Raw genomic sequence first — 255,355 nt, 5'->3', positions numbered from 1 at the left:
AACAATTTCACGAGTCCTCAGATAACATAGAGGAGATGGAAAACAACTCAGTTCGCACAGTAGTAAAATACACCGTTTTATTTTTATTCATTCTGCAATTTTAAGTGGTGGAACAACAGACACAATGTAAAAAAAAAAAAAAAAAAAGGTTATTCTGGTATTTACTAACCTTTGCTGTGTAAATGACTAATAGATTAACAAATACAACTTTTGGAATTGCTTCAGTCATCGCAAAACAGGCTGCAGCTGGCAGCAGCGTGATCCTTGAGGGCAACAACACCTGTAAAAGAACACCCACTAAAAGTCCTTTTTTTGTACTGACAATTATGGAAAAGATCCTTACAGACACATTTTTGTTAAAGAGTGAAACCCTTTTCATTTAACTGAAAACAGCTGTTTATATTGCTCTCTTCAAAGCCACCAGACTCCATTGACAAAAACAGTGATTTTATCTTGCAGAACACAGGAGCCACAGGTCTCTCACTGCCTCGATCACTTATCGCCTGTTTATCTTATTGTGTGACTTTGGTGACAGTGACGTGGTGAGTTGTTGACTTCGCTGTTGAACATCGATTGCTGATGAAAAATCTATGCACGACTCAGACAGACATGTTCACAGACGGGTTCATGCTTTAAAATTATATTCATGTTAAGTTAAGTCACATTTTTTGCCTGTCTACCCGAAGTTATAACAACAGTCGATCAAATGACATGCAGCGCTATCTTTAGTAAAGTTATGGATTTCTCCTGGTTGAGCATTGCTCCAAATGTTTCAGATAATGTAAGTACACAACTCAACAAAAGCTCAGATCCAAACTCACCCTGGAAAAAACAAATTGTGTGTAAAATAGCCAGTCCTCATCAGAAAGACAACCATATAGATTAACTATGAAAGCAGCTTATGACGACCCATATTTACATTTCTTTTTAGGCGTTGCCCTCTATCAGCATGTATGGGGAGGAGTTCAGGGATGGATGGTCAAGAAAAATAAGCACAGGACCTTTACTCAGGAGACCGCTGTTCATGTCCAGTGCCAAACATTGTGAACTAACAGCAGACTTGCTTAATCTATGTAAATTTGTTACAGAAGTAAAATGATCTCAACCCAACCCACTGTGTTTTCCTCAAAGCAACAAAATCGTTTTATTTTGTAAACCTGACCCGACCGCAACCATTTGATAGGGTTCAGGTTCACCTCTCACCGGTACGCCACAACGGTCATGTTGTTTCGTGAACGGTGATACATGTCGCTTTGGAAGTTGCTGGAACAGCCTATTCAATCGTTTTGATGCGAGGATGTGTTGGCAGTGAAAAAATGTTTGTGTGATTTGGCACCCCCCATAGTTTCTGAGTGGAACACCGCTGTCGTGAACACAAATCCCAGGTCTGTCACAGTTTGTCATGTGTGACGCATGAAGTGCTGACTACTAACAAAACACATTTAATCATAACAATGTTCTGAGTTGAAAATTTGTATCATGCGGTAAACATGTACGTCCCGCTGTGGTCCTACCTTCTCACTGAAGTTACACAGTGCAGAAACAAGTGATAGGGGGCGGAGTGGCTGAGACAGAGACACCATTCACCTTAGAACAAGACACTGAACCATCAACCTATAAAGTTATATAATGTTACATTAAAAGTTGATCTCACACAGCAGTGCCCTTTAAAACGTTTCAAGTTGAGATTTATGTTTATTAGCCAAACATTATTACCTTCTCCTCTGTAAATGGATCTGGAAACAACTCCCTCAAAAAACAATGTTGCGACATCAGCTCCAACAGCCCCCTCTATACTTAGACGCCCTGCTTTAGTAGCGGGCCGTGCGTGGGCTTTCCCAGCCCCAGCCAACGTGTTTGTGTAGCTGGTTGTGTTTATTTACTCTGGTCTGAGGGTGAAGACTACCAGGCTGTGCTGCTGCGGCGTGACACAGTCCACCATGCTGGGTCAACTTTCAGCGCACCACCACAGCAACAAGACCGGTGTTGTACCGCTGTATTTTGGGGCCCGGGGTCCAGGCCAGCGGTCACTTTCAGCAGCCCAACCTGGGAGACCTCTGGCCTTTAGCAAAGCACTGCGGGGTCCGAGAGTGCACGATCAACAAACAGACTGACCAAACATCACTCAGCACTTGCTAAAAGAAGGGCTTCCCCAGGGAGAGAGGTACAAGGGGTTGGTTCAGGGCACCTTGACCAGCCTGAAAATGAAATAATGAAATATGCACGTGAACCTTGTGCATGGTTTCAGGTTAACTGGGCTCTTTTTCCAGAGAAAACACACACCGGCTTGTTGGTTTTGTCTTGGACCATTTCTTTTCCTGTGTCTGACTGCTAATAAAAGTAAGCATTAAATATAGTTACATTACCATCACGTGCATGTGTGTTTCAAGGTTCAGCCCTGTCTCTACTTTAGCTCGAATACACACGATTCACGGAACAAGCTCGTAGTTAAACTCTGGCATATTTTCGGAGATCACTGGGTATATTTGTCTGCTCAGGTTTGCATGTTCGCCCTGATAGTTTTTACTACCTCATGAATTCTTTCAGAAGGAGTCTTTAGGGGGACTCATAGTTCAGTTATTACTCAATATCCTGAGGATTACATAACCCTTCATGTGTGTTTAACATAGGCATAATCTAAAAAATGTACAATGAAATACATAGTGTCTGCCCGCATGGTTAAACAGGGAGGAAACAGCCTTCTAGGGACTGGAAATATTTTGGTGCGATCAACATCTTATATAACACACACTGATAGAAAGAACTGATAGAAAATTGACCGAGCAATATAAGACCGCTAAAGTACATTTTATTTCCTTGTGATTAATTTGGCATGAGAATTGAAACTTACAGTGAATCCTCCTCCGTCAACCGGCCACTAAGACACATGAGAAGTTAAGATCGTGCCGTCAGATGTGAATCATTTCGTAACAACATCTTTTCCCGCTAATCGCCTTCACAGGCAGACAGACAGGTTCAGTATCGCTCCATTGCATCAGATGAGATTTTACCTGAAGGCGGTGATTCACTGGACGATGGCGTTCATCATTTTAATAATGAAGTCATTTTATGTTTCAGGATGATAAAGAAGTAAAGGAGAAAACATTTGAGAATTTGCATTGAGATGGACAATTTGTTCATAATTACAGGCATTTAATGGAGCAAAGAACACAAAAAAGGTTTGGACAGGTTCTCTGAAGTTTTACACTCTTCCTCAGACGGAAGGGTTTAAGTTGATACAGAGAAAATGTACAATGCAGGCAGTTAATGGTCAACAACACAGGTCCATTATTGGTAAGTCATTTTGTTAGCTAGTCTTTATTGTGGGAACTCTTTTTCAGGTCATGTTCACCTTCACTGTGATTTCCCTGACAGGCTCCTTCAGTATCCCCGTCTTCTTCTTTCAATGGCAGAGTGCAGCTTGGTGGAGCATCTTCACACCTACTGTAGCATTACAAACAATGTTATATCCTTCTTATGAGGCCTGTACCTTGTCAAGGATAAGACCAAATTTCTATTTCTAACTGTGGCTCAAGGGGTAGAGCCAGCATCTTGTTATCAGAAGGCCACTGGTTTGAATCCCCTGGTCTACATGTCGAAGTGTCCTTGGGCAATATACTGAATCCCAAACTGCCGCTGGTGTGCTGGTCGGCACCTTTCATGGCAGCCACTGCAATCAGTGTATGAATGTGTGTATGTATTACTGTAAGTCGCTTTGGACAAAAGAGTCTGCTAAATGCCCTAAAATGTAAAAGTAAATGTATTTGCACCATGCGTTAATAGATACTCAGCAGGACTGTAATGTAGCTCTTCAAGATAATTGGGCATTTTGCACTGTATTTCATTGAACTGGACATTGAATTGGCATTTTGTGCGATTTGGCGCCCCCACAGCTTCTGACTGCAACACCACTGTCTTAAACACAAATCCCAGGTCTGTTACAATTTGACAGTTATAATTTAAGTGTTTCAAGTTGAGATTTCTGTTTATTAGTCAAACATTACCACCCACTCCTCTGTAAATGGATCTGGAAACAACTCCCTCAAAAAACAATGTTGCAACATCAGCTCCAACAGCCCCCTTTGTACTGAGCCGCCCTGCTTTAGTAGCTTACTAACTGTAAGGAGGAAGTTGCAATCACTTATTGGGAATAACCTTGTTATCAGATTTTGACATCAATGAATTGATTTTCTCCAGAAATATCAACAATACCGGTGCCAGGAAGGATACAGAGTTTGGCCACCAAATTCTCCTTGGCATGGACCCTACAAGTCCCCATTCTTCACAAAGACGTTTGAAAATGTAGTGTTTGAACATGCTGGTGGATCATTGTGTAGCTGCACATTCATCCTAAATCACGGACTGCGGTGACCACAACTTCTGATTCACATCATTTTCATGCTCATCAAATCATCGTGGCCAGTCTTTAGACAAAGAGGGATTGTGCTGTTTGTGTTTTAGCTCCCAGGCTGTGGAGCAAACGTCCCCTTAGTGTCAAATCTGGGCCACATGTTCAACAGTTTATTAAAAATCTGGCATTTTCACAGCTTATTACAAATATGTTTTTTCATATTTAGTTTGACCATGCCCTTGTAACTCCCGGTGACGTAAGCTGGTTTTAGACCAGACTCTAATAATGAAGTTTCCTCACTGTTTGCATGCTTCTTTTACATTTCCTGGAAAGATTCTAATGAAAGCAAGATCAGAATATGTTTAAGTTCCCCTAATCACCAAAATCACAAGCGACCAAAAGCAATGAGTTCAAAGTTCAGGACCTCAGAGTTGTAAATCCCTTACAGCACAAAGAATAATGCCATTAATACAGAAAATAAACGCGGAGAAGGTGAAATAACATTCCTAGCGAGTAGAGATTTTAAAAAAGTAATCCTGAATGAGACATAAGTCTGATTCATTGTGTGAAACTGCAGCAAAGACAGAAAAAAAACAATGAGAATCTCCTTTAAGCACTTGGCCGAAAAGATGATCTCACTTCAGGCAGTTTGGATCACACCAAGTGTGTGTTTGTGTGAAAGAGGCAGTGACTCATGGATTTGGATACGTGATACTGAGCAGGGAAATAAAAATGTGTGATAACACACCCACGTATGACTAAATGTGTATATTTTCACAGGATTGTGGAAAGTTCAGGGCCGGAACAAAACAATAACAAAACCAAACTATAATTCACTTGAACTGTTTCCTCTTCAGATTTCTGGCATTTTGTTGAAGCTGAAACATGACGTAATGCAGGTGCCTGAACAGGGAGCTGGTATAAAGAGGCATTAGTGGGGAAAAAGGAGAAATGTTGTTCATGGAACACTTACAACTCTGCCTCCAAGCTGTCACAGATTTTTATCTCCATCATCGCGTAGAATCATTTTGCTCGAACTGTTCTGAGAAAAATATCTTGTTTCCTTGGATCAAATGAACTGATTCTGTGTGTGTGTGCTGTGTGTGCTGTGTGTGAGAACAAATGAATCTCAGATAAATCGGTTAAAAACAACACATTTGTATGTGTTGGGGTGTACATGTGTTTTGCTGGGTTAGGGTTACGTGAGAATCTTGGTTTAAAATATATATATTTTTAAAATAATAAAAAGAAAAAACGGATTGTTAAGAAATACAGTTGTTGAAGTATCTACAGAAGTTAGCATGCTGTCAGATAAACGTAGTTCAATAGGAAGTGCAATATTTGTCTCTGGGATTCCATAAAAATGGAAATACTCATGTAAAGTTTAAGTAACTCGAATTCTTACATGATTTAAGTAAACATCCTTGGTCTCATTCCACCACCTGTTACTGTTTTTTTGCACCCAACATATTATGTTTTCACATTTTTTTGTTTTCCTTCAAAAGGTCAGTTCAAGTGGCTCAGATCAACTCACAGCCAAAGGTTAAAACTTGAAACTTAACTAACTCTAACCTCAAACCACAGATTCCTAGAACTAAGCAATTATGATCTGTAGAGCTGCAGCTAGAGGTGGCGTCAGGTCGTAGGGTGACGAGACGTGTTCAAAGTAAGTAGCACAGATCCATTTAACATGGATAAGCTGGATCAATTCCCTATTAAGTAAATGTTGCATCATGCAAAGTGCATTAAATCAAGCTCTGTCTGCAGGCACCAGACATCTCACCAAACACTGTGATGAAGTAACAATTGGTCATTCAGAACCATATGTAGAGAAAAAAATCATAATTTACGGCTTAAGTCATTAAAATAAGACTGGAGGCTGAAGGTGTAGTGTGGCTTTAGCCCTCTTGCTGAAACTAAGAATACTTTTATTGTTAATACATCTATCAGTTACATTGTCATTAATTTAATTATTATCATAAAATTGCCCTAATTAGCCTTGAGTTATTGCCTCCACCAAGGAGGTCGTGTTTATGTACGTGTCCATTTGTCAGTGGGCTGGTTTGTCAGTAGGATTATACATAAACTACTAAACAGATTTCCATGAACTGTGGATGGAGAATGGGCCTCTGCCCATTAACTTTTGGTCCAGCATAAGATACTCTCATACATTCCAGCCACTTAAATATGCCTTATTTTTGTCATCATCAACATCCATACATTATTACCTGAGCAATTAATAATAGTGTCAACAAACATAGCAAGAAAGTGAGAGAAAAGTCAGGATCCATCTTTGTTATCTTGATTCAAAAGTCGATGGGGTCTGTTCAGGCCCCAGGTTTTGAAATGTAGTCCGCTGGTAGACTATTGCAGAAATCACCTTTCTTTATTTCCACAGATTCTTTGTCCTTTTAAAATCTTGGCACCTACATTACCCACACTGCAATCAGATTACCTGCACAAAAAGCTTTATACTACTTTTTTCACATATGCGGCAGTACTCCCCAATACCTGTCAACACACTTTAATGTGTAAAATTGGTGGAGATACCCTTTAAATTATGGTTAAGCAGAGGGACACATGACTATAGAGTTTGATATTGGGTTAGGCCTGCTTGAATTACAGGGCACTGTTGTGCCTTGGCAGAGGTGTACGACTTGAGTGCCATTGTAGTTTCTATAGATGTCAGGTTTTCAAGATGTCAGGAAAACTATTGGATGGACTTTATGACCAAATACTAAGTGCTAATTGGCTAACGTGAGCATGCTAACACACTAAACTAAGTGATTGCGATTGTGACGACAAGAAAAAAATACATTTTAATGTACACAAATGTGAAGTTGCAACATATAGAGACATTTGGCTTGAAGTTATCTGTGGTTTTGCAGAAATGTTAAAAGCCTACATTTATTTCGGTGATTGGGCTTGTGTTCAGTGCTAATTGGCTAGCATGCAGAACTAAGACTGTGAACGTGGTAGACATTAAACCTGGTAAACCTAAAATGTGAGTATGCTGATGTCATCATACATCCTCAAGGAGCAGCTGGCATGACTGTAGACTCTTCATCCTATCACTTGATAACTTAATAAATGTTCTTTATGAAAGTGGTTGAGACAAATGATTCAGAGTGGCAACTGCTTCATTAGTTGTGAAAGTGTTTCAGCAGTCGAAGCATGCTGTGAGTCATTACATTCATCTCCAGGAGATCCTAATGAGCTTTAAAAATATATAAATATATGAGAACAATTCATACTCACTCATATATTTGGGAAAAGAAGATTATAAATGAGACCAATAAGGAGATTAAAGTGGGGGATTCAGAGGGTGAGGGCTGCTGTATTTCTCACATTTCTCAAAGTTGATTCTGATGAGTGAGACTGCAGTCGTAATATTGTTTTCAACGGCTGTATTCAGGATACGAATTAGAATTTGGATTGAGAGATTGGCTCATTAACTCTCTGGTCTGTTGACTTTGGCTGTCTAATACATAGGAAGCTGAAATGTGGTTTCATCATCCACACACACACACACACGCACACACACATGCTCACAGACTCGGCGAAGAAGACACGTGCAGCTTCAATCCATCCTCATTTGTGCAGCGGCAACCTGTTGTGTTGTTTCTTTCCCAGTTTAATTCTCTTAATTAGTGTCATTACTTCCAGCGGCCTTAGTAACAGTGTTTAAGAAAATAACAGGGTCGTATACGTTTGTCACTCAGCCTGGATCGACTGCTCGTAAAAATGCCAACAGTTCCTATGTGGGTCATCACCACCCACAGTGACGCAGAGGCTTGCCTAGAGCAAAAGTGCATATACTGTCTTAGTTTGGCGAGATTTCAGAATGAGATAACCAGTAAAGGTATTGAACTCCTGCTATGCTGCAGGGTTTATGTGCTACATTTAGTAAAATATACATCTGGTACATTAAAGGTGAAATACAGTATAGCTGTGACCTCTGAGTGACTGTAGTCCCTGAATGGCAGAGACAGGTTTATGAAGCAACACACAGACCTAAAACAACACCTCCCCTCCTCTTGGTGTTACGAGCTTAACTCCTTCCAATAACCTTTGACCTGACCGGCCATATTATCCCCCACTGTTTATAATAGCAGGTGTGCTGCCATCTTTTAATCTTCTCATTGTATTCCAAATCCTGAGCGACTTATTTTCTTAATTGCCAGGCTTGAAGGGGATTATTGTGTCTTGATGGAGTCTGAGAGGCCAGCAGGGCCATCGGGAGGCTTAGAGCGGGGTTAGAGGTGGGTGTGGGTGTCAAAGTTGTCTGGCCAACAGTGAACATGAACAAATGGGACAAGTGCTGCAGGTCCATATGGTCAGTGTAGGGACGCTCTGCACTGCAAGCTGGAGCTGTTTGGTCCGAGAGACGTTCGTGTAACTCATGTGACCTGCAGCATTTTTTCTACTGTCGCCGGGAGCAACGACTGCTGACAGCAGTTCAGGCCTCTAGTTTCTTGGTCACCACGGAAACAAGCTTCCAGCACTCATCGGAACTAGCACAAGTGACTAAAGTATCATGATAACTGAGGCATCAGTGGCACTTTTAGGGCTGTAAGAGTGTACACTAAGTGGGCTGAGCAATATATAAGCAATACTGTTTGTAGAATTCACCTGATAAAGTTGCTAACCTAGACCTCAATGATTGAATGATACACCATTAACTCTAACCTACTCTTTACTTTTTCTGTTGTGCATGTTTACTTGTTTAATTACTGTGTTGAACTACATATGAGAGCTAAATGTTCATCTTTCACTGGTGATATTTTGTTTCTTCCTGACGCGAAACGCTCTGCTGCTAATTTTACAGCTAAACTCATCCATAGACCTGATCACAGGGTTTGATTACGATAACCTCCGGGTAGAAAAGCACCGGCTCAATTTAGCTGTTTTTTTTTTGTTTTTTTTCTTCAGAAGTACTTTTACTAAACACTTCAAAGACGATCCTCAGCCGTTTTCAACCTTTTTTGGGGTGTTTTTTATCTCACTGCACAGCTGTGCCATGGCAAAAGATAGAATCTACTGTTCTACAGAATACAAATCAGCACATCTCAACCGCTGCTGCTTTCATTTACATTCTTTTTCTTTTCCTTTTTCAGTGGAGTTCAGCCACCGTGTGTGCCACAACAAATCAGTCAATCAGTGTTTTTAAGAAGAAATTTGTGTCAGTAATGTGCGATATCAGACCAAAACCAAATTTAAAATCACACAATTTAATTTACCTCCAACCACAAAACCTAAGTCTTGATCTTTTTATTCAGTCAGTCCAAACATTGCTCCTTCTGTGAGATATGAGAGGATCAAGTGGAGCTTTTAAAAATCATGTGATCATTTCGGAGAATCTTGAGTTGTTAGCACATTTAATCTTTATAGCTCTTTCTATAAACAGCACTTCAAAAACGGCAGAAATCTGCTTGTTGGAAGCAGAACAAAGCTGCGGGGTTAGGTGTCCTCTGCTTCAAATAAAAGAGATTTGCGCAAACAGTTCGGCTTTTGAGGACAATCTTTAAATGCCCCTGCAAATGGAAACATTTGACTAAAGTAAGCAGCATTTCAAAATCACCTGTCTTACTGTGGGAGAAGCTGGAAACAGTTGAAAGAGAGGCGACGCCTTACCGTTAGTGGGTGATATTTTGCAACATTTATACACCTTTAAATATATGTTGTTTTTTGTCATTCGGCTATTTCGATATCATATTTCTGTTTATGCCTGATCCTGAGAAATAAACAACTTCTAACTTGTTTTGGTAGCTTGGTGAAATTTTAGAAAAATGTCAGTTTATAAAGAAAACCATTTCCTAATCTCCCTTAATAGACTTTGGATGCCAACATAGGCTTCCAACATTGTGACAGCTGCCAGTGTTATTCCACTGTGTTCTTGGCCCTTGACGCTGAGTGTCAAATGATGATGCTTATCAGTTTTAATGCAGTCAGAAGTCTTAAAAGGTCTGGAAAACTGGGTTTGTCTTAATTTACCCAGAGTAATTCCGGTGAATGTAGCATGATACTGTTTGTAAAAAACTGCAGGCATGCACCAATTTAGCCAATAAAACCGTTTTTTTTCTTCTTCTGAACGATAAAGTGCACTTTAACTGAAAGCTTGTAATGTCAGGCTCTGTGTTGATCATAAAGTCAAATTCCTCTGAAGAGTTACTACATGCTGCATGTATGCTGTGTGGATCAAGTCAATTCATATGACTTTAGATGTACAGGTACCTAATAGGCAAATGAGGGAGAATTGGCAGCGTGTGTGTGATTTGTTTTGTGACAAACCCAACAGTTCTCTGGAAATATTGACAGGGTTTTAAATCTACTACCCACTAATGTTTACGCCCTGCCCGGTTAAGCACTTCCAAGGAAATCGATGATTATGATGCTAATTTAATATTATGAGGATAATCTTTGATTATGATGATCATTAAATTTTGGCATCAACCAAAATCTTGCTTTGAGAATTCTTGCCTGAGGATTTCTTTTCTTTTTGTTTCAGCGTTGGCCTGCCAACTCTTTCCTAACCAGTGGCTCTAGTGCACCATCTCTGTCCCACTGTGCTCATGACTCCAGTCAGTTCAACTCCAACATATAAATCAAAGCTGTAGTAAACAGCCGCTGCCACAAGGTGTTGTCACTGAGCAATGAAACAGCACAGCAGGTACTGTGCACTCAGAATCTGTCTCTTTGTCACAAATAGCTGAACAAAGTAGTTATTTTACCTAATTGCTTTTTGTACTTGAATGTATTTCTGCTATTGTGTGGAGTTGTCTCTTTCGTCACTTTTCTCTTATTGCTCTCTTTTACCCATCCCTTTCACATTGCTCTCGTTCTTTTTAAATGCATAAATGTGCATCACATTTTATCATTGCCTATGTGTATGTTGCTGTTTAACTATCCCTATTTGGGATGGTGGCCAACCCGCTGAAGAAATGACAAAACTACAATCAGTAAAATGAACATACATGATGTTAGTTGTGGTAGCAGAACTGCAAGGATTTGCTGTAAGGTACTGGAGGATTACAGAGTAAAATGAATGAAGAATAAAGAGGTTTGGTTGGCAGTAATATGTGAATTAAGCTGTCATAGGCCAAATACTTTGGTTGTAACTGATTGCATTGTGAAGACAGATATTTTCCTTTTCCACTACCTGTAAAGTGCAGTGTGCATTGTTTCCTGGGTAGTTTCAACTTAAATAAGAGCATGGTGACAAGAACCTTGGCTGTAATTACCCTCCTATGAGCTTTGCAGCCTGCCTGGGAACCCATTTGGATGAAATATGTAAATATTTTCCAAATACTGCCTGAAGACGAGGTATCATAAAAACTCCCATCTGTGAGCTTTTCATTGCCTGTAATGTGTAACATGAACACTTACAGGAAGATACAGGCAATTTCCATAGACAATGACACAGTGACATTGCATGAAGCGCACAGGACCAACTCAGGTTTATTATACTGAAAGTACCTGGCTGTGTCGTCGAAACTGGCTGTTGGATGTCGACGAGCTGACTCTCAAAATATGAGACCACACAACTTGGTATTATGTGCTAACAGCCTATCTATCGGATAAGGTATACAAATGCTAAATGTGGTCATTCATGGTGATTCTAGCTATGTCTTAGGAGTTTCTTCATATTACTATCAAATTATCAGCCCATAATTTGCAGAATGTTGGCAGAACTCAAAGGTGGCTCCATCGCCAGGTTAACCTGAAACTGCTGCTCTTTGCTACCTACCTTAATCCACTTAGCTCATGGCTCAGATAGCCAGAGGTGATGGTGGGTGGAACGACAGACTAAGACTGTTTTGGTGAGATTTATTCAGTTTATGTGGAGCCCACAATGGTACAATGAGGCAATGATGCTCTCCTCAGTTCGGTAAATGAGAGAAACTAGTATTCAGAAGGTTTACAGGGGAAAATAGGAGTAAGAGAAGATCTTTTTTATTTTTTATTTTTTTATTTTTACATTTTGAGCATTTATTTTGTTAATTAACTATGCTTAAAGTTGGTATATATCTGCTTGCTGAAACTACAGAGGCTAGCAGACTAATGTCTCTTGTCGGTACAGAGCTGTGTTACAGATGGGACGAGCAGCTGCTAGCGAGTTAGCATGCTTCAGTAGACATCTACGCATGTATAGATGCCTTTGACATAACATCAGCACTGTTGTTTCCTCACTCCGTTGTGAGTTGTTCGTTCACCTTTTTGAATGTTCTATACTAAGATTCTGGCCGGATCTTACACAACCTTTAGAGTTACTGAGAGACAGAAAAGAGATGCTCTGTCACATGACAACATATTACCTGGTTCATATTGGCATCATCACACCATCTTGACAAAGTGCCATTAAAACCAGCCGCTTCAGAAAATCTCTGTCAGACTTCAAACTGCTTGACCAACACAAACACACACACACACACACACACACACACACACACACACACACACACACACACACAAAGTGCTGTACATTGCAGTGGCGCTTCCCTTTTATTAATTATTTGACTTGCAAATGACTGCTGCTCTTTTCAGGAAACTTTTCTGGTGGTAGTGATGGCGTGTGTGTGTGCGTGTGTGTGTGTGGTGATGGTTTTGGAATTGGGTGTGTATGTGTGCATGTTTAACTGTGGGTGTTTCATATAGAGTGTGACCTGCGAACACGTGTACATATCAGTAGGTGTGGTGGTCAAAGGACAAACCAGGTGCCAGACTGTTGGCTGTTGGAGGGAGTTTGTCGTCAAGGCGCGGAAAAAATAACCGCAGCATAACACGCCGCTGGGCCCTCATAAGTGGTCGCCTTCGAGTCATGAACACCTGACTGGAAGCATACAGGCATATGTTTACTGCTGGCGTAATCAAATGAGCAGTAAAATAAACAAAGCAAACACGGTGCAGAGGAGACTCTCAGTTTAGTTCCGCAGGATTCCTTTTTCCCCATAAATGAACATTTTTCCAGAAAAAGCCACTCGAGAGCTGCTCTAAAGTTCACCAACTGACATGAAAAGTTCACCTTTCACTGCACTTGATGAGTTTGACATTAAGTGCTTGAGTGGACATAATGAAGGCTTTAATCCACCTGCAACATCATGACAGGGGTTTCAGCTGTGCTCCTTTACAGAAGTGTAACGTGTCATCGCCAACCTCTGTGTATTCAAGGCACAGAAACACCTGTGATAAAAGCTTGTCTAGTAGCTGTTTAGCATCATTGGTAGCTTTAACAAACTGACTCAAGACATCTGATTCGTGTCTTTAGCAAGTCCCAAGTCAAATTTCCAAGTCAGAGTCACATGTCAAGTCGCAGCTTGTGTCATTTCAAGTTAGTCCTTACCACCCACCCCCCGAACGATACTGCAGTATTACCTGCATCCGGTCCTAACGACAAGAAAAATCATGTGACGTGCCAAATGCTGGTTGTAATTCCTATAAACTATAAACAACTCAAATTGTTGTTGTTTCACCACTTCCCGGTTGATCAGCAACTGAATAAAGATGATGTCTGGTGAAAATTTGATTATCAATAACATATTTTTACCTCGAAAACTGGATGATGTTCTTCTGGATTTTTGCTGCACAAGGTGTTTTTAGTTGCTGATCAATCAGGAAGTGGTGAAATGATAACAATTTGCCAGATTTCTTACGTCTAATAATTTGAATGGTCCTATAACATAAATGTTGTACACTGTACATTTTAATTTACTTGTTAGAAAGAAGGGAATCACAATTTTTTATGCGCAATCAAATACTTAGAAATGTATTTAAAATGTGTACGTAAAATAGAATCTAATGATAATTGTGACAAACAATAAAATGCTGACTGGTAATAAAATCATTTTTTATGTGTACTTTTATTTAACAAACATCTACACCTACAAAATAACATTTATCTGACAAACAATGGCCCATTTCACGTTTGTTGAGCATCAGGAACAGTAAATCTTTCCTGCAAACAATCCTGTGGTCGACAGAAGCGAAGTGGTCTGAATTCTGAATAAATGTTAGAGGACGGTGGGCATGAGATTCATCGGAGCAGAAAATGTTCGCCGACAGTTGATTTGAAATGACCACATGCGTGTCACGGTGCATTACAAGGTTAAACAGTGTGTTTACATTACAGTAATTCTGCTGGCACGAGTCTGTACAAATCAGGGAAAGCCGCGCTGGACGAAAGGATGAATGTGCTTTCGCTTTGCTTTGGTGTAACGATGTGGAAAACACAATCATTGTCATAAGATGGATTTAAAGGGGACCTCATTACACACTTTAAGGCAGTACCATCTCTCGTTAATTATTTAATTACGGTTCACGTCCTTCTTTGTGACCTAAACTGACTAAGAACACGAAAAGAGCTTTAATTTATCTCAGTTAATAAGAGTTGAAAGCGTGATAGGAAGAATCAAAGAGCAGGAAAAGTTAAGAGAGACTTTGAGCAAAACAGTGAAACTGATCTGACCATGAAGATGCCCGTCCAGAGTGAGACTCAGTTCATCCTCCTCTATGAATCATGACTATTCATCTGTGCAGAACAGTGGGGCTTTATATCCAGTCTGTACATTATCAGACCACGCTACCAGGGTAAGGAGGACTAGACGTACACTGGCTTGTTGCACTGCAAAACAACTCTGTCCTTCCTAAGAGACTGAACATTTAATAAAAGCGTGTTCCTGTTTAAAGTATTGATAACAGGCCTAATGTTAGGTGCTCCCTCAAGTGCTTTTGAGAATTGAGGGACATAAACAGATGCAATCGGTGGGATTCTCTTGTCATTTTACTGTTACTGACCTTCTTTAAGAAAAACTAAATGTGGGCGTCCACATTCCTCCAGCATTTTTATGGAGCGAGCGAGAGAAAAAGAGGTTTACAAACCAAAAGGAGAAACAGGAAACGGTAAGGCCAGCAGGGTTTTCATACCAAAGCAGCTGAGCCATTCAGGAAGTATTTCTTATGCACATTTTGATGGATTTATTTCTGAGATTTATTAAAGGTGCAGTAACGCTTTATGTCAAGGACCTTGTAACAGGCGTTACTTAAGTTTCTTAAAATTGATCAGAGGTTGCGAACGAACACAATTTCTTTACTCCAGTAAAAGTAGAGGTACTGATTCAACTTCTTGACCCAAGTAAAAAAAAAAGACAGTACAGGCTCTGAAATGTACTCAGAGTGTAGAAGTAAAAAGCCCTTCTGTGAAGGACATTTCTACCAGCCATTTCTGTGCAAAGCTAACTGAACCTCACGTCACATCGATGTCATGCAAAGACTATTAGACTTAAAGGTACAATCAGTAGGATTTGTCTGAGTTGTTCTTAAACACTCCAAAACATAGTTGATTGGTTAAGTCTCATTATGTCAAATATCAACATTTTGGGTTGTTAAATTGTCTCCAGCATAGAAAAAACAATGAATGAATATGAAACTCCAGGCAGAGAGCTGCAGGGTCTCTGCAGATATGAGACACAAACATGTCTTTTCTCCCCATTAGAGTCTCCCCCTCTGTTTGTTTCAGTCTTGCTGCGTCTGCTGCGCGTGATACGCACTGATAGGTGGAAACCAGTCTTGTTATGTTTGGAAGGCGGCATGCAATGACCCAAAATAAAAGGAATCACTAATTCCCCTCAAATGCATTAAAACTGAAGTAACAGGTCGGTTTTGGAAATGTAGGGAGTGAAAGAATAAAGTTCAAGTAAGGTACAGATGCCTATAAAATCTACTTGGTAAAGTAAGTTCTTCTGAGCTGTGAAGAACTCAACTAGCCCTGTAAATCGGCACACAACAGTAGACACACATGTAATCTGTATGTACTGTCTAGAGCTTGAATTCGGCCCTGTATGCTACTGCTGTAATATGTTTTGTCAAAGGTCATAACAAAAGAAGTTGAAAAAAAAAAAAAAAGAAAGAAAAGAAAATGTAAAATGCAAATGACAAGAAAAGATCAGGATGAAGATTTTATCCTGTGGGTAATGGGGGCGGGACTTGATAAGCTTTGGCTTCTCCCGCTTTTCCCTTTCGGCCATGTGTATTGTATTATTTGAACAATGATGAAATGTGATGTTTATGAATTGACATGCCCGAAATAAACAACATAAATAAATAATAAAGTATTTGTACTATTATTATCAAAAGTGGAACTCAAAATATTTTTAAAATATCAGCATCACTTACAGATTAAATGTTAAGCCTTCACTATAAGGACTGTAAAAAGATAAGACAAAGGTCTTACAGATATTTGGTCTGTATTTCTTAAGCCTGTCCTCTTTCTAGGCGAGGCCGTCTGGCCGCACCATCGCTATTCAAATCCATACTAACCCACTGCCCTCAGCATGCTACAGGTTTGCGTAACCTCACATTGTTTGTTTGCGGTTGCTTAACATCGTGTGCAAACACATATCCACATTTTACATGAGAACATGTGTGCATATGCTTTTTTTTCAGAGTTAATTTGCATGAGTGTGTGACATCCACGCGTTGCAGTCATGATCAATGGTGGTGTTGATCCATTCCACAGATGGGGGGGGTGGGGGGGGCCTCTGAAAAGACTGCCTCATTGTATGTCCTGCTGAGTCTAACACATGCAGACTGACTCAGCTGGCCCTGCAGATGGACCACCTTTGACGTCCCACGTTGACCTCTCTCAGGGGGGAAAGGTTACTGGACCAAGGCAGCTGATTGTCACATGTTTTATCCCAAGTTACATGAGATATGTTATTGAATAATAATGGTGTTTTTGCAGCTCTGCTCCGACCCTGTTGAGCGAATGTCCTTTGTACACAATCTTGAAGGGACACTCGTCACATGAAACCACTTCTGACAGCTCATCTGTCAAAGCTTATGTTTTCCACTGTATCTCTCAAATGGTCAGGACGTGTGCGATGCATCCTCTGTTGGCCCCTCCCCATCCTTGCCTACTATTGATTTCCTTTGTGTGTGACAGGCCCCGGACCTGGTGAGCAGAGTGGAGACATTTTCTAGGACCAGAGCAGCTCCAACGCTCCATCTTCCCTACCTGCTGCTGCTCAATATTTAATGCACTGCACCCAAGCTGCTCCCCGAAGGAAAGACAATGGAGGGCTTTTGACTTTTAAATCACGGTCATTACGTTGAGATTTGTTATAGGAAGCGAACGCTCATGCTGATGAAGCACTGCCAACCTGTGAGGAAAAGTATGTGACAGATTATGATCAAAATGAGGATTAAGATTAAGATTGGCTTTATTTATCCCACAACAGGGAAATTCACTTGTTACAACAGCTCGAGATGCAACAGTACAGGAAAAAGAAAGATATGCATGAAGAAAAAAAACCCAAGACATTTACAAAAAACAAACAAGTGAGTGGGAAGTGCTGGTTAAGGAAGCGCTTGAGTTTATTCAGTCTGATGGCTGAGGGGAAAAAGATCTGCGGTAGATCATATAAATATTCCAAACTCACTTTATTAGCTTTACAGAAGCATCGCTCACCTTGTTTAACCATAGTGAGTTCTCCAAACAGTTAAATTTGGATTTATAATGAAAATATATGCCAAAACAGTCACGTTTCATGGAGTGGAATCATTATTTATTTAATGATACATCTTAATAGAAATACACCAAAGCATATCGACTTTGGGAGTGTTCATCTGTGTAAGTTAAAAATAGTTTTTCTACTGCTATGCAAGACAAAAAGTGAACGAGGGTCATGAATAAATGATTTTGTCCAATTGAGGTGAAAAATGGCGGACCGTGTTCAGACTATAGGGGACAAAGCTGAGCCTCCTGCAGAGACATAGTTACACTCAGGACCGATAACTTCAGGGGTTACTTCACACCGCGTCAGGCAGCTGTGGCACTGACCTTTGACCTCTCTGCTACTGGTTGCTTGTAATATTGATCACCTAAGGGGGAAAAAAAGCTTATTCTTGCTCTCATTTCAGTGTTTACTTATTGATTAACATGTGTTAGGAGTGTTGATCAACACCTGTATTGCAATCAGACCAAAGATGAGGGTTTTATGGCCGTACGGAAATGTGGAACTCTGCCTCTAAGAGGGAAATAGATGAAAAATTCTAAATGTATGACAAAGACCTCAAAAACGTTCCTTAAACTGACACTGCTGATGAGAAATCAATGAATTCTACTTGCATCTCTTTTCTTTTCTTTTTTCCTGAAATTGAGATATTTGTGTTTTTGTTTATTTTTACTGTCATATAATCCTATGATAAAAGAGCAAAACCACCAATGAACTGATCCTGATCTTTCTACATATTGCCTCTGTAGTCAAATCCTAGTAAGTTACTTTCCCCAGTTGTTTCAAGAAATTATTTGGCCTTTTAAGAAGAGAATATATTTGTGACCTGTTTTTAAAATAATAATTTATCACAGTTAGTCACACTGATACAAATAAACTTTAGCTTAAGGGATGCCAAATGGGTAGGGAAGTAGAAACATTGTTGTGTTGAGACATTGTTGTTCTTTAGTCTTCTCATGGGATCTGTACAAAACATTCCAAGCATTAGCCTCGAAACAAAAATGTAAAAATGTTAAATACAATTTTTAAGTTTCCTGACTTGTGGCTTCCAATCTTGCTTATCGGTTAAACATGTCGGGGTCGTGTTTACGACTCTGCAGCAGCTTGTGACAGGGGATCACAAGTGTGCATTGCCTTGTTTCATGGGGTCACAGGCCATAAAGGCACACAATACTGGCTGTCAGCAGCTAGCTAGGTATTTGGTGGTACCGCTGTGTTTTAAAAAACTTCATAGCAGTCTTTAGGTTTTCTTCTTCATTATGAATATGTGTTTGTTAAAGCGAGGGCGACGAAAAAAGGATAATGTGTCTCAAGGCAACATGCACTTCAGGCTGTAAATCGGTTGCAGCCACATGGTTTATGCGTCTGCATGCTGAGCTGACAGGTGTCAAGAGTGTGCACTATACTGACCTGTTCTCTTTAACATTGTTTGTATATGCTCACAGCACCTTTAAATCAGGTCAAACTTGGAACAAAAGCTGAGATAGCTGAGCAGGAAAACCAGGTGTTTGCCACTCGCTGCGTCAATCTCTGTGTTATCCAGCTGCTGCGATGATAAAACAATATGCTAATGTCGCCGTTTAAACCAAGCCTTTTTTTCTAAAGCAAACAAGTTGGCTCTTTTCTCTATCTCCATGACTCATGCGCAGCCTGAGTGGTTTGGCTGTGAGTGGTACTATTTTGACAGAGCAGAAGTGCAAAACAGAGGTGGCCATGGAAACTGACGGCATCCAATGAGAGAACAGGAGATGGGTGTGGCTGGCTGATGGACAAGTGTTTCTGACCCGCTAACTTCCTTGTGCCTGGTCAATTAATAACTTCTATTGCGCTCGTTCTTCCACAGGGAGGGACGAAGAGAAAGAGTTCACTGGAAGGTTCTAGATAAAGATGAAACTGTCACATGATGAGACTCAGATGAAGGAAGCTGTCTATGTGGCACACAATCTGTGCAATATGAACCGAGCTCTGTGAAGTTAAGGAGTTTCACTTGCATCTGTCGTCCAGTTTTTCTTTGAGCACTAGTCTCCGAGCGTATATGAGTCTCTTCCTGCTGGTGTTATAGATTTTGTTTGTTCCCAAAATCTGCAGACTTATTGGAGTTCAGTGGAGTTAACCTGCATTTCCCCCCAACATTATCCATCTGGGACGCTTTGAATATGTCTGTTTTTCATGCACGTCATCTCATTGAGTCATTTTAATCTGAGCGGGGGGAAAGTCAGAGATTAATTTTCTCCATACATACTTAAGCTGCAGTTGATTATGTATTGACAGAAGATATTGATGCTTTTGTAAACCTGCTCAACAGAAGCAGGTTAACGTGAGAATTGTGCAACAATATAAAGTATACTTTACTTGCTGAAGAAGACTTGAGTTGGATAACAAACTTCCCCGGATGAATGTCAAAGACATATATTTCCCAATAACAGAATAGAAATAATGCAGCTTTTGCAGACACTTGCGATGAACTACTGAACATATTAGTTTTCCTTTTCATTTGACCAACTGCAGATATTACAGTCTGCTTTGGGCTCTGCTCATTTTATAGTTAGTTCACACTGATGAGTGTGGAAGAGGGAGAAAGGATAGCGAGATCATAAAAAGTCATGTGGTGACCCTCTTAATGGTTTCCATGGAGAAAACACAAACACAGACACATACAGCAGACGGCAGCCCGATATTTTGACGTAGCCCTGTACAAGAGAAGTCACAGGTTAGATCCAACAAATGACAAGTGTTCATCAGCTGGTATGTATCTTTCTTGATTTGTTTAAGCTCTATGTGAGCTAAAAAGACGAAGAAGAAGAAGAAGAACAAGAACAACAACAACAACAACAACAACAACAACAAAAAAGCAATAACAATAAAGTATTGCATTTGGAAAAAGTTCAGCTTCACATGAATCCCACCAGGTAATGTATACACAAGGATTTTACATTATGATGTATCCTGGACTAAAATGGTAGCCTGGAAAGAAAAAAAAGAACCAACCGGACCACATTAGTGCTCCTCAGTCATTCTGGAGTGTAAGCTATGCTTAAAATGTAAACATACGCACATATATGGAAATGCAGCTTCTCTCTTGGACATAATGACAAGGAATGCAGCCTAATAGAGGCTCACACATTAGGACTGTTTAGGAACATACTGATTTATCCCATCTAAAGTGTAAGCCGGGTATCTCCCGTCATCCAAAGATGTTTCAACCACGTGGATTGGAGCTCCAGAGTGGCTCATTAGCATCGTGAGTGTGAAGCTGTCACTCTGTTTTTACCCTGTAGTGATTTAGTGGCCTTTAGAGGGTGTTTTCCTGTGTCTCAGTGCATGATGAGTGACTCTAATGAATCCTGGCCTATTGAAAAGGAGAAAAAAAAGAAGATCTAGCATTAATAATTTGTATGCGTCCACTTTCCCAGTAAAGAGGGGTAACGTCATATTAATCTGAAACCAAAGACAAGCCAAAATTGCATTATGTTGCAAAACAACAGTGATTTAGTGCTCAGCAAAAGAGGAGGTAGCTAATGTGAATTCAGTGATTAGTATTAGAAACTAATGTGAATTGTGTGTTGAAAACAAGTTTACATCCCTTATAATGAATATTTGTAAAGCAAACTGGTGGAATATAAGTCTCAAACATTAACAGAAGGGAATTACATTCTACTTTGCACATTTGAAGCTGTGCAAATGATTATGTTTTCAATTTTGCCTGGTTTAATCTTCTACAAAATAACAAGAATGGCATGTTGACACAAATCTCTGATGTAGCTGAGAAAAATAGGCTGTCTTGCTTGTTGCCACGATGTATTCATCCGCTCCGCAGTATATTATGCAATGAGGTAGCCGGGCGAACAACGACCCAGGCGGAGTGATTTAGCGAGGACTACACCCAAGCGCCTGTCCGATTCCAGCGGCTTCTCTTCATTGCCTAGACCAGAAGAAAGCCGGGACGTGACGGAGCCGGGGGGTTCTGCTTGCTGGAGGCCCGTTAAACCACTGATAAAAACAGCTTCCTCGCAGTTTCTTCGTCGCTCGAGAGACGTTTGTGACTCAACTTGACCCTTCGTCTTTTTTCATCTTAGAACTAATTCCACAAAAATGTCCTGGAACAGCTACGTGGAGAACCTGATGGCTGATGGCAGCTGCCAGGACTCGGCCATTGTTGGTTACACGGACGCCAAATACGTCTGGGCATCCCATGTCGGCGGTACCTTCACCAACATAACGGTGAGTATGGAACTGTGTGTCAGCCTCGAGGGTTACAGAGGAGGAAAATGCACATATTGCACACCGGTGCTTTTCACTGCATAGCCAGGCCTTGTTGAATGAGGGTAAGGCGAGCAGTGTGTGGTACACATGGTATCCGGTGGTCACACACAAGATGCATTGGCACGTATGCACCGTTGCTTTTTTTTTTTTTTTTTTTACCACCAGTCCATGATGTTTTATCTATCTACAGTAGATTTAACTTAACACACGGATTCAATATCCACATAATTTTCCATCTGGAAGTATGTGCCAAAGCAGCCAGAGGGAACTGACGCCAATGACTTAACTGTGCCGCTAACTCGAGCTAAAAGCGCTAGCTTAGCAACGCTAGCAAGTAAGCTAGCTTCCACTAGCCGTGTTTGCTTGTTGAACCAGTCAGATAAAGATGAGCGAGTCTGACAAAAGCATAGCCAATTTTAGGATTTTATTGGTAATCAGTTCGCAAAACAATGAATTCCTCCGAGATTTTGTCATTTATGTGTACTAAAACATGCAGTTTCTTTTGGCGGACAGCATCGTCAACCAGCGGTGTGACGGTATCGATGATTTAGTAAACTATAGCTCAAGGCTAGCTCAAATCAGGCCGGTCATCCCCATTGGAAAATCATTACGAGCTAACGCTAATAGCGCAAAGTTGGCGGTGTTCACATGCGTTCTTGGCGTGCTCGCCCGGTGCTGGTCCCTCTCGTTTTTTCCTACTCGGCTTCTGTGAATCACACTGCGCTACCGCCCCTTATTTTCCAAGATGGCGGATACACTCCCAGTTTCTTATTCATTTTGTTCACGGGGGCTAATCGAGACGTTTGGTCTCGGTTTACGTTTGTAGCAGCGCTAAAATGTGTTCCCCGCGAATTTTTACATGTTCAAATATCCGCACGTAGACCTCAGCAGATTGCAGTATTTATGCGAATATAACTTCACTTAAACAATCGTTTCGGCTGCTGCCTTGAGCCTCCATTTTGTCTGTTAAATAAATTATTAGTCAGTCATTTAAATATTTGTGTGCAGGTTAACGCACAATGAGCCCTAGAGCGAATGTAACGAGCGGATCGTCGTGTTGAAGAGCCGGTTAGCCATGAAATGATGAGCCATGCTCCAGACTAGTGAGGTATGAGCGACTGTGCCGCTGTTACTTGGGAGTGTCCGGCCGGGCCACCGGGGCAGGTTAACGTTATCTGCGGAGGACACAAGTGGTCTGGAATTGAAACTCGTGTTTTCTTTGATGTGTAAAGGCCGATGTGAAGCTAAAAGCTAATGGTTCACCAGCCCTTGTCTCCCCCCGCACCCGTGGATGTAACGTTAAACTCGACTGGACGAGTGCTGAGTAACTAAGCCAGAATGTGTTAAACAGTGCGAGTTACATGCGGGAATCGTAAAGTCCCCTTGAGAAAAAGACGCGGATGTTAATTAAAAAAGCTAACCGGGCCCCAACATGCAGTTAGCCACCATGCTGACGCTGTGTGCGCCAATGGAAATCCTTTAAGTTTCCCGTTTTTTGTTTTTTTTTTTTGTTTCCCCCCCCCCCCTTCCTTGAAGGGTTTCATGTGTGCCATGACGGTGCAGTTCTGGAGTTCAGGGGCGACGCCTTTTGTTCTGCAACTGGTACAAAGACTAACCCCAGTTTAATGAACACGATTTATTTACCACAGTGCGGTGAAATACACATTTTGTACATGTAAGCAGCAGTAGTCACAAACTGGAATATTTGCACTAGGTTCAGGATTTTATAAAGCAGATCTCAGCGTAATGTTTTTGTCAGCTGTAGTGGGCCTCTGAGATTTCAAGACTTGCTGGTGATGGTATAATGGAGTCAGCTGTGTCTTTAAACAGACCATGCACGTTTTTTCCATCTGGACATCCTTTCTCCATACTTGAGTACCATCTTCTGTCGTGACGAGTTTTGTGGAGTTTCAAAATTTGCAACAAATCCTTAGTCAAACACTAAACAATGGCTTTTCTCTATGAGCAAGACAAGTTAGATCATTATCATTGCAGGTTCATGGGTTAATTTAGATTCAGTGATAGATGGCCATCTTTAAGATGGTAAATAATGATGCATTTGAGAAGTTTGGATTAATGGAAAAAATAATTCATACCTCTAAGGAACTGAAATGGGTATTACCCAATGTTAGATCATGAATGATAACCATAATTATAAGAGTGCAACACACTTCCTTGCTGAATCATATCTGTACATAACATCTAGGCCATTTACAGAAGTCCTTTGCTGTGATTCACATGCAAGTATTCTGTCCAACTAAAATGTAGTTATCCTTAATTAATTTTTTGTGTGTGATAATGGAAGTGAGGTGTTGGTTTTAAAAGTTTTTTTGTTGGTCATTTAGATTTGTTTCCAGGTCTTTAATGTAGCATGTACACTTGAAGCATACATTTCAACTTTTCATATTTAGCACCTTCACTAATGTGGAGTGTTGTACACAGTTATGGCAGTAGAACATGCTGTAAATCCTAGATGACAAAAATGCCATGCCGCTAACCTAGTGCATATAGGGTTGTAGGTCATATTTATTTTTCATTGTTAATCCATTGATTATTTACCCGTTAAAATGATTGCCTTTAGTTGTCCACAACCCAAATATATTCAGTTTTCTGGCACAGAGGAGTAAAGAAACCAGAAAATAGTCATGTAAGAAGCTGGAATCAGATAATCAAATATTTAAAACATTTGGATTAGATGAATATTTGCTGCTCCAGTTTTCCATACTTTAGTAGCACTGTAACATATGGCTTGGAGAGGAAATGGGAATATTCAGAAGATCAGAGGCAGATGAATTAAACAGTTTATTTGTGTGGCCCTTAATCAGTCTCAGAAGGCTTCACAGCGCCCACACTGTGGAGCAATAGATGAGAATTGTGTTCAATAAGAGCATTCAAAAACACCCACAAATAATCTCGAAGGAAAACAGAACATACTAGAGAGTCTCTCTGAAGTGTTGGGCATTTAGCATTAAGATTGGCAGAGATGAACATGTGTCTAACTTACTTATTTTGTTCCCCTTTAGCCTGAAGAAATCGATGTGTTAACAGGAAAGGACCGCGAAGGATTCTTCACGAATGGGCTGACCTTAGGCAGTAAAAAGTGCTCCGTAATCAGAGACAGCCTCCTTATTGACGGTGACTGGACAATGGACATCCGGACAAAAAGTCAAGGAGGAGAGCCAACATACAACATTACTGTAGGCAGAGCTGGCAAAGGTAAGCCCCATGTTCAGTGTTGGTGGCATACATTTTAGTAGTGGCGCAGTGATACCGTAGCCTGCTTTGATAAAGTTGGTCATTAGTTTAGCAAAATTTATAACTTCTGTGTTGTCTGTGCATGTGGAGATTAATCTTGAATGCACCTTTCCTCAATATATGAAACAAACACAGGTGTTACGTGTGTAAATTGTAGGATGCTATCATTGAATGTCATATGATAATGATGGGGAACAAGTGCACCTAAGCTAAATGTAATCTGTAGGAACAGCTGGGTTCATTGGGTTAGGGTAAAGAGGAATATCCTTAAATTTTGACTGTCCCCATGCCCTCTGGTTTTGTCAGTAACAGGTATATTGAGGTTAAATTTGATGTGAATAGTCTAGTGTTGTTAGCATTGCTAAGAAATATTAGCCATCTTGCAGCTAAACAAGTCACAAGCCTTAAATTGATTACATTTCGTGCACTTTCCGGTTTGTTATTGATCTTTATCTGTTTTCTAGATAGATTTTATGGTTCCTTGTTCCTGGTATTTATTGCCCTTAAGATACAATTCGGTTCAAATTTAAATTATCCCCTTTCCTGATTTATTCAATATTCAGATTTGCACATTCACATATAATGAGATGTATGATAAATCTTAAAGAATTTAATTGCTTTATATCTTTTGAGAAAATAATATAGCGCTAAAAACTCAGTCTGCATTGATGTACATTCCAGTACACTTAATCAGTCAAATTGAAGATATAGCAGTTGGCTGTAACTTCAAGCTGGATGCCTTCTAACACAACCACAACAAATCTGGCACTTGATTTGTCCTCAGATAGCTTAAACACTTGACCAAAGAGGTCACTGCTCACTCACAGATCTGTTTGAAGGCTGATAATTGTTAAATGACATGCTTCATGCAAATGTGTAAATTAATAGCTCTTCTGTATTTGTATGAAATGTAGATTTGACGCATTAATCATGTGTAATCCTCTGAGAGTTTAAACTACAGATCCTTACAAGTACCTCTAGACAGATAACACTTTGCTGTCAGCTTTTAAACTAGCAATGATAGAGATTTGTATCTCACAAATTGGTACCAGTTTCAGTCCTTTTAAGGGACTTGCCTGAGAGTTGTGCCAGCCTTCATGTTGCCTGTATGGGCCCCGATTTCCTGTCCTCCCCACTTGTCCCAGACGCCACAAAAACTTGCAGTTGAGACGGTACCTGGTTTGTATTCTGCACAGACTTGGCTCACTCTTTGGGCCACGATTCACTAAAAACTTCCTGAACTGCATGCATCTTCCTCCTTCCTGGTTAACACACCTCCTACCCTCAAAAGTATGAATTTGCCCCCTGCTCACATGCTTCCACTGTGTTCTAGTCGAAATACTTACTCAGGCACGTCAGGTCTTTCACATGTATTGAGGAGAGGTACCACAAGCATGTTCCTGTATCTGCATGTGTGCTGCATTAGTTATGGTTGTTAGTATTCAGTAGAAGTTTCACTTTTCTATTCTTTGCTGCTGGCATGGTGTGAATTGATAACAGATGAAATGATAAAGACTTGGCTCTTCATGTGGAGTGCAGTAAACTCCAGTAGTTTAGAGCAGACTTGGAGATGAACACCAAGTTATACTTTTTACGTAGCTCTGCACCAAATCCAAACAATGCCTGGTTGCTTGTTTTACTCAAATGCACAAGAAGCTGATCTGATTCAGAAGCTTAAGTTTATGGACCATTCATGGTGCAAAAAAATTACATTTTTTAAACAGCCAAATAGTTGAACATTACCAGCGACCAATAGATCACAGTTGTTTTCTTGGGCTGGTAATACATTTACCAGCAGTCGGCTAGTGGCTGATGCCAGTTTTGTGCCCTGTTCCCATTCATGGTGCAAATTGGAGCTAAGGATTATTGCCGAGATATGGCAGACAAATACATTAGTATAGAAATATGGTGATTTTATTAAGGTCATTGCTATTGGTGCTTTCAGAAGAGATTTTCTCATGAGTGATGTGGATTTGATCAATTATTTAGAGGCTTTCATTTTCCTTGTCAGCTGAAAGTAATGTTTTCACTTTTAACTAACCCATTTGATTTATAAATTGCCCAGCTTTGGTGGGTTTTTTTGTTATTTTATTTACTAAAGGAAAATAATGCATTCATTCAGCAGTTCACCTCAGGTATGATTTGGTTGTTGTCAATTTCAGTCAAAAGCAAGTCAGATTCAGGAGTGTTTTTTAAAAGACCTGGGGTGTGATCTTGTCAAATTTAAAATATTTGAGACAATACACAGCTTCTTAGTTGCACCAAAGTTGGCTATAATCTAGTAATCCCTGGGCAGACAGAAATGATATCTGTTAAGAAAAATAACACTAATATAAAAAAAGAAACCCAGTCAGCGGTGACTTGGTTTAGCCCCATTCAAGTAATGATGCTTGCAGTGAGAGCTCGCTTATGTGGGAAATTGGCTTCTTTTATCAACAGTCCATGGGAAATCAACCTAGATATTTAAATGGAGTAAACAGAGGCTATAGCTGTGAGCCTCTGCCACGATGGTCCTCACAAGTATCCAGACAAACTGCTTTGCATGCGTCCTTTACATGTATTCACCTGCTCTTCTCGCACTCTGTCTTCCCAATTGTGACGTCTTGTTGTTTCACCACCAGCAGCACTGATAAGAAAATGAATGGTTAGGCTCAGTACAGCCTCCAGACCAAAGCGCCGCTGTGCTTTTTGTGCCATTGTTGTCCTCTGTAGCTGTCTCGTCTGCCTGCCGCTTTGGGCTCTGTACTCATCTCTTTTCACTTGTGTGATCTCCGCACCTTCTCTAAATGTTCCTTCTCTGTCTCTTTTCTTTCAGTCTTGGTCTTGGTAATGGGCAAAGAAGGGGTCCATGGAGGCGGATTGAATAAGAAGGCATACTCGATGGCAAAATACTTGAGGGATTCAGGGTTTTAGTTTAATTTTGACGTAGCTTATGTGATGTAGTTGAGGGAGAGAAAAACAAACGAAAAGGAAAACAAAAAACACAAAACTTGAAAAAACAGACCAAAAAAATAAAACAAATTACCATCAAGCCCATGTTTCCCGCCCTAACAGTCCCATTTAAACAAAGTTTCAGGAGCATTTCTAACAAGCGCAGGGCCCAAGCTCTGTTCTCAATGATGTAGCCCCACATTTAGCAAGGTGGCAAAAAAGTGTTTTATTTTCCAGCCCTGCTATCACCATGTCTGTTCATTTATTTTGTTGCTTTTTTTCCTTTGTGTACTCCAGCATTGGTTTTTGTCATGGGGAAGGAAGGTGTCCATGGAGGGCAGCTCAACAAGAAAGCATTTCAGATGGCTGAATACCTGAGGAAGTCCGGATACTAAAGCAGCCTGTACCCAGCCACCTAGCAGCTCACCCTTGCCACCCTGTTGCATTTCACACTACTTCCAGTCCTAGTCTGTAGTTACTTTGTTTTTTTTTTTCTTTTTCTCCCTTTCTCCTCCCCATTTGTTATCCCATATTTTGTGGTCATCTACCCCAACCCGTCCTCTTCCCTCAACACACTTGCGCTGTGTACCCCCCCCCCCTTTAAGCACTATAAGTTGATCCATAGCAAAGATGAGCATGTTGCTAAAAGGATGTCATGACAAATCTGTACTAAGACCAGCAAAAAATATATTCTGGCCAAACACCTGCACAGTGAAGGCTATAGCGTCAATTTGAAGTAGATATTTTTTCATTTCTTTCTGTCATGGTGCCCATTACCTAATCCCGATCATACACACTCCCTCCCTGAGCAGCCGATGCCTTTGGAGCACTTGAGCGGTAACAAAGCTCGTCATGTCTTCCTCTTCTATTTCCCCGATCATGTCCGGGAGGACAGACTGTTTGCATATCTTGGTCCACTGTCGTTTCCCCTTTCACACCCACCACTATCCCCCCCACCACGCTCCCTCCTGCCAAAATTTCAGTTCCTCCCCTTTTCCCCGTTTCCCCATCCTGTTTGCTCAAAGCAGGCGACAACACAAACCTCACAGGAGACTCTCCTCTTCATCAAACACTGCACATCTCCCAACCAGTCCCCTAACCCCTTCTCTTTTCAGATTCACTGTTCTGTCCTGACTACATTTTATACACAAAGGGGGATAGTGTGTGTATGTGAGGGGGGTGGGATGCTCAGATCAGCTCAGTTAATGATCACGAGCTGGATTTGCGGGCGTTGGTGTCGTCCAGATGCTGGTAGCCTCTCCTCCCGTCATCACAACCTCCCTGACTACATGAAAAACCCATGGACATTCCACAGTAACAATGGCTCAGGCACTTAATACTGTTTTTTGTTTGCCAGCTCCTGTAATATATTTTTTTTTTATTTTGTTTTTTCAAAGGCTGCCATTTTTGGACAGTAGAAATCCCAGCATATAACCATCTGGAATGTGTCCAGTTTGAATTTTTTTTCTTTTTATAGGACCAAGTGTAGTCAAAGCTCGGGTGTTTATACAATTGCTCTAAATCATGTGATGGATGACTGCTAACTTTTTTCTGATGAAGGAAACGCTAACCAGACAGTAATACTTACTACAGTTTAAAAAAAAATACAAAAAAAACAAGCTTCGGGGGAGGTAAGGGTAGGAGTATCTGAAGGAAATTCTCATTCAATTTTTTTTTTGTGTGTGTAGAAAACGACTGCATTTGTACAAACCCATGCTGTGTTGACAACTACAAAACTGTGGAATAAATTGCCTTCTACTCTAAGGTCAGCTGAGCTCTGGGGTATCACACGGTCTGTCCGCGCTCAGTACTGCTAACTAACGTCCAACTGAGAGAAAAAAAAAAACACTTTCAAAGTAGAAATGACACTCAATGGGAGATGGGATTGGTTGGAACAAAGACACTTATGGTTGTCTTGTTGAAATGTAACTACAGAACCTGTGTATCCTGTGCCATAATATAGAGAGAGATCTGTTGCTGTTGTAAGATGGATTTTACCCACTGTCCACCAAGAAGTCATTTCATTGGCACTTTTTTTTTCTTTTAGCTTCAGCTCCACTGTTTAGGCCTTGTGGGATATGTGTACTCATGAAGGAAAAAAAAAAAAACCTGTTTCAAGTCCTGTTTGCCGATTTATGTTAATTTCCTTTTTCCTCACCACTTTATTTTCTTACATCTGGGATACAGTCTCTTTGATGCATCTGATTTCATATGCATAAAAACCAAGAAATGCCATAAATTGATTTATCACCTTGTTTACAGACAGATCAAATAAATTTATTCCAACCAGATAAATGTTCCTTGTCTTTTTATTTATTTTTTCTCTTCACACTGAACGCTACCTCACTTTCTTCAGTCAGAGATTAAGTCGCGAGCCCATCCGACATAATTGTTGCCGGGCTATCAGTGTTAATTGCCCTTATTTTCCTCTGAGAACAGCTTGTTTATTCACTTATGGGAAAATAAAATTTTGCAAATATCAAAATTGTGAGTTTGAATTTCTTAAGTTACATGGTGGACTTTTTATTGTCTGTCCGTTAAAGGTCCTATTGGTAAGAAAAGTTTGAGTCTCATTCCCAACTTGAATAAAACTGATGCTTTGGGATGGTGGGCCTGAACTACAATCTGTCAGTTTTTGATGAGTTGGGACTCTAATAAACTTTTCTTACTAATGGGACCCTTCCTACTTCACAAGAAAAGGCCCAGGACCAAAACTATCATTTCCAGAGCCCCGTTTCTTTGTTATTGCTGGGTTGCGTCATTGACTAGTTCCAGTTCTTCATTTTGTGACCTTGTGACATATTCACTAAAGTTGGAGGCTCATTTTAGAGCAACGAAAGCCCCATTTTTGTTTTTGAATTATCTCCTGGGGTATTTTATGCTTACTATATAAAGCAAACAAGAAATGGAGAGGTGGGTTATAGTAGCTAGCCACTTACAAAAGGATCATGGTTGATGCTTAAAACCCATATGCCACCCCAGAAAACCCTCATCTTGTGAGCTGAAATTGCACTCTCTTAGAAATAGCGATATTTGACAAGAGAGAGATCCTATAATTTCCTCTCGCTAATGAACCACGCCGGACTTAAACAGGCTGATTTGTATCAGTTAATCAGGTTATTACACTGAACAAGTTCACTGGAGTGTTTGTTTAAATGCCAGATGAACAGCTATACAACAAAAATCTGCAGAGCTCTCAAAATGTGCAAATGAACTTGGGTAGGATTTAAAAGATGGATGCCCATGAACAGCTTTCTTGTCGAGTGTCATTTTATTGAAGTGAATTCAGATTGAGTACATACATGAGCAGGAAAAAACACTAGCAAAGACAAAGTATATAAACTGAAGAAGGCAACAGGATTCATGAACAAAAATCAAGCAATGTTATGAAAAGAGAACAACTTATTTACTATAAAGTGTATTTAAATGAGAAAAGGTCAGTCATATGTGTATTACAAGGCCTATCAACAAATAACTGCTTGTGTTAAATGCAGTGATAGGGCTGGAGCAGCCAAAAGAAGTTTACCACAGGCAGTGTGGACATCTGTCCACACTTTCAACACAACATAATGTGACGTCACACGGAGAAGCACATTCTTCGCTTCGCATGAGTTTATCAAACCGGTTTGGCTTCAGTTTGTCTTACTGTGGACGATTGTAACAGATAAACTGGCACAAAACACAGACAGGAGCTCCTAGGCTCCTTCATACATCAAGGCTAGAAATAAATTGGCAAAACCATATTCTGCTGTGGCTTTAAATGTTTCTATACTTGCTGAATGTTAGTTGAATTTTACAAAAGGATGCTGCATAGCAGTTCGAGGTGTGTCAGTGTAGCATGAACATGTATGTACAGTAATGAAACTTCCCCTGCGTCTGAAACATGTGGGACAGGAGAGAATCAAAAGGTAAAGATTATTGTGATCTATATGTTTTATATACACGGTACTTTTACTTACTTTGTGTGAACTTGTGTGTTGGGGACTTTTCCACCCATCTCTTATCACCTCTTCAAGAGTACAGTATAACAGTCTACTGTGCGTCAGTGTCACCAGCCCCTAAGATATGCTCGCCGACTGACTTCCTGTCACACACATTTGGAAATCAGCACTTCATTCATAATCATGTTAAAATAAAACTTAAGATTTGAACTCATAGGGAGGATACATTACAATGTCTTGTAAGCAGTGAAAGAGGAATCCGGATGATGAATCTGTTTCGCGACCCCCAACAATAGTCTGCAGCTGTGAGGTTGGGGAGGGCGACCGATCGGGCCCGCCGCCTTGACAGTCAAGCTCGGGGCAGATCGTGCTCGTGGGCTTCCGAGCAGGGCTGCTGCATCTGCACCACCACAGTCTCCACGGTGACCTCTTCCTCGCTGTCGCTGCTGTCCAGCTCGTCGTCCTCGTACTCGGAGGACTCCTGGTCTTGCTCGGAGCGTGACGCTCCCGACATGGTGCCGAAGGAGTGGGCGCTGGTGGAGGCCAGAGAGCGCAGCAGCGGGGTGCTCTCCGACACCTCCTCGTTCTCGTCAGGGCCGCTGTCCCCCTCCTCCGAATCCGAGTCCGAGTCACCCTGCGAGGGGACCACCTTCTGCTTACACACCGGGCACGTCTTCTTAGTTTTGGTCAGCCAGGGGTCCACGCACTTACTGTGGTAGGCTGCGGACGACAAAGCACCCATCAGTGGAAAATTTGGGCTGATTAAGCAACTTGACTTAATTAAGGTTCTGGTCTTTTCGTTTTTGTGGACGATTACAGAAAACAGAAAACTGTCAGTCTTTAGAGTGTCTTAAAATACATAATGTTAGCAGAGGTTTAAGGGACAGTTCACCCAAAAAGCAGAAATACATAGCCATATACTTTGTTTTGGTGTGAGTTGCCGGGTCCGGAGCAATCAGCTGTAGAGATGTCTGCCTTCTCTCTCACATAATGGAATATGGAAGTAGATCCAAACTACACCCGCTGACTGAATCATAGCATCAGTGCAATGTAAACACTAATGGCCTCCTTGTCTGAGCTTTAAAGTTAGCTAGCTTAATCTGCTTAGTCAGCTAGCCTGTCACCCATGAGTAGATGCATGCTTCCTTCTGCACTGCTCGGGGAAAGAAAATAGTCCCTACATGAAACTGCTCACGACAAGGTCTGTGGATTACCATTAGTGACTGAGTCAGGATTGCTAGAGAGAGAGAGATTGCTGTGGAGTATTTCCACGAGTACCTTTTTTGGCACCATAAGCCGAGTTTGATCTAGTTCCATTATATTCGAGAAAAGGCCGATATCTCCAAAACCAAACCTAACCAGTCCTGATGGATAAATAGCATGACAGGTTAGAGGAAATATATGTATTATGGTACGGCACACAGAGTGCAGCAGTGTCTCACCGTGAGAACATGGCAGGACTCTGAGTTTGTCACCTTCTTCATATTCGTCCAGGCAGATGGCGCAGACATCGTAGTTGTCCCCTGGGTCAAAAAACACAAGACGTCATCATCATCATCATCATCTTCTGACTGCTTTTCAACTGAACACATTCAGAAGAAAGTGCCGTACTGAGGTTTGGTCGTTTCTTGACCAGTGGAAGTGCATCATTGTCAGACATCTGCACAGCTCTGACATCACGGACAATTTACAGATATACATTTATACTTATAACTGGATATCAGCTGTTAAAAGGCTTAATCGTTCCATTTTGGGTAGTAAATTATATATAATTTGATTTGTGTCAAGTGGCCATTGTCCAAGCGTGATAATCTACTTTGACCTGTCCAGTTATGAAATAATGCACAAAATAATGGCTAATAACATAATTATGTCTCAATAACTGCATATCTCGTCTTGGAGCATATCATATTATCCTGTGCTGGTGGAAGTGAAAGAATCTCATGCAGCTGCCTTAAGTTTCTTTAAATTCTTTGTGTCACTTTTCCCAAAATATGTCCCATCCAAGCCTCAGTCTTGAGGGGAGAATCACCACCAAACCGTCAGCACTGCATTTTCTGACGTTACAGGAGGTGAAAAGCCTCTCCGCGCACTCAAAGCTCAGGAATTTATCAGCGCACTCCCTTTCAAATTCCACAGTGTTCTTCTGCTTTTCCTTCCCGCTCTCTTCCAGGACGGAGGGACGGAGCAGGGCTGTGGGTCGGTGTGTTTATGTAAGCTCTAAATGAGCATGTTTTCCCCCGACTGGGCTCTCTGTGTCCGTGCCAGGGCTGCATGTGACCGTATATGGATGGGGAGTCACATCGACCACAGCCTCCCCTCTCCTCCTCCTCCCCCTCCTCCTCCTCCCCCCCTTCCTCCTCCCCCCCTTCCTCCTCCTCCTCCTTCTCCTCCTCCCCTTCCTCCTCCCCTGCTTCCTTTTCTCTCTCTCAACGTCAGCAACTTAAACTCATGGCGGTGTTTTTTTTTTAGGTCCTCTTCACACTGTTTTTTTCCTCTCCAAAACATCTCCCTCGCCGTCATCCACATCCTTTTTTTTTTTTTACACTATTGCTTCTATTTGACATGAGTCCAGAGCAGCCTCCATCTTTTCCCTGTCTTTCTCACTCTACCAGGCCAGCGCTGGACGGCAGGGTGTGAGGGAGAGGGAACGTTTGTCCAGGCATGGATCCAGTACACACTCAGGAAATGCTGAACTGTGGCACTAACTGAGCTATTCTGAGTGAGGCAGAGCGAAAAGGTTCAGTGGCTTTTTGAACTCAGAGACTGGCCTGTGGAGATAATGTGAACCCGGCCTGGTATCATTTGAGATGTGTCAAAACAGATGCCATTACAACAACTTACAACACGCAGTAGTTAGTGTTGGAGTCTGGGTTGTCATTCCTTAAAGTAACAAGAACATTATACTCAGCAAATTAATTGGAGAGATTTAAAAACGAAGCAACCTCACAAATAGAAATAAAAAAGTAGAATAACCTTTGTGCATCAGTAAAGTTGTCTGTCCAGACTTATATATTTAATGAAAACTTTGAAGTTCTTCACAAAATGGAAGCTATCACTATATATTGACCTGTATGATTCAAGTTTCTCCGTATCGTGGCAAAGCAAGGTTGTCCCTGTTCCCCAGTCCCCCGCTGCCCTGCAGCCACATTGCTCAGGCCACGACCGGGCCTGAGCACGGTTACCTGTTGTCCATATGTCATCATGCTGGAGAACAACACAGAGAACATGACTGACTTCACTGACTTCTTTTTTGTAGCTTATGTTGTGTCGTTTTGGTCATAGACGGCACTCTCGCATTCCTGGATTTCTCGATTATGCAAGGCGGCATAATACGCATGATTATACTTCATGGCCACGTTGCACAGCCGTGCTTGTACTCATGCATGAGCGACCATCACACCTCTTCCAACGTGCCAGGGGCAAGAAAGTGCACCGTGCTTGAGCAACGGACGGTGAGCTCTGCCTCGTGTAAGTGCGCCCTTAGTGGATTATGACACAAGAGAACAGTTTGGCACACAGTATACTGGAGCAGGTGACTGAAAACAATGCCCCTTTTTTTATTTACTGAATCAAGAAACATATCGAAAAACTCTGGTAGCCAATGCCTGGCAAGCAAAGGGAGCAAAATATAGCCTGGTTTTTAGTTCAGGTCTCCACTTTGGCAGCGCACATCAACTATAACCTTGTCGGATCTTCACAACACAGGCATGACGCAGGTTCATCTGACAACCAAGAAAATTGCTGGCTTGTTTACAACTTGGCTGACTGTCTGACAGCTTGCATGTTTTTTTTTTTTTTGTATAACTGGACTTTGAAGAACTCTGGACGTATTGTCCCATCACTGCAACAGTTACCTCTGTGAGAACAACGTTATCATAAGTGTCTGATCACAGCCAAAGATACAAACAAGGATCCCAGTTGTAGTCAGCCTTAGATAAAGTCCTTTATACATTTGTTTGGTGTGTAAAACTGTTTTCTACATGGCTTTTAAAAATAAAATAAAAAAAGTTCAATAAATAATAATCAAATAAAAATGACATTGGTATTTCAGACGATCAGTACATGCAGGCGGTGTGGTGTTATACGTCTGTACTGTGACACTAGTAGAGTGTGGAAATTGTTTTTATTAATATGACTTCAAAGATTTGGACACTGTAATGTTTTTTTTTTTTTTGTTTTTTTTTTTAACTAACAGAAGTGTCCAGTTGACTGTAAAGCCTGAAAAGGACTCGAACAAGGTTTCTGTCCAGTGTCCAGTAAGAAACCTACAGCTCAGTGTTGAGCAGTAGAACATAATTCAGTCTGCTCCGGTTAGCTCTCGTCACGGAACAAATTACACCACTCCCTCTGATCAAAGAGCCCGCTGTGGACGTTAACCCCCACTCCTCATTTCTACAAGCCCCAACCAGGGAACAGCTTGAGCGGTGCCATTACTGTGACCTTTCATGAGACTCACAGGTACAGTGTGTGTGTGTGGTGTGTGTGTGTGTGTGTGTGTGTGTCCAGAGCAGCGTGTTAAAAATACAAATTAAGATAATTTCATTTAAGGTGGCTGATTACAATAATAAATAATAAAATAGCGACAGACTTTAAAAACTTGTATTAATGAGATTGAGGCAAAAAGCCTCAGCAAGAAATGTGTGAAAAACCAGCTCAATAAAATCTTTTCTGCCACAGTGTTGGCTGAAGAAATAGAATAGATGCCCGATGATGAATATCTGCTTTTGCGTATTGAGTTGAGTAAGCTTTAAAATAAGTTGGTAAAATACGTTTTTCAAACAGTGTGCATGGTTTGGCACCGTGTCCACTCTGCAGATGCAGGGATTCCCTTACATTTACGTTTCGGGGCCAGTAGCACATCTTAAAAAGGACTTGTGAGCCAATGCAGCTCTTCTCCTCTCCACTTTTCATTAATCAGCCGGGCCTGCCAGCATTCCTGGCTCTCCGAGGAACCACGCTGTCCTACTGAACTTCAGATGAGCAGTGAATGTGTGTAGCAGAGCGAGAGGGTGATGGAACAACACTGAGGAAAAAGGGAAAAAAAAAACAGTTTATCGCTGTTCGAGACGACCAGACAGGGGGCAACTGGCACTAAGGCCAGTGAACTGAAAGACAGAGAGAGCTCCTCTGTACTGACATCAACATGCCTAACACACCGATGGCTGAGACACTGCAGCTGCTCTGTTCAGTGTGTGTGTGCATGCCGCCTCCCAGCTATGGTTGGGGAAGCCGAGGGGAGTGACTCATCACACGCAGGGAGGGATCAGACTGGAGGTCAGGGGTGAGGCCAGACCTCTCTTTGGAGAAATGAAGGTTCGAAAACAATCCTCCCTCGCTTCCTTAGACAGTTCGTAGTTCACTTCACTGTCTGCTAGACGCTGGTTGCTATCAAAACTCAATGTCAGGCGTCAGCCGTACAGCTCAAGTAGGGATGACGCAAGGCTCTGCAAGAAACCAGAGCGTAAGTCAAGTTAATGGCAGTGACGCCGCACCCTGACAGCCACGGCAGCTGGTATTACATAATCCTGTACATTGACACAGATCTTATGTTGCCTGCTGCCGTTCAGGCTGATGTTGTGCATCAATTACACGGGTACCGAGATTTTCATTTAGGCATTGTGCACCAACCATACAGACTCCCTTTGTGTTAGCTTGTATTCATTTCACCCTGTGCACTCCAATGTCCAAACATGCAACATGTCTGACATTATCCAAAGCCCACCATCTCAAATCTACACCAGCTCTGAGAGCAATTATGAAAAAGTATAGATAAGTACATGCTCAACAACAGCAACAGCTTGGAAATATGTGAACAACGTCTCATTAGGAGCATGTCTAACAAAGTGTTTGCAGAGTTTATAGATAGATGTCTGATTCTGCCACTCTCAGCTCCTCTGCCAGAGAAGGTGGGCAGATCCACTCATCAGCAGAGAGGCATCCTGCAGGCACAGCAGCAGCAGAGGCTGTGACTGATCAGCTGGTTAACATCTCCTCGAAATGACTTCACGTACCAAGAAAAGACATCACACCATGTGGCATTTATAAACTCTTCTGGACTCACACTCGTGCAGTACAGATGCATCACACCCACAGAATGTAGAACCATAAATCAACATTGTACATCGTAATCAAGAACCTTACATTAATGAAAAATATACACATAGCATCTATAATAACACCCTTTAGACTAAGGATATTAAGAACGTGTGACGCCTGGGTGGAACACATACAAAATAAGCTAATGAGACAATTACGTCACTGATATCTGATATATTGACTTTGAATGTCAGGAGAGACGTTTTCTCAGGACAGCTGCTAGAATGAGATGGCTGGAGGGACGAGGAGAGAGTCTTCTAGGCACACTTATGTGATTGGTTGTTACGTCCTCACTTGGTTAGCTTTAGGAATGAGTGTGCTTGTGAGTTAAAAGTTGATTTTAGGTATAAAGGGTGTATTATACGTAGCTTATATGTAGTTTTTCATGCCAGCAGAGGTTCTAATACATAAGCTTGTGAGCTGTAGTTTCCCCAATAAGACACAGACTTCTTCAGCTGCCGCAGACAATCTGCTGATGCTCTTCTTGAGATATACTTCACCAGAGAGAACGGACAGGGCAGGTTTCCTAAAACAAAGTAACTGTAGTCTTGCATCCAAGCTTGGTGTGTGTGGCAGCCCGCCCTGCGAACACCTGGCCTATCCACTCTCCCAAGCCCAAAGACACAGCTGCTGTATCACCACTGCCGCTGGCAGTTTTTTGTTTTTTTTAACAAACCAACTGCAACTAAAGCACAGACACAGCAAGAAAGTATTTGATTCACATGAGGGCAGTCAAACGTCAATGCCGAAATCTCTCTAAGGAACTCTTGAACTCTGCTAATGAGGTAACAACCAATCACCAAACAGCGCACAAAATAGTGTACCTGCCCCATCCCTCAACTTCTTCTAGCATCAATATTTCTCAGCCACTTCAGTACCTTGTCAGAGACGGGACCTAGTGGCCACTGTAGGAACTGCAGCTTCAGACATTTGCATAATTCTCCCAAGATGCTATAAGCTGCATCAACAGGCTACCTGCACTTTCAACTGCACTTCTAAAACGAACAAGAAAAACAAAGTATCACTAAAACACAGCACCAGTGTTCCCCCTCACTATGGCTGCATCTGCTCAAAGCTCCCGAAGTCCAAGATCAGCATTATCTGTTGCAGCAGAGGCCAAAGGCGCCATTAGGCATCCTTCCCACTTTATGCTGCACACACACACACACACACACACACACACACACACACACACACACAGTCAGACAAACGCCAATGCTCTGAGCCTTAAGTTTAGGCACACTGCCCAAAAACCTCGGGATGGGAATTGGAACAGCAGCAGGTCATGAGCGTCACAGGAACTTCTGTGGAACTGAGCTGCTCCAACAAAACTCTAGAGCTGAAAATTCCTTGTGTGTCACAACACAAAAAAACACAATCAGCATGATGTAAACAATGACCGCCGGAGGTCTGATGAGCTACTGTAACAGCAGCTTTGTGATTCTAGCTCATCATTGTTTCTGTGTTAGAGATGCACAGTGAGCTTCTGGTATTTTTTTGTTTTCCACAAGGCCACAAAGGTCATGTTTCATAGCGTACACATTTCACTACTAGAACAATATCAAACAGGGAGAACTTACTCCATGCATTCTCCTCGTCAAAACCTGGCACCTAAATGACCCGCAGTACAACAGGACCACCAGCGGTTGGGGTGAGTCCTGGATGTGTTATGCTAGTAGCGAAGCCTCAAGCTGCTAGCCTCATGCAGAGATGAGGAACGGGCTTCAGAGCTCACTACGCAAGCCCTGATTATTTTCATTGTCAAACTTGTAGTTGTCTTCAGACCCAATTAATTTGTCAGACTTTGTGCAGCTTCCCTGCGAGGCTATAATGCTTTAAAACTCTTTTCACATATACACTGCTACTCCTGAAGACCATTTGAAGAGAACTTAATGTGTAAAATCGAAGCACTTATCTTCTATTGTAAACCCGAAAATAATACAAGCTAAATTATTTTGTGCATTGCTGATACCTTCTAGCGTTTGACTGTTCCACTGTTGTTTTGTGAAAACTTTATTGGTTAACCTATTCCCAGTTGCTGCTCTCATTTCAATTAAACACAAAATGTTCAGAAAAGCAGCTTCTGTTTTTAGAGGTCTTATTTTTACCTGATGTGAACACTGACTAACAATAAACCCCACTAGACAACAGTAGCACTGTCCTGCTACTGTTACATTCCTCCAGTGCTCAAACCAGGGCACTCGGGTCCATGCCAAGCTAGCATTGCTCCAGAGCGCAGGGCTTAAATGGTGATTAGGTAGAGATTTGGTGTCCCCTTCCTGTGTCGCCAAACACTCTGACTCAGCTGACAGGGACGCAGACGCCGCCCGGGAGGCCGTTTCCTGGACATCTGAACTCCCTGCAGCGGCCAAGGTCGACTGCAGCAGTGCCTGGTGGAAACCCTGAGTCAGAGTGGCCGCTGCATGCAGACGCAGCAACCAGAGCCTGACGTGACAAAACCAGCTATTTGAGCAACACACACCGCTTTTGGCTGGTGTGTTGCACGTGCATCTGTTACTGCCAGGCGGGGAGGAGCTGCCTGACTCATAACCCCCTCAATTAGCAGCTTTGCAAGGGGGCTACTTATAATGCACCGCCGGCAGTCTACAAAGCTGCCCGGTGTTCCCCTGCACAGCTGATGGTAGTCAGGGGCTTTCCAGCAGCCAGAGGAAACACAGCTGGCACAGAAACCTCTAAATACACAGACAAAACTTATGTGACCATAGCACAAAGAGGATTTGCATCTCGAAACAATGCTACAGCCTGTCGGACCCTTGTAATGAGACGGGCTGGGGGGAGCTGTGTGCTTACAAACAAGCAGCACATACTGTACATCTGCTCAACAAGTCTGAGATTTAAAAAAAACAAAATACACTTAACTTTCAACCCCCATCAGGTCTCCGGCATGACTGAGACTACATTCCAAACCATCAGTCATGTGTCCAGTCTCAACAGAGAGGAGCACTAATCTGCCGCGGAGGGTTTTGTGGAAAAAATCAAGTCCATATTAATCCGATTAGCTCCAAGGTGCACAGCTCCAGGGAGGAATGATGTGTTGTAATGCATTGATGACATCTCTGTTCTGGAGCCAAATCATGTGAGGAAAGAGCAGCCTTGTAGAGGGAGTAAACAGCATCTCGTCACACACTCTGAGGTCAAAGGTTAGAGTGAGACTAAAGCAGACAGAGATGATGTTCGATCTGTTGTTTCAGGAAGGCTCAACAACCTTGGTCCAGCACACAAATGAGGCAGACAAAAAAGCAGTGTTCACTTACAGTCAAATGACTTTAAGATGTAAATGGTACACACACAGATATTAAAGACGTTGGATTGCCTCCGTACCTTTCTTATACTTGTGGATGGGAAGTTTCTTTAGCTGATCTTTGCGCAGGCGGCTCCTCCGAGCGCGGTGACGATCCTGGACAAACTTGGTGATCTAGGAACAGCAGTGAAAAGAAAAAAAGTGAAAAAGTACACAAAACACACGTACCCTTCTTGTTTGGGTGTTGAGTCCAAAAATATGTAACTGTGATTTCTGTCACTCAAGCAACAATGTTACATTCAGTTTTGAGCCTAAATTGGAGGCTAGACTTAATGGAAGTAGTGTTACAGTGGCACGCTGAGGTCTGGTACCTGACAGAGAGCCTTTCTGGACTCAAAGTGAAAACTGGAGTGCTTTGGTAGCTGAGTAGTTGCAGCCTTGCAACATAAGTAACCATAGTATCATGGTTAGTAAGTTATTTTGTGGCCATTTATCCTACCTTTCTTTTAGCTGTATTTCTTATAATCTCAGATGTTGTTTGGATTTTTCTTCCATCGTGTACATTTCCTATACAATCTACAGCTAGTTCACTTTACCCCATTTCCTTTTGATTGCTTTTCATACTAGCTATTAACAGTATGCTGACCAAATACCTATCCCTTATTCGTAGGTTCTCTTAAGTGAAGTTATACTTACAAAGATAAAGTACCATTTAGCTCACAGGGATGTCATACCCAAGTATGTTTTGGATTAATCTTGTGTACAATTTTTCAAAATATTAATATCTGGTCTGCGTCAGTTACAGTATAAGTCTAAGCATAGACAAATTGCCTGCAAAATATTTTGGTAAGTACTTCTTTCGGTTATCAACAATGATGAACATGATTTTCATCCCCAACAGCCAACTGTCTTCACAAAAAGTACAGAGTATCTTAATCCTTGACAGAGCTTTTTAACTTTAACCTGGGCATACCTCCTATTTTAACAAAGCAAATAACTTCTTAAAAAAAAAATTATAACAGTAATAGTGATAATAATAAACACTCTTTGCTGTCATACTGTCCAATAAAGGTGACAAGGTCCCAAAAATCTAAAAAGATTACCATTTGTCTTTAAATCTTTCAGCGAACCTGTTTACTATGATTAAAAAATGAAGATGTCTTAAACGGAACCTACCATGAAAACAACAATGAGGATGAGGCAGATTCCGACAATGATGAGGAAGGGGATCAGGTAGTACTCCAGCGGCAGGCTGAAGTCTGGCATGAGGACCACATGTCCCCTATAAAAACAAGCACAGTCATTATGAGTTGGCAGGAATCAACAAACATCTCGCATGTGACGTAACAGTGGCAGCGTTTTAGTGTGGCTCTTCATTTTAGTTGCAATGTTGAAAATATTATTTTTGTGTAAAAAAACCCCACATTAATTATTAATACGGTGTAAAGGGCTCTGCCTATTTCACTGAACCCCCCTCAACAACAAGTCTGTAACAACCTCTTTGGTCCACACTGAGAAAAGTCTGCCAATAACCATGTTTGGTGTTCATTCCTCCGCAAAAGACTCGGGAATAACCCTCATGGATTTTGGATGGTATCCGACAAGCAACACACTCACCCACACACACACACAAAGACAGACACAAATTAAAATGGTACTTTAAGGCTGTCTGGGCTCCTCTGACAGGCTGAGACATTTCATTACCACCTCAGCAGCGGTGACAACACGTCACAAGAAAAATCCTCTGCCTTGATATATCATAGTGAGTGCTTCGTGCATTATTATTCTACAACAACATTAGATTCAACTGAAAAAAAAAAAATGGGCAGGCAGATTTTAGCAGGAAAAAAGCAGCCAGCATCTCTTCACAACGTTACACTGAGAGAGCTGTGAAAAGCTTGGTGTGAGAAGTAAAAACCTGCTCAGTGTTTGTATTGATCAGCAGAAAAATGAGATGAGATGCGGGTTTAGACTTACCCCTTGTCATACGTGTAGTCTTCCTTCAGAGAGTTGGCCGTCTCCTCGCTCACGAACACAGAGGGAATATCTATCTGCTTCATAACATCCACTAAAAATAGGAAAAAAAACCTACAGTATTAATATGTCATGTGACTGCAAATCAATGCTCGACTCTATTGAACGACCTTGAAACATGACGTTGTGTTTTCAGAGAAGACCTGAAATGAGACTTTGAAAGTTTTTAAACGCTTTTCAGCAACTGATATAGTTTGCTTCACGATATTATCTCGATAATCATCAAAATAGTCTTAAAATGACATTAGAACATACTGGAATCACTTGTGACACACACACACACACACACACACACACATTTATTTGGGCTTTGAAGTTGGTGAGTCGCAAGAAGCAATTTAAAAATGTCAGATCAAATGGATGTGATCAAAAATGTAATCAACAAATTAATTTATAATAAAGTAATTAGTTGCTGTGCCTAACTGTTGGTAACTGGACTCTGAGTTGAGACTGTTTTTACTACTAACTACTAAGTCAACAATAAAGCCTGTTAAGGTGGGGTCACCCTCAAAACAATTCAGATTGTATGTGTTGACCACACTGATCAAATTAAATCAGTCTCTCTTGAAGGGACACAATATGTTACCAATGTTTGTTAGTTAGTATTTGAGTAGTTGCGCGAAGATTGAAGACCAAGAGCATGACAGACTCAAGTGGCCGTTCATGTGGGATTGTCTGGTTCATAAATTTGTGAATGCGCCACCATCAATTCCGGCTTTGAAAAAGTGTGTGGTGCTGTTTGAGTTGAAGCTTGCTGACACTTTCACTGACCTGAAATTGCTTTACCGAGTCTGTAACAAACATCAGCTTGTGAGGTCGACTCTCTTCTTAAAAACATAAACCAGGTCAAGAAGCCTTCTGAATAATCTATGACTGTGCTGCACCCCTTCAAGTGAGAAGAGGTGAGACATTACTGGAAGGTGGAACCCAGACACTGTCATATCAGAAAAGTGGGCCAGAGTAAGGACTATGTGGATTCATAGTAAGGGAGTGCCACGATGCTGGAGGGCATCACATCCTTCCTCGAGTATATCGAGAGACTTGAAATGGATGTCTGACTATAAAACTGCTCAGCTTCTCCTCAGGTTTAGGGATTAAAAGAAAATCCTCATCTGTCAACAGAGACACATAACCAAGCAGCTGTAAGATGCTAAATACTAAAGGTGTGTATGTGTAATGAGGAGGTGGCAACTTACAATCATTGGATCCCATGCTGATTAAGTCTTCGGAGTCCACATTGTGAACAATGGCTGCCTTGTACCCGGCTTTCTGGGCATTGAGGACCTGCGAGGAGACAAAACATTTACAGCCCAGATTATGACGTGGATCAGTGCAAACACCTGGTGACTGTAAAACTGGCTAGCATCAGCTGCTGCAAGTCTAAAAACAACCCGATATTTTGTGTCTGATAGTTTGATCAAATCTTATTTCCACTATGCAACACAGCGGCATCAAACCACATGAAGTATAATGTAGGAATAGAAACCGGCTGTGGTTTGGAGGAAAAAAACATTCTCAATGTACATCTATTCACCAACATTAGCCTTTCAAATGTACCACTTTTACTTTAAAGATGCCCTCGACTGCTGAAATGAACTAATTCATGATCAGGCCTCGCAAACTGAATCCTACCAGGACAATAAATACTGCAGCTTTCAGTCTGTCTGCATCTTATTAACAACAGCAGCGTGAGGAGGCAGCAGATAGAAGAACACTGTGGCTTCACAGGAGCATCCAGCAACATGTTTACAGCCCGTTTCCCAGGAGGTGTTTATAAGAGACAAGATGTTTGCATTTAACGCCCTTACAGCTCGCTCCTCCCCGACAAACAGACTGCTCATCTCAGGTGACTGAGAGCTCCACACTGGTTTAACCTGATTAAAAAAAAAATCTCACAATTCTCTATCTACTGCAGCTTCTTTTTAGATGTGCTATGATTTATTATTTTATATATCAAAGGTCACAGGTTTTGATCACCACAAATGGCCTGAGCCCTAGAACGAAACATCTGAATCCAAACGCAAAGACATGACCAAATTTCTTAGATACCATCAAGTTAGGAAGCTCCTTTTACTCTAATAAGTCTCTAATAAATTCACATTTACATATTAGTTAGCTTCAAAGCTAACAATTCGTGATTAATCATGCAAGTTAGTTGCAACGCTGGTTGCATTTCGATATTTTAAGTTGAGTTCCATTTTTTGTTTGGAAGACATATTGTTTTGGCTATTTCTTAAATTGAGATTCAAAGTCCTGCCACGTCCAGTGAGACCCATTGGACGATATTTTGGTCCCGGTCTAGTCGATGAAAAGTGACACATACATTTTTTGATGTACGTAATGTACCGATACTATCTAAAACCATTCAGTGAACTACATCTTCTCAATCAACACCAACATGCCAAGACACAGAAAACAGCAAGTATGATTCAAGGGGAAATTCACAACAAGTCTGACCATATATACACAACTGTAGTAATGTGAAAGAGAAGTTAGTCTGTTGTGTAAGCAAGCTTATATAGACCGGCCCTACAAGGTTACAGTTATGGTTTTCGTTGAGCGTTAAATGAGACTAGGTCACATACGTGACTGGTGTGTGTGTGTGTGTGTGTGTGTGTGTGTGTGTGCGTGCATGCGTGTTGAATGCATTTGAATTGTTGTATAAACACGGTCAAACACAGCAGCATGTTCACGGTCATTAATCATACCTCTTCAGAAAAAGGTTAAGCCTCACGCTGCTGCATAAAAAAACAAGCTTTCACCCGAGTGTATCCTGTTTACTGTGGGTGTGTTTGCAGCTGTTATCCTCTAAAAGGCAATTTATTTTTCTTCTCATATCTGTCAACACCTTCACGTTCAAATTCACAAAACCATCAGGCTGGGCCGTTTCAAAGTCTGCGTCGAAGCTCAATTATTATTGCCTAATACAAGGCACAAAGCGTCAACATTTAACATTTATCTCTCTGCTGGAAGCTCAGAAACATAGATTGAATGTTACATCACACAATGGCCTTGAAAATTCAAACGGTTGTGTTGTAATATGTGATTGTGATTACATTAATATAATGACACAGCAAGCTGCACCAGAAACAGACACGCCAAACAGATTCTGAGGCTTCAAACGTATGTGTGGCTGTTTTAATGACTGTAATACTTTCTAAGAGTGGAATAAGAAATCCACCATCGGAAAAACTGGACGACGAGTGTCCAAAACCCTGAAATCCTGTAAAATGTGATGTTATATGAATGTAGATGAGGGATTAGTGCAGTCTGCTGCAGTTACTGTACACCACTTTAACTTAAATCCACAGCAGGTTGTGCTTTCGGAAAAGCCTCATGTTGAAGACACTAAAAAGGATTTCCAGCAGCCCGAGGGCCATGTGTGCTGCATCATGAATTCACTGGAAGCTGATGTAATGAGGATCTTCCACCTGGGAGGCTGTTTTCATGGCTCTGACACGGTATAGAGGCTACAGCATCCTGTATAACCATTGTTGTGGCCGATGGCTCACAGCAGATGTGGTGGAGGAAATAGGATGTGACAATACAATCCTGGAGTGAATCATTATGTGTTCACACTGTATGGAGAGAGACTCCAGATAGTGACTGTTTCCTCTGACATTGAGGAGAAAACCAATTTGTATCAGCATTTGTAATGTCACTCAAACTTTGACATAAAACTAAGGGACTGAAGGCAGTGATCCTCAGTATAATGTCATTCAAAACAATAACAATTCCTATTTTATCGAACTAATAGATTCAGTTTGTTGAGGCATCCAAACTAAATGTTGATACAACACAGTAGGCCTGCATGATATGAGGAAAATCTGCCTGTTCAACACCGCAATAACTACATGACCACAACAACAAATACTGAAGTGCACATATTAGCTCTTCTCTCCTTCCTCAGTCATCTTGCTAGTGAACCTCGAAGTCGTCAGCAAATTGACACCAATTCACATTGAAGCAAGCAGAAATCAAAACCGATGCCTTCTTCCTCCCATCCCTCATCATACATGTGAGGGGGGAAAGACAAGAAGAAACAACATGTGCACACATCATGGGTTTCTGTGGTCATCCGTTTGTGCTTTCAAACATGTAAAATACAAAAGTTACTGGAAATTAAATTAAATGACGTGTCGTGTAAGTGTTGCGACACAGTCAAGGAAAGGTTGCCCTATCTGTTTAAACCTAGTTGCCTGGGTTTTTTTTTTTTGTGCTAATATTTAACAAAAGTATGAGACTTTCATGGTGATTTCCCTCTTTTTAAGCCACCGCTACCTGAGGCCACAGAGGAAATACTGATGGTAATTATTAGTCAGAGCATGTGCCAACCTGCTGTGGTAAATTAACACCCGACCCAAAAGCTAGACAGTGAGAGTGAGACCGTGATGTGTGGCAGCACAGGAAAAACCTGGGGTCACACTCTGAAAGTCATCGGCTCTGTTAAATAATAGAAGGCCGTCTCTCACACTAACCTGAGCAATCAGTGTGTTTTTGTGTATGTGTGTGTGGATGAGTGTCGTGTGTAAGCCCAGCAGCTCAGCCAGGCCTCCTCACAACAGCTTACACAGTTACTCTTGGGTGAAGGGAATGCATTTAGACATGTGAGGGGTGAACAGTGTGTTTGTGAGTGTGTGTGTGTGTATCTGTGCGCATGCATTGTGGCCTGCGTGGATCCTTATGCAGAACAGCACTGTCTTTTGTCTGCTCCTTGTCATTGTAATTTTATGCACGGGCATACGTGAAGCAGCGTGTATGGCAGCCGCGGCATTGTGATCCCCATGTGTTTTCTTGTGAGGGTGTATTGTGTGGAGGTATCAATGGCTACTGTGTGTGTCTAGAAGCAGGAACGTCTGGGGAAGTAATGCACATACACACAATACTGCGTCTGGATGTGTGTGTGTGTGTGTGTGATTTGAAGGAATAAAGAGTGAGCTAGGTGGAGGAAGATTTCTGCCTGACAAGGGGAAGCTCGTAAGACATCACCGATGAATTTTACACTATATCATTAATCAATTAATCAAAAAAAGTAACTGATAATTCGGGGCCAACATGTTCTTAATTCAATGATAACTTGTCCAGCCAAAGAATATAAAACAAACTTCAGCCTGGTGTTTTCCTCCTCCCCTCCCCGACCTGATCCTGAATGATGGAGCTCTAACTTTGTTTTCCAATTGTGAATCGTGCTGCTCTGATTAATTTCCACAAAGCAAACACATGATGTACCAATAAATCATAGTTACCTGAGATGAATCAGACAGACACTGACACTTATCATCTCATGGTCCATCTAAAAAGGCCCCTACACAGCAAACTGACATAGCTGTGACGGAGGCTGACTGTTGCACCGCTTCACGTCTCCCGTCTCTCCGCCAAAAAGCCGTACTTGAACACACCACAAAGACTACAGCTGATGGCCACCGAGCAGCATTTTTGACATGATAGCCACTTATAAACAAGAATGTGTCTGCTAAAAGTTGTAAATGGCACTGGTAAAAAGTAAGGAGAAAACGCACTGTATGGGTGAAATCGTGGATAATACAGCGACAGGCTCAACAGCTTTCCTTTGCCTTTTTCTGTTTCTCTTTTCATGCACTGATCTGCTTACCTATACAGCCAATCAGAGTGATTTTTCTCTCATCGATGACCCGTCAATTCTACATGCTCAATCAGCACAAAAACCCACCAGCAATGGCCGTCCAATGCCAATAGTGTGGGACACGGTGCACTGATTACAGGTAAAACATAGAGGTAAAAACATTTTTTACTTTTGAAATGTCATAAAAACAGAGTATTGTATCTGAACTAACTATTTCTACACTGCCAAGGTTACTGCTTTTTCAGGAACAAACTCATCCACTAATTTTCATCATAGTAACCTTAAAACGTTTTATCTAAAAACTGCCAACAACCCCAAATGGATAATGAAAAGTATGTGTTGCAGAGCGGATGAGGGCGGGAATCAGGAAATACAATACAAGACGTCCAGTTAGAGTAACAGATGAATGTATACTGAGGGTTATCAAACCAAAACACTGCAAGTCTACAAGTGCAGAAAATTGCAAATGAGGTTACTATTCTATCTTTAATCATGATGTTTGCAGGATAAACAGTAGAAGTACGGTGCTCACACCTTGTCCTCATGATGTCACCTTGCAGCAAAAGTCGAGACTGATTCTGCTGTTGAGCCTTCATGCAGTGATTTGTTAGGTATGTCAAACCCCACTTATCTCGTGTTCCATGATTGATAAGCTAAACAATACAACTTGGATGTGATACGTGCTTGTAGTGTAGTTTGCATTACATTACACCTCAACAGTTGTCGGAAATCATGTCATGCAAATAGGAAACTACTTCAACAGCTGCCACAAGCCAGATTTTGACCAGTTGTGGCCAATACGGGTCATTGACTCTTTAACTGACTGGTACAGTTTGGTTCAGTGTCTTTTCGGAGAGATTTTACAGTAAGAGTAAAGAGCCCTTTTGGCTGTAGGCTGTCTAGATGCCAGTGTGTGGTGCAGTCTGTCTGCCTGGGATCTGCAGAGGAATTCAACCTCTGCTGCTGGCTCACCCTTGTGTTTGCATGGGCAAAGATAAGGACATTCAATGCATTCCTGAGAGCCTGAAGAGAGGGAGAAAAACAAGAGACAGAGAGGCAGAAAAGGGAGAAGGAGAGAGGGAAAATGTGACGTGAAACCTCTGGAAATAAGTTAATCAATAGAGAGCAAGTGTGTCGCTATAAACACACAGACAAGCTCACACCTAACATACTCCTCTGGTACTGTAAGGATCTGTAGCACCGTTGCCCATGTCAATTTAAGAGCCTTTACTAAACCGTTTAATTGCCATCAACACTGTGGGATCACGCATAAAAATCCTGCTGTAGTCCTTCAGTCGCCAAACACCCAACTAAAATATGAAAGCAAAACATCTAAACTAATATTTTCACAGTTTAGCTGAACTTCTTCACCTCTTTATTCCACCAAAGCAATGCCAGAGAAATATTATACTTCCCTGAACTTTTTTGTTCAAGGTCAATAACCCTGTACAGCTTTAGAGAAACTACTCTGGAGAAAGTGCCTTTCTCAAGGGCATCTTGAAATCTCTTGTTGTCATGTGACTGGATGACTCTGCAGCAGAAACCTCTAGCTCTGTTTTCCCCTTTTCTGCCCACATTATTTTTGGATTCTTGGATTTAAAAACAAAGTGGAAGCATAAGAAGCATCTGATATTTGTTTTCTCATCGTGGCCCCCTGCGGTGTGCTGACCAACTTTTGACTTGGCCCGCAGCGCAGACCCTGTAGGTTTTAATTGGTAAGTGGACCAATTATGTATTTTAAAAAGGCAGACAGGACTCGACTTAACTGGCTGTTTTTTTGGAGACAAAACAAGGTCCTGAAGCTTTTTGGAAGGGGGTTAAAAAGACAGTGTGACATGTAAGGCCTGAAAATTGCATCAAATGAATATCGGGTATGATATTATTCTCTTGATAATGATAAAGCAAATGATAACAAAAAAAGGTTAACTGTATGAAGGTAAAGGATATTACATATTTTTAGCAGCCCTTACAATGATATTTGAAAGACTGAGAACAGCAGGATATATCAATACTAATATATATATTCTGACAGACATAAGACTTGATATAATATTGAAATACACAGTGTTACCCATATGTACACTTTACTTAGAAGATCCACCCAGATATATTAACAACCATCCAAGTGTATTTGGCGACCCAATTAAAGATCTGTAATCGATAAACTAGTGGACAATCTGCCCTTGCTTTCCCCTCCTGTACTATACATTTTTGGACAACTCCAAATTTGAGGAAATGTTAAAAGTACTGACTGTGAGGTGTTACAATATTGCCACATCGATATATCGTTTGGCTGATGATATCAGATATCAGCCCATCACAGCTATATCGGTATCGGCATACATGTTGTCGACATCAGCCTGTATGAAAGCATTTTGGTTCGAAAGAACACAGTGCAGAATGCGATGCTTGGGGTGTAGTTATTCCATTTCAAGTAGAGTTTACTGTCCCATTTTACTGATGTCTCTTTAGAAAATCAAGTTTATTGTTAAACTGTAAATGATCCTGCTTTACATTTTTTGCAGTCATCCCTCAAATCAAACATTTGTGACAACAATTATGTGAGTATATCAGCCAATGTATTGCTATCAGAGTTTTGACTCTGACAGCAATCTTCTGGATATCAGTATCAACCCCAAAAACATATCAGTCAGGCTCTAGTTACAGTGTTGACAGTGGTTACCACCTTCAGATAGCCTGCAGATAACTACCTCTGTTTACATCCTGACTCCGCGGACACACCATTCATTTCAGGTAAGGTGGGGCACCTTCATTATAAAACGCTGCATGAATCCCAGATCTGGGAAAGGATTTTTAGATACTGCAATAAGCACACTGAGCCCTTTAAGAGTTTGCATGCCCTCCAGCAAGGTGGTTGCAGCTGCTTTTAGGCCAACAGCACTGGACTGTGTTTGTATTGAGCAGCTTCCTGTGAATGTGTGAAGGATGATAAAAATGTGCTTCCTGTCAACTGTGAAATAGGAAAAAAAGAGTATTTCAAAGTAGTTTACACTACAGGTCACTGACCTATTGATATTGTGTGTGTTTGTGTGTGTGCATGTATTTATGTGTACATCCGGCCCTCATCGGTCACAGTTGACTGGAGGTGTGTAAACGGTGCCACCTGGAGCTGCCTGACTCACTGCTGTTGGACTCAACTGTTTGGATCCCAGCAGGAGCAGCAGGGGCTCTACAAAGCTGTTCGTCCTGAGTATATTCATTTAAAAGCTCATTATACCACCATGCAATACATAATGGATAAGACATAAATTAATTTAAGGTAAAAATGGCCACCTATGACGTTAAATATGCCTGCACAAACAGGTCATATCTGCCAATCTACCCCTATAGTAGTGTCTGTAAGACTGGTGGTGAAACAGAGACTGCTGATAGCATCACTAATTACTGCTGCATCACCACTGTGTGTGTGTGTGTGTGTGTGTGTGTGTGTCAATAATTACTGCATCTTCTCTCCTGTGTGTGTCTGCAGCTTCTGCACTGTCTCCTCATGCAGTGCTGCAGCTAAAAACACTTCCACTGTCCTAACCCTAACCCTACTCCTCTTCCACCACCACCTTTGTTCTCCACCTCTCTGTCTTCTAGTTTTTATATCCATTTTTCTTCCAAACTGTCGTTGTGTGAGGTTAAGGGAGTGCAAACCACCAGTGTGCAGCTTGTTGCCGTCACTGGTCTGCATTTGCATAGAGCAGACTTGACCTCAGCTTTGTGTAAATGAGTCTGAGCAGCACAGCGCACCTTTCTCACACAACACAAACCACACCAAGTCAAGACTCAGCAAGTGTCTTTTTTCTCACCTAAACGATGAAACATCATAGTTTATCAAGTGTATTAAGAATGTCTATGAACCTCGTTTAGGCAAATGTGAAGCTGTAAGACCACAAAACGACCACCAAACTTGAAAAGCATCTATTCAACAGTCCCGGCAGTAAGGGTTAGAAGTAGGTAGCAGCAGGAACAGCTAAATGTCACAGTTTTCAACTAAATGTATTTTATTTACGACTTTTATATGCAGTATAGCAATGATGCTGCTGTAATGAATAAGACTGACTTACATTTGATGCACATTGACTCATTAAATGTTGTTTCTCGAAGTATGTGATTACTGAAATTACTTTTTTGTTATTACATAGAGAGTAGAGTACTGATAAAAAGGTTCTGTTCTGTGACTGCATCTTTCCTCCTCCTGTCCTCATCTCCAGACATAAACTGACTAACTCACTTCTATTTATAATGCACAAAATAGACCTGAGTTTTCAGGGAAAAAATAAAACAAAACAAGGTGAGCCTGATTTGTTCTCAGCATACAAACAGGCTGTTGGGAGGTCTGTAAAAGTACACATCCCTCCACTGTTTTAAATGAACTTAAACTGTATCAGATACAGCTAAGCCTTGTTCTGCTCCTCTGCTGTTTGGACAGCAGCTCCTAATCAGGCCCTCATTTCCTCCTCCCTAACCATCTCTCCTTCTGTCTCCCATTTAATTTTCTACATCCACTAATTTCTCCTCCCGTTCACCCTCATGCTCTCTCTCCTCTCACCCCCCCCATCCTCTCTCCTCCTCTCCACAAGTGTCCTCCTCCCACCATTCCTCTTTTATTTCTCCTCCCCCCGTTAAAAAACTCCCATTCTTTCTCTTCCTCTTCTCTAAATTTAACCTCCTCCTTCTCTCCTCTCTCTGCCCTCATTACCCTGGTTATATCACCCCAGCTGCCAACTTCTTCAGAAATCTGCCCAACCCCTTCTTCCGCCTTCACCCTCTCCCTCCCTCTCCTCTCCCTCATCCATTTCCTCCCCCCTCTCTCCTTCATCCCCACCCCTCCCTTCTCTCTCCTTACTGTTTCAGAGGAATGCTGCGCAGAGCCGGGTTTTAGTTTCAAGGTCCAGACAGCTGATTAGATAAAGAGTTCAATAAAACTGCAAACTGCAGGGATAGGCAGTGTACACTGATAACACAACACAGCTGCAATACATGAAACCCACTTCACTGTGTGTGAGACAGCCTATATTTGCACTAAAGGTGTTATAAAGATAACTATAACACATTTTATGATGCCTCCTGTCCCAATGTGTTGTTGTTCTAAAAACTATTTTTGATCATCTTTGATTGAAATGATATTTCAAATGTTTTTACAAGTCCCCCTTCTCACCTCTGGCTCTAGAAAGCATTGCATAACAAAAACCTTATTTACATACCTCCATTATATGTTGCCAAATCAGTGCTGCACATGTGAGGTTGTGTGTTTTCTTGTGATTGTAAAACAAAAAAAAGAGGCCAAAATGTGAGAAAACTTTTGTCCAGAAGTATCTGGAGAAACATTTCAAAGATACGTGTTGTGAGGAAGAGAAATGCATATGTATATTGACACTGTGATCTGTAATACAAAAGTGTTTGTATGAGCATATGTCATGTGTGAGATATGGCTACACACACACACACACACACACACACACACACACACACACACACACACACACACACACACACACGCCTAGTCATACATCCAGTCAGCCATAGTCATACCCTGTCATGAGACTGAGTGAGCATGTGCAGGAGGAAGCTAGATCATTGTTTGAGTAAAGACTGAGGTGTGTGTGTGTGTGTGTGTGTGTGTGTGTGTGTGTGTGTGTGTGTGTGTGTGTGTGTGTGTGTGTGTGTGTGTGTGTGGGTGTGTGTGTGTGTAGCTCGGGGGCTGTGAGGTCACTGTAGCACAAACAGGCCGCTTCACGATGAGATGCACTTACTGTTAGGGGGTAGGAAGCGAGGTTTGTCGGGAAATTACCAGCCAGCAGAAACAAATGCTGACCGACTTAAGCTGCAGACCCACACGAGCTGACTGGACAGATTACTCTTGTTACTGAACAAATCAAGGCCCCTGCGACCACTCCCAACTCATCAAGGATCTATTACGACATGTTGGGTTTGGTGGTAATATACTGAAGGAGACTGAGCTTAGCCACACCTAAGGATAAGCTGAGGGACTTTAACCTCAGTGTGTCTTCACTGGATTCCTGCAAAAACATTTCAAGTGGATGGAGCGGCTGCCATTCGTAACCTGTCATGGACGCAGGTTACGTCACCACATGCGCAGTTGACTTTTACTGTGCTGAACAGAAAATTAGACAGATTAAGCTACCACTCATGGGTAAGCTAGTCTGCCTAAACACTAAAAGAGCCTCACTGTCTGGACTCACAAGACTGGTCACAGCCCGCCTTCATGCTTGATTATGATTTTTTAACTATTTGGGGTTTTCTCCACCTCCTTCTGTTTAAAATACATCTGCAGACCCGGTTATTTCCCAGCAGCGTCCCATACACCTACAACTGAACAGATTCAGTATCTATTTAGGGTTGAAAGTATGCAGCTGTTAAAAAAAGTAATAATAAATAATAAAAGGTTATCAACTAACTTTACACACTTCTTTCCTCCATTGATGCTCAAGTGACTTCAATACAGTTTATTACAGTGATACAGGGTTCCTTAGGCTACAACCACATACCACTCGCTGAAAGTTTGATGGTTAAATTTGTCTTAAAAGAACTATGACCAAGATACATTTTACAGTTGAATCATAAACCTTTCAGTAATGGTTTCAGTAATCTGTTTCTACATGGTCTTAATATCATATCATATGCAGTTTATTGTTAATTTGGCCTGGCCTTATTATCAGTCTGGCTTGCGTATCCATCCTAAATGTAGAGTTGTTTTAATACACTCTTCTGGTAAATGTTTGTCAATGAGAGGATTGTTTACAGTACGATGCCTGATCTCTGCCCTGTCACAGAAAGTTCACAGCTTCCTGGAATACCAGACAGGACATTTAGTCTGAACTGCCCTCTGCCAGGCAAGTTTCAAAGCATGGCCGAGGTGTCCGATGGGGAATTTTCCACCAGACAAACAGCTGTCACCTCTACCAGCCACTGGTGTTTTAACACAATACTCTGGTCACCGGCAACACACAGACAAGGAGACGACCAATTCCCAATTAATTAATTTTGAAAAGCAACATTGTGAGAGGGGTCGCTCATAGTGATGATTCTGTAGCTCAATTAGCTTCATAGCAAGTTGCAGCTCATCAGCCATGTTCCCGTAAAATGTCGAGCAAATTTTAAGCAAACTTTCAAAAGCTTGCAACAAACAAAAAATTATCAAAATGAAAATCTGGAGCGACCTGATTGAGCGAATGAAACGGGCTACATAAGACGTGATTCCTCAAAGGATGACGCAGTGTAGGCTACAAGGCTACCTCACTCTATATGTGGAGAGACAAAATGGAGAGAGGTCTTAAGGAACTACTTTCAATAGGGCAGGTTTTAATTATTCTTGCATGTCAGCTGGCATTGGTCATGTTGCATGCTGTCCAGAGTCGATGAAGAAATGTAATGATCGTAATGTACATAGCAGATAGCAGAAAAAGCTAATCAGTCAAGTGAGTTGAATGTTCACTACATCAGAGTTTATTTGGCAAATCTGTTTCCATCAAATATTTTGCGCATTCAATCTGATATGCAAAAGACAAAAACCACCTCAAGCTAGCGTACAAACTTTTTGCTAAGTTTTGCTGTTTCCATAACATTTCTAACGCGATATTTTTACAAAATGCACATAAAAATTGTGTATGGCCACACGGTTATTGTTTATCTGTCCAGCCACAACTGTCCTGTTTTGGTTCCTCTAAGCATCCTTTTCTGTTGCACCAGATAGCTGTTTCCAGAGAAAAAACTCCAATAACCCATTATAGGCCATCTGCTCAGCACCAGCACCAAACAGCAGATACGCAGTGTGCCAATAGCTAGTGTGGCTAAAGAGAGATTTTTCCCTCAGGACTTGGTGGAGACCAAACATTGAGCTAAAAAGAGAGTGACTACGAGACTTGGATTCATCAGGTGGACATAGACACGACTCATGAACATGAATGTTACTGTTGCTGCATGTGTAAATGACGGTTCACGGTTCACTAACAAGTTCACCGATCAACAAAGATATAGAATCTTAATAAGATAAAAAGATTTTTCTGTTTTAAAGTCTATGGTAGCCAAATACTTTGTTTATACCCTTATGTCTAATAAATATGTTGTATGCATTTGTATGCAAATTGAAAAGGTGAGGTTTACTCTGCAACAAATCTTGGTGTGTTACCATCAACTGTTGACCAGTGGAAAGTTTGAAACCATCGGCAGGACTGTGCATCTCTCTACCTGTACTTGCATGTGCATGTGTCCTGTAGCTCTACTTAAAGCTCCACAGGGAACCTTTAAGGTGACGAATGTGGCTAAAGGTAGCAAACTTACGTAGCTATTGCTTGATACCTAAATGAGTCACTTTTTACACTTCATGACCCTTCTAATTTCTGCATCACTATGTTCCACCGTTTACTATTACCCGATGTTCATCAGCTTTGGCTGCTGTTCAGCAAAACCCACATAGATTCACTTTAAAATAATGCAAAATATCCCAATAAACTCAGATTACATTTATCCCAACTAGCACCCCGATTTCTCTTTAAAATCTCTCCTCTCCTTATGCAAACATCCACATAATCATCACACAACAGAAAATAAATGAATGGATTGAGTTTTAGAGTTGTTTCAGTTTAATCCAGTTCACATCCAGTTTAATGGAATCACTGTAAAGAAAACACAAGAGGGGAACAGACCAAAAAGAAAACTTTGGCAGATAGAGGGCAGCAGAGTGAGACCGAACGAGTGAAAGACAGAAAATAAGAGAAAGAGAAGAATGAAAATGTGGTTCCAGAGGGATCACCAGTACATATGTTACATAACTAGAACATTATGTCTTAATGTATATGGACCTGCTGTGTGTGTGTGTGTGTGTGTGTGTGTTATTGCAGGGCAGCAGGGGGACGGACAGACAGTCTGCAAAGAATTGTGCAAAGAACGAGAGAGGCACAGGGGTGTTCATGGGAGGGAGAGGGAAGGAAAAGGGTATTGGGTTTCCTGTTCATCCCCCTCCTCTCCCTGAAAGGTCATAAAGGTCACCGATGGACCCCCCCCCCCCCCCCCCCCCCCCCCCCACACACACACACACACACACACAAACCCCAACTCCCTTAAAGAATCCCAGTATACAGGAAGTGCAAACCCCTGTCTCTCTGGAGATTTAATTTCAAAAAGTAAAAGCCACGGAGGAATGCTTTCCTCTCTCTCTCCTTTCGTCTCTCTATCTCACACACACACACACACACACACACACACACAAAGAGCGAGTATGCCTATTAACACCCCTTCACTTGATCCCCTTCACCCCTCCCCAGCTCAAACGCTCTCGCTCGACATTATATGGAGCCAGAACAGTCTCATAATGGATAAATGCACACATAAAGGAATATATGCACGAAAAAGAAAGGAAGGAAGTTGTTACATTGATATACATTTGTCTCAGTGCTTTTAATTTGTAAACCTCCCTGCATTTGTGTGCAGATTTTTGAGACTCATCTAGCGCGACTCCGATTCACAAATATGTTTTTTCTGCAAGGGGGTCGTCTGCAACCAATCAGATGTCTCACTCCTTTACAGCCAATCACATGAGTGCCTCCCCACGAGGGGTTTTTAACTGACGTCATTACAGCGCGCAACGGATCTAGGAGTTTACCCATGGTTCATAGCAGTAGTTGGCTTTGCTCTTCCGGTTGAACTTGGTGTTTACGCTAGCGTAGCTGTCATGCTCGCTCTAAAAACCGGCTTTTAACACAAAGAAAGCGACAAAATTTTAGTGTCAAAGCCACGAGCCACACTAGTCTCCGTTCCTCCTTCCTCAGCATGGCGTGTAAATTAGGGCGCAGGGCATGGACATGTTTGTCTAAGTGGTTGATGTGCTACACAAGATGTTTCTGAAAAAACATTCGATTTTCATGAATTGTTGTGGCAACCAACAACGGCACATGCTGTACCTGGGCTCATTTTAAAAACAATTTAGCGTTTATGACATAACGCTAGTTGTTTAGGGCTAGCTTAGTGGCAGCAGTCAGTCATGCAGTTGCAAGGCAACCGGAGACAGAACACCGCCAGTGGAAGTAGTTATCTGTCATGGCAGCCCCCATAGGCTAGATCCGTTGCGCGCTGTAATGACGTCAGTTAAATACCCCTCGTGGGGAGGCACTCATGTGATTGGCTGTAAAGGAGTGAGACATCTGATTGGCTGCAGACGACCCCCTTGTTGAAAAAACGCATTCGTGAATCAGACTTGCGCTAGATGAGTCCCAAAAATCCGCACACAAATGCAGGGAGGTTTACAAATTAAAAGCACTGAGACAAATGCACGTTTGACAATTCATATATCAATGTAACAACTTCCAAATATGTTTTTGGTGAAGATTGCAAATAACTGACGATTTGTACATTTGTGAATTTTTATTGCACATACTTAAAACAAGAAATTTTTGTGTGCGCATCACAAATATGTTTACAAATCTTATTTTTATATGTGAATTTTTTTTTACTTATATATGGATTGAAGCATATTTGTGTGTGCATTGAAAATGCATTTGTGTATCGAGTCATGTATATATACACAACTCCCCAAATACATTTCTGAGTCCTTTTTTGTGCATTTATTCCTTTATGTGTGCATTTATCCATTATGAGACTGTTCTGGCTCCATAACATTAGACTTCATCTGTCATATCGTATCGCAACACACACACACACACACACACACACACACACACACACACACACACACACACACACACACACACAACACTATCTCACTCTCTCCCTCTCACACACACTCCACGGGAGAATCTAACACTTGACGGAGGGTTAAGTGGGTGAGTGTCCATTTTATTGCCCATTACATCCACGGATCCATTAAGACCCTGCTCTGCTCAGTGGATGTTAATGGCTGAAGGAGGCTGTGGAGTGGCAAAAGAGATGGGAGGCAATGGAACGAAACAGCGGGGATGTTGGGGGATGATACCCCTGCACCACACACACACACACACACACACACACACAAACACACGAGTGTCCCGTCTCAGTCAAGATGGAATCTATCATTCCTTTGTTTCCCTGCAGCTTCTGGAGGGAACTGAGCAGGACTAAGAGGGAGGGAGGGAGTTTGCATGTCTGTGTGTGTGTGTGTGTGTGTGTGTGTGTGTGTGTGTGTGTGTGTGTGTGTGTGATTGAGAGAGAGAGAGAGAGAGGGATTCAAGGTAGACAGCTGAATGCTAGCGACAAACTGTGTGTGTGTGTTTGTGTGTGAGAGAGAGAGACAGAGGGAGAGAGAAAGACAACATAAAAAAAGCAACTGGGAGAGCAATGGAGAGACAAAGCCTGCCAAAGGTGAAGAGAGAGGTAGAGGGTGTGTGTGTGTGTGTCCATGTGATGGTGTGTAGATATGAGCAATCATTAAACCAGAGGAGACAGAAGTCAGACAGCACAGCCGGACCTCACAGACAGACTGTGACTGTATGTGTGCTCGGCATGTGCATGTGTACAAGTGTGACTGGTAGTGTGAGTGTGTGTGTGAGTGTGTGAGTGTGTGTGTGAGTGTGTGAGAGAGAGAGCAGATATAAGGGAGACCTTCGGGAGGAAATCAAGGACAGGGAGTGAAGGATGAGAAAGGGAAGAAAAGAGATTGGAAAGAAGATAAAAGAAATTAAGAAGCTAGAAAGACATCCTCCCTCAACCATTAACTCTAGACGGCATTGAAGCCTTCTGTCAAACCAAACCAATAAAAGTGAGTCTTTTTAAACAGTTTTCATCTTTATGAGTCCTTACAAAAAGTTTAAATATAGGCACATATAGGCACTCATTAAAACACTTTTTTAAGTCCAAAACTGAATGGTTAACAAAAAATGTCTCACACACACAATGAACACAAATTCAAGTCTCTCATATGTAAGTCTTGAGCAAGATCCATCCATCCATCCAGCATGATGTGCTGTGTTTTCAGTCTTTGTCCATCTTTCTACTATATCACCCGACTTCTCAAAGGTGTTCCAGCAGAAATCTTCTTATATAACCGCCCAAGCAGTCTGACAGGACAGACAGTTACTCCCCATGCACATAGACATGAGACCAAATACATAAACTTAAACGAGACCAGATTATAGTTTTTTGGGCGTATGTCAATATTGATAATAGGGAGTAAAGAATAATGATACTGCAATAGCGGGTGATATACATATTTTTTGCACTGATCCCTCAAACGTGGTTATCAAACAGACGTGGGACAGTGACACATAATAGCAGCAAGATATTTCAGAAATTAAAAATAAACTTTCATTGTCTTACTTCAGTGCACTGAAAAAGTAAACTTGACGGGAAACTTAGTCATTATAAATGACCCCAAGCATCTTTGGAAAACATACAGGCTGATAATGATATACCTGTGATAGGCTAATGTTGGCATTCAGAGCATATGCAAAAACAGTCACACAATCGCCATAGCGTGCACTGCAACATCCTGTAAAACAGCATTCAGGGGAAATACCAGGTCCTTAATGAGACCTATATAGAACAACAAGCACATTGAGTCTGCTCTACTAATGTATTCCAGTGGCCAACTACAGTACTGCAGCACAAAAAACAACTGCATGCCAAAAACTTTACCCACAGATGGCCTTAAATAGACACATCAGCTTGTGGGGCATTTTTGCTATTACTGTGACAGAGATACTGACATGCATACATGAAATGCAGAGAAAGAAAGAGAGGTTCGATATACAACAAAGGTCCCATGTTAAGCATCTTTATTTAACCACTCTGCCTACCCTATGATGATGTTTTAGGCCATTGAGGTTTACCATGTATAAAACTTTCCCACAGCTCAGAGCAGCTACTTTTTTAGCATGAAATAATCCCCAATATAGGCTTTGGGACAAGAAGCCAATGACAGATACACAACATGTTTGTGTAGAGGACATGACAGGACAAAGAACATGAGAAATGTGTTTTTAGCACATGATATGGAAGCAATGAGTGCCCTCTAGAAAAATCAGTTCTCCTAACACAGCAGCTGGTACGCACAATAAAACAATTAGCACATATTTTTACACAACAGTTTAAAGTGAGCAGTTTTAAAGTGAGCAGTTACAAAGTGTTGCCTCACAATAACTGACCTTGCAATCCCCTTTCTCACAAGAGCAGATGGTGTGAGGAGCGATTGAAAAAAAACAAAAAAAAAAAACTTGTCACATTAAAGCCAAAAGCTGACAAACAAACAGAGAGAAGAGGTGAAAGGACAAGTAGCACCATCAACAAGGGCTTCAAGGAAATGTAAAATTTATATTTAATTTAATTCAAAGGAGCTGTAAAACTTCTGCTATGGATCCATGAGAAACTCTAAAATCATGATAAATGTTAAAAGAAAACTTTCAATCTAACGTACAGTCGAAATAGTAAATATACAGTGTTTTATGATGTGAAAAAAAAAATATTGTCAATTGTGTTTTTTACCACTAAAGAGGGCAAACTTTGCTGTGTTTACTGAACAAAAAATGGCCTGAATCAGTCAAAAAATGGCCTGAATCAGTCAAAAAATGGCCTGAATCAGTCAAAATAAACTTTACATTTGTTTTATTGTGTGTTTTGTCTCTGTATTGGCAAGTGGGTAAAGAGAGAGTCTGTGTAACCATAACTGTAAAAGAAAGCAAACAAAAGAACAATTGCTCTTATTAATTTCTCAGCTTAAGGGTAGACTGCAATCAGCATTAAGGTTTTTAAACATCAGGGTTATGGTCAATACTGGCATAGTGGAACACCCCCAGCCTGAATGTCAGAACTTTTTTTTTTAAAGTCAAATAGGTGTAAGACTCAAAATTGCACCAGAGCCCAGCAACAAGAACATTTTAGTGTAGTCGAAGCTGCTCATTGGAGAGCTGCGGTAGGTTAAATGGCAAATCTTACACCGTTCAGATGGACTGGTGTGTGTGTGTGTGTGTGTGTGTGTGTGTGTGTGTGTGTGTGTGTGTGTGTGTGTGTATACATTGTGCGTCAGTCTGACACATAGCTATGTGGAGTGGAGTCTGGTTACACTCCAGCAAAGTGAACACCTCACTGCCCTGTCTGTCAACATGTGTGTGTGTGTGTGTGTGTGTGTGTGTGTGTGTGTGTGTGTGTGTGTGTGTGTGTGTGTGTGTGATGCAGTAAGACCTTATAAGGCTACATGGCTAGTTCAGAGAACAATACAGTGAAAAAAAGAGGGAGAGGAAACAGAAAAAGCACAATATGGCTACTAAAATGGATTGAAAGAGAGGGATGGACAGGAAATGTGAGACGAGAGTGAACAAACTAAGACGGTACAGAGGGAAAAAGGTAAGAATGAAAAGTATGAGGAGGAGACACAGAGACGGAAAGAGGCAGAGGCAGAGACAAGGATGCCAAGAGGCTGCGTGCTTTCCTCTCTTTCACGCCATTACTCATCCCTGCTCTCGCTCTCTTAACCCTGGCTCTGTCTCCTCCCCTCATCTCCTCCCCTCTCTTCTCTTCTCTCCTCTGTAATATACACGGTTGAATCTACAAGGTTTAAGATGCCTTTAGGAATGGAGCTGCCTGGTGGTGTTACATGCGTATTGACACTTTTGTTTCCGTTAGTGAAAAAGTTCAAAAGTTTGATTAACAAACAAACACAAGGGAAAAATGTCACGTTGAATCATTTCAATTCTGGCACAAACATTCCTCACGTGTTGCCAGCTCTATTGCCAAATGTATCAAGTGTTTAGATCACAACACTTAAGTTTTTCTTCTCACAGGTGATGGGCAACTGTAAATCCATGAGACGTCACCCATTTGGTTTTTAAAAGGGACCATTTAGAGGCCTTAAGTTAGGCTTTCCAGTTGGTCGCCATATTGACTTTTGGAAGTCATAAATGACCATATTTGACAAGAAGGGTAAATCTTGGGAGGAAAATTTGATTGAATCTGATGGATAACTCGAGGACACACTGTGGTAGCAACTAGTCAATCACAAGGTAGTCAGGTCCTAAAGTATACCCTGCTTTATCGTCTATTTTACTCTAAACAGGACCATCATTTTAAAAATGAACTTCATGCTGTGTTGAAGAAGGCCTGCAACTAGAGACTGAGACCATAAACTCATTAGGGAACTGTTTACTGAGGTAATAAATCAAGTGAGAAGTAGGCTCATTTACTCATGAGCTTACATGTAAACAGATTTATCTTTGAAACCAGTGGAGTGGTCCCCTGCTGGCCATTAAAGAGAATAAGGTGTAGTTAATAGGTAATGTGTTCACTACTGAAGTATCTGACAAAAACTCCTGAAAAATATTTATACCCCCGCAGTAAATTATGAAATGATGTGCCAAGAAATGTGTCATCAAAGACTCAAACATCCTTGTTTGTGCTTTGCATTTTGTTGTCATCGTAAGATTTCATTCTAACTGTCATGTATTTGATGAAACTTGCAGAGGCATGAAACTGGAGCAGAAAATTCCACTTTTATGCAAATTAACACTTGACGTCATGTGTTTTCTTCATAACTGCCCCGACCCAGTTCAACTCAAAATCCTGAGATAATCTACAGCCACAGTGAGTGTATTTGTAAAGTCAGGGTTTAACTCAGGTTAGACTGCTCTTTTTATTGCCATATGGGTAATATTTCTTAGTCTTCCACTTCTCCTTCATCTTGCTGCTCTGCTGGATGCCTCACTTGAATCAGGAAGATCATCTCTTTCATTCTTACAAACGTCTCATTGACGTATTAGGCAGACTGAACTTTTCAACCTCACAAAAATGCTGCAGCAGCAGGAGGAGATGAAAAAGACAGAGGCAGTAGGGCAGAATAGATGCTCTTACAGGAAATGATGTTTAGGGAAATGGTCACTTCCTGTTTTCCCCCTTGAACAAGCTGATCTAAGAGCTTCTGTGAAATCAACTTTGAAACATCTACTGATATAAATGCAGTTTGAGGCCTGCACACACACAGTATTATAGCTTTGGCAGCTTGCCCTTGAGAATTAACAGCTGCTGAAATAAATGATGGGTTCAATTACTTCCAGATATTGCTTTGCAGTAAAACAGCATTCCCTAAAAAACTACACTTGGAGGCCGATTAGTGAAATACAAATGAAATAAAAACAATGCTGCACATAGCTTTGTTCACAGCCAGTGCTATGTACTGCTACTGTAAAACAGTTATGTTTGGCTCAAAAAGAGATGTTTGTGAAAGGTATGGCGTGGCTTAGACAGAAGGGACTTCAATTTCTGACATTACACACTGGCAACATGTGCAAACACTGTACCTTGATGTCAAAGTTGCAGTCAAAGCGCTTGATGAGGACAATGAAGGCGCCTGTCAAGTTGTCCCTCGGTGGGGGCTCAATGGGTTCACACGCATTTTCAGGTCGCGCCCCAATCAGGAAGCCCTACAGGGATGACATCATCAGACATGACAAGGTGAGAAAAACACATGAGTGAATTATATTCAGGCAGTTCCCAAGATAAGACCTATTTGTTTATAGAAAGCACTATCTAGCCCTAAAAAGCAAAGATACAACACAATTGAAACTAGACAAGTATGAACAGTTCTACTTATTATGACTTATGTTTATATTTAGGGGTGTTTGAGAGGCTTAATCCAGACAAAAAAAAGGACTGAAGCAGAATATTTCATTAGATAAAACCATGCTATGAATTTTTTTTAAGAAGAACAACAACAACAATAATCATAATAATCATAATATTTATGATTATTATTATTATTGTTGTTCTTAAAAATATTATTATTATTATTATTATTATTATTATTATTATTATTATTATTATCATCATTATTATAATTGTTGTTGTTGTTGTTGTTATTGTAGCTTGAACCTTATCTTCCAATATGCAGAAATACCAGGCTTAAACCAAATGATATGACATGCAAAAATAAAGCTGTGCAGTGTTCGAATGCTGAATGCTTCAAACTAATCAATACAGCCCTGTTTAAGTTGACAGCTGATGGGCTGTAGGCGACTAACAATAAATGACAAAAACCTTCTAATAGCCTTTTGTTGGCAGATTGCAGTTCTTTTCAGGCTATATTCATATTGGTTTTTTTTTCATATTTTAGAGACCTGCTTAGTTTAGCATTAAACATAACATATGTACATCTCGGGAGCCCATTGCCTGCTCCCTGACTCAACATCTGAGCAGCACAATCAGTTTTCAGTTTCCTGTCTTATTACCATTTTGAACAAAAGCTTTTGAAGTGACTGATGAGAGGGAGATAGTGAGAAAAGAAAGAGGGAGACAGGGTTAGATGGAGAGTCTGACAGAGTGCTACAGGGAAGGGGAACAAAAGTGGAAAACAAGAAAAAAATACAAATATGGAGGCAAAGGGGAATAAGAGACCTACTGAAATGCGGACAAAAGAGGAGAACCAGAAAGAAAACGGATGGAGAAGGACAAAAATAGAAAGGTGAAGACAAAATGAGACAGACAGATGGATAGAAAAGAAAAGGAGCAGAGAACCATAGCAGATAATTGGAGTAGAGATGATGAAAGGAGAAAAATACACAAGTTATGAGGAGGGAGGGAGCTGATGAGATATACATTTCTAAACCTCTGCTGCTCTTATGCAAGTGTAAGTAATACCGCTCTGTGTGTGTGTGTGTGTGTGTGTGTGTGTGTGTGTGTGTGTCAGCGCAGGGAGGGTGGTAGACAGGAAGTATGGACTGCTGTGGGACTCTGGGACTCAGCTCTCTCTCTCTTAAAGTCAACGCTTTACAAAAATCAGCCTGTATATCAAAGAGAGTCAGCACTTTTTCCTCAAACTCACACACACACACTCTCTCAATGCCAGTGTCTGCTAGCAGCCAACAGATTTGCTGTGAGATTATCTATACCAACTTACAGTAGCTGAGGCACATATGGAAAATGACCACAGTGACACATTGAATTCACAAGCAAAACTGAACTTCACTGCTGGACAGAAGAGACAAAGCTGCTGACTGAACGTATGAAAGGCCAAAAGAAAGGGGTCATCCGTGAAATCTCACAATGGGGAGGAGAAGCATGTGAGGAATCACCCACCGCCCTCACAACCACCGTCACCTCTGGGTGCCTCCTCCAGTGCAGCCCTGCCTTGCTGCTAAATGACATCACTGTGCCACTGCCTCACATTCCTCCCCATAACTTTGAAACCAGTGGTGAGAGCGCCCTCTGATGGATAGAAATAAAACTTTAAAAATACCTGCCAGAGCTGCAGAATGCAGAGAGCACGGGACAGTGAAAAACAGGAAATAACTGAGGAAGGAGGAGGCGATATCCTGAGATGTAGATAAAAATGCTGTCTGAGCGAAGTCATCACTTTCAAAACCCAAAGACACATCTAATACTAACTTTAACTGATTCCACTGCTCTGTCAGAGTCCAAGCTAAGCAAAATTAGGCTTTCTTATAGTGTAGAAATGTTGTATCATCGTCTTTACTGTTAATATGTGGCTGTTGCATGTTTGTAATAACATGACCTAGAACAAATTCATGTGCATTCATTATACAGTACCAAACTGAATTCCCATTTATTGCTCCATTAGTCTTTGACCAAAGTGTCAACGTTTTGCAAAAACACCAAATGAGGGCACACTATTCATTAAGCACATGATGTTGAAGTAGAGAATTAGCTCACACTCACTCATGACTATTTGCACAATCAAAATAGTGGCAAGTGTCAGGGAGGGGGGACTGTAGAGAAGGTAGAAACAAGTGTCTTACAATGTTAAAGTAGTATGTTTGTGTACAAGTGTGAAAGGTTTAGCTTATTATGGTTGGAGCCCCCATCTGTTGTCAGGAAAAGGTCAACAGTAATTGTAGGCAGGGATACACTGACCAAGCCTTTTCCTACCCAGATACCAATTTAGATACCACAACTTTGGGCATCTATTGCTGCCAGATACAGATCTGTGACTGTACACATATTCACTGCACTGTGTGGAATCATTGTGAACCACAACCTGAAAATTCTGGCCAATATCTGGTCACCCTCAAATCAGATTTTAAAACTGCAGAAGTAAGAGTTAAAATCGAGATTATTTCAAAATAAATCTTGCTAAACCCTAATGCTTTTCTGTCGGGCTTATATACATAAAAACATCATTCCAGTAAAAAATATGGAGCATTTATAATTCACAGCTTGTAAAGGTCAAAAACGTTTGTTATCATACCTTCCATTAGAAAAAGTACATATCAAAAGCTAAACAGTATATAATCGAGAACATATGGATGCCCTACACCAACTGCATTAAGGATCTAGATTTAACAGACGATCGTGTGAGGAGGAGGAGGAGAAGGAGCATTTAAGTTTTCTTTGTTTTCGCTACAATGCCACAATTACATGTCGAGTTACACGTATAAATGTAAAAGGCTGTATTTCATGGTGTTATAAATTCAGGAAAAAATACTGACCCACTTGACTTGCAATTTAAGTTTAAGTTCATCTCATCAAATAACCTGATAAAAGTCTAGGTACCAAAACAAACAAATGTTCTTTCTGATTTTGTTGGCCATAAAAGTCTTCTCCTACGCACCTGCCTATCTTAAGGTGTGCAAAAGCTGTCTTCTGGCTCTAATGGTGTTCCCAAAAGTGCATCTTAAAAGGTTGACTGCAATCATACAAGTTTGAAAATCTGCACAAAATTCAGTGTCAAATTCAGTGATGTATTTCCTTCAATATATACTCAGGGGTTTCTGAGTTCTTGTCTTGGAGATCAAAAAGGTAAATAGAGTTGATTTTTACAATTAATAAATAATAAGTACATTTAAAACGAACATCAGTTATATTTTTTTCTGGTTTTACGAATACTGAAAAAGAATGCAGAATACAAGAGGGAGGAAGAGGAAGGAGGGAGGATTTCTGTTGTGGACTATTTCAAATTACTGCACAGTTCATCACACTTTAATCCCGCCACTATAAATCTCACTATAGGGCTTGTTTGCAGATTTGCTCTGGGTTCGGATGGAGAAAAACAGAGGAATGAATAACTTGCTCCAGCCTGACTGTGGCTTCCTGTAAGCAGATTATAGCTTGTGTCACTCCCCACTCAGATTCAACGATGTTCAGATTCCTGCATAAACCACTTCAAAACCCTCCTACCTGCTTTATCTCCACAACAGGAAGCAGGTGTGGCGACAGAGCTCGCTTACAAGTAGACAAACCAATACACTGAACTTTTCAACATTGTTATAATCACAATATCTACTACATCGATTACATGTTCCTGAGGCATTGACCCCTTGACCTTCTTACAGAAACTTATCCCATTACTTCACTCCACCTGAACAGGAATGCTAGAGAAATGGGGCGGCTGTAGTCTAAATGTAAAAAACAACAACAACATATGGGTTGTTTGTGGGTCACACTCTAGTCCGGCTGAGAAAATGTAGGTGGGGAAAGTGATCAAGATGTGCCTGAAACTATAAAGCTAGTAAGTCATCAGGACACTAACAGGAATTATCACTGTCTGCAGCTATGATTAGTTCATTGCCACACATTTACCAGAATTGGGCGCGAGACACATGACTCATGCAGGTGCATTAAGTGACCACATTAATGCTTCATCTCCGTCACAAGCAACTAATGAAAGGGAGACACATCTTTCAGTGTTAACATTTCCCTTCCTCACAATGACACAGCAGACGAGTATGTTTAACGGACATTTCACCCTAAAATAAAAATACTATAATACTATTTTCACTTTAACTGTGTTGCTGTTGAATAAATATAGATTCTTTTATTGCGAGTTGCAGAGTGGCCGTAAAAAAAATGTTTTTCCTTCTAATGAATTTAATGGAACTAGATGGCACTAAGCTTGTGGTGCTCAACACTTAATCTAAGATTTATTACTTTAAATCACTTGAAATGAGTGAATGCAGTAGGTTACACACGTGGTGAACACAGACAGACAGACAACCAACGGGCAATTTAGAGTCTTCAGTTCACCAAAATGGCCTGTCTTTGAAAGTGGGAGGAAAATGAAGCAACCACAGGAAACACATGCAATGCAGGGGAAACGAGCAGAAAAGTACCCACTCAAAGTAAGCTGCCTCTTCATGGTACAATGTCACAATATTTCCCTCAGCAAGTGATATTTAGGAAAAGATTTGACACTGGAGGAGTGTTTCCTCTTGCATTTTAGAGACTCTTCCAACAAACAAACCATCTAAACAGCTTCAATCTAATTCTTGTCTCTAGATTTTAATCAGAGCCAGATTGAAATGCTGCATAGGTATGTGCAAAAAAAGGGCATTTACCAAATGAACGGATGAAGTCTATTCTGCTACTTCAAAATCAGTCAGCTACTCAGAGGTATTTTGAAGTGGTTATAAAAGTACACCTTTGTCTGCAATTCCTGGGCAACCTCTCACATAGAAACCCGCCTTTTAAAAAGGTACAAATTATACTTTACGTATTTGTATTTTTATATACTTTACAGGATAAGAGTGTGACTCAGAGACTTAGCCAGTGGTCAAACCCAGGCCTCTTCCACTGCTCTTCCATCCAAACCACAGAGACTTTCCAAAGGAAAACCAAGCATTTCTTCTCAGACCATCTCTACAGATCAGTCTATAATTGTGGAAAAGACAGTGGCTGCAAAAAACAAGTAAAATGGTGTGTCGAGAGTTTTTTGTGAAAAGGGAACACAGTTATTTTAAGATAGGTATCAATTCTTGGCTAGTATAATGCACAATGCAGAACCCTCTCTACAGAGTTTGTAGCAAAAACCTCTGCCATTACTCTTACTTTCTATTTCAACTTTCCTTTGCTGTAATTAAGGCGGCAACATCGTTAGTTCATATGAAAATCTTTGTACACATATGGCACGGCTACAACAACACTGCAGAACTTTAATGCTTTAATGCAAAACGTTCGCATTGCATGGTGAGCAGTTTTCTGAGTTCATTTTCAAACTAGCATGTTCTGCTATGCTACATTTTATTCCCACTTCGGTCTCCAAAATCAAACAACTAATATGTACACATCACAAATCAAACAATGCGTAACTGTTGCATACTGTGGGTGCGCACACAGCCTTGCGTTGAGCACCCCGAGGCAACTGTAAACAGCTCCGGTTGTGTAAGTGGAAACAGGGAGGGCACTGTTTGAAGCCTCGCTCCCTGCAGGGAATCCTCCGAGACAAACAGGCTTGTGCTGTCTTGTGATGCCAGAGGTTTCTCCAGGCATTATACAGCTGCAGCACTGCAAGACTGCCAAATTTGATTTGGGTTTATCTCGTAATTAAATAAGGGCAACTGATTTTCTTTCAATTTAAAGTGCCAGTTAGTAGCGTACACATATTTCATGGTCAAAAACTACTTCATTAAATATTTTTTGTTGGAAAAGATGAAGTCAATCACTTAAATCAGGATGTACTGAGGCTTGTAGTTTTAAAAAGGTATTATACGTATGGGGGGGACAGGGTACATGTAGGTTATTTACAAGTATTACAATGATTTACAAAGAATCTACCAGGTTTCAGTTTTCATCTGAGCAGCAGGTGCATCTACTGTTGGTGAATATCTAATGTGATTGCGATGGGGAAAAGGCAAGTGAACCTTTGTTTTATGTCAATCGAAGTGGCATCCTGCACTCCTAAATGTCTCGAGAAGTCTGCAGTGTATGCAGTGAGAGGTACTTCCTTTGTCTGTCCAATAAGAAAGACAGGAAGCTCTTCTCTACTCCTTCTTTATCTGTGATAATGGTGATAATGTAGATGTACTCTTACATTAGAGTCTTGCTATGTGCATCTGCAAATCACATCTGTTGTCTCAGCTCAACAGCTCACCGCCAAACTCACTCAGACAAATGCATAAATAGGCCAGGCAGAGTAACTTTAAACTGGACAGATTGCGTTTAGCCCTCAGGGACTAGGGCAGCATGTCTGCATGGCACATGGCCGCTCTGCCCCGGCTAGACGGCAGCAGGGCAGCAGAGGTGAAAAATAAGAAGCAGAGATTACATGTGAATTTAAGACAGAGACCAGAGAGACTAAAGCCAGTTCTCAGCTTTCATAACACAGAAACAGATGATAACTCATACTCACACACATAAACAAAGCAAAGTGACATGATGGGCACAAAAATCCCACCTTTTGCCTGAACCTGGGCGACACATTATTCACAACAGCCTGCCTTTGGCATATCAACAAACATGTATACATATAAATGTACAGTAATACACTAGGGATGTGACAAGATACAATGTTTAGATGAAACAAGCAGTGATAGACCATTACATGTTAGCCTATGAATAATTTAAAATAAGAGCGATGGGAAGTTGTTGGGATGTGTTCACTTTAGTGGTGAACATGCAATCCTTGTTTTCTATATGCCAAATTTCCATACAGTTTGGATACCTGTACGCAGACATGGCACAAGTGTTTTGCTATAGGTCAAAAACAAAATATTAAAGTTGCCACGGCAATAGTTAACTAGTGGAAAGATTTTACTCTGAAATACGTTTTTCAGTTAAAGAGAGAGGGATAGGAGATGCAACAAAGGTCCCAAACCTGAGATGAACCAGAAACATTGCAGTTTTATGGTATGAAGTGTTTTCTGCATTATTGATAAAACTTATATGAAACTCATATTTGGTGGTGGGTTGGGGTTTCTCTCCCAAGAAAGACATGCAATGTCACATCGTTATGGACAATTATTATTACCAAGCCACAGTTCAAGTACAAAAAGTTGGACAAGCTGGAGCAGATGACCCAAAAAAGTTGCTTAAAGAAGTCTACTGGGGATTTACTACATCCGATAGATCTGGAAAAGGTCATTTAAGAAATTTTGATGCTGTCCACATTGATGATTGATGATTGATTCATTCATTCTGCTTAGACAGTATCTACTAAGCCTTATTATGGTAGGAAAATTTCCACTCATAAAATAACACAAATACTGTACATAAAGGTTTCTGTACAAACAGATCTCCTTGACTAAATTAGCAAACTTTTTTATTTTCTGAAGCTCATTCTGAAATAGTTAAAATGTAAAATCGCAGAATATTTGTTATTGGTTTGGGTTTTTAGGTGGGACTCCCTTTTATGTCACTTCCTATCATATTCAGTTTAAAAAAAAACATGACATGGTGTGTCACCTTTAGAGTCATCGAACGTCATGGTGTGTGAGACCAATGCCAACAATCATCTTAACCAGACCTTTAGTTCCTTAAATACATCATGGGATCACGCCACATGTGACAATGCCAAAAATATGGTGTGGGACTGCTGCCGAGTGGTGTAATGATGCCAAACATAGCATCCTTACATTTCGATAAGTGGCAGTAATTATGAATGTTCTGGAAATACAGTGCTTAACCCGCACTTAAGCACATATGCACAAGTATTTTGTCATCAGCTTGCTTCAGTCTCTCAAAAGCGTTTGTACAACAACAGCAGCAGCAACAGCTGAGCTCTTGACTGTGAGAAACGCCACAATGAGCGGCTTAGATAGTAGACATGAATCATCCCTTCTGTTTGTGAGCTTTGTGCATCAACCAGGGCTGCTGGATGTGGGGGGGGGGGGGGGGGGGGGGGGGGGGGGGGGGGCATGCAGAAACCCCACAACAACACACATTATCACAATCCTACACAGTACAGTAATGTTTGGGAGCTGTTACACTTCATTAAAAGTCCAGCCACAATGTAATTTGATTACTTTTTACAGTAGCTCTACAATGTGTGCTCTTTGGAGTCTGGCTGGCTACTGCTACACACATATATTGACATTAATATTGACTTGAAAACCATTTGGCTTGATTTCTGCTGTGGTCATGAACATTAGTAATGTAAATAAATCTTAACCAGCATCATAAAACATTAGTGACTCTGAAGTTGTTTTATAGTGTCAGTCCATGCATTTAAAAACCTATAAATCAATTTGGGAGTGAAAGCAGGTTCCAGTCCAGTCTTTCTGATTTTAAAAGTACATTTGTTTACTTGCTTTGACGTTGTAAAAAGGAAAAACACGATTAAAAAAATGATAACACATACATTTTTACTTTTATGTTCTACGTTGTCCTAATTTTCTGCTCATTTTAACTGTGAAAAAGTAATGGTTATTTTTCTCACTTCCTCGCACATGATGAAGTGATCTTTTTATATCACATAACAATACTGAGTCAGGAGTTTCTTCTTCCTCATTAACCGCAGTCACTTCACTTTTATGTTTTAATGGTTAAACTTTCATTTCAGTGGCGATGTGAAGTGGAATTATGGAAATATGCCATAAAAAAAAAATTCAATCGGTCATCATAAAAACTTTAGAGTAACTTGCAGGAACTTGTCTTTTAGTCTAGAAGTCAAAGACACCTCTGACGCCTCTGCACTCACCTTCAGTCCATCGCTCGGTAGCCGATAGCCAAACCGCGCAGGCAGGTCATCAAAGTTCTCTGTTTTGTTGTCAAACGAGTACTGGAAGATGGAGAAAGTACGTTTATTACTGATTCAAGATATCAAACGCAGGCTGATGCATCATCATACCGGATGGATTAGGTCTGTTTTTAAGGTTTTGTTGACCAGTGGGTGCATAAAACCAGGCCTGAAAAAGCAATGAGGTTGCTATTGCTAGCCTGCGTTTCTGCATAGGCTTGGGTGTAACTGCATAACACGATTACATTAGTGTTGTATGTTTTTATGTATAGTCCTAGAAGTATCAAGAAATACTCACAGCAGCAATGTCGGCCTCCACAGGCAGCAGGTTGAGGAAGGCGAAGAGCTGAACAGTGAAGATGGTGTAAATCTGCGTGGCCGACAGCATCAGCATTCCCAGGGACAGCAGCATCTTGGCATCACGTTACAACCCTCTGCTGCTATGCCACTCACTCGTAAACATACACACACAAATGACCATGCACACTGGCCTGCAGAGGAACCCCGTATACACACGTGGTGTCGTCACACCTAGAAAAGAGACCAACGTTTGTGTAAATGTAAAGCCTTGACCCACATAAACTGATAAAAAGTGTTGACATTTCCTGCTTTAATATATGAACTAAAGTTACAATCCCGACTGAGACATACGCACTTCAAAATGGCATATGCTTTTATCAGAACCACAAACTCAGCAGCTCCTCACTCTTGTCATACTAACACTCGCATTAATGCAACATTTTTGTGACACTGGAAAAAATGACACTTCAAAAAATACATTTAAAAAAAACTATGAATACATAGAGTGTTGCTCGATTGTAATAAGACAGACAAATATACTCATACGTTTATATATACATAATAGATGTAGTTTTTGCAGTGAAAGGGAGCTCTGACCAGGAACATTATTTAAAACAAACTTAATAACATCATTATAATCTACTGCAAGCTAGTTTATTGTACTTGTCCTCAGAGCAAACAGGTACACATATAGTTAATAGGTGTAATTTGAGCTCGCGCAGGGTGGAACTGACATTGACATTTAAGGAAAAATTTGAATTGTCAATTTCTTTTCAAGGTGAGCTATAACAGAACAACTTTGCAGATGTGATGGTTTCTGTCGTGTCAAGAGAAAAAAAATCTACATTTGGCACCTTAAACAAAAGATGTCAGACAGATTAGCTGTACTGGGATTCAGCTGTCAACACTGTTGACTGCTTCATACTAATTTTCTTGTGTTTGACTCGCACGATTGTTCCAGCGGTGCACTGTCCAAGCCTCGACCTGTTCCAATCGTGCATCTGGTCTTTAGATTATCTCACTCCACATGTGTACGCCTTCTGGGAGGTTCATTTGAGGTGGCATTTCAGCTTGCAGAACACATTTGGTGAACACCTGGACAACAGCATACAGCATCAGTGATACCCCTTCCCTGTTGTTGTTTTTTTATTTTGAAAAAATACCTTCCAAAAGTAATGTACACTCTTTGGAGACCACAGACGTATCCTTTGAGTACATTTTCATTGAGGTATTGCCTTGGCTCAGTGTCACTTGTGTGTCTTATGAGTTGGGTTAGCCAGCCAGTTGACTCCTGAGAACTGAAGTGAGCTTCAGGTCGAACATCACAGCGTCAGGGGTACAAGCTCACAAACTGGACAGCAGCATGTGATCAGGTCTGGAGAAATCAGCAGCCAAGGACTTGCCAGGCTTAAGACCACTAAGCTGCGTTGTAGTAGCGTATGGGGATTATGGTTGTTGTTTGGTACATTTTGAAAACAATAATAAAGATTTCTAATTAAATCAATACATCAAGGGTGTGTGAGTAGGGGGCTGGACCTGGTTGGAATACACGCCCAGATTTCTGTTTTATTACATTTTTCCATTTCATTGCAGTGCCAACATGTGTTGCATCTAGTTTATATCAGAGGAATTTGCCAAATGTACTGTAGCAGTAATGCTTTGAGCAGATGGGGACATCTGCTTTAGTAGCACCTGTCCTCATTTATTCCGAAACGTTACACTGTGTCGAAGCATCTGCACTCAATAAACTGCCTCAACTCTGCTGTAGAAACACTTAAGATTGATTTTGGTAAAACATTTTTTGTTTGTTAAAGCAAGGGAGTCTTTGAAATGTAAACCGTGGGATCCCTACAGACACACTGCTGCCACAAACAAAGCAATGTTTCAAAAATATCTTTGACAAATACATGCTAGACTTAGGTTTAACCTACTAACTGACCATTGTGCTCAAAACCAATAAACTCAGTGATACGTTCTTGAACTAAATACAAGCAATCCAAGATACGGACACGAAATCACACCTGCTTTAAATCTTTCCAATCTACACAATTCACTGTAAAACAAGTACTGAGATTCAATTTTAAGCCCTAATCACATCTGTGGAACAGGACTGGATCTTTGTTATGCAACTTTCCATCTCGACTGTCCTACTAATGCTGCTGATGTCTCTTCCCACATAACAACAAGATATTGCATACTGAGCAGCTACGGATATGTATGATCTCTGTGAGGTCATGGCCCCAATAAAGATGATGAAAAAAATAAATAAACTAAAGAGCCAGTTATAACCAGCCAACTAATCATTGTCATTGTTTGGGGTTTTGGAGAGAAGATGAGAAAGCTGATTTATTTTTTTTGTCTTATTCCAAACTTGTCAAATACTGACGCAGTGGGATGGCAGCCGACCTGACATACAACCCCCAAAGCATTAGTATTTGACGAGTTGGGAATGAGACTAAAAAATCAACTTTCTTAAGAAGTGGACCTTTAAAGTGTGCCTTCATTTATTTACCCATAAAGATATGACATCTAGGAGATGGGTTTTATGGACATACAGAATATTGAGACGACTTTGACGACATCCATCATTCAGATAATACCAGTGTGTCAAAATACATGAGAGAGAGGGACGCACAATAAATGAATCTATAGTATGTGTGGGAGATATAATATTGTCTATCAGAGTAAATGGCATTTTATTGTATTATTGATATGTCATGATATAGGAAATTTTCAGTAGGGCTGCACAATTAATCTAAATACAATTGAACAGCAATACGGCTCAGTGCAAAATCCTTCGTAATCAGCATAAATGTTTTTATAAAGGCAAACGTGTGACATACAACAACATTGGTGACGCCTGATGTCTATGTTTGTGTCTATTTATTGCCTATAATTTCACCAATATCAATACATAGCAGATAATATAAATTTCCCACTATCCTAGGAAATGTATATATTTTGCATTTTTAGATATATTGAATTACTGTGGTGTTGCAGAGATGTCATGGTCTACAAATCTTTTTCTACCTATGTAAAAAGAATTGTTTGGTACAGACTAGGGCCGACCGATCTGATTTTTTTTAGGGCTGATACCAATTATTGGAAACCAAGGAGGCCGATAACCAATATTCAATACCGATATTTGACTGTCACTAGTTCCTTTACATATCCATATCATTTTTTTGTTTATAGGCTATTAAATTGTGATGTGTTGTGGGTGGGATTTTGCATGAGATAATTGGACAGTGCCGATAATCAGTCTACTCCTAGCACAGACCACAACAAATGTTACACGTTACAGGATTTTGATCTCAAATCTTTTCAGTGATGTAAAAATTATCATTCCCACAAATCATGAATTCTATCACAATTAAATATCTATCAAAACAATGGCAATGTGAACGCAAGATGTGAAATGTTCGCACATAGAATACTATATGGGAATAAGTCTTTTAATCAGATTTAAATCATGGTACTACCATGGGGTAGACCAATTATTGAACGTGGCCAACTATCAGGGCTGATATTTTGCCCTTTTCCAACTGTCGGTATCAGTGGTTTCTCCGTCCAATTGCAGATAACATAAACCAATTTCAAAATGTGCTACTTCGGCTTTGATGCAACGTCCTCCCACAATGTCCCGCCCACAACAGTATCTGATCGGTAACATGTCACAATTAATAGCCTGTATACAAAAGGGTAATATAACTCTGCAGAGTACCTAGAAACTAAGTGTGTCAAATAAAAGTAGAGGAGAGGAAGTATGAAATAGCAGAGGGTTAAGTACCACAGAATTGTACATATAAACAGTTCTTGAGGAAATTGCAGTGGTTGTTTAAAATGGTGACGCAAAGATCTTCATTTTTACAGCAAGTTAATATCGATTCCAAATATCAGTTTTCAGTCTCCTTGATTTCCTATAATCTGTATCAAAAAAGTCATATATGTCGACTCCTAGTAAGACACTGTTGAGTAAATATAGCATTATAACAGTCCTACCACTAATTTGCAAATAGCCATGGAGAACTACAGTATACAAGACAGTATACTGTAGTTTACATCATCTTTTCTCCCAACCCTTTATTTGCACCAAAATGACACAGAAGAGATGTAGAGGATTACAAACATGTCTTCAAAGAGCAGTTATGTTTTTAAATGACCTCCGCGGTGTAACTTCGCTCACATTTGTGACTCAAATGCAAATATTGAAACGCGTTTTTTCATGAAATACACAAGCTACGTGGCACAGACATGTCACTTAAACAGACCATATAAAAGGTCTTGTATGTAACAAAGAACCAAAGGGGAAGTGAAAGCTCATAATAACTTCAAGCCGAGGATGACTTAACATCAAATGACTGCTGATGACCAAAGTTACTAATATACACTATGAGGTAATAGTGAGATGGCTACATGCCAAAACTGATGTGATTATTGGGGGGTGGGGGACACCAAATATCAAAACATGCTGTTGACAATGACCAAAGGAAGGAAATCAGAAAAAAACTTTCTCAACCCAATCTCATAGGTCAATGTGTAGCTACGGTTTACACACGAAAACATTTCTTGACGAATATAGGCAGTGTCGTTAATGTCAACCAATCAGAGTTAGCTACAGATCTTTGGGGTGCAGTCACACCCATAAATGAATCAGTGGTTTGGTGTGCAGACACCCTAAAACGTGTACAGCTAGCTACAAAAACAGAGCGTCCTGTTCCCGTGTTAGCATGATGCTAGCACGGCTAGCTAGCAGCCTTGTCGTGGGTGTTTACCTTTATTTCTGCCTGTAGGTTTATCTTGTCCGGGAATTTAGCTACTGGCAGTGACATCGCTCTCCTTTACCATGCGTCGCGTCAAGGACAATGCACGACAGCGAAGCTTTTGGGTGCACTTCATCCCGTTTGGTCCGAGAATATGATCATAAAACGTTACAGTTTAATCCTCTCCGCTAGCAGCTGCCTTCATGAGAGCGCAAACTTCCGCCACACGCGCCGCTCTGCAGCCGACCTCTGATTGGACGAATCGTCTGCCAATCAATGCCGTTCCGGAAGTGACCCCAGACGTAAACATATCCACGTGATGGCACACACACACAACCATTTGCTGCCTTTTACAGTCGCATGAACTCCCTGAGCCAAGCAGCCAGCCTCTATTTAGAGCTTTACTGGAGATGCAACAGTGCATTAGGAGTTAAGTGGCAGCAGAATGGGATATTTAAAGAAACTGCATCTTTAAAGTCGAAAAAGTGGATGCCCCTTTTCATCCGCACAAATGTCGATCTCCCCCTTAAAGTCTTGAAACAGCTAATACTACTTAACCTCTAGCACCCTCTATAGTAAATGATGTGCACTTCTTTTTAGGGGGTCTCTAACTATTGCAGTCCATGTTTTCAAGACTTTATACATATGTGAACAAGGTATATCCAATACACAAGACCCAGAACAAACTGGAAACTGAGACTGCAATAACGAAAACATAGATTTTATTGACAATACATGAAAAAAATTGGAAACTAGGGAATATGTTTAAATACAGGCCATACAGGAGAGATGGAATTAAATGTACGGTAATCTCATAAACCAACAAATAAGAAATCAAACAAAATGAATCATGTGGAGTCAAGCTGCACTATAAGAGGGGTAACTGTAGAGTCATGCATTAAAAAGGGATTGCCACAAGATATGTAGGTAATCTATGAATAAACCCACCACTTTACAAAGAACAATTTAAAACTGTTTGAACACTTAAATTACCCATTCACAGCAGGCTAAGGTGACTCAAACCACACCAGAAAACACAAATGCAACATGTATAAAAAACGTTTTGTTTCCAAGTCTATTTGCTAGAATATTGTTAAATTACAGTTGTGGGATTCAGCACACAACAACACTTGTGTAGAATACAGATTTATATCATTACAAACAGCATAACATACAGTTAGTAATACGGTAATACTCTGATAGCTTGTTGCAAGTTATCAAGATTACAGTACATGAAGATCTTTGTATTAAAACTCTTAGGGAAAGTAAAGGGAACATGTCTTAATTTGTGCATTTTAATTTTCATTTAATTTCCATTACATTTCTTTGCTAATAATTATTTCTTTTCACGTGCTCAAGTTTAATGACAACATGTTCCGGTACTTGGATCTTCATCAGGTTATCAGGCTTCGGTCTTCTCCTGTGCACCTGTGAATCTTAACGTGTGCAAATGATGTACTCTCAGAAAAATGGAGAATAAAAGCGCTATTCAAATAACAGAATAAAAAAAAAACTTTAAACTTGAACAGACTCAAATTTAATAGTTTAGGGTGGGAACAAGTAGCAGGAGTGCTCTGCTACAACAACATACTGTGAAGATGGTATGCCTCTCTTGGATTTCTGTTAATAGATTACACAACATTCATCTACATTTCTTTATTTAGATTTCATTTGTGTTCTAACTTGTGCAAGAAAAAAAATAATCATCACAACTTGCGGGTCTTGAATCTTAACAAGCGAGTCACTGTTTGCTCTGAGCCAAGTCTGAACACAAAAACAATGTGACAGCTTCAGACTTTAAAAAGGTCAAATGCAAATTAGCAGACCTCTGTAAAACTTTCAAAGAACATTTCAAATTGTTGTACCGCTCCTTCAACACAGTGTGAAAACAGTGGGTAGTCCTTTTGTTCCTTAATGAAAGGCAGAGCGTAGAGGTGACGTAGGACTGTTCTGGGGTCGGGCGACGTTTCCAACCTAGGTCACAAATAAAACTGGTTTAGCACTGTGTTGTATTGCTGTGTAATGTCTCTTTCAGATAAGAAGTTTATAGCTACATTTGAACTTTGTGACTATTCAAGGCAAAACGGGGTGTTACATGTCTACAAACGCTGAGATGACTTTCTTCCTTCCGGGTTACAATGTAAACCGAGAAACTGACACTGTGTGATTTCTGATATGATTTTTGCATATTTTTTCTGTCTCTTATAAGTCATTTAAGACTTGTCGTGATAAATAGATACTAAACTGCACTTTTGACTGTGCCTTTATACAACCCAGAGAGAGAGAAATAACATAAAGCCTATTTATAATGTAGGCTTATACCACGGCCAATCACAGGTGTAGTTTGAGATTTTTTTTTTTTTCAATACGAAGACGAACATTTTTTTTTCTTACATTTTCTAACCTATTTTGTCCTCATTTCTTGCACAATTAATATATGTTCCTATTAATAAAATTTGAATGAATCTCAGCTTATCTAATGAATAAAGAAACTATTTCAAAACCCAAATGGATAAACTAAATTTAAAAAAAAAGGTTGATCAACTTCTATGATAAAATGATTTACATTTCATAGCCTTTTTTTGTATTTGTTGACTTGTGAGATACCACTTTGCAGAGTTTTGTGCTTTCACAAACCCTCCCCACTCAACTCCTGCCGCCCTCTCAACAATGACTTTGCTTCTGAAGAAACAGCACACACTCACTTCCCTGTCCAACCAGAGCACCACAGAGGAGCCAAACAGACGGAGGACGGATGTCCTGACCATGAGAGTCCTCATCTGCTTCGAGGGCTCCTGTGATCCTTTTGACGTCCCTCCTGATTTGACTGTGGGGGCCGTAAAGCAGATGGTAAAGGTAAGGACGTTGATTCCTTGACAAGTTTTTACAGCATTTGAAAATCAGCCTGATGATTTGAACATTTCACAAATGGAAAAGAGAAAAGTTGATGGATTTATCACATCTTTGGCATCCTGTTTGGCATTTGGAATTGCAAAATGATTTGTCATACTGTATGTATTTGTGTGTGCATGCACTAAAAATAGAAATGACCAGTTATGTTAGATATTATTTTACATGTCCAGAAATGATTGCAGATGACAGACGCTGAACATGATTTATCACATGCTTAGTCGCTTGGTCAGAACTCGGCTCCATGAACTTCCATACTGTCACCTATGTAGGAAACTTTTCTTGTGCAGCTCTCTGAAGACAAGCAGGTCTGGCAGTACCTGGAGCTAAGCTACGGGGGTGCAGCGCTGCAGGACCACTGGGCTCTGTGCGACGTGGGCATCACAAGTGGCAGTGCCATCCGATGCCTGATAAAGGTATTATAACATCAAAGGGGTTTGGAGATTTGGAGCCGAGTTGGGATTTGCAGACAAACACAATCAGCTTACAACGATGCACACTGAGAGAGGATGCTGAAGTGCATCTTTGCTTAAGGCCTAAAACATTGGAGGCAGTTTTTAAAATGCTTTACATAAACAGATGATTGCAGTGCAGTATTGGCAATAAAATATACTTTTATTTGCAAAAAAACAAAATGTTACGGAGTAGATGTTAAAGACAACTTCTCCCTCTGGAAATGGTACAAACGTTTGCTACGACAGGAGATGTATGCTGGGACTGTTTGGTGAAATCCCCTCACTCACCATGTACAGTACATCACTGATAATTCACTTCCAAAATACACATTATCTTTAATCTCTCCACTTCAGGGCAGCTAAAATGAGTCTTTTACTGCATGCATATTCATTACGTGGGATTATTCCTCATCAAAGACATCCTTTTTAAAGTGAGGGAATTTGTCTCAGACTGCTGCAATAATAGAGAACAAGATGTTCCCATGTGAGCAGCAGCTTGGAGGGAAATGACTTTATGGCAGCCTGAGATCTTTAGTTTGCCCCATTACTCAGTTTTTAGTATTGGGACACATTCCAGAGTCATCACCATGCAACCTTGTGTAAAAGTTGACGGTGGTAAGTGTGTGTGTGTGTGTCCCTTTCCAGCTTTTGTTATCATTTAACACCCTCTCATAAAAATTGTTGTTTTTTAAAGGCTGTATAGTGTTTTGGCCCACTTTCACTCTCCGGACTTATGTCTTCAATCTGAGCCACTTTGACATTTCACATCTTTGTCCACTTTAACAGGTCACCATTGGCTCTCAAATGTGTTCTTATCAACATGTATTCAGCCGAAAATCATTTGTGTGCAAGATGGTAAATTACCTACAGAGTTTTTGTTAAAATCCACATTGCAAAAATCCCTCCAGGCTCTGGATTTTCCCCAGCAGTTATCTCCACATTTCACTGCATACACTTCATTTCAGTCTTTTAAATAATCAAATGTGGCACTTGATTTTATGTGATAAATAATGTCAACCACAAGATGGCAGCAAAGTCCTCTTTGCTCTTTGCTTGTGCAGTACGTACTTTTGCTATATTTACATTAAAGAAAAGCAAGTGAAATAAAAAAAATAAACTATTTATTGCAAAAACATTTTATTGTGAGTTAATTGTTACTACAAATCGTGGTGCTAGTTGCAAACCAATTAAATGCATTTAATGAACTAAAATATAAAATGTGAAATTAACTTGTACTTCTGACTTGAACTTTGCATTTTAAAGTTCTTTAAAGATGACTAGTGCATTGCCCGTAGGAAGCATGTTTTCCTAAAGAAAAGTGGGAGGTTAAGTAGCTTTTTCATGGATGGCCAAATGAGGCTGTGTTTGAAGGTGGGACGTCAGGGATATAATTGGCTGTTTTTGACTACTTTTGATTATACCATTATATTTCACCTTAAAAACTATTTACATTGCCTTAAATAGTTGCCTTGGTGTAATTATTTTTAGCACAACCTCACATGTGTGACTGTACAGTTATTTTTTCATTTTAAGGTACTATATTAACACTATGGACCTAAAATCACAAAATAACATAAAATCAGAGTAGAAAAAGTTTGTTTTTTTACTGTGAAAACCACAAATATGTTTAATGAACCAATTGCATTAGTTATAATGCAAATATAAATTGTTGTTTACTAAATTGGTGCATAAGTTTTTGAAATTTACAAAGTTATGTGTAACTATTTACATTTAAATGCAGGCAATGCCTCAGGCTCCTCAGCTCATTCCTGCCTGTTCCACATTCAGCCGTCTCCTCCTTGGTTTGCCTCACAACACGACTCCACTACACACTGAACACACCACACCAAATATTACATAACACACCAACTATACACTCCAAACACGCTATATGTCACAAATCTCTCAACTCTCAAAACTCGCTATATCTGTCGCCGTCTCCAACACATCACTACTGCTGTCAATCATCCTCCCACATCTTCCTTTTTTTCAACAACCAAACTTGCTGCTTGAACACTTTAGTGACAAAAGCACATTTTTACTGTTTCTTCTTGCACCAGACATAAAGCAAACGTAACGGCAATGTTAGCGAAAAAGCGTGTTGGACATTATTTACCCTAAATCCAGTTTTGGACGTGCCAGTGCATCTGCTCCGTCAACTCGGTAGGTAACGTTAGGCCGTGTGGGTCGGTTAGCGGCTAGCAGCTAGCTAAACACGAACATCCACAGATTCCGATCCCACTTTGTTGACCGCGCGTCTCCGGATCTCCTCAGACCCGAACAGACTCGGTCTGGACTTGTTTAATCTCATTACAATCCACAACAGTCAGTTTAGATGAACAGAACAGAATGGGACCGAACCGCCTGCAAAATCCCGGTCCAGCTCGCGCCGCTGCAGGTATAAATCCACTTGTGACAAAAGCACATTTTTACTGTTTCTTCCTGCACCAGACACAAAGCAAACGTAACGGCAATGTTCGCGAAAAAGCATGTTGGATATTATTTACCCTAAATCCAGTTTTGGACGTGCCAGTGCGTCCGCTCCGTCGACTCGTGCGGTGGGCCGAACATCCACAGCGCGTCTCCGGATCTCCTCAGACCCAAACAGACTTGGACTTGTTTCATCTCATTAATCCACAACAGTCAGTTTAGATGCACAGAACGGAACCGAACCGCCGGCAAAATCCTGGTCGAGCTCGCACCGCTGCAGGTATAAATCCGCTTGTTTCTTCAGGTATGTCGTGGGCTTGAGCTTTGCAGTGATTGGCTCTGGTGCGCGCGTGGCCACTGTGTGCAGTGATTGGCTCTGGTGCGCACATGACTGTAGTGGCTCCGGTGGACAATGCTCATGGAATTTGTAAAGCATTTATGAAATAATGTATTAACGGTATCATTGCAGTCCAAGCAAATGCTAAATTGCACGCCACTGAACCACACAGCAGCCATGTTGAAAGTCTCAGGTCAGTCTGATCCTGATCCGCAGAGATATTTGACACACACACACACACATACACACACAGACAGACAGACAGAGATTCCGTGTATTATAGATAGATGTTACAGACTGTGGTTGGTCAATGCTCCTTCAGCAGGATGTGATCCTTTCTTTGTTAAACACAGCTCAGCTCGTGTGACTTCAGTTGATCTTTTATCATTTTAACAGCTACACCATTGTGCCTTTATAACTATTTTTCAGACCGAACGAAGGCCTGTGATGTGTGTGTTCAATGCTGTGACCGGAGAAACCTTACCGATCATGGGAAGTAAAGCTCTTCTGCATACATCCGTTGCTCGATTGAAAACTATGGTGTCGTTACAAAGTGGCTTCCCTGTCAGCGCCTTCAGACTGAGTACATCCACTGGTGTGCAGCTCTACGACTGCAACCAACTACAAGACTATGACATCAAAATAGGTATGATCTGCTTTGTCTCTTTACTGCTATTTGATTGATGTGTGAAACATAATAGTAAGTGCTGTGTGGCTAATGGCTCCAATGAATCTAGTAATACTTTTTTTTTTCTATTTTTGCTTTGAAATGACTAAATAACTTTAAGTTGTATAAAGTATACCTCATCCAATGTGTGCTGAATGATGTTGGTACGAACATGGTATTAGAGAGTTTCATCTATCTGTCTCAGTTCCCACTTGCCTCTGTAACTCAGAGGGTCTCAGAGTTGGTGTCTTTAATCAGACTTTTCTTTCAAATTCTGAACCCGGTCAAAGTCTTTTTAAATGGCCAAATTTGAGCGTCTTGTCAAGCTACAGTTATGGTCACATATATCGACATGCTTCATCTGCTGCACAGCCAGTGTTAACGAGGTATAAATCTAAAAGCTTCATTATCATAGACAAACCACTTTTCAGTAGTTGTGGTTTTGCATGTCAACAAGATTCTTAGCTTTGACAAATCTGATGTCAAAATAGAACCCATTTATTTTGAAATACCAACCTTTTCCTTGTGTTCTTTTTTAAACAAAGGCATCACTCTCCGTTTGGACACGTGGGACGGGTGGGTGGAATTCCTCCAGGGTTGCCTCCGGGGCCACAGATACACAGTCCAGAGCCACATATCAGAGAAGAAGGCAGTGATGAGGTCAGATATTCCCTTCATGAATAAAACTCTGACTTAGAATCCTGCACTTAAAAGTGACTCTTTCCTGTTCTGCTTTCCAGGTTTCAGCTGCAGGTCGCTCTGTACATCGCTGCCTCGTTAGGCCACCTTGATCTGGCAGACTGGCTGTTAGAGAGGGGGATGAATGCTGAGGAACCAGTGGGAGTCCATCCATACCGCCAGTGGTGCCACCAAACCGCCCACCCAGACACTGGAAAGTGTCCCGTCCACATAGCTGCAGAAAGCAGTCAGCTCCTCATCCTCAAACTCTTCATCACCAAAAACCCTCTGATGCTGGCTTGTCGGGACCCTGCAGGTCGTGACCCTTTAAAAGTTGCTCTTCAGCGTGGTCACAGGGACTGTGTGCGCTACTTATCCAACAAGCTGTGCTCGGTAGTATCCCTGCCAAACATGTCCCTGCCCATGCGTATCTACCTCCAGGTTAAACTCTGGGTGAGTTTGGCCCAGAAAAGGGCAGCTTCCATTCGATGCCAGGGCACCTGTGCTGCATTCAAAGACAGGGTGGGAGATACTCTGCTGGTGGATGGCTTCGATCAGCCGAACATGTCTTCAAAGTCGAGGAGAGCTGCGACCAAACATAGCAGAGGGCTCAAGGCTAAAGCTTTACAGCCCTTACCTCCAATCAGCAACTTAGTTTCGACGTCATACCTCCCCTTCAAAACAGCACCACCACGAATACCCGGCCTGCAGTCTGTGACACCTGGTGACTTCAAAGAGATGATGGAAAAGAGGAATCAAGACCTAAAAAGTGGAGAGGATGCCCTATTGGAGGAAAACAGCAGGTTGAAGTTTACATTTCCACCAATTACCAGCAGAAAAAGCATTCCCAGACCGGCATTTGTTGGTGTGTCACCAAAACCTTCCCGTGTTCCGGAGTCCTTCTCTCTCCACTGTGGCCGGACACCGAGAGAAAACGCAGTACACTGCTTGACTATTGCCAGGTCTCTAAGCTCATGTACAGGTTTATTCAGCACTCTTGCTAAGCAGGGTAGATGCATCTACTTTTGAACTTTGTGGCTCAACAGAAGATTTCTTTACCTTACAAAACAGGAAGATGTAATGTGTAAGACAGAAACACCTGCACTAACTAAACTACTGACTTGAAACAGAGTCTATTCATTGCTTCATCTGTTTCTGTAGTTATATCCAGTATCATAAACATCTGATTAATGATTGATAAGGACTCATAGTACTATATGTTGATCAATGTTATAACTGACAGCTTTAGTTTACTGTGTATAATACATGTTTCTCTTACACAGTGCCTTCACAGAGAAGCCTTGGTCGAAGCAGCTGAGCATAGCACGGACCATGATCAGGAAGCATGTCCACACCATAGCCTGATACTCACGGCTCCTGGAGTCACAGGCAAGTCTCTCCCAGATCCCTCACCACTCACCCCAGCTGCACATGGATCTCACATCGGCCACCTGAAATTGACAACGAAGAATCCTTCAGACTGACAACTGAGGAGTGTATCTCAGGCTCAGTGTGTCACTGAAAACGAAACCTGTCTGCCTTTATGTGCTTAGCCTAATTTCTGCCTTTTATCACTCTTCACTGAACGAGAGAGACATAGGAAGATGTTGTGGATGTATAGTTTTAGTTTTGGGAAATGACAGGATTAAAGAACGCAATTTTGTGTTTGACAAAGGTCCAAATAAGGACTGGCCTTAGAGTTGAAATTCGAGGCTGAGAGCACTAACATAGTCCTCTGCTCTGAATATGTGTTGGTGTAAAGCCAAGCAGCGAGCAAAACAACTTTCCAATAAAGGTTGAAGACAAGAGGTGGCCTTTGAGGTTTGTACTGTGAAACTGTGAAAACATTTTTTGGATAACAAATTAAATGAAAGTGGTTAGAAATCAGAAAATGACGAGAGTGTGATCAAAAGCATTGTAAAAAAATAACTGAGGGCATACAAGAAAACTGTCTAATACAGGCTGCTTGTAATGTTCTCATTGGGCTGTTTACTACTGAATTAGTCAGCTCAGGTCACTCAAGACACAATGTACATAATGCAATTCTTAGATTCAGGTACTGGCACCAAAAACGTATAGGATAGAGATAGAGTGATGGCCTTGATATACTATATAGTCTGCTACTCACCCAGATGTTCTTTTCCTGGGAAAAAAAAATCTGTCATGGAAGTACCCTTGAGCTGAGCAGGCACTGTGATGCAAGGGGAATTCAATTAACATTAATTAGGCTGATGTTCTACCCTCCAACTCATCTGTCTGCTCGTTCAGTTTCATGATGCCGTCTGTAGGAGATATAAAGCCAAGATGAGTGCAAATAAATGGTTGAACAATATCTAACTGCAGGGCTGTACAGATATGACCAGGGGTTTACAGCATGAATTGAAAGATGGTATACAAAGGATGAATTGCAGTGTATCTTTAAAGACAATATAAGTGATACATTCCCATTCATGCAGAATTCTGGGGATGGACACAGTGGAGGGAGGGATAACAGCAGTGAGATCAGAACAAAAACAAAAAACAGGCAAAAAAAGAAAACATTTTTTGAGAAGGCAGTCAACACGAAGTACCCTTTCCACCAAGAAACCTCACCAAGTAGTTCTGGTGCCCAAACCTAACTGTAGTAGGCGTGTCCTTTTTGCTGTGAGGCTGCCGACAGGCCTTCTAGCATTTTTACAAGTCTGCGGAGATGTGTTTCCAACCCAAATGATGGTTACTTAATTTCTAAAGCACAACAACATACCTCAAAATACTAGTCATGACAATTTTGTTTATATATCCCGAAATCAGAAATCATTATTGTCTCAGTTACCTTAAAGACAAAAGCACTTTTAATGGAGGAAAGAACTGAAGAAATGTCAAGAAAAGCCACAGTTTGTTGTGATTAAAGTTAAATACCATCTAGTGTTGTGTCCGGTGATATGAAAAACTGCAACTCTCTTGACGTGGGAAGTTGTCTTTTAAATTGACGAACATCATATGTGTGATTCAGATCATAAACAACAATCAGAAAGTATATTACAATGACAAAATATCTGATAAAGGTAGATTATTAACTATATGTGAAAAGTGTTAATCCAAGAAAAAAAAACTACTGTTTGGAAGTATACATTATTGAAGTGGAATGGTGACAGAGAGGTTTCTGAGCACCGAAAAGCAGCATTTGCAAATCTCACAGGGCCGTATGAACTCACGTTTTAGAACCTCGCGATGTTTTGTGAGCCGAAGCCGACCCGCGAGGAGTGCTGTTCCCCCGCCAGTCAGTGAACAAGCAGAGAGCAGACATGCTGGACTGCGGCTGCACGTAGGATCCTGCCCGGGTTTCTCCTGACTTCATGGATGCGCACTGAGTTATGACGGGGAGCATGTTTAAAACCGAACCTGGCTTTTGGTAACCGAGTCGCAGAAATCACAGCATCAGAATTATCAGTGGAATAGAAATAGTTGAGGCAGCCCGGTGTGACAGTTCTGACAGCGTGTGGGAATGGCAGCTCCCCGGCCGATAAAAGGCATCCTGAAAAACAAGAACAGCGGGACAAATGTCAAATCTCTGCCCGACGACGTACAGGCAGAGATCCCCGAACAAGCCCCTGGACTCTCGGAGGATGACCAACAGTAAGTTCTCTGTTACACTAGCTGTCGTTAGGGTGGTAGCCGGGTAATGTTAGCTAGCTAAACACTTGTTAGCCTCTAACGATACTCCCGGTTACTCCCCTATCAGGCTGTCACGTAAAAAGTCGCCTCCTTGGCTGTCAGGGCTAGTCTCTATGCAAACTTTCTGTTTTTTGTCTCCTCACCGATATCATCTTGATGATATGTGTAAACAGAGGCTAACGTTTACACACAAGAGCCGCTTGGCAGGTTAGCTTGTTCGCTAGCCAATAATGTCAGCGTCACGACAGGTAGTGCGGTTGTAAAGGTTGTTAACGATGTTCACAGTGTTAGTTTTAGACACCTTGCCACAAAAAAAGTCTTACCACCGATTTACTTAAGTCAATTTAGTGATAAGTACAAAAAATATTAGTAACAATAACCGTTAAACAGTGGCAAGCCGAAGCCAACTATGCCCATATTAGGACAAATTTACCATTTCACAAACAGAAGTCGCGCTATAATCCACTTATTGTACGTATTGTTTACACTATTGTTATATCCTCTAATAACCTAAGGTCAGCTGCCTTTCTGGTTGGCAACCGGGTTGAGTTAATAGAGCAGTTAAAGTAATCACCAATTTATTTGAATGATAAACTAAATAACACAAAATAAAGACTCTTAATTGCAGAGCTCCCGTTTGTCACAGCTCAATAAACGGCCCGACACAATCCTAAACATATTGGAGGTACTGAATGGCTAAAATGTAATAATATTTTTGATTCTGCTTTTATAAGCAAGTGCTTGAAATTTGTAACAAGATGTAAGAAGGTACATTGTCTGCTACATGTTACATTAGTAATCAAGATCTAGGTCATTTCCAAAGCACACATATTGGTATACTTGTACAGTGTATTGGTTAAACTTTAAATTGAAATAGTATGTTATGTGTTGCTTCTAATCTTGGAGACTTGAAATCAGTCTAAACCAGAGGGTAGACAGAGGGCTGGGTGAACCTCGAGTTGTATCTCTGGCAACAAACACCTGATATTACATCTGACACTGACAGTTGTGTACCAGACCCACTCTGGGTCAAAAGCGACAGAAATCCGTGTGAAACAGCACTATTCTGGTCTGATTATCTTACACCCACCTCTGCTCAGGCTGCTGTTGAATAATCAACATTAGCATTGTAACTACAATCGAGCCCCTTGTTTCCTGTACACTGATGTCCGGGCACCTATTAGGTGTATTGTCAGAGGGCATCTCGTATTGCCCTGCATGACTTCCACCCTGATGCTGGCTAGGATGATGTTTTGGCTCTTTCATACACTCACTTTAGAGGACACCCGACTAAAATATCAAGCGTGTTGGATGGCAATGAGGACACCTCAGATGAGGCCAAGAACATTGTAGGGCAAATCTAAAAGGTTTGGGGTCACACTCCAGGTGAAAACTCATCTGAAACTCTGTTTGCATGGGTCTAGTGTTACCGGCGGACCTCATGTGATGTAGAAATGACCACCCTACGTTTGTGTTTTGTGTGGCACATTTGCATGGGATAAGCAAAGTATGTGTTTTACCCTTAGTGACGTTATCCCCAGTGAATGATGTTGAGGCTCCTTTTCACATCAACCTTTCCGTTCTTCAGCCTACAAATTGTTAAAAGTTGTGTGAATCTGTATGGCATCCTCAATGATCTATATAACTGCACATGGCTACTTTTTCATTATTTAAATTCCCCTTTTATTCAGAAAGTCATTTCAATAATCATACTGCAGCAGTCTACAAAATAAAAGCTGTGTCTTTTCAATACATAAACATTACAAGACCAAAACATGTATCCATCTGCAGTGCCTTATACATTTGTTCTAATCTGTGACAATATTGTTTTCATATGGCAGCTTTAAAATAAGGCTTTTATTGACTCTGCTGCACACACCTCTCCCAGTGTTGGATGGCAAAGTTGACAGCGCCTCCTCAGATCTTGGCTGATTAGCTTGGCTTGCTGTAACAGTTTTTGTTTATGGCTTCAGATGCTATCTTCAGGTGAAAATGGCTAACAGTATGTAATTGTTGTGAAGCAGAAGTCTCGCTCAGCGTGGGTCGTGTCCCAGCCCATTCATAATCACATATTTCATCTTTTTATCACTGGCTGCTGATCTCTGCCTCCCTCCAACATAACTCCTACATGAGTAACATTAGCCAAACAGTTCAAAGCCTGGGAGCAATGTCGCAACATAACGTAGTTGTCCAGCTGAGGCTGGACAATCAACAATTGACATAAAATGCAGACTCTCGATTATGCTCCTTCTCTGCATTGTTGCGGAATCTTCCATGTCTGCATGGCGATGTTTCTTATAATCGAGTAATGTCCACAGCGCGTATTATTGAGAGTTGATTTGCCCACTTTCTGTATGTGTTCCAAGCATAAAGGGACATTTACACCTCATTTACTTCAATTAAAAGATTCTTTGAGGCTTTACTTGAATATGATGACCTTTTGTTGCCCCAAATCTCTCTGTCATCACTTTTGAATATTGATTTAGCTGATCTTACAGCACTAAGTGGCTTACTGATGAGATAGAATTTCCTACTTGTTCAGTTGTGTCACAACAGAAAACAGATTTTCAAAAGAAATACAACTCCAAATTAACGACATGCCAATTTGCATTGGAGTAATTATCACATGACCTCATTATTTGGCGAAATATGGTAGATATGCAGTGGAATTTTACCTCACAAATTATGGACATGGCAGAATAGCTCAGGAGTAAGATCACAGCTGTCCTCCACAGTTACAAATTACTACTATTAAGTCCCTAGGTAATACTAGTCCTGTGCAAATAGGTCTCAGGACTGCTAAATTAGATGTTGTCTACTAGGTGCTTGGCCTCAGGGTTAGGTTGGCAAGAGTTGTTTTTTCTCTCCAGAGACTTGGCTTCTCCAATGCATTGATATCATTGACACTGACATTTTCACTGTGGCAGCGGGACATAACGGCCCAGATCACCAGCCCCTATTAAGTCACTTCACTGCTCTGCTTTTCTGCAGCCACCCCCCAGTCTTTTCTCCGCATGCAGGAAACTGTGGGCATGCAGAATTCCCTGATTCATGCTCTTAAATTGGGCTGTATTATATCCAGTGAAGGTGGCATTATAATTGAAATAATAAAATTTCAAAGCAGCCACTGCCACGTCAGGGTACGCACAAGTGCCCTTGAGCAAGACTTAGTGTACCTCACTGCAGACTGCAGAGCACATCTGACATTCTGCTTCAAAACATAACCTGAAAAGGAAAGGATCATTGTAAATGCCTTGCCAGCAAACTGGGCTTAAAATATGTTAATGTGATTAAGTGTAGAAAATAAAAACACAAACATATGAGGTCTTCTAAGCCTTTGCATTACTTGAATTCTGTGTGATTTACTGTCAGTGCGATGAAATAACACCACCCACCTTCCAAATGCTGCTAAATTTCTGGCGCAAGAGAGTCTGCCCACTGTCACAGTAGGGTTTGACGGTATCATCAGTTGAGTCATTCATTAGAGTCAAAATGAGATTTTGATCCCTTTAAAATGTTATCTAATTCAGATTAGCAGTTATTAGAAAAAATAAATGTAAGTGATGCTACTGATCATTTAGATTGACTTGCGTAATACAGCAAATATCAAAATGTATTAGCTTCAGGGTTATATTCTCTATCTGTCCTATCAGGTACTGTTGTACCCAGTCAGTCTTTAGTTAAAGTTGAATGTTGAATATGTGATTCACATTCCTCCTGCTTCTTCCATGCAGGCGGCAGGTCTAGACATTAATACCAGTCCTCTCTGAGCTGCAGCGTGAGAAATTAGGCCATCGAAGGATGGCAGTTATTAGTGAATTCCATTCCCAGCTGTGAACCAAGCCTTTTCTGTGTTGATACAAAAATAGTCCGTCTTTGACTGATGAGGAAGTAGAGGAAAAATACTTTTTCTGGAAGGATCCTGTGTGCAGTCAAGCACCAAATCCACAGAGAAGAACAAGAGCTGACCGAGCTGTACAATGCTGCCAGTGTCAGCTCTGACTTCAAAGCAAACAGACTCTCATCCGTCTGCATGCTCACAGTGCACAGTCTTTCATATTTGCATAAACACATAAACTGATTTTTATTTGATCAGATGATTTGATAATTTCTTGCGTTTTATTGTTTTGTTTTTTGTTATGTTTTATTTACTTTTTTTTTTTTTTTGCACTTTAGTCAGGGTAAGTTGGCATTTTCCTGAGTACTCAGGCTCTGTGCATACTAACGATCTTTTCTGAAGTGGTCTTTTTGACAGAAAACTAAAGATTGGCAAGCTTTATATATCTGCTGTTATTCAGGACAGCAGTGCTAACTTTGAGCCTGGCAACAGCCCAAACATGTTTTCCTTCTTATCTCCTTAAATTGTGTGGAAAATATCGCTTTGCCTTCCTCCCCGATTCTACAGCACCCACAGAGGATATCCTCAACTAGCTCTACAAATACCTACCACCCAGCACTGATTTGTTCGACCACCTGTCCATGTTTAAACAATTCAGCTTCCCTCCATAGATTTGTAGGAAGAACAAGGACTCAACTGAGGTGACAATCAGTTGTTGCTGTTGGTTACTATCACTGTTTTTAAAAAATAATTTTATCGCTTGTTGGTGGAGACAGCCACAGTCTGCAGAAGTCAACCTAACTACAGACTTTGAAAGTGTGGATTATATAGGAACCAACTTATTCCATTTGTTTATTTCCTTTGTACCTCAGGTTAATTTGCTTGAGCGACTTTTTAGAGTCATTTTGTCATCCCCTCAATCACCCACTATTATTTAGTTAACAGTGATGTATGTGCCTCACACGCCGTCATGTATAATTCATGGATGCTTCCATGAAACTTAATCTCCCCTTCACTGTCTTGCAAGCCTCATCCTGACTGTGACGGACAGTTTGACTAGCAGGCATGTGAATAACTGACTTTGCATAAACTACCACTCATACCACTGAGACATTTTACCCTCCTGTGTACAGGTCAGTGGAGGTAAACTGTGGGGATAGAAAATTAATACAGTTTCTGTGTTGATATGAAATGTCTGAAGCTGATAAAGTCTGAATCGACAGGTGTCTGAACATCTCTGGTCTACAGTGATAAAGAGCAATAATGGCTTTGGGACGAGGATATGATAGTGAGGAAAAATAACGTGTTATCTCTCTTTATTATATCCTTTATTATTTGTACGGAGATGGGTGATATATTTAGTGTAACAGCACCTCAAGTTGTATATTGTTAAAAGGAAATCAAATACTTAAAATCCTGGAAATCGTAAAGTGTTGTTGCTGCACTTATTGTGGCCTTTTTGCTCTGTTGAGATTTAGTGTAATTCCACCCAACACTCATTTTCTTTTCTCATCAGTATAACAATGAAAATCCTGTTGCGTATTTTGTAGAGAACATGGCTTATCTCCACACCATGACCTTAATGTGACCACCCACTGATGTGGCAAGTGAATTCATTACTCCGCTTCTCCTCTGAGGCACTTTTTTTCTTGACTGGATGAATGCCGGGGGCTTAAGAGACTGCTTTAGACCTAAATCTAGTTGGCTATCCATCAAACTTTCTGTAATCTTTAATTGTGCTTACTGCTGCCTGAGGAAGGAGCCAAAGGAGCAGTGTCTTGTACTAGTGTTGAGTGTACTCTAGAAACAACTGTAGAAAAGGGCAGAAACACACGCCATATTTTCCAAAATAATCATGCTGTTATACCAAAATATATAGCCCATCAAAATTAAGTAACTCTTAGTGTCACTTCAGATGTCTGTTTTGTAGCAAAGGTGGGCTACAGTATTCTAAAAGAGAATTCTAAAAGCACATGGAGTCGTTTAAAAATAAATCATTTAGATTTGGTAAAATCCATGTAATTCAACCAAAGTTAAAGATTCAGTGTGTAGGATTTATGAATTTATTAGGATCTCTTGGCAGAAATGGAATTTGATATGATTATGCTTTTATTAGTGTATAATCACCTGATTTGGTCACACATGCAACCAAACCAACATCTGTCAAGTGGGACAGAGATTAAGATTAAGGAAGTTTAACTTTTTAATTAACTTTTGTGACAATTTAGATTATCACAATTTCTTCCTGCATGCTATTTAAATGAAAAGAAACGTATATTGTCAACTTTTACCCAATTACATTGTTTACACAATGCGTGAAGAAAGTTAATATGTATTATTGGTAGCACCTGAATTATACACTGGTGCACCTAAATGGAAAAATCAGGCACTGTGAAAAATTTGTCCACAACCATTGAGCGGGATCTTTTCCATTGTTTCTACGGGATCCCAGCATTGAACAAATCAAACATTTATTTTAGAGAGAGCATTTTATATGCAACCACACTGCTAGAGGCCAATACACACTGGACCTTTAATCTAGTCATGTCAATAATCAGATGAACTGTTTGTTGGCAGGGAAATGGAACCAGATAACATTGATGAATTTTTCCCCCATTACTGCTTCTCTTGTAATGAAACGGTATGTGTAAGCGTCATATTCTGTGCACGTCAACCAGCTACTTTTCTTCAATGTGTAATAAACGACTGTTTGTTACTGTTGGTGGGTTCCGTCAGTAGCAGAGGGCACAGGGCTGGACCTTTCCTCACTACCCTCTGCTACCTGATAGCACAGCTCAGCTCTCCATGATGACTCACTCTATTTAATGAGTTTTCCTGAAGCATTATGTCGCCAGCTGTTGGCCACCCTCGAGAGATAGTCATCATCACATAAGAGATACAGCTCTATATTTAGTGTGCGCTAGTAGCCGGTGTTGTTGGTCTGTTTTTTTTTTCCCCTCCTGCAGAAGCAGGTGCATCATCGTTGTATTACAGTTGTTTTGATGAATGAGCGAGTAGACCGGAGTGGATTTAAGAGCTGCAGAGGTTTGATGGGAATAGATCTTGGTTGGCTGCTTCTGGGATGTGTTGCATAACTCTGCACACTCTCTCCTCAGATTGGAACTCTTTTTTTTTTTTTTTTTTTTTTTTTTTTTGCGTGGTGCTAACTTCTCAGATCTGTGCTTGCTTTAGAAATGTTAATGGAAATCTCCCTGTCATGAGATGATGATGATGATATTACCTTATTAAGATTGTGCCCGTCTTCTTAAGTTACGGCATGTGAAAACTGTCATCATTTTAATGGTATTATGATCCTTAGGATTTCGATATTCTCTCAAAAAAAGTGATTGATAATCCATGATTTTGATTTATATCGATGCAGTTCTGGACACAGATGCAAATAAATAGATTAGAAAAAAATACCCATATAGGATATACTATTGCCAAAAGTATTCGCTCACCTGCCTTGACTCGCATATGAACTTAAGCGACATCCCATTCTTAATCCATAGGATTTAATATGACGTTGGTCCGCCCTTTGCAGCTTTAACAACTTCAAATCTTCTGAGAAGGCTTTCCACAAGGTTTAGGAGTATGATTATGGGAATTTATGACTATTCTTCCAGAAGCGCATTTGTGAGGTCACACACTGATGTTGGACAGGAATGCCTGGCTCTCAGTTCTCTGCTCTAATTCATCCCAAAGGTGTTCTATTGGGTTGAGGTCAGGACTCTGTGTAGGTCAGTCAAGTTCATCCATACCAAACTCTCTCATCCATGTCTTTATGGACCTTGCTTTGTGCACTGGTGCACAGTCATGTTGGAACAGGAAGGGGGCATCCCCAAACTGTTCCCACAAAGTTGGGAGCATGGAATTGTCCAACATCTCTTGGTATGCTGAAGCATTCAGAGTTCCTTTCACTGGAACTAAGGAGCCAAGCCCAGCTCCTGAAAGACAACCACACACCATAATCCCACCTCCACCAAACTTTACACTTGGGACAATGCAGTCAGGCAAGTACCGTTCTCCTGGCAACCGCCAAACCCAGACTCGTCCATCAGATTGCCAGATGGAGAAGCACAATTTGTCACTCGAGAGAACGTGTCTCCACTGCTCTAGAGTCCACTGGTGGCATGCTTTACACCACTGCATCCAACGCTTTGCATTGCACTTGCACTTGCTGATGTATGTCTTGGATGCAGCTACTCGGCCATGGAAACTCATTCCATGAAGCTCGACGTACTGTTCTTGAGCTAATCTGAAGGCCACATGAAGTTTGGAGGTCTGTAGCGATTGACTCTGCAGAAAGTTGGCAACCTCTGCACACTATGTGCCTCAGCATCCGCTGACCCTGCTCCGTCATTTTACGTGGCCTACCACTTCATGGCTTCCTCTTTGTAATAATACCACTGACGGTTGACTGTTGAACATTTAGGAGCAAGGAAATTCATGACTGGACTTGTTGTACAGGTGGCATCCTATCACAGTACCACGCTGGAATTCACTGAGCTTGTGAGAGCGACCAATTCTTTCACAAATGTTTGTAGAAACAGTCTGCATTAGGGATGTAATGATACACTCAACTCACGATTCGATACGGTTCACGATTTTTTGTTCACGATACGATTTTCTCACGATTTTCTTTTTTTTTTAATCAAAATGAGCTACAGACAAATTATGACCAAATAAAATGATCTTTTATTCGTAGGAAAAAAATCTTAAAGGTGCTTTCTTTACAGAAACTCTGTAAAACAGTCTGTGTCCTCTTATAAAAAGTGCAACTTAAATGGTCATCTTAAACAACAAAATACATGAAAAATATCTCCTTTCTTTAGAAACAAAACTCCAAAAAGAGATTGCGTCTGAAGCACAAAGCCAGCCAACTTCCACTCGGCATTGATCACATGAGCAGTTACAGTGATAGTTGTAGTATAGTTATAGCTCTAGATGTCCACCCGTTGGTTGTGATAGACACAGTATCAGCCCTCCAGAGAACCTCAACCACATGAGCTCTTACCTCCTGGTAGAGTTTTGGCACCACCACCTGGCTGAAGTGCTGTCGTGACGGGATGCGGTATCTTGGCTCCAGCGTGTTCATCAACAGCTGAAAGCCCTCATTTTCAACAACTGATTATGGCCTCAAATCTTTTCCAATAAAATAACCAATTGCCCTGGTAATTTCTTGCGCTCTTGCGTTGTTATGGGGGAGAGGAGATGCAAAGCCTCTCTTCAGGGTGGTTTGCCCCTTCGGCAATTTTCGCTCAGGAGGTGGCGTAACGTTACTTTGCTTCTCACTGTGGTGGCAGCTAATATGCTGCTGCATGTTGCTCGTGTTACCGGTATATGTTAGCAGTCTCTTGCAATATTTACATGCTGTTTTGGTTTTGTATTTGTGTATATGGGGAATCCAAAATGCCGCCACACAGGGGATTTAAAAGCGCTCAGTGCATCCTCTATATCAAAGTTGTTGCCTACCGTCGCCATGTCTTCCCTCGTTCTGTGCCCCGTATCTACGTAGTGACATAAGTCACGTGACTTGACGTTTGATGTTTAACAAATGAATCACCAAACAGTGACTTTTTTATTTAAGATTAACGTAACCAATTTCTAAAAAAAAAAAAAAAAGAACGTATCCTACTTCTCTCGCATTCGCGATTCATTTTTTCTGTCAACCGGTGCGAATCGTCGCGCATTTGTACCGATTTTTAATCGTGTCACGATGCATCGTTACATCCCTAGTCTGCATGTCTAGGTGCTAGCTTAAATACACATGTGGCCATGGAAGTGATTTGAGCACCTTATTTGGATGGGTGAGTGAATACTTTGAGCAGTATAGTGTATGTATGTTGCAATTGTTGAGGTCTTCAGGGTTCCTACTTTGGCATGCTTTACAGGAGCAAAAACCCATCCAACAAGGTAGCTTCAGGGTAGGTCCAGCGGGGTTTCTCAAAGCTCTAGACCACTTTGCTGCTGCTTAATGTTAACTGATGTGCAGGAGTCTTGCTGGTCTTCATTTGGTGCCCGAACCCATTCCTCATTTCTGGATGTGAGTCTCAACTGATGTTCATAAAGTACATTTCATGATTAGGAAACCTACCTTCTTTCTTGCTAAGTATAGACATGTGGTATTCAGTAAATAAACCCCCTTTTCAGTTCTGTTATGTAGTGAGGTGTTTCTGTTATTAAGCCCCTAGTCATTCATATAAATTGGGTCGACAAAGTAGACAAGAAACAGTTGTCAGTGTAGTGCCAGACAGTTCAACAGCGCCACAAACGGCAGTCTCCAAAATGATCATAGAGTTGAAACAGGTTTAAAACAGCACAGTTAAGCTGCATTAGTTTAAGCTATGTGTACCTAATGAAGGCAGCTTACGGTAGGTCTGCATTTCCATCCACTCAGTTAGATATTAAGGCACAGGGTGGCTTGTTAAGTAAAGCTGAGCACCAAAGCAGTGAGAACTGAGAATTAGAGTTAGTGCAGCATCCAGGGAAAAATTGACTCGGCTCAGTGTCCACAAACAAATTGATTTCCTTTTTGACTAACAGCTGTATGTGTCCTTTCAGTCCACAACACATTTACACCATTATTTTACTGCATTGGTTGATTTTTGTGGATTTAAAAAAAAAAACTCTGTGATGTGCCAGAGACACTGGGTATGCCACATATATATTAACAGGAAAGAATATGAAAATTGATTTCTTATACCTCCTCTGATTTTCAGCTCATCTTAGGAGAACTCTCTTGTCTTTAGTGTTTTAAGATTGGGTCTGCATTCAGTCTGCATGGCTCAGGTCTGTTTTTTGAGTGAAAGCCGTAGGGGAGCTGTGCAGCAGCAGGGAGCGGATTTAGTATCTCTCTGCCGTGCCTGTCTCCCATGATAGCTGACCTTTTGTTCCATGAACAAGGTCAGGACTGATGTACAGTTCCCTGGCAGGAGAGGTGAGGGAGAGCAGAGGTGGTTTCAACCGAGCTTGATGGTTCCCAGAGGCACCTGGATTTATTAGCTGTAGTTTGCATCTTAGTTTGTTTAGAAATTAAAGGGATTTAAAATAAATGTGAAAGAAGAAGTAAACCTTATGCTTATCACAATAAAAAAGCGCACAGGCTTTTCTGGAAACCGAAAAGAGGACCTCAAGAGTGAGCTGCAGAAAGAGATGATATCAAAAACTGAAAAGATGTCAAATGCTGTATAACAAAGTACATAATAAAACACTAATTGGCTGTAGAATGATGCATTTTTATCTGAGCTTAACAAATGTTTGAACTTTCTCTCTCCTTGACTACAATGGCAGGTGTTCTCTCTTTATCCTCTTGAGCAGAATTTCTCATTTTGGGCAGATTTGGTCTTTGTTTCTGTTCATTTCCCCTAAGGATTTGAAATGGAAGCAAGGATTAAAGTAATTTTAAGCAAAAATCCCCAATGGAGCATGCAGAGGTGACATCCTTTATTCCACAGATGAGAATGGAACCATTTGGGGGATTAGGAACAGGTGGGTTTCAGGGTAGGTGGAACAGAAATCAACTCCAGAAAAAACAATTGTATCAAATAAGACTGTTGTTTCACTTTTGACCCTGTTGACTCACAGTTTATATCAGCCGTAGCGCTCAGACCTGGATTACCTTGACACAAAAGCCCACTATGTCGCTTCCTGACAGTCATCAGCCACAAATTGGGGCCGATGACATTCAGGGGCCTTTTTGTCTGTGCTGTCCCAAAATATGCAGTCTGAGAGAGAACTGGGGCACATTCAGTCCTAGATTAAATCTGGTCACTCTTCTCCCAGGAGGAGTCTGTGTGCTGCGATGGTGGGTGGGTTGACGGTGTGTGTCCATCATTTTCTTCTCACTGTTTTTTTTTTTTTTTTTTTTTTTCAGGAAGAAATCCCAGAAATGGGATGAGATGAACATCCTGGCCACGTACCATCCGGCCGACAAAGACTATGGCCTGATGAAGATAGACGAACCCAGCACACCTTACAACAGGTCAGAGGTTCCTGAAAAAGTTTCCCTTTGTCTGTTTCTATCAATAACACTGTTAATTTTTTATTTGGTTGATCCTTAGTCTTTTTATTGAAAGTACTTTAATTGCTTTATTTGAAATAAGCCATGCTTTTAGAAATTCATACCAGTGTAGCCCTATTACTAGGGTGGAGGGAGTTAATTTGTTCTGTGTGTTGGTGTTACGGTGATGGCTCAGCAGGTTTGTAATTCAACACGTCAGAGTGCTGCAGGGAAGGTCACCCTTGTCACAGACCTTTCCTCTTTCTCTCCTCATGGTCTTTCTGTGCTCCTCTTCCTCTACTCTTTATCCCCTCTGTCAGCTCGACTCTGTGGCGTCTGCCTCTCTTTGTATCTGCACACCCTCTTCCTCCTCAGTCCTCCCTCCCTCCCTCGTCTCATTTTTGGCTTATCTTTACCCAGTTAATTTCCCTCTTTCAGGATGGTGGGGGACGACGAAGACGAGGGGGCACTGAGTGACTCGGAAGGCCACAGTGGACTCGCAGCCGATGACCTGGCATCAAAGTAAGATTTGCATGTGTTCAGAGGCGAGTGCAAACCAAGTGCAGAGTGGGAGAAAGCAGGCGGTGAAAGGAGGGATGATGAAGCTGGTGGCTGTAACGGCTCCACTACCTTTGATTTACTGTATATTTGTTTGCTCTTAGATAAGCCACACCTAAAAGCACTCACCAGTGTCCTTGTCCTCCCACAAGAATGTAGAATTAACTGATAAGAGTGCATTTACTTTACAGCCTCTGACGTTCTCAAGACACTCAGTGACCACTTTATTGCAGCATTATACACCTAAACATTTTGGACAACAAATTAAACGACTACAGTGCCAAAGAATTTACAATACTTTTGTTTTGGACACATTTTCCTTCCCTGAAATCATGTGAATGCATCAGGTCATAACCTTCCAGTTAGTGGTGGTGTAATAGAGCAGCTGCTCAGGTGCAGCCTCCAGGACAGAGGTGTACAGGCAGAAAGTCGGGCAGTGTAGTTTATACAAACACATACAGCATGCAGACACATCAGGCTTGTACACTCACTCCCAGACTACACTGCTGCCTTTAACAGCACTCCAGGCTGGGTTTACTAAATGCACCTTGACAATTGTCCTCCCTTTTCCACTAATGGAGTGCAGAGCTGTGAGAACGATAGTAAAGGTCATTGTACCCCAGACTGAGCAGACAGCAGTATATTTCACTGCAATTCTGTTCAGTGACTTGTCATACCCAGTAGAAGAAGAAGTAAACCTTAACTTGTGTTGCAAATCTTCAATCTTTTGACAACAAATATATGTAATCTTGAATTACTGCCCTTGAAGAGGTCATGTCAGAGTGTCTGGACACAATATGATTGTTCTAGTTTGTCCTGATAAATACACTTTGTTTTTCATACAGAAACTATCGGAATATGTTAACATACCTGTAACAGCACATCTATAAGATATGTTCTGCTTAATACACACAAAAATTGGAACAAATCATAAACCAAACACAGTAAACCGATGTTACTGTGTGGATGTTAGCACTGTGCTGTTGGTTTAACATCAAACAACAGAGTTTCTTTGTGTTCACAGAATTGCTTCCTACATTTTTATCCTCAAGCTGCTCATCAATTAACAATGGGTCTACGGGTGTTTCCCATCAGCCTTGAAGTTGACAGGATAGAATAATTATGAAGTGTAAGAAATACCTCTAAATCACACCAGTTGTTAGTTCTAAAAAATGAGACAGTTTTCACGGTCTTATAATGAAACAATGCCTTTGAAACATTCAAAAGCTGACAAAGAAAATATTTTACTCTATGCCAGCTGTGTTTTAAATATATAGATTTTTCAGAGTCAGTGCCACTAAATGTTAGAAATAGATGGAACAAATACAAATGACAGCATTGCAAAAATATTATTGTTATTGAACAGCAATTTTAGTCTGTGCATAGGGCTGCATAGTTATCTTTACCAAGAAATGTTTGTGTGACAAGTTTTTAAATGAGAAATTCTGGACTAAAACTTGAGGGATCTTGGAGGATCTCCTCGATGAGCAGAAGAAACTGGAAGCAAACGGGCGATAAATATTGTCTCTGATGGGGGGGCAACTTGACCCCTTTCTTAAGAAGTATATATCTGCCACTCAGAGCTTCTTCTCCTGGATGACTTGAGAAGCGTATGTGCTGTGGGCCATCCCGCTTACATAAGTGCATCGATGCAGGGACGGAATGAGCTAGTTTTAGCGTGTGCCACAGAGAGGAAAGTGATTAGCTGCAGGCTTGCAAGTCAATTAGCCGCCTTTGTTTACTTCCACACAAGAGTGCCTTCCATTGTTTTACGCTAAACCCTCCAGATAGTACAACAGCTGCTCTTTTCCTCTGTCCTCTTGTTGTTTCATCTCTCAAACATCCACTCTCCATCTCTTCTCTCATCCAACCAGGCTTTTCTTAAGTGACAATCCTCATTTCCAATTCACTCCACCACCTACACCTTCTCTCTTCCTTCCCGTCTCCGTCTTTATCTCCCACCCGCTTTGAAAAAATGCATCAACAGTGGCAGTAGATCTCCATACTCATTGACTGTCTTCTTTCTGGCTTATTCAGGTCAGTTTGTTTGAGAACAGTAGTACAGTAAATGGTTAGCTTCCCCGGGGCAGTAGCCCTGATTCACCACCATCCGTTGAGCCGTGAACCATTATTCATTTTGTCCTCTACGTTAAAGCTCCCTGCAAGTGTGAGAGACGAGGATAGTTTCTCTTGTTATTTCTGTCTCATGCTCGAGTACTCAAACACGCTCACATCTCTTCACTCACTCCACTGTGCCTACTCTCTCCTCCCCCTCGCCTAGCATCTCTCCATCCCGGTTCATCCCGTGTCTCTCCATAGAAAGCCTCTTCAGAAGTTTTTGAATCTATCCACATTGATTTTAGTGGCAGGGATTGATGGCTTGCTCTTTGTTTCTGCTTAATATGGTCAAAACACAACAGAGGAATGGCAAAATGCGAACGAAAACACTCTAATTGAATGTTCTTTATATCTATTTTTTTTAAGGCTGGTGGCGGCAGAGGGCACAGAGCCTCGCTTCATGAAGGAGGAAGAAGAGGAAGAAGAAGAAGAGAGCAGCGAGGAGGAGGAAGAGGAGCTCAGTCCTGAAGAACAAGGTAAACATGGACAGTCTTTACCTTTTCTTATTTGGTCACATTCACACCTTCATTTATTAAGTTTAAGTGGAACATATGATAAGATGATCATGTTGCGTGTCATGTGCAGCACCGTCATAACTTGATAGCTGAATGACAGCTGTATATCAGTATCCATGGTAATGGCTGTTTGTTGCTGATGGTTGGTGAAGGCATCCCACAGTTCACCTGTTTATTTATACCCCCCACCTTAATACAAAGTGTCCTCTGCAGCTGACAGGGAGACTAAATGCAGAGTGACAGTGGAGAGGGATCAGTTTGGGAAAAGGCTCAAGTGTTCTGTGTGTTACTGACCTTTAGCTGACTTCCCTCAAGACACACACACACACACACACAGAGGCACAAACTCTGTATCTGTGAGCTTTGACCATTGCCTGTCCTTGGCCTCCTACGTGCATCTCCAATACAGAGAGTTGAGCTGCACACACACACACATGCGCAGTAGAACAACAACAGAGTAGATTCTCGAATCTCTCCATTCTTCACTGTCGTTCTATATTTATGTCCGAGGTTTGCAGGTAAAAGCAAGAGAAGGGTCTAGAAACTGCAAACCTGATCGATTTAAATGCGACCGCAGAGCTGTAGACTCAGCAGTTTTTGACACACAGTTGTGGACGTGCCAACTTGTGCCACCTAGAGGAAAGGTCTAACATCAGTGTTAAAGCTGCAGATAAAAACATGCTGATTCAGGCTGAAGATGCAGGGGTTATTATAGTTTTGTGTTTTTCATTGGCTTTTATTTATATTTGTTTTGTTCATTTTTATTGTGGTTATATTTAGTTTCAATTAGTTTGCAGAGAGGGTTTGTTTGTTTTAATTTAGTTTTTTATTGTTCACATTTTTTAAAAATTTTTTTTCAGTATTGTTTTCTTTTGAAAACCATTTAGTATTACATTTTTCTAAGTCCGATTTTTATTTTAGCTATAAATAAAAATGTCACGCTTATTTTAGTCTTTATTTTCAGTTAAATAATATAATCTTCAGAGAGAATTTGAAATATTTTTTTTCATATTTAGTTCTGTGAGCAGATGCATGTTAGTACAACAATTTCCAGATAAACACGGACAAAATCAGACATGTTTCTTGACTGAGGTATGTTTATGTGTGGGATAAACCGGGATAAAATGACCTCCACACCACCTTCACTGTTTGCTTTGCATCTCCACCTGTCACAGGTGTACGCACATTTCAATGCTAGATGCCTAATTTGACCGTTGCACATCACTTTCACTCACACACACAGAACCCGAGCACAGGATAAAGTCTGTGTTACGCCCTCCTTTTGAACTTATTTCTGTGCAGTCACCATCTGCCTCAAGGTTGCAGTGAACACTTGAACGTTTACTAAAATAAGTTGCTTCACTGTGTCCTATATGGAATTTGACCTCTTTTAAGATTAAAACAATAGAGACGCTTCAAGATTTTCACTGAGCAACCATGTGTGAATGCTCAAAATGTTTTTGTGGATAATGTTTGTACTGTGGTCCATGTGCTGTGCCAGCAGTCTAATTAATCTCCCTAAATTCTGCAGCCAAAAAGAAGCATTTTCAGATGATGAGGAAGATGCACTACAACGAGGGCCTGAACATCAAACTGGCTCGCCAGCTCATCGCCAGCGAGCTAGAAGATGATGACGAAGACGCGGACGAAGAGATGAGGGACGACACAGAAGAGGCGAGGGAGGACGCGGAGGAGATCAGTGTTGACCCGCCACAGGAAGGTAAGGAGATAGAAGAGGCGTAGCGGTTGGGTGCACCTTGCAAAATGTAGCTGAAGTGAAGAGGTTCAGAAATAATGGCTTTGCCAGCAATGCACGCTATCAGTGTGGCTGTCATTAGATCAAACTTCTAGCTGCTGTTTGTTTGTTTCTGCTGCCCTTTGGTTCATTGACCCTCCCAAAGCTGTGCATCAGGGTAGGAACTTACAAAAAAATGGACATCCCAGCCCCTAAGTGGCTGCAGGAGATTGTTTTTTCCATCACTCTCTTTCAATCGATCAGAAACATTAAAACCGTAAAAGCAATCATTCTCTATGCTGGAAAAAACTCAGGGCTTCTGTCTTTCATGTCATCACATTGTACCCCAGTGTTGTCACAGTATTGGAAATTCCTACTCTCTTTCTTACTACTTTTTTAATGTCAATATTTTTTCATTAAATTTATCAGTGATTATAATTTAATGACTTACTCTGCCTGTGCTTTGTCTTCGATTGTACAGATTTCAGTTAGGGATGTAATGCATGATAATGGGAATTTAAATTATCGGTTATCAGCTGATAATCACATTATAGCGATAAATTGAACAGGTAATACAAAGCCAAACTGCTTTAGTTGACTTAAAAAGTGCAGCATTTAGACACAGTATATGCTGGTATGCACCTTTTAAAGTGGGTTTTCTAGCCGCCAATAAACACAGAGTAGAGGAGGGACAACTACAATAATGCTGATGACGTGTTCATGATGCAGCGCTGCATCACCTGTGCAGAGCCACACATGTTGCTGGAGTTGGCGTTGGTTTTCAAGTTCAGAAGAAGACGATACTAAAGATAGAAATTTGCAAAACGTGTTCCGCAAGCTGTCAGAAAGGAAGGGAAAAAAAATCGAAATTTAATATAGGCACTGCTGGACCATGTCTGAGGTTTAGGTGAAGTGCCATTTCAACCCACTGTGTGTACGAGCACAATGGGTTATAAAAGATTGGGCTTTATGATCTGATCCGATCCCCCCACCCCCAATGGAGTTTAACCCTTGTGCCCTCCTCGGGCATTTTTATACATTTTTCTCAACTTTTTTTTTTGATTTAGCGATCATTTTGGCTGTGTTACAGCTTGTGGCATGGATTTTTGTAGGAACTCTTCTTTTTAGTCAAATTTTTGAAATCCAGTGTCTTTTACTCTTACATGTCTTTTATTTTCCTGTAATGCATTTTGCACCCTCTAACCACCTTCGTGGCAAAAATGTACACACACAAAATCTGCCATAAAATACTCATACATCGATGTTTTTTTCTGCTTTTTTTTTTACTTGAATCCCTTAATCAACTTGTTCCCTGATCAAAATGATCAAATATTCAATAATTTGCAGGATTTTAACCCTTTAAATGCCAGTTTTATTATTTGAATTACTAATTATTTATTTAAAAAAAAACACAAAAAATGTATTATTTTCCATATAGTAAGTAGTAGGCTGATGGGGCTTTAGTGGTGATTAGAGTTTTTGATATATCAAAGATTACCAACAAAATTGATTTGATTGCATTAGTATATTTTATGTAGTAACAGATACTCCCTCTAACCACCTTCGTGGCAAAAAATGCCCCATTGACTTCCATTAAAACCACATTTTTTAATCTCACTACCATTACAGTATAAAACCATGAATTCTGTAATGTCAGCATGCCATTTTTAAGAAAACTAGTGATATTTGACATTTTTGATGTATTTCACCAGATTCGACCATTTTCCCATTGTAGCCCGATGCATGAAATTCTTGTATTTTTGCCAGTTATATTATGGAGCCGGGTGACTACCAGGGCCCTGTGTGTGTGTGTGTGTGTGTGTGTGTGTGTGAGAGAGAAAGTGAGAGTGAGAAGTGAAGTGAGAGTGAGAGTGAGTGAGTGAGTGTGTGTGTGTGTGTGTGTGTGTGTGTGTGTGTGTGTGTGTGTGTGTGTGTGAGAATCTGTAAGCATGCACTGATCACTTCAGCGGTGAAAAAAGGTCATCTTTTGAGGAATGTGTTTCATGTGTCTTTGAAAAGGTGCTTGAGTGAAAACATGCTTTGCTGTTCTCAAAAACAAAGCAAAAACAACGGTTAGTGTGTTTATGCACCTGGCTGATTTCACAGCCAAAGATAAACATGCAACTTGTCTGAGGGGTCATTTCATTAGTGAGCAGAGAGGGTGCAAAAATGAAAAGGCATTTCAGAAGAGAAGAGGCATTAGAAATGGTCATGCAGCCTTTATCTGACAGCGAGCTGCAGGATTCATCAGGGGAAACCACGATCTTCGAGGGGGAGTCTGACACAGAAGGCTCGCTGGAGTCTTCCACGTCTGTGAGTGCCTCTGACCCATCCTCTGAGAGTGAAGCGGGCACTGAGGATCCTGTCCATCCTAAAAGTCAGTGGACGGGCAAGTGTGGTCTCCATCTCATGCTGAGACTCTGTGCTACATGCAGGCACCCACCGGCATGGTGCCAGGACCCATGGGAGATGCAATATCAAGAATCCATAATGTAGCATCATCTTTTGACCTTTTCTTCACTCCTGACCTGATCCAGCTCATTTTGCAAATGACAAACTTATACGGGAGGCATTCAGTGTCAGGATGGAGTGATGTGGATGCCCAAGAGATTCGGGCATACATGAGACTTCTTATCCTGACTGCGCCATTGACCAGCTCCACTAGAAGGAGAGGTGTGTGCTGGTTGTGGAGAGGCCTGAAAAAGAGGTCTTCCACCACCAAGTGTGCATTTGTAGGGAACACTAGGTCACAGGCTGCAGGACCACACACACACACACACACACTTTGAAACCTCCTTTCTGTCCAGAAGAAGAAGAAGAAACAATAACTTTGATATTTCAACAGCAGCTGTAAACTTGTATTTTGTTTAACCCTCAGATTACACACACACACACACACACACACACACACACACACTATCCATGTATCTGTTTCTCTCAAACACACACACACACACACATCGTATATTCAATGCCTGGATATTTCTGTTTATATTTCATATTTTGTTCATATTTCATATGTTCTATTTTGTTTTTTGTTGTCTAAATTTCCAAAGTTGTTGCAGTTTGCACAATAAGAGTTCACACTGATGAATCAGATGTTGATTTAAAAACATTTCACACACACACACACACACACACACACACACTGGGCCCTGGAAGTCACCCGGCTCCATAATATAACTGGCAAAAATACAAGAATTTCATGCATCGGCCTACAATGGGAAAATGGTTCAATCTGGTGAAATACATCAAAAATGTCAAATATAACTACTTTTCTTCAAAATGGCATGCTGACATTACAGAATGCATGGTTTTATACTGTAATGGTAGTGAGATTAAAAAATGTGGTTTTAATGGAAGTCAATGCGGCATTTTTGGCCACGAAGGTGGTTAGAGGGAGTATTTGTTACTACATAAAAAATACTGATGCAATCAAATCAATTTTGTTGGTAATCTTTGACATATCCAAGACTCTAATCACCACCAAAGCCCCATAAGGCTACTACTTATTATATAGAAAATAATAAATTTTTTGTGTTTTTTTTTTAAAATATAATTGATAATTCAAATAATCAAACTGGCATTTAAAGGGTTAAAATCCTGAAAATTATTAAATATTTGATCATTTTGATCAGAGAACAAGTTGGTTAAGGGATTCAAGCAAAAAAAAAGCAGAAAAAAATATTGTTGTATGAGTATTTTATGGCAGATTTTGTGCGTGTACATTTTTGCCACAAAGGTGGTTAGAGGAAGTTTTTTTAAGGAGGGCACAAGGGTTAAATCACTTGAGGACAAAAACAAACTACAGACTAATTTAACTGAAAGGTATGAAACGAGATGTGGAGTCTTTTGTGGGAGAGATGAAACCCATTTTAGTGATCATGAATCAATTTCCACTGGCGGCTCTATTCCTGGGATCAAAGTACGAAGAGCAGAAAACAGTCTTCTAGCTCTGTCCATCTATTTTTCTGTTCTCATGTGTGTCTGCCTGTTTGTCTCTTGTTCTTTCTCCAGCTGAATCTCTGGACTCCTAGACGAGGCCTCTCTCCCACCTTGTGTGTCGGCTGAAGATCCAGACGAACATTGCCACTGCGCTCTGTGTTTTAACGCTGGGCCATACAGCAGACACCGCTTCACCACCCATATAACAACTGTTAACAGCCAATAACCTCCCGGTCACCTGTCTCTACTGTTCCTTAGAACTGTGCAATATAACATTCAAACACACTGTTTTGAACTCCCAGTATCAGTACAACACACAAGAAGACTGTTGCTCCCTCCTCCTGCTCCTCTTCCTTCTTCCTCTCCTGTTGCCAAGAATTCCCCCCTCCCACCTCATCTGGACCGACTGAAGAATATGCGATTCTGACCCTGAAAGGAGGATCAAGGCCTTTTTTTTGATAAAGAAAAAAAGAACAAAAATGCTGGATGGCCGGGACTCCTCAGTCCCCAGGCCAAAGAGCCAGTACGTCAGCCCTGGAGGAAGCCATGGGAAACCCCACGGCCTCAGTAAAGGCATATCTGAGACATGACGACGGCGCTTAATCTGGGCGTAGTTCAGATGGCTTTTATTTTTGTTTTTCTTTGTGACCCGACTCTCTGTTGCATTTTCTGTCCTCCTTCAGTACTTTTTAGCGATGATAAACCAGTTTGGTTGTTTCTGCTGGCTTACCTGGTGACTCAGGTAAGCTATGCATATTTGCATAGGAGTGATGTGATAAATCAGAAGCTTTACATTTGTCTACTTGTACAAGACAACATCAGGACGTCATCAAAAAAAATCATTATTAAAAAAAATCCAAATTTGACATCATACTGTTAATAGAGACATGTATGCTTAGTGTCTCACTTTATATCAAGTTAAACAACACAGATTGTAATTGTTAAATTGGCACTTTGCCCCAGGACGTCTTATTTTATGTTTTCTCTTCACAAGCAAGAACACCACACAAAACCTCATTCCAGATTCCGGCAATTTAAAAAAAACCAAACATGTATACCTCATGGAAAACTGATTGTGGGCCTTTTTTTCACAAATTGAATCCACTGATAAATTTGGCTATCGATTGTATATCGAGAGGCAGTAATACTCTGTACTTGAATAAAATTTCACTCCCTGCAAATTCAGATTCAGACCACTTTATTTATCCCAAATGGGCAATTCAATTTCATTTGTGGAAGAAGATTAGAGAACAAGCCGGTAATCGTTTTTCAAAATTTTCAGATTGAGTGTTTGTGAGGTAATGAGATTGGCTCTTAAGACATGTTATCTCTAAGATAATAGGAGGGACAATATAGAAAGTCCCACATCTGAAGTATAGCACGTGCTACTGATAAAAAGGAAGTGTCCCGTCTTCAGGCTCTGATGTAGATCTGACAAAGAAGAAACCAACACTCACTGTGCTCTTGCTTTAACGACTCGTGTGTTCAACTTCTCTTTGCATGGGAGCGTTACCAGACTGAATCTGAGGAAGTTACAACCATCTAGTTAGTGTTTTTCTTCATCACGCTTTATTTAACGTTGTCTGATCTACTTAAGTGTCTTGTACGACGCAGCTTGGGAATGTCATAGAAAGAGTTGATGCTACTGATTTTAAGTTAAAGGAGGTGTCGGCGGTGAAGTTGACCTCTAGGGCTTAATGGGGGGCGTTCGTAATGTCCTGGGTTTCTTCAAGCGAAGAAAGTCTTAAAAAGATGTTGGATAGCAGTTGGAAGTATTGAAGATAAAAGTCGCTGTTCACGACTTGTCAGTTTCCGGGGGGTTGTCCCCAATGTACACTTACTGTGGAGGCTTTTCCACCAGCATGAACCAGTGTGGTTCCGGTTTGCGCACCTAATTTTGAACTGTTTGGAGCATTTCGACCAAATTTCCTTTTTCCTTGACCGGAAGTTGAAGTGCTAACCCAAGTTGACATGTGCATCGCCCTCCGTCGATTACTCATCCTCGATTACAATAGATCTGCTCAAAACTGGTGGAAACGCAAACAGCACAGGGGCTCCATGAATCTAGAGCAGAACCGGTTCAAGAACCGGAGCAGATTTGGTGGAAAAGGGGCATGCATGTGTCGAAGGAAAAGTATATAAGAACCCCGAGTATTTCAAGTGGTGTGATCTCTTAATTTTCTTCGGACCCTTTAATTACTCACTGTGACTGAAAGTGTTGAGCTCTGTATTATGGAAACACAAAACGTCAAAGACCAGCGGTGTGACTTCTGCAAACATTTCTGTTCTCGTAGTGTAGTATTTGGTGGTGTTTTCTCTCTCTCTTAAAGCGACTCCCTTTGAACCACCAACCAACAAAAACTTTATATGAGTTGAATAAACCTCCGAGCAGCAAATTATCACATGATTTTGTCGAGAAACAGGAACATGTCTGTACATCCAGATTCTAATAAAGACAACTCCAGAGAAGCCGATATGATTTGTTTATTTTCTCACTTAAGACAGAAGGACAAGATCGTCCGAAACATGTCTGACAATGATCACCCAGTCGGTGGTTATTACCTGTCAAATGTGCCTCTTATGTATTTATGTACATGTGTGTAAAATGAACAGGCTACGCTCCATGTTACTGTTGTTTTGTGCCGGGTTTCTTTTGCCTCACCGTCTCGCTTTTTGTTTTTCGCGCCACTTCTGCCCTGTTTGGTTCGTTTTCTAACATTGACAGACTGTTAAGCAGTCCCAGGAACTCTGCGATCTGTGCGTTTGTCTCAAAATGACTTGGATGTGGAATCCATGACTTTTTTTGTATTTCTAGTTGGCATGTTCTTAAGCATCAGTGTGTATTCTGTTCTGTTATTGTCTCCTACCATTAAACAAATGTTTAGGAACTGCTGTCTGTTGTGGCTGATGTTTGATATGAAGGTGAAGATGCCTTAAAGCTGAGTGATGCAGAAAATCAGGTCCAATTTCCACTCTGATTAAAGCCTCTAGAAGACTGGAATTACACCTTTTTTGAGCCTGCAAAAATTGTAAACTTCTAGTCTTAATTCTGGCTTTTATGTTGTTCTTTCTTCCCCGTTTCTTGTCATTCACTGAAAAAAATGACAAGCCACTGACAGTGAACTTGACCTCCATCATGTGGCAAAAAGAACATAAAAAGTCTGAGTCAAATCCATAAACATAGTTTTGTTCCAGCACAGCAAACTTCAAGCCAGTCTTGTGACGCTAGTGATTTAGTGAAATCTGCTTTAAAAGTGACATCATGCTGGTTACTTATGTCAGTTCAGATTAAGTAGAAGGTCACACAACTACGTACCTTTGCTGACAACAGAGGTAGATACTCCTTCTTGTGATGGTTTATCTATTGTTTTTTAATCATGTTTCAGGTCATTACCTCAGTCATTTTGTTTTTAATTCAGTCATTATCTTTTCCTTCCCAGGCAATTGGGAAAGCCAGGTGGAGTTTTGTGGTCCACATAACATTTCTGGAGGTTCACAGTAAAACAGTGTGACAGCATTCTGCTAAACAACTGAAGTAAATAGGGACTTTAAAATAATTTTTTTTTAAAAATGTAATAAGACAACTGAAAGAAAGAATTGGCAGCTGTTCGAGAGTGATCCAAGTCTCTGGAAGCCCTGACATCACAAATTGATGTAAAAAGACCTTAGTTACACCCTCAATGTGCAGCCGAGACACACATTTGACGGCGATGCCTTTAACTTGGCAGTTACAGTGAATGTTTCAGTGTTAAAAAGGCTGTAAATAACGTCCTTTCACATCAATTTGTGGATTAGGGCTTCCATAGATTTTAATTATGCTGGGCAAGCTGTATGGTGCCATTTCACGTTTTCTCTCAGCTGTTTTTTAATGCTTTCAAACAAATCCGCATCTAGCTCCTTTGACCATTGTCTACTGTCATATTTACAGTTTTACATTAATACAATCAGTTTCTGGAACTTTTACTGTCATATGCCTTGTGACGAGTAATAAAAAGGTTGCCGTTCTCCAGGAAAATAACAAAACACACTGCAGTGCATAAATGAGGAATTACATCACCCCCCCTTAGCTCCTACTGGGTTTTCACTGACCAGTACCGGTCCACGGCCCACTGGTTGGGAAACCCCGGATTAGGAGAATTCTGAAATACTGTTTTGCTGTGAAGCTTCAGAAATGTTTTGTGGACTATGACACTTCAACTGATTCTCCATTAATCAGCATGGAGGTGAGGAGCTAATGATTGAGTTTTTACATTTTTTGGGGGGCGAACCTATCCTTTAAATAAACATTAAATACTGTAATGTGTCTATTATCTACCTAAAAATGTGAGTATTTAATGTATAGACTGAAAACCTTGTTGTGATTCTGTTACTCAGTGCCACAGCCATTCTCAACAGGTTCTCTTAGCCAAGGCCCACTTTCTGTTTCAGGCGGCTGATGGACACAAACAAGAGCAGGGATGGTTGAGAATAAGCTGCCGATGTAAACAAGACATTTTGGAAATGTTTAAATACGTATGATTAAAGCCTGACCAGAACTTGGCTTTTGAGGCCAATACCAATATTGAGACTTGTTTGTTTATATCAGCCATTAGTAATTGTTTTAACATTAACAAACAGTCTTGATACAAATAGCTTATATTTTATCATCCAGGCTATGACTATGACTATGACTATGAATGGCAATGTTAGCCTGTCAGCTGGTCGGGTGTCCCTGTTTTTTCCACAAATCCAAGGTGGCAACCCTAATCTGCCACCAGATGGCGCTGTTTTACAACATATCCTCCTCTCCCGTTGGATTTCTAGTAATCCTAATAGGATGAAGCAGGGGGGCCGCGTTCGTAGAGGGATTAGTCTGCATGCTTGGTCCAGAGCGGGTTTACAGCAAAAATTGGACGCCGCTTCTGGTGTTTCGTTCAACCGCGAAACGGCGTTTCAACGCAATTGGCCGGAAAACTTTGTGTCATCCTCTGGGAAAGAAAAGCCGAATGGTTAAAGTATTGGTCTTATTTAACAGGTTTTAGTGGTTGGAGAATATGTATGGCGATTGATGATTAAATGAACTGTGTACGACAGTGAGGGGAGGAATAAGGCGCGAGGAGGCCGTCCTGACGCTCTCTCTCTCCCGGCAGCGTCAACGGTTCATTCCAATGGATCAGGAAGCGCCTGTCAACTCGTACGAAGATCGTGTAAGCGGGTACAGAGGGATCGCTCTTGACTAGTTTTCAGAGTGATTATTTTTCACGTGATTGCAAAGCATGGAAGTTTAGATAGCTAGCTATTAATGTAATAATAATAATAATAATAATAATAATTGCATACTGTATATCTATGTTACACAGAGCCTGATTCCCACTTACCCCTCTGGGTTAACTTTTGTTTCGCTATCTTTCACAAATAAACATGATAAATTACAGAAAACATAAAACAAAATCTACCACACAAGCTTCTATAAAAATATATTCACATTTGTTCTCTGTTGCTGCTCCCAGGCTCTGGAATAAGCTCCCCGCCGAGATATGTCTTATTTCTTACCTGGGCCTCTCCAAATCTAGGCTAAAAATCTATTTATTTAGGATGGCTTTTAATACCCAGTAGTGTGATGACATTTTTTTTTAATCTTATTTTTATCTTATTTGATTTTGCTGTATTTTATTGCTTTCACTGTTTTTATTGTTTTTAATTGTTTTTATTTATTCTTTTTTTTATTTATTACCTGCTGTAAAGCACTTTGGAACACCGAAAGGATTGTTGTAAAGGGCTGTATAAATAAAGAACATTTACATTTACATTTACATCAATGGCTGCCAGCAGAACATATATCTTTGTGAACCTCCAGCCATCATCATCGGCTCCAACCATCAGTGGTTAAAACAACAATAACATATATAGAAGAGTGATCATCAGATGACTCATCCTGAGCATTGAAGAGTCAGTACTGTGTCAAAGCTTCCTCCTGAATGCCAAGAAGGAATCTCGGCATTCAGCCTTCATTTTTTTGAACAATCAGTAAGACTAAAAATTAAGTATACTAAGTCTGAAAATATTTGTCTAAGCTTGAAAAATCGCCACCATATATGTGTACGTTTTCTAATCATAGAATGCAAACTCTGGAAATGGTATTTGTAATAAATTGACCCACATATTAAAAGACTCATCCAATACATCCACCTTTTTAAAAGTATGCCAGAAGGGTTTCTCACAATTCAGAGTGACGGTCCTTTATTTTAATTCAAAATATGATTTCAGTGTACAATCTTGGCTGCACATGCTGCTGACTGACACTTTCCTTCTTTTTATTGTCATATTTTGTATTGTAGCTGTATATCATTAGAGACCACTTTCATGTCAGACCAAAGTACAGCCCATTTCAATAAACTGGATCGCAGATGCGGAGTGATCCATCTGTTCCCAGTGTAGACGATCTATGTGTGGGTTCTGTAGTATGTGCGTTGAAGAGAAGCTCCTCTCCCACTGGCTGCTATGACCTAGCTACCCGGACGACACTTTCTGTTTTCGTGACTGACCGCTGCGTCTCATACAGTTTTGTAGCGTTTTTTGCCGATCATACATTCAGCACACAGTCGTTTATGGGTCGCATTGCCGCGACTTTTTAATCGTAGCTGCTGGCCCCTGAGGCTAGCTGGCTAGCAGAGCGGTGACAGAGTGGAGCCAGCTGGTCGGACAGAGGTACAGTAACGTTAGCAAACAAGCTAATTAGCACCGTAAGACTGAGCCTGGATTACTGTCTTTATTCAAAGAGAGCGCAAGTCTGCAGGTTTGACTCACTGCGGCAAAATGAAGATAACTGTGGATTTCGAGGAATGTTTGAAGGACTCCCCGCGGTTCAGGTGAGTGCTGACAACCAGGCGTTTGTCCTTCTTAATAGTTCTTTATTTATCACAGGGAAAAGTATCCAGCTAGCTGCCCTGCTAACCTTCGTTAATCAGCAGTAACTAGCTAGCTGTTTGCTGCCTGCTACTTTTCTATTTTTGTCTCGAAGAAAGCTGGGGCCAGCCGGGGAGGCTGCCTGATGGGGCAGGAAACCAAACTTAAACTCACTGGCCAGTGTAGAAGGCATACATTAGCAGTGGCAAGCTGTTCCACTGCTTGTTTTCTGCATATAAATTATGGAAGGATGGTAATCTGTGTTAAATATGAATGCAGAAAGTCACAGTCTGTGCCAGTGGCATTTATATGCCATTGTTAAAAAAGTCAAGCCTACTGTATGAAACCCCAGCTTTGTTTTTTTCCCCTTGTGTGCAGAATATCACAATTTACCATAATTCATATTTAGCTGGCATTTTATGCTTAAAAAACAACAACAAAAAACACTAGGGCTACAACTAGCAATTGTAATTTTTTAACCATGGGTTAGTCTGTTAGTCAGTTAATTGTTTTGTCAGTAAAGTGTAAGTAAATATTTAGAAAGATGTCCATTACCATATCCCAAAAATCAAGATAGTCAAACAACACAAAACTATTATGTTTAATACTTTAGAAGACAACACAAATCAGCAAATGGTCATGATTAAGTGGTCATAATAAATCACTGTGCAGCCAAGTTGCTGAATCATTTTCTATTAATCGACTTCTCTATAAGCTCATGCTTACACTTCCTATTTGGGCCATACAATGCAGGAAAATAGTAAGAAAAACATTAATTACAATTTCCCAAAGCCAAAATTGACTTACTCAGATAGTCCAACATCCCAAAATCATTGCGCTCAACACCGTAAAAGACAAAGAAAACAAGCAAACAGTGTCATTTAAGTAGCTGTAATGAATGAGTTGATGTCTTTCTTTCCTAAAACATGACTTCAGCAGTGTAGTTACCGATTCATTTTCCGTTCATCGTCTACTCTGTTAATCATTTCAGCTGTACAGAGCTCACACCTCCTCTCCCACCACCCACATTAGGTTGTTTGAGCCATAAAATGCAAGAAAATTACTGTTACGTTTCTTACTGCAGAAGGCAAAGAAAACCAGGGAAAGATCACATTGAAGCAGCAGTATTCAGTGAATTTTTGGCAATTTTGGTTAAAACATGACTTTAGTCGTTGCTGATTCATATTCTGTCGCTCGACTACTCAGGTCATTGTTTCAGCTGTCCTTTCCCACCAGCCACTTCGGGCCATACAACCTAAAACTATTATCTGTTTTTACTATTATCTTTTTTTTATTAATACTCATATAATTGAGTATTTGTATGACAAGTCCGCTGCAAATTGTAAACGAGCTCTTCAGCAGTTTTGTCATGTGATGTTTTCCTGGCAGCAGAGTCACTTCTGACATCATAACTCAGTAACAACTTCTTCTTTCCTCTCAGTTCGTCAGCCTGAATGTTGTGAAAAATGGGATGTTTGCTCTCCACTTCCTCCTCACTCTCGCTTTGCGTTTGTCCAGAGTTTTGAGAAAGCGCCTCCCTCCCTCACTCCTTCCTCCCTCAGCCCCCGCTCCCTTTGCTGCTGCTGCTGCAGAAACATCCTCTCACAGAAAAACGAGGAACAGATGTTAGAAAGTTGTTTGCAGAAGAATGGAAGATCTTTTTTTTTTTAATCAGAGCATTTCCTTTAGGATCACATTCACAAGGAAAACTTTCCAGTCAGCTGTGGTACTTGATTTTGGCTGGTCCAACACTCTAGTGACATACATCCCTGTATATTACCAAGACTGCTGGAATAGTAGGACCTCAGTCATTATTACACCCAGAATAAATTTGAAAATGTTGAGCGAAGCAGTGTGATTGGTCCTGAATTAACTAGTATTTATTTAAAGCTGGCAGTTCTAGTCAAGTCTTGTCATCATCATCATCATGAACCCTAATCATCATCATCATCCATGCTTATTTTTGATTGATTCTTAATAACAAAGTAAACTGAGTCACTGCAGACAGTGTGTGTCAGTGATGTACATTTTATCAAACAAAGCTTGGGAACAGCCCGGCCGCAGACAGAGGCTGTGGTGAAGATGCATTGTCTGTCTGAAACTGAAACCTTCATCCAACGATTGACACTCTTTTCCCATGGACCCAAAATGAGTCTTCTTCCCTGACAAAAGTCAATCATTTGACTACAAAGCTTGAGCCACAATTATTAGAAAAATAAATAGTAAGTCAACAACAGCCAGCCCCAAAATCTGTATTTAGTTGAGAAATCTGTCAGACCTTCACATGACTTTGTGATGGATAAGTCAGCTAGAGCTGCAGGGGTTGGTCAATCTAAAGAAAGTTGATCACCAACCATTGGGATGATTAATTTTATCATTTCAGTTATTATTTTTTTTTAAAAATGTAAAACATTTTTATATGGGACGAAATTGGCTTCTTTTCTTTGTGATTTTTGATCCTTAGGACTGTTTGCTGGACCAAAGAAGCAAAAGATGTCACGATCATGAAAATAATCAGCAGATTAATTGATAATGAAAAAAATCAATAGTTGCAGTTATTTCTGTGACCAGAAGGAAGGTTGCAACATGATTAAAAGTTTTAAATGAAGATGTTACATGTCAGCCATTCTCATTGGTTCATGGAGTTCGGTGACCTCACTTTGCTCCAGCGTAGCTCCACCTGTTCACCCTGAGCAGACGGTCTAATTAGCTTGAATAAACAAACATGTACTGGGCTAGGCATATTAAAAGTGCTGGTCAGGTTTTTGTAAACAACCTAAAGCTAAAACAGTAAATTGTCAATTACTTTATGAGGAACTAATCACTAACAATTTTTTTTTAAAGCAAAAATCACAAATGTAAGCAGGTAACCACTTCTCTTGTAAGGATTTTTGGATATTTAATATTCCCTTAATATTTTTGTATTATGATCTGTTGGTGAGACAACACTAGCAATTTAAACACTGTTTTTGGATATTTATATATCAGTGATTATGGCAGACACTAAGTGACAGGTTAAGCTATAATGACGGTATTCTTTTTATTTCGCAGGCTTAAAATACAGTAGCTCACCTTTTTGTCTCTGCAAATATAATTTCCTCCTTCCTCCTCTTCGTCTTCTTAATGTGTCACCTGGTCACACAACTCCTGTTGGATGAGATGAAGATTTCCCGAGAGTCAACAGGCTCCATTTCCCAACTACATGTATTTTCCCACACACTCCATGGACAGTCCAGACTTTAACACCCCCAGACTCTTACTTATCTCAAGCCAGAAAAAGTGACAGAATTGCGGCTTCCAAATATAGATTCTCAAGACTTGGCACCACCTGAATATCAACATTTTTGACAATCTCTCAGCTGTATTAAATTGTGTTAGTCTGATAGGAAACCACTTCCCATGATCATATGCAGCTATGGGTTCAGCGAAGCACATAACCTGATCTTTATCTATATTTTTAGTGCCCTCGGACCTTTTAGAGAGTCATCTCGCAAAGTTTCCTGCCGTCCACTGCAGGTTCATGGTGATGGGTTGGGTCTGATCAGAGACTTCACAGCACAGTATGAACACCGTTTTACTCTTATTTTTCCATCCCCCACTCGTTATGTTTGGCCAGCGAAGAGGATAGAGCGGGAGAGAAAGAGAGAATAGATGAAAACATGGAATATACAGCCGCGCTGAGCAGCTCTTGCTCGTTTCAACATCTGTTTCCATTTTGGTGTTTGCTTTCAACTTTGTGCCAGAGAATATGGAGCCCCCAAATGTAGAGAGGGTTGTTTTCAAGTGGTAATTTGGCACACCCCACATTTTTTTCACTCTCATCCTCATTTTAGTTGGGAAGCTGTCTTTGGTCGTAAACCATGCTTTCAGCCTGGAGGAGAGATCCACTAGTGCAAAAATTATGTATTTTTGGCAGTAACCCTAGTAGCCTACTTTTCCACTTGAGAATAGACATTAGACTCAGCCTTTCCTGGCTCCTCTTCAACTATGAGAGTTGAAAATTCCCTTCAGAGGACCGAGGCCTTTCTCCCCACATGTATGGGAGTAAATGTTTTACATAGCTAGTATGCCTTTTTATTCTGCAAGATCCCGATTTGCTTTATATTTTTCATTATAAGTCAGTAGTATGTTGTTTTTATTGGTAGTTAAAAAACAATAATGATGACAGTTGGTTTAGCCTGATTCCCATACGATTGAACAAAACTTGGAACATCTGTGGTGGAGCTGAACTGTGACGCTGCAATTAATTGTTTAGTGGTCAACTGTTAAGGAACACAACACAAGGAAGAATATGTTGAAGAGACTGAAAAATAAATGTCACATGAGTAGAATGGATATAGGACTGCACAAAAAAATAAATAATATTGTGAATATTTTGACAGCAATATGATTCTCAATAATTTTTTCATCACAATGTTCATATTCTCATTTATTGGGGTCTGTACCAATTTGGAGAACAGGATTTGTAAGCCAAGACATCTGTCTGTGCAGGACATCATTTTAATCCTGTTTTGTCAATCAAAAAATTGCAGCTTCTGCGATGTGGATATACGATTTCACTATTTTGTATATTTGATTATTTTTTTATTACTGGTGCAGCCCTTAATGGAGGCACAAACTGCCCAGAAGTGAGCTCAATTCTGTCAGTAGCAGCAACCATTTTTCCTGTCTTCACTCCCTTCTCGACCATGATAACATGATTGCTTGCTCCTAATCAGTGTTGCTGACTCTGACCTTGGCCCAGTGCCACAATATGAAGTCACTGGTCGAACAGCTCCGGTTGCAGTTTCCCCTGAGTCATAGACAGCAGCTGTAGAGGCAGCAGATCACTGTCAGTCTTCTGTAATTCAGAACCCAGAGTCTGATGAAGAGGATGCTCATCCTAAAATACTCCCTGGTTAGTTTCCCATAGGAGTCCAGCTGCAGGCTTGTTAACATGCTGGCCTTGTTGCGGTTTGATTTAATTGAGCTGAGGTCCATTTCCTTTTAATGGTATTAATTAAGGCAATTAACAGCTAATGGATTGTGAAGGCTGACTGTACACCTGCTGTAATAGTACTGCTAGGCACAGTTGTATTTCAGTAAATATGGAGCAGCATAGTAAGTAGAATAAAGGCAATATAATATGCTTGGACTTCTTATTATACAATTTTTTATTAGAGCGCTGTCAGCTTAAAGAATATGTTGTTTATTATGCTCTAAGTTATTTAAAGTTGAGCTGAAACAATTAGTTGATTAATGGATTAGTTAAGTAATTTAACTAGTTTTATATCAGTTATTTGTTTAAGTTGGCTTTCAAGAAAAACGCCAAAAATTCTTTAATTCCAGCTTCTCAAATTTGACATTTTTTCTGTTTTTTAGTGAACTAAATATATTTCAGTTTTTTCGGTCTGTTGGTTGGACAAAACAGTTTCAAGACATCCAATTTGACTCTTGAGTTTTCCCCCAGCTTGTGACAGTGGCCAAACGAATTATCATTTAATTACTAAAATATTTGGTGGATTAAACAACAATTTAAATAGTGGTTACTTGCACAATAATTAGCTGTCAAATAAATTATTTCTGTTTAATATTTTCAATAATAAATGTGTGATCTCATAAACATTTTAGCCTGTTGTTCACTCCTAAATCTTGAATGTACATCCTGAAAATGTTATAGCAATGACATCTACCATCTCCTCACTCTGTGTTTCCTTCCTGCAACTTGTGTGTATGACATAGGAGGGCTGAGGATGTACAGTTAACATGAAATTGGCCTTGATGTGTATTCATTACAACAACAGGCAGACTTTCCCCAGAGCCTGTGTAACTGTTTATCTTTTAGTAATGACCTCATCTTGTTGATGTTGTCCGAGCTCGTGCGTCTAATGGTGGGTTTTACCACAGCGGGGCCCCACCACCTCTCCATAGCACCACTCCTCCATTCCCTAACAATTACAGGATCTACGTCACAGCACTGAAGCTCACCCCATTCTTCATGTTTCCATCCACACTAACAGATTCCAAGTGTAGAATTGTTTGCCACTAACAACACCACTGTCAAACCAGTCCAGTAGAAAAACCTTTACACAAAATGAAAGCAAAGACCGTGTGCAAGCTTCTTTCTATACCTTCAAACATTATTGACTGCAGCGTTACCAGAGGGAAGAAGAGATTACAAAACGCTACCAGTCACTATACGAAATATAATTAGAAAACATCAAAGGAAAGTTGTAACGCAGAGCTTTTCAACTGTCAGACATATCTAAATTGGATTAGTTACAGTCATGTTGATGTAAGCCTGCTTTTGGCTAACTGTGGAGTTTGCAGCTGTATTGGGGAAGGAAAATATGAGTTTGGACTCTGTACTGCAGATAGTTGACATTAGATGACTCTGTTTAGGACTGGCGAGTGTATTATGATGTTAGGGCTGCATCTAACGATTGTTTTAATTCTTATTTAATTGGCTATTAATATCTTGATGATTTGATTAATTGTTTGGTTTATAAATTCTCAGAAAGTGGTGGAAAATGACCATTGAAGTCTTTATTTTGATGGTTTTGCAGCAAAATCCTCACAATTAAGGAGATGGAACCAAGTTACTGTCTTTTTTGTCCATAAAATGCAGATTAATACCTGTCTGATCAACTAATTAATTGATCTACTAATGGTTTTAGCTCTATATGATGCTGATAAGTGGCTATCGAAGTATCATGTAATGGAAACGGATTTCAAGTCAAACAAGCTAACATCTGCATTCAAAGATATCTTCCAGTGAACAGGGAAGTGCAAATAGGTGAAGAGCAGATGGTCTCAGAGGGTCGGCTTGTGTCTTTTGAAGTGCCAAGGTCTAAGCCACAGAAGACTCTATTGTGTTGGCAGCGTGGACGACGAACCTGTTCAACTGCCTCAATCCTGCATGCAGAGTGCTGGCCTGCTGCCAATAGCCACACTGAGCCAGAGAGGCCGCAGTGCTCTTTCTTTCAAATCAGGGTCACTGAATCACTGGAAAAGAATTAGGTGTCTCCGTCTTCACAGGAGATGTTACTACAGTATGTAGTCAGAGCTCTGAGTAACAGGTGGAGGGCAAGTAGTAACACAGAGGGGATTTCAGGCTTTGTTTGTTTCTGTTGTTTATTTTGGTTGGTTGCTGGCGGTGAAAACATTTTAGTCACCCGCTGCGAAAATAACACATTTTATGTAGATGTGTACTCAAAGTAGCTACAATAAAACATGTGCACAGATTTTAGTGGATTCCAGGGCCGTCCAGCGAGGGTTGGTGCCATCTCCACCGGATACAATTTTAAAGTAGTATTCGTGCTAATGTCCAAACTTTTTTCCTTGGTGTGCCAAAACTGAAACTTAATAGAAGGCCATGGGCCAAAAGCCAACCCCCAAGTCAGAGTAGGATCTTGTGTAATTTCCTGTGCAGATTCGCTTTTAAGAGCATTTTACCTTTCAAAAAAAGGAACAGCAGGAACATAGATTTATAAATGTATGATGTATAATGTTTTTTTTTTTTTTATTAATTTGATTTTTGGTTTGAATCATATTGTGGGACAACTTTGGCAGTCCTGGTCATCGGGGCTCCCTGACCTGTATGTTTTAGATGATACTCTGCTCCAACACACCTGTTTCAAATGAATAGGTCATTACCGGGCTTCAGCAGAGCGTGATGACAAGCTGATCATTTGAATCAGGTGTGGTTGAGCAGGAAAACACCTAAACCATGCAGGTCAGGGAGCTTTGAGGACCAGGATTGAGAAGCACTGGTATAGATCATACAGTGCCTATAAATATAATTAATATTGTAGTATATTTTATAGTTTGATTATTTTGAGTGCTGAAAGATTTAATTGCCATTTAAGGGTAATACGTCATAATTTAATTTAAAAAAAGTAATTTATCAAGCAAAATCACAATGGGAATCGAGAACCAGAGCTGTTGAGAATTGATTCCAAATTGTTCAGTCTCAAATCCTTTAGTTGCGCCAGTGTGTTATTTGACAGCTTCTCATTGAAAGACAATGATCTCAAACTCATGCTTTTCTCTTTATGTTTTTGTAAATTAACTATTTCTGATTGTTTTGTACTAATTTAACAAAAAAATGACCAGATTAAAAAGCATATCTTTATGAGGAAACCTAAATTGAGTTGACCGCAGTTATTCATGTTGGCAGCAGATATGTTACTAAGTTACTTCTATGATAATGTACAGTGAATTAGGCAGAGGTGTGGTAGTAATGTGAAGATATATTGTCACTCATTAAAATACTATCAGCTACTTATGGTACAAAGATCAACAGTAAATTCTGATTAATTATTTACCAGACCAGTAAACAAAAAGGAGGCTTCTCCTCTAGACGTACAGTATTGGGGAAGTCTGTCTGGCATATACTGTGGATCCTTTGCGTGATATTGGTCAACTTAAAGCGAAATAAGACCCAAACGTTCCCTCAGTGATGCTGAATCGGCCTCTTTCTCACTGAAGTGGTTTACAAGGCAGGCTTTTTTTTCCCTTCCTCTCTTCATGGGCTGTAGTCTCCTTCATACCGCACGTCTCTCTTTATTTAGCCCCGGCTTCACCCTCACACCCAAACAGCACTTAAACCAGGATGTCTTAGTTCCCTAATTTATATTGTTCCATTTGGTGAAAAAAGCTAGTAATCATATGTTTCTTTTTTTACTTTTCCTCTGGATTTTACTCCTTCCAGCCTAGCTTTGTTACAGAGGGAGAGTCCTCTCTTGCTGTAAAGGTCAACAAATGCGGTGGATATGAGTAAAACTAGACACTGTGTAGTCACAGCAAATATACTGGAAGCTGACCACATGAACTCTGGAGCATTTATTTCTCTAACACAATTTATTAGGCATTAGAACTGAATAGACTCCAAAAAACAATGTTTAAATGGTACAAATAGAGATTAGAAACTTAATCAAAACTATTAAGTTTTAAAACAGAAAAGAATCTGCTATTTTGATATAAACCTTAATTAGTAGTTTGAAGTAATTTTTCAGTAAAATTGCCAAAGTCATTGGTTTCAGCAACAGCCCACTTTATCCACAATTGGGAGTGCTTTTTATAAACAAAACAATTTACACATGATTCAGTAAAATAGTCGATGGATAAAATGTAATGATCTTTATTTACAGCCTATTTGTTTTCATGTGCTTGTAACTCATGAAAATATCACAGAGTTAAGATAACATTTCAAAATCCAAAGTTATGTAGAACAACTAGAATATTTTATTCAATTCAGTTCACAAATTCCACTAATCCTATAAAGTATCTAAAACTGAGAAACCTAATTAAATTGCCAAAAAAAACCAAAACATGGACGAAACTTTTAGCCTTTGTATGTTTGATAACACCTTGATACTGCCAGGATTCAGGTCTTTATACAGTGACTTAAAACAAAATCCTATAATGATGCTACTACGATTACATATTGTGACTTTTGTCTGGTCTATGGGAATTTATTTCGATGAGACAAGATTGTTCACTGATTACATCTTCACCACATAAAGACCTCCTTATGTCTACCTGGGCAACAGCTGCTGCTTCTTCTGAGTTATCAGATGTCAGATGTTTGTCCAGAATCCCTTTGCTGCACTGAGAATACCTGCATCATCCAGGCAGTCTGCTTATCACCCAGACAACTTTATCACACTGTGTGTGCTGTTGAGAGATGAAAACTTTGATGCTACAATGCAATGTTGAGATAATATTGTGTCACTATATTGAGGATGTAGAAGTGTGTCTGTATGTTCCAGGAAAATATATGATTGTTGCGTCTTTATTTTGTGAGACTTTCAGATGTCAGTGTTCAGGTACTCTCAGCCTTATTTACCTGAATGAGAGCATTAAGATGGGGGGGGGGTGGGGGGGTGGGGGGGGGGGGGGGGGGGCGTGCGTGCGTGCGTGCGTGTGTGCGTGCGTGCGTGCGTGCGAACGGTCGTCGACGTCAGTCCGGGGGCCGTCAGCCGGGAGACGGACAGACGGACGCTCGTCACCGTATAGCGGTATAACGGCGTAGCGCCGCTGTTCCACCGTCTCGGGAGAACCCTGCTTAGGCAGGAGGCAAAAATGCTTGGGCGCCGCGCCTGAGCCGTATAATGGCAGGGAAAACCCTGATTTATCATGGCCATCAGCAGCATGTGCGTGTAGGGCTGCACAATTGATAGAAAAAGATCAAAATCGCAATATGTCAAGTGCTGCGTCAAAATGGCCGTCCTGTGGAGATGCCTGGCAATGCCACCCTTATTATTTGAAAAAAATCAGGTGTTTCATGATCCAGAACCTTTCACTTAAGTATTTACCCTTTAATAAATAAATGGAGAGAAATTTAGAAGATTTGTGACCCCATATAAGAAGTTAAGATGATGAATTTTGCGCTCTGTTACAACACATAGGGACCCGTAGACAGCTGTTGAATTCCTAGACTAAGGACTGCTGGTGTTTCTCTGAACTCCCTCTCTTTGTCCTCTTCCCCTCTATCTATATTTATATTGTGTGTAGATGATATTCACTGTGGATTTAAGTAAATGCTGTGTATATTAGTCTTTTACCAGAGCCTTTTCCTATAGCGTCTATAACGCCACATATTTTACAGCAAAGAAGAAGTGCGTGTTAATGTTGGAATTAAAAGTCTGTGTCTCTCATTCTCGCAAGCTGTCTTCTTTTGCTCATTATCCAGACTCAGGCTGGACATGCTCCAAGGTCAGAGCTGTGAGGCAATGGCCCAGATTTTCATTTTGCCAGGGCCCCTCCTTTTTCTTATCCTGTCAGCACTTTCACAAGTTCACCCTGCAGGCTCAAGTTACGAGATTAGAAGGAAATAGTGGTGTTCTCGTGGTTGCATACAACGCCAGAGAGCAACTGGCTGACAAAGGACAGAGTTAGATTTCCAAGGCAATTTTTTCTAAACCATTATCTTTCCAGGGAAAGATGGCTGCAGTTGCCTAACCTTTTTCAGGCCATCCTGCGTTTTCGAGAGCCTAAAGAATATTGCTGGATTTAAAATGTTATAGATCTTCTTACAGCATGTATTTAAACACTACAGTTGAAAATTAAAAAAGAATTGGCATGCCCATGCTTCAATTCCTCAATCAAAGAGCCTGTATTTGATGGTATTTGTGGTGGCTTATGTGAAGGGGTTATATTGGTGTAAATACCCTATTCTGTCATCGTTTTTGTGAAGATTGCATGCAAATCTTCCAGTGATGTCTAATCTGGGACATGCTGCTCTGTGAATACTTTGCCCCTTGATTGCTGATAATATTGGCTGAGGATTGAAGCTTGTACTTGCTGCATTTGTCCAAGCAGAATGCCCAGTGTATAAATATAGAACAATATAAGAAGAGGACAAATCTTCTTGAAGTCAGACTCTGATGTCTTTCAGCAGTCATGATTCTGGGTGATTCACCAAAGAAATGGACTTCGCCTGTAGCAACTGACAAAGGCAAACGGGGCTTGTAACATACTCTTTAGCTTTTGACCAGGATTAATGTCTCCATCAGAGGGGGAAGCTCTTTATTGCTGTTGACCCTTTTTTGCCCTCCCTGTCTACTTAAGTCCTTAGTTCATTCCGCTGTGTTTGGTTTGTTAACAAAATCTCATAAAAACACCACAGTGATGCAGCTCCGTGTCAGTTCCCATGTTGCATGGCTTTTTCCATCAGACTAGCTTTGTTGAAATATTTAGTACAGAAGATATAACAAGTTCATTAAACAGATACTAGTTCAAGTTTAGGTTTATAGTATATTTTCTTTTATACAGTTATTCAGTGTTGGTTTTGCACCTATGGGAACAGAGTCAGCACAATTGTGCCCAGTCAGTTTCTGCCTTCTCAACAGTTTGGTTTTGGCATCCTGTTTCTGCCTGTGCATGCTTTTCTGAATCATAACCCTTAGCTGCAACACAAGTTTATTTCCGTCTCCTGGTGAACATCATAGATCCATTTTGTCAAGGCAAGAGTTGACCAACCAGCTATGTTTGAGCTCAGGTTCAGCAGTGGAGCACCACTTATGAAGATAGTCTGGTTTATTCTTTTGAAGGTAAGATCTTTGGCAGTACGGAGGTCAGACTGTCATGCAGCCAGATTTTGGTGCGTCAATCAGTCTTTTGCCCTAGTATTTATCTTGGTTTCATCTAAGACTGCAGTACGATACTGTTCCCAAGATACACTGTGGGGTGAACGTTTTATCATACCTTGTACATTGGATATCTACGGTATTTAGTCCTACCATATTAGTGTTAGTAAAAGATATATATATATTTCATGTTTATGTCAAGTCTCATGTCTGTCAGAACATAATATTTTTTTAAATTAGAATAAAGTGTTTGTTTAACCAAATAACCCTTCCATATTAATTCCAGTAAAGGCCCCATTAAAAAGAATTCCCAACAACTCAAATACTGACTCTTTGGGATGGCTGCCGACCCGACCTACAATCCCAAAGCATGAGTATTTGACAGGTCAGGAAACTCAAAGCATCAGTATATGAACCAATTGCGAATTAATTGACTTAAAAATCAACTGTCTTACGGATTGGACCTTTATGGGTCATGTAACCAATAGTCATAAAATATGATAATTGTGTAATACCATATTAGGGTTGGGCAAATGGATGTATATATCTGCTATGGGCGATAGGCTCAACTCATTGCCTTTTGGTTTGTTGGAGCAGATATTTTGGTATAATTTCGACATTTTATCTTTCTGGTGTGCCTCCTTGAAAAAGTGCCAAAAATAGGTTTCTTACCATGATTACAAAGGAGTCGAAGAGGAGCAGAAGTGACCAACGCAAAGAAATGCTGGCAGCGGGAACAGTGCAGGTTCACCACTCGCGCTGAAGAGTTGGAAATAAATTACATTTATACGCAATTCAAAAACAGCTTGAAAAATGCAACCTGCAGCATGTTGTATTGATATTTTTCCACCACAAATCCACTTAATCTCTTTGCAGTGAGGAGTGCAGGGATGAAGAGCTTGTCTGGTGGGAGCCGAGTGTCTCTCGGAGATGGCAAATTGCTTCACTTGGATCCTTTGGCTTGATCTCTGACGTCTTCTCAGTTAAATCAGTTATTTGCTGTAGCAGAAGTATATCCAAATGGGTGACATTTTTGTTTTCTCAGCGTTGTTAGTTGCAAATAAAGTGGTATCAGATATCAATATTTTCAAGGTACTCTATTGAAGTTAGAAATTCCAGGATTGTGACAACATTATGTACTTGTACACAGAAATCCTTGATCGCAGCTGGCACAGTCAGCTTCCTGTTTTTCCCCTGACAGTGACCACATGTTGGCAGCTGTCATTGTGACACTATACGGCAGAACAAACAGCTGGAGGGTCTTTGGGGAACATCACCCGCTGCTACTGCGAGGTGTCACTCTTAATCCCTTTGCATGAACTGACACACGTCACATAAACTTTCGCACACTCATAGTGCTGCATGATATCTTGAATGAAAGGAAGACATTTACATTAAATTAATGTTCTTATCTTAACATTTCCAGTGGTCTGTTGTGTGGAAGTTAAGTTTTTTCTGCAGATTATTACAGCTAAACTGAGCAAGAATTGCCTAAAAGTCACATGAGAGGTGTAGGACATAACTGATGATATAAGACTTTACACCATAGAGAAGTAGTACTGTGTCAGTTCTTCTCTGGTACCATCATTCACTTTTAATCTTTTTAATCTTGCCTTTTGTTGAAAAATCATCACAAATACATCTTAATGGGGCTGAAATAACCCTAAATAAGTGATAATAGCTTGATGAAAACAAACGGCCCTTGGATTTTAATTATTCACATTTCCTTATGATGTATCATTGAGTAAATGAAACGAGTAGCTTCATGACAAGTTTACCATGTACTATAGTGGAGCCACTGATCAGCTGCTTATGTATGTTTCCTACACTGAAGTAAGGTCACAGTAACGTACTTTAACACGTATCATTATCAAAACTAAGTAGAGATTAATTCATCAAGCCTGTGCTGGGTGCTTCTCTTTTTCCTGGTCACATGCTCAGAGGCTGTCGATCCTGTGGAGAACCAAGCTGTGCTTCGTCACGTTTTAAAGGGCCGAGTGCCAGACCTGACTCCAGCCCTGCGGTATTACCCAAAATGGCAGTTCTCAGTTTGGCTGCCTCTAATGGTGTATGTTTCTTATGTGCTGGTGTCGCTCGTGGATATAATATCCTGTATTGCAATTGTAGTTTTCAAAGGCTGTAATAGTATATTATGGGTATGTTGGTGAAATGTCAATTGTTACATTTAATTTGAAGTATCTACCGTATTTGAAAATGGTCAAGAAGATGTGTGTGCATATGCAAAATTTGGGCAAATAGTTGGCCAATGATTATACAGCGTGATAGGACACGCAGGACAGGTGGAAATTGGTAATAATGTGGCAAAGATCGTATTCCAAATTAGCAATAAGGGAGATCAAGTTCTTTTGAATATGGACTGCAGTTTGTTTTTTTATCTTCTTTTCAAGATGGCAGTCATCTTCAATGCCTCTCTGTGTCTGTGAAGTTGATAGTATTGAGTCATGGTTCCACGTGATTTCAAATGCTTTTTTTCTTTCTCCACAGAGCAACCATAGAGGAAGTGGAGGGGGATGTGTGTGAGTTGGAATCTAAGCTTGACAAAGTGAGTACCACCCATGGAAAACATTGCTTAATTGTTCATTTGTTCTACTGTGTGTGAACTGGCAGCTGTAGAGGAGATCCTGTATGTGGAAAGTTTCAGGTTTGTCCCTGGCCTGTCCCTAGTATATCCCCTGACAGATTACCTTTGAAGTTAGACTCTAATATAGACTCTGAAGGAGAAGACGATATCCATTAAACTGTAGTATTGAAACATTTACATGTGTAATTCCTCTGAATCACAAATTTTAGAGCAGATCACATCACCAATCATTGCCAACACAGTGGGGAAATTAACAACAACTGCCAGGCAAAAGGTGCTTCACCTGGGCCTGATTAATTCTCTCTTTCAAGTAGCATGTAATCACATTTTGTTTATCAATTTCACAAAACATTTGGGATCCATTCTGTCCATGACAGGGGGATAGAAACTTTTTAAGTGCCATGATAATTTTTATGGTTTGGATTTTCCCAAACAATGATGGGAAATCGTAATGGGCTACTTATCACTAGTTATATTCTGCGATGATATCATACCAATCCCTCCTTTCAGTGGATCCCCGCTGAGCAGAGAGTATGTTCCCTAGCTGAGGGTGAGACCTCGAGCTTGGAAGATCCCAGTTCATTGTTCCTGGACTTACAGTCTTGCAGAGTACCACCCTCCTCCTCACCCCACCTCTGTGACTCAGCCCCGGCCTCACTTCCCCTCTTGCTCTGGAGAGGAAGGATCTGCAGGGGAGTGGGTGTGTTGGTGTGTTGGTGTTCATGAGTATGGTTGTGATACCATGAGTGATTATGTATGTGCTGATGGGTGGAGTCGAAATGGTCCAGAGTTCAGCCTTTTCTTTGAACTTCCTACATGCTAGACAAGTTCATGTACAGCCACGTTGTCAAAAATAAACACACCTTAACTGTGCCAGTATTACATTGCTATTTTTGATAAGAGACTGTAGCGGTTGGCTGGCTGGTATCTTAAAGCTGAGGTTTCAGATGTACTTCCAGATGATGCTGAGGTCAGATTTGATTGTTACTGGTGCTTTCATTTCAAAGAATTTGAACCACAGTTCAGTGTTCATAGTTCCTTTTTATTTTGAAATTTAATGTCATCACAGAGAAAAAAAGGAAATACCTTAGCGAAAGATTTTTGAGATCACTATTAAAGGTGCAGTGTGTAAGGATTTTGTTTGTAAACATTCAAAACGTAATGAAAATTATCAACAAAATGTGAAGGAATAACATTTTTTGGTGTTATGAAGTGCTATGTGTTGCAAAGCTTGTGTAGCATGCTAACCTGCTAGCCCTGCCCTGACCCAGTCCAAAGTTCCTCTGCTAGCAGTGAAGGCATGGACTGCGAGCTGCATGGCAAACTGAGCTAACTAGGAAATGGCAGCTTTAGTTGGTAGTAGTGAGTGGGTACTCTGCATATATGCTGCCACCAATTTGTTGGTGTGAATTCAACAGGTGACCAGTTCTTTGATTTCGCCTATCAACAAATAAGAAAAAAATAACAACAAAAACCCCCCAGTAAAATCAAACAATACATTACTGAACTCATAAACTATAAAAACACTCAGTTGCTAATTTACATGAAGGTTTAAGTGGTCAACTGGATAGTTATTTTAGAAGGGCCAGTTTGTGATGCTGTTTCATTATACTGAGAGCTGTTTCTGACCCACCTCATTTGTGTAAATGTGGTCAAGATAAGGGCTGTTTTATTAGACAGGATTAGTTTTGAGCTAGATGTACTTAACAAACTGCCAACTGTGCATATCGAAGTGGATCAGAGCAAAAATACAATGGAGAAAAGCAGTGGTAGTTCAGTCTTAATGAACCAGCAGGTAGGATTTAGTGGCATCTGGGTAATTGTAATCAACTGATTACCCCTCAATACTAATGTAACCTGTAAAGCCTTAATGGAGCAGAAATGAGCATTTCAGCTTTAATTTATTAACTGGGTGTTGTTCATTCGCTCTTCTTCCAAGGAGCTGCATTTTTAGTTCTGTTATTTAGCAGCTTGAGCTGTGGTGGCAGATTCAGACTGTATGTCATCTCCTGTGTGGGAGTGGATGGAGACCGGCCAGCGTTTGTTGTGAGTTTACATAACCTGGAATTATCTTTGCCCCAAATGAGTCAGAAGGGAAAGAAGTGCCTGTTGTTAATTACCAAGAAAATAAGCAGTATCATGCCTTTCAGCGTTGGTCTCATGCTCTGCAGCACCAAGTTCCACCAGTTATACCATTTCTGAATCTGTTTTTAGCAGCAAACTTAGAATGTATTTAATAAGAGAAAATACCCTGAAGAAATTACCTACATCCTCGCTCTGTTTCTGTCTATAACTGCATTTCTTGATTTCCCTTTTGCCCTGTAAGCATTTGTCTCTTTCTCTTTCTCTCTGCAGTTGGTGAAGTTATGTATTGGGATGATTGATGCTGGAAAAGCCTACAATGCAGCTAACAAACAGTTTGTTAGCGGAATCCGGGAGCTAGCCCAGCAGTCCACCAAAGATGAGGTCATCGAGGTAAACAATCAACCTGGCTTTGCCTGAATCCTAGAACCTCACTAACCTTAATGCTATTTAAGTGAAGGGGGGCAGGCCTCTTTTGACTTTTAATAGAATTGTGGAATATTTAATATTATTCAAAGGCATTCGGTGCAGGACCTTTGGGCTGCTGTTTGTAAACACAGAATTCATTCAATTCTGGAGAAGGTAGTTTATTGACCAGATTATTACAGACAGCATACACACTTCTATAGGGTCACAAGTGATGACTAAAAGGAATTATTTTTGTAGAAGTCTGTACATCTGTTTTCGTTGAAGAACGTTCCATAGCGCACCTGAAAATGTATTAATAAAATAATAATTAGGGTTAAAATCAGTATAGTGTATAACCATCACTGACATATTTCTAGTTCCTAGTTTGCATGCACTGCTGTCTTTCAGCCAGTAGGAAAGTTGTGCCAAAATAGATTTAAATTAAGAACAAAAATAAGGCCGCAGGAAACCTTGTACTGTCCATTTGGTCTTACCAAGGTCAGATGTTTTGTTTTGCTTTTTTTTTCTTATCACATATGAATTTTGCATGTCGCAGCACGCACTTCCTGTTTGCCTTTGTGTGTCTTGCTCTTTCCTTTCCCTTTGGTTTGAAGTTCAGCCGCTGCATGCATTTGTAGGGAGTTACTTAGCCAAGAGAATTCTTTCCCAAAGTTTTATTGTGTCTCCAAAAGGACAGACAGTCTAGCCTAACCTGTCTGACAGAACAGTTTGTGTCTGCGCAGACATGTCTGTAATGTAGCAAGTATTAATTTGCATTTCATCCCATATTATTTGTGGAACCTTGTTTTAATACAGACTGTTTATTGTTTGTCCTGTGGGATTATCTATATTTCACTGTTATGCTGACTTTCTGTCTGTCTCCTTTTCTCTTTACAGTCCAGTCTCACAAAGTTTGCTGAGAGCCTGCAGGAGATGATCAACTATCACACGGTATGCTTTCACTGCCATGTGAAACCGGATGTATTGTCCCTCTTCTGTCTTTTCTTCCCCCTTTTACAGCTGGGTGATGACGAAACTCAGCTGGGACAACTGTCTGGAACAGCTCTTTAACTGTCAGAGTTTTTATTTACTGCTGGGAAGGACTGCAGCAGACTATAAGACAGAGGAAGTGGGTCTGTGAGAGGACGGCCACTGGCTGGAGAAGGGGAACCCGAACGTGAACAAGAACATATTTTAGAGGATTAGCAATAAAGTTTGGGTGCCTTTGAGCCAGACACTTAACTTTCAACTGCACTCATGGGGCTATTTAGAAGTAGAAGAAAGTTGCTAAGCTGTTTCCAGGTGGGATACTGTAAAAATGTGCCTGCATGCTCAGCAGATACAGACCTCAATAAAAAGCAGATAACCTTTGAAATATTACTAAAATGTCAACATAGCTTTGGGATTTCAATAACACAAATTGCGTCTGCCCCAGCACTTAAAGTCCATCATATAGTAAGAGGATGTTCCTGTCTCATGAAATGTATTCGCTGCTTGCGATGTTGTGGAATGTTTATTTATTGGGATTAATCATCCTTTACCGAGGTGAACGTGATCAACTTTTTACAATGTAGTTGTCCTCCTGGAGATAGCTAAACTACAAGAACCATACTAGGCTTCATAAGTATTTTATTGGGCTACCAAAATACAATTTACAGCAACCCCACTTCCAACCACTAGATCCTGCAAAATAGAAAGCACTTTCTGTCCCCCACTGACCTCTCCGAGGAGCTCAGTAGGACAGATTTGATTATGTGGCTGTTCTTTCCCCAGTGTCCCCTCGTCAGTAGGCTTGACACTGACATTTAGAGATGGAGACAGACATTTCTGTTTGTCCTCTCATTTATAGTCAGGCAGAGAGGAGGCGCAGGGCAAACTAGAGGCTCTTGTGCTACAGTGAAAGTTTTTTTGTTGTTATAATAATTGCTACAGGGAACTGAACCTGTGCAACCTTTATGGTTGTGGATGGGAATGGGCCATTTTATGATTACCACGCTCCTAAAAGTTTGCTGTTGCAGTCATTTTAGAATGTTTATATCCATTATACATCTTTTTCATCTTTTGGTAAACACATTTGAGGGATAGTTGAAAGAAATATGTATCCATCTGCTGATAAATCGATTATTGGAATTTTATGCTCCCTAATATCAGTATTTGATTCCAAACATTTATGTTTTTTCGAGCTGTAGTTGGGAGGTCACAACTGTATTGTTATGGCCCCCAGCACAGCTGTGGTTGGAAAAACATCGGCAGAGGTAATGTGGATACAAGGTGAGTGGTACCTGCTCAGGCCTGCGTGAGCTGACCAATCAGAACAGACTAGACCATTCTGGAAAGAAGGCCTTAGAGAGTCCGACACTAAAATTGAGTGTCGAACAGAGGGTTAACAGAGGGACTGCAGTAATGGACAACATGAGAAAAATAATGTGTTTTTTGAACACTGAGCATTTAAAATTTCTCTAGTAGATATCCTAAAAGATGCCCTAAAAGTCTATAGTATATTCTAAGTATAAACCAGAAAATGAGAATAAAATGGGATCTTAAACGGTGAGCAGTCAACCACTTATTTAAAGGCTTTATGATGATTATTATTCATCATCATAGCAGGGCAATGCTTGTATCCCACCAAACTATTGGGTGGCAGAATACTGTAGGTCTAATACTAACAATACTACAATACTAAGTCTGTTTCCTCTCGGTAGCTTCCTTGATTAGACCCCTAACTGCCTCCAGGAGACACAACGTAGGCCTGCGACTGTGACTCAACAGTGGAAACTGTGGTCATGTCAGCTGACTGTCAGATAGGTTTTTGCCACTCAGCGATCTTTCAGCACATGATCCACTCAAACACAGTGCTCAATCTGTTTGTCTTTAGTAGCCTCTCCCAGTCACACTGCACGTATTGTCTTGTCTGGCCATGAAATCACACTGAAGCCAGGTTTAGAGAGTGTGTTTGTCTGGATTTTTTCCTTGGCATTGCATTTTTAAGGAAGCATGCAGGTTAATGAGGGCATGACTCATTACCAAGAATAAGCAAATCACGTCATTTCTCGTGTTTATGAGGGGAGTTTACAAAGTCAGCTTGTTTGTGTAAATTTAGCTGCTTAATTGCAGCCTGTGATGTTAACAAAAATCCTCCTAAACAGAGGTGCTGAATGCTGACTTGCAAAACATCCTGTGACCTAGAAAGTGAATACATTTATCAGTTGCAGAAGTGCCTTTAAGATGTTTTTATGCTTAAATTGTTAAGTTAACTAGAGGAATTTTGCCAAACAGGAGTATTTACTCTGTCTTTCTTGCTTTCTTCCATCCCAGATATTATTCGATCAGGCCCAGAGATCAATCAAGACCCAGCTTCAAACATTTGTCAAAGAGTAAGTATTAATTGAATAAAGATGGATGAAACTGGCTGAATTTCTGACCAGTTTTATTGTTTGAAGAAGGGCATGAAATTCTGAATTTAAAACAGAAGCTGGAGGGATTTTATTCAGTATATCTGATCGGGAAGAATCTAGACAGGGCAGCTAAGGACACTCAATTATATTAGTGTGTCTAATAATATTTTCTAGTCAAATCAAGACCTCATATCACCCTCCTACTGAGCTGGATTCCAGACTTCTTGTATAAATACAGGAAACACAAGTGCAGGAAACAGTAGGGCCTTCTGGTTTATTTCATTATGAGGATTAGCAACTTTTGCCCCTGGCACACAGGGCTTAACACCCACACCAGCAGCACCCATACTTCTCAGAGAAAGCTGGAAAACACGTTCTATCATAATTACTCACTACCTTGCAGCACTAAAATATAAATCTCACTACCAAAGTAAAAATGTGGGGGAGCACAGTCTGATCATCCTCATCGTCCATAAGATAGGTGACACTGGCTGTTCACTTACACAGCACAAGAACTGGGTAAAATACTTTAGTCAGTAATTTTCTTTGTTTCAACTCCCTTGGATTTCCAGCTGACCAAAGATTAAAGAAATCACTATTAACCTTTACGTGTCGTGTTGCCAGACCGTGTTGTGTTTCTTCATATTTATAGATTATACATTTGACCTTTCCCCTTACAAGACTGTTGACAACAAAGAGACCTGTCTTTCTTTACATTGGTCATAGAGTTTGTTGAACCCATTAAACTTGTGTGAAAATGCTGTTGTATGTTTTTGTAGCATCATCTAAGAGTATTTTCACCTAGCTCAAAAACAAGACATATTTAGTGAACAACAGCAAACGAAAGACTTTACCTAAAAAACTAATTTGCAAAACCTTTACTCCGAATGTACTCATTTACTAATCACTGAATTTATTGTGTCTGACTTTATAAACCTTTGTCCCGTCTTGTCCTTTGTCAGTGACTTACGCAAGTTCAAAGAAGCCAAGAAGCAATTTGACAAAGTGAGTGAAGAAAAGGAGGCAGCCCTGATCAAGAATGCCCAGGCTCCCCGTAACAAACAGCATGAGGTGGAGGAGGCCACCAACATCCTCACTGCCACACGCAAGTGCTTCCGACACATCGTCCTCGACTACGTCTTACAGGTACAGATACTCGCTTAGGGATTTGAGTTGTAGGTAATGAGCAAAAGTGAGGTCAATTTGCTCTTGAAGAGAAAGGTGTTAGAAGTCTTGTGCTGCACAGAAGTAGAGGAGTAGCTCTAAATTTCTCTAAATTTAAGTATCAGTAGAGTGACTATATATTTCTTCATACTTGGGCTTAAAATGTTCTAAAAATGAAAATGATAGAAGAGCTGTGTCCATATTATAAAATTACATGCTTTAATCATGAAACTCTTTTAGTGTTGAGGTTACTTTGCTCCACAGGAAACAATCTATTGGCGTCCTCTAAATTGATACAGTATTCAACAGAACTATATATAGCAGAGATTGCTGACATGCAGCTTTTAACAGAGAAGCTCAAAACCACACACCATCATGTAGGATGTTTCTCTGTGCACCTGAGCCAAAAAGGATTTTTTGGGTATGGAACTTATTATGCTGAGTTAGGTTGAAAAGATGCTGATGTGGCACAGAGAAGAATGAAAAGCAGCTGTGTTGGATTCTATTACATCCAAAGTGAAGCTTCTCCACCTGTCATGTTCCAGTCCACTACATCAGTGGATTTGGCTCAAAAGGAGGTTCCAGACGTTTTGGGTGTAAACAGTGGTACACAGTGGCATACTACATAGTTATGGTCAGTAACGAAAAGATTGCTAAATGTTCTTGTGAACAATAAGCAATCATGTTGGATGCAAAACAGTGGAGAAATTATTAATATTTTTTGGTAAAACAATTTAGGAACTTGCATAAGAGGAAGAAATGCTCTATTATTACCAACATTTGAAGAAAAACAACTGGTATCAAAATTAGTCAGGATTTACAGTTTTACTAATGAGATACTGTAAAGACCCTCACTTTCCAAACTGTTCATTTTTAGAAGCTGAATCATCTGAGGGAAATTACTTTCAGATATGTTCCTTGTCCTTGTAATTAAGTTGTTTATCTGTTAAGTTCTCTTTAACCAGGCCAATTTAAATGTGTAAAAATAATGCCCTTTTTATTTTATTTCCTCTGCTTTGTTTGTTTTCAGATAAGAAAAGGAACATTATATATACAAAAGTACAAGAAAAAACTTAAGGTTATTTACATAACCCCGGTTCTCTGAGTAATATGAGTGAGATGTCTCACTATGGGATGCACGCCTCGCTGCAGCCCTCAGAAGCATTAATCTCATTACGCCAATCCTGATTGGCTGGTGAAACGTGTCCGTCCGCCTCAGGTAGTCCTGTCTACCTTAGATAGCGCATGCGGACGGGAGCACGTCATTCAAGATAAGCACCTCTTCTCACTCGCCCAAGCAAGAAGGGTTGTCTGGTGAGACATCTCACTCATATTACTCAGAGAACCGGGGTTATGTAGATAACCTTAAAGGGATATTCCGGTGTAAATTTAATCCATGGTCTAAATCACTGTGAAACTGTGTTAGACTCCCTCTCGAGAGATCAAGTTAGCAGACCCCTAATTTACGGAGTTTTATCAACCGCACGACAACAATACACTGCAGTAAACGGATCCAAATATAAACCGCCACCAAAAAGCCACAAATAATGCTCAGAACAGCACCAAACTTCAGAAACAGTACAAATAGGGTCTCAGCACATACTCTGGGGCATCTAACCTCCGCTAGCTTAGCTAGGGAAGCTGTTGGGATGCTAAAAACATAGTTCAACTCTCCTCCATCAGCTTCCGGATCGGGGAGGTCCTGACGCGACGTTTACCAAGTGCGATTAGAAATGCTCAATACCGTTCTTATCCCTGTCCGCTCTCGATAATAACTGTTATAAACTGGCAGGTAAGACACATGTGAACTTTGATTGCTTTTCCATGGAGTCATAATCATACATTTTCATCCATGAGGCGCGGAAATCTACTGCACTCGGTAATCGAGTCGTCGGGACTTCCCATCAACAGGAAGCTGCTGCAGAAGAGAGGTAAATTTAGTCAGCTTTTCAGTAGAAATCCAGCTAAGCTAGCGGAAGTTAGATGCTCCGGACTATGTGCTGAGACCCTATTTGTACTGTTGCTGAAGTTTGGTGCTGTTCTGAGCATTATTTGTGGCATTTTGGTGGCGGTTTATATTTGGACCCATTTACTGCAATGTATTGTTGTCGTGCGGTCGTTTCTGAGGTTGATAAAACTCCGTAAATTAGCGGTCTGCTAATTTGATCTCTCGAGAGTCTAACACCAGGGCTGAGCGCACAAGAGCCGATGTGTGTCCGCCAGCCAGTGCATAGTGGGCCAATGCGGAGCTATCAATATCAGTGCGTGGCCGTGTTCCCTCACTCTGGACAGAGTTGGGGGTATCAAGGCCAGGGAAGGGAATGCATAAAGAAGCTCGTGCGGCCAGGCGTGCGCTAGTGCATCTACGCCGAGGGGAGCATCCATGTTTCACCGAGAGTAAAACAGCGTGCACTGCGCGTTTTATCTCGACACGAACAGATCCACCGCGGCCCAACCGTAACGGGCCCATATCTGTTCCACAATCTCCGGGTGTAGAGTCCACTCCCCGTATACTGGCGCCCCCCTGGACAACAGGTCCGCGCCTGTGTTCAGGGCTCCTGGGACGTGCGTCGCTCTCAGGGAGAGGAGACGACCGCAGCTCCACAGGATCAGTTTGCGTGCCAGCATGTACAACTGACGGGAGCGTAACCCCCCTTGACGGTTGATATACGCCACCGTCGTTGTATTGTCCGTCCTCACCAGGACATGATGGCCCATGAGAGACGGGAGGAAATGTTTCAGGGAGAGGAACACCGCTGACAGTTCCAGAAAATTTATGTGAGACCGCTGGAGGTCCACACTCCAGTAGCCCCTCACAGATTGACCCTTGTGAATTCCGCCCCAGCCCGTCAGGCTGGCGTCCGTAGTGACCACCTTCCTGGACAGGACGGAGCCCACGGGCACCCCGTGTGTCAGAAACGACGGGACTCGCCAGTGGCGCAGCGCCCTGGCACAGCCCTGTGTGACCAGCACTCTCTGTGCGCCATGACACACGGGATCCAGCCCACATGAGGCCACCCAAAGCTGGAATTCCCTCATGTGGAGCCGGCCGAGATGGACTACGAGGATGGCAGACGCCATCAGCCCGAGTAACCGAAGACACAATCTGAATTGAACAGATTTGCCTGGATGAAAAAGTGCGAAACATGCCCTGAAAGTTTTCACTCGTTTCGCCGAGAGGCGCGCTGTGAAAGTCACCGAGTCCAGGGATAATCCCAAAAAGATTATGCCCTGTGCTAGAGACAGCATGCTCTTTCCCACGTTTATCACGAAACCTAGATCGAATAGGTGTTGTATGAGAATACGTGTGTGCGCCCTGGCCTCCTGCTCCGACTGTGAAAGCAGCAGTCAGTCGTCGAGATATGTGGCCAAGCGAATGCCCTGCCGTCTCAGCGGGGCTATTGCCGCTTCCGTGCACCGCACAAACACCCTCGGGCCCAGAGATTATTAGCTGCACACTCGGCACTCGGCCTGAATGCGGCAGCGGGACACAATTTTTTTTCTTTATGAAAACGTGTGTGTGTATGCGTGCTTGTGGACATGAGAGAGGGGCAACCACTGAACCCTCTGCTGTCAAATGTCCGTCTCGCCCGGCTTGCTCTGGCACGGTCCGTGGCAGCTGGGAGACGGGGGCGTGGGGGGCCCTCAGGTGCACGCTCGAAAGCCAAACAGGTGGAGCTGGAGAATGGGAAACTCCCAGCTGCATCACCGGTGGAGAGAGGCACGGTCAGGCGGCTCTCTTCTTCTTCCTGGCCTGGGCAGCTCGCGCGGGCTGTGCCGGCAGAGCTGCAACCGAGGCCGAGGGCTTCTTGGACCATCCGGGCCGACCAGGCAGGGGAGGTGGGGCGGGCTGGGGTTTCGGCAGTTTGGGTGTCTTAAACTGCGAAACTTTGGAAGCAGCCTGCGCGAAGCTCTTGCGCTGTGCAGGCGGAGAGGGAGCTGGGGCTTTTAGAGGGAGGCAGAGCCGGAGAGCTTCGTCCTCCTTCTTTTTGGCTTCACACCGCCGTTGCATCGAGGCCAACACGGAACCAAAAATCCCCTCTGGGACAATGGGCATATCCAGGACGTCGTCCTTCTCTCTGTCTGACAGGTTGGCGAGGTTGAGCCACCGCGCTCGTTCCTGCAGAACCATAGCTCCCATCGCTCTTTCCGTGGCCTGGACCGCGCAGCGTTGGACACGGAGACACAGGTCGGTGATGACCGGTATCTCCTCCCACGTGACTGGGTCCTGAGTTTGCACAAAATCCTTGCATAAGTCCGCTGTGAGCAGGGAGAGGACATTGAGCTCTCTGGCCGAAAGCGCCTCCGCCTTGTACGCCTTTTCAGTCAGAGCTGACTGAAAACGGTCGGACTTTGATGGCAGGCTGGGGCTCCAGGAGGACACCGCTGACAGCTGCGGGTGAAGGTGCGCTGCAACGAGTGGCTCCATCGGAGGCATGCGGAGCAGACCCAGGCTCTCCATCGCCTCACAGTCGAGGGACGAGGCTCCGGGAATCGGGCTCCTGCTGCTGTAAGGGCGGTCTCTCCATGAGCGCGCCACCTCATCCAGCAGCTCTGGGAAGACGGGGAGAAGTTGCTTCGTCGCACTCTTGGCCAAGGGCAATTTCTCCCTCGTAGTGGGAACTGGTGGTCTCAGCTACGACAGCGGGCCAGGGGATGGCCAGCTGGGCAGCAGCGCGTTTGCACACGTCAAGCATGTCCGAGCTGTGGATGGGAGAAGCTGGTGTGCTACTTTCATATCCATCCCGAGAAGCGGCGGAAGCTGCGGGCTGCACAGCCCGGGCCAGAGTGATGAATATGTCATCCTCTTCTTCATCCTCTGATATGAGGAGTTCCGAGGCGCAATCATCATCGTCCCCATAGTCCAGTTCCAGGACGTCTTCCTCCAGCGGGGGATCCGCGGCTAGGTCGAGCTGGGAGCCCCAGCTAGCGCTAGCCTCCGGCTTCACCACCGCTACGACCCCCGTCTCCTCTCTGGCTTCGACGGCAGCGCCGTCGGAAGGGAAATAGGGGTCATGTCCAGACAAGCTAGCTTGGCGGGCTAGCTGTCTGCGGAGACTCTTCATAGTGAACACCGCACAGTGTTGACACGAGCCAGGGACGTCGATAGCTAGCCGGGCGTGTTCCAGCCCCAGGCAGCTCGAGCAGACCTGGTGTGGATCCTTACTTGATATCTTATTCCCGCAACGACAGAGTCAGGCTCCAGAGTCTCCGTGCCCTCTGTTGTGAGGGGTTTTAGCCTCCATTCCTCGCGAGATGGTGTGCAGGCAGGGAGTCGAGGCAGTTAGCTGGTGTGCTAACCGTGAAGAGGTCCAGAAATTGGCTGGTAAATAAGAAGCTGAATAAGATCTGTCTGTGGACAGTTTAGCTAGCTAGCCCTGGACGTGAGATATGCTCCGAGTGAGAAGAGGTGTTTGAATGACGTGCTTCCGTCCGCATGCGCTATTTAAGGTAGACGGGACTACCTGAGGCGGACGGACACGTTTCACCAGCCAATCAGGATTGGCGTAATGAGATTAATGCTTCTGAGGGCTGCAGCGAGGTGTGCATCCCATAGTGAGACATCGAGTGAAATGTTATGATAGAGAACACCTTTTTAAATGTATTTTTAATCTTACAGTAGTTTGAGTTTGATTCTTTTAAATTCCCTCCCCTGAAACAGCCTGGATTAAAATGTTTTAATAACATCAGTGCTGAGCAACAGACATAACTAATGACACACCTGCTAATTAAATGATTAAGGGCCCAGAATGAGGTTGTCAAAGGGCAGTATTTGGCCCACGGGCTGCCAGTTGAATGGGTCTGTCTTGGACTCTTGTATCACAGATGTCTTTTGCTCTGACCTTTTGCAGAAAACTGCTCTTGTGTCATTGAAAACGTCAGCTGGCCTCTCCTCTAGGCCATAGTAACACAGATGAATGCTTCTTGCTTTCTGATAAGGCAGCTGCCAGTCCCTGCCATTGAATCTCACTCCAAAGGAACAGACAATGCAGTACATGCACAGTTTGCTCCAAAATTAGATTTTGAAAAGAAACCTGAAAAGAGAGGGTTTCAAAATAGGTCTGGCAGGCTGCTCCAGTAGCCCACTGCATAATCACTTCCCTATAAAATGAAGCCTTGCTATGAGAAATTATTTGGGTTTTTATCTTGCCTGTCAGCCTGCTTATAGGAAATCTATAAGCCCAGCAGCTAGCACAGCTGATTTAAATGGGTCTCCTTTAAAGTTTCACATTCGGGTGTTCTGTCAGCACTTTGAATATGCTGCTAACTTTTGCAGCTGTGCTTGCAGGAAACATTTGAGACAGATTTTCGCTTTACTTTTTTGTTCCTTTTAGATTGTTTTTGTGGCATTTTTACTTAATTATACAGTGCGCAGTTTACAGTGACATGCAAGATGGTAGAGGGGGAGGAGGAAAATATACGAGAAGTTGTAAGCCAGACTTGCATTCATGACAGCTTAAGAGTGGAGTAAGTTTCTTTTACTCTGCTGTGCCACGTAGAGCTGGATCATGAAATACTGAACTTTAAACTTTATTGACTGTTGGTCAAGCCTACACAACACAACATGTAAATGTTAAAAGATGAAAAATACAATATGTAAAACAGCCATCTCACTACATCCTTATATACAAACCAATGCATAAAATTTAAATAGGCATATAACACAGAAAAGTAGCGCACTGTAAAGCTGGATTTATATGTTCACAAAACTTAATGAACCTGAAATTTCTCATGCCTGAATTGTCTGCTTAAACTTTGTGTCTGTACAGGCCTAGATATGTGGAATTACCACAACTTACCAACCAATTACCATCCAAATGCTCATAAATTTTGTGTGTGGCAGAGGTGCTGCTACAGTCAAAACTACAAACTAACTGTAATTGAGAGAAGGAGGAGGGCTTATAAAAGTTGTGATGCACCAGCCACTGTGGCTAGGAGATGGAAAAATAAGCTTCCTTCCCTGGGTGGGAATTAACATCTGTGTGTTAACAAGTGTGGTTTGTGTTGCTAAGGAAAGGGTTTTTACAAATATCGCTAGCCACAAGGAAGATTTGAAAACTTGTTTAGTGATGTCCCTGGTTTCATTACCACAACAAAGGAAAACCACTGCACCCAGGAAAAACAGAGGCAGAGTTTAAAAACTGATTCAGAAGCTGCTCCACCTTCCGTAGTAGCAAAATGTATTGACTACGCCCATTCATTGGCTCCACACAACAGTCATTAGTTTCTGTCAGTTGCAGCTAGCATCACCGTCAGCATTTACTACCTGCCTGATTACCTTTACTCTGCAACATTAACCAAAGACAACCTCCAAGGCCAGATGAGCAGCTCAGTAGTAATTACCTTACGATGAGGTAGAGACAGACAGGAGGCCATAATGAATGCATCAGGGTAATGTAGATGATTTGTCATATGTGAAAGCCTACAACAGCAACCATATGTTAAACATGAGACATAGAGCACCCCCTTGTGCCAGTACGTGGTACTACTGTCTAGTACTTCTTGGGGGTGATAGTGTGATTTTTTATATATATATATATATATATATATATATGTATATATACACACACACACAGTGACAATATTTTGTTGGTTGCTGCTTGTCTGCTCCCTTGTATTTGTTTGTGATTTACTTAAACCTTGCAGAAAATAACTGATGATCAAAGCCTCTTTAAACTTCTCATTCGTTTTCATTAATTACAGATCAATGTGCTACAATCCAAGAGAAGATCAGAAATCCTGAAATCGGTAAGTATACTTATCTATCCTCTCTATCAAATGATCACGCAGCTGCCGCCCATTTGGTTCTCTGAATATTCACTGTCTTCTTCACAGATGTTGTCCTTCATGTACGCCCACCTGACGTTCTTCCACCAAGGTTATGACCTCTTCAGTGAACTACAACCTCTAATGAAACTGCTTGGAGGACAGGTACAGACTACGGTCTACTCACATGTTGATGTCACACACACAAAGCAGTATCCGTGCAGCAAAACATTCTCAAACCTTAAGCAGTAGTAGTTTTTTCAAAGGAATGTATTTATTTTTGTTGTCTTTATTTGTTTATTTGATAGAAACAGAGCACATGATAAAATAAGTTTAAAATAACTGACTTAAAACACAAACTTGTGTTTTGTAATTTTATTACAACATGTAATTATATGTTACAGGTTTTATCACCATTTTGAACCATTCAGATATTTCTTTCAGATTTTCCTAGCCATATCAATGTCATATCCGGTATAACATTCATTTGTTGACATAAGAAAATAAACTCCGTCTGAACTGGTCAGCTAAGAAATTAATTTGGGTGGCTCACAACTTATGCAACACTGCTCTCCTTAAATTTTGATTTTAACGTTTAAAAATAAACACTGCGTGGGCCCTGGACAACATTATAAACACAGTATAAACTCTTCCAACATAAGCAAACATGAATCTATTTTGAGCAGAGTAGCGGAATAAATGTTCACTATGTTTGCATACCAGTGCAGTCTCATGCGTAAACAATTTTTATTATGTAGATGGGGGCATTATTGTTTGGTTACTAAAATGGCGTTCCTGTTGAGATGCTTATTTGGAGCTTGGAGGTTGTGTTTTAGATGAACAATCTGAAATATAACTGTAACTTGGTTTAACATTGGCATCATTAGGGGGCTGCACAACTGCATTTTGACCTTCTGCCATCACCTCTGGACGACCTCTCCCTTTCTCCATGTGCTTCCGCCGCTAGCTTTTTGTAATAGCTCAGCTCTGTTTGTGTCTGTGTGCATCCTCTGATAAACAGAGCCTTCCCTCTGAGCCAGAGGATGGCCCGAATGTGACTTTAAGATGATTATCACAGTGGAGCTGCTGTTACAGTGAACTGGAATGAGGAAGAAAGCATTCACAGGGCTGGAAAAGGGTTTTCCCACAGTCGGTTTCATAGGGTTGACAGTCAACTGAGCAAAAACAGCAAAAAAAAAACAAGATTGATGCAGAAGGTTGTGGAATATAAACTCTTAGGCTGGAGCAAAGGAAGAACTAAATGAGTGGACGACATTTCTCAAACTTTGGATGCAAGACCAAGGAAGAAAGGAGTCTAGTCATGGAGTGAGGAGTTGGACTGCAGGAGAATAGAGGGCAGCATTGAGCACTTTTTATGTTTGGACCAACAGGAAAATTAAACAAAATAGTGTTTTTTGTTTGAGAAACAGAGAAAATACCATTTTAGAAGCCAGATCTAAAGAAAGAGTGGTCCTCTGAATGGATTGGAGGGAAGAGTGTGGTTTCTAACCCTCATGCTCTGAAGTTGGAACCATCTGACGTCGGTACTATCAAGTAACTGACAGAGCGGACCAAAGGGTGCTGGAAAAGTAAAGGGGGAAGTCAGGACCCACTTTGAAAAGCAGATTTTAGGAGGGGATAAGAAGCAGAATGTAATCTTCTCAGAGCAAAAAGTGATTGAACTAGAATGGAAAGGCATGGGCTGTAAGCCCTCAACATTCAAAAGACTGCAAAGTCTGTTAGGAAAAAGAGGAGAGAAGTGCAAAAGACTGTTTTAGAAACCACTTCTAGGAGAGAGGGAGGGAAAAAGAGAGAGAGGGTTGGTTTCAAGCCGATGAATAACTGAAGTATAACTGCGCTGTGTGGATTGTAAGCCTGTCGCACCGAATTTGGAACAGTGCAAAACTGAAAGGAAAGGAAGATCAGAGGCTGAGCAGTGGGAAGCAGCGACAAGAGGATTGTGGATTATTTCTTTTCTCCTCTCCGTCATGAAGCTGAAGAAGGTGGAGAGGCTGTGCAGGGAGGTGTGGAGGAGCTGTCAACAGGTCGGATAATATGACTTGATGCCTGTAACTAATGAGGAAGGGAACAAGGATCAGAAATTAATGCTAGTACACTTCGGTCTTTATTTTATGAATCAAGTTTGGTGAGAGGTAATGATAGAAGTAGGAAGTGGGGAAATCTGTTTTCATACCTGGGTTTGAGTGAAAGCAGTGTACACTACTTTAGAGGACATGGGGCATTTAGTTTTGTCGCATGATATTGCTGCCAGTGTTGTTTTTGCTTGGGAACAGAAAAGTACAACTTTTAGGAACCAAAATTGTAAACTGGAAAATAATTGTATATTATTTGCCAGGTGTGTAGGAGAAGGATGGGTAGATCAGAAGTTACAAGCCAACTCTCGCAAACTGTTTAATATGCAATAATGCATTTACAGTGGCAGTGTGACGTTTTGATACCTGATGAAGATGATACTTTCATCAGGATAAAAATCTGAACATTTTGCCGGATGAAGCTCTTGTGTTACATTTCTCTTGGGAAGTTAAACAGTGTGGGAGAGTTTGCTTGCAACTTTTGGAACCAAAATTATAAAAAAAAATTATAAGAATATATCCAGAAAAAGGAAAATGTTTTACACACAGTCACATAGTTGTTAATGTAACATTCTCTAGGTCGTCTTTGAATGAGTTACTGATCTTACATATCAACAGAGGCTCAGGAACTGATACAGAAGGTCAGAGTCAGAAAAATGTCAAGACACTGAAACTTGTAAATATGATCTGGGAGCAAATATCTTGAAATTATATCACAATAATTTTAGGCTATATCGCGATGCACAATATGTGTCTTGATATTTAGAAATCTTCCTGAAGAATCAAGTATCACACATTTTTTGACTAAATACCTCATAAAGATGAACTCTTTGTTCTCTCATAAAATATTAATGATATTTAATATTTGATGATAACCCTAACCCAGTGATTAAGCCACTGATATTTATGATAAACAATCATCAGTAATGTGGATTTAATGACTAAGTGGGTTAGTAAGTATCAGGACAAGTAGAACAGTCTGGAGAGTTCAGAAAATACATCAGAATACTGTAATGCAGCCTTTCAAACCGGGAAAAGTGTACACTTACGCCATATCACAATATAAAGATATCCAAAAACTCGACGATATACAGTCTCATATCAGGATAATGATAGATCAATATGTTGCTCAGCTCTAGTTGGAATGAAAACCAGATCTTTCATGTCAAATGTGCCACTTTTTGCCTGAGGCTGCTTCTAAATATAAACTGCTGGTTGCATCTTTCCATGACACATGCCTCAGGGTTGAACATGTGTCGAATTAATATTTTCATTCAAAAGGATGTTTTGTATCTTTTCCATGAATCATACAGCTTGTGATCATAGTTGCATGTCGGGGCAGATCTGAGCAGAGGGCAGAGTGACCAAAATGCTTCAGTTTGTTTGGCAGAATGAAATATTTGAGGTGACCGTCTATGCTGACATTGTCAGTGGTAGCTGCATTGTAAGAAAGATGAGATGTTAAAGTTAAGGTGAGTCACTGTCACAAAATATGTGCTTCACACACAAGCACACATACATCTGCCTCTGCAGATAAAGGTAGAAGCAGATAGATGGCATGGACTCGACTGGACTAGTTGTTATGGTGAGACAAGGGAAAACATTTCCCATCTGATGTTATCAGCCTGCCGCTCTGCCGGCGTCCACCCATTTCCTCTCTAAACAAAACAGAAGACCTGGATCCCTTAGATGCTGTCTTCTTTTGAATTATCAGGTGGCTGCTTTTTTTTTCACATTTTCCACAAAACTGATATATTTTGTGTAAAACCGCACAGTAAATTAAGCAGAGAATAAGTGAAATGGTATTTTAATGTAAATTTCAACTGTTGAAAGCAACAAAACAGAACTTTTCGGTGTCAGAAAGGAAGTAAAATATTTGTTCCACCCCTCCTCTCTCTCATTTAGGTCACTGGCATTTCTGTAACCGATTAGTATGAATTACCATTTCGCTTGAAGTTGTGGTAGAGGAACCGGTATCTGTAGAGACACCACAGGAATTAAAAAGCAGTGTAGTAAACACCCATGTTGAACATGCCATTCTCGTCTGTTTCCTTGTTTTCTTTCCCTTCCCTCTGTCCTTGTTCTTCGTGATTACACCGACTTATTAGCCCACATCAAATGAATATAGCCAAACAACTGCTTTATCCTTACTCTTACAATATCAAGGCTTTAAAGGCATAGGTTGCATAAAAGTGGTCACAAAGAGTCTGATAATTTTTAACAAATCAAAATAAGTTTTTGGGCAAATGTTGATAAATTACATATTATATCTTTAAGTTGAATAATTAAGGGTACTGGGTTGGCTCCGTGACATGCAAAGTTTCTGTTTTCAAGCCAAATTTCCAGAGTAAAGACCAGAAACAAGTCAGTCATGTTTGATTTTTGGCGCTCTGTTGTAAATGATAATTCTGTCTCTTGTCCAAATTACAGCACTAACACTAAAACTGCCTTACTGAATTTGAACCCCACTCGCTCCTTATTCACACGTACTATGCTGACCTATAGTCAGATACTAATCCTTTTGTGTTTGAGGCCGGACGCATGCTGATTTAAGTCACATTGTGGCAACAAACAAGAGGCACAGAGTAGAATTTCACTGCTGTAAGGCAAACTGGCACATTTTCAGCATTGCACTTTGACCTCCAGCACTTGAAGCCTTTTTTAAAATTTGTTGCTCTCTTCTCTGCTCAAAAGATCCTCTGTTTTCCTGTTTTACTCTACACGCGATGCTTACTCGTGGGGATGGGGAGAATCTATCATCCGCCTCAATCCAATTTCACACATGGTGAAGCCTCCGCAGAATGGCCTGTTTAGGGGAGAAGGCTGGTCTTGTCTCGATGTGGCCCGTGGAGAAGTTGTTTATTTGCTTGAACCATTTATACTCTCTAGATTGGACAGTGAAATAAAACGGGGTCATGCACACACATGCGTACACACACTGAATTCGAAAGAGAGGTCTTTTACCTGTGATTACTGTTTTACGAGAAAAAGTCTTAACAATGTGATGCATTCATGTTTTGCTTTCAAAGTGAGTTTTTTCAGTCCCAGTAGAGTGAATGTATCCAGTACAGGAATTGGCATATCTTAAAAGAAAAACTCTGAAAATGCACCTTAAATGTTTGCGTATGCTGTTTTGAATTAGGTATGTGTGACCAGGTGGTTTGTTAAGCTTGTCTAATCAGTGGTTCTGTCTCTTGCAGTTGGACCAGCTGGTGGTGGATGCTGCCAAAGAGAAGAGGGACATGGAGCAGAAACACTCCACCATCCAGCAAAAGGTACACTCACACTCAGTCAGTAGGTTTCCATCTACACTCAGATTTAAACACAAATATAGAAAGCCCAAAAACAACATCCAATTTTTAGTACTTGACATACAAATCACAATACAACATAATGAGTTGTGCATTTGTGAATGAAAACCATTCTTTCACTACTTGAAAAATACAGAAATGTAAACACACTTACTGAGTGTGTGTTGTAAGGTTATGGCTGTTCTTCAGTCACAAAGCCTTTCTTATTGCACTCAGGCCTCCTCCCATTAAAAGTAAACCCACAGCACTCAGCTAGGCTCTTGCAGAACCTTTCTACCCCATGGTCGGGTCATCTTCCCCCCTCTTTGTTTGGTTAAATCAAAAATTAAATGATGAGTAATGTTGTTGCAATTTAAAGAAATATTGCATCTAAGCAAGCTTTTATACATTAAGTCTATTTACAGGAGGTTTGTCATTCAAGTGAATGGAGGTAGTACTCCACCGTCACGTGTAAGGTGATCCCTACAGATGAGCTCAGCCACACACCCATGCATTATTGAAGGAAACCCATTTCCAAACAAACATGGTTGGGTTTCAGTACATGAACCTCTCAGGTCAGCACCCAACCAAACCTTTATATCCCCAGTGAGTCATACTTTTTGATGTAGTTCCTTCTAGAAGTTTTGACAAATAGGATACTTGAAACTATCAGAACATATTTTTTTTGCCTTTTAAACATATAATTTTGCATTTCTTGCAACATTTCTTGTGGATCTGTTCATTTTAAATATTGGAATCTATATGAACCCACACCAGAATGAAAGCTGAGCAGGATTTGGGGTGGCAAGTTACAATATGTGGTGCTGATTAATTGCCCTTAGCTTTAATTGTACATCACACAGCATCATTAACTCCAGACAACATCTGTCAGTTCTTTACCCAGCTGTTGCCTGCTGGGCGTCTGTTAATTTGTCTGTCTATTAATGACATTCATTTCAGTCTCTAACTGTGTGCAAGTAGTTACTCTTCGTAATTTTTTTGTGTGTCTCTGTCTTCTCCCGCTGTTTTCTTTTGCCTTTTCTGTCCTCTGTCTCACTCTTTCCTCTTGCTTGGTCAGTGATGGTACGTCTGCCAACTTCCCCCTGTCCTTGAGTGCCTATCCTCAACCTCCCCTCCCTCAATTTATCTAGATGCTATTTATACATTGCCTCGCTCCCTCTGCTCTCTCTCGTCTGGCTGTGTATACACAGACGGTCCTAACCAACTGTCTCCTCTTTTTTCTACTACTGCTCTTTTTTTTCCATCTCTTCGTCTTCTACTCACTTCAGGCTGCACTGCAGGTAAGCTGTGTTACTCCTACCACTTCCTATTTCTTCCCCTCACTGTCATTTCTCTGTCATGTCTGCATGGTTGGATAGATACTATACACAGTGCTGTAACAGCTTGGACTCCACCTCTGAGGCTTACATCATTTGTACTGAGACGATCAAGCTTTTTCATCACGAGGTCAAACTGGCAACATGCATGATATGATGCCATTTAATATATCTTAGTTATCACATGTGTCCTTGTACCCTCTGCGGTTAATGTATGTATATGTCACCCTCAGTTCATTTATCAAAGTAAGACTGTTTTGATGCAATTCTGTCTCATTGCATATGGCTTGCTGCTGCTTGTTTTGTGCTCAGTTGGCTTCAGCTGTTTACAGTTGTTTAACCAACGACAGTGTGTTTGGTTTTGGCTTACTTAAGATAAGGGTCGTCTTATTTATATATATATTTATGTATATATATTATATAACATTATAACATTTCTTTTCAGTTTTCTGTCAAAGGATTTCAGTTGAAAGAAGTGAAGCGTGCAAATAGTACTTAGTATGGGTGTGAAATTCTACAAGTGCAGTCGAAAGGAAATGTGTTGCACTGGTGTGGAACTAGGCAAAAGTGAGACTTCCTGTCAATAGGATGGTTTCCCTCTGGTATATTTAGAGTAATTTCCCATAGAATTATCGCATATTTCACTAAAGCTGTAGGTCGGTGTGCACAAATGTTATTTAATGTAATATCAAGCTGACACCATGAATGCTTGATCTTGCATTTTTGCAGATATATTCCAGCTCATTTGGTCCGATTTATGATACCTGCACTTTTGTTTTTTCCATCTTATTGCTAAGAACATGAAGTCTCTCTTGAAGTGGTATTAGAGCATTATTCCTACTCATTGTCTGCTGAAGATGAAGACATAGTGCTTTTGAAAATATACACATTAAATTGGCAAAATAACAAAACTACTTAGCCAGTCAATTGCATCACAGGTGTATAATTGAAGTATCATCTGCCAGAAATGTTACTTTTGGAGAATATTTAGATATTGTTATTAATTATTAATATTTGAATATTATCATGCATCACTAGCTGATACTATCCCCCAGGCTGACTTATAGCAAGTGAACTTGTCTGGGTTAATCATGTAATGCCTTGGAACAGGTTGCATGTATGTATTTAGACTGCCATTATGTACTTGTATGTACTCGCTGTGGCACATCTTCAATTGCAAGGTGGTAAAGTATAATTAGTACAAACTGATCAAATGATCAGTCTCGGCCTTTGTGAAGAGGGTCATTTGCACTGACATAAAGAAAAAAGACTTCTTCACATGTTTCTGTCAGCTCCTCCCTTTCTTGTAGTAGCTGATTTACTTGTGCTGTCCTCATCACTTACCATTTGAGAAATGTGTGAATGCTGGACACACTAGAAGTATTGTGAAACTCCATTTGGGGAGGCCAGAAAGTGAGTTTTAAGTTAAGAGTCCTGTTAATAATTGGTAAACAATCTGGTCATTTATCAATACTAACATTCACTATTTTTTTGTCTGCCATTTGACAATAAAACCTTTTATTATTGCCCGCTTTAGGATAGTATTTGTGTCTTTCCATCCCTGTGCATATTGTCTACGGTATTTTCACTTCCACAAAAAACCTTTCCCATTATCATTGTATTGATTACACCTACCATCTCATGAGAGTTGAAGGTGTCCTGAGGTTGTGTTTAGTATGCCTCCTGTCTGCATGTGTGCATAACTCAACAGCAGCAATGTGGCCACAGGAAATGATGGTGTCACAGTGGTGCTGCAGGGAAGAAAAAAAGGCTGTTGACTTAGATTTTCTTTTTTATCTCAAAAAGAAAGAATTTTTTTGAAACAGCTGTGGTATTTTAATAGTCTGATTTTTCCCATTCATAGACACTAAATATACACATTTTAAAGGCTCAGACATTGAAGACATCCATCATGGTTACTGGCTACTTTATTTACACACTCATGAGTGAGGGGAAAAGCTGTGTGCATGTCTATTAAGCTGAAGTCAGTATAAATGTTTGATACCGGAGCTCCTCTGCACGGTCCACCTGATAGTTCTAACCCAACAGTCACAGCAGCATCACACACACTTACACACACACACGCAGGTGACCTTAGCTTAGCGCATGAGGCCTTGGGAGGAGGAGCAGCAGTGACGAAAGTTTTGATAGACTTACACAGCCACAGGAGAGGAGGAGGTGACAAGCTGCGCTGCTTAGAGACTCGGTAGCGTTGAGATGCTACACAGGGAGACTTTGAGATAGCATAGATCCATTGGTCTCACGGGGCAATACAGACACTCACACACATTCACTCCATGAGAGCAGTGAAAAATGAAGATTTTCAGCCGTTTTCACTACGTTTGGTATCTGGTGAGTCCAGGAGGGAGATTGAGTTTGAGTACTTATTTGTCTATGCACGTGACAGTGATGCTGTTCAAATGGCTATTTATAGTCTGTGTTTATGTTTGTGCTTCTTTAGCTTCATTTTTTTTCTTTTCTGTACGCCATTCGTTTGTTTGATAAATCCGCGGTATCTACAGTTTTTCTGTTTTAGTGTAAGGAAATACATTTTCTTTTCTCTGTGTGCCGTTCTCTTGCTGTGTGTGATATTTTAGGAGGTGACTGAGCTCCATTCTGTACCAGACTGCCGCAACTTTTGCGCTTGGAGGTCGTCCTCTGTACGTAGAGTCACCGCTATCATCGATATCCATCTGACTTCCGTTCTGTAACCCTACCTGCCCCGTCTGTCATCTCCTCTGCTGTCCTGCACACGCTAAGAGACTGCATTGCAGTGTTTGTGTAGCTGTTTGATCCTTTGTCTGTCTCCTCATTTGAGAGTGTTACACATGCATTTGTGTTGATGTGTCTTGTTTATGCAGCATGTTTATTTTGATGCCTTGTTGTTGGTGCCAGTGTCTGCTACAGTCACTCAGATTGCTGCTCGTTTGAAGTCAGTGAGTGGTTTGTTGTTTGTTGGACAATAACTGAACATTTCTCTGCTGTCAGGCAAAAACGTTGCATCTTTTAAAAGTGTTTCTGGAACTACAGACAATAGCCTTGCTCAAAGTCTGACCACTACCTGTTTCTAAATGTATGTAACAGGGTTGAAAATCATTTCAAGCCACAAGTGGTCAGACAAATTTCTCAACCTATAGCTGAAACGAGAACCAGAACCTGTCTCGTGACAGCAACAGTATTGCACTATGTGTCTTTTACTTATAGTTGAAGGGAAATTTGTGCTTTTGTGTGTACATGTGATAGTGAATACACACATGCATCAACGTGGTCAGTGTTGGTGTCATTTTATCCCTGGCCTAAGCTGAGTTATGGGTAATTTTCTTATTCAGTGATGCATCACACTACTGCACTGAGTTATGCAGGATACATCTGTTGTACTGTTCTAAAGATCGTCAGTATGCTTGTCGCAATATCTGCGTTAACATTTTTACACTTCTTGGCATTGGCCCAATTACATTACTTTTCCCCTTGCCCCACTGCTATTTTGCTGGACTGAGTAGCAGTAGTCACATTTCTCTTATAACATGATGAGAGTAAGGTGAGTTGACCGGCAAGATGATGACAGAAGATTTGTTGTCAAAGCGAAAAAACCAATGTATTTGATAGTCATTTAGATTTCAGCCCAGTGCTAACAGGGTACCTGATAATGCTAAAGAAGGAAAAGGGTTGGTTACCTCACTAAGAAGTTGGAGGTGTGTAGCCTGTCAAGTGAAGCTCTTCATCTAACAGCTACTTCTTGTTCTATTACTTCCACAAGCTGTGTAAAGTAATCCCTGAAATATTTCGCACTGATGCACAAAAATTGTCGTAAATCACCGTTGTTTTGTCATGTAGTTGCATTTTTCATTAACGATAGTGGACTCTAAACTCACCTCTCATGTGATTAGCCTACTTCAAAGTTAAAATCAATTCGCATTTCACCAGTTGAATGCTTTTAATGATTTTCTAGTAAATAGCCCAGTATACCGGGTAACACCAGGTTTGTCACACGCTTAAAAGTTGGTGGGAAAATCACCAGTGCGGCGACCTTAATTGTCAGCTTTCAAATGTAGTTATTTGGCAGACTGTCCGGTTTGCCCCACTTCAGAGGTTAATTTCATTCCACCACTTGGAAAAGTTGATTTGTTGAAAGCCTGAACCGGTACTTTCCATTGTCTTCCATTCGGAAGCTTAAGACAGACAGGGTTTGTTCCCCTTGTGCACCCAAAATAACTTCAGTTGTCCCAGTGAATGTCCTAATGGAAATATGTGTGTGTGTGTGTGTGTGTGTGTGTGTGTGTGTGTGTGTGTGTGTGTGTGTGTGTGTGTGTGTGTGTGTTAAACCATCTGATACAGCATGGTGTCATAGGGCAAATGGGTTTAACTGAAGCCTTTGCTCAGGTTACAGATCCAAGCAATTACAAGTAACATGCATCCACAAGTAGATAACATGCAGTCATATTGTAGAATTAAATAGAGACTAAGAAAAGTGACATTGCCACTATATCAAACACACTTTCAGTATATACATCTATACATTGTTTTTTTATTTTATTTTTAAAATATTTTTGTGGCCTTTGGCTTTTATTGACAGAGCAGCTGAAGACATGACAGGAAACCGGTTGAGAGAGAGGGAACGACACGCAGCAAAGGGCCCCAGGCCGGGACTCAAACCTGGGGCCACTGCAGTGAAGACAGAACCTCTGTACACGGGACGCCCTCTTTACCCACTGAGCTAAATGGTGCCCGATCTGTACATTGTTGAATGACACTGGAATATGCAGATTTAATGTTCCTCCACTGTGAATAGGAACACGTAGAACATATATTTATACATATGATTTCTCCCCTTTGGTTCAGGTGCTTTCCAGGAAGCAAACAGGAAGTAGTGGTCATTGTCACCACCAGCTGAATGACTGAGGTCATTTCCACTCAGCACACAGAATTTTCATTGTTGACCTGTTTTATTTAATGAGTGCAGTGTTCAGTTTGTCTGGTATATTTGTTTATTTTGTTGTCAATGTTTTGACAGTATTTGCTTTTTAAAAATACGTTAGAATCAATGCTAGTATTGCAGCCTCGAAGCTTACTGGGCCCATAAATCTGCATGGCATTTATCCTCCCCTTAGGACATCAAGGTGAATCAGACATATGTGTCAGAGAATGTTTCCAGAAAGACATACAGAGAAGATGATTCTACAGCTCGTTAGAGTAACAGATCTAAAGCTGTAATTGGTTGTGGAGGTGGTGTAAATTGACTCCACAAGGAGACACACACAAATGCATGCATTGTGGTGTTCAGTGTCACTTGAAGCTGAGAAAGCGGGGAGGGTGTCAGGAAAGTGTGGCTGCAGCTCAGGTAGTTAAAGCTGGACTGGCCACAGGGACGGCCCCATGACAAGACACTAGATTAGGTTACAGCAGCAGCAGAGTTCGTGAGAGAAAGGATGCATGAAAGCTCAATTTGCATGTCTACTTTTGGAAAATACAATAACTCAGTGCTTCTCAAAGTGAGGTCCTTGAGGTTTCACTGGGCCACAGCGGAAAGAGTTCCATCCATAAGTAAACACAATAACAGAATTTACGACTTATTCGCTGGTAGGTTAGTACCTAAAAAGATACTTATCAGATGGGGGATCCTCGGACAGTCTTATCAATTATGGCTTGTGTGCGAATGTTGCAATCTATTACTTTCTGGTATGTGTTGACTTGTCAAATCAGTAACAAAGTAAAACAGTTAAAAATGTCCAAACTCGGGTGTAGGCTCACTTTAATGGTCTTTTAGCATTTTCTAGGCCTTCGTATATCTAATCCTTTCTCTCAAGAAAATCACTGTAATAGATTATTACTCTATAAGCATTAAGTAAAGCTGTTTCTGTCTCATCTGGTTCCTAGTATGAACATCTTTCCTGTCGATGTGAGCAGTGATGCTTTGTTCAAATGAGACACTTAGTCCTCGTTTGTGACTCTGGAAAGACTGCATATTCACTCTACAACAGAAAATGCCACTAGTTCGAAACCAAAACACGAGATGGTCAATATTGTAAATTCTGATTACGTGGAATTTTTTAACCACCATTGTTTGATGTCTTTCTCCTCTCTCTCACTCTCACCTTCTTTTAATCTTCTTTGCTTCTCGTCTCTTCGGTTCAGGACTTCTCGAATGACGACACCAAGCTGGAGTACAATGTGGACGCAGACAACGGCATCGCCATGGAGGGTTATCTCTTTAAGAGGGCCAGCAATGCCTTCAAGACATGGAATAGGTACGACAGACACTGTTCGCTAAGCATCTTAATCAACACAGTGGAAATTCAATTTCATGATAAGGAGGGAAGCTCTCATGGGCTGAGCCTGGATTTAGGAGAGCAAGTACTGATAAACGAATGTAGAGATATTAAAGGTGCTTTACATTTTAATACCTCAGCAAGTACTTTGAAATTATATTCTGTCACAGTCACAGGATTGTGTTGGATGTAGAGGGAAGATGGCAATACAGTACATTAGCTGAAATACTCATACCACTCTGTGGGCTATTTCATTTAAATGAACCCCTTCAACTCCTATATGTTTTCACACAGCTTCTAGAGAGTATGTACAGACGAGGCTTCTTTTGGTTTCCTCTTAGAATTGTATTCCAAAATGAATATCTGCAAAACGATTGTTTTTTGACACCTTTTAGAATCAACTGTTTTCTTCAGACTGTATTATTTTTTTCTTCATAATACAGAATATACTCTGTTCAAACATGAGTTGTCTCATTGACCTTCTGAATAAATGTATCTACTCATCAGCTCTCACTTAAGGCGTTGCCATCGCTCTCATCCACACTAAAACTATGTGTGATATTGGAGCAGCGTCACTGGCACCTGCATGTGACTTTGTTTTTCTCGTGGTCTCCTTTCAGGCGTTGGTTCTCCATCCAGAACAATCAGCTAGTTTACCAGAAGAAATTTAAGGTACGTCAAGTGACTCCCTGCATGCCGACCGTGATCAAATATGCATGTGTTTGACTTCCAGCACAAGATCCCCCCCATGTATTTTTAAAAGGATGCCCTTGCTCCATTTAAGAGCTGTAGTAGGCAATTCAAAACAGGTATTTAGTATAATATAATATAATATTTAGTATAATTTAGTATAATATGCTTGTAGATTGTATAATATTTAGTATAATATGCTTGTAGATATATTTCTGTGTATTATAAAGCTTGATATATGCCAGCAAAATCACACCATGCTATAATTCTAAACTTTTTAGTTTACATTTATTGTCCATGTGAAGATCAACAGATGTATTTGCCCACTGTAGAACTAAATAAATTATAGTGTGTCCTATTTTATTACCTAAATCAAGCATGTAACAGTGCAAAATGTGTCTAACAATGCCACAAGCTGTTAATGTCCAATACTCCAGCAAAAATGTTTAAGTGAAATATGGAAAGTCACCAATGGCAAACACTTATATTTGTATATTTTAGTGCTTTATTTAACATCTTCTACAATGGTATAACCAAAGTTGCTGTGCTGTTCCCTCAGGACAACCCTACAGTGGTGGTAGAAGACCTGAGACTATGTACAGTCAAACACTGTGAGGACATAGAACGTCGCTTCTGTTTTGAAGTGGTGTCACCCACCAAGTAAGTTTGAGTCATCAGTCAAATGTTCTTCTTACTCAGTGTAATGAGCACTGGAATATGTTACTAAAGATGGGAAGGTGGAGTAGCAGTGTACCCACCTCCTGCCACATGCTCACACACACACACACACACACACACACACACACACACAGCAGTTTTGTGATGCTCATGTGTCCCAACAGGAGCTGTATGATGCAGGCTGACTCAGAGAAGCTGCGGCAGGCCTGGATCAAAGCCGTCCAGAACAGCATTGCCACCGCTTTCCGTGACAAGGGAGATGAAGGCGAGGTAAAAAATACACTGACACTGAGAGGATAGCTGTTGGGATTCATGTACACTTTAGATAAATAAATTGCTAAATAAACCATAAGATAAAACGTAATTATTTTGTTGTGTTTATGTATGTAACATCAGTTATATAACATCAGTTTCCTGTACCCTTTATTTTCATTTTTTAAATATTTTTTTCCTTGTGTAGTCTGTTAGTTTGCTCCTACTATTGCTTAATTACACCACAGGGATAAAGTTTCATTTGATTTAATTTCATCTGTTTAGAAGCTGGATAGGAAGTCGTCCACGTCAACAGGGAGCCTGGACTCTGGCGGGGAGCCGAAGGAGAGATCGCTGAAGGGAGAGAGTGCCCTGCAGAAGGTCCTGGCCATCCCAGGCAATGCCTGCTGCTGCGACTGTGGCCAGCCAGACCCCCGCTGGGCTAGCATCAATCTGGGAATCACCCTGTGTATACAGTGCTCTGGAATCCACAGGTAAAGTACCAGGCCTAGGTTGTTGTTTTTTAAAGTGAATTCTCATACAGTAGTAGTTCTTTTTAAGTTGAGATAAGAAAACCTAGACACATAAGAATGGATGCTAAAGGACCTAATACAAAGGTCTGATATACAAAGAGCTCCTGACGAGATTAAGAAAATGTCGAACTAAAGGGATAAAGGAAAAACTACAGAAAGATACAAAGTCCTAAACTTAAAAAAATGAATGACTTACATTTACATGCTATGGAAATATAGTGGAAAGATACAGTCCTAAACTCAAAAAAATGAATGACTTACATTTACATGCTATGGAAATATAGTGGAAACTGCAGGAAAATAATACACTGCGGGAACTAATATTGCACATTTTCTTTATTTATCTACCACTTGCAGGAATACAGTTCATTTTGGTTCATTGAAAACTATAGTTTTTTCATATTGGCCCAGTTATGGAAAATCTTTTCCCTTAGGGTGCAAATGGTGTGAATGTTTTGTCTCAAGTATTTATGGAATGTAAATTCACTGTTATATAAACCCAGCCTGCGTTGGAGTTGTAACAACCTTAAAGTATTTGCCAGGTTAAAATATTAAATTGTCATTCAGTCCAATTTTTAATTTGTGTCAAGTCCGCATGCTGTCCAGCTGTCCATATAAAACTGTAATCACCAGGGATCTATGTTATCTTCAACAATACGACCTAAAGAAGTAACAGATCTTCATTGTGATTTCTTTACAAGAGGGGGTTTAGAAATTAGAAGGGGTTTACTTAAAGGTCACATTTGAGACCTTTTTGTAAATTTTACTTCACTCTAATTATAGAACCGTGAACATAAAAATACATTTCAAACAGTGACAAAGAGCTGCATTCTACATCAAACTACATTGTCTATAGACTTTGTTTTTGTGATTAACGCTGTCATTACCATACATTTGCAGACACTTTCCACCTTGTCTCCATGTTGTTGTGTTTTTTTTAATGCTTCTTTTCTCTGCAGGAGTCTGGGAGTGCACTTCTCTAAGGTTCGGTCTTTGACTTTGGATACATGGGAGCCAGAGCTACTAAAGGTGAGTAAGGAAAAACTGATATACACAAATATACACATGAACGTCCAGTCTTACTTTTAATCAGTTGCTTAAAAGAGAATCACTTGTTGTTATTACCAACTTGATTACTAATTTTAACGTGCATCTTTTACAGCTGATGTGTGAACTGGGAAATGGAGTGATCAACCAGATCTATGAGGCTCGGCGAGAAGAGCTAGGAGCCAGAAAACCACAGCCGGGAGATCCAAGGTATACAGTTGATAAAAAGTGTATTTTATTTATTTTATTTTATTTTATTTTACTTTCAGACCAGAAAATCTGTACCTTCTTCTGTTAATTTCTAACTTTATTTTATTTCTGGCATTCAGTGTTTTTTGTATGTATAGGCAAAACTGAATTTTTAGATTTAATCGTTTTTGGAAGATAATAAATAAGAATGGAGGCATTTTAGTTGTTCTAGTTAAATTATAAAGTGTTTTTCTTCTTCCTGTCAGACATGAGGTAGAGGCCTACATCAAAGCCAAATACGTGGACCGCCGGTTTGTACGCCGGCCGTCAGATGAGGAGCTTCGCAACAAAGTTGTTTCTCTGAGCAAACAGGAGAAAAGGCTGAGCAGCAGCTCCGAGCATCTGCCTCCAAGACCGCCACCACCCACCCCAAAACTCCGACCTGGCTCAAACGTCTCTGGACAGTCAGGTCAGTTTAAAAAAAATAAAAACTAACAATCATGACACACCTTCCACTCAAGAGTTTGTGTTTTCTCTGAACTTAATAAATGACATATTCATTCAAGTATAATGATCCTAAAACAACAGTGTTCTAGCTCCAGGAATCACAAGGTCCAACAATTAGTTTGTACCAAATTTGAAATGTATTTACTTTAAAGGCATAAAAATAACGCTACTAGTAGTTGGGATATTTCACGGTGGATATTGAAAACTACACTAATCAGTTGATGATGGTTTGAGTGTCTGTGGATCTGTAGGCTTTGGCCCTGGAATTTAGCCCAAATTGTCCCATAACTCTCCAAGATATAAAAATGGGCTACTATAATTTCCTATTTATGAATTAGGAACAATAATGATATAAACTTGCAATTAAAATTTGAAAGTTTTCTCAGTGTCTCCCAAATCCAAATTACCTGGTTCTGTTTACTACCTCAGAAACAGAACTTTTAGTGCTTTAGTGTCATTTGTGATTGTGGCAACATTTTGTATTGTATGCTCTGTATGATTTTTGCACTGCCGTGGAGATGTGTCCACCCATTGGCATACTGTATGTTCTCTGTGAACAGCATATGTCTAAGCCCTCTCTGCCTCCCATTGCTTCTCGTAGTCTGTCTCTTCCAGTGTCGAACAAGCTGGTAGTCTAACTATCTCTGCTTCAACCCTGCTCTTCTCTCTCTCTTCTTCCTCAATCTCTTTCTTTCTTTTCCTCCCCTGGCTGTTCTGTGCTTCTGGACTAATCCCTGCTCTCCCCGCCTGCCTTAAAACTTCCCCACCCTGCCACTCAATTTACACCCTTCGCCTCCCAAACTCCCATCATCCCTAACGTAGCTGTTGCCAGCGGCTTGGAGGCCCGCCGTGACTCTCTCTTCTGTCCTGACGAGCTTGACTCGCTCTTCTCCTACTTTGACAACTCAGCCAAGCTCAGGAGCAGTAAGTACTAAATGCTCAGTGTTTCGCTTGCTTCTCCATCCCCACTGTCCATCTGTAGTCACTGCTTCAGGGCTGGGGACTAACATGCCTTCATGCACTCCTCTGTTCCTCCCTCATTCAGACCTCATCATGGACCATCCCATCATGTTAACAGCATTGCAGAGCGTACCATGTTTTGTTTTTCCCGGGGGTGGGGAGTGTTTCTCTCACACATGGTTTTGTTCAGTGTTTGTGTCTGTCTCATCATATTTTCTTGCTATTTAGGGACCTGAAACATAAGGTGATGGTGGGGATCTGTCATCCAGTTCTCTTTCTGTTGATTTTAGCCAGCAACTGGTGTACAAAATATTAGGACAACCTGCCTGTTTCTGGTTATTATTGTTGAGAAAAGAAATTACAATAGCACCTGTCAAAAAACAGTAGATGTTCAAATATTCAATAAACACTATTTATCAAAAGACTTCTGAAGGGCTCCCTGAGGAGGCTATGTTATGACCTTTTCACAACCAAAACAGTCAATGGGAAGGTGTTCTTTTTATTTGGTACACTCACACTGTCAATGACATCTGTGTTGTTCCACAAGTAGTGATTCAGACTTGTTTTACAGTAAAGAGTGCAGACAGCGGCATCCAGAACAGCGCTGATGGGAGCAGGGAGATGCTGGCCAACACCGCGTCCAATAACAGCTTGGCAGATGCAGGTAAGACTCAAAGACACACCTCCGTCATTCCATAGCCATCCCTGCCTTTTTATATCTAAAACTGCTGCCATATTAATAAAAAAAGAAAAAAAAGAATACATATTATGCAAGCATCAAGGGAAGAAGAATGACGCAAGAGAAAGAAAAAATGGCAATTTGAAGAACTAAGTTTTAAAACAAACCTCTAAAACACATAATCATAACAACCGATGCCTTCCTCTGTGCCATTGTTAATATTGAACGATAAACGGGTCATTATACAAGCCTGTACCTGCAAATGAGCTTAAGCCCAACTTAGGTTGTTGTAAACGACAAAGACGTCCCTGCAGAGACAGTTCAGAAAGAACAACACACAGTTATTCACTAAAAAAATCTTTATCTTCACAACTCAAAGGACAATTATTGAAGTTTTCTTAAGTTAAGGAAGTTTGGAAAACCTCACAAAGGAACATAATACTTCTAGTAATGCATAATGATATTGGCATGTCATCAGCATTGGCCCAAAATTAAACTTTTATCCAATATAGCAGGCTGATGAGATCATGTTTTAATTTTGTTTAAATAAAGCAAACTGCTGACTTAATAGTTCTTACTATGCCCAGTGACTGCGTACATTTTGAAAAGCATTGTAGGTCTGAATCTGCCAGTGGGCTGTGATGAAGAGAGTAGGGATACTATGTTAATTCTGCCACCAGAGTGACTATTTTCTGTAGTCGGGTAGAAAACATATATTGCATCAGCAATCATCCATATTTCGTATGTATAGTAAAATATCAGCATGTTGCATATCACATTGTTGTTGAGAAAAAGTAACTGTTTCCACTCACTTAGCTCACATCTCTAACCTCCCATTTTTCAGAGGCTGCTGAGGCTCCGCCCATGGCCATGCCCGCCACACTGCCTCCGCCGTCACCCTGTAAGGAGATGGTTTTCTACGAGCCCAAAGAGTACAGCCAGGGTCTTCAGCTCTACTGGGCCTCATGTGCCCGCAGCCTGCCGGACATGGCGGAGGCACTGGCCCACGGAGCCGAGGTCAACTGGGTCAACACGGAGGACGACAAGAGGACGCCGCTCATCATGGCAGTGCAAGGGGTTAGCATCACTACACATAATAACAGAGTCAGGAAAACATAAGGATAGATTTAGTTGATTTAGTTTTATTAATGTAGTTCACGTATCTGGTAGCAAACAGGCGTTTAAGTGATAAGTATCTGTGATAAACATCCAGCAAATGATTGTTTGTATGTTTTAATATTTACAAAATAAAGAATTTTATCATTTTGACAAGGACATTATAACCAGTTCGAGGTAGTAATAACACTTGAAAGTATTATAATGTGTTTCATTAATGTTTAATTTCAGGGTTCGCTGGTCGCCTGCGAATTTCTGCTCCAAAATGCAGCAAATGTGAACCAGCAGGACGCTCAGGGCCGAGGACCCCTCCACCATGCCACCATGCTGGGACACACAGGGTATGTCTTCCACATCATCATCACTACCTCACCAAACTCCGACACTGAGAATTGTCAAAAAGACATTATAAAGACTGAGATGCAACCCAGATTATGTTTTACCCTCCAAAACTGAACAACTCTTCTTTCTGTTTCAGACAAGTGTGTTTATTCTTAAAAAGGGGAGCAAATCAAAATGCTGCAGACATTGATGAGAAAACACCTTTGACAATAGCAGTGGAGGCGGCCAATGCAGACATCGTCACACTGTAAGTGTTAGTCCTATTATTGGTATTATTATGATTTTTCTGTGTTTGCAAATTTTTACTCTGGGAGACTTGTCTGAGCTCTCAACACAACCAGCCAGCACACATATCAACCACATAGAACCATTTGGGTTTTGGTGCTCAAGAAAAAACTGAGTATATAGTTTATCAAGTTAAACATGGATGATTCGATATAATTGCTTCATAAAAGTCGATGTAGCAGTTAAAATATGAATAGTTGTAACCTTTAAGATGAGGAATACTGTACAGTTACCTGGTCTTTGTCACTAAATTGACCCTGACCAGATGGAGCTAGATACAGAGCTCTTTAGTAGTCTTTAGTATTGCCTGTTTTGTGTTTAACCACAAGAAGAAATAGTGTTGTTCAAAACCAAACCAAAAGGTTTAACAACTTTCTCCACAAGGTGTCACTACTCACCTAGTTTTCAAATGGTTTACCTCTAGCTGTAACGCAGTGGACTGTACTGTGCCATTATTTATCAGAGTTCGGTATTTCTGTGAGAACAGCTCTTAAGGGGAAGAAAACTTATCGTGTTTCATTGTTGGCTTTACCTCTTAACTGTGGCTAATCTGTCACTTCCTGTTCCTTTACCTGCTGCCCAGGTTGCGACTGGCCAAGATGAACGAGGAGATGCGAGAGGCAGAGGGGCCTTACAGCCAGTCAGGTCAATATAACACCAACAGTCCCACCGAGATGCAGTACAGGAAGTGCATGCAAGAGTTTATTAGCCTGCAGCTTGATGAAACTTAATAACTGTCCGCTCTCGTAAACGCAGGGGCAACATACTGTAAAATCAGAGGAAATGTAAAGCCCGGGTTTCAGAGTTGGGGTCAGTTGACTGAAAAAATGCAAATTAACCCAGACAACTCATTCTCAGTAATGTCTAATTGTAGACCTCCAGTTTAAGGGACTTTTGGTCCACTTGGGTGAGGTTAAGTGAACTGAGCCGAACTCTGTAATTTGTGCTAGTGTGTGCTGCTGTACTGTGAGTGCAACTACTCTAAACCTCCCAGCTGCACCTTAATGTGGTGTAACGTCAGGTGCTAGACTGTGTCAATGTGACAGGGTTAAAGCCATCGACTCTGGACATTACTAAAGAGTTTTGTTCCAAAGTGGAACATCCACATTTTAGATTTAGTGACTGTTACTGATGTAAAATTATTGATAGCACAAAATTAAAAGAAAACTGTCACTTTTTACTTTCTTATAGTCTTCCTCCCTTTAAGTTTAGATTGTATCACTTTTACTGATACCCTCTATTTTAGAGGTGTTCAGGAAATTATAGCAGCTAATGAGAAATTAGTTTTGGGGGCTGAAATAATTGGTAATGTTTCTATGAAGGTTATAATAAACAAATTCAGAAGATGCATTATCATTTATAAGGCTCTATAAAGCTGGTGGACTAACTTATTATAAGTTAAGCTTTTCTAATGCTTTATACCTCTGTGCCAAGTTGAAGGGAGAGTCCAATTCCTGGCAGCAGAGGATCTACCTCATCGGACTACATTCAGATGAGGGTTAGGGTTTACTTGTTTTAAAAGTCATATCAACAAAATTCAGAATTAGACACATTTTTTTTTCTGGAGCTAAAATTGCTGAGTAGTGAGACATTTTGCTTCTTCCTCGTCTGTTTGCAGTTGACCAGGCTCAGGCATGGCAGCCACTAACTGTGGTTGCCTTTTTAAATGTTTTTTTACTTCAAACTGAGCGCAGACTGAGTGATGTTTGGAAACTATTTAACAGAAACAGAGGACTTGCAGGCTGTAAGTAAAGTACAAGACAAAAAATCAGTGATGATGATTATCAAAGTCTTGCCAAGTTTTTATTTTTCAAAACACACTATTTTTTTCTAAAGATATCTTCATTACTTATCCAATTTATACAAGAAAAGCATTGTACAAAAACATAAAAGTGCCTCATACTACACAGAACATGGTGAACAACACCCCCCACATGGTGAAAAAACAAAAAAAGTAATAAATAAAAATAAATTCAAAGAGGATTAATATGAAGTACATAAATATGTAACAACATAAGAGAAAAGAAAAATATATTTTGTCTTTATAATGAGCTAATGTTATGGTAATAGTGGTGTAGTGAGGAAGTTATCATCACCCCGGTTCCCTCATCAAAAAGCCTATGAGAGCCTATGGATTTCAGAATATTGCAAAAATAATCTCTATGGTGTTCTGTCCAGCAAGATAGTCTTCACAAATGAACTCCAGTTTTTCAAAAGCGTAAATTAAATCTCGAGCGGTAATGAGCTAATTTTAGGCTTTTAACAGACTACATTATGGATGCATGACTTGAACATCACCACCAATGAGCGTCTCACTACACATTACATTACATACATTACTATACAAATGTCCATGAACTGATCAATCTGTAAACTGTAAAGTTAGGCAGACATTTTTTAAGACATGTTAGCGCGTTATAATTAAATTGTGGGGCAGTTAATGATGAGACGAGGGAAACGGATATGCAAAAATGCTAACTGATGTGCGGGTTTAAGGACTACAAACTGCACCACTCTATTGTAACTCAGGACTACTTCTAACAGTGTTGTCACTTTGGCATGGAGGTATAAAGCATTGAATGCTATACTTATTATACATTCTGTCCACCACTTCTAATACTTTGTAAGCCTTGTCATATAGTTGTGTATGTGCTTATGAAGCATTATAGACATTACCTTCATAGAAAGTTTTACCATACAAGTTGTTTCATTAGTATTGTGTCTCTGTTACCAGTCGCAGTATCTTAGCAAAAAAAAGCTACCCAGTAACTGCCACCAGTATCCAGTGACCTCAAAGTGACGGCAGTTCTCACTATCTGGCAATAATCGTGACTCTTGAATGACATTTTTTTATCATCTGACCAGTCTGCTGAGGCATAGTGTGTGTCTTTAAATCACTAGGTTTCATTTTAAAATTGACCTTACATAAGAGATTTATGCACATTCCTATCAATGGTTATGCAACGACTGTAACTTTTTCCTGCCATTGTATGGTTCCCATCTGAAGTCTTAACCATTTTCAAGGCCTGTTTACTTCTTTGAACTGTTTGTTGTCCAAACCTATTGCATCTTGCTGTTGTGACATGCCTGGTCAGAAAAAAAGTATATTTTAGAGCAGTTTTCTTTTATAAAGATAGTATACATACTGTATATGTTGTAAATGATGTGCATACGTACATTTCTGTATAGTCTGAGAGAAAAAAGCAAAGACGAGTGTTACTCTGGTTGCACAGGGGTGAGTGCCACGAGACGGGCTCTTTGTTCACATCCTTGCTTTTCTTTTTCTGATTGTGTGGTATTTACTTCCTGTGATGACAATATTGTGTCTTGGTTATTAGTCTGTAAAGTGTGCTCGCTCATTGCCTGTAATAATCACAGGAAATCCTGAATTGTAAAATGATGAAGGCCTTTTAGTGCCATTGCATTGATTGTATCAAATCTTAGTGGGTTTTTACTCAAATATAGACAAACCATGTGAGGATGGATCGTCGAGCGACAAGTGCAATAGAGTAGAAAAAATATCCACATGTACCCACGTATAGATTTTTTTAATCACCTGCTCGTCCTAGCGTATACTTATCTTAAACATATAGCTGTTCAGTAAGAGTGAGGCTACAGAGCTCGTGAGTGAATAAACAAAACTTACCCCAGTTTCATCCCACGTCTTCGCTCCATCTAGCACCAAAGCACTTTGATTAAATCTTCATTTCTTTTAACTCACCTTAATCAAGCCCTGTTGTTCTACCCCCTGGTGCTGGCAGAGCAATAAGTGAGGTTTTGAATAGCTGACTAGTGTGGGGATGTGTTCGGTTGTTAGAATAAGGATTGCTGATGTTGTGATTGTGTTCCCAGGTAAAAGAAGTTCCTATGTCCTGTAGAGTAGATGCTGATGGGTCTTAGACCCTAGGGAAAAGGGACTCATGCATTTATGTGTGTTGACCACAGGAAAGAGGAAGCTCGCCATTTCTTCTAGAAGAATAAAGCATCTTCTACTGAGTGAGGCCTTGATGTGCCACTTTTGTTAGCCAGACTGTTATTATTCTGAATGCTGCTTTTTTTTTTTTTTTTTTTTTTTTTTTTTTTTAAAGTGGAATATCCTCTGTGGGGATTTTTCACTTTTTAAAAGTAAGTCAGGAATGTTTTGGACCTGAATGACAAAGAATGACAAATATTTTTCCTGTTTATTTCAGTTAGCATGTGCAGTGGTTGTTGATGAGGAACGGAACAGAAGCTATTTGTGGCTTTTTGTTGCCTTAAAGGTCAACAGCAGGCAGACTAACACTGATCATGAGAGGAACAGAAAGACAAAAGTTAGAGTCTGACGTACGAGCTCCCGTTGGTTTGGTCTTTGATATCTAATGGCCTCTTCATCAGCGCCTCCAATCAGCTGATGAATGATGGCACTGATGAAGGATATTCAGGGGTAAAGAATGTGAGGGAGAGCTCCCCTCATCAATCCTCCCGGCCACCTTTTATTAAAATTTAAGCTCCCTTGATTCAAGTGTGTCTACCTGATTGAGTGTGTAGAAGTGCAGAGTGGTTCTTCTCAGTCTGTCATTTTTTTAATTTTTTTTTTTGTGGGCATTTAAACATTAATTTCATGAAATCTATGGTGGTCTATCTTTATATCTGAAGACAAAATGATAATTCTTTTCATATTTTTATAAACAACCCTGTCTTTAATCCATATTTGCTTCTGAAAAGGGAAGATTTAAACTACAGATTGAGAACCGCTGCTCTGCTGTACTAGGAGGCTCTCTCTCTTCTTTATTGCTCTCATCCTCCTCTCCCTGTAAATTCGCTCTCTGCTCTGTATTATGCTTTTTGTTTTCTCACTCTCCTCCCCAGAGTTTGTGCCTTTCTTCTGTTCTCTTTTTTTGTTGTTGTTTCTTTGGGGTGCTGAGGCCAACACAACTGTATTTTTGTACATAAACTCCTGCACTTTAAACACAATACAGTTGTTAACAAAACTTAATCTCTGTGGGCTGGTCTTTTCTTTCCCAGTTGATCTCCAGTTGCTAACGAAAAGGCTCTCTGGCTGTTTTTTCTTGCAAACATTCGCCTTTTTTTGCTTCCTCTGTTCTTTCCCATCTTTTCTGGCTCTCTGCGTTGTTCTGTTTCATATTTCGAGCCACGCTGACGCTCTTACAGGTATGGCCGACTTTTTCTTTTCCATTCTTGTTGTGATGATGCTGTCAGCTGCTGTACACCTGCATGATGAGGCATTAATGATTATTTACGTTTTTCTGTGCGTGACACAGTGAAGTCTTAATGACTTGAGTGATATTTTATTTCACTATATTGTATTTATTTTATTTGCAGCTGGTCAATGTGGCTTAATCCTCATGAGCTGTTTAAGGGGAAAGTGAATATGAGTTTATTTTAGAGCTTTAACAATTAGTCGATTAATTGCCAACCATTTCGATAATTGATTCATCCTCTTTTTACATTTGCTGTTTCGGTCTTCCAGCTTATGATTGATTAATGAATTAATAGTGAAAATAATTGGCAGATCAATTAGTTAGATCTAGTTTGCTCAGAGAGATCCTTTTAGATTTTACCACCACAGCTACCTCACAGCTTCTTGTCCAGTTCTGCCTGACAAATGCAAACCGATGTATTATTCTTGTTTTAGACGTCAGACTTCTCTAACAAAAGTCAAACTAGTATGTTGTTGAATTATACTTTGTCTCCCTCTGTGCAGAGGACACTGTGTAATGCTCCTGTGCCACAGCTGGAGATAAACTTTGAGTTATTTTTGCACTGCTCTGAGACGTAGTTACTGTTGTTAAGTTGGCTTAAATAATAGAGCACTGTTCTCTATCTCACTGGTTCCCAATCTTTTTATAGCTCCTTCAAAATGAAGTAGTACCTGTTTCTTAGAACATAAGTTGTACACCTTTTTCACAATCAGATTGTTTATCAAGAATATTTTTTACAAATGTGAAAGTATAAATTTTTATCTTTGTCGTTAAAGTCTTGTGTCTTTGTTCCTCTTGCAGGAGATGAAACATACCAGGACATTTTCCAGGATTTCACCCACATGGCCTCCAACGACCCGGACAAGCTGAACCGATACCAGCAGTACGATCCGCAAAAGCCCTGACAGAACAGGAACGCCGTCCACTAGCACTCAGAGACTCGACCCAATGAGTGGCGAAATTGTGTCTGGAAAGACATTGTCCAGTTTCCCTCCAACATCATCGAGCATTGATGCCGGTTAGTGCTGCCACATCTGGACTAACGTCACTATATCTGACGTGGCCGAAGCTTTGATCACATTTATTTCATTAAACTCGTCACTCAAGTGAAGGGGAACTTTTGTGAAAGGCAAACCTCTTTTAAAACTGTGCTTCCCAGTAGGACCTATTACATGAAGTGAATGGTACAGTGTTAAGTCCTAAAAAGAAAATCAATTGATAGTTGAACTTGGTCTGAATGTAGAGTCACTTATTTTGACCAAGTTACATTTTTTTTGTGTCACACCTACTGGCAGAAGAAAATGTCTTTCTTTCTTTTTTAAACAGGTGAGTGTGTGACATACTGTAAAATACTCATTTAAAATGTTTAAGGGCTTCCTTTTCTTCAATAGGACTCTTGATGAGCATAGGCAGACACTGCAGGATCTTTTTTGTATCAAAGTTCTGCTTTAGTGAACTCTCAGCAGTGTATTCACGGCAATATGCTTTTACTTATTTGCACAAATCTGTTTGTCTTAAATTGCCACTGATGTTTACCAGTTTTGATGGTAAGACTTTGACGTGTTAAACAATGTACAGTGATTTTAGAAGTCAACATGTTATTGATGCATCTGAAATGTTAAATAGATAGTAGTTTTTGTGATTTTTATTATTATTTTTTTTTTAAATGCTAGTTATTTTTGAACTTTGAATGATTTTACATTTACCACTGTTGTTACCACATCAGTACCTGCAACTCGTGACAGTGAGGCAATCAGCCCTTCAGTTATGTGGAATTAAAATAGTTTCAATCTTGTTAAGATCATTCATTTGTTGATTTGGTCTCATGCTGATATGAGATGTAAAAAGTTAAAAATGATATAAAGTTGAAGAGCTTTACATTAGTGTGGACCTAAAGTGAGTAGAGATTTTATTTGTTGATTCTAGAAATACAAATAACATTTTTACAGGTTAGTAACAATTTCATGAGAAGTTTCTTGGAAACAAAACTGTGTAGAAGCTTCATTAAACCCATATAATAGTTTGTTTCATATTTTTAACTTAAATTTGAAATTGTATGATTTCAGTCCTGATTGATTCGGTGAAAACCAGTGGTTACCATGGTAACAGCAAGTTCTCATAATTTGAAAACAAGAGTTGAGCAGCTACACTGTCGTGAATAGAGACATGTAACTAGTGTATCTAGTGTAACCAACTCAAGTTGTTTTGATGAAAAAGTCGGTCTGTGATCTGTCTGTGGTGAAACGATCATATTTCGTTCTGCACATGGTGCTTTTAGTTTACAACAACAGGGCGCAGTGGAGTTGGTCATTGAGCCGCCTGCAGCTCGTCATCTCGGCGCACATTGTGGCTGCTCCTACCTGGCATATTTAATGCCGACTGACTAAAAAAAAACAATCGCTGGATGACATGTATGAAGCATCTCCGGCGAATCTTTGTTTGTAGATAAGCAATTTGAATGGAGTGCACATATGGCGGACCCTGCCAGCAACGATGAAAAATACTATAAATCGATGATCACAGAATGTTGATACATTGAATGACTATTGCCGAACAACGCAGAGCACAAATTGCATCAAAATTGAGTTTGATTTCATAAAACTCTTGAGGATTATAACTGTAGCTCTACATATATGTTGAATTTATTGATTCCCCTTGACAAACTTGAAATTTTCGCATGTTCTGCTGACCTGCTGTGCACTTATTGAAAGACTCCGTTATGCAGGCAGATAATTGAATTGAATCAAATGGAAGTGTAGCAATAAAACAGCGTCTGTGTTTCCCTTTCGGAGGAAAAAATAAAAAGAACTTTCAAGGAAACTTTCCAGGAAACAATTTAAGAAATTACTGACCTGTAAAATAAAGTGTAAACGAAATACTGCACATACAGATATGTTTGGAAATAAAATAAAACTGGAAATTCAGATTTAATTTAATCATTAAAGAAACATTTTCACTGACAGAATAATCCTGCAGTTTTCATGACAGAGTTCATGTACTGTATTGTCGGGTCTGTGATTTTGTTTTTTTGCCTTAAAACTGTAAAATCTTCACTTCTCTTTAACAGTAAGATATGATATGAAGCACACAGGAAACCTTTAGCCAATGAAACATGGGATACAATTCTTGTACATTTTGTACAGATGCTTTTGAACTCTGCAGAGAAGTGAAGTATAAAGTTAGTGGTACTTGAATCATTAAATAAGCTTTTGTATATGCTGTTCTTTGTATCCTTTGGTAATTTTAGCCCATTTTATATTGCCTGTCTGTATACCACTATACATGTACTGTATATTCTACCTGTAATATGTAAGAACTTCAATACACATGGTCTGAGGATTCATCATGAATGTCGATTCTTTTATTGATTCATCCCAAGGTTGAATTTTTCAGCCACTTAGCATCATTTAGCTAATTTCTTTTCTTTTTTTCTGTCAGTTTGTTTTGAAGTATTCCTTATAATCCTGTGCTTATATTTTAGCTTCTGTAAGGCTATTTAAAATGATATCCAGTAAGGAATAAGGAAAATGAAAGCTTTAATACACACAGGTAGCTACAAGTAAAAAAAGGCAAGTTTCATTCTTTCATCCTCTTCCGGACGGAGTGTTTCCTCTTCATCAGAAATGAGATTCTCAAGCCAAACCATTGTACTCTTTATTTACAGAATTACAGATTAAGCCTATTAAGTTATACTTTTTATAAACAAGTACATTTTCCAATTTCAGGCATTAATGTAATGTATTGTAAAAATACTTTCTTGGCTTCAAATTCTCTGTTTTAGTTGCTCATAATGTACCATTTGCCTTTTTAAATCACACTTAATGAGGGCTATGAAAAACCAGTGTTATAAAAAGTACGCAAAACTCATACGTTAAGATATTGTGTTGAAATATTACTTTGGAAAAAGTGAAAGTCAACCGTAGAAATAAGTATACAAGTATATCATATTAAATGCACTTGCGTATCAAAAGACATTTTGTGAATAAATGTACTGAGTTGAAAAATTATTGACATGGCCCACTATCGGATCCAAAATTCATATTTTTTTTTATCATTATAGAATCATTCTTTTCAAAATCATTTCACAGATTGAATTAATAGATTTAAAAATCCTGTTGCAGCATTCAATCTGCAAAGGAACTAGTAACTAAAGTCATCAATGAAATGTAGCTGACTAAAAAGTATATAATGTAATATTTAACTCCAAACTGTAGTGATGGAAGTATGAAGTACAACAGAAAATTGTTCTCAAGAACTGCACTAAATGTACTTAGCCAAGCCATCACTAGCAAACACTTAAATTAAATACTAAAAGTTAGGATCTTGATTTTTCATACATGGTTTAATAACTTGGAAACACAATTTTGATTCCAGTTGCACATTGTGTCATAAAACTGTATCTTAAAAATACAAAGTTTTTCGGTGAGACAACCTGTTAAAAACTAATTTAGTGCTAGTATGCGATATAGAATAGAATTTCGTCGTCATTATCGAGGCTTTACCGACTCGTTGGGTCAAGCTGAAACGTCAGTGTTATCTGATCGTCCAGCAGGGGGAGGGCCGCTCTCAGACTTTCATATTTGGAGGGTAGATTCTTGATCTTTGCAGCCTGAAAAATTCAGCGGGGGCCCTGAATGGAAACTGTGTAAGTCTGTGTTTCGTCAAGGTTGTTTGATTCATTCACTTTGTTTTTCTCCAAGAAGTTAGTTATAAATCTCACTTTTATCCTTTCACGAGCCTTCAAAAATCTGTTGATAGTTAATGGAAGTTTATCGTTTTTAATCACTCTCAAATAAACTTCACCTACAAAGCTCTAATGGTAAACACCAACTGAGACTTTGTGATTATTCCTGAACTGGGATGGAAACTAGTCCAGGTTTCATTCATTATCACAGAAAACATCTGTGCCATTCTTGATACACATCTGTAGATGTATTATCCAGTCCCATTCCACCTTTAATAATTACAGCGTGTTTACTCCTGCTGCTGTATAAATGAGAGGCATGCAGGCCAGTAGTGCCCTCCACTCCACATGAATTATAGTCGCCTGTGTGTGTGTGTGTACAGGAGGCCAACGCGTGTGTTTAGTCTGCCTCAAACTAATGTTCCTGAAAACACATCGCATTTTCAACAACGATAGCGCGATCATAACTCATCTGGATACTACCGGACACGTTAAATACACAAAACATCTCTTGAAGCAGCGAGCAGAGAGTCTGTTTCTTTTTCCCACATTACACCTAAAATAATAATTATAATAATAATAATAATAATAATTTGTTTTGTGTGAACTGCAATGTTACAAAGATGGGTGATGCTGGACCAGAGTGACACGAAATAGCCCAAAGACTGGAGTGTTTGGAAAGTCGCAGTGAGCAGACGTTGGACTCTGTTACCGTGGTCGCCATTTTGAAACTTGAATTTACTGGCAGCAGGACGATTCAGCAGTCTTCTCCCAACTACATACTGTCAAATTCTAATGCAATACAAGCAATGCAAATTAATACGGACAAATACAAATCTATTTTAGCAGAAAAAAAATGAATTGTTTAACAAAAAGTCATGGTGCGTTCCATTGCACTCTGAAACACAATCTCCAACATGGCAAAAGGAAATTGAGCAGCCATCCAAATTGGAAACTCAGGCAAGATCCACGTAGCGAGATAACAAGTTATTTTTGTCAATATCGCGAAATAAGACAATTTCCACAAAAAAAACCCCCAGCTTTGATAACCAGAGAGATTACGAGATAAATGAGTGTGTCTCAGTGTCTATGAGATCAGCAGTGCCTGGCCCACCAAGCATTGATGGCATCTTAACAAGTGTAGCAACTGTTTTAAGCTTTAAATGTCAGATCAAGGAGAAGGCCTCCCCATTGTTAATGTGGTTTGCTCTGAAACTCCACAAAGCAGTGTGTTGCCTCCTTTTCCCACTCTTTGGAAACTCTTTTTTGTTCCACTCCTTGACATCTTAAGTCCTTCTCTCATGAGAAATGATCTCGTAATCTCGTGATAATGAAATAAACAAAATTCCTTTTCTCAAGATCTTGAAACTTCTCTCGGGGGAAACAACATCTGATATTCCGTGATAAAAAAACAAGTAACCAGTGATTCCAAGAAAACAAAAACAACTTGTTATCACGGGGAGAGCGAGATGATGGACTGAAGTCCTGGAACTACAGAAGCCCCGTCCAGTCATGTTGTAAAACATTAAAACACAAAAGATTCATGAAATGGCTCCATACAGCTCGTCGAGTGCAATCCAAGTCTTCAGAAGCCACGAAATCCCGAATTGATTTGAAAAGACGTTATTTACACCCTCAACGCTCGGTCAAGGTTGCGCGCGCACTTCAGATGGGGTGCACGCTAATGCACAAGATTTGGCTCAATAAAAGGGTGAAAATAACAGCGGAAACTTCACCCGACTTTACATCGGCATGGGTGCGAATAGACAATGACAATGTTATTTTGGGGATTAACTTTTCCTTTAACTTCTACTGTTTAGGTTAAACTCAAGCTGTCATTTTGTTGTGGTCCAACTGAATCTTAATTAAATTCATGTTATTGATGAGATATGAAATATTCCAACATAGGTCAGGTGAATGAGACGTGTACACTTTGAACTCTCATCATGAAAAAAGATAATTGAATTGTAGGAATGCTACCTGACGCAGGGGTTCTCTAGCTGGAAGATTAAACCTTTAACAAGATACTCTATCCATCTTTATATGTCAGTCCTATTAAAGTTTTAAAGGTCACCTGATGCGTGTCGGTCTGTCTGTGAATCGACCACCGGGCCTTTTCCAGGATGTCTGTGGTCTGCCCGCCTGTGGAGAAATGAAGGGCCGCCGCTGGAGACGTTTCCCTCCATAAAAACACCATGTGAACAAACGCACAAGAGGGCCAAGCCCCATTAATGCCGCTTAGACTGCCACGGAGCAAACGAGAGAACATACTCATGTTAACAAGTCACCTAGTCCAGCAGAGACTGAAGTCACCGCCAGTGATGAGATCACTTCACTTCAAAATCCAGCTCTAAATCTACTGGAATCAGGCGACAGCTTTTGATTGGCTTCTCTTCAACATATACTCAACTACAGTGAGAAGAAAATGTCAGCTGTAAGCATGGTGTGTATAGTATTTGAATATGAACTATAAAAGAACATGATATTTATTGTACAACACTGGGAACAAAAGTAATTTTCTGGCAATAAGTGTAAAATTACAGGCAAAAGTAAATGATATATATTTTGACAATTTGCAGTTTTACACCATGAATTGTAAGATTATAAACATGGCTCATTATCAGATCTGACATTCAGCAGTTTTGTGATCAGTGGAATCATTTTTTTTTGTTTTCATCATTTTAAAATCCACTTTTTTGGCTCTGACATGTGAGTAGTAATTTAAGTTATCAAAAAAAAGATACATTCCATCACTGCCATCAACCAAACATTTACTTTTGTCGGCATTTTTTCTGCAAAGGTGACATCAAAGTCTGTCCATTGTGAGTCAGGAACAATTTTTCCTGATTATTCCAAAGCCACATGAATGCACCACGAATACAGTATTTGAGTAAATGAGCTTAGTTACTTAATGTTCACCGCAGAACAAGATCCAACACATCGGCCTGAAGCAGCTCATCAACAGATCTGGCTGGGTCAGAACGTCAAGCTTCATTACAGTTTCGGAGTAAACTTTGTGTTTCTCAGACTCACGTCTGTACAAGACAAACCGCCGTCCTGCCAAGAACACAGCTGCATTTAAGCATTCACGCTACACAGCACGGCCTCGGCCTCCACATCTTCAGCCGTGAGTGCTAATATTTACTCCGGCCGTGTTCACACTGAAGAGTGCAGTTCAGGTTTCATATTTTGGAGCGGCCTTGTGCCGAGAATCCAAACAGCTCTGCCCGTAGTCTGTAACTGCTAGTGATGACTGGACAGACGGCATGAATAGGTGCTGTGTTGAGAGCACATTTTCATACCACGATATCCTCCACCACACTCAGACTGACAGGGGGTGGGGGTGGAGGTGTTAGACTACGTGTTGTACCATGCACCACCTTCACCTGGACGCAGATCTTCGTTCTCCTGAACTCAGGGCTTGTTTAGTTTGTCTCCAGCCGACTTCCCAGAATAGGCAGACCCAGAATCTGGCTGCCTCCAGATTTTTTTTTTCTTTTCTTCCTTCTTGCGGAGATTTCCTTTCAGAGGTTCTCTCCCCAGAGAGCCGTGCTCCACGCCGCAGTGGGCTGTCAACCGTAAGCCTTTCCAACAGGTCTCCCCAGCTGTGGAGGTCTGGTGTCCAGCTGTGCATTGGACGGAAACCTGCTCTCAGCCAGCTGCAGGGAACTGAAGGAGCACACTGCTCCTCTTATCCAGAGCGGGTTTCGAACAGTGCTTAAAGGTCAGACGAATGACCTTCATAGCCGGGAGCGTGATGGTTAAATTCCCTAGGACAACTGGGAACATGTGGAAGAGTAAATTACCCGAACACTTCACTAAACAACTTCTGTTATGAGATCTTTGAGCAAGGCATCTTAAATATGAGTCTGGTGATGTTGTAGATGTATCTCACTGTCAGCAGATCTCGCTAAAAGACCGAAAAACTACCAATGAATTGTTCCTAAAAGTGTTGTCTTTGTATCCAAAGCCGGACATAGCTCATTCATTTGGGTCATAGAGATTTATTGTTTTCCAAAAACTATTTAAAAACACACCAAGCCAGCAAGCGAGCAGATCGGCGAGGTTTAAAAGATCCTTCCCAGAGCCGTCTGAAAAAGAGGAACCGTCTCACGTTGTTCCCCCTCCTTCAGAAATCCACCATGAATATGCAGATGTGTTTGTCTGAGCACTGGAGGCTTCAAGTTTCCACATCACTCTTGTCATGAAGTGCAGAGCTTTAAGGTGAGGGCTGAGAAACTTTCCACTTCAGTCGGTGAAAACAAACTCTGCACATACAGTGTTGAGTGAGGCAACAATGAGAAAAACATTTTTGTGGAGGGGAACATTTTTTGTGGGGAGGGAAAAAATAATCAATCCAGATAACTAATAAATTGAAAAACAAATCAGTGTATCATTGGGTGAAACCTTTATCAGAAACGGATATTAAAAAAGGAAAATTGAGTAGTTATTTTGTTTTTGTTTGCCCCAGTAACTCGCCCGCTAATCGACTGATCGTTCAGTGACCCGTGCAGAAGCGATCTCTTTGCTGGAGGGAGGATCATCTTAAAATCCGACGGCAGCGATTTGTATCTTTCTGAACCCAGGCGGGACTGTGAGAGCTCATAACAAGTGAACCTGTGGCATGTGAACGCTGACTAAAAAAGGAATAAGTAAACACAATTACAAAAAAACATTGAACGCGTGTACAAAAGCTGGGATCATTATCACAGGAAATGTTTATGTTAACTCTGCTCTTCAAAGTCTGCCGCTTCCCTGAGGGAGGTCTCCGGCCTGTCAGCGACACAGATAGAGGGGTAATTTTAAGTCCTGCCGAGGCCAAAATCCACAACGTCTTCAGTTTTTTCAGGTTGAACCTCCATCCAGAGGAGACAGAACAGCCCGCCTCGCTCCAGAGCTCTATCATGGACCACAGGCACATCACTCGCTGGTCCTCGAGTCAAGCCAAAACCTCTCTGAGATCTCAGCCCCGGTCTGCGGGGCCACACATTCCCTGACCTGACCGACGAGCTCTCCGGTGGGTCTGCTTGTTTGCTTTAGCAGCGCTGCCGACCCGCCATCCTTTCATCAACACCGTCACCACAATCGCTGCATCCGCAGACGGTGACTACATGCTCCGTCTGCTCGCACAAACCTTCGCCCTCCTCTTCTCTTGATGTTGGGTTTGTCAGTATACTGACAGACATTAGTCGCTGCTGGTTGGCCGCCTGCCTCCATCTCCTCTCCACCGCTTGGCCTGCACGACTGGATGCAGCCAAGGATCCTTTTGCCATGTATGGTGCTTCTCATCTGCGAATTCAGAGCTGCAACCTTTCCTTCACACTTCCTTAAAAAGCACAAGTCCGAGCTCAGAGGTTGGGGTTGGGGTGCCATCTGGGCGTGCAGTTGCCATGTCGAGTGTCAGGACCCAAGGTTTCCCAGCAGATGGTCAATGATTATCACTTGAAATGTTGGTGGTTTTAATGTCGTGGCTGATGGAAAGAGCGCTTCATATAGAACAGGTCAAGAGAATACTCTTAATAATTCACAGAGACACGACGGTGGCGAGCAAAACAGGAAAAATGCCTCTAAACAGGCAGAAATCTTGCAGCGGGTCCGGGGGTCTATGGTGGAGCCAGGACAGCCAACAGACATGGTTTTGTTTGCAGTAGCTGGCCCCCCTTGTAGTGATGGAGCAGCAGAGCGTGGTAGACAGTGATATCACCAAAGTCCTTGGGGATCATCCTTTGGGCACCATCGATACATGTGCTAAACGTAGGATGAATCCTTCCAGTCATTGTCGAGATATTTCAGTTTGTGACCGGGTCAACATAATGACATGGTCAAAAAACAGAGTTGGGAGGGCACACTATGAACGAGAGCTCGCCTGGGACCCTAAAACCTCCATCTACACCATCGCAGAAATATGTAGAAGTACGAATGTTTGAGCGGTCTGAAGAATGAGACGTGGCCGTGTACAGTGGCAGATTTTACACACACACACACACACACACACACACACACACACACACACACACACACACACACACACACACACACACACACTGGCAAATCTGCCTCTCATCTCACCCGAGCTTCACCGGGACGTACGGGAAGAGAGGCTGCAGCCGACCCCCGGCTCATCTCAGCTGGAAGAGATCATGGAAACAAGGAGATGTGGCTCAGAGCGAGGGGGAGGAGGAGGAGGAGGAGGGGAGGTTATACAGTGACTAAACATTCCCTCCTGTGGGGACTACATGGTGTTACCACATCTACAGGAATGCGATCCACTAACAGAAAAGTCATCCCTCAGCTGTGGACTCGCAGGCCTCTATATTTAGGATGTGTCCGATCGGACGAGGACCCTGAACAGAGCACGCCGGTTGTGCATCAGTCAGACAGCAGATGGTGCTTCTTTCACCCCACGGGGATCACATGCTGAGTGATAATGATGATGGATGTGGTTGTTAGGGTCAAAGTCAGACAGCCAGCGGCGAGGAGTGTGTGTGTGTGTGTGTATGTTCAGCATTGCAGTTTCGCTTCCCTGTGATGAGGAAAGATTGGGAAAGACTGTGGAGTCGATAAAGTCAGCCCATGAGCAGGTGTGTGGGAATGTGCAGGGAGGAGCTGATTAGACTGAACGTCTGGCCAACGTGTACACACTCAGGTTCAGTGCTAGGAGCAGATCACCTCTGATGTCCACCGACTTCACAGCAGAGATGTTCTTCCGCTGGTCTTACACATTAAGAGAATCAAACGAGGGGCGATCCAACGCGATTCAGCACTGCCTGTGTTATCGTTTACTGGACCGCTCCCCAAACCAATTTTCCACATGAAGCTTCATTAACCAAATATAAACTTGATCTTGGGCTGAAGACCATAAACCACCAGAGAGAAACAGTTACAGCCACAAGTCTTTTACAAGGTGGACGGTTGGTTTCTTCTTGGTTAATAATCTGATCTGATTGCGTCCCGTCAGCTCAAGTGGTGGAGCAGAGGCCTTGTCCTCACCGCAGCGGCCCAGGGTTCAAGTCTGACCTGCGGCCCCTTGCTGCATGTCATCTCCCCCCCCTCTCATGTCGTGTCCTGTCCTCTCTCTAAGCTTTCCCGTCACTAAAGCTAAAGGCCAAAAATAAAAATCTGATGGCTTCCTCAGAGTTACAGTATCACAGTGTGGAGGCTCACTTGCTGCAGTGCGATGAGGCCTTGACCAAACATCACCGAACGATTCTGACGTTACTTAAAATAAAACGGTATTATATCATACAAAACTCTACAGGACATTCTGCAACATATCGGAAACATGATTTTCTCTTTGTGATAAACTATTCTGATGTGAGAATCTACATTTTACTCTTTAAAAGATAGAGAATTAAGTGGAACCCTGCCAGCAGTTGGCTTATAACGATGGTTTGGATTTAGGCCCCCCCCCCCCGGATCTGTTTCCTGTGAGCCTGTTTGCTAAATTCATCCCATCTTGGTCGGTTATCGCTAAACACCCGCAGCTGTTTAATTAAATGTGATGTTGATACCAGTTCACTGTTGGTGCCTAATCCAGATGTTTGGATCTGGATCGATGTCCCCAGGAGCTTCGGCCTCTCCCCCTTCTCTCCCTGGTCCGTACTCTTCACTTATGTTTTAAAATCGAGTTATATCTGTGTTTTTTTTGGCATTTATTTGGATTTTGTGCAGATCTGTACACGCAATTCTGATTGCATGTCTGTCCGTCCTGGGAGAGCAACTGCTGCTCCGTGGATCAGAGGTTTCTTTGTTTTCCCCGGGTTAGACAGGCATTGTGGGGGAGTTTTGCACCGTCTGAATCGAGCGGGTGCCTTTTGCTGTACAGATTGAAAATCCTGTTTAAGCAGATTGTGATTTGTGATTCTGGGCTATATAAATAAAATTAACTTGACACTGTAACTGGTGTTCTACAACTGATCTGCTGGCAAAAAACATCATCCTGGATTACGTGTATGCATTGTTTCTTAAGCATTGTTCCTGTCAGGTTGACTACCATCCCAAAGCGTTCAAGAGAACGTTCCAGGAAATCATTTTGAAAATTACTGACCTGTAAAATAAAGTGTGACAGAAATACTTCACCTTGTCTACAGTGTTTTAAAATTATTATTGAGGAACGATTTGTGACTTTCATTTCTTATACCCGGTCAAAGACTACGGGTCGATAGCTTCAGGTGACGGCACGTGATTTTTGTGGATGTTTGTTTTCATGTGGTAGTTCACTCATCTCCATCATCGACATGGTGGAGTAAATCACGTCAGCTCTTGTTCCACACTTCTCCAAACGTGCCAAACCAAGCTCAATTAAAAAAGGCCACAAACACACGATTAACTTTGTATTCTTAGAATCTTAAAATTCTTTGAACTGCAAAAATAAATGTTTATTTCACTGGACTAAAAGTCTAAAATAACACAACCGTCTCTGAATTAATCTGAAGTAGAAATAAACAAGAAAGTTAAAAGGGATCAAACAGAAACACAGCTTTAGTTTCCCCTTCTGTCTGGCCCAAATGTACACATTTAAGTGTCACTTATAGGCAGATTTATTTAGTTTTCCTGGCGCTTGATCTTCAAAACATCCAGAAAGTTATTTTCCCTCCCCACTGCCACCCAGCATATAGTAGACTCAGCTCACTGTACGGAGACAAACTGCTGAGAATGTAAACCAGTCTAAATGTATTAATTACAGATACTCCCTCCACCCATGGCTGCTGAAATACCCACTCAAATAAAAACACACATACACACACACACACACTCACTCACTCTCCAGTTTCCAATATACATTGTTTTTATTGTACGGACAGAAAATTATACAATATCAGAATGTAAAATGTTTCCCGTCTGGCCAATAAGGAGCCAGAGCAGGAAAAGAAACGTGTAAAAGAGGAAGTGGAGTGGGGAGGTGGATGGATAGATGGATGCACAGAGGGGGGGAGACGCTGGGACAACATGCTGGGAACTCGATTCTCCTGCGACCTGCAGAGAGAGAAAAGAAAACAACACGTCAGTTAGAGGTGACTCACTTAATTTGATTAATATAGATCTGCAAAAGTAGAAGGAAATAAAGCAAGAATGTGATTATCAAGGATGATTTAAAACATGCATATCATAAAGGACGGTAGAGATGAAACATTCCCGTGTTTACAACTACTGAAAATCCACAAAACTGCAGTGCGATTGCAGAGTTAGACAGGTGAGGCTTAACAGTAGTTTACCACCACATACATTAAAGCTGCCCAACAAACTTTGACTGATGTGAGGATTCCATGTTTAGTTTTTTTCTTTTTTTCAACATTTGCAGAGACATCAGAACTTTACGAGAAAAGCATCTGGGTAGAATTACAACTTAGATGTTGACATGAAGGCTTCGGTCAACACGACATCACATGAACTTGGCTTTACATCACAGTTTACAGGCGCAGCGTGTTCAAACACAAGATGACTGGTTGATATGCAACTGCTTATCAACATTAATGATTTATCTCACACTTTCTAAGAAGATTTATGAAATTAATTGATCTTTGTTTCAATCTTCATGCTAAAAAATTAATAGATTTTAAATAAAATAACACAATGAATCAATACGATGTCTTAAATGTCGAAAGGCATTAAAGGCTGACAACAGAGCTCGATACAACCAAACCTGATCTGTAAAACAAAGTCAGGCAAGTACACGCTGCACAGAACAGAAGAGACTCGGGGAAAAATACTGGGAAAATTATTATCATATTATATGCCCCACCAACCATGTTTTACATAACGAAACAGTGACAAATAGATTTAAACACACAGAAAATATGAAGTGAACTTGGTGTAAAAACAATGTCAACAGTAAAATATGTTATGAGTAGGATTTGAACCAAGGTCTCCTCAGTTCAGAGACGACAAAAAACATCTTCAAACTAAATAAATACCCTAACCCTAACCCTAACCCTAAGCTTGAAAAAGTGAACCTAACCCCGCCAAAACCAAACGAACCCAATACTGCAACCCTTGTTCATGAGATTATTTACATTTGTGCTTTTCCTGCTATGACATGTTGAAATGTCTGCAGCAAAAAACAAAGGATCCATGTGTATCATCACACAATGGTCATGAAGTACAGCAAGAAAACAAGTCCTGACAGGAGCTCTTATCAGGTTGACTGAGTGAAAACACATGTGGGTGGAGCGTGACATGTTGTCATGTTGGCGGCATAAGGATCAGAAAACATGAACACGTTCTACTCCGATTATCAATCCTGTGACCTTACGTAACGACTTGGTCACTCTAAACACTCGGCTGCCGTGCTGACTGCTGGCACACACACCGTGGCCACAGAGTCAGCCTGACAATGATCTCTGCTGTGTTTAATCTGTCACACAGCACTTGAACCTCATAAAGGGATGACATAGTATGAACAGAGGCCCTAATTTGGTCATTGACACCTCATCGGTCTCATCACACGCAACAGAGAGGCTTCTACATGGGAGGCGGACTGCAGCCACTCCAACACAAACACAAACACAATGAGCAGCCAAGAATCATTAGGCATCCCGAATTGTTGGCGTGTGCAGAGAGACCATTTGCCCTCTGAGATGGCAGCGATGTGTACATTCCTTAGTGTCAGTGACGGGTGAAACTGGGTTAGGATGGGATACAACAGCGCAGACCAGCATTGTGTGCCATCATATAATGGTAATTTCCAATGAAAACTCCCTGACAGTTATGTGGGAGTGTGTTAAATCCAGGGAAATCCCACGGTGTTGCACGTAACCTTAACTTGATTTTCAGAATGCAAGCTGCAACCTGACCACACTTCTGTTTAATCTGGTGTGAAGATAAAGCGGTTCTGGCCTCTGTGTCTAAAAGTCACATCTAAGTTGAAACTTTCAAAAGACCTTCCAGGAGAAAATGATGAATAAATGTAAACAAAAAAAAAAAAAAGGGATGCTGGTTCAGCTCTCCAAACCCCTTTAAGATGCAACAAGATTCAGGAATGTTTTCTGTGATCGTACCTTTTCTGTGAGGGCGCTTTCTACTCGTCGATGTACTCGAAGGGCTCGGGGGGCTCTGGTTCCTGCTCTTCTTCCTCAATTTTTGGGCCGTGAGCTGAGACGGGCTCCACCAGCTCCTCCTCCTCCTCGCTGGTGTCCTTCATGATGATGATCCCGCCTGTGTGGAGCTGGTGACAGACAAAAATCAGGCTCAGTCTCAAGACATACTGATATTCAACAGAAGTGTCCTTGCTCAAAATCAAGAGAACAAGCTGCTCTGTGTTTGTTTACACATCACTCTTCACTGTTGACATGGAGCCATAACGGTTGTGTAACAGCTGGAAAGAAACTGGACTCAGCAGTTAGAGAGTTCTACAGTCTGACTGAAGCAGAGAGCAGGCGATGCAGCACGCTCAGGTTATGTGAGGATATTTGTCACCACTATAAGAATTTCCTCTTGAAGTACTTTAATCCTGCTGGAACCAACACTGACTTTGTGTAATAATAAATTAACGCTCTAGGGGCAAAAATCAACTGTGACGACCCTCCACGAACAGTGACATTCTGCCATTATTTATTAATTATTCTGCTCAAACTTGATTAGGATAATTTAAAGGCATTACAATTTTAGGGTACAGTACAGACAAAAGTTTTTATCGAGCATGTAAGGCTTTTATCGTTACAGTTTGTTATGTGCTCTAAGTGGTGCGTGCGGTATTACCACTAACACCACATGGTTAACGTGAAGCCGTCATTCCCCTCGAGAATCTAATGGAGCTTTGCCACACGTGTGCTGGCTCGGCAAAGGGCTTCATGCTTGAAGGCGTGTCTTTAACTAATGGCCCAACTGTCTTGAGTCGAAAACATTTGAAACCAGGGGGCTGACACATGTCTGTGTCTAGTATGCCGTAAATACTTGCAGTCTTATCGAAGAACAGCCGCTAAGAAAGCTTTGTTATATATTAACAATTAATTCTTGTGCGAGTTAAGTCTTGCAAAACACACTTGATTGGAGGGTAGGAGGAGGTCAATACTGGTTGGTCGCAGTTGAGAAACAACACCGCAGCCCATGCTTGGCAAAACTTGGCACACTTAAACTGGTAATGGAAACTCATTTCCATGGTTTGACGTGCTGTGGCTGAAAGCACAAGAAGAAAAGCTCCAAATGTCTGAGGGTTGTGGAGATGTGACTGCAGAAATGTATTTCAAATCCTAAGGCACTGGGAGATATAGCATATGTCAAGCTAAGACATAAAATAGGTTTATGATGCACAATTCACAATATATAAAATATTTCATAGTGATATAATTATATAACCATATATTTGAGTAAACAATGTGGAGAAAGAGGACATTTTGGGGGAACAATTATTTAGGTGGGTTAACTCTTGATAACAAAACAAGAGTTTAAATAATCATGTGTGGAATCATTTAGTTCTGCTGAAAAAGACAGGAAACCTAATATTAAAGTAAGTTGACCCACATAATCATCTTTCAATACAGCTCCCAACACTGACCAGATTTCAAGACAAGTCTGTAAAACCTCTTCACTTCCTAAACTCGTCTTTGAATGTAAAAACAAACCCTTAAAAGGAAAGCGGCATTACAAAACTTGAGACAAGCTAAGACAACATTTTGGCACCTGATACAAGAAGTCGTACGGTGTGATACTCTCAGCTCAGCTTGCTAGACACAAAATCAAACAGTACTTCCTCTTTACAGGACTGGGGTGAGTGCTCAGTGGGTGAGTGCACGCCGTCCTGCCGTTTACTGTGGAAAACTGTCAACATTTACAGCAGGACTGCAGCCGTCTGGTTTATAAGCCAGAGGAGAGGAGAGTTTCTGGACTTGGAGATGTTCGACAGAGGCCAAAATCAACCAACAGGCTGCATCCCGATTTCAACGATTTATTTTAAAGGAAAAAACCCCTTTGCAAGATATTTTTCTACATTGTTAAATATCATTAAAGTCATGTTTGGTTTGTTCTAGATGTTGTTGTGAGTGTAAATGTAGTAATTTTTTGCCAAGATCTCTTGAATAAATTTTACCTGGACACATCAAACACACACACAGATGGACAGGAGGTAGAAGTGTGTGATTACCGGTTTGAAGGGCTGGTAGCGGCAGGTCTCCGGCATGTTGAGGACCTTGAGCTGAGCTGGCATCACTCTAGCTGGGTTTTCCAGCAGCTGGAAGTTTGGCTCAGCCTCTTTCTTCTTCTCCTTCTCCTTCTCCTCATCCTTCTTCTCCTTCTCACCCTCCTGGACCTCCTGTGACACAGAAGCAGCATTTTTTGCATCAGGACCACTTTACTAATACACTACAATCATTTGTATACATTTGTATCTGTTCTGCTCTCATCCAAGTTTGTATTTATTTATCAATTGTCTTATCTCTCTCAAGTATTTAACAATTTATCTTTAAGTGAAAGAGACAAAAATTCTCCACGTTCTGAACCGACCAAACCCACAACAATCACAATCCATTTTTCTCACATAAATCTGGCATTATTTGACAGTTTAGACGAGTCATGAGTAATACAATCGTGGTTCTCTTTCTTTCTGCTGTGATTCAGTCCTTTCCTGCTCTGGTGCCCTTGATGGCCAGTGATTTGTTGGGCTATTAGGTGACACTGGAAACTCATAACAAGACACTGAAGAAAGACAGATGTGCCAAGGGAGCTGGCACTTTTTTTAAATTTTTTTTTATTGTATTTCAACACCAAACTAAATCATCTCCTGCAGATGTTCTGAAAGACAGTTTTTCTAATCTGACCCAGTTTCTAATCTGCGTTTTAACAAGCCTGTTTTTTTTATTTTTTTATTAAATGTAATGTATGCACATCTACCCAATTAAAATTGAAACAGTATTTCAAGGGTTGCAATGAACAATTAACCTGTGCTGCCCACATTGTTTTTGTGTTATTTCATTTATTATATTTCTGTTATTTCGCCTACTTTATTTATTTTTATCTCTTTTATCTCACCCACTTTACCAATTTTGAATCATTACCTCTGTTATTTCAACCATTTCATGCAAGCGATTTTATCGTTCTTTGTAATTGTAAATTGTATTCTTGCTTTGTCTGTCAGAGCACTTTGTAAACCTTGTTTTTAAAAAGTTTTTTATTCACCCTGTTAAATTATCTGCAAAGATTTAGGGGTTTTGCGTTACTGAAGAAGGTAAAAATTTAAATACATGCAAAAATAACAGACACTTTCAATGGCTTTGCCATTTTTACTAGCGTAGTTGCAGGACTACTTTTAGTTTATCCATAGTTGTCGTTGTTACCGTTTTCCTGTCATTGTTTTGTTTGATTCGATGTAACTAAAACTAAGGGTTACTTCTCAGTGCACTCTCCGGTATAAATAGAGTTTGATTTATATATTGATTTATTGAACTCAGACATAAAAAGACACTAATCTGTTTGCGTTTAGCTCATCTATTTTGCCATAAAATCGACAGAGGGGTCGAAACCAAAGTCAGCTCCATAAAACTGTCCAGAAAATGGCAACTGTTGAATTTTGAACCGTCTGACCCCAGTGTGAGTGGAGACCTCCCCTTCAACTGCCTTCTTTATGAGTTAAACCAAATAAAATCAAAAACCTGAGATTTGAGCGGGCTGGACTTTTTCAAGTGTGTCTCTCAGCACCAGAGCTGAGACGTAACGTGGCAGAGTGAATCAAACATCCTGCTAACGCTGGGAGAAAATCCCAATGAAAGTTATACTGGTTCTCGACTGACAGATCAGTCCATGTACACTGGGTGTGGGTGAGTTAAAGACAGACTTTCAGAAAAGAAATAAAAGGTAGATATGTGTATGGGTGCATTGTTCTGCCTCAGACATCCTTTGTTTTAACTTGATTTTTGCAATCAAAAAAAGTCACATGTGGTAAGAAAACAAGGCTCTGGCATGAAATGTTTAAACTAAAAACACCAGGACACAAGCTGTGGCTGCATTGCCATGTGGCCTGCTTCAAAGGAGTACACCACATGGAATATTACTGCATCTATCCACCTTCTAAGCAGTTCACGATTCCACAAATGAAATGTATATTTGAAAAGGTTACTTCTAAATAAACTGGGAAGATGAAAGAGTCCATTTATTCTAATTTAGGCAAAACAATGGCTGTAAACAACCTAATTTAGGTTAGATCTTTCTTTGTAAGTAGATAAAACTCCCTACTTCAAACTATAATTGTTACATTTGCAATTGAAATATGTTCTTTTAAAGACTTTTAAAGTGGAAGGAGTGAGAGCAGAGGACAAACTAAAATATGGCTATTAGTAATAAAGCAGTAGAGGGTTTTCGAGGGCTGAGCATTTCCACTGACCACTTCCATCTTCTCCTCCTCCTTTTCTTTCTTTTCCTTCTCCTTCTTCTTGGCTTTGGCTGTGATGGAGAGAACAGCGGTGGAAACCTGACATGCAGAGAGAGAATACAGACATTTGCACAATGTAAGATAATACCAATACACACTTAGACCTTCTACAAACCAGTCAACCACAACATAAACGCTGCTGGGTCTCTTCATTAAATTCTCTAAGAGCATCTAGGATTGTGAAGTAAAGCAACTGTGAAAAATAGGCCAGAGATGCTAGAATAATAAATACGACGGGCAAGAAAATGGTGAGTCTGACAGGGAGGGTTCAAAATTATTCACAAATCAATATCAAGCGAGGTCAGCTTTCCTCAACTAATCATTTCAGAAAAGGGAAAGCAAAACAAGCTGATGTGTTTTGGCGCCTCAGTTCTTCAGTTCTCACCTTCTCCTTCTCTTTCTCTTTGGGAACCTCCAGAGCTGGTGGGTAGGCGAAGGTGGAGGGCTTGCAGTTGGAACGGTACTGCACCTTAGGCATCTGAAGAGGACGACAGAAGAACAGCTGTTGTTTAGTAACATCACTTTGTTGTTGATGATGTTCGCTATCCTAGCAGCATGAGTTGGCAATGTCGGTCTGGCAATGTCGGTCAGGCATTCTGCCACTTTGTACGAATTTCCATGTCAAAAGCTGTCAAGACATTTCACTTTAGACCAGATGTTTTAAGTTCACAGAAGATGAAGTCTTCTTACTTGACAAATCTCCTGGAGCCTTTTGGTTTTAAGTGAAATATCTCAACTAATGTGAAGGCCTTACAGATTGAACATATCCATTATGGACTCTTTCTGAAAGCTAATGGATATGGACCAGTGGAGCAGTACCTCTGGGAGAGTGAGACACAACCACAGGGCAAGTTTCAAAAAATGGCAGAACTTTTTGAGCAGAGGTCATGCAAGTCGGTGACAAATTAAGACATTAAAGTTACTTTGCTTGGGCACAGAGACAAACAGTTATTTCAGAACTGCTGGGATGGCAATTAAATGCAAGTCGGATGGTGGCAAAGGGAAAGTTGAGATCTGTGCGAGACCAATTCGACTCAGAGCAGCAATCTTATTCCTCAACAGCCATGCCAACGTGAAGGACGCACGAAGTGATGTTTATATTGTTTGAAACGGATGTATCCATTTCTATATACAAGGGAGTATAAATGAGTCTTTACACCTGCTAAATGTCAGCATGTTAACTAGGGTAGTTTTACACTTTCTATTATTATGCTTATTATTTCCTTTTGGGAAATAAAATGTCAGAAAGTTGTCTGAACAACATTTCAGACTTCATAGTTTACTCTCACATAAGACAGATAAAAAGAGACAAATCTTTTTTCAAAGTACAGCCTCAAAAAGCTGCTAGTGTGTCTTACGTAAAATCAATCAGTATTGGTGCTAGAAACAATTCATCTTAAAATGTGTTTAAGGTGTTCTCCCTGACCTAATTTTTAAAAAGGGACAACTTTACAGATGACAGAGGTAATGATCAGTGTTGTTTGGAGAAAATCATGAAAATCAACCTCTTGCTGCACTAAGTTGAAATTGGTTTGTTAAATTATTCTAATATTGTTCTAATATACTGACTTTGTTAAACTGGAACACATCATCTAATGTTGATGTACCGCTCCATCCCTTAGATTTGTTTTGCTAACATTTTAAACTTGTCGAGTTTCCTAAATTGAAAAGATGAAGAATTACAATTTAACCCGTCAGTAATGTAGTAAACACTAATTTATCTCCGCATATGCACAAAAAACTCATGAACATGTTTCACAACCTTAAAGAAAGACTGATGTCTAGATTTGATTACACTTAATGAATAATACGTGCTAGTGAAACAGTTAGATTTCATCTTTTCATTACAGGAGAGCAGATTCAACCTGAATAATGAACCAAAGTGAAATGTGAATTGAGGATAAGCACAAGTTAAACTTTGATAGACAGCAGCTCTTATCGGTTTCCGTGAAGGAAAATGTCACATCAAATTCTTCTCTAAAACCTGGCAGCTTAATATCGTCTCAAATGTCAATATTTCAACAGTGATTTGCTAATTTTAGATTATACTGGCTGTCAAGTATTGCATTATCTAACTTTTCTGTTAATTTCTGTTAACTGCTTCTCGCCAAAACACAATATGTGTATCCTTGAGCTCTAAAAAACATGTTGACTGCATTTCATTCCTAGTAAAACATTTGCAAAGCTTATTTTTTTTTAACAGTACTTTGAATCCTGCATTATTTAACTTGCTAGTTGTTGTCTGCTTCTACCCCGTCTTTGCTGCTGCAGTGCTTATTTTCTTGATGCTTTACAACCACCTGTAGATCACTGGAAAGGTATGAAAGAACCAGCAGGGCAATATATCTTGTCAACTGCAGGTACATGAGCACGTGCACCCTCATGCACCAGAAAAACAAAACGGGGAGCCTCTCAACGAAAAACAGCTCCATGGGGAAACTTTGATGACTCTTGTTTCACAGTGATTGAGAGGAAAGTGTTACAGAGAGTGCTAGTACTCCATTCAATTTGGTTTAAACAGGTTAGTTAGGTTTTAAAGCAAAGTTCCCCTATTACTGATATAGTCAAAAGAATAAGCACTTATTAAAAACACCTATTAGCAGCAGGCTTACACTTGAAGGTAAAAATGAAGAAGAGCTCTGTCAGCTTTACCTAGACAAACATAAAAAAAGATCTCCAGCCAGAGCTGCACCAGGTGACTTCTGTTTAGTGTGAGCTCTCATATTATAACAGTGTTCTGAAACCAAATTATTAAACAGTCTCTATGGTCCAACAGAGCAGCACAACAGAACAAAGATGTGTGCAGGATCAACTCATAATTCAGTCGTTCCACTGCAGGATGGAGGCAGAGAGAGAACAGTGAGGGAGTGAAGTGACTTTCTGAAAGTCTACCTCAAGGTTGTTTTTTAAAAAAGAACAATCTGTAAATGATAAGGAGGATATTTGTCTAAGACTTTGGCTGACTAGTGTAACAGATGTTGACGAGCCTTGGCAGGGTGCAGCACAGAGTCTGTTAAACCCTGCTGTCACCCACCTTTCGTCTCTATCCCTTGTGTATTATTTGGGGGCTTTACACCATTATTACACCTTTATTCTTAAGGGCAGCGTACAGCTGGGGCTTCACATTACACAAAAGCGTGTGGGTATCAATGAAGAGATAATGCCCATTTAATGTCTGTTTAAGACCCCAATATGTCACAGTGATCCTTTGGCATCAGTGTGCAAGTGGCGGAGGGCCAGAACAAGCCCACAGTCAGGTGGGCCTCGATATGGATCAGCTGCCGGCAACAGTTGTTACTACGGCAAGAAACTAAATACTTTCTGCACTAAACGTAGTGCCTATGACAAATTCAGCAGCCATACTTTAGTCCAATTATATTTCAACATTAACACAAAAATGTTATATTGACTTACACTGAATTCACATCACTGCAATGTGGAAGAGCTATATGAAGGACAATTTTTAATCAAAAAGTAAATCATTCAGATGTAGTGGTTTGCCTTTTTTGAGTGCTTGAATAACACAGGATGTAATCTATTAAAGGGAATTTTGCTTAATGTTTTTAAACATCTGAAAGAAAACTTTTTTTATTCTATTTTTTAAAAACCTGTGTTGGAAAAAATGTAAAGTTCTATGACACACAAACACGTCACAGTAAGTCTGGTAACTTCAGTACCTTGAGGTCCTTGTTGAGGCCGATTATAGCTGTTGGTGTGAAGGCCAATGACAGGAAGTGGGAAAGGGGGAACCAGAACCAGAACTGGGTGAAGACCAGCAGGCCGACCATTGAGGGCATATGAGTGTGACCCGTCCTGGACTGCAGAGAGATGGTCACGTTACGTCCACCTGAACAATGGAGGGAAGAGGAGTTTGGGACGGTTTGACAATTATGGCACAGACCTACATGATGTTGGTCATTCACCAGATGACACGTCAGGTGAAAAGAGATATTCTGTGAAATACCTTTTAGTATGACAGCTAAAATATCGGCAACATTCAAAACAAACACAAAGAAAAATGTTTATTTTTACTGTTTTTTCTGAATCAACACCGCAGAGACAAAATACTACAAGTGGAGCCAAACAGCATACCAATATTTCGAATTTCTTCAAAACTCATGCTTATAAAATGCTTTAGTCTGTTCCGCCATGTCTTCACCGTAATTCAAAACAGCCTCAAGCGAATCGACGTCTGCTTGTCGCCACAAGCATTTTTTTAACTTCTTTTTTGATATGCAATCTACACCGCAAGGTCTTAATCTAAGATAAGGTGTGTTTTAAAAAGCTACAGAGGTAGATATCTGCAGAATGTAGATTAAATCTACTAGTTTCATGTTTGAACTTTCCAGAAAGATCAATTCATGAGACCATGTGAGACATCTGAGAGCAACTGAGGACAGTGGAACAGATCGAACATACATACATTACAGCCCAGTTTCACAAAATCAAATCAACTGTACGATGTTAAATACAACAGTAATAAAAGGTACTGTCACAACTCTGAAATGGAACTGACAGACTTCTGCTTTTAAATAGCAGCTTTCTGTATTAAATCTGAGTCAGGACAAGGATGAGAAGGAATGCCTGCTCAGCAAAACAGCAGAATACTGATAAGGAGAAGGCATCAAAAAGCCCTCATAAGTTAAAGTTAAAAATACATACTTCCCAGTAGAGGACAATTGCACCATAAATAGAAAATGTCCTCCATCATTTTAGTTTGGTCTCATGAGAGCTGTAGGTGAAACTATTGCAGGAGAATCCCTGATTAGTACATTTGACACGTACAATAGACCTATGCAGTCTATAGACTTAACTGAGTAAGTACAAATAACAATTGCATCGTTTTAAATATAACATTCCTTTGTATTGTTCAGTTTTTTGGAAGGGACTCTTTTTTGGGTCATCCTGATTACTGATTGTGAAACAACTTGGCAGAATACTGTAAGATGAAAGAGTACAAGGTTAATGAGGGCACAAACCAGGATGGTCACCACCCCGAGACGGTTGTCTTTTTGGCATCAACTGGTCTGATATGAAGGATTTATATGACGGGGGACAATCCGGCCAGCCAGTTAAACCCAGGAATGCATTGTCTGTAGCATCCTGCATTTGAATCTAAAAATTGAGTTCAGTCATTGTCATTAGACCTGAGATACACAGGAGATTAATAATTCATCTACCTCACACGAGATGTCTCAGCTGCCATGAAAAAAAAGATTGGCTTTTCCAGCCATTTTGAAGGGGTAATTGGGGGGTCTTTTGTTAATTCAATTCTACCTAGAATCAACACTTACATCAAAATGGTACACTGAAGCAGAAAATGTGTCACCAGTCTAATTAAAAACTTAAAAAAAGATTTTTAGAATTTATTTCTGATCACCCAACAGGGACTCTTTGGGATAAAAGGGTCATAGTAGCAGCCCGTAGATGTGGTATTACAATTAATGGTTTATGATTTTACCAGAGAAGTCTTGTTAAGAAGTGTAACCTAAAAAAATTAAGCCCTTTTAATCAAGGAGAGTGTATGTGCATCTATGTAAGGGTTTTTGTACAACCGCAGAGGTATCACTGGGGTTGAGGGTTTGATTCTCTCAGTGGCCACGCATGGTGAACGTGTGTGCTCTACCCAAAAAAAAACCCAAAATTGTAATTTGTCTGTGGAGCTGGAAAAATAGAAGGGGATGAACAGTGGCAGGAGTGCTCCTTGGAGCAGTAACAGGGATTAACAGACCTCCCTCTGCCTTCCTGGTAAACAGTAGGGAGGAATCGCAATTGGGAAGAACAAGGGTGGCAACCAGGATCAATCTGTCACTTCTATAGGGATGGAGAGAAAAGCCTTCCTGTAAAACAAGTTGGTTACTAGGGAGTAGCCCTTCTAAAGAAAAGTGGGATCGACTCAAACAATACCAGTAAAACAATCTGATGTTTTTTCAGATGTCACGAATGATTTAGTAATGGGACCTTCTTGACATCTGCATCAGTGTTAAACAAGTCCAGTCCCAGGTTGAACGTTGGCCAAAACGAGTCACGAGGTCTGTTCACTTCACCACGACTGGATGCTTAAGAGTCTCTTAAAAACTTGAGAAGAGGTTGAGAGCACTTGACTAGCACCACTGTTTTTGCCAACTCTTTGTTTGGCGGGCCAATTTTCATTCCAAGGAGTTGGTGAAGGAGACAAAGGGATAGTGATTTCTCAAAAGGAGTTTTATGACCAACAATGAACCTGATGGCTGCAACAACACAATCAAGCAGATAGAGTATGTTCTGTTACATGTATGAGGAAGAATCCATTAGCTAATTAATGGACTGCATCAATTATTTACATGAAGTCTCTAATGGGGCTGATCATGTAGGAGTCAGAGAGTGAGAGAACGAGCAAAAGGGACCGACATTTCCTGTGTAATGAGCACCAATGATCATGAAACTGAGCTCTAATCACTTCCGCCCATCAAATTAAACACAATTACAGTGTGCCTCGAAAAACGCCTTACCCGCTAGAAGAACCAGGATACTAAAACATTCACGCCGCACAAGTTTAGCATGTCTAACATTCAAACAGGAGTGTTGCGTTTCCTGACCAAATGTGTTTAAACTGTAAGCACACTGAACTTGAGTTTTGCATGAAGTGTGTGCGCGTGTGGGGTGGTGTGTGTCAGGAGAGTGTCTGGTGTATGAAAAATGACACCGGTGTGGTCAGGGTTTGTCTGGATGGTCTCACGCAGGGTCATCTTGGCATGTCTGCTGAGTTTATTACTGTTAATCTGACTGATTTGATACGCGATTGAGGTCCTCTCTGTCATCATGGCGGCTAATCCACTCAGAACAAAATAATAATAAGAATAATAGCACAGCCGCAGGGGTGGAGTAATTAAGGTGTACTTGAAAACTGATGAAAAACATTCACGAGTCACAACAGCTCAAAAACACATATGAGGCAGTTATCCTTTGAACTAATGGTGCAAATACTTGAGATAGGCTTCACTTTGTGTAAGCTGCAACACCTGATAGTGTATTTAGACAGCAGTGTGTAAACAGAGCTGGTTTCTTTCTGGCGCAGCACACTGGGTTTTATGTTAGTGCGAGAAAATGGGTTTCTGCTCCTGGCTGTATGAGGCTTTGTGTATATAGGGGAATATGGGTGTGCTCTGCCTGTGTAGCTCTCCATGTGATGATGTGCAGCACTCTAGGACCTCACACACACAAACACACGCCACATGCTTGTGTCCACAAACACCCGCACAGACACACAAACACAGAGACTATCGGACAAACAGTAATCACCAGGGGGAGACCAACAGGCCATGTGGCTGAGAGCTGAGCTGAGCAGAGCTAAGCTGAGGTAGGAACACCAGGCCCTAATGCACCTTGGCATGATTTGTTCCAGAGACACAGTGCACGGGTGGTCAAGCGAAGAGGGTTACTCTGCGTTTGCTTGAGCGTAAAGGAACTTAATTCGGGCGAACACACACAAAACCATAAACACACATTACAGTTAGAGAAGTTCACTTGTTTTACAGTGTAATTAAGAATTACACTAGGAAGGAACTTACTGGTTTGATCTCTTGCTCAGTGCTTACTGATTAGATCAAGCTGGTGCCATTTCAGGTAACAGACTTAACATCCAACTAACAGTCCGTATAAACGGGTAACGTTTTGTCCTTTTGTCTTGTATTCTTCTGTTTAGACACTAACCTGCATCAAGGATTCCCTGGGCCAAGATGGCGCCAAACTTGGCCATGACGTCATCATGTTTGTCATTGATCACCTTCGCATAAAGCTGCCTGAACTGGTTCACCTATGAGGTGAGGGGAGGAAAATATGTTATTTTCTAGGCCGACAGCAATGGCCCAACCACATTTGCTACACTGGATCGACAATGGGTAATTTCTTTAAATAATTCTTAAAAAAAAAAGGGGGACGGAAAGTCTTTGCTGGCATGGGCAATTTTGTATGGTTTACAGAAAGACAAAATGATTGCAACATCTTAATTTTTCTTACCATAAGATGTGAAAAAAGGATAAAAATTTGAAATGTTTATCTTATGGTTCTTGTTTTTTTAAATGTGATGAGGAGTAAGTCAAGTCTGTGATTCCTTACTCTCAGAGTTATGGGTGAGGTATGTGTTTGAACATGGCCGTCACAGGCTGTAATGCAATTCGTCATACTTGCACTCTGCCACACCCATGAGGATAGCGTAGTACATGTGGGAGTCCCAGCTTTAACAGCATCCCTCTCTTTCTAGGTTGAAACTTTAAGTAAACACTCTGCTGGGTAGTTCTCTACCAATTTAGGCCAATTTACAGCTCTAGAACCTGAGGCCTAAGACTGAAGCAGAGGGGGAAATTACAAAGACTGGGACTTTTAAATAAACAGTCAAAGATGTAATACCTCCTGACATTCCACTGTTTGGAGAAGAAAAAAAGTGCCTCTTGCACAACCCCAGATACTGCCTTAAGTTTTAAGCACTGTTGCTGTGCAGGTGGAGTCTTTATCATAGATGGTTTAGATCTGCCAGGCACATTTTCAAAGTGCAAGGTGTTCTGAGGGCAAGTACGTGCAGTTACCCTTTGCTTGGATCCCTCACTCTCCAATCTTTGATGACACAGATTTGTTTCCCTCTTTCTTAATAGTTCTGATGCTATCGCCTTCTGTTCAAGTCTTCCCCTTTCCTTTCTTCTTGCTCTTTACTCAGCACAAGGCTCTGGTCTAAGTGGTATTAAGCATGATTTTAAGAGTCACAGAGGTGTGTTGTTATTTCACAGATTAACAGGCCACCCAGACAAGAAACAGAGCAGCATTTTCATTGTGCCACATGCATTTTTATGAACTGGTACACCCAAAGAGGTATCAAATCTTAGGCTGTTAAACATGCCTGTCAACCTGCATCATCAATGATAGCTGAGAAGCATCAAACAAATCTTGAAATACGGCCAATATGTACTTACTTTGGGACAGGTGACTTCGGTCTGCTGGATCATGATGAGGGCAGAGGCAATGAGGGCGCCCTGTCTCACATAATTTACTGGGTCATTGGTCATGGGCTCCAGCAGATTGATGGCCTCCTGTGGTAGGAAAGGCATAAATAGAAGTTGTCAGTGTTGCCTACTGTATATCATGTGCGTTTGTCATATAGGTGGCCAAAAGGTTATATTTTTTATGTTTTACTGTAAAGCACATACCTGTGTATGAATGTTTAATGCAAAAAACCCCCAGACTTGGCTAAAATTGACAGCACTTTTATTAATCTGTCATTTACAAGCTGTACATCTCTCATTAGGCCTCCACTTTCATTTACTACCATATGTACGACCAATTAGGTAACAATAAATGTCTGATCATATTAAAATGAAATGGAATGGTGAGAAAAAAGGCAACCAATTCTATGAAATGACAAAAGCATAAAGACCTGCTTCATAAAGATGGATAAAGAATATATATCAATCTTTCTGGTATCTTTGCAGCATTAAGTTAGAATCTTTGAAGAACATTAGTGCAGGAAGACAGTGCTGTTCACTTTGCACAAGTTTTCAGATTCTAAGACGGGGCAATTTTACATTAGCCAAAGTTTTCCTAGGCTGCCGTTCAATCGTTCAGAATTTACTGTATAGATTGCTTCAGCCTTGCAAGTACACTTTGCTGCTGCTGCCATAATATAAAAAAACAAACAAACCACAAAATACAAAAACGGACACAGATTAGCCAAATATAAAAGTAGTAAAAACATATCTTTACATCTAGACATGGTAGCAGGTGGCAACTAGTGCCATCTAGCCCGTAGCCTCAAGTCTCTCAGTAAGTTTTAGAGCTGGCTGTCTGGCAAAACACTGTTAGCTGGTTGCTTAGATATTTTAAATTGGGATTAATAGATGAGAAAGCGATTTCAAAATTGGTTTCCGTCTCTCTCACATGAAAAAAAAGGGAATAAAAACAAACAAAGGACTTTGCTCTGATGCAGATAAAAATATAAATCAAAAACAATGGACAGGCTAACCCTCCATTTTGAATAAACATTTGCATTATCATTTGTTGAGCAAAGCTTTTCTAAATATGTAATAAGTACCCCTTTGAATTCTGCCATAGTCCTATAGTAGGGGTAGCAGTGAAATCTGTAGTTGGACATGAAAATGTCATATTTTGTCATTCTCGGAGATCAGTGCAACAGGGACACTTGTTTGGTTACATACAGGAAAAGGGATATCAAGAGATGCAACCAGACCACACAAATTAATGAAATTAGTGTCATCCATATCTGGTTGCCTGGGACAACTGAGTAACGGTCACAACAAGCCCCGCCTCCTTCAGTTTCCTGCCATTATCACTGAATGAAAAATGAGGCAGGACCACCTCTTCTCTCGTGGACTCGCCTCTGTTCTCAGCTGTAACTCACACCACCAGACTCAGAGGGAGGCGTCAGCTCCGCCGAGGAAAGAGAAACAAACTAGGATGATGACAGTGGAGGTAAAATAAATCATGTTTCATCAGTGCTCTCAGCTCAGCTGGCTGAGACAGTCATGTACCAGGATGATAAGTAAAGAGTGTAAAGCAAACACCAGTCGACCACATCCTGTCCCTGCTAGGCTGTCTGGGGGTTTAATTGCGGGTATTTACTGTCAAGCCCAATCAGCAGAGCACATAATATGGTTGCTTAAAATCCTCTTAATTCATGTACAGAGGTGGACTGTTATCTTCGGGCTTGTGCTTCAGTGTGAGTTAAACTTTGAAAAGATTCAGTTCAGAGCGCTATTTGCACACATCTATAAAGTTGTATCATATATCAGTATCTTAAATTCTGAAATGGTTCTTGTGAGTCTGTTTGGTATTTCACATATTTCTTGCTGAACTGTGCTCTCATCCAAATAATTAAAACAAGCTGAACTGTATTTAATATTTTCATAATGACGCTGAAAACTACAGAAAAAGTCAAAACAGCCTTCCTATGCAGGTTTGTCTTTATGTATAAAATAGATTTGGAACAAAGTCAAGTAAAAATATCTTGAGTCCAAAGGTGGGAAGAGAATGTGCTCCCGCTAAATAGGTGACCCACTTCTCTTGCCACAACATCATTACTCTTGCTAAGGACCTAATGTGCTCGAGGTTTTATTCTGAAAAAAATCAAGTAGAGGAGTTTTGGAGCTTATCAGCTCTGTAGCAGCCCTTGGCTGATCAGGTTCAAAACATTCACTTGGGTGCTTCCAGGCTCAGGACTCAATGAGCCAGGACTCTGCTTGGGCAGTGCCACCTGAGACTGATCAGCCCACATAGTTAGACAACTCAGGATCTGGCAGCTGCTCCCAATTCTGTCTTCTTCACTCGCCTTTTAGGATCTAACGAACCCAAAACACGATGACAGGGTACATCTTGGCCCCGACCCATTTTATCTGCAGATATCCCAAGAACATTTAAAAAATGTATGAGCTTTCCAGTGCTAACCCTCTATGAGAATTAAAGCTAATGTCCATAGATAGTTTAGTAATAATAGTTTAGTTTATGATTTAATCTGTGTATAAACAAGATGGTGATTAAAGCACTTTGATCAAAGTGTGCCATAATTTGAAAATTGTCATGAAGCAGGTGAGGTGCAGAAGAAGTCCTGTAAGATCCATTTGGGTTAGGGTAGGCATCCATTTTATAAATTAGATCTAGCAAGGCAACACTTGCATTGGCAGGATCATTACCAAACAAGAAAAAAATCTTTTCTCAGCAACTTCTGCAGGTGCTACAGAGCGCGAGTCTGTAATCATTAATCTAAGATGAGCCTCACAAATTGATTACTTTAAGGAAAACCCTTGGTGTAACATTTGCGTCACTGATGCAAAGATTGCATATGCTGCACAAAGACTCAAAGAAAGGACACAGGGTCCAATGATGCTTTAGTTTCAGCTTTACTGCCATCTAAGCTTTTCTTGCACATAGCCTTCAGAGGAATATTAATTCCAGTTATGACCACCTATTCCAACAGGGGTAAAGCACTTATGCAGACATCTCATTTAACAAGGACTCATTATTTACATCTTGTAAATATTAAGCAAAAAAAGATATGAAGCCCTTTGTGTGGTAATTTGATGCAAGGTTTGTTACATACAGTTCACCCTTGCATCACATAAGTATAATGAAACAGGAAGGTAAGACATTGTAAATTCTCAAATAGTGGTCTGGTGTGTATTTACCCCAAACACAAGCTATTATAGATTTCTCTCCTTTTTACAAATCAGAGTTAAGGCTCTGTTTATAGATTTCAGTGTTACACATGTTTCACATCAAAAGCCTACAATCAGTTCAGATGTCAAAATTCCTATGCTTTCTGGTAGGCTTTTAATTTGAAACACTGATTAGTTTCATTAACAGCAGCTCAACACCATGAACAAAAAAGCTTTAAGTCTAAAAGGAGGGGAATTAAGGTGGAGACACTCACCTTGTTGCCTGTCCCTGCACAGCAGATGCCCAGAGCCATGGCAGCCCCACAACGCACATGAGGGTTGTAGCTCTCAGACAAAAGAGACACCACACTAGGACACTGCTCAGGGGTCCTGAAGGGAGATGGAGAGAAAGAGAGAGAAATTCAGAGGGAGTCAGGAAGAGGCTCTGGAAGTTAAACATTAAACAGATTAAGAGTGTGGACTTCATCTTATCCAGTGCAATCCTTAGACAGAACTACAAAAAGAAAGATAAATCCTGTCTTGACAGCTCGGGTTATGATTAAAAAGGCAACATGTTCATTTCAAATTAATATTATAGCGAGGTGGAGGATAAATGTCACCAGGTAGTTTTGGTGTTAAGATAATCTTTTTTTAAACCACAATATATTTTACAATCTGTGGGCACAAGATTATCAAAGCTGCTCCACTGAAGTGATAGATGAAGTGATTTGTTCGATATTATGTAAAAACGTTGAGCCCTTGAGCAAAAGAGCCACGAGATCCATTACCATTGTCTTGTGAAGCTTGCTTGGGCAATCTTTCAAAACTGTGCGAGTTGTTTCAATATGGTGTAAGTTTGTACAACATAGCACAAATACCCAAGAAATACCATTCTGTTATACCATTAAGACATTGATTTTTAAGCCACAGGCGAATTCACCTTCACATCTACTGGCTCACTCTATTTAGAGTGTCTACATATAATTTGTTTTGAGGGAAACTGTATGAGACAACTAGAAGTTTCTGAGACAAAGCTAGACAAATTGTAGTGAGAAAAGAGAGCAAATGGATATGAAATGCTAGGTTTTGATTCATGTCTGAAAACTCTCCAAGTCCTTATGCCTTTTCTCCCAGTGTTGTGGAATGGAGAGAATAGATTTCACAGTGCCAAACCATCTTAGCCAAACCTTTTGTTGAAGGTAGAATTGGCTGTTTATGATTTTCTTTCCACCTCTAACAAATAAGTCTTTGCAAAATAAAGAGAACAATAAAGGGAGACATTATGCTCATTTTAAGGTTCATAATTGTAATTTGGGTTACTACTACAATAGCTTTACATGCTTTAGTGCTCTAAAAACACAGTTTTCTCATTCTGTGCAGTGCTGCAGCACTGTATTCTCCCTCTGTCTGAGACGCTCCGTTTTAGCTCTTGTCACTTTAAGGTAGGGCTGATTGATATATCGTTATCGTATCTATATCTAGATGTGAACATTCAAGATACTCATATCGAAAAAGCAACGATATAAACGATATAGATTACCCCGCTCGCCCTGCACGTACAGCTCTGGCAGTCACAACAAATGCACATAGTTTGTTTGATCTTCTCCCTCCCTTTACTGTTGTTACTTCATATATATTTGTCTCTGTATTGAGTTTGTGATTATTTGGTAAAGATTTCTCCATCAACCATTTGTATATATGGCTTAAAATAATCTCTTTATTTTTCTGTAAAATGCTTGGTTTTCACCGAACCCGTAGTCATATCGTATCATATCGATATCGAGATATGAAAATTTGTCCATATCGTTCAGCCCTACTTTAAGGGCCCGCTTCTGAATTCCCAGTCTGCTCTTATTGGTCAGCTCAAACGTACCTGAGCCAGGTCTACTAACAACAGCAGAGTAGCCTTGCTAAATTAATTCCTATGTAACAAACTAGATTATGCAAATGTGTGACATGGCCATGTAATGTCACAAAGTCATGGAATTAAAGGTGGGACTACTGACTACGTGGTTCAGGAGCAGTGTTCTCTGTTGGAGAGGGTATCTTCTGTTGGTGCTGAACTTTCCAGACCTTTCACATGCAAAAGAACTCTGACTCTGAAAAACCGAAGGATAAGAAAAAAACAAAAGCGGATATGGGATGCCAATTCAAATGTGTAAAAAAGAAGTTCATTACTTGTTCGTATGAAGTAACAAATTCAATTGAAAGAATCACGATAATGGGATTGCAGTGAAAAAGAAAAAACACTTAAAACGGCATGCAGTTATGAGTCAGACCACTCCACTTGCACTGTTGACTAAATGACTAAGGTTTACAAGTCAAAGGGTTGCCAAGATGAAGACAACACAGTTGTTACGCACTTCAAGTGAATTTGATGCAGTCTAAATGAAAGGCCTTAAGTAGGAGGAAAACAGTTCTTCACATTTACAGTGCACCCTTGCTTGAGGCCCTGTCGCAATGAGATACTCGATCTAAACCTAATGAGAGAAGACTCTACATTAGCACATCAGTTAAAAATGCAACCACCAATGTGTTGGTTCAAAAGATTTAATAATTATGTTTAGTGTTGTGAGAAATGGTAGTCTTGGATTTGTCTAACAGAGAAATCTAGCTGAACATGAAAGGAGAAAAATATGGACACGCTTGAAGTAATTTGTTTTATATCTGCGTTTTGCTCGTGTATGGTGGATCAGTGAAAAAAAAAAGATAAGAACAAAATCTTTCCGCAGAGATTCTTGTTTGTTTGTTTGTACACAACCAATTGTCCCAGCAACCCTTGACTGCAACTGAACAGACTGCTTCAGTTTCATACACTGAACTAAAAGATCACTGATTAGACTTAAGGGGAAAAAAAGGGAAGGTGCTATCGACTTATCTGTGCTTGGCCCTTAGCTTTTAGTTTATGTATTTTTGATAAGTTAATGAACACCAAACAGACACCAAACACGACATAAATATCAGAAATAAATCAAAGGATTTCAGGCCTGACAGCTTCAGCAAAGACAACTGCTTTTACTAGTGCTGAATTGGACTGAACCAGACAACAGACACCAAATAAAAGTTCAAACACAGCAAGGTAAGAAAGATAAAAAACGCATTATTATGAGAGCTACAGCTACATTATATTATCTTCTTAATGGTACATAAATGTATAGAAGGTGGCCAGGATTTCGGAATCCCTCAGTCTTCATTCAACACAAAATTAATAGTACTGCAAAAAAAGTACATAAAAAAAAGGGTGTGAAATACAAAAACAAGGCTTCGGGTCAAGTTTCTATCTCATTTGAACCAATAAATGGCCTGAACACAGTGAAATTATGTCTAAATGAGTATAACCTTTCGTGTGTTTTGTCTATAGCCCTGTCCATTAATATAGTTTTATCTCCACCGGTTTGTTTGGAACTAGAAGCTCAGCTCCAACATTACGTGACAATTATCGGGATCATAAATGACATTGTGAGATCTAGATCACCTATCAATTACACCTACCAGGATTAAGTTTTGTCTATTTTTGTGGTCTGATTAGGCCCCTCAATCCCTTCTTGGATGGGGATCAGATTTCAAACCCCCCAAACAAATTTAAGATTTAAGGCCACATAATTAAAGCTAACCTGACCTTAGCAACATGTAGGCTGTGAGTTAATTTGCCAACTGTCCAATATTTGCAAAACACAGCATGCTGTATACCCATTATAGGATTGAAAAGCATGAATGTGGCAATTGAAAGCTGAAGGTTTTTTGGTAAAAGCTAGACTTAATTTATGATACGTTTTGAAATTGACAGGGGACTACGGCAGCCCGAGGCAAAAGTTGAAAAAACTTTTGGTAGGTTTTTCAAAAAGTTTAATCGAAAGACTTTTCAAAGTTTAAAAAAGGCCAATTGCATTCAACAACCGGCAAAGTGAAACAACTCAGATGGAAAGAAGAAATCGATAACCAGCATTTGTTTGGTCTGAAAAGTCAGTGAAGCAATGAAGTCTGTATTTCAAGCTTGACTTTAATATTATCCTCATAATGTGTGATTGAAACCTGAAATACGTAAAAAAAAAAAAAAAAAAAAAAATCAACGAGATAAAGGATAATAAAATGTTGATTACGACTTGTGAAGGCTTGCAAACACATTCCAACCTCACTGTAAGACTTCAGTGCTCATATGTGCCAAATAAGGGATGTTTATTTTGAGATTTTGAGTGACAAGAGGCTGATGCAGCTGTGACTTAACTCCTGTTCAGGTCCTAGATGTTGCCCTGGGAAGTAACACATACAGTGAAACGTCAGCGACAGCAGGAATACAGCTTAGCTAACACATTATAGATGGATTTTGACACATTAAATGTGATTGTGGCAGTGACTAATGCAGATGCATTGTAAGAGGGCAGATCTCATTAGCTTGCTTCCTGTCCGTTACAACCAATCACCCAAACACATCATGAAAGTACCTGGACAATGCTGTATTAAACAAGTCCAGAGGCTACATGGCTTTAACATTTAAATTCAATTTAAAAGTAACCAATGTCTGGCAAAGGTGAAACGAGATGGGAGCTGTAAGTAGCAACAAGTACACTAATTTTTTTAATGATGAGTGCACACTGAGAGAAAAGATTTTGACTTGAGGCATGGAGATCAGATGAAAAAACAAATATGGTCTAAATTTTAAACTTAATTATCAAAAAGAAAATACGATTGTATTTAAAATTACTTTCTCATTCTGAAGATGTGAAGTCACAGAGGACGGAATAAAAATCTGTGGGGTACAAGTAAAATTTTCAAGCATAAACCCCCCACCCCTGCTACCTTCGAATGGAGGGGAGAACAGAAAGTGACAAATATAAACAGTGTGACGGCTGTGTTGAGGGAAATTACCTCCCAGAACCACTGGCATGTTGCCAGGATGAAGACATTCATCTGTTTTCAACAGAATCTGACTCATTGGCAAGATGAAGGGGAGGGAGTGGAGCGCAAGAGAGCGAATAGAAGGGAGAGGGTGAGCGCTGATCGCAGCCTGTGAACGCGAGGCAGAGAATGGGAGAGAGGCAGAGGAGCCACAACATCTGAAAGTTTTAAACCTGTGATCGTGGTAGCTGATGCGGAGCAAGACTGGGGGTTCCTCCAACATGTGGAAGCAAAACAAATTCCACTTCATGGACTGTTTCAGACAGAGACAGATTTAAGATTTGCCGCCGAGGGGAGGGAATTTTCTGTCATGCTCTTATTTGGCGAGGGTAGAAATATAAAGAAGAGATAGCAGAGTTTTAAAAAGATGTTAAACTAAGAGGTGTGCAAAGATTGTAATGCAGTGGACCTTAGGCTGCACGGTTTTCCCAGCAAAAAATACTGCTTCAGTGTTTATGAAAGTAAGGACGCAGCAGCTTGGAAAAATACTCAAGGAGTTGTGACGTCAAGGCGGAACTTAAACTTATGCTACCTTCAGGCGCAGGTAAGAAACTTTAGATAAATTACACTAATGCTTATTTACGCTTTGGTTCACTTTGCTTTGTATTGGAAATGCTAAATAAAAAGGACACAATGTGCTCGAGTCACAATTGGACTGAAAGGCTGGTTGCCGAATCCTTTAAAATAATCAGAAAATAAAGACTAGACAGCATTCCAATTTCATCACAGCCGAGGCAATGTTAAATTGGAGTGCTGTCCTAGTGTTTTTGTTTTATATTAATCAAGTTATACTTTGACTGTAAAGAGTCATGTATCTTTCATCTAAAAATTCATCAAGGAGGTTTTCAAATCCTACCTAAATACCTAACCTTTGTTTTAAGTTTAGTTAATTTAATTTTTTAAATATCTCTATCAAATCTGGTCACACATTAATCTAGTAGTTTTTGAGAAAAAATGATTGTACAAGTTATTTTCCGCAAGTTTTCCAGCTTGGAAAATGTCTTTGCTATAATGTGGAAACAATTGTCACCACACAGGAAAGACCCTCTTCATTTGTTTCAATAAATGTCTCTCATTGTTATGCCATCATTCAGACAAAGCAAAGCAAATGGGTAACAAGATATTCCTGTTCTTTTTAACAGACTTGTATCTTTTAAGAAGATGCAGTGGATGAGAAGAGTATCAACTCCCTGGGACAATGACAACCCCTGCTAACATCTCACAGTGGAAGTACTGATCGTGTTGGGATTATTGTCAGCATTGGATCTCGTAGTGTTGGACCTGTAATTTTGCAGTGGATCTAGCAGATATTCCTTTTGATTTGTACACTGCAAGGGCGATGGGGCATCCTGTACACTGACCTGCCCTACCCTGTGTCCTTGCCTGAAGGACCCAGTGACAATGCTGACCGAGTGTCAAACACCAGACAGATCACAGCCCCAACCCACGCTAAAGCCTGCTGTAATCTCTGCAGCACCATGTCTCAGTCAGGAGACGTTAAGTCGTTGAATTGGTCTGCCCTGCTTATCTTCATGGTCATCATCCCGACTATTGGAGGAAATATCCTGGTCATTCTTGCTGTGTCACTTGAAAGAAAGCTGCAAAACGCCACAAACTACTTTCTGATGTCGCTCGCTGTAGCTGATCTGTTGGTGGGAGTCATTGTGATGCCCATTGCCCTTGTCACTATTCTCAACAGTAAGTTTAGCATGGTACTGTGTTTTTGAAAAATTTACAGTCCATTATATCCATATCTCTACTGAGAAAACATGTCCTTGTCAATGCACAGATTAATTCCTTGACACCATCCTGATCAAATGTTGAGACAAATGACATTACCCTTTTATCTAGCTACATTTTTAACGTATGTGCTGATCAGTTCGAAAAGAACCTTGGATAAAAGGACCTATAAAACTCTTTACCATTACTAAAAAATGTGTCCGAAGGCAACAATATTTTATAGTGAGTGTGTGTCTGAAGGGTGGGCGCATCCTGTAGCCAGTTACAGGCATTTCCCTATTTCAATGGAAAATTGTATTAAACCTTTATTAGCCTTATGAATAAACACAGAATAAATAACAGCCGGATTAATTTATGGGCAGCAAAGGGGGATAAAAATAGTTTGCGAGCAACACTCGATACAATCACAACTATCTATAAACAAATTACTCTAGAAAGAAATGATGGGTAATAAACATAAGACTTCCTCTTGCAGTGGTAGCAGTTGCACAGCTTGGACTAAAATACTGGTCAACTGTCACCTATAGGAATTAATGTTAATACAAAACAGTTTTATTTTAATTCCAGTCACAGTGTTGTGTAAATACAGCTGTGTAGGAAGTGATTTAGTCTATTCTCTTTCACTATAAAACATAAAATCATGCAATGAATTTACTCCATTTCTGTCTGCATGTTTTACACATTTGGGTTTTAGGTTTTATCTCATGCCCTGATGTGTACCAAGACAAGTCCTAATCCTTTGCTTGAGAACAGTTGCAGTAAGGTTTGAAAGCATTCATGCGTGCAAGTGCGTCATCTCTGAGGCAGAAAAATGTACCAGCTTGATTAAAAACAACAATTTCATTTTAGGGATTGGCATTTGTTGATTAAGAAAAGAAAGTTTAGAAAGTCACTGTATTCTCTTACACTTAATAATTTGGAAATAATACAGCTGCGCCCTAAAAGATTATGATTCATATCATCAGTTCAGAAGACCAAGAGTTGACTCACAGTTTGTTAGTTGAAACGGTTGTTTCTGTTATTAGTTGTTACTGTAAACAGAGACATGCAGGAGTAACCGCATGGCAGGCTGAACTCTTTACAAACAGTCTAGTCTCAAAATGAACTTGCCACAAAATAAACTGCAATGGAAGTATAGAAGAGTAACTAACGCTTGGCTGTGCAACACTACTCATACTGTATTGCTGTGAGAATCTCAGCTGCAGCACTGATTGCTACTAAAGTCAGCTAAACTACTTTTGAAAGTACAGTAACCTCCTCTAGCTCTATGGCGCATTAAAATTGTATAACTAAACAAAAGACTTTCTCTGACTGTGTGGGCATTACAGGGAAAACACTACAACCTTTTGTAGGGCAGATGTAGGTGTTTAGTGTTGGATGGCTGCTCTGTAGATGCACTGAGCTGACATCAGCTGGCCAGGGAAGTGAACTACAGTTCTTATATTTGTAATTAAAGTGTGCTGAACAAAAAACATCAGTAATGATGTTTATGAAGATGAAAAAATATCTATGGACAAGAAATAGGATGAACAACTGAACCACATGGTGGTTATATGGTCAATAGCGTTGCCAGCGATACATCACTGCTCTGCAGTTCTGCCGAGCAGTGATGTAACGCACCCTAAAGCCCCACACAAAGAAAAACTACCAAATGATGCAGGCAGGGACACGGATTCAGATAAAAGATCAATTGCAAGACAATAGAGCATTCAGTATTCAAGGCAGCTGGTATACAAAGTTGAGCAAGACACTAATGTTACACCTGTATGGACCACCAGTCATGTTCCACATCTGCTGGGCAGATGAATTCAAAGCATACAGGGAACACCTTGAAAAAAGGAGTAATGGATCTGCTTGTTTAAAGCACAAGATGTGTGAACAGATGCTGTTGTAAACGTATAGCTCCATGTGACAAGAAACTATCAAGACACACGATTTGGTGTTGCTACCTCAAGTGTCGCACCAACCAGGCATCCTATCTCATTCCTTTCAAAAGAAAACTTCAATAGCTTTAATAAAATAATTTTGACTCTGATCCACCTACACCTTTTAAGTGAACAGTATATATACATATATATTATGAAAAATATTATGGCACCGCTAATAATTCTTAAAAACAACAACAACGCATTAAGATTAATTAAAAATGTAAGCTTGTGTAAACAGAAACTTATGGACATCCATTACCCTAAACTATGTATATATGCTGACATATACACTGCCCGGCCCAAAAAAACCAAACAAATAAAAAAAAAATGTAAAAACCCACACACTTATAATTGGACGGCATTTAGCTTTAGCATGCGCTGTGGCATCACTTTGACAAGCTTATACAATGTCACAACATTTGTTTCTGTGCAGCGTTGCATTAATTTTCCACAAGGATCTCTATTGATGATGGGAGAGTCGGGCCACTGTGTAAAGTCTTCTCCATCCCAAAGATTCTCAATGGGGTTAAGGTCTGGAGTCCCAGGTCACTGATTCATGTGTGAAAATTTTGCATCATGCTCCCTGAACCACTCTTTTGCAATTTGAGCCCAATGAAACATGGCATTGTCATCTTTAATATGCCCATGCCATCAGGGGAAAACAATTATTTGATGAAAAACCTGGTCATTCAGTACATTCAGGCCATCAACTGACCTCATTTTTTGGGTGAAATCTGAAATGTGTAATAGACACAAGGGCAAGGCAGAGGGGTCAGTAAAAGTTGCACTCATTAATTCAAATTGAAATCAATAAAAGAAATGTAAAAAGAATTTCCCTTCTACATCTACTTGGACATTGCAAGCTACACTGTTGATTGTACCTTTTTGATGGAGTTTTAAGTCCCATGCCAAATTCAAAGGATCTATATTAAGAACAAGTCAAGTATTGGTCAATAAATATACCATCCAGATGAAACCTCATCAAAACTATGACTCAGAAATTCCCCCAAGTGTGACAAGAAAAGTGTTGCAAGGAAAATAATTGGAGGGGGTGGCATGACAAAAGAATATTATGTGAAAGAATATTTCCAGCTACAGTCTTTTGCAATGTTAATGGGTGACGGGACAAAAGCCAGAACAATTATTTGCCAATTTTATGCCTGGAACTGAAAATAAACACTACTGTTGAGCATAGTCTCCAGCAGATCTTCATAAAGAGCTCTTAGCTCCATAAACAGTCAATGAACCCGCCTTTTTCCAGTAAAGTCATTCCTCAGAGAGATAAACAAACACAAATCTTTTGCATGAGTGTAATTTCTAATCACTTGCCATTGCGGTATATCTCCCATAACTGTCAGAGTACAAGACCAAAGTCTTTTTGGAATGAAAATGGGTCACATCAATGAGTACTTTATAGGGAGTTACTAACTTTACAACAATTGACTGTCTTATTGGACTAATTTCCTTTTCATCTTCTCTTTAGATTCAAACTGGCCTCTTCCGGAACCCCTCTGCCCCTTTTGGATTTTCTTTGATGTGTTGTTTTCTACTGCATCCATCATGCATCTCTGTGCCATTTCATTGGATCGCTACATTGCCATCAAGAAGCCAATCCAACACAGCCAGTACAAATCCAGAGCCATAGCAATGGTGAAGATTGCACTGGTGTGGCTCATTTCAATTTGTAAGCACTTAAATTCAAGTTTAAGTCTTCACTTTAAAAAAAAAATGTCATATGAATGATCCGATTTCTTGACATTAGATCCATGGCAGACAAACTCAGAAATATATACCAAATGGAATAAAAGCAGACACTCTATAAAAGCAACCCTTCAGCTACAGTGTATTTGGAATCAGATGAGGCTGGTCAGTGACATTCCATTTAATTGCTCAGAGTGAATCTTAAAGATTTCCTATGGAGACAACTATCAATTTTTTGAGAAGCTGGTGTTTTACCAAAAGTGAATTTGTACAAAGCAAGCTGCACTATTGCTGCAGCTAAAAAGATGTACAAAGTAAAGCATTAGAGCGTTAAGCTTAAGATGCAAAAAAGTGATTTCAAATGTAAGGACTAGAAGGCCACAAGTTTGTACAGACAATGAATGGGCCCCTTTAAAAAAAAGGCGGATTATTATTTTAAGAATGTAAGTTTCAGGAATAGAAAGCATTGATAGGTGGGCTGGACTAGCTACTACTTTGCTTTCAAACCTGTTGTTTTAAGAATCATCTTTCTGCATTATCTTCTAAAAGGTCTTGTATGATTGTTAAGCTGTTTTGTTCAAGATCTGCTAATGATGTTGGATCAGATTAAAAAGTAGCTTCTGGCTATTATATTTAACACTAGAGTGTAAAATGGTGGCCAAATTCACTGTAGCATTACTTATCTGCGCTTTTGGTGGCCTGAGCACTGACACACTGTAGTTTGGTTGATGTGTTTAGTTTCATGAGCTTCATTTCATGAACAAAGCCAGAGGATCAGATGGAATGAAGGGAGCAGACAGAACTGTTAGAGCTTTTACCACGACTGTATCCTGATGCTCAGTTTCAGAGGGATTGTGGCAGACTATGGGTGAACAGTTTACAAAACAGGAAATCTTGCAATCAGAACTTGCCTTGTTAATCCTGACACTGTCCTTTCATCAAACATGCTTCTATTCCTACTTCAACCACACTCATTATATGATCAAATAAACACCGTGCTCTTTCACAAAGATGAAAAAAGAAGACTTCTGTGGTTAGAGTTGAAAACATAAACAACAGCTAATTTAACTGTCCCGAGTTCAGAATTTAGGGAAAAAAAAAAAAAAAAAAGATATTTCCTGTTTGCCAACACTAAATGTTCCTATCATTTTTTTTCAGGTATTGCAATCTGGATTCCAATTAAGGGGTTTGAGAACTACCATTTTTCCAACACCACCAACACCAACATCACCTTTATCTTTAACAGCACATGCCAGCTGAATAAGGACACCTTCCCGGATTTTATCATTTCTGGGTCCTTGGTGGCATTCTTCATCCCTCTGACCATCATGATGGTCATCTACCTACTTACTGTCCAAGTGCTGCGCAAAAAAGTTTTTTTGCTCAGGTCAAAGGTGTCTCAGCGCTTTAGCTATCCGACAGTCCCCGCAGTTTTTCAACTTGGAGGGAACAGGGAACAGACTGCAGGTCCACCTCAAGCTCAGCAACTGAACATGTTGAATGGCAGACTTCCCAGAATAGAAGAAAAAACCAAGACAGGCACAGCGCACTCCCCTACAGGAAATGAAATATCTTTTCGGAGAATGTCAACAATGGGCAAGAAGTCAATGCAGACTCTGAGCAATGAGCAGCGCGCTTCAAAGGTGCTGGGCATCGTATTCCTTCTGTTCGTGATCATGTGGTGCCCTTTTTTCATTACCAATATCTCCTCTGTGCTATGCAAACGGTGCAAAAAAGAAATTATCAACAAACTCATGGAGATATTTGTTTGGGTGGGATATGTGTCATCAGGTATCAACCCGCTGGTCTACACCTTATTCAACAAAACTTTCAGGCAAGCGTTCAGGCGCTACATTACCTGTAACTACAAAAGCTTTTCCAGTCATGAGCCAGGATTGCACCAAAGGCCATCAATTACAGATCGGACCTTTACAAGGTTTTCATTCAAATCTTCAAAGACAGAAACCTCTCAACGGTTCCTGAAGCGGGGAATGAAGAATGGTATTGGATCAGTAGGGTACCAAAGTCCACTGAGGTGTGGGCAAGCACCTGTACAGCCATCCAGTGGAGTTATGTTAGATGCAATCCTTTTGACTGAAAGTGAAGGTGGTAAGCAGGTGGAACATGTTAGCTGTGTATAGGGATACCAGACAAATTAATCAGAACGCATTATCAGAATCTGTCATTACTCTCAATTTGATTGTCAAGCCATTTTTTGTCAGTACTTATTACACACTACAAAACAGTGACATTTGACCTATGGTCGTCTGATGTTTGTTTACATCAGTAATGTTTTTGTTTTTTTAACAACCCCAAAGTAACATTTTCAATTCTGGTAATTTCAGAGAAACCTTTTTATCCAGAAGTCACTCCTCTGTTATGCATGTGAATTTATATGGTGACAATATTACTCAATGGGCTTTTAAAATAGACTGTCAACAATGTGAATTCCCCATGACGCGTTACAGGTCAGCTAAAAACAAAACAAAGACAGGGATATCCCCTATGAAAGGTCAAAAGTTGACAGCTTTCAGGCCATCAGACAGGTGAGGAGTGCAGGCACAAGGATATTAGAAACTCTGAATACAGTATACAATATATCCCTACACTGAGCCTTTAACTTAACTTTGGCTATCTAAATATGCTGTAAAACATCTCAAACCACAAGCTTACATTTTGTTAAGACAACCACAACTCTACCTTTCTATTCTCTTCTGCAACAAACACATATGCATTGCACTCTTGAAGCGATACTTGTATTTGTAATTGTATTTGCTGGACCTTTGGAAAGCACTCTTGTATGTATATTGCAGTCTGATGTTTTGATATGTTAAAGGGTTTCCAAATTAAAGATGTATATAAGGAAAGAAAATACAGATTGAATGGAAACCTCAATGTGTTCAATAAAAAAAATTGTTTCTGAACTAAGAGAAAAGAACTGCGGCATTCATTCTTTTTTTTTTTTTTATGTCTTCACTGTGCTACTTTCATTGTGTCAGCAATTAAAACTTCTCATGAACCAGCACTGACCAAAACACAACAGGACAGCCAAATATAAACACTGTAAATTAGACAGGCTCAAGAGATCAGCAAATAGCAAACATAACGACAAGGTCACTGTGTAACCACTATCTATATACTCCCTTTATGCCTAACAATTTCAGTTTGTCGTTTGCCTTTTCACTGTTAATGATCAGAAATTTTATCATGCAAGAATAGCAGAGACTTCAGACAATTGAACTCAAATCTGTCCTTCTTGTGTGCAAGTGTGCATGCTGTAGGGCTGGAGAGAGTTATCCATGAGCCATTAGGGTGGGAAGTTGGAGGCCAACTGAATTGTTCTGGTTCAGAAGTCTTTCTAAACACAGTGAAGATTTATGCAACGTTTATCTAATGGCCAATTGATCACGCAGAATATCACATAGCCTTTTTTGGACTTAAAAAATATACACCCTGATATTTGTGCACTGGCTGGGCGGTCTGTTTAAACATTGCTCTGGTCTCTGATTGGTAAATACATACTGGCGCACAAGTAATGAACCCCTATAAACAGGCAGGATGAAAATGTGAGTGACAATGACAAGTACGTCCAGATTCTTCTGACAGAAGAATACATAGATGAAATCATTATAAAGTCTTTTAAAAAAAAAAGAGAAAAAAAACCGAAGCAAGAATAAATCAAAATAATAAAATACCATATATTTTTTTTGAAATACCACAACAATTTGCAATAGCAGCAGTGTTTTCACATCATGCATAGGTACACGCATTAGTACCACTTGTTTTAAACATGTAAATGTAAGGAGGCATTGTGCAGTGTCAATCTAGTCTGATGAAGAGAAATTTTGCAACTCTGAAACATCACTTCTTTGGTGGATTAAATAAGTGGATATTGGTGCTCTGTAGTGATCCCTTTATTCTTTTATTTCATTTATTATATTTAACATGTAAATGTTGCCATTATTTAAATTAACATAGAAATGCTGTGTTTTACTCAGTCTTAACATAAGGCAGTGTGTGTGTGTGGCTTCACAGAGAAGAGGATCTGGTGCAGGTGAGGGAATTAAACAGTGTTCATAGCTTAAATCATTCAGTCTGGTCCTTACCTGAACAAGATGAAGCCGATGGACTCAACAGCTGCCCTTCTGACATCATCGTTCACGTCACTCACCTTACAGTAAAGAAAATAAGCAAAGCAGTCATAACCAGAGCTGGAGTCTAAACCTAATGATAGTCTCACAGTATGAGGAAAATGCTCCACTATCACACCATCTGATAACTTCAGCTTGTCTGAAGTGCCACCTACAGGGCAAAAGGTTGCTGTTGCTACAAAATAGCCGGTAAAAGCAGAATGACTTATACATACATCTTTCAACTGTAATGTTATAACTATTTTGCAAAGTTATCCCCATAGTAAATTTAGGTGATTCTAATAATTAGTACTGGTTGAAATAAAGATTATTAAGCTATATTCAGAACCATTAGTTTAGCTTCAGGCACGAATAGGAAAACACTAATGTGCTGTATTAGAACTGAATGCAAGAAGCATGGAAAAATGTTTTGCTTCCCAGAGAAATTACAATGGATGCTTTAAACAAATAATCACCATATTCAAATATTTTGAATTATAATGCCAACTACAGTTGTACAGCTGTGGACGTTGGCATCTGCTTCACCAAGCATTAGAAACCTGCCTTTCTTTTAAGTGAAATAATGTGTTGTGAAGAGGGCCGAACAGGACACACTCACAGCAACATGTAGCAGACGTCGGATGGCCTTGTTGTTCCCGGAGCCGCAGTAGGCCATACCCACCGTGTACATACCAGAGCGTCGCAGGATGGGGTCCTATCATAGACAATGAAAGAAAGCAGAGCTTTGGGACTAGGTATCCGGATACACAACTACAATCATCAACATAGTTTAAGTCATTTCCCACATAAAGCTCTCACAAAGGACTCCTACCAGAAAGTACAAAGTGAAAGCCTCATGTGTGACATGAAACAAACACACAACCGGAAGTTGTACGAGTAGAGAAAGGACTCAATACATCCACACATGACAAGTAGAGGGTTTATGGAGAACAATGACCTAGTACAGAGGTTTCTGTTTTTTTTTATATCCCCAATTATTTCTCTCTAGTGAGTAATCAAGCATAATGTATTGTTACTGTATGTATAAGTTGCACAAAGGCCACAAAAACAAAGTACTACAACATCAGATATACATGACATGCTTTCTATGCTTTCCAGCCTTACCTTGTCTCTGCAGAGGCTTTCAATAAGGGCATCAGCCTCCTCCATGCGTCCATACATGACCAGAGCAATTCCCACCGCCAGACCACGCAAGATCTTCTCATGCTGCGTCTCCTGAGCATAGCCCACCATGTCCTCAATAGCCTGGGCTGACTTGGATCCCAGCATGACCAGACCCAGGGCCAGGCCTGCAGCTTCACCTGGGAGTTTATATGATATTGTCAGCAGTTTTCCTTTTTGTTTTCTTTTTTACATATTCATCTATACTATTTTTGGGCAAACATCATTATTTCTTCAATGCAATTTTACTTTAACTCTTTTCATCGGTTTGTTAAAACGTTCATATCAAAATGTTTCAATCTATTAATTTAGACAGATGTAATAGCAAAGCAGTGAGGACTATAAACTTCAGAAAACCTTTCCATTTTCAGAGTTTTGTCTAAAGCCTACACACCAGTAACGGCATCATCCTGGTACAGGTTGGACTTGAGGAGGTCGTAAACATCCTGTCTGGCTGTACCCAGAGCAGCCAAACCAAGGCCAAGGGCTCCCCCATGACGGACAATCTGCGACACAAAAAAATAAAATGGGCCCTAAGAGTTGGAACACTGAAACATAAATGAATCAATTAACACAGTGGCGTGAACTAGTTCCCTGGTCTTTGCTACAAACTTCTCGATGAAGCTTTTGATTGTAAATCCATGTAACAATGTATTTTCTTTTTGTATTTCAACTTAGTTCAAATAAGTTCTGAATAAGTTCAGATTGTCTCCTTTCATACGTCTTTTCACAAATCACATTCAAGTATATTTGACAATGACCTTGCCTTTAAAGTAAACATCAAAATACTCACGTCATTGCTGGCATTCTTGAGCTGACTGAGCAGGTAGTCAATGATGTCCCCGCCATGGTTGGCATGAATGAGTCCCAGAGCGTACAAGCCTCCTCCCTCCTGGTAGGCTGAGCCCGGGGAGGTGTCTTTGGGCAAATAGGTGGCCATCAACTGGAGAGCCTCTTTTTCATGTCCCTGAAAAGCACAGTATGATATGTTCAAAATGGAATCTGTAATAAAATAGTTTTTTCCGATTTCTTATATTATCATTTAAATACCTTGTGGATGACACCCAGACTTGCTGTGGCTGTGAACTTAGCCCAGTTGGTGGCTCTTGCAAGCCATTCCAAGTTTTCTCTACAAAATAAAAAAAAACAACAACAAATGACCCTTGGAGTAAACGACTCTCTCAATCTCTTTATGCATACTATGAAATACAAGTTTCCATTCTGGCAGCACAATTACCTAAGGAACTGATCACTGGTCGTTCCTGTGTGCATGAAAGAGTTGGCTATTACTGTTGCTGTGTGGCACACTGAATTTCGGACTGCATCCTGGAGTGAAAGAAAAAAAACCAACAGCAATAAATATAAAAGCTCAAGCTGAGACACGTTTGTTTTGCTATTCGTCTGAACATGTAAGCAATATTTTGGTCTCAAAGCCTCTCATCTTGTTGTCATCTTAAATCACCTTTGTGTTTTTGAGGATCATTAGATCTGTGTTGTTATTTCGGATTAGGAACTGCAAGTGCAGCTCAATGGCCATCTCCCCGCTTAGGATTTTGATCATCTTGGCGTTCTGGTCTTTCGGCTCATCTTTCTACAAAAACACAGACAAACAATATGATGGTCCATTAATCAAAGTAGTTTTATTTAGACATAGAAAAATGACGCTACCAAGTATCACAAAGGTTCTATGGTCCAAAGAGCTCACCGTTTCGGCTGGCTTTCCAGCTGGGGAGCTGCCAGCCTTGTCATCTGTTTCCATTGCATCACTGAAAAACACAAATAAAAACAAATTTTGTCAATGTTGAATAATTTCATAATAAGTAAGTGCATCTTTGATTCAAATAAGCCCATGTACAATTTCAGGTAGAGCCCCCAGTCTCCCATATTTTCACTGCACTTGGCCTAACAGCTACCCAATTAGTGAGCAATAAAAATAATGGTAAGGTAAAATGTTATCAGTGTCCACATTTAAATTAGATACTGACATAATTTGCACTGAAATGTTTAGTTAAACATTGCATCTAAGAAGTAATATAACCAAATGTTTTCGACCAATGTTTAACCTTATCAATTCAACTTTTAACCATTTTGTGAATGTTTTCTTACCTTAAGACCCACTGACTAGTCTAAAATTTCAACTTCAGTTTAAACGTAAAAGGAAATAAGTCGTTAGAAACATACCGAACATGCATAGTATAGTATAGTATAGTATAGTATAGTATTAAACATATGCACAGCAAAGACCAAAGCTTGTACGGCTCAATCTTTAACATTCTAACTCTGATGTTCTGAACTTGTGTACTGAACCATCCTGCTGCTATGTTAAACATTCAGAATTGTGTCAGAGGACTGACTTTCTTCCATACTGGGATAGTTAAGGCCTTTCAGATATTTTCTTAGTAACTCTTCGTAGTGAAATGTGTGAACATGAACAAGACACGTAGCTTTAGTCTAGTTACTAGTTTATCCTTATTCTCTTCCCCTGCCCACCTGTCTTTGTCTGGTGTGGGCACAGTGCCAGTATTTGTAGAGCCAGGGACTGCAGGGATAGGTGTTCCAACAGTCCGCAAGTTCTGGATGACAGAGGAGAGGAACTGCTGGCTGGCACTCTCATACAGGTCAAAGCAGATCTGATAGGCCATCAGCAGGTTGTCCTCCTTCACTAGCTTTTCTAGGATGTCACTCACAGCTTGGGGGTCATCCAGGAATATCAGACACTAAGGGGGTAAGGAGCAAAACTTATTAGAGGGATTTGACTTTCTGAAACAGTTCTTGGGAAAAGAAATTGTGTGAAAATAGTGAAATGCATTTGATCAATAAAAAGAATCTCATCAGGAGCTGCCACTGTGATTCAGGGCCAATACTGGTCAGTTTGTTTAAATATCGTGAGTATTGAGATTGAGGAGTCACGTGCTGATTTGGGTTGATTTGGGTGGGGTCTGAGCCGGTCGGCCATGATGGTAGGAGACGCTATCGGTTGTCAGGGGCAACGCCTGCAGAACTTCACAGAGGCGCGACTAAACAGTCCAGAGCTCTTTAATTTCTGCGCATTTATTATTTCGGCGGGACAGAGACGGATCTACGAATACGAGAAAGAAAAGGAAGAAAGTAATGCAATGCAAAAAGATAAGGCGAAAGAAAAGGGACCTTACAGGAACAAGCTCACACCAAGCGCATAACAGCGGTATTTGGAGAAGCTCTCGGACATCCAAAATATCGACCCATACGAGCTCCCTGCAGAGGAATGGCACAGAGACCTGGATCATTTACCTCCATGCACATACATGGACATCGTCAGTTACCTTGTTTTTGGTGTAAGTTACTACACAATGCAGGAGTTTAAAAGCCACAAGTCTTTGGAAAGTTACGAGACTTTCTGCTGTGGCTGGGTGCAGGACTTGGCCATCTACAAGCCTCCAGGTGGTGAAAACAGCGTTGTACTGACAAAAAGACATTTTTAGAGAACGTACCCGAGTGTAAATGCAGAGGCAATACTGAAGCAGTTTTTAACGCAGCAGTGACTACCAGGCATGGTAAAACAGTGCGGAATTGTAAAAACCTCCTCTACTACAGAGTTAAGAACACACGTAAACAATCGTGTTTTGCCAGCGGCATCCTGCCATCATGGCGGAGAGGGGGAAGATCCCGCGAGATCGAGGGAGGGGCTTTGTACCATGACGACAACTCCTCACTCTCAATACAGCTGACAATCTGTAGAATCAAACGTCACTCAGTTGCCAGTTCAGCAATGAACATTTAGGCTTCATCAAGAAGAAATTACAGGGCTGGTGTGTTGCAATGCATTACTTTTAGCTACGGGTGAAAAAAACATTTTTTTTTAATCAATCAAAACAGTAAAAAAAAAAAAAAAAGTCACCATTCCTTACACTACAGTGACCAACCAGAACATATAAGAGTGAATGTTCCGAAAAAGGACATGTATGTATTACATTGGTCAGGTTAGTCAGAGAGATGATAGATTAATTGTTTTCGAGGATCTAATTGTTACCTGGCAGACATTGATGAAATCAGGCTTCTCCAAGTTCATGTAAAGCTTCACTAGCACCCGCAGCACCTCGTTGCGGAACTTCTTGTTCTGCATCAGGGACATGCACACCTTCAAGCTGTAGGCTAGGAGGCCACTAACATCATTCTGCATGAGAAAAGAAATAAAGTTATCAAAATTATCAAAGTGATTCATGAAAAGCTAGAAATCTTTCAGTACAATCAACAGCAGTAGGTGAACGACAGTAGGTGCTGACCGATTCTAAGATGGTCTTCTCAAACATGTCAAGTCGCCTGGTCTCCAGGGCAATGCCAATGGCCTGTTTGTATTTGTGGTCATCTAAGCAACGCAAGAACATCTTGTTGACAATGCCCTCAAGGCGGGGGTCGATGCCTATCTTCTCCTCATCCTCTGGAAGCTCAGCATTCTCCACCCGTAGCTTGGTGTAGTGGTCGATGCATTTGGCTAGCAGCAGACAAAAACAGGATTAAAAATGAGAAGGGCTCCATGTAACTTCTGAAGTCAGTGATGTAATTGAAGTCCACATATTTTTCCATTTGCTCCTCATTGGCTTGCTCCACCACAAATCCCTGGTAGGTTTAAAACTTTAAGAAACTGGAAGTAAGGATTTTGTTTTTTCCTTTGAAATTACCAACATCACACTTGTTATGCATCACAGCAGTATCCAAATAAGAGAAAATATATATGATCATTTAAGAAGCAGGTGAGTCAGGTAACTGAGGTCATGTGATTTAGTGTGATCACTCACCAATGATGGTCTCCACATATTCTGAGTCATCTGTGACATTGAAGAGCTCTCCAGCACCGAGAGCATAGTTCAGAGATTCCTCAAAGGCTCCGAGGTGGTAGAAAACCTTGGAAGCCACCAGGGCAGCAAACGCTCTACTCCGAAATGTCTCATCCTCGTACAGGACCTCGCTGTGAGTGGACAGCAGATAGTTACGCAAGACTGAAAAATTGGACTAGCAAGAGATCTTTTCTTTTTGTGTTAGTGCTGAATATAAATGATCAATTCTAAATAGTCACAGCCTCTTCCAGAAATAGGCAAGCTCTGAAATTAGGAAGGAAGCAGGGATCTGCCTAAGAAACCTGGTCTATCACACACGCTCACAGATAATTCAAGAATCTTCTTGTCATAATAAGGGACACTGCACTGCTCTGACTGCTATGATTCATTTCATCTGCATCACCACTCGTATGACAGGTGAATATATCGCACACCTAATATACTTTTAGATAAAGGGATTCTTTTGCGCTACAACAGACAAAGAAAAACACAATTAGGAGCTCAATTTATTGCAGCTTAATGCAACATTGTTGTGTCATTTATGGTTACAATACTTACATTTTATCCACTGATCCTGAAATCTCAGCCCAGAAGTCATTCACAATGGAGTTTAGCTTGTGAAGGGCAAACTCCTGCCAACAAAACAGAGCAGATAGTTAATTTACATAACAGTTCTGTGTTAACCACTGTCGCACTGTATGTTCTGTCATTACATGGGATCCAGCTTAGTTTACTCCACAGCTGTTATAGTTTGGGCCCATGGAGGAAGCTATGTCAAGGTACAGTCAGTATTGAGTTCCTTTTACTAAGACCATGATTTTAAAATCCGAAGCTTGCGTTGAAAGGCACCGAGACAACAGTCTCTTGTTACTGTGGCCGATCATGCATTGAAAGTCAAATCAATCAATGCAAATGGGGAACAGACAAATAAAAGAAAAATCTTTACTACCACTGTTACAATATGAGCCTCCTTCTCTAAGACAGGAGAAAATCATGCCACACCTCAAACCTTTAGGATAACCTCCCAGAGCTGTGCTTCAATCTCTAATATATGTGTTTGAGGATAACAGCTGAAACTCTTCTAGAAATTATAGGTGTTTCTTAAAAAGCTGCTTGGTGTATTGTATACGTGCAAAAAGGTTTTACCACAAGCTTTTTGTCAAATATTTTAGGCGTGTGTGTCATTTCAAAAGTAAGTAACCCTCTATACTTCTGAATGGCACTTGACATGATTAAACATATCGCTGTGTGGGGGTTTGACATGTTAGGGCACCTGGTGCACTACTACGAAACCAGCTCTTACCTTGAGCTGTGGCTCCTCTTCATCAAGGAGCGAAATAATCCCAGCTGAAGAAAAAAAAATAGAAAAGGTCAATGTAATCAGTGATTACTTGGTTCATGAAGTAAATAGATCCTCTTTAACAACCAAGTGTTTTAAGATACTAAAAATTAACAAAACACAACTACACATATATTATATTATAATGAAGTGTTGAAGTGTAGCATATGGTAGGGTACGGAATAGATTAACGTATAACATGTCAAAAATAACATATAAGAGAATCTTTATCAATAGACATTAAATACCGGGTCCATTCAATTTCAAAAACGTATTGTAATGTAGCAAAATAGACCAGTTTTAATGGACAAATGAACCTGGTTTTGCACAACTTGACCAACAGCAGGACACAGTTTTGTTGTGCTATTTCCAAGATGAAAAACAAATGTCGAGTTGTCCATACAAACATGAACTTGAACACCTTGCTGAATAGCTAAATCAAGATGCTGTAGCGTTACAGTGTTATGAGAACTGTTAGCATTAACGTTACGGTGACATGTCGGACATTTTTACGTTTTAACAGCCGGGTGATGAATCAAACCGTCGCATATTTACACCAATAACACATTACAAACAGTTTTTCCTCCCTGGCAGATAATTTGGTGAATTTATTCGCTATCGCCGGCTAACGGCTGACTGACAACTGCTACATTAGCTGTGTGACTCAGCTAAATCAATGGCAGATAGCTAAAGTTACGGCTAGCAAAATAAAAACACTTTCTACAACTTACCGGCAGATGTTATCATGATTGGCTCTTTATTCCCTCCTCAGCCCCACAATCCTGCTTCGACGGTGGAATTCCGTGCGATTTATTCGGGAAATATAGAAAATAAAAGGTTTGTAGTATCTGAAAATGCACTCCAATAGAACCAAGCGCAGCCGCTGCTAACTTCTTTTTGTCCCGGACCGCAAGTCCCTACTAAAGGACCACCAGGCTGGGTGGCTTAGTTTATGCCTGATTCAAAATATACAGAAATATTGTACTAGTTATTGTATCGTCATACGTCCGACCAATTCCTAGTATCTTGAGTATTTAGAATATGACTTTACACGTTCTCGTTGTAGTTAAAAGTAATCACGGGAAGACAGTAATTGAACGTATCCGATTTATGAACCGGCTTTTGTGAAGGTGGTCTATCGTGAATCAGTTCTTTCGCATTTCCGTCCATGGGCAGGTTGCGAAAGCAAGGGAGGCACATTGAAATCGAAGGTACAATGTGGCTGTTAGGCCAGCAATATAAATACGTATATGACATTTAAGTGTTGATTAATGAATTTGACAACCGAATCCCAATATCCTATTTTTAGTCTGTTGGAAGTACGCACATTCATGCAAACTCAAATATATTTATTTACATATTTATATTAATGTACAGACCGGTAACCTACATAAATACATACAAAGTGAAAGGTAGTTTCATCTATTTTTTATTAGAGATGATACTATTATCAATAGAAATTATATAAGGCACATAATTCTAATAAATTAAAGTCGAAAAATTTAGAAATTGACATCGATAAAGCATGGCAGGATTATCCAGATGTAGGGCCTAAGGAGGAAAAAACAGCTGCTGGTCCCCTATAATGAAGCAGGACCCCACCTAAGGCCCATATTGTGTCGGCTGATGTTAAGATTTGGTGATGTATATTCAAATAAATTGTGAATAAAATTAGCAAAAGACCGGATGACACACAATAAGCATGGGACATTTAAGGCCACAGGAGGTCTGGGGCCAGGTGGTAATCCAACGCTGTACCTGGCTTTACATTATGTTGAAAGAGTATTTTTGCTGTAAGTTTTTAAGCCTAGGCATAATGCAGTTTCTTAATGGACTAAAAGCAATAGCCAACTCTCTGTCTAGGCCCGTGTGAAAAGAGAAAAAGAAAAGACAAAATAAAGACGAACAGGTGTTCAAGGATGCAATACAGTTCGGTTGACTAACTGACCGCAATTACCCCACTAACATATACAGTGAAACCATTTCTGATTAACAATTGTACATCAAAGACTGTTTGTAAATGAGCAAGAGACCAACAGATATGACAATTCAGTAACATAGTGCTCCATGACATGAATCATTGTGGATCAACCGTAGGAATATTGATAACATGAAGAGTAGTGAACAGTAACATGTAGTAAGGCTCTGTAGCATGGTAGCACCAGCTTAACATTAAAAAACAGGATTGTCCATAGTGATAAGCCTCCCGTCGCAGGTCATGTGATCAGCTGTCTCTTCCAGCTGACTCTCCATCCACAGGGGGTCCAACAGTCAGGGAATTGGTTTTCAGAGGGATGCTTTCCTCTATACTTTCAATGTCACCTGAAAACAAAAAATTACACATTTAAAAACAATTTTACCCTAATGTGCAATTGAATTTAATGAAATTAATGTGATGACACCACATCCACTGAAGTATTTCTCTGCTACTTATACATGTGAAAAGTGTTGAAACTAGGTTAATAAATACACACAAGCTTGTGTGTAGGATCAGCTTGATATTATTTCGTTTTTTAGTTTTTCAATTTACTTTGTGTTGCATTCAAACTTCCTCAACTGTCCAGTTTTTTATTTATTATACATCATTTTTTGAAGATGTACAGACAGTGATAATAAGCGCAAAATATTTATTATATTTCTTAAAAAAGTAAGTCACTCTTTTTATGAAAATGCTACATATTTTCTGGCAATCTGATATATTGAGGCTAAATTGCTGTCGTCTGCTTTTCAAGTACAGTTTTATTCATACAGAAGCCGATGCAGAGTGAAATTGTGGATGTCTTTGTCTGTCTGTTAGTCCTGTGGTAAATGGGTTATCTGTATTCGAGCCTTTTGTCCACGAAGTGTCCCCAATAACCCTGAGCAGGACCAAGTATGTAATGTATAAGAAAAGAAAACAAGGAGGGACAGAAAAATATCCTGTGCAGGAAGGGAAACGCCTGTATAGCTCAATCAAACTGAACTTTGGGACAAGATTCTTTTTTTGTACCTTGTTTCCTGTTGGTTGGAGAGTTATTAGCCTGGCCTCGGAGTCCTCTTCTTTGAGGCCAGAACAAACATTGGAATGGCCAGAAAAGCGGGTTCCCTCTATCCCGGGTATTATCTGAAAGGCAATAATAAGCGTTTAACAATTTGGCAGCTTATCTAAGGGACTGATTGTTTCATGAATGCTCCTTTTGTTCCTGGGCCTTTGGAGCCATGCCTGGGAAGAAAAATGTATGGTCTTGTGAATGTCATTGATTGACCTATATAGTGGAGTGCACTGACACAAATCGCTCTTACCGTTTGTGGTCATTAGTGAACTTATGATAGTGTATTATCCTTACAATACCTAATATATTAATTTAGTTATGTGTATGGATTCAATGGTTTTCAACTTATTCTACCACTATTTCCCGACCAGTAATATATTAATGGTGAGTTGTAGGTGTGTCTCTTTAAGTGCTTTTGAAACGGTCTACTTTATGTTGGAAATCTAACATTTTATGAATCAACCCATCTGGATGGTGCCCTGGTTACACAAACCAGGGTTCAAACTTCATGTTGACAAGCATTGTGACCGTGTGTTTGAGAGCAAACATGAAATCACCGTCATGACATTACACTAATTACAAGAAGCATTTAATATTTTCCCTGAATTAAGATAGTGGAACTACTCTGGACAAATGGACGTTATTACACCTGCGGTTTGAGATGAGTTTATAACTTTGCGGGCGTTTCTCTTGATGGTGAGCATTTGGGCCTCCGTCTTCGGGATGAAACAGCCGACCCACATCGTCTCTGGTGAGTGTCTGTGGAACACTGAGCGCATCAGATGCTCCAGGATTTGCGCACACTGACGCGTCTCGGCGCACTCTTGTTTTGCGCGTATTAATCCAATCAAAGCTGGCTGGGCGATTCTCGCACGTTTCGTGCGTGCCTTTACGTCCTTTAGGATCTCTTTTAAGCACCGTTGGTTGGAATTATTGCTGATAAATGTCTGTCTGAAGATGAATATGATGAGAGGAGAGTCTATGGTTCGCTTCAGGCTATAGATGTTCGCCCTCCTCGTGGCTGTCTTCTGAACGGTGCCGTTGCGCGTTGGCCGCTTGTCCTCGCCCTCCAATGGACAGGCTCCCAAACCCAAATCCCCGGGCCTCGCTGTGAGAGGTATGTCATCGCTTTTCACAGTCTCTGTCTTGTGGTCTGCACTTACAGTTGACGGAGGTGACAGGAGCAGTCCGTTCCTCGGCAGGCAGTCGGGAAACATTTCACTGATGAACTCCTGCAGTATCCCAGCGGTAGCGTCCTCCCCGTCCACCTCTTTACTTTGACACGGATCACTCACCAGAAATATCCTCTCTCTACCTCCGATCAGAGCTAGAATCTTCTTAAACTCCCTCTCCTCCTCGGGCAGCGTGTCGTCCTCGGAGGCCGACTCTGCCATCCTTGCGCAATTTCGGCGGCTATTTCCAACGAACCGTTAAACCATACACTGTGCCGCCACCTTCGCGACCGGTGAAGTGCAGAGAAACTTCGTCACGGTCAACGTGATCCCCAGCATAGAGGGTGGGGATAAAGACTCAGCGTCTATTTCTATTGGCCGGTCAGTTTAGTGGGCGGGACCAACTGTCAACTACCACACATATCACAGGCTCGTTTCAAGATAATAACGTTAATCTTTAATTGATCAGTAACACAAAACAGTGATGGCTAACAACATCACACCCACAACAACGACACCATGGGCTTCAAGAAGAAAGAGCAGAGAGTGAAATTATTAATTTGTCATGAATTTCTGCAGATCCAGGGCTGGATGATGAAATCAGGGTGAGGAGGTCACTCTGGTCACTCCCAGCACTCTCATTGTAAAGACTCCTGCCTTCTCTCCAGTGTTGTAGATGCCTGGCTGCTCAAAGAAACAAAGAAAGGACAGTTGTGAGCACCAGCTTCAACAAGAGTGCCTCACTTGACAAACCTGCTTTTTCGGCATAGTTCTTAAATCAGCTGAAGCTACACTCGACTTCTTTCTAAGACCCAAAAATGCCTTTCACCCTCAAACCCCCCTCCCCACCACCACCACTCCATCAGGCTGTTGAGCTCTCCAGACTCTAATCCTTTAATCCACACATGCCTGTTCTTTAATTAAAAGGTGCTGTCAGTCTGAAATGCCGCAGAGTTTGTGAGCTGAAATACAGATGAAATAACTTCAGCTTGCAGAGTCCGTGTGGGCTGGACTCAATGTTTGTCGATGAATAAATGATAAACCATAAAGTCTGACCAAAGCCAAAACCTCTGCCTTCAACCTTTAGACTGGCTGATCATTGATTAGTGGAGGAGGTGGGTGTGTTTGTTGTTTGGCGTTTCTTCAAACAGAATGCACTTGCATCATCATATCCAACTGACTGACAGAGCTAACACTTCACCGGTGATGACTTTAATATTGCAGTTGATCACATCTGTAATCCCTCATTTTCAAATCAACTACCATACGCACACATTTCCCACATTCAAAAGCACAGCAACGACAGCAATAAAAAGATGATGACCACAGAAAGTCAGGCCAGACGGAGACATATATACAGTTTCAGCCTAAAAAACACATGTCAAAGAACATCCCACACAGACATAACATAGCAGGGACCTCCACTAAGATTCAGGAGAATTCAAATGTCTAATAATTGACCCCCACATACTTTCAAATATTTCACAAAAACCCACCTGTGTTGCTATGGAGCCTTTCAAGATGTGTCCCTGAGATGAAAAACAATGAGTAGTGGTAGCCTTCCATTCCTTTAGAATTATTCTCTTTGCTACAAACATACTGAACATAAGAGTCTGCCGCACACTATGTGACAGTGAAAGAAAGGCTTTGGAAAAACCACCATGCATTAGGTTCGATCATATCATTTTGATCATAAGTTTTGCGATACCAACAAAAGAAATCCTGCCAAAAAAGGGACAATTTTAACACAAGACCAGAAAGTAGGGCCTAGAGCAGCTTTTGCTTTATTGCAGACACATTTAGTTATTTTTTTTCTTTAGGATCGTGTCATCCGTTGCATCTATGATCCCTCTGATCATGATATCTGCACAGGGGGAAACTGTGGGAGCTCTCACTCAAGTCATAACATTGAAGGTGAAATCTGCCTGGTAATTGTGAATTTGAAGTACGCGATACACATCTATATGTCTTTAAAGTTATCTAGGTGTGTTAACCTTCTGACCTCTTTGTACTTGGACAGGAGAAGCTGAGGGTCAAGATGCTCACTCCAACCGGTGAGAGAGACGTGAAGACCTAAACGAACTGAAAAAAAGCAAAGTGTTAGTTTGAATCACATGGCTGTCACATCACAGTGATAATATAAAGCCCGGGTCTTCAACAGGGGAGCAGTGACCACTAGGAGGACCTCCGAAATTATAGTTTGATAATATTTAATACGTTTAAATGTGTCTGAAAGTACACATTGAAGCAGCTGGAAGCAATATATATATTTCAATTAAAGTAAGTGTTAAATAGCTCAATTTTCAACAGTAATCACTGTTATATACATGTGTCTCCTCCCTCCACTCACACAGTGAAGGAGAAAATGAATGTTATGGTACCCCTGCCCACTTTCTCCAATCAGGACAGAGATCTCCATAAAGAGGCGGCCCTGTCTGCTCGTGAACACGCACAGAGCAGGATCAACCTACCAAGTGCTCCCCGGTGATGGCTCATACAGGCAAAGTCATGAAAAACATTTTAAGAAAAGAAAAAAGCAAATGACACACTGGTGCGGCTTCACGCCGGCACTTCTTTGTTCTGTGTGAACAAACTAAGGCAGAGAATTGCCAAACACTTACAGCAGCTTTAAACATTGCAAGATTGGGCATTTTACAACATTTTGATTAATTTCTCAGCAAATAATGCCTGGAATAATGAGGTTAATGGGTGGTTTGAAATGTGTCATATAGGTTTGATTGAATTAAAGAGGACTGTTGGGCCTTGGCAGAGGTATGCGCTCTACTGCGTACCATTCTAGTTATCTCTGGTATGCTGAAGGATGTTTATTATTCAAGTTATTATTAAAAACAGCTGTTTCTTTTCATTTTTTTTTTTTTAATCTCTCATCTTGTTCTTTTATAACATTTTGTAAATAAAATCAAGCCTGTATATTCCAGCATTTCCCCCTTATGGAGTCAAGACAAGCCACAGTTCATTCACATAGCACACAATGTCCTTTCTTTTAAGAATAAATCATTAAAGTACAAACAAAAAAACAACTAGTTTCATATTTTCGTGTCCCACAATGGACTGACTGTAGGGATGTGGGCGGCTGTGGAAAACCTCCCAACAGCTGTCTACACACTCTATCTACCTCCTCTCGCCCTCAAAGCCACAGTTTCTGTACCCGTTCAACAACATTACCCTCTTCCTCATTAGTTAAAAAAAAAATCACTAAACCCTGTAATTCTTTTTTTCACTTTCCTGCTGTGTTGCCACAGTGCAAACACAGTGTGTAGATGGGTCTGGTAATGTGAGACAAACTAAAGGCTGTTCAGGCTTTAACACCCGCACAGTTAATATAACCTGAAGGAAAAGGTGAAAACTTCTGTTGCTTTGGCTTAAAAGAGTCACATTTAAAAAGTAGCTTAAAGTCTTTCTTTTGCTGCCACCTTGTGGCTGAAAACTGTGTGAGTGCACATCTGTCCCTGCCACGCCAAGTGACACAGAAGTGCAGGTGTTCGGCCTGAAGAGTGGAGGGTGCTTTTGATTAAGTGTGTTGTTGCTCTTTAAAGATAGTCAAAAACAGTACATGTACCGGTATCATCCTCCAGGAACACATATCTTTTATTTTATATTCATAAAAAAAAAAAAAAAAAAAAAAAAAACTCTTATCAGCAAAGGGATAGGTAGTACCAGGTGGGTGGAGATAAGTGTATCTTTAAACATCAGGTAGGTTGTGAACTATACCAGAGTCCACTGAAATGTTCACTAAAATAGTGCAGCCGTCAGGTTTGGCGTAGGATATACTTAGAATCACAATTTCAGCTGATACGACTCCGCCACAGCTTTTCTCAATTGACCGAAAGTTTTAAATTAACACTCGAAGACAGAATAGTTTTTCGGGGAGCGTGTCTCCTGCATTTATCTTGATTTCCCTTCCCTATTCTAGCGGGCAGCAACAGGTGCCATATATCATCTGATTGAGGAAGCTTAAGTTTCAGTCTGGCACATTGAAAGTCTCAGTTTATATTTGCTTAGTCTGAGAATGGATGGATGTGGCTCAGTGTGTAGAGCGGGTCGTCTAGTGATTGGAAGGTCACTGGTTCGAAACCCGGCTCCCTCTAGCAAGATACTGAACCTTAAATTGCTCCTGACGAGCAGTTGGCATGGGAGCCTTCGTCATCAGTGTATGAATATGGGTGTGAATGGGTGAATGTGTACTGTAAAGCGCTTTGAACTGTCAGTAGACTGGAAAAGTGCTATGCAAGACCAGACCATTTTTTTTAAAAGGGATCAGGATTTTATTTCAAAACATGAACTTAGACTGCTGTGTATACATTTGGCAACATCTGACCATTCCTAAGCAGGTTCCAGCCAATGACTATGATATCTTCCTGTTAACAAAATCAAATAAAATAAAAGGTATAATCCTTCATTGTTTTTACTGACCATGTGTCCATAAAGGTTCAGAGGGTAGTTCAGAAAGGACCCTGGCTACAACCATTGCCTGCCCAGAGGAAGAAACTATGTGGGTTTCCATGACGAATCGATGCTGCACTCTGTGATGGCATGATCACATTTACTATGGTTGCTCTGAACTGAATGCTCAAACAAGTCATGTGATACCACTGAAAAGCTGGGGCATTCTGTTTTGCATGTGTTTTTGAAGCATTGGGATAGGATTGGCTGTTCAAAACTTATTAAACAATTAAGAACAATAGCTATTTTAAGTGTCGTCAGCTGTCTAGATCTTTGAGTGTTAACTGAAACATACAGAAATACTAATATACATGTCTAAGGGCTGATTTTGCTCTGTAGTGAAATGACACACAAGAAAAGTGAAAGCAACAACAAAGCATTAATAGCAATTGGTCTTCTTAGCAGCTGTTGACAGATTACATCTTTTTAAGTCGAGAGAGGAAGTGTGATAAAAATTGCACAACCTGTGAACTTCTTGTCTGATACCAGATCTCTGAGAAAAGGAAGATCAGCAGCAGTCAGGAACGTTGGAGGCAAAACATCAGTGTCAGTGGAGGAAGACCTTCTTTTTCTGACAGTGTTTTCTGTCGTGTTGGTGTTATGCGGACTCTGCAGACGCATCGGTAAGACTGGAAACATAAAAGAGAGACATTCAGTTATAATCTTTAAGTTTTAATTTAGTTAAAAAGGTACAATGTCAGCGCTCATAGAGAAGTGCACAGAAACACACTGATAACCTGTGGTGGAGGAAAGCTGCAGGAGTGGCTGATCCTCCAGTGACCCGGAGGCGGCTCCTCTCCATGGGTCAGACCCTCCTAAGGCACCTGAGACATTTTGTTTTGGGAAAGTTCAGAGCAACTTAATACCACAGTGGAACAGTATCTCTAATCCTATGATTTTACGGATTTTCATTGTTATTTGAAAACTGGCAATGTCATGTCTGAAGATGCCTGGGAGACTTAAAATATTAAACTTAGATAAGGAAAAAAACAACATAAGAAGTATGAGAACGTACTTGATTAGAATTTTTTTTAAGGTGAAAATAACCAAAAACAAAGCCTGTCCATAATATATGTACACTTTTGGATATCATGAGATGTGTATTGCATAGCAGGATATTAAAGGGACACTATGAAGTTTTGGAGAAGAAATTCCAACTCAGAATTTTAATATTTACAATACTAATGAAGAAATAGTGCACACAGTGAAATTATTTTTTTTTCCACGAATGAATAAACAAGCTGTTCTCAGAGGAAAATAAGGTCACCAGAACACCTTTTGAAGCTAGAAAAACAGTATGAAGCCATGCTGTCCTTTAAGGTCGGTTTGCATATTCAGTTGGTTCAGACATTAACACAAAGACAGTTTGTTTATTTAGTTTGTTAAGGCATAAACAAGTCAACTAAGCTCTTTCTCTTCTGATTAAAATGTTTTACTCCAAACTACATAGTGCACCTTTAAAGGCCACAAGATAAATGATTTACTTTTTTATCTTCCCATTTTCCCTAACCTCCATGTTTCCATGAAAATGTTAGATTTTCAATTCTAAGAACAACTTTTTCAGCGTTTTCCTACACATGAGATGATTGTGTGATAATTGTTGTTGTGTTCTCTCTGAAAAAGCACAACTTGTCTTGACCAGGAATATACATATGTATAACAAATGTCTGTTTGTTGACACTTTCTGGTCATTGTTGACACTCATAGGAACTATTAATTACATTATCATCAAACATTGTGAAAAACAATGTAAAAAAAGATTTACATGCTAGATATTCTTATAGGAGTCTGTGCGGCATACAACACTATCAAACAAGCAAGAGTTCATACTTGTATTAATAGCAGATGTTTTACAAAATAAATGTTTGTGTAAAAGTGTCAATTTCTTACCGACAGATATGGTTCCAAGAAGCAGGAAGAAAAACAAATGATCAAAACCAACTCGGTTCCAACTTTGAAACCGCTGAGCCCCAAAACAAGCTGTTCTCTTTGTCATATTGAGCAGAAAGGAAAATGCAGAAGTGGAGGACGTGTTTCTGGGAGAAAAGTTATCATGCCCTAGTTTTAAACAATACCCATGGAAGCAGACCAGGAACAATGGGTGTGACATTTCAGCCAGGTTTTGTCTCTTGACAAAGGCTGAGACATGAAGGAGTGGCGGTCACATGTGGGGACAATACCAAAACAGCCGTTATACAATTTATCTGGCATATTTGATACTAGCACAGATTCATGTTGTATTGTAATGTTTATAAAATGGTATTTATTGTAAGTGTGGCATGACAGTCAACACAGCACATATGAAATAGCAACAAAGTTCTTGCTCTGATGAAGTGTCAAATGTTTTGGGGGAATGCAGTCATTGTCAGCTTGCAACATGAGGAAATATGAGATAGAAAGATTTAGATTAATGATAATATTTCCTGCTTTGTAGAATCTGCACTGCACATCTCTCATATGGTAAAGTATGTACATGCTTCCACATGCATGCAATGATTGAGTTATTCCACAAGATGGCACTTCAGTAGTAGTAGTAGAATCCAGTAGAATCCTGGACTGTATATTCCTGGAAACTTTGCGATAACATTTTGACACTGCATGGAGCCTTACCCTAGACTATTATCTAATCTTGTATTAACCTTTACATTTCTGTGTGCAGCAAAACAAATCAGTATATATCAGCAGCAACATCTCTTTACTATAGAATTAAAAAAGAAATTCTTGTACAGGTCGACTATGTGGCTGTGTGGTAAAAAAAAAATAAAAATCCCTTTTCTCTTTATCCCAATTTTTATTTCAAGTTATCTACTCTTTATCACAACATACATACATACCTGACTGCTGACTGTCATGCTTTTGGGCTTTTAAATGTGTTTTTCTTTTACACCTCTGTATCATGTAAAGTCAGTTCATACTTTTTGAGCAGTTGCATTTTAAAGTACCGACTGATAATGGATTTCTTTCCCCCTGGTGATGATACTCATTAATCAGTATGTTTAATTTTACTTTGTGAGATCAGTCAATAGTTTTGGTAAATATACAATAACTTTAATAACCTACAGTTTACTTAGGTTAATACCCATCTGATTTTCCCGTTTCAAAACACTTTTTATATGCATTTTTGCTGCAAATATTTATGTAGTACTACTATTGTTTATGTCAATGGGATATTTTCATCAGTTACAGATTATTAGTCCATACTTTTAATTTCAATATAGAAATACCCAGAAATAAATATTTCACTAAACAAAACAAACCACTCACAATCTGCAGAAAGCAGATGAGTTCATAAAGCTGTCTTATTAGATCTGTGAATCAAATATTTTTTAACAACAGTCACTCCTTCAGTTTAATCCACATGTCACGGGAAGTTAAAGAATAACCTTAAAATGGCAGGACTGTATGGTAATGGTAATGGTTCATATTCTGCAGTAAAAACTTGTGCAGACATTTCCCCACTAGGTGGCAGCGTCTTACTATTGATAGTGATATTTTTTACTCGTCTCCTCAAGATCGAAACCTTGTGGAGTCCCTGGTACTTGCCACCCAAGAAGCCTCATGCGCTGTGTTATTAAACACATCAACAGTACCACAGTGCTCTGTGTGACTCAATGAATGCCAGAGAGGAACCAAATATTCACTCACTATCCGCATGTCATAAGGCAACAGGTCTGTTTGGGAGAAGGAATGAAGAGTGTGATGAATACGAGTGTCTGGGCCAGCTCATCTTGTTTGTGGTGTCATTACTGCGGGATGATACACCAATCACAGAGAACGTCCTGAGTGTGTGTGTGTGTGTGTGTGTGTACACCACAGCTCCATCTGTTAAGGCTTTGGGACACCATTTAGCTGCTGATACACTGATCATCACAAATGGTTTAAGCCACACAGAGATCACAGAAATTCCCTTTTCAAAAGATGCTTCTCAATTAAACAGTCTGCCTCCTGTGTCAGTCCCACGTCAGCAGGCTGACACAGGGCATGCCGCGGCCGCCTGGGGACACTTCAGGCACGCAAATGGCTGGAAAACAAGTGACGGTGGTGGATTTGCACTTGTACATTTGCTGGCAGGGCTCCTCTTAATTCTGGGACCTTTGAAAAGATCATCTTACATGAGGCCCGATGTGTCAGAGTACAGTCACCTCGGGATTCAGAAGGGCCCTGTGCTGCTCGGAGAATGACCTGGGCAGGGGCTGCATCAACAATCTCAAACACTAAGACTCTTCATTGATTATACTCTCATAAATGTCAAAGGCGGCAAAGCCTTACATATGAGAAGCAAATGTTTGCTTGAAAGGACTAAATTTATTTTTTCTTTTAAAAGCGCACTATGTAGTTTGGAAGAAGACGTTTTAATCAGAAGAGGAAAAATCTTCACTGATCGATTTTCATGACTCAAACAAACTGTTCTCAGAAGGCGACACATTTCATACGTTTTCACTTTGTTTGTATTTGCGGGAGCTTTCTAAGTAGCCAATCTTTTAACTTCAAACACTGTTCTGGCGACTAGAACCATTTTTATACTGCTTTATTGCCCTTTTAAGTAAGTATCAAATCTGAATACTTCTTCCACCACTGAAATGGAACTGACAAGATGAATGTAAAGACTATTTCCCCATCAGTGATCGCAACCCCTCGGCCCCCTTCACAAAATACATCCTAAACCCAGCTTAACAGACATTGTGCAGACAGAGTCGTCCTCATTGCTGTGAATATGTGCTGGCAGTGTTGCAAACTCTTGTAACTTCCTGGCTACAAGATGTTGCCTTTAAACTTTGATGGTTTCCATACTTCATCTTGAAATTAAGTGTAAATGTCAATCAGAGGATCACAGGCTCCCCTGTGGGTTCACAATATTCAACCACACTTCAGTTTCTGAAACTTATTTAAAACCCATAAGATTACCTCAAAAATGCATGGATGTGAAGTTGAAACAAGGTTACTTTTTATCTTATTTCTAATACAATGCCTTAATGCAATATTGACATCACCATTCATCGGTCTTACATTTTTGCTAGGCAGCTTTGTCTTTCTATACAACTAGTACGATTTTCTTTCCTGTTTGAATATGCTTATGCATTCCAAAAAGCATCAAAATGTGTGTTTTAAGAATTTCATGAATTCGTTATATACTGTATAATTATTTGTGGTAATGAAAAGACGTTTTAACTTAAGAGTATAGTATTGCCGCTTGAGGCAGTTCACAATAGCAGCATACAAATACACACATGCAAGGGTTTGGTTTGCAACAGCTATTGTTCTCTTCAGATACAGACAGAGTCAGAGGTCACTGGGTTACAAGTTAACTCGTAGATGCAGAGAACCACGGCCCTGTGGAGCCCTGTTAACCAAAAGGGGAGAAAACACAGCACAAGTGTCCTCCAGGAGCCCTGCTACTCCTCTGTTCATCCTTTCTCCAGGCCTGAGACATTTACAAAGCCAAACAAACAGTCCACTGTAAGCAACTTTTCCAGCCCAGTGGGCCTGGACACAGAGGACTTGTCCACAGAGAAACAAGAGGAGTGGAGGGGACAGGGGGTGAGGCACAGATGGTAACACCTTGAATACGTCAGGCTAAACCCACAGTGCATGACAGGTCAGAGGTCGGCAGAGTCGACAAGCACCACAGGCCCGAGCGGCTTCTTCCGAACTGCAAAACACTGAAAGCTCTTGAAGAATTCATCAGAAGAAGAAAACAAAACTGATGAATGTTACTAACTGATTACAGATTTACTACATTTGAGTTCTGACTAACTGAGCAGACTTGTTGTCTGTGCTCTTTGTTGAGGATTTAAGAAGTTATCTGCATCCTCCTTCCCCTCAGATCCCTCTTAATGACTTCAGTGACATGTGCTGCTTGTTGATTTTAAAATCATCTTCTGTCAAAATGTATGAAATAGTTAGAAATGAAATTATCTACCAGGACCCATTCCAATCTACATAGTTTCATACATATAGTAGTTTATCTTGGGTAATAATCAAGCTACAAATCCTGACTCTTTCAAAATAAACTAAAAGTTTTTCTGCATAAACTAAAACATAGATACAATATATCTGTTATTTATCTCTAAGAATGGCCAATAAAAATTGTGTCAAAAAAGATTTTCATGTTATGATCTGGCAACTTTACTTTCTCCAAATGTTAAATTCTATCAGATGTAAATGTAAGAAACATTTCTTCAGCTCCTTCATCACTCGCAGTGACATCAAAGAACAGAACTTGAAGCTGACACGTGCGCAAAATCCCAATAGACTCTGCCTTTGTATTTTATAATGAAGTGACATTGTGCAGTTATGAGACATTTCCATGAGAAGACAATAAAGACATCTTGCTGCTGAGGCAATGTCCTTGTTTGAAAATGAATGTATATTTCGTTTTGCCGTCTCGACAAAGCGTCAAACCTTCGAGGACCTTCAGCTGTGAGGCAGAGTTTTATGATGTAAATCTTTCAGACAAAAAGAGCAGATTTTGAAATGCAGGCCTTGGCCGCATTAATTGAATTATTTAATCTGAAATGCAGGTGCGTAGAATGACGTCAGAGAGAAATAAGAAAAGGCAGTGACCATGGGCGAGCTTCTATTCAGCAGCAAAATATCAAAATATATCTCCAGAAAGATGTGTTTGTAGAGGTGTTTGGTGGATGGAATAATGCTGTGAAATGCAATTAAGTGAGTTTGCTGCAGGCTGAAGGAGGTGCTGATTGCACAGGTCTTCAGTTGCTTGCCCATACATCTAAAGGGAGGTGATAGAAGTAGAGAATGCATGTAGCAACACTGCTAATTCACCAATCACAACTACTAATTGCTGCCTCCTGAGGAGAGGTTAAAGAGACATGTCAGTGCCTCTCTGGGTGCTTCTGACTGGCTTTCTGCCAAAATGTCATCCATCCTGGAGCCTAATCAAGTTATCATATCAACAAATCTCCCATCAGGGGCCCCACGTTTGACACTCAAAAAAGAAACCCAGAGGGGGACAACAAATTTCTATCAGCAGGGCGCTGAGGGCAGGAGCTGGTCTGGCCAGGCGATCATGAAAGCTACCTGCAGCTTGTGGTCAAGCTCCCCTCTGGGACGACACGCAAACTGGACTCTACTGTTCAGCCCTAGACATTCCCTGAGAACTGGGGGGAACGCAGAATGCGCTTTATTTAGCGCTGCACACAATAGTCCGGAGGGAACACAATGTGGTTATCATGCAGAGTGTGGAGGGTAGAGCGGAGGCTGCGGACCCCCTGTGGTGGCGTGAGGGGACAGGGGGTCAGGGTTTAAGAGGCACGCTGGCCTCGCCTAGGGAGAGGGTTAATGTACTGTTAATCTGAGGTCAGAGATGCACCCTCACACTCATACATCACCACTGACAGCACCAATCAGAAGAGGCAATCCTCTGTCATAAAGTGCACACTGGCGCTAGAGCTAAATGATTCTCGCAGGAACCAGTTGTAAAAGTATAATATGAGCCTCATTGAAGGGAAGAGAGAGTTTTTTTTCTATTGAGAGAACACAAGAGTTCAATATATTGATCAACAGACTAAATAATAAATGAAAATGAATAGCATGAATGTGAATCACCACAACAGTCGCTTGAATAAAATGTGTAGTGCTGCAAAACATATGTGTGTTTAATTTGTACACTTCTGATACATGATAAGTTGGTTGTATCATCAACGTTGTCCAGATTATATGTTTATGAGTGGACTTTCTTTCCTAGAAGAGGAGGGTATGGTTGTGGCATGACAGCCAGGTGAGACATGGCGTTTCAACATTTGTAAGCGCCAGCCCATTGGACATTTTTGACCACACGTCAACATGAAAATCTGGTATTTTTAACGAGAAGTCGGAACAATTTCACGCCATGCTTTTGGCAACAGAACAAATCTTCACCCATCCCCAATCAAGTGTTTTTTGTGCTGAAACCTAACCAGAACATAAGCATGACGTTGTCTCAACATAACATTTTAAAATTGAACATAAAGAAACATAAACTTTCATCATATCTGTGGTTTGGAGACAGATACATTACAGAGGAACACATTTTCGGGAACACTGTTTTTCATACACCATAGTTAGTCAGCAAGGCAGGTCCATTAGGCAGAGCTGTATGTCTGTGTTTGAAGAGCTGACGGTGCATGGAGGCATGAGAGCGAGCATTCCCTGGATGCAGAGGGGTGTCAAGATAAGGAGATAGGGGCGGGATCTGGCTCAGCATAGATGCAAATGTTTGACATGCTCTTTCACCATCCTGTTGTCTAAAAGAGTGCACTTACATATCCACACATGCACAGCCATGCACACACTCACACACACACACACACACACACACACACACAAACTCACACACACTCTCACACACACACACACACACACACATACACACACACACACACACACACGTACAGACACCATCTCATGACTCACATCCCGCATCAACAACACTGATAACTGAGATGTCATCAAAAGGCTTTTTGTTTTGAGTCTGCGATAAGATTTTTATCCTGCTGAAGTGCTGAGACGTGGCCTGGTTGAAACGCAGAGCAGAGCCGCTGACCTGCCTCGCTCGTTATTCCCTCTCACAGGCCCATTAATTGAATTAGCTATTCATCGAAAAGTGGAGAGTGCACTGAATTAGTCTCTCCGCTCTGCTACTTCTCAATCTTAAGAGTCTCCTTAGTAGTGTGTTGACTGGTTTTCATTGTATGTGGCTGCGCCTCCGCAGGCCTGTGAGAGTGGAAGGGGGAGACAGGGCAGGGCAGGTATGGAACAGCCCACAGGGGGGCTAACCTTTGACCCTGTTCTGGAGAGGGACTCGGGTCTATCCAGCTACACAATACTTCCAGCATACAGCCCTCCGCGGCTGCCTGCTGCTACCCACAATGAAGCCCTTTGCCGGGGTCTCCCTGGGCAGAAAGGCCCCCCGGAGCGCTGACTGCCATCCGGAGGTCTTTCACCGCTTTCTCCTCTCCCTACCTCCGCCCGACGGCGAGAAAGAGAGGAAAACCTCAATAACAGAGAAGATAGAAGGGGAACAATGGTCTTTAGAGGGCATTTTAACCCGCAACAAACAGTGTCAACATCTGTGGAGACTGGATAGATAGATAGACACTGTGTCGGCCATGGACAGAAAGGGCCCTTTCCTTGTGGGCAGTCACACTGAAAAGGCTACAGTGTTGTTTTGTTGTGTTTGAGAGGGATTTGGTCCCCGTCTCCTTTCAGCTGCAGTTGAACCGCACTGTGGTGCCGGCGAAGCGATTTTGTCTCACTGGAGAGCCAGGGCAAAAGATGAAGCAAAGCCTCGAGAGCAGGCCCTTTCTTCCCATGGCCCGCTCCTTTTGGAGGGGTGAAAAAGATTATTGTCGTACACATCGAGTGAAAAACGCATCAAAGTCGGCGGGGAGTGTGGCTCGGATTGAGAGAGCGAAGGGTTGATGTTACGAGGAGGGGATGAACACGGACACATGTGGCGTATAGCGTGTGTGTGTGTGTGTGTGTGTGTGTGCGGGGGCCACACACAAGCCCAGACGCGTGGGAGTGTATTGGATTCTCATGGGCTGTCTGGGAAAAGACACTGTCCCTCTCTCTCTTTTTCTATCTCATTCTCTCTCAAGCGTGTGGTCTCTTCTCATGTGAACACACTGCCAGTATAAAGGATCTCTTCATCTCTCCCTCTTTTGGCTCTCTTTTTGCATCCTGATGTGAAAAGGGTTCATTCACTGGGGCCTGCAGTCTAACTCCCACTCATCTCAATTTATCAGTTAGCGCCAATTGGGCCTAACTGGGAGCTTGTGGGAATCCAGGTGCTTATCATTAATGCCGCTTCATTGTGGTTTTGTGAGGATACGCGGGAGGAACTCTGTGTCATGTTCCTGCTTGTCTGCAAGGGCCTCACCAAACCATGCTTCCCCTCTATATACTGCATCCAGACACACACGCCCACACACGCAGCTACATATAGGGTGACATGCTCGTGGTGAAGCTTCTGCAGAGTGTCTTTCACACAGTAGCATGTAAACCTGATATATATCAGGGCTATTAAAGTTATAACGTCCCCGCCTGCTGATCCACCAGCCTCCACTTCTGCTGTCCATCCAGTGACATGTGTTTTTGGTCAGATTATCATAATGTTGTGATATCATTAACTGCTTTCAACTTGGCCGCGGTGAGTATACAGTTTCACGTCTGAATTCGAAAAACACATAGCATTCGGAAACCATCAAAGAAAAAAAAAAGATCTAATGACACTGCCTGTGGCTAAACGGTATCATCTGAGATCTTAACCACATCCCGAAAACTCACTGCCTCAACAAATGTATAACCCTGGCTGGACTTCCTGTCAGACGTTTTAGATGTGACACAAATAGACACATTCATGCTGAGATCAAAGTTCTGTGGGCGTCTGGGCAGACAGAGAGAGCTTATGTTGTGTGTGTGTGCTTGGGTATTTTTGAGGTGCCGGACGAGTTTTTGCAGCCTTAAAGCAAAACACAACGCATGACAGTTTTCACAAATGTTTGATGGTTGACTCATCACGTCAGCACCATCCTCAGACTAGATGATATGTCAAGAATCATGACTAAGATCCAGCATGCTGAACAGAGGGATTTGTTGCAGGGTGTATCAAAACAGAGGTAGCTAACCGGATTCAGAGGTCCTCTCCTCCTTGTCAATTCTCTAAGGTTAGGTCTTCAAAGAAACCAATCTGTGCCCATGATCTAGGCCTGCAGGGTATGAGGGAGATCTGTGCTGTGCGATAAAATTCTTCAGTATTACGATGACGATATGAATGGTGATATATAAACAAGTGTAAACCGACCCCACATCGCCAATGGTGTTAATGTATGGCCCAAGTATGCAGAGTTTCATCTGATAAATGTGTATGGACAGTGAAAATGCATGATGCGGGCAGTCTTTTGCGACATGTTCATCATGCATGTTCAAAAGTGCTATAATCCCTGAAAATGTTGAGTTTGAAAACATAGCAGCTGGAACTTTTCCAAAACTTAAACAACATCTCTAACACCTAAAATTCATCAGGTTTATTTTACTGACCTTTTCTTTACACTTTGAAGGCCTTTAAGTAGCATTAAATTAATGCACTTCTATTGTTTAACGTACATATTCTTTTGCTACATACTGGGCAAACTGATTTCGGCACGGACACCATATGTTGGCACTGGCTGTAAATTGTGTGCTGCAGATTTGTCTGTAACAAACATAATTCCTAAAGAGATTGCGCTGGTTTTTTGGGACAATGGTTGACTCAAATGCTAGGGGGGTCCCTTACATTGTGCTGAAGATGACATGTAACATTTTCACATCAACATGTCCGACAACAACCAGATCTTTAATCCAACTACGTCCAAATCCAGTAAATTCTATCATTTCACTCAAGCTAATGGAGCATTTCATTTGTTCCCCTTTGCTACAACTTCTGGAAAAAAACCTTGGTTTTCATTGTTTTGACTGAAGGACCTCTAGCGGTGGAAATTACATACTGTACTTTTAATTGGACTCTAATATGTGTTCTGTCTCACCTTCAGACAGAAGAACATGTCGTTTGAAGACGGACAACATGCTGCAGTGGATGCTTGTGTGAACTGTGGCATTATTCTCAGGTGAATGAATCAAGTATCTGAATTTTGTTCTAATCAAGATTGAAAAAAAAAGTTGCCGCTGTGTTTATTCTGAAAAAAACAGCAGATCAGTGCCACATGGGAGGATTAAAAAAGGAGTGCTTGAGTGCGTGTGTAGCTAACACTTATACATATACAATGCCGGAATAACACACTTAAGGCGGGACGTCCCATTTCCTGTTACATAGGCGATAAAAGGATGGACGCTGCAAAAAGTGAAAGGCCTGTAAAAGAAAACACTTTCTTTGAGGATCGTTGTCCTCCTGAGAAAACCACAGGGGGGAGTGAATGCCAGCGGCGAGCATCTTTAGGTTCTCAGTGAACCGGTCGGTAATGTTCATTAGCAGACCTGGGGAGAGAGTGGAGGACATGAATGGAGGGCACACCTTTGTTCTGGTAACCCTGTGCCAGGAGAGGTCCAGCAACATTAGATATGGCTGACCTGAAGTGAATGTTGGCCTCGGTGAGCAAAAGAGAGTGCCATAGAGGGGGGTGAAAACTGGAGGAGAGGCATCACCCTCCAAACTGATAATCTCTTGTAGTCCTTCCCCCATGGTGCCACTTATTCCTTATTTCCAGCCCCCCTACCCCCTTTCATTCCCATCATTGGTTGAGGTACTTACTGCCAAATTACAATTATTGCATGTGGAGCTCACACACACACACACACACACTCTCGCAAGCACACACACACTTCGTACCATCATTGGGTCCTGCTGGAAAGTGTAATACACATCTAAGCAGTGTTTCATTGAACGTGACTCACAGGGATTTCTTTTCATTGTTGTCTAGCGCAGAAAATTAAGAGATTACAAAAAAAAGGAAATTAATAAATCCTTTTTGTTGCATGACATGGCAACAATCCCCTCCCACTTTAACTGCACTTCAGGGTGTGGACTTCCTCGTACCGCAGCGTGTGTTAAACACCACATAGTAAAAACATGGTCAATGCTCATGCTAATGCAAAACACCCGCGTTTGAGTGAGAAAAAAAAGCGCAGCCCAGTAAAAGGTCACTTACACAACAACACAAATTTGGTGGTCGTCATGACTGTAAACATCAGACTGTAAAACCGTGTCTACCGTTGGGAAGAGAAACTATAAACGCTCCAGTTGTTTCTGGGCCTATTTTATATGCCACAACAAATGGCTATTTGAATGCCTGAGCATGACAACCAGCCCGTACTCTCCTTCCTTTCCTCCTCCAGGCAAGTGGCGTGCAGTTTAACGTGTGTTCAAACGGGCTTGAAATACACACTGCGTCACACTCAGTTCGAAACCGCAGAGAACCCCCCTGTTAGGACCGGCCTTAATGAGGCAGGCGTAGTGTATGTGCATGTGTGGCTAACACCTGGACCAGCTGCTAGCTATAAAGCACTACCGCTGTCAGGGACTATCAAAGCACCTTGCGGGCGGCCATCTTTCTTCCTTCCCCTAAAAATCTCCGGCGATGCCTCTAAAATCCCTTAACAGCATCCTCCATTAATTGGCCTCTTACCTCCGACAGGCTTCAAGTGGGGGGAGCACATTTGTACGTAAAGCTGCTCTCACACAGACATTAAACCACAAACACACACACCCTCAGGTGAGTCAAACACTGCAAACATAGATCCCCTTTTTTTCCCATACTTGGTTTCTCACATCAGAGGTGTGTGTGTGTGTGTGACAGAGAGAGACAGTGTGGAGCAGGCTTATCTGGCTCAGCATCAGCACTGGGATGCTTTGCTCATACTCAGTGTTGTGCGGGTGCGGAATGAGTGCTTTTTTCCTCCTGGCAGAGGGCAGGCTGGGATCCTGCCTCAACAGCCACCAACTCACTGTCGTCTGTTTGCCAAGTAAAATGTGGAGGAATTTATCTTGATTGTGTTTGTGCAGAGGCATACAGACAACTAATGGTCCACTGATATCATATCTCTTCTTTTCAGAGCTGGTGATATCACTCATGTCCCATTAACATACAGTAGATGCACTACTATCGAGGGCTGGCTTGAAAAAAGCAGACCAATGGGAAACACTGGCTGCTTAATTGGTTTCCTCTTAATGGAAAATCAGTAAGGTCTGTAAAAATGCAAGTTTTGTAAATGAAAGGTTGCCTTTCTGTTTTTGACATCACGACTGAGCCACAAAACAGGGAACAGTAGAAATCAGACTGAAGCAAGACGGCATTATAACTTTATTATGAATGTCTGAATTAGACACATGGTTTTTACCGGAGTATTGAGTGACAACATGGAAGCCAGTTGGGGGTTTTCCATACATATGTGCTGGCTCGGCCTGACTCAGTTTCACTTGGCCTGTCAGCCCAGCGTGGCAGGGCTTTTTCATTTCCATTGTAAGAGGGATACCTGCCTGAAGGTGTGTCTTTAACTGATAAAATGCTTGTCTTGTGTAGCAGTACAGTACAGCGAAGAATAGCCGCTTACAAAGCACCACTAATTTGGAGTTAAAACACATTTATTTCCTTCATTATATAGTTATTTAAAAACATTTATTATGAAGCTGCAAAATCAGGAAACGTTGGGTTCACACCTGCAGCAACTTAACATAACATAACTGCAACTGTAAAATACAGCAGATATGTATGCAGTACCAACAGGGACACTGGAGGGAGACTAGACTTCAAACAACCAAAGACTCAGTAAGAAACTTAAAATTTACTGAGGATAACAACATGGCATGTCATCATGAGGCTTCTTCATGAACATTTCATTAGCACATGTTGAGGCCAACAAATGTTGAGTAAGGAGGAGAATATCTCCACACCACCGTACCCTTTGCAGGCTGCCACCACCACATCATTTCTACATGAACATTGATGTAAAGCAGACTAACAGTGGAAACTGTGAACACTGTGCATGGATTTTGTTTGGAGGCAGAGCAGCGTACTGTCAAAAAAAAGGTAGCAGTTCAACTTTTTTATAGAATAGGAGGGAAGGTGGAACACTTTATGTAAGCTGTAAGGAAAGGTAGCATTTCAGGCTGTGCTGGCAAAAGATAACTGTACCTTAAGGTCTAAAATCCATGAATATGTGCAACACAACAGCTGAACATACGTGACGGTCATTTTGGAAACAATTTTTTTTAAGTGCTCAACACATAAAGAAGTTGAGCGAGTGATTGTTCGAGAGTGAAGTTGTATAATCCATAATCACAATGGGACTATACAAATATATACACTCTGTACCATTTATGAATACTTGCTATGATTTATTTTCATATATTTAGGTGGGAGACGTGAGTTTACATGACAGGACAATATGAGTCTTGGGGGGAACACAGGAAGGGACTTACAAATACAGTCAAAATACTTTTCTGCTGGTGTCTGACAGTTGACCTCAAGTGAAATGTGGTCGACCCGTCCACCTGGCTCTCCATTAGGGAAAAACAAACACTGAGAATTATTTGCAAATGTTATTTGACTCTGATCTGCTCAGCAGCTCTGCTGGGTGTACGCCATCCACAAGTACATGTCAACATGAGCAAGATTTACTGCCTCTGAGTCGGGGGCCCTCTCAGCCCGGGAGTGAGAGGCTGATTGACTGAGTATGTGCTGGGATGGAGTCTGTGTGTGTGTGTGTGTGTGCGTGTGTTTGTGTGCATGTACATGTACCCCTGTGAGCGAGAAACTCAGTGACGTGACGTCTGCATGAGCAGTTAGACGACCAGTCTGTATGCAGAAACATTTCGTCTGCAGCAAACGCATGCATTCCACGCTGTGTATAGGTGTGCGTGGGCGTGAGACTTTATATATCTGTGTTGTCTTGGAAGCCAGGCAGCAGGGGTTAGCGTGGTGCTTTGGGCTCGAGCAGAGTTAACAGCTCATTAACACCAATTCATTACGGGCCACTTCTCCCTCACTCACTGTGCTGTGCATTAAGACACAGCCAGCCGCCCTCTTTCACACACAATGTAAATCACTCAGCCCAAACTCACAGGCACAGAGGGGGAGCCGAGCCAGCGAGCCTCCTGGTGAGAAATACTACCTGCGTGTTTGTGTTTTTTAAGTGCGGCTGAATGTGCACGTGCAGGGGCGCTACTAGAAATCCTGCAGCATGCGAGTGAGACTTGAGGGTTGTGGGCTCAAGAGCTCTGGCGAAGGTGTAAGACTAAAAATTGTTATGTGTAGGTTTAAAGCAAAAGATTGTTAGGGTTCGGAAAGAGTGGAGGCTCTTGCTGGTTTTAAGTTAACTTAAAAACAAAGTTGCGCTTAAGTTGTGTTCAGACTAACAGTATATCAAAATATAAGATATAGATGTGATTATGAATAAAAAGGCAGCACTCTTGTTAACTTTCAAAGGAGCCAATCCATTTTGTGCGGCAGATGTGCAAACGTCATCGTCATGTTCATCCAGAATGAAATCGTTTTACTATACTTTTGGTGCAACACACAAAAATGTTTGGGCTTCTGATAGGCCTTGAGGTTTTAGCGTTTAGCTTAATGACTCGTACAAAAGACTGATGAAAAATAATGAATGAATAAATGACCCTATATTTGTGCTCTGCCAGTTTTTTAGATGGATAAGCAAATCTAACAAAATTATATTTGATTTGCATACAAGCTTATCTGGTAGCTAGTAATCTTTTATAGTCTATTGTCTTCCCTCACATACCACTGCTATGAAGTCATGAAGTCATACATGAGTAAAACTTAAAGGTACTGTGTTAAAATTATAATTAAAGTAAAAATATTACTTTAGTAAAAGTGAAAGTGACCCATATGGACAGCTATTGAGTGAGTAAAAGTCTTAAAGTATCTGATTAAATGCACTAAAGTATTAAAAGTAAATTCTACACATCTTTGGCTCTGGTGCAGCATGTAAACTGCAAAGTAACTATCAGCAAAAGTAAAAAAAAAAAAAGGCTTTACTCGATTACTTCCATTTGACATAACTTTATACTTAAAAAGTACTTAAGTACATTGCTTGAGTAAATGGATAACACCAACTGCAGTTTATAATTTAGTGTACAATCAAAAGTCGTTCTTTGAAATGGCTGTGTTTCCACTGGACGCTGAATTATGGTGCATAATTTCAAGTAGACAGGTTCCTCTATGTAGAAATTGAAACTGTCAACATGTTTTTGTACACTTATATTATTTCATATGTTCAAAAGCAGCATGAAAACTACTCAAGAGAGTGATTAATTACACGTGAAAGCCCTGAAACGAGGTTAATACGGTCAATTCTCCACCGAACAATCATGATGTTGAGGGGATTTGTGACACAGCTGCAGAGTCTCCGCAGACGGGCTCTCAGAGGATGAGTGACGGCCCTAAAACGCAGCTGCCAGAGGTGTAGAGGAGCACTGAAGGAGTATCTCTATGTATTTGCACATCAGCAGTCTGGCCCCTTGATATTTTGACCCTCTCAGCACCTTCATTTGTAACACAAGACAGGGTCCATAGAGAAGGAGCAGAGAATGGAGATCAAAGGGAGTATCAGATGAGAGTCCAGACTATGATTTCTTACCTTACTGGTGCTATTTCGATTTGTTAAATAAAGAGCAAAACACACAGAAGGACTTGCACAACTTCTCAGTTTAAAGGTTTGATATAAGTTTATTTTAAACTTACGGTCACAGTCATTGCTGAGTGGGAGCACGGCAGACACAGAGGGTTCAAAGGTCAGGCTTCTTTGCCCCCAGAGAGAACCGCCACTTGCCGAACATGCCACATGTGCACACTTCTTGCTCACAATGCACTGGGTTTTTTTTTTCAACTCCTGTCGTCGGCTCATATTTTATGACATCTCTGAGTTACTACAATGGTAGCTGATGCCACTCTATCATCTGCCCCTGCCTCAAAAGCTGCCCATTGTGGCGGGAGTGAAGAAGAAAGAGACACAATCCTCTTATTATCGGGCAAATAAATAGCAGCGCATGGACTTGCCGCTCACAATCCGTTCCTAGCTGCTCGATCTTTTAGGCTTTGGGCACAATTTCAGTGCGAAACGTATTTAGGCTTTAGCGGAGGAGTTGATGAGGTGAGGGATCGTTACCTCCTCGGGATTTTCTTTTGAAGGCTCCATTTCTCTGACCTCTAAAAAATGGGAGAGAAGAAAAGCCATAAAACCTATTTTCCATTACGTCTCTTTAAAGTGATGCCCGCGAGTGAAGGGATGGAGGGACAGAGAGTGAGAGAAAGAAAGAGAGAGAGACAGAGATAGAGAGAGAGAGAGAAATTGGCTTCTGGAGAGCGTTTACATCGCTCACATGTCAATGCAAATAAGGCGATCTGGCTGCTCGGCACTTCGTTTGCCCCCAACAACAACAAAGATCTTTGTATCTTAGGTGGTCAGATGAATGTGTTCTTGCCCATATATCTCGTCTCCCTGTTAATTACAATAAGTTGGTGCCATAATAGGATTGTCAACTACCAAGGAGTGACAGCTTAAAAGAAACGCTTTCCAGTTGAAATGTGCCTTTGAGGGCCGATTTTCCAGAGCTTTCTTGCTTCACTTTAAAGCTCCATCCAATTCAGCGGCCCTTTCAGTGTAGCTGGGATACAAATCCATGCCACTGCAGCTATCACAGGCCCAGAATGAGCATAAAAAATCTGCATTACATCTTGCTTCGTTTTTTAAAGGTTCTCTTTGGCTTCTCATGTGCAGGGGGCCCTCTATAGCGCAAAGCGTCCCACTTTGGCCTGCCAAGTGTCTGTGTTACTGGGATTTGTCATAGGGAAGTCAAAGAATCGCTGGTAAAGACAATGCTAGCAGCCACCATTTCATCGTAGCTCGGGCCTCTCTATCTTATTCCAGAAACGCCATTGTCATGCTGCTGCCTGCCAAAATGCGTACCCGCGGCCAGCTACCAATCAGTCACTCGCAGGGGAGAGTTTTTCAGTTGTGCTTTCAAGGTTCTTCGCTATCACTCCATCTCTCCCTCCTATTTATTTTCCTGTTGTAGCCGACAGTTTGACAGATTCCAGGAGTGCTGGTTTTGGAGCCAGCGTGTCTTGGAGGCAGTGGCAGCGGATGCAAGCGATAACCATCCCCTGCCAAAGGCTACCGCTGTGCCTTGAAATCCTTTGTGGGTGATTTCAAGGCACGCTCACGCCACCCCGCACATCTGCCCTCCTCGAGCAGCACTACAAAAGGGACACATTTTGAAACCTCCCTTCCGATGTTCCTACACTTTTGTTAAAGCAAAGGGGGTGAAAATCACATTCTGATGCTGCCTTATGTGAACCTGCGGATGATTTTCACTGGTTTAGAAATAGATTGGGGCAGAGACGGATGTGAGAAAGCGAGGTAATAGAGCATTACAAAGATGCCCTATGGTCTTTCCTGTTGCCAACCACATGAGTAAAAGGGGAAATCTTTCAAATTTTCTTGGTAAATAATTTGAACACATACACAGACGGAAAAGACTTATTAGTGAGTTTGCCTTTCACTGCGGTTGCTCCATGAAGCTTAACAGTACTTTTCCAGGGAATAGTTTCTCGAAATCAAAAGCCTTAAACATTATGAATCAGAGTTTACCCTGCCGCTACAATAAAGTAGGTGGCCACTCTGCTTTAAGTTGCCAGGATATAATGCTAGCATTTATCATTTCTGCAAATCACAGATACATCCAAATATTTGTTAAAAAAAACCCAAAAAAACAAATATGTACCATATCACATCCACATTACGTGTTTATTAACTGACTTTCACGTCAGGAAGTGGAGGGGATGGTGATGGAGACTTCAACGTTAAAACAAGGCTGCCAAACAAGTGACCACGGTTAGAGTTTGCGTTGTGGCATTTGTAAGCGTAACACCACTGGATACTTTTAAGGTGGAACTCAAGACATTTCAGCCATGTTTGTGGTGA

General features: G+C 40.7%; 9 protein-coding genes and 2 long non-coding RNA genes across 26 annotated transcripts; 5 read left to right on the top strand and 6 right to left on the bottom strand.

The window, feature by feature from the left end:
• The first annotated feature begins 21,609 nt into the window (after nucleotides 1-21,609).
• On the top strand, nucleotides 21,610-30,599 carry pfn2b (profilin 2b). 2 transcript variants are annotated; one of them, XM_030434032.1, is made up of 3 exons: nucleotides 21,610-22,080; nucleotides 25,146-25,338; nucleotides 28,606-30,599. In XM_030434032.1, exons 1-3 carry the CDS (start codon nucleotides 21,952-21,954, stop codon nucleotides 28,701-28,703), a joined length of 420 nt encoding a protein of 139 aa, XP_030289892.1. In that variant the 5' UTR covers nucleotides 21,610-21,951; the 3' UTR covers nucleotides 28,704-30,599. The 2 variants fall into 2 exon arrangements, with proteins under 2 accessions (XP_030289892.1, XP_030289893.1); XM_030434033.1 differs by lacking the exon at nucleotides 28,606-30,599 and adding an exon at nucleotides 28,193-28,434.
• Nucleotides 30,600-31,560: 961 nt separating this feature from the next.
• Nucleotides 31,561-79,906, bottom strand: rnf13 (ring finger protein 13). The gene is made up of 10 exons (XM_030434031.1): nucleotides 79,670-79,906; nucleotides 74,893-75,125; nucleotides 74,556-74,636; nucleotides 65,491-65,613; nucleotides 44,841-44,928; nucleotides 43,588-43,678; nucleotides 42,787-42,892; nucleotides 41,691-41,784; nucleotides 33,692-33,772; nucleotides 31,561-32,969 (listed from the first exon to the last, which is right to left on the bottom strand). Exons 2-10 carry the CDS (start codon nucleotides 75,004-75,006, stop codon nucleotides 32,599-32,601), a joined length of 1,149 nt encoding a protein of 382 aa, XP_030289891.1. The 5' UTR covers nucleotides 75,007-75,125; nucleotides 79,670-79,906; the 3' UTR covers nucleotides 31,561-32,598.
• A 456-nt stretch (nucleotides 79,907-80,362) lies between these two features.
• On the bottom strand, nucleotides 80,363-87,097 carry LOC115590933 (uncharacterized). Of its 3 annotated transcripts, none has more exons than XR_003985858.1 (3): nucleotides 86,973-87,097; nucleotides 82,363-82,484; nucleotides 80,363-81,631 (listed from the first exon to the last, which is right to left on the bottom strand). It is a non-coding gene; the product is annotated as an uncharacterized LOC115590933 (long non-coding RNA). The 3 variants fall into 3 exon arrangements; XR_003985859.1 differs by lacking the exon at nucleotides 86,973-87,097 and adding an exon at nucleotides 85,530-85,722; XR_003985860.1 differs by lacking the exon at nucleotides 86,973-87,097 and adding an exon at nucleotides 85,139-85,163.
• LOC115590932 (protein ANKUB1) lies at nucleotides 82,399-88,855 on the top strand. 7 transcript variants are annotated; one of them, XM_030432417.1, is made up of 6 exons: nucleotides 82,399-82,513; nucleotides 82,840-82,983; nucleotides 86,219-86,435; nucleotides 87,002-87,116; nucleotides 87,197-88,096; nucleotides 88,418-88,855. In XM_030432417.1, exons 1-6 carry the CDS (start codon nucleotides 82,424-82,426, stop codon nucleotides 88,497-88,499), a joined length of 1,548 nt encoding a protein of 515 aa, XP_030288277.1. In that variant the 5' UTR covers nucleotides 82,399-82,423; the 3' UTR covers nucleotides 88,500-88,855. The 7 variants fall into 7 exon arrangements, with proteins under 7 accessions (XP_030288277.1, XP_030288281.1, XP_030288278.1 ...); XM_030432421.1 differs by having other exon boundaries at nucleotides 87,197-87,937; nucleotides 88,418-88,536; XM_030432418.1 differs by having other exon boundaries at nucleotides 82,417-82,507; nucleotides 82,858-82,983.
• LOC115590934 (uncharacterized) lies at nucleotides 87,587-89,576 on the bottom strand. Its single transcript, XR_003985861.1, has 4 exons — nucleotides 89,263-89,576; nucleotides 88,414-88,585; nucleotides 87,804-87,917; nucleotides 87,587-87,720 (listed from the first exon to the last, which is right to left on the bottom strand). It is a non-coding gene; the product is annotated as an uncharacterized LOC115590934 (long non-coding RNA).
• A 790-nt stretch (nucleotides 89,577-90,366) lies between these two features.
• ppp1r2 (protein phosphatase 1, regulatory (inhibitor) subunit 2) lies at nucleotides 90,367-114,387 on the top strand. The gene is made up of 6 exons (XM_030433877.1): nucleotides 90,367-90,749; nucleotides 102,503-102,610; nucleotides 103,067-103,150; nucleotides 105,671-105,780; nucleotides 107,351-107,539; nucleotides 111,572-114,387. Exons 1-6 carry the CDS (start codon nucleotides 90,619-90,621, stop codon nucleotides 111,589-111,591), a joined length of 642 nt encoding a protein of 213 aa, XP_030289737.1. The 5' UTR covers nucleotides 90,367-90,618; the 3' UTR covers nucleotides 111,592-114,387.
• A 3,539-nt stretch (nucleotides 114,388-117,926) lies between these two features.
• LOC115591164 (arf-GAP with coiled-coil, ANK repeat and PH domain-containing protein 2) lies at nucleotides 117,927-176,688 on the top strand. Of its 4 annotated transcripts, XM_030432903.1 has the most exons (26): nucleotides 117,927-118,347; nucleotides 132,961-133,018; nucleotides 135,413-135,532; nucleotides 136,445-136,498; nucleotides 138,863-138,921; nucleotides 139,905-140,088; nucleotides 147,811-147,855; nucleotides 147,943-148,038; nucleotides 153,167-153,241; nucleotides 154,546-154,557; nucleotides 157,191-157,253; nucleotides 160,726-160,838; nucleotides 161,480-161,531; nucleotides 162,109-162,209; nucleotides 162,392-162,497; nucleotides 162,765-162,973; nucleotides 163,972-164,041; nucleotides 164,175-164,269; nucleotides 164,515-164,717; nucleotides 165,578-165,679; nucleotides 166,287-166,379; nucleotides 167,239-167,471; nucleotides 167,742-167,851; nucleotides 167,989-168,099; nucleotides 168,721-168,782; nucleotides 174,140-176,688. In XM_030432903.1, exons 1-26 carry the CDS (start codon nucleotides 118,295-118,297, stop codon nucleotides 174,241-174,243), a joined length of 2,583 nt encoding a protein of 860 aa, XP_030288763.1. In that variant the 5' UTR covers nucleotides 117,927-118,294; the 3' UTR covers nucleotides 174,244-176,688. The 4 variants fall into 4 exon arrangements, with proteins under 4 accessions (XP_030288763.1, XP_030288764.1, XP_030288766.1 ...); XM_030432904.1 differs by lacking the exon at nucleotides 157,191-157,253; XM_030432906.1 differs by lacking the exon at nucleotides 165,578-165,679.
• A 10,099-nt stretch (nucleotides 176,689-186,787) lies between these two features.
• psmd1 (proteasome 26S subunit, non-ATPase 1) lies at nucleotides 186,788-228,164 on the bottom strand. Its single transcript, XM_030433426.1, has 25 exons — nucleotides 227,979-228,164; nucleotides 227,212-227,255; nucleotides 226,467-226,540; nucleotides 225,870-226,039; nucleotides 225,357-225,565; nucleotides 225,104-225,247; nucleotides 223,585-223,811; nucleotides 222,800-222,860; nucleotides 222,557-222,685; nucleotides 222,332-222,420; nucleotides 222,145-222,223; nucleotides 221,888-222,061; nucleotides 221,489-221,600; nucleotides 221,038-221,234; nucleotides 220,532-220,627; nucleotides 219,889-219,953; nucleotides 205,793-205,907; nucleotides 202,326-202,442; nucleotides 201,073-201,175; nucleotides 197,058-197,227; nucleotides 193,766-193,858; nucleotides 193,333-193,419; nucleotides 191,101-191,268; nucleotides 189,020-189,186; nucleotides 186,788-186,998 (listed from the first exon to the last, which is right to left on the bottom strand). The coding sequence occupies exons 1-24, from the start codon at nucleotides 227,992-227,994 to the stop codon at nucleotides 189,040-189,042; spliced, it is 2,886 nt and encodes a 961-aa protein (XP_030289286.1). The 5' UTR covers nucleotides 227,995-228,164; the 3' UTR covers nucleotides 186,788-186,998; nucleotides 189,020-189,039.
• Nucleotides 210,496-218,706, top strand: htr2b (5-hydroxytryptamine (serotonin) receptor 2B, G protein-coupled). Its single transcript, XM_030433427.1, has 4 exons — nucleotides 210,496-210,957; nucleotides 211,556-212,111; nucleotides 215,565-215,765; nucleotides 216,941-218,706. The coding sequence occupies exons 2-4, from the start codon at nucleotides 211,892-211,894 to the stop codon at nucleotides 217,921-217,923; spliced, it is 1,404 nt and encodes a 467-aa protein (XP_030289287.1). The 5' UTR covers nucleotides 210,496-210,957; nucleotides 211,556-211,891; the 3' UTR covers nucleotides 217,924-218,706.
• A 495-nt stretch (nucleotides 228,165-228,659) lies between the features above and the next one.
• LOC115590758 (uncharacterized protein C2orf72 homolog) lies at nucleotides 228,660-231,801 on the bottom strand. Of its 2 annotated transcripts, none has more exons than XM_030432137.1 (3): nucleotides 230,933-231,801; nucleotides 230,237-230,350; nucleotides 228,660-229,569 (listed from the first exon to the last, which is right to left on the bottom strand). In XM_030432137.1, exons 1-3 carry the CDS (start codon nucleotides 231,671-231,673, stop codon nucleotides 229,552-229,554), a joined length of 873 nt encoding a protein of 290 aa, XP_030287997.1. In that variant the 5' UTR covers nucleotides 231,674-231,801; the 3' UTR covers nucleotides 228,660-229,551. The 2 variants fall into 2 exon arrangements, with proteins under 2 accessions (XP_030287997.1, XP_030287996.1); XM_030432136.1 differs by having other exon boundaries at nucleotides 230,929-231,795.
• An 84-nt stretch (nucleotides 231,802-231,885) lies between these two features.
• Nucleotides 231,886-238,034, bottom strand: LOC115590759 (uncharacterized). Of its 3 annotated transcripts, XM_030432138.1 has the most exons (6): nucleotides 237,806-238,034; nucleotides 236,653-236,739; nucleotides 236,380-236,544; nucleotides 233,454-233,533; nucleotides 232,948-232,980; nucleotides 231,886-232,135 (listed from the first exon to the last, which is right to left on the bottom strand). In XM_030432138.1, exons 1-6 carry the CDS (start codon nucleotides 238,023-238,025, stop codon nucleotides 232,052-232,054), a joined length of 669 nt encoding a protein of 222 aa, XP_030287998.1. In that variant the 5' UTR covers nucleotides 238,026-238,034; the 3' UTR covers nucleotides 231,886-232,051. The 3 variants fall into 3 exon arrangements, with proteins under 3 accessions (XP_030287998.1, XP_030287999.1, XP_030288000.1); XM_030432139.1 differs by lacking the exon at nucleotides 232,948-232,980; XM_030432140.1 differs by lacking the exon at nucleotides 232,948-232,980 and having other exon boundaries at nucleotides 233,454-233,524.
• Nucleotides 238,035-255,355: the final 17,321 nt, after the last annotated feature.

This window comes from Sparus aurata, chromosome 11, assembly GCF_900880675.1.
Source record: "Sparus aurata chromosome 11, fSpaAur1.1, whole genome shotgun sequence".
Lineage (NCBI taxonomy): Eukaryota > Metazoa > Chordata > Actinopteri > Spariformes > Sparidae > Sparus > Sparus aurata.
This window is presented reverse-complemented; position numbering and strand designations above follow the sequence as displayed.

Coding starts and splice junctions, on each gene's coding strand:
- pfn2b (XM_030434032.1), top strand. CDS start 21,952: ATGTCCTGGAACAGCTACGTGGAGAACCTGATGGCTGATGGCAGCTGC. Junction 22,081..25,145: donor GTACCTTCACCAACATAACG/GTGAGTATGGAA, acceptor GTTCCCCTTTAG/CCTGAAGAAATCGATGTGTT. Junction 25,339..28,605: donor TGTAGGCAGAGCTGGCAAAG/GTAAGCCCCATG, acceptor TGTGTACTCCAG/CATTGGTTTTTGTCATGGGG.
- rnf13 (XM_030434031.1), bottom strand. CDS start 75,006: ATGCTGCTGTCCCTGGGAATGCTGATGCTGTCGGCCACGCAGATTTAC. Junction 42,893..43,587: donor GACTACACGTATGACAAGGG/GTAAGTCTAAAC, acceptor TTGTTTTTATAG/GGGACATGTGGTCCTCATGC. Junction 41,785..42,786: donor TCCTCATTGTTGTTTTCATG/GTAGGTTCCGTT, acceptor TGCTGTTCCTAG/ATCACCAAGTTTGTCCAGGA.
- LOC115590932 (XM_030432417.1), top strand. CDS start 82,424: ATGAGAGTCCTCATCTGCTTCGAGGGCTCCTGTGATCCTTTTGACGTC. Junction 86,436..87,001: donor AGACTATGACATCAAAATAG/GTATGATCTGCT, acceptor TTTTAAACAAAG/GCATCACTCTCCGTTTGGAC. Junction 87,117..87,196: donor GAGAAGAAGGCAGTGATGAG/GTCAGATATTCC, acceptor TCTGCTTTCCAG/GTTTCAGCTGCAGGTCGCTC.
- ppp1r2 (XM_030433877.1), top strand. CDS start 90,619: ATGGCAGCTCCCCGGCCGATAAAAGGCATCCTGAAAAACAAGAACAGC. Junction 90,750..102,502: donor CTCTCGGAGGATGACCAACA/GTAAGTTCTCTG, acceptor TTTTTTTTTCAG/GAAGAAATCCCAGAAATGGG. Junction 103,151..105,670: donor GCCGATGACCTGGCATCAAA/GTAAGATTTGCA, acceptor ATTTTTTTTAAG/GCTGGTGGCGGCAGAGGGCA.
- LOC115591164 (XM_030432903.1), top strand. CDS start 118,295: ATGAAGATAACTGTGGATTTCGAGGAATGTTTGAAGGACTCCCCGCGG. Junction 160,839..161,479: donor GCCTTCAAGACATGGAATAG/GTACGACAGACA, acceptor GTCTCCTTTCAG/GCGTTGGTTCTCCATCCAGA. Junction 166,380..167,238: donor TAACAGCTTGGCAGATGCAG/GTAAGACTCAAA, acceptor CCCATTTTTCAG/AGGCTGCTGAGGCTCCGCCC.
- htr2b (XM_030433427.1), top strand. CDS start 211,892: ATGTCTCAGTCAGGAGACGTTAAGTCGTTGAATTGGTCTGCCCTGCTT. Junction 212,112..215,564: donor CCTTGTCACTATTCTCAACA/GTAAGTTTAGCA, acceptor TCTTCTCTTTAG/ATTCAAACTGGCCTCTTCCG. Junction 215,766..216,940: donor GGTGTGGCTCATTTCAATTT/GTAAGCACTTAA, acceptor ATTTTTTTTCAG/GTATTGCAATCTGGATTCCA.
- psmd1 (XM_030433426.1), bottom strand. Junction 226,541..227,211: donor AAGAGGAGCCACAGCTCAAG/GTAAGAGCTGGT, acceptor TTTTGTTGGCAG/GAGTTTGCCCTTCACAAGCT. Junction 226,040..226,466: donor TCAGGATCAGTGGATAAAAT/GTAAGTATTGTA, acceptor GTCCACTCACAG/CGAGGTCCTGTACGAGGATG.
- LOC115590758 (XM_030432136.1), bottom strand. CDS start 231,673: ATGGCAGAGTCGGCCTCCGAGGACGACACGCTGCCCGAGGAGGAGAGG. Junction 230,351..230,928: donor AAACTCATCTCAAACCGCAG/GTGTAATAACGT, acceptor ATTGCCTTTCAG/ATAATACCCGGGATAGAGGG. Junction 229,570..230,236: donor TCCAACCAACAGGAAACAAG/GTACAAAAAAAG, acceptor TTTTGTTTTCAG/GTGACATTGAAAGTATAGAG.
- LOC115590759 (XM_030432138.1), bottom strand. CDS start 238,025: ATGTCACACCCATTGTTCCTGGTCTGCTTCCATGGGTATTGTTTAAAA. Junction 236,740..237,805: donor TCTTGGAACCATATCTGTCG/GTAAGAAATTGA, acceptor AAAATGTCTCAG/GTGCCTTAGGAGGGTCTGAC. Junction 236,545..236,652: donor GCAGCTTTCCTCCACCACAG/GTTATCAGTGTG, acceptor TTATGTTTCCAG/TCTTACCGATGCGTCTGCAG.